Source organism: Aquarana catesbeiana, linkage group LG11 (assembly GCF_042186555.1).
Source record: "Aquarana catesbeiana isolate 2022-GZ linkage group LG11, ASM4218655v1, whole genome shotgun sequence".
Taxonomy (NCBI): Eukaryota; Metazoa; Chordata; class Amphibia; order Anura; family Ranidae; genus Aquarana; species Aquarana catesbeiana.
In genome coordinates, this window is record NC_133334.1 from 84,747,701 (window position 1) to 85,036,058 (window position 288,358).

Genomic DNA, 288,358 nt, shown 5'->3' on the forward strand with positions numbered 1-288,358 from the left:
TTCCTCATACACTCTCCTATACTCCATGTGTCCCCATACACTCTCCTATACTCCTTAGCATACACTCTCCTATATTCCATAGCACACTCCATGGATGCCTCATACACTCTCTTATACTCCAAAGCACACTCCATGTATTCCCATACACTCTTTATACTCCATAGCACACTCCATACATGACCCATGCATGCACCTATACCCCATAGCACACTCCATGAATCCCTCGTACACTCCCCTATTCCCCACATTGCACTCCATGCATCCCTCATACACTTTCCTATACTCCATAGCACACTCAATGCATGCCCCATACAGTCTCCTATACCCCACAGCACACTCCATGCATGCCCCATACACTTTTATACTCCATAGCACACACCATGTGTCCCTCATACACTCTCCTATATCCCAATCACCTCCTCTATACCCCATATTGCACTCCATGCATGCCCCATACACTCTCCTATACCCCATAGCACACTCCATACATGCCCAATGCACTCTCCTATTCCCCACAGCACACTCCAGGAATCCCTCATACACTCTCCTATACTCCACAGCACAATCCAGGAATCCCTCATACACTCTCCTATACTCCATAGCACACTCCATGCATGCCCCATACACTCTCCTATTCTCCATAGCGCACTCCATCCACTCTCCTATACCCCATAGCACACGCCATGCATCCCTCATGCACTCTCCTATACGCCATTCCACGCACCATGTATGCCCCACACACTCTCCTACAGTATACTTCAAAATGTACTCCATGCATGCCCCATACAGTAGTCTATGTGAGGTAAAAAAATATAATTTTTTTCTATTTTGGTCTGTGGTCATGTGTCACCTGTTGTGGTTATGGGACACGTCCTGTCCCATAGAGACAACAGGAAGTAAGAGGAAAATTCTCCGAAGGGAAATCTCTGGCTGTCACCAGAACTCACATCCTCATTGAAAGATTTCCACTCTTTTCCTGTTCTGATGACAACCCAAAATTTGTGATTTACTTTCACTTGATAATGGTAAAGAAGACAAATAAAGAGGGTAAATCTGCAAACCGGGGGCCACAGAGAGCAATAAAAGCCTGACAGATATTTAAATCCAAACTATAAAAAAGGAATTGAATTTAAGTTTAGTTTAGTAATTTAAAATATAATGAGCGTGTTAATGAAGAGGGAGTAAAATAAGCAGATTAAACTTCAGCTTTCATATTTGTAGGGATAACTGTATATAATAATTCACATCACTGCCCCATCCGGCAGCTTGGACATGTGCATACACAGCATTAAGACCCCTTTCACACTGGGGCACTTTTCAGGCATTTTAGCTCTAAAAATAGTGTCTGAAAAGCACCTCTCATGCCTTCCCAGTGTGAAAGCCCGAGTGCTTTCACACTCGGGCGGTGCGCTTGCAGGACGGGAAAATGGTCCTGCAAGCAGCATATTTGGGGCGGTGCGGGATCGCTGTATACAACGCTCCTAAACTGCCCCTGCCATTGAAATCAATGGGGAGCGCTGCCGAAGTGCCTGCAAAACACTTCGGCAGCGGCGCTTTTCGGGCGCTTTTAACCCTTTCCTCGGCTGCTAGCGGGGGTTAAAAACACCTAGCTAGCGGCCGAAAAGCTCCAATATCTCAGCGGTAAAGCGCCGCTAAAACTATCATCGCCTTCACACCTGTGTCCTGGTAACCTCCGCCGTGTTTCAAGAGGAATAGATGTTGGTGAATGTTTCTTGAAGGAGTGAACGTGCAGGTGAATGTACTTTTTATGAATATAGTGAATCACCAATGTGACTGCTACTTTCACCGGGGCATAATTAGTTAGTTACCACTAATGTTGTGAGAGTAAATACAGCAATACACTGCTACCAATATATTAATACATTTTGAATTTATTTTTATTTAAAAACACAGTTGCTGAGGTAAAGAGTACAGTAAGTAGTCACATTGACAGTATTACTTCTTTCAATTATTACCATTAGCTAAAGCACTTCTCACAGGTTCATAGTAGCTCCATTTATAATTTTTATTACACACATACTTATTGTTAGTTATTACTATTATACAGTAACATTTCTTCACCCGTCATTCCTGAATTACACCGTACTTAGGTTTTCACTACAAACCGTTCATGCTTGATGATCTTCTATGTTCTGAAACAAGAGGAATGTATCAGTATATTTGTCTATCTGGTTAGTTGATTTAAAGTGACTTTAAATTCTGGTTTAAAAAAAATTATATTTAGGTATGTATTCCTAACTCAAAGTACCTTCTATTGCTTTTAAGTCCAAATAAATATTCCCAACGCACACATTCCTGGAAATGGCCGTCAGGTAAGTGGATGCGTAGCGACCACTGGCTGGAAACCAGAAACACCCAGTACACCAAGGATCTCCAATGTCTGATGAAGGGGTCCTGTGTGGCCCTGAAAAGTCGCTGTTTTAGCTTTGATGTGATCATCAAATAAAGACCCTTTTTTGAAGATCATTAGTGTGATGATGACATATGTTGTGTTTTATTGCTCCCAGCCTCCTCCAAATTATTATTTGGCTGCTGTTAGAGGGTGGTTATGCTCATAAACCATGGTCCCACTGTATGTGGGAACATAGCCAGCCTACCTTGCTTACTCCCGAGATGGACTAAGGGATGCATAGAGCAGCGTATGTGATTATTTTTGGAAAATAAGGATATTGTTATGTGTCACTTTAATTTTTTTTTTTTTACATTACCTTGCCACTTTCCTCTAGCTTGCCAAGTTCACGCTCCCAGCCCAGCAGTTGTACAAAATGCTTCACTCCACTGGTGACTTCTCCAAGCTCCACTACATTGAGTCCATCTGAAGTGTCCAAAAATGGTCCCACATTATCTCGATTTATAAGAACTCGTGGTGTAGAACGACTGACTGCATACACCAAACTGGCAAATGGTTCCACCTGTAAACCAGACATATAGTTTTACATTGTATATTAACTATTGCTGTAGTTTCCTGTAAAGCTTTTCTTGTCGAGTATATAGGATGAGGAGTTATTAAAACAAGACTACTGGCAGTATAGCACAAACACCAAACAAAGGTCCTTTATTAAACAGCCAATGGTAGAGGTGGGAATAGATCTAAAAATGTCTGTCTTTGGATATAGGGGGCATGGATTACATTTCTGTAGAAACATTTGGGCAAGCTTGAAAACCATGGACTATCATAATTAGTAGAGAACATGTACTTGGGGAAAAAAAAGACATCTCTCCAGAAAATTCAGAGCACAGCTTTTGGATATTATTTTTGTATACGATGAGTCGTTGCATTTGTATGTGATGGACCGATGTATTTGCATGTGATGGGTCAGTGTATTTGCATGTGATGGTTCGGTGTATTTGTAAGTGATGGTTTGTATTTGTATGTACATTATCTCACAAAAGTGAGTACACCCCTCACATTTTTGTAAATATTTTATTATCTTTTCATGTGACAACACTGAGTGCCGGTTCACACTAGACGCGGCACGACTTGCAGGTCGCCTCACCAAGGCGACCTGCACACGACTGCCGGGGCGACTTGCAAGACGACTTCTGTATAGAAGTCTATGCAAGTCGCCCCCAAAGTAGTACAGGAACCTTTTTCTAAGTCGGAGCGACTTGCGGCGCTCCTATTAGAACGGTTCCGTAGCACAGAACGGGAGGCGACTTGTCAGGCGACTAGGTCGCCTGACAAGTCGCCCCTGTGTGAACCGGCCCTGAATGACACTGCTATAATGTAAAGTAGCGATTGTACAGCTTGTATAACAATGTCAATTTGCTGTCCCCTTGAAATAACTCAACACACAGCCATTAATCTCTAAACCTCTGGCACAAAAGTGAGTGCACCCCTAAGTGAAACTGTCCAAATTGGGCCCAATTAGCCATTTTCCCCCCTGGTGTCATGTTAATGTTACAAGGTCTCAGGTGTGAATGGGGAGCAGGTGTGTTAAATTTAGTGTTATCACTCTCACTCTCTCCTACTGGTCACTGGAAGTTTAACATGACACCTCATGGTAAAGAACTCTCTGAGGATCTGAAAAAAAGAATTGTCGCTCTACATAAACATGGCATAGGCTATAAGAAGATTGCCAAGACCCTGAAACAGCTACAGCACGGTTGCCAAGACCATACAGCGGTTTAACAGGACAGGTTCCACTCAGAACAGGCCTCGCCATGGTCGATCAAAGAAGTTAAGTGCACATGCTCAGCGTCATATCCAGAGGTTGTATTTTGGAAATAGACGGATGAGTGCTGCCAGCATTGCTGCAGAGGTTGAAGGTGTGGGGGGGTCAGCCTGTCAGTGCTCAGACCATACGCCACACACTGCATCAAATTGGTCTGCATGGCTGCAGGGCCGATCCTAGGGTCACAGACGCCTGGGTGCAAAAATATTTCTGGCGCCCCCACGTGGGCGTGGTCATCTTATCAACTCCTCCCCTTTACAAATGTTTCTATGGCAATGACTCAAACACAGAGGTGCTCCCCTAAGAAGTCTTCGTTACCCTAGGATCCTCCCATGATCTCTTAACAATAAAGCAAATGCAGGAAGAGCTTACACTAATGAGACCTGGAGGGGAGTCTCTCTGATGCACACAGAGAGGGCTTCTGTTAGAGAATCTGTTAGAAAGAGCCCCCAGGCATAGTACAGGAGATGGTCAGAGACTGCAGACATGTTACAAGAGATGGTCAGAGACTGCAGACATAATACAGAAGATGGTCAGAGACTGCAGACATAATACAAGAGGTGGTCAGAGACTGCAGACATAATACAAGAGATGATCAGAGACTGCAGACATAGTACAAGAGATGGTCAGAGACTGCAGACATAGTACAAGAGATGGTCAGAGACTGCAGACATAGTACAAGAGATGGTCAGAGACTGCAGACATAATACAAGAGATGGTCAGAGACTGCAGTTCTTATGAACATTAGTAGATCGGCCCTCTCACCTGACCCAGCGATACAGCAACAACGGTTCCTCTGATCAGGAGTCTGCTCACTCTGAATTGCCCGTGGCGACTCCATTGGGTAGAGCCCAGATCTGTATTCTTGCAATGACTCCATTCCTTTCTCTGTGTGGCTTTCCCTCTGGTAGCGCAGGGCAGCGGGGTTCTCTCTTTGATGGTGTTCCCTCAGCACTGTCCTCTCCCTCTGGAGTCCTGGGTGTACTTCCCTGAAAGCTTTCCCCAGCTCCTGGCTCTCTCTCTCTCCCATTCAGCTGAGCATGCTGTGTGGGCTGCAGTTTCCGTGTTACAGTGGGGCTGCCAGTCCTCGGGACTACATGTCCCACAATCCTCTTCTTTGCTCCTTTTTTTTTCTTCCCTGGCTAATATGAAGGTGGGGGAAGAAACATAGTGCGCCGCTCACTAGTACAGACCTCCCATCAGTATAGACCCCCCTCAGGACAAACCACCCCCCTCCATTAGTACAGCACCACCCCTCTTCCATTAGTACAGACCCCCAGAACAAGCCACCCCCCTCAATTAGTACAGACCCCCCAGAACAAACCACCCCCCCTCCATTAGTACAGACCCCCCAGAACAAACCACCCCCCCTCTATTAGTACAGACCCCTAGGACAAACCCTCCTCCATTAGTACAGACCCCCCGGACAAACCACCCCCTCTATTAGTACAGACCCCCCCCAGAACAAACCACCCTCTATTAGTACAGACCCCCCCGACAAACCACACCCCTCCATTAGTACAGACACCCCCGGCCAAACTACCTCCCCTACATTAGTACAGACCCCCCAGGACAAACCACCCCCCCCCTCCATTAGTACAGACCCCCAGGACAAACCACCCCCCTACATTAGTATAGACCCCCCCAGGATAAACCCCCCCCTACATTAGTACAGACCCCTCAGAACAAACCACCCCTCCTCCATTAGTACAGACCCCCCCAGAACAAACCACCCCCTTCTATTAGTACAGACCCCCCCAGAACAAACCACCCCCCTCCATTAATACAGACCCCCCAGAACAAACCACCCCCCCTCCATTAATACAGACCCCCCAGAACAAACCACCCCCCCTCTATTAGTACAGACCCCTAGGACAAACCCCCCTCCATTAGTACAGACCCCCCGGACAAACCACCCCCCTCTATTAGTACAGACCCCCCCCAGAACAAACCACCCCCCTCTATTAGTACAGACCCCTAGGACAAACCCCCCTCCATTAGTACAGACCCCCCGGACAAACCACCCCCCTCTATTAGTACAGACCCCCCCCAGAACAAACCACCCCCCTCTATTAGTACAGACCCCCCGACAAACCACTCCCCTCCATTAGTACAGACCCCTCCGGCCAAACTACCTCCCCTACATTAGTACAGACCCCCCCAGGACATACCACCCCCCCTTCATTAGTACAGACCCCTCCAGGACAAACCACCCCCCCTTCATTAGTACAGACCCCTCCAGGACAAACCACCCCCCTACATTAGTATAGACCCCCCAGGACGAAACCACCCCCGTACATTAGTATAGACCCCCCAGAACAAACCACCCCCCCTACATTAGTATAGACCCCCAGAACAAACCACCCCCCCTACATTAGTATAGACCCCCCCAGGACAAACCACCCCCCCTACATTACTATAGACCCCCCAGGAGAAACCCCTCCCCCTACATTAGTATAGACCCCCCCAGCACAAACATCCCCCCCATTAGGTTAATTTAAAACACCTGGGCGGCAGCTGGAGAGGAGAGAACAGTGTGCAGCCGCGCCGCCCGGGTGGAGCGTGTCAGGCTTGGGCAGCAGGCAGGATCGAGACACAGGAGGTCGAAGGAGGAGAACTGGAACACGTTGGGCTTGGGCACGGGATGCCCCCCCCCCCAGTGACGTCACGGCGTGGCAGAGACAGCCGCTGCGATCTCATTTTGCTCTCCTCCTCTGACAGGAGGAGGGAGGGGGGACGGGCTTCGGCACTCAGCAGCTCGAGGCGGCAACCAGCAGAGAGAGCCGCCTACGAACAAGGAAGAGAAGGAGGAGGAGGAGGGAGGGGAGCACTCTGGCGCTTCAGCGCCCCCACCTCTGTGGCGCCTGGGTGCACTGCACCCCGTGCACCCCGTACAGGATCGTCCCTGCATGGCTGTCCCCCCAGAAGGAAACCTCTTCTAAAGTTGATAAAGAAAGCCCGCAAACAGTTTGTTGAAGACAAGCAGACTAAGGACATGGATTACTGGAACCATGTCCTGTGGTCTGATGAGACCAAGATAAACGTATTTGGTTCAGATGGTGTCAAGCGTGTGTGGCGACAACCAGATGAGGAGTACAAAGTCAAGTTTGTCTTGCCTACAGTCAAGTATGGTGGTGGGAGTGTCATGGTCTGGGGCTGCATGAGTGCTGCCAGCACTGGGGAGCTACAATTCATTGAGGGAACCATGAATGCCAACATGTACTGTGACATACTGAAGCAGAGCATGATCCCCTCCCCTCGGAGACTGGGCTGCAGGGCAGTATTCCAACAAGGTAACGACCCCAAACACACCTCCAAATGACCACTGCCTTGCTAAAGAAGCTGAGGGTAAAAGTGATAAACTGGCCAAGCTTGTCTCCATACTTAAACCCTACTGAGCATCTGTGGGGCATCCTCAAACGGAAGGTGGAGGAGTGCAAGGTCTCTAACATCCACCAGCTCCGTGATGTCGTTATGGAGGCATGGAAAAGGACTCCAGTGGCAACCTGTGAAGCTCTGGTGAACTCCATGCCCAAAAGAGGTTAAGGCAGTGCTGGAAAATAATGGTGGCCACACAAAATATTGACACTTTGGGCCCAATTTGGACATTTTCACTTAGGGGTGTACTTTTGTTGCCAGCGGTTTAGACATTAATGGCTGTGTGTTTAGTTATTTTGAGGGGACAGCAAATTTATACTGTTATACAAGCTGTACACTCACTACTTTACATTGTAGCAAAGTGTCATTTCTTCAGTGTTGTCACATGAACAGATATAATAAAATATTTACAAAAATTAGATGGGTGTACTCACTTTTGTGAGATACTGTATATTTCTACATGAGGAAAATGCTAACCAAGCAAAGGGTCTTGTTTCATCAACACAGTGGGACTGTTTTACTAAAGGAGTAGAGCGTGTTCACTTTGCAAAATTAATTTTCACATAGCTTGGTGATTGAATTGAAGCTAAGTGAAAATTTACTTTGAATGAATACACAATCGTGTTAAAGAAAATTTTCAAAAAACAGGATTTTTGCTCACAAATGATTGGATGAATAAAGTTAGCATGGCTTCACCTCCTTCACTTTGCAAAGTAAACATGCTCAACTTCTTTAATAAATCAACGTCAATATAAAGAAATGGAAGCCCACTGCAGTTTGTTGTTGGCTTACTTAGGCTGGCATCCATCAATATTTCATATGGGGTCAATGTATATTCTTTTCTTAGCTGTGTGATGGTGGGCTTATAGTGCTATGCAAAATAACTATAATATAAGGTCCTGAGAACCTTTCCTGTTTCCTGTTATCAGCAGTCTGACCTCTAGAGAGGTGCCCATGACTATTAGAAGGTCTGCCGTGGGGAAATCGGTGAGATGCAAGAAGAAACGAGCGGGAAGCTGTTCTCCAAAAAATACAATGTCAGGCTTGATGAGACCACCACATGCTGAACAGCGAGGGACTTGAGACTCCAGCACAGAATCCTGTAATATAAGACAGGAAACAGAAACATGGTTTAATTATCTCTTCTGAGCTTCGGGGAACGTAAGGAAGGTAAGTACAAGCATTGGAGGGTCATACTATCCGCTGAACCTGTTACTGAATGGACAACACAGCTACTCTTAACTCTTTCACTGCTGGGCCCTGTTTTTCAATTTACAGGTGCCCAGACCACTTTTTATAATCTGCACATTCGTTCTACAGAATAGAAGATTTCCTGTTGATTTTGTACATCCCATGATGGCTGCAAAATGTTTATCAAACAATATTCTAAATAAATAAAAATGTATAACTATCTTTATCAGTATACATCAAATCCCTGCTAAATTTACTGAAGATAAAATGGCACCAAGATAATAAATAACAAATACATATAAATGTATGACTTCAAGTGTTATTAAAGTGGTTGTAAACTCTTACACACCACTTTTCCCTACAGGTAAGCCTATAATAAGGCTTACCTGTAGGTACTGGAAATATCTCCTAAACCTGCACGGTTTAGGAGATATTTACTATATACTCTTGCGCCTACGTCATCGGCGTATGTGCACTGAAGAAAGGGCACGATCGTGCTGTTTCTAAAGGGCCCGTGCCATGACCATCAGCTCCCGCGTGACTCCGGGCCAGTCACAGAGCCGGAGTCCACGGCCTCGGAAGGAAGAGGGGTGAAGATGGACGTGACCACCAGCGGGGACATAGTGGGCTTTGTTTGCAGGTAATTGCAACATAATGGGCTAGTATGCGATGCATACTAGCCTATTATGCTTTTACTTTGCAGGGGAAAAAGAGGAAGTAAAACCCATCAGGGTTTACTTCCTCTTTAAGGCAAATCTTTTTAGTTTTGGATAGAGTGGAGAGCAGTTAGAACACCTGTCAGGGTTTATTGCTGTCTGTGCCCCAGTTAGGGAGATTCACTCTCTCTATTTGTTATGTTTACCATGATCACTGAAAGTGGAAGTAAATTTATTTATTTCAGGTACTTATATAGCGCCGTCAATTTACGCAGCACTTTACATATACATTGTACATTCATATCAGTCCCTACCCTCAAGGAGCTTACAATCTAAGTTCCCTAACTCACATTCATACATACTAGGGACAATTTAGACAGGATCCAATTAACCTACCAGCATGTCTTTGGAGTGTGGGAGGAAACCGGAGTACCCGGAGGAAACCCACGCAGACACAGGGAGAACATGCAAACTCCAGGCAGGTAGTGTCGTGGTCGGGATTCGAACCAGCGACCCTTCTTACTGCTAGGTGAGAGTGCTACCCACTACACCACTGTGCCGCCCTAAGTAAATAGAAAATCCAGATTTTGCACTGTCCCTAGAACAGAAATGGGGAAAATCTTCCAATGGGGACAAAAGTTCTGAGGACCTTGGTGACAACCAGGGATTCCCTCATTTTGGAGGGCTTACTCTCACTTCCTGTTTGGTTATGGGACAGGAAGTGAAATCTCCCCAATGGGACAGATGGCAAAAAAAAAAAAAAAAAAAAAACTTGACAGGAGTGATAACCTCCCTTATTCTTTAAAAAAAAAAAGTTTTGCCTTTAGTTCTACTTTTATGCACTTCACAGTATACAAATATAATCCCCTTAACATTATTCTTAAACCTCCAAGGTGTGCAGGGATTTTTTTTCTAATAGTATAAAAGTGTTAATTTGTATACCTCCGAGTTATGAGTGTGAACGTGCATTGTGTGTTTGTATGTGATTTTTATATTTTTTTAATAACTTGTAACTTGATTCAACTTTGATTTGTTTTACTATTTAATTATATTATTGCTACCACGGGGCTGGGATAAGCCCGTATACACAAATGATAACAGGTTCTCTGTAGAGTATAGACATCAGAGATCTAAAGAGACCTTTGTGCTGGAGACGAAATTGGGTTCAGGGGGGATTTTGATTTCACTTTGTAGACTGGGTCCGGTGGTTGTATAGCTGCCCTGATTATTTGTACTGGTAGCACAAAGGCCACTGTGTAAACTTCAAAGTTCACAACTGCTGTTAAGCTTGAGCATATTTTAAACACATTGATTGCTATAACCTATTTCATAGATCAATGGGTACTTAGCAGGATGCAGCTGTGTTGCATGGTATACATCACAGGCAGTCTAAAGTGTAACAGAGGTTACAGTCATGACACATAGTCAGGGGCGTAACTACCACCATAGCGACCCATGCGGGCGCTATGGGGCCCGCAGCCAAGTGGGGCCCAGTGAGGATGAGAGCACCGCCGGCACAGTCTCCCAGCCAGGGGACGAGAGAGGAGAGGAAGAGGCAAGCTGTGACCTGTGCCCAATACAGCGTTGCCTGTGCCACATATAGCCTCACCTGTGCACAGGAAGAGGCAAGCCACCCGGATCAGCAGAGAGCTGAATTGCCCGATGTAATAGCTTTCATTAGAACTTCCAGTGTTCCCGGGGCTCACGTCACATAGCTCCACCTCTTGGCCCAGCACCTTTGATAGACAGAACGCCAATCCAATGCGGGACGTGTGACGTCATCAAAGGCGTCAGGCGAAGAGGTGGGGCTATGTGACGATGAGCCCCGGGAAGACGGGAAATTCAAATTAAAGCTATTACAGCGGGCAATCCCGCTCTCTGCTGATCCGGGTGGCTTGCCTCTTCCTCTGCACAGGTGAGGCTGTATGGGGCACAGGCAGACCAGGCTGTATTGGGCACAGGCAACTCTGTATTGGGCACAGGTCACACTGCATTGGGCACAGGTAACGTTGCATTGGGCACAGGTCACGCTGTATGGGGCACAGGTCACGCTGTATGGGGCACAGGTCACGCTGTATGGGGCACAGGTCACGCTGTATGGCGCACAGGTCACGCTGTATGGCGCACAGGTCACGCTGCATTGACACTAGGGCAGCTGTGGGGGGGGGGGGGGGCTGTTTGCAGGGGGGGCCCATACAACATTTTGCTATGAGGCCCTGCTATTTCTAGTTACGCCCCTGCACATAGTACACATGACGAGGTGTCAAATAGTTAAAGGGTAACTATATACTTTCCTGAAAAATATGATATTCTAAGCCAGATCTTCAAAATAATTAACTTTGCATTTCTATTCATTGCTTATTTTATTATAGCATGCTTCCATATGGTCTTAAATCTTACTCTTTGCCCATTTGAGAATGTTTACATTTTTCTTGTGCCTTGCGTTACCTGTAGAAGGAATGTATGCTGTAGACTGACCTCAACTGTATCAAGAAAAATGTAAACATGACCACTAGACAACATGCCTTAAAAAGCCATTCAGATTTTAAAAATTGACTAATTAACCACTTGACGTCCGCGCTATAGCCGAATGATGGCTACAGTGCAGACCTAAATTTCTGGGAGGCCGTCATAGGACGTCATCCCCTTTGCGCACTTCCCGCGCGCCTGTGACCACCAAGTCACCGAGACTCAGGTGATCCCCGATCCGAGTAAGGGGCCAGTCCCGGCCCCTTACCACGTGATCAGCTGTCAGCCAATGACAGCTGATCACGTGTGTAAACAAAAGCTCGGTAATCGTTTTTTTTTCTCCTCACACTAACAGCGTGAGGAGAAAAAGAAGCCGATCACCGGCTTATGTTCAAGGGACATCGGTCCCAAAGAGGAAGGAGGCACATCCTTCTCTGCGCCAATCAGTACCCCCTGCCAGTGCCACCTATCAATGCCCACCAGTGGTGCCAATCAGTGCCACCTAGCAGTGCTGCCTTTCAGTGTAAATTACCAGTGCCGATCAGTGCCCATCACTGCCACCCATCAGTGCCACTTCTCAGTGCCCACCAATGTCACCTATCAATGCCACCTCTCAGTGTCACCTGCAGCCCATCGGTGCCCATCAGTGCAGCCTCATCAGCGTACATAAATGAAGAAGAAAAATTACCTGTTTGCTAAATTTTATAACAAAATATAATTATATATATATATATATATATATATATATATATATATATATATATATATTTTTTATTTTTTTTAATTCAGTCTTTTTAAAATTTTTTTAACAAAAAATAAAAACCGCAGAGGTGACCACCAAAAGAAAGCCCTATTTGTGGGAAAAAAATGATAAAAATTTCATTTGGGTACAGTGTGTATGACCGCGCAATTGTCATTCAAAGTGCGACAGCGCTGAAAGCTGAAAATTGGTCTGGGCAGGAGGGGGGGTTTAGGTGCCCAGTAAGCAAGTGGTTAAAGTGGAGTGTCACTCTCTGAATCAACATTGCCTATTTTGAATCCTTATGCTGCAAGCATTAGTAAATTGAAGGGGAAATATATCATATTTACTTGTTTTAAACAGTTTTTTTTTTACATTTCCTCAGTTACTTCCTGCTTCCCATGCCTAGGCAAATGATGTCATACATCCCAGGAGTCTGAGCTAAGGGCAGATGGATTCTAGGATGTACTTGCTACATAAGTCATCTGCCCTTACTCAAGATGACCACAGTCGGAAATTATAAGGGGTGTTTTTCTGTGATTTTTCAGAAAAATAAAGGATGGAGACATTAATGAATGAGTGAATTTGCTTTAAATATTAAAAATAAATTAAATAGTGTTTGGTTTGTGGTGCTCAGATACAGTTTAGTTCTGCTTTTTATACGATTTTACAAAGTTTATTATTTCCTGTGCCTTCATTTGTCACAATGTTAGACGTTAAATGTTCCATGCATGCACACTCTATTAAGCTTACTTAGGACCTTATGGTCTTTTTTAGCAATTTTATTCTCCTAGGTTATGGGGTTCCATGCACAATTTATGAAACTATATTAAAAGGGTTAAGTACAGCGCTGCGCTAAAAGTAAACTAAAAAAGCAGCCAACACACCCGTAGACTCAGGATCAAAAGTAACAGCAAAAATTTAAAGTGTGGCGCTATTTGTTCTTTGTATAAGATATAAAGAACTAAACGTTTGAATAGCATCAAAACATTACAATAAAAACAAAAAAGAAGAATGCCACGTGAGCACATGTGACAGTGACTAGTGAGCAAAAATAGTAGTAGTACATATATGTGTTCAATTCAAAAAAACATCAAAGACGATATCATATATAAAGTCCATGACACACAAAAAAAATAAATAAAAGTCTGTGATAATAGTGAAATGATGAACAGGTGTTTTCTTGTACGTGCAGAAAATTTGATTAGACCCGGTAGTCTAGTAGAAAGATGGACCATGGAAGACCAGAGGTGCACGGAAGTTTGAAAACGGTGCCAGGACCATCACCAGAAACTGTGGAGGCTTACCAGAAGTAGTGGCCTGAAATAGCATATGCTATACAGGTCAAAAAGGCTTGATGACCAACAGGTCTAGATATGTTATCTGGTTAGATGTCATCACCCCACAGAACGAGGGGGGGGGGGGGGTAAATGGTCAACACAACTTCCTCATTCTTAGATGTACCACCATAGGCCCAGCGAGAGATTCGTGTTGCGTGTGAGGGATAAAAACACTCACATAGTGTGATAACGTATAAACTTGGATTTATTTAAAAATAGCAATAAAAAACAGACTCACATTTTTCGAAGATAAGAATAGCATATAAATCGTGTAGCGGTAGTCGTGAGGGGTCCACCCAACGACTACCCCTCACGACTACCACTACACGATTTATATGCTATTCTTATCTTCGAAAAATGTGAGTCTGTTTTTTATTGCTATTTTTAAATAAATCCAAGTTTATACGTTATCACACTATGTGAGTGTTTTTATCCCTCACACGCAACACGAATCTCTCGCTGGGCCTATGGTGGTACATCTACGAATGAGGAAGTTGTGTTGACCATTCCCCCCCCCCCTCGTTCTGTGGGGTGATGACATCTAACCAGATAACATATCTAGACCTGTTGGTCATCAAGCCTTTTTGACCTGTATAGCATATGCTATTTCAGGCCACTACTTCTGGTAAGCCTCCACAGTTTCTGGTGATGGTCCTGGCACCGTTTTCAAACTTCCGTGCACCTCTGGTCTTCCATGGTCCATCTTTCTACTAGACTACCGGGTCTAATCAAATTTTCTGCACGTACAAGAAAACACCTGTTCATCATTTCACTATTATCACAGACTTTTATTTATTTTTTTTGTGTGTCATGGACTTTATATATGATATCGTCTTTGATGTTTTTTTGAATTGAACACATATATGTACTACTACTATTTTTGCTCACTAGTCACTGTCACATGTGCTCACGTGGCATTCTTCTTTTTTGTTTTTATTGTAATGTTTTGATGCTATTCAAACGTTTAGTTCTTTATATCTTATACACAGAACAAATAGCGCCACACTTTAAATTTTTGCTGTTACAATTTATGAGACTGCAGTTTGATGGAACACATGACGTCACATTTCAGGTCTTGTGAACATAGACTACCTAGCTCAACAGAATGCCATTAAATCCACACTGGCTACCTTGGCCATAACATCCTGCAATCCACCCTAACAAGCATATATCCAGCATGTTGGATATTTTACACATGCAGCCTGCGAGAAGCCGATACATATCTTGTAGTGTACCTCCTAAGAATGTTTTAAACTGAGGGGTGCAGCAAATCAGGGAAGGGCTAGAAATTTATTACAGAGTAAGCAAGTATGTCTGGAGATAAAGCAAATGCTGTGCTCAAGCCTTCTTTGGGCTTTCTTACAACCTTTTTTTAATATATCTATAGGATAGAAGATCGTACTAAATGGTATGGTAGATTTTGCTACACAGACACTGTTGACGCTACAGTCAACCATCAATCACTTACACGAAAGGCCTTGCCCGGGTATTCTTTCAGGCACATGGTACACGTGGCTGAAGAAAAAGAGCCATGAGCTTCCACCAATTTTTCTGTTGGAATCCCAGCCACTGAAATTTAAAAAAATATAAGACTTAAATATTTTTGTTGTTAAACCTAAGTATTTTCTTTATACAATTTTTTTTCTTTTTTTTTTGTAAATCTAATGAATGCATTTATTAATATGCACTTGATAATACATATTGGACCTCATGTTCAAAAGCTAGAGAAATATAATGTGCAAGTGTTATCCACACCATCCAATCGGATTTCAGCTGCCAAAATTCTAGTTCAATGGTTTCCTGCTAAAAAGGACTCGAGTCATATTTGTATCCACAAGTTGAATGAAGGCCCACATCTAAATTAACCACTTTTTTTTCACAATTTCTAATTCCAAATTACAGCCAATGGTCACATGTATCATAGGAAAACCAGGAAAGGTCATGCAGATAACAGGGATAACCTCATTGTAGGAAGGCCTGTCCTCGAAGGCCCCTCCACTCACCTGCATACTTTCCCTATATCCCACACTTATACCAGTCTGTATGGAAGCAACACTTTGCCACAGAAAGCTGTGAAACAGTTTCTGGGAAGTGCAATTTATCTCAGAACAGAGATAGTAATAATAACCACAACCTGCTTTACTGGTGTCAGTGGCAGCAACAAACATACCCCCCAATCCCCATTGTTCTCAGAGGTAGTAATAACAAACCCTCTTTCTTCATCAGTGCTCAGTTTTTACTTACCTGAATACATGCTACTGCGCTGCTTTCTTTCTCACCGATATCATCAGGATTGATGGGCAGGACATAACTACTCCAGATAGTAAGGGCTGAAACACAGAGATTGTTTCAGCGCTCCACATTCCCCGGAATCCTGCTTAAGCTGTATTTGGGGGGGAGACGGAAGAAGAAGGCCCCATGGGCCACCAGTTGGATGGCTGTGGTCTAGTTCAACCCAAACATCTACCTTGACTAGTCTTTATACACCTAATCTATATACAAATGCAGTTTCCCATTAACACATATGTATTAATTTAATGAAATTGTATTGTAATAAGGTAACTATTATTCTGCTACCTTGCCCATCCTCGTAGCCTATACATTTCTTTATTGCTCTTAAACAGAAAACTATTGTAATTTCCTATTAAACAACCTTCTCATTGACCAGTGTGGAAAATAACCTCATATTATTGATGTCCTAGACTTTTCCTGCACAGTTACCTCTTTCCAGTCCATCTATGTTTTGTGTGTAGAGGCGTAACAATAACCCTTTGTCATTTAGAAGCCGCAGAAAATAATGTGCTGGATTGGGAAAGTGTCGTCCAGGTAGCAGTTCCTTAGAAAGGCGCAAGAAGGCATGAGGCTCATGCAAGAAGTAGCTTAAATCAAATATAGCTTCAGGGTATGGTAGATTATATTCCTGCAGTTTACTGTAGAGGCCGCTGGTTGGAGACCTGGAGAAAAAGGCAGCTGTTAAAAGATACAGTGGGGAAAATGGCTGTCAAGTAAATATTGGTCAACACAATATTTCTGGCTCTAGCTTCACCTGAACAGAATTCCACCTTACACTCCCCCGTGTTCTTAAAGTGGTTGTAAACCCTTACAGACAACTTTCCTTACTGGTAAGCCTATAATAAGGCTTACCTGTAGGTACTGGAAATATCTCCTAAACTTGCACGGTTTAGGAGATATTCACCATATACGCTTGCGCCAAATTCATGGGCGCATGCGCACTTTAGAAAGGCACAATCGTGTCGTTTCTATAGGGCCCATGCCGTGACGTAATGCGACTCTGGCCAGTCACAGAGCCAGAGTCTGCGGCCCCATGGAAGAGGGGTGAAGATGGGTGCTTCCACCAGCATGGACATTGCAGGCTTTGTTTGCAGGTAAGTGCAACATCGCATACTAGCCCATTATGCTTTTACTTTGCAGAGGAATAAAGAGGAAGTAAAACCCATCAGAGTTTACTTCCTCTTTAATGAATGACAACAACGAGAGTTGGGTAGGGCCACTTTTCAGCGACATGCCCTTTTGGCCATTCTCTCTGTGCTGCCAACTGACCTCAGCGCTTTGGCTGTTTTTTAAAAAATTCATCTTCCGTGTAATAAAATATTAAAGCGAAAGTATACTGTATTTTCAATGAGCACATTTTAAACATTATTATTGTAAAGTTTTCATTTACAGTATATGTAAATCCTAACAAGAACTGCTCCAACTTGCCTGTTAAAAATACATTTGAAAGGGTTTTGTTATATCTGTTCAAGAAGTACAAATAAAAATGGTTGACCCTTACAGAAATCCAGTGAGCTTATTAAATCCTGAGATGACAATCCAGAGCCTCTGCTGCACTACAAACGCAGTCTTATCAGCCCCAACCAGGCTACTTCTGAATACTGCAGAACACCTCCCCCCTGGAGATGGGAAGAGAGTGAGGTGTTCTGTTTTTCAAATTAGGAACAGGCATTCTAGGGTGTCAACACTAGACGATGTGTGGTGAGTGAGTGTTGTTACCATAGGATAGAAGTATGTGACTAATAAGATCGGCAGGTCAAAATAAAGGGGAAAAAAATAGAACTAATGCAGCCACTACATCTACAGCTGGCCATAGATGGTCTGAACAGATTAAACAAACCGTTTCCTCCATCCACACAAACAAGGTGGATAAAGCAATCCTCCCTGCTGGGACATTGTATTCTGACAGAGGGACTCTCCGCTATCAGAATACGCTGCTCAGTGGCTGCAGCTGGCTGATTGAGAAAAAAATTCCAACAAGTCCATTCGACAAAAGTTGAACAATCTACTTCTGGTGAACATGCATGGCCACACACCGATTGAAATTTGTCTAGTTTCTGCTAAACTGACTGAATTTCGATTCATCTATGGCCAACCTAAGGAATGGCAAACTGCCTGGTATTACATTTTTGTTCTCAGGTTTAGATGCGATTTAAGTAGTCCGTGTCATTTGTGTTATCCCACGTTTGACTTGTTCCTACTATACTGTTACAGTGAGGCAGATACTTTACCTATATAAGAATATACAAGACTATCTGCAGGCCCATGGAGTGATTAAATGGCCATTAGGTTTTCAGCTATCCAAAATACCCCTTTCCTCCTGACAGTGTGACTATCCTTCCCCCACCACACAGGTTAAGTCTGGTCCATAGAGAGACACATCCTGGGTCTAGTAATGTCTGAGTAAGCAGAGATTTCCCATAAACCTCTTCTCTTTACTTCCATTACCTGGGCAATGAACTCAGAACAACTTATAGGTGAGCATTCAGGTGTGCCAACTTTCCAGTGCTTTGGTGAACTCAATTACAAATTCTAAGACAGGTTAAAGCGATCATACTTCTGTGTCTCAAGTACAAAGCAAAGCATTCGATGAGGATGTCATAAAAGCAAAGAGATATACGACTGTGGGTTAGTGTCAGGCGTAATCACCTGAAATCTGGAATCCCACTGTCAGTACTGATACCAGCACCCACCATCACTACAATACGCTTGTATACACCCTGCTTTATCCTGTCTGCCACATCAGTGAGCAAAAGCTTCTCGTTTTTGCTGTATCCTCTTCTGTGGAGAAAGATGCTATTGTAAGCTTGTATCCACCTGTGCCAAGAGAGAAAATAGCATTAAGGTAGATGTGATCACTTTTGCATCCTATGGTACATGGTAGATTGACCTCATATTTTGTACTATTTTTTGGCTAAAACAGGGAATTTTTTGAGAGACATTAATACATCAACCTCTGCTTTTGATTCATTTAAAAAACAAAATGTTCATCTATGTTAAAAGGTATGGCCTCATTCACACAGTGCATACTATACCGTACACCTGTGCAGGGCCGTGTTTACCCGCATAGGGGTGTACAGGTGTCCTGTACACAATGGCTGCACAGACACAGCCGTGTCCCAATATGACATCCGTATGGGTGCAGGTGCACGAAGATGTGTGTCCCTGAATGTAGTCAGTGTGAGCTTGTGGACCCGCATGGATGTCATATTGGGACACAGTGGCTGTGTCCCAATTGGCATCAATGGGACTACCTACATGGAACACCTGTATATCCCCAGGTGGGTAAACAAGGCCCTGCAAGTGCGCATCGCAAACAGTGCCTCCTTGTAAAACTGATCATACCGCTTGACATTTTCCACATTTTGTCATGTTACAACCAAAAACATAAATGTATTTTATTGGGATTTTATGTGATAGACCAACACAAAGTGGCACATAATTGTGAAGTGGAAGGAAAATAAATGTTTTTCAAGATTTTTTACAAATAAATATGTGAAAAGTGTGGCGTGCATTTGTATTCAGCCTCCTTTACTCTGATACCCCTAACTAAAATCTAGTAGAACCAATTGCCTTCAGAAATCACCTAATTAGCAAATAGAGTCCAACTGTGTGTAATTTAATCTTAGTATAAATACAGCTGTTCTGTGAAGCCCTCAGAGGTTTATTAGAGAACCTTAGTGAACAAACAGCATCATAAAAACCAAAGGAACACACCAGACATGTCAGGGATAAAGTTGTGAAGAAGTTTAAAGGAGAGTTAGCTTATAAAAAAAATATCCCAAGCTTTGAACATCTCACAGAGCACTAAATCCATCATCCGAAAATAAAAAGCGTATGGCAAAACTGCAAACCTACCAAGACATGGCCGTCCACCTAAACTGACAGGCCGAACAACAAGAGCATTACTCAGAGAAGCAGCCATGAGGCCCATGGTAACTCTGGAGGAGCTGCAGAGATCCAAAGCTCAGATGGGAGAATCTGTCCACAGGACAACTATTGGTTCTGCACTCCACAAAGACCTTTTGTTGTGGCAAGAAGAAAGCCATTGTTGAAAGAAAGCCATAAGAAGTCCCATTTGCAGTTTGTGAGAAGCCATGTTCGGGGACACAGCAAACATGTGGAAGAAGATGCTCTGGTCAGATGATACAAAAATTGAACTTTTAGGCCTCATGCACACGGACAGTTTTACAGCCGCTTTTTTGAGCATTTTTTGCAGCTTAAAAAGGCCTGTCTATTTTAGTCTATGGCTTCATGCCCACCTAGGCATTTTTGAGCTGCAAATGGCATAGGCGTTTTTAAGCTGTAAAAAAAACCCAGGACCAGTGGGTTCTGAGAGACGTTTTTCAGCTGTAAAAACGCTCTAACGCTGATAAACGCTCAAAAATGCTCTAAAACATCACTCACCAATGTTTTTTAATGTTTTTGATCCATTGAAAAAAAAAAAAAAATTTTGAAAAAAACAACACAGCATCATGTTATGGGGATGCTTTTCTTCAGCTGTAACAGGGAAGCTGGTCAGAGTTGATGGGAAGATGGATGGAGCCAAATACAGGGCAATCTTAAAAGAAAACTTGTTAGAGTCTGCAAAAGACTTGAGGCTGGGGCAGACAACGACACACAGCCAGAGCTTTAAATGGAAAGGTTTAGATCAAAGCATATTCATGTGTTAGAATGGCTAAGTCAAAGTCCAGACCTAAATCCAATTGAGAATCTGTGGCAAGACTTGAAAATTGCTGTTCGCAGGCGCTCTCTATCCAATCTGACAGAACTTGAGCTATTTTGCAAAGGAGAATGGGCAAAAATGTCACTCTCTAGATGTGCAAAGCTGGTAGAGACATCCCCAAAAAGACTTGCAGCTGTAATTGCAGCAAAAGGTGGTTCAGCTATTTATTTGTAAAAAAAATTGAAAACCATTTACCATTTTCCTTCCACTTCACAATTATGTACCACTTTGTGTTGGTCTATCACATAAAATACATAGCAGGAGATTGTGACTGGCTCTCTATGGAGTCGGTTCATACACCCCTGGAGCGGCTACGGTGCGAATTGCACAGGAGTCCTGTGCATCTTTTGGTCCATTTCCGGTCCAAATTCAGCCAAATATTCAGGCTGGAATCGGACCTGAAGCGGTGGATGGAAACGCACCAGACTCCTGCTGTGAGCCGGAGCATGCTGCAGTGTGAACCTAGCCTAAAAGTAAGTGCCTACACTGTTTCATACCCAGTAATACACTGTCTTACCTTGCTCTGCACATGCTTAGTCGCTCTTTTTTTTTTTGGCACTGACGAAAATCTAAAGTCCGATCTGCTGGAAGACTAAAGCTTAGTACACACAGGCCAAATGTCGGGCAACATCGGCCGGTTCAATAGAAACCGGCCGACAGTCAGCTCGTGAGCAGGTCGGACAGGACGTGAGGCCTAGCTTTGAGACAATCATTATCTCAAAAGCCCAGTAAAAGAGTGAGCCCAGGCCCTCTGGGGCTAAATGTTCTCTTGGTCAAAAACACACCATACCATAGGTGCAAGTGCATTTTTCTGACTGGTATCATGATGGGGCTAATATGAGATTAATATTGACAAAATATTTTTATTTTGGGTTTTTTTAAAAAAAAAACAAATTACCAGACCTATGCCCCCAGTGTTAAAAACTAGGCAAACATACATGTGCTGTATTTAGCATGAAATGGTACCTGGGCACAGGTCATATGGTCGTCTGATGCAACCCCTTATGGGGTAATGTCATCAGAAGAGACTTCAGGTACAACCACTAAATTAGATTTCTGTATAAAAATAATTTTACCATTATTGAAAGCTAACTCCACCTTTCAGATCACGCTTCAAGTAATATCCATATTTAGGATATAACATGAAATATAGTATAGTCATAGCCTTGCACCCACAAACTGCCCAACACACTTACAAATTCTGGGGATTCTTCTCCCTGCCAGCTACTTTCAAATTTGAATTATGAGTATCTGTGTGTAGCTCTGCCTGCATTATTAATTCACAGAAAGTTGTGAATGAAAAAACTACTGCAGCAGAGGGACTGTAGTTTGCAATATAGCACAAGTGCAGTGCCATCACCACACTTGTAGTCTGCTGATACTTCCTCTAGCTCTGCAACTGAAGCTCTGTATGAACCTGCACTGGACAAAGGGTCTGCAGGAGCCAGTGCATTGAACCCACAATCTATTGATCATAAACTCTGGCGTGTTCAGACACAAAATTACACAAAAATCTTGTGAACCACAGATGGATTAATGCCTCTAGAATAAGTTCCAATTTACAGATAAGCTGCAAACACTAACCACGTTTCATATTGTGTGCATAACCAAGATAGATAAATAATTGTGTCTGCGCTAAGTAATAAAAAATATATAAAAATACATAAATAAAAAAATAAAAACAATACGTGATAAGCAAAAGACATCAATATCGCAAAACCTATAAGTGTCAACAATCAAAAAATAAATAAATAATAAGTGCCATTCGCCTGTGAGGAAAATAAATAAAAGAATAAATAAATGAATAAATAAATATACAAGTAAACAAACGTGTACCATGCACAAAGTAGAAAATCCAGGTGTTGGTTGTATAATAGAGTGTCCAAATCTCAAATCAAACCAGTTCATAAGAAGCAACTATAAAGTGCAAAAATATAGTGTCCATAAAGATTGGTATTCCTCATGCTCTTCCTATATGGTGTACATATTAAAGCATGCTTCAGTGCTTTCCTGTGATCCCCAATCGTGTATGCGCTCACCTCTAAGCGTGTGACACAGTAATTAAACAGTGTCTAAACACGCATTGGAACCACTCCTGGGCTCATATAAGGTATACTGGTACTGATCTCCACCTCGCTCAGATAACATCAATGGTGACATGTGTAAGAAAAAAGAAACAGAAGCTGTGAAGACCTGTCATTGTTGCCATTCTAGGTGTGCTTCTGTTTAATCCAGTAACCAGTGGCAAGAGAGCATATCCAATAAAACATAACGCTTAACCTCATGGTGCCACTCTTGTCCAGTTTACTGCAAAACCAGAGGCAACAGCCAGCAGCTCTGAGATCAGCAAAGGCTAATGATCTTTCCTCTCTTCACCTGTACTACCATGTGCAGGCAACCACACCTCTCCGGAGGTGTGGTTGCCTGCACATGGTAGTACAGGTGAAGAGAGGAAAGATCATTAGCCTTTGCTGATCTCAGAGCTGCTGAGGTGTGGTTGCCTGCACATGGTTGTACAGGTGAAGAGAGGAAAGATCATTAGCCTTTGCTGATCTCAGAGCTGCTGAGGTGTGGTTGCCTGCACATGGTTGTACAGGTGAAGAGAGGAAAGATCATTAGCCTTTGCTGATCTCAGAGCTGCTGGCTGTTGCCTCTGGTTTTGCAGTAAACTGGACAAGAGTGGCACCATGAGGTTAAGCGTTATGTTTTATTGGATCTGCTCTCTTGCCACTGGTTACTGGATTAAACAGAAGCACACCTAGAATGGCAACAATGACAGGTCTTCACAGCTTCTGATTCTTTTTTCTTACACATGTCACCATTGATGTTATCTGAGCGAGGTGGAGATCAGTACCAGTATACCTTATATGAGCCCAGGAGTGGTTCCAATGCGTGTTTAGACACTGTTTAATTACTATGTCACACGCTTAGAGGTGAGCGCATACACGATTGGGGATCACAGGAGAGCACTGAAGCATGCTTTAATATGTACACCATATAGGAAGAGCATGAGGAATACCAATCTTTATGGACACTATATTTTTGCACTTTATAGTTGCTTCTTATGAACTGGTTTGATTTGAGATTTGAACACTCTATTATACAACCAACACCTGGATTTTCTACTTTGTGCATGGTGCACGTTTGTTTACTTGTATATTTATTTATTCATTTATTTATTCTTTTATTTATTTTCCTCACAGGCGAATGGCACTTATTATTGCTTTTAGCATTTAAAGATTGAATATTTTTTGATTGTTGACACTTATAGGTTTTGCGATATTGATGTCTTTTGCTTATCACGTATTGTTTTTATTTTAATTTTTTTATTTATGTGTTCAGATACAAGGAAGCTGTCAAAACGGACAGCCAGTCATAGGTGTTGGAGGCATGCCCTGCTGCTGTGTGACTACAAGAGGCATGTATATGTGCAACTGCGGGCAGGGAATGCCTTTGATTGGACTAGGCAATCCGGCATCGACTTGACTGATAAAAATGTTCAAAGCTTTATTCAATATTCATCAAGACATAAAAATATCCATCATATAAAAGAACTGACACATTTCTGTCCCAAACTTAGCGCCTTAGTTATAATAAAGATTTTATTACGACTTATGCCGCGTACACACGAGCGGACTTTACGGCAGACTTTGCCCGGCGGACGGGATTTGGTCGGACAATTCGATCGTGTGTGGGCTCCAGCTGACTTTGTTTTCTCAAAAGTTGGACGGACTTAGATTTGAAACATGTTTTAAATGAATCCGTCGAAATCGAGTCTGGTCGAAAAGTCCGCTCGTCTGTATGCTAGTTCGACGGACAAAAAGCCATGCTAGGGCAGCTACTGGCTATGAACTTCCTTGTTTTAGTCCGGTCGTACGTCATCACGTACGAATTCGACGGACTTTGGTGGATTGTGTGTAGGCAAGTCCGTTCATTCAGAAAGTATGTCGTAAAGTCCGCCGAGCAAAGTCTGCCGTAAAGTCCGCTCGTGTGTACGTGGCATAAGGCTCTAAAGGTTGGGGCTGAAATACAGCAATTCTTTTATATGATGAATCCTTTTATATCTTGATGGATTAAAGCTTGAACTATTTTATCATCAGTCAAGTCGGTGCCGGATTTCCTAGTTTCTTTTTCGTTTGTCTACGGTATGCACAACGTATAGCCTGGCATAGGCTATGGCACCTGTTCCAGTGGACACTAAATTCAGGGGATGCAGCACCACAAGGTTTCTTTTTCTCTTGAATGCCTTTGATTGGCTGTCTGCTTTGACGTATTGCTGGTGGGATAGCCAAGGTGGGTTCAGACCGTCTGAACCCTAGAATGAAAAAAAAACAGAGGGCGCACAGCCTAGTGCATTACCTTTGCGACAATTTAATGTTTAAAATGTGTACATTATACTCACAATTCAAACATGTCAGCTCTGTTTGGACTTTTATTCCACGACCAATGCCATTAGCCGACCTTGCTGAATGGAGCACATGGTGGATTTTATGTTTTGCTTGATATAAGCCTTTTAATTGTGAGTATACTGTACACATTTTAAACATTAATTTGCCGCAAAGGTAATGCGCTAGACTGGTGCGCCCTCTGTTTTCTTTCATTCTAGAGTCCCTTTGGGTTTCACCGACCTGTTGTGAGTAAGGATGGGCTCGGGCGTGTTCTCAAAGCCCACGTGCAGAGCCCGCCAGGAAGTCGGCATGGCGCTGCGCTAATCACAGGCAGTAAGACATTGTCCCGATGCGCGGCTGCAGAGATCGGGAAATGTCTCACTGCCTGTGATTAGCGCAGTGCCGACTTCCTGGCGGGCTCTGCAAGTGGGCTGTGCGAACACGCCGGAGCTCATCCTTAGTTGTGAGTTGCAGTACAGCCTTTGTGGTGGCTGTATCAGTGGAGACACATGTTTTTAATCATCCGCACAGGAACCTCTCAAGCACAGGAACATTTGTTATTCTTTTCATGTCTGAACCCTCCTGAGTGGATCCCTGCTGATCAGTATTGCAATGCTTTGCAGGTTCAAATTAAAAAAATGCTAACTTTTTTTTTTTTAGAAAGGTGGAGTTCTAATTTTAGATAAACCTGCAACTATTAACAGCAGTTTAGTGAAAGTATATAGCAATCAAACTTAAGCCCTCACATTTTAGTTTCATTGTAGACTAGGCATGGAAAAAAAATTAACTGCTTAGACAAATATCTCCAATTTCCTTTTTCTCCAGATCTATATAATACATATGTAAGACTTACGGACAAGCCTATATGAATACCTCCCTACTCCATGAGCTGGGAATGGGGGACACCTATTAGCAAAAGTATGTAGTTATAGGACACACCCCCTGCCATGTCCCCTTAAAGGAGAATTGTACAAAAAATATTTTTTTTTGCTTTTTTCACCACTACTATTCCTTTATATTGGCTTTTAGAATTTATAAATACAGCCATTTTGAATTTGGATGAAAGGTTTAGCACTATGAAACACTTTTTGATAAATAAGTGCATTTTATATAATTTTATAAACTATATAGATCTTACCAAGATGAGGGACAAATGAGGAGGAAAGAGGGACAGAGGGACTTTTTTTCTGAACGAGGGACTGGCCCTGGAAATCAGGGACAGTTGGGAGCTATGTATAATGCTATCTCTCTTGCTTACCTATGGCAGAAATTAGATTCCTTTGTACCGCAGAAGGCTGACAGCGAGATTCTATTTCGATCGGTGTGTGGCAGCAGCTGGAACGGGCTTGCAGAAATCCTTCTCACTGAGTGAAAGAGTAAAAGAGAGCGAGTCAGGATTGGAAAGTGGGCACACAGTAAATAATGAAGGCAGAGTCTGCAAGGATCATACAGAGAGAGCACAAATACCACCAATTATCAGGCTGTAGAGGATATCAGTGTTACCTGTCATCAGACGAGGATTCGCTGACCCCAGAGCCACCCTCCTTAATAGAGACAGACAGGGAACATTCAGTATAACCTTCATTTCTTGCTGATCAGTCCTTCTGCAGGATGGAAGAAGAAAATCAAAGTTTATATGACTTTACCCAATGTGTGTGCTGTGTGGGTCTCCTTCCTAAACTGAGTATTATTATACAGGTCAATCCCCAACAGTCAGTGTTGGTGTAAAATCCGATGATGCTGTATGCAACTCCTGTTACTTATCAGTGTGCTGTGTCCTTCTGACACCATGTTAAGATCTGTATGTGTATATAAAGTTGTGTTTTCCTTTATGGGCTGTCATGTGTCAGTGCAGCGTGTTCCTCCCCTTAGCACATACCAATAGGCTCCCAGTCAGTCCAGTCTGTGTAATCTGCTCATAGCTGGACTCTGACTCCAGGGGGCAGCAAACTCTTGTTTACTTCTATGTCTGTTAACCTCAACGTTACTGGAAATTTAAAGGCTAACTCCACCTATTACAAAAAAATACAATAAAATAAAATAATACTAATTAATAAAATTATAACAATAATAATACCAGTATCGGTGCAGATACTGAGCTTTTTTCACAAGAACTAGTGCAAATGCTCCAGTATCTGAAACCAATACCTTTTGCATTGCAATTTGAGCCCATACAAGATTAATGGGCTGAAATCACACTGCAAGGAATCACATGCCATTTGAACAGGAATGCAGTACAATTCCTGTCTGAATCACATGCGGTTTTCCTGCACCGCTTGTCAGCCTGGATTAACCAGGAGCAGTGCGGGAAACTGCATGCAATTCAGGCACTAATCACAGTGAATTCCTGTTCAAAAGCATGCGATTCTTTGCAGTGTGATTTGAGCCTATTCATTTTGTATGGGCTCAAATCGCACTGCAAAGGTACACAGTATCGGGGAGTATGTAAAAAAACAGTATAACTAGGTTCACACTGGTGCGATGCGGGAACCACATCCACACCACTTCAGAATCTCAGGCAGTTCCCACAGCCCTCTGCGATTTGCTGTCGGTGTCAATATAAAGTTAATGACACCCCGAAATTGGTTTGCAGAACGCAGTGCGAAATGTGGAAATCGGATGGAATCTGATTGCATGAGTCTGAACACCCATGCGATTCAATTCCAGTGCGCACCAGAAAAAGGGTCTTGCACTATTTTGGTGCGAATGCGATGTGATTTCCACCATACAAACTGTCCGGCGGAACACGCATCGCACAGACATCTCATGTGATGTGCACAAGAATGCAATGCGAATCACATGCGATGTCTGCAATCTAGACATGTGCATGACGACAAACTTTGTTTTGTTTTGATTCGATAATCTAGTTATTTCATTTTAGTTAAATTCGATTGATTCGTTCAATTCGTATTCAGAGTTTTCAAATTTTCTTCGAATTTACCCATTTTTTTCGATTCGAAACGATCAAATCGATAAATTTTCGAATCGGTCGATGTTGTATGTTTTCCATTCGAGTGCAGCAAAGTTAACAAACAAAAGAAAAATCTTCATCAGATGATTACAATGACTCTTTAAAGTGGTTGTAAACCCTTTTAATTGACTTTTACCTATAGGAAAGCCTAGAATAAGGCTTGCCTATAGGTAGTGGAAATATCTCCTAAACATGCGCCGTTTAGGAGATATTTCACTTGTAGTGCGCCGATGTCGTCATCGGCTCATGCGCTGTGAAGAAACGGACCACCATGCCGTTTCTTCCCCCAGCCTGTGCCGTGACTGACGGCTCCCACGCGCGGGAGTGACGTCACGTGGCTCCGGCTAGTCACAGAGCCTGAGTCAGTGGCCAAGGAAGGAAGAGGGGCGAAGATGGACGCGGCCTGCACAGGGGACAGCGCGGGCTTCGTTTGCAGGTAAGTGTCATATAATGGTCTAGCATATGATGCATACTAGCCCATTATGCTTTTAATTTGCAGGCCTTGCGGGGAGCAAAAGAGGAAGTAAATCCCATTGGGGTTTACTTCCTCTTTAAATCACCTTTGGCTTAACAAAAACAGCATTATCTTTGATTTCAGCAATATGTGAAGTGAGAATTCGACTGGAATTTAATGTAAATTTCGATTTGAATTTCAATCTGAATTTCCTAAATTCGGATGAATTTCGTTATGTTGTTCGGAGCATTCAGTATAATAAGTTTATATTGTAATTCGGGTATTTGGATATATCCGAATCTCCGAATAACGAAAAATTTGTCAGAATATTAATTCGGAACGAAATGAACCGCACATGTCTACTGCAATCGCATTAGTGTGAACCCAGCCTCAGTGTAATCCTAATAATAATAATAATAAATAAATTCCTATTGAGTAAAAGGAAAACAAATTAGCATTTAATTTTTTTTTTTAGCATTAGAACTTCCAAAGATTTGCAAACAGGATCATGGTTTTTTTTTTTTTTTTTTTTTTTTTTTTTTTTTTTAGTTTTGGATAGAGTGGGGATGAATTGGAACACCTGTCAGGCTTTTATTGCTGTCTGTGCCCCTGTTAGGGAGATTTACCCTCTCTATTGGTCCTGGTGACCCTTAGCACCGAAAGTGAGACAAGACACATTTTGACATTACTCTTCTGTGGTTTGCATTGTGAGGCTCTGACATGAGAAAGGGAAATTCTGTAGGGGTTGTCGCCAGAACAGCAAGACAAGGGAAATCTTTCAATGGGGACATTATTTCAGATTTAGAATACTTTTATTGATTCCAAAGGGAAATTAGTGCCATAGTTCTGGTGACAACCAGGGATTTTCCCACTTTGGGGGTCATTACTCTCACTTCCTGTTTTGGCTATGAAACAGGAAGTGAACAGAAATCTCTCCAATGGAACACAGATGGCATAACAATTGACAGGGTTTTTAACCTTCACTTACTCTATCCATAATGAAAAAAATGTTACCTTTAGTTCTACTTTAGACCCCTTTCACACTGGGGCGTTTATCAGGCGCTTTTGGGCTAAAAATAGTGCCTGAAAAATGCCTTCCCTGCAGCCCCAGAGAACCCGAGTGCTTTTACACTGGGGTGGCGCTTTACTGTTAATGCCCCCCTCCGCTGTGTGAAAGTAGCCTTCAAGTGGTTGTAAACTGTTCCATATATCCAGTGAAGTGACCTGCTTCAGAAGATACACAGAGATGAAACAAATCCTCCTACATAAGTTGTACCTGTTTATCTGTAGTCTTCTCTACAGCCATTCAAAGTGTAGAATTTAAAGAGCTTGTCTGAGCTGTCAGAAAAAGGTTGACCAGAGAGCAGAAATTACACTCTGCAGAGCTCAATATGGAGAGCGCTGGGAGCTGATTAGAGGGAAGGGACACACCACCCACCCCTCCACACAGCACACAGGAGCAGAGCTGAGGCTGTCAATCAGCTGGAGGTCCCTCCCCTGTCACCATTTTTCTCTGGGTGTCAGGAAAACTTGTCAGAAGTGACTCATGCTGATAGCAGAGGAAGGAAGCAGCAGACAGAAATGACACTTAGTGCTCTTATCTGAGACAAGCACACACTATAGAGGGATATTCTTTGTTCATATTTCATGTCTGAGGTTTACAACCACTTTAAAAAAAAAAAAGGGGATTTAGAGCTGGTTCACACCAGCGAGATGCGGGAACCAGCGCGATTCCAGTGCCGGTTTCTGCATCGCATAGAACTTGCGGACAGTTCACACTGCCCTATGAAAACCGCTGTGCGTGTCAATAGAAAGTTAATGACACCCCCAGATCGGTTCGCATATCGCAGTGCGAACTGTGAATTCAGACAGGAATCAGATCGCATGTGAACACCCATGCAATCTGATTCTGGTGCGGACAAAAAAAAGGATCCTTCACGATTTTGGTCCGTAAGCAATGCAATCTCTGCCATGCAATCTGTATGGCTAAATTCGCATCGCACAGACATCGTAAGTGATCTGCAATGCAGTGCGAATCACATGCGATGTCTGACATCACACAAGTGCGAACCGGCGCTAAAAAGCCTCTCTTGAATTAGACGCCAAGCAGAGATTCAGCATCAGCAGCCCACCTTTTTACCTCAGTACAGATTTCTTAGAGTGTGTGTCTGGCCAAAAACGTATTTTCTGGATAGAGTGGGGAAGGAATAGAAGTCCTGTCAGCTTTTACTTGTACTTAGGGTCCCCTTACAAAGTTTTACCATCACTTCCTGTCCTGATGACAACGGTTTCGCCATAGAGGAAGTGAAGGGAAATCTTCAGCAGCCTCACAGACAAAAATAAAAAAAAAAAGCTGACAGAGGTTTTAACCCTTTTCTACACTCCTAAAGAAAATCAGTTTTATTGATGTGTTGGAATTGGAGAGTTCTAATCACTTCCTGTCTGATAGAATGTCAAATGGACAGGAAGTGAGGGTAAAGCCCCTTTCACACGGATGTTCTGATTGGTCCGCCTGTCAGTTCTTCAGGTGATCCCGATCGGAACCTACATTCTTCTCTATGGAGCGGTGGATGTAAGCGGTGCTTACGGTGCTAAAAACAGACAGATAGGGATCGAGCTGGAGAACAGCACGCTGTGTCCGTGTCTGCTCTACATCAGCGGAGCAGACACAGACCTATTATCTGTTTGCTCAGCGGGGATCAGTGGAGAGATCCCCTTCTAAACAAGCAGATCTGCTGCCAGAGTCCGCCCCGTGTGAAAGGGGCCTAAAACTTTCTAAAGTAGCCCCAGATAGCAGAAAAAAACTTACAGGAGCTCTAACCCTCCCCCACTCTATGCACAACTAAACAATACTTTGTGTGGACATAAAACAATACTTTGTGTGGACATAAAACAATACTTTGTGTGGACATACACTCCATATATTGCAGAATACACACAGACTTATTGCTACCCAACAGAAATGTGTGTCCTCAGTTTGTCAGATACACTCTATCATTTCTACACATCCTTCATACTACTGAACAGCACAGGCCTGGCACTGACAGTGTAACTTTCTGAGGAGAGAGCAGGCTGAGCCAGTCATGTGATGCACAGCTTTGCTTTACGGCCGGCAGCGCCGCACGTCACCGGAAGTGAGTGTGCAGGTTGCTGAGGACGTTTCCGGTGGTGGCAGGCCGGTGTTTCTTTCACATTTTGTGGGTAGCAGGTTTGGACTCTCTCGGCAAACATGAGGGACGTGACCGCATTTCTACAGCAGCAGCAAAGCCAGAGCTCGTCACCCGAGGTGGCCGGAGTGTGGCACCGACTGGAGGAACTCTACAATAAGAAGTGAGAGAGGAGACTGCCATACATAGACTGTATATCATAGACACTGCCATACATAGACTGTATACTACATAGACCCCACCATATACATAGACTATATACTACATAGACACTACCATATACATAGATTGTATACTACATAGATACCAATATATACATACTGGACACACTGCACATAAAATACACATTGATATACACTGCCATACAATACATACACTAAACATTCATATACTGCCCAAATATTTATATATATATATATATATATATATATATATATACACACACACTCTACTTATCTACGTATACTGCACATTCATATAAACTACCACACATTGCACATACTGTGTGTGTTTATATATATATATATATATATATATATGTACACTATATTGCCAAAAGTATTGGGACACATGAACTTTATTGGCATCCCAGTCTTAGTCTGTAGGGTTCAATATTGAGTTGCCCACCCTTTGCAGCTATAACAGCTTCAACTCTTCTGGGAACGCCGTTCACAAGGTTTAGGAGGGTGTCTATGGGAATGTTTCACCATTCTTCCAGAAGCCATTTGTGAGGTCAGGCACTGATGTTGGACGAGAAGGCCTGGCTCAAAGTCTCCACTCTAATTCATCCCAATGGTGTTCTATTGGGTTGAGGTCAGGACTCTGTGCAGGCCAGTCAAGTTCCTTCACCCCAAACTCGCTCATCCATGTCTTTATGGACCTTGCTTTTTCACTGGTGGCGTTAATGTTGAAACAGAAAGGGGCCATCCCCAAACTGTTCCCACAAATTTGGGAGCATTAAATTGTCTTGCTATACTGACGCCTTAAGAGTAAGGATGGGCTCGGGCGTGTTCGCACACTCCACGTGCAGAGCCTCTCTGCAGCCGCACATCGGGAAAATGTCTCACTGCCTGTGATTAGCGCAGCGCCGTGCTGACCTCCTTGCGGCTCTGCACGTGGAGTGTGCGAACACGCCCGAGCCCATCCTTACTTAAGAGTTCCCTTCACTGGAACTAAGGGGCCAAGCCCAACCCCTGAAAAACAACCCCCCACCATAATACCCCCTCCACCAAATGATTTAGACCAGTGCATAAACCAAGGTCCATAAAGACCTGGATGAGCGAGTTTGGGGTGGAGGAACTTGACTGGCCTGCACAGTGTCCTGACCTCAACCCAATAGAACACCTTTGGAACACATAGACTGTGAGCCAGGCCTTCTCGTCCACATTAGTGCCTGACCTCACAAATGTGCTAATGGGAGGAATAGTGCCCCATCAATGGTGTCAGTGGGAGGAATAGTGCCCCATCAATGGTGTCAGTGGGAGGAATAGTGCCCCTACACTGGTGTCAGCGGAAGGGATAGTGCCCCTACACTGGTGTCAGCGGAAGGGATAGTGCCCCTACACTGGTGTCAGCGGAAGGAATAGTGCCCCTACACTGGTGTCAGCGGAAGGGATAGTGCCCCTACACTGGTGTCAGCGGAAGGGATAGTGCCCCTACACTGGTGTCAGCGGAAGGAATAGTGCCCCTACACTGGTGTCAGCAGAAGGAATAGTGCCCCTACACTGGTGTCAGCGGAAGGAATAGTGCCCCTACACTGGTGTCAGCGGAAGGAATAGTGCCCCTACCCTGGCGTCAGCGGGAGGGATAGTGCCCCTGCCCTGGTGTCAGCGGGAGGGATAGTGCCCCTGCCCTGGCGTCAGCGGGAGAGATAGTGCCCCTGCCCTGGCGTCAGCGGGAGGGATAGTGCCCCTGCCCTGGCGTCAGCGGGAGGGATAGTGCCCCTCCCCTGGCGTCAGCGGGAGGGATAGTGCCCCTCCCCTGGCGTCAGCGGGAGGGATAGTGCCCCTACCCTGGCGTCAGCGGGAGGGATAGTGCCCCTACCCTGGCGTCAGCGGGAGGGATAGTGCCCCTACCCTGGCGTCAGCGGGAGGGATAGTGCCCCTACCCTGGCGTCAGCGGGAGGGATAGTGCCCCTACCCTGGCGTCAGCAGGAGGGATAGTGCCCCATGGGCCATATACAGACAAGCAAAGGGCTGTAGATTGGAGACCGCTGCTCTAAAGCATTAGTTTTAATTTCTCTTGCCTTTTTTGCCTTTATTTTTAACCTGGTAATCCTCCATTAATTTCTCTATTGTATCTATGGGGGCAAACATAGTTATTGCATACTCTGGACTTCAAACATGTCTGCCTTTTGTTCATCAAGACTGCAGCATTGTTGGGGTCATTGGGAGGAATGGTGTTCCGAGGGATGGATAAGATTAGGCAGTGGTTTGGAGTAGAGGAATAAGCGGTACTTGCCTTCTGGTCCCCTGAAGCAGCTCTCGTGCATTGATCACAGGCTTCCCAGTTATACTTGCAAAAGACGAGACCTTTTGCACTACTGGTGCTGCCAAAACATTTCTTTGCTTCAGTTTCTTTTCATGTTCTTTGAAATGTGCAGTTGGAATTAAATTGATAGAATATTGCATGTAGTTTCGGCTATCTGATTTGTGACAGCAGTAAACACATTTTATTTTCAGGTTATGGCATCAACTGACTCTGCAACTGCTGGACTTTGTGCAAGATCCTGAGTGCGTTAAAGGAGATGGACTTATCAAGGTATGGATGGTATCTCATACAAGACCAGTTAATCTTGGAGTAAAGCAAGCAATACACACAAAGATTTTCTCTTGCCGGTTCGCTGTCTGGTCATGAGAAAATCGCTTGATTTCCCCTTTCACCCAAAACAGCATGGATGGAGAAATCTCCACTGCTGGATATTGTATTCAAGCAGCCACAGCAGCGGGCGGTGTCTGAGTACCTGAACATTGACTATAACAGATAGGGGTCAATGTTTGGCTGAGAATTTTCCACCCTACTCCTTCAGTTTTTACATTGGCTTTTGTGGTGCCAACATGGCAACCTGCAGCTCAAATTGATCTGATTCAGCAAGAATCGACTGAAATTTGTGCTGTGTGTGTCTACTTTTAACATCAGTATTTTGCAAATTTACATCCCTGTAATGAGAAACCAAAATTGTGAATAGTGTTGTACTGTGGCAAATGAGTGACGCTCAACCTTGGGTGTAGAAACAAAGAGCATTTATTCCATTGGGGATTAAGGTAAAAATTGAGGCATACAGCAGTCATGAAATGGCCAACCAGTGCACATAGAGAACCACAGCATGAGATGTGAGTACCTGGAGGCTAAAGCCACATGGATGACGGGAGCTCCTGTGTGTGGAGGAGGCCAACTGTGTTTGGGGGCAAGGTGAAAAAGACCACAATCAGAAGGTCCCAGGCTGAGTTGGTAATGTAACCCAGACCGTCGGGGGAGCAGGAATATCTCAGCCTGTGTGGGTGACAGGTTGGAGACACCAGGATGGATGAACAGTGGCCGGGGGCACCATGAAGTGACGGTCTGCTGGAATCTGCGTTCGTCGTTTGAAAATGATGTCAAGGGCTGACGGGAATAGATATTCCCACGGAAGGAAGACTGGCCATGATTTATAAACTGGCATGTCAGGCAGCCCCATTTCCTACACTGAAAGATGCCAACCCAGTTGTCAAAATAACTTCTAATGTCCACCGTTCTATCGTGCTCGGTCTTTTTAGGTATGCTTGGGGCAATGCTATTTCTGAGGGTCCGTTCTCTCCTAAAAACAGCCCGAGGAACTGGCAGTAGGTGGAGACCCAAATTAGGGTCAGAACGAAGGATGGACCAATGTTTTTTGATAATGTTAGTGATGGCCTTAAAATTGCCATTAAAACCCGTGATAAATCTAGGTTGGGCCCAGAAGGAACAATTGTGGTTTTATTATTTGGATGCCCTGTTTGACAGGATTTGAAAGACTCCTGAAGTGTGTCGGGCTAGCCCATGCCAATGCATGTTCTTTGAGCACTTGTGATGAATGGGGTTTTAAATGGTTACGTTTGTGGAGGGTGGAGCATTATAAATGACATAGGCGCCTGGTGGCCCCCCTCTTTTCCTCCCCTTCCCATTCCTATATATTTTTTTGGTATCCACTGCTGACAAGCTTTATTACCTGAAGAAGGGGCTATGCCCTGAAGCATGTAGTCACTTTTGCTTGCACTCTGTTCCCCCTTGCCTTTCAGGCTTCAGCGCCTTCTGGGCCGGCTCCCATGCCTGGCTTTGTCTACGGTTGTTGGATCTTTTCGGCTGTCTCCAGCCAGCCTGTGACATAATTTCTAGACGACGAATGCAGATCCCAGCAGATCCCTGGTGACCCTGGCCACTGTTCATCCATCCTGGTACAGAGGCTGAGATATTGCTGCTTCCCACAACGGTCTGGGTTACATTACCACCTCAGCCTGGGACCTTCTGATTGTGGTCATCTTTTTCACCCCCCCCCCCCAGCGTGGTTTATCGCCTCCACACACTGGAGCTCCCCTGACATCCATGTGGCTTCAGCCTCCAGGTACTCGCATCTCATGCTGTGGTTCTCTATGTGCACTGGTTGGCCGTTCCATGACTGTTGTATGCCTCAATTTTTACCTTCATCCCCAATGGAATAAATGCTCTTTGTTTCTACACCCAAGGTTGAGTTTTACTTTATTTGCCACAGTACAGCGCTATTCCCAATTTTTGGTTCTCCCGTCTCATTGGTCTTTTAGTTTGGGACAGCTGCAGCCCCAGTTTGGCAGCCCTTATCCACTTGAGCAGTTCCCCATGCCCTGGGTCATTGTTTACATCCCTGTAATGCCTGTTCAGATCTAAAATTGTTTTATAAACAGCTGTAATGTATGTAATTCTATTCTGTTGTCTTTCCACAGCTTTACGAAAACTTTATCAGTGATTTTGAGCACAGGTAAGAGCATATCTTTTTACTAGGCAATGTCCTACAATCTTGTTGCTGCTTATCTCACATGCACAGTCTCTCTTGGATGTAAAAGCTTCTGCTAGAATAGCTGGCTAAGCTCTGGCTAAGTTACATAGGAGAATTTCAGTTTTTTTAGGAACTTGAGAAATTTTAAGAATGCTTCTTTTGCTATAAATATCATTTCTATTAAGTGAAGGAGTCATGTTGTAGTTTGGCCATTATTACAGTTTAAAGCACCCATTATGCACCTACCTACCTCCTTGGAGAATAGAGCAGTTAGTACACAACTTACAGCCAATGTATGAAGTACCATGTAAAGTTTTTTTCAGTGGCCACTTTGAGGTACACCTGTCTAGTATAATGTTGGACTTGCTTTAACCTTCAAAACAGCTTACATTTTGTAGCATAAACTTAAGAAGGTGCTACAAATTATTCTTATGGATTTTAGTCAATGCTCACATGATAGTGTAACACATGTTCTACCTTGTCGCACAGGATTCATGTTGTGTAAGCCAAAATGTGTATACTTATTTTCAGCCCTCTCCAGTTCAGTCATGTGATCCCGTGTTAGTCAGTGGGGGCTACAGGGGAGAGGAGAGAGAACTCAACTGCTGGGAATTCTGGGAGTGGTGAAGTCATCGATGGACTTCAATGTCCCAACTGTTGTCATCGCTCCCTCCTTTTCTGCAGCCCCCACTGACTGACACAGATCACATGACTGGAGTAGGCTGAAAACCGGTAAATATACTCTTTTTTTAACACAGGTTAGTCAGCATAGGTAGCAGGATGGAAAGGGGGCATTTTTAAGGCTAGTTAGTGTTGGGCAGGAATGCTGCTTTAACCCCTTGCCGACCATATAACATAGATATACGGTGGCAAGGTGGCTCTGCTTTGCAAGATCACATACCTAGTATGTGATGTGGCACTTCCAGGTAGGGGCGTGCCACCGAGCCGCCAACAAACCGGGCTCTGCTGTGACTTTCCACAGCAGATGCTGATCAGAGGGTGCCGGCCAATAGATTACCACCAGCACCCGTCGATCGTCCGGAGCACACAAGTAATGGATTTACTTTCCCCGCAAATCAGGGAATGAAATCAAAAACTTCCCCTAGTAAAAGCACCACACACTGTTAACATAAACACTGACTAGACACACATTTATCACTTTGATCACCCTAGATGTATAACCATTTCCCAGCCAGTGTCATTAGTAAAGTGACAGTGCATATTTTTAGCACTGATCACTGTATTAGTGTCACTGGTTCCCAAAAAGTGTCGGTGTCAGAATTTTCACAGCAATATCGCAGTCCTGCTATAGGTTGCTGATCACCGCCATTACTAGTAAAAAAAAAAATGAATAAAAATATCCCATAGTTTGTAAACACTATAACTTTTGCGTAAACCAATCAATCAAAATAAGCTTATTGGGGTTTTTTATTTTTTAACAAAAGTGTGAGCAGAATACATATTGACCTACATTTTATAAAGAAGTATGTTTTTTTTTTTTTTTTTCAACTTTTATATTGGATCTGTTTTATAGCAGAAAGTAAAAAATAGTTATTTTTTCAAAATTGTTTAGTCCTTATATTTTTTTTTTTTTTTCGCTATTAAAAAAAAAAAAAAAAAAAATGCAGAGGTGATCAAATACCACCAAAAGAAAGCTGTATATGTGGGGGAAAAAAAAAGACTTAAATTTACTTTGGGTACAGTGTCGTACAACTGCGAAATTGTCAGTTAAAGTAACGCACTGCTGTATCGCAAAAAATGGCCTGGTCATGAAGGAGGAGGGTAAATCTTCCAGAGAACAAGTGGTTAAAGAGATATTAAAGGCTATGTTATTTTTTTACTTCAGCAAAGGAAATGTTATTTATCTGCTCTCTGCAACGATATTGCACAGAGTAACCCCTACCTCCACTTCTCGGGTTTATAAATGTTTCTAATGCATCACGTTTCAATGACTGATGACCAATCCTATACTTCAATCTGTACATCAATACTCTTCGCACAATATTAAGCCTGTTAATGTTTATTTAAATTAGTTATATTTAAAACTATAATTTTGCATCGTTCACATTAAGCTCTAAATCCTTATAAATTTTCCAAGACCCACCACCTTCAGATTTTCACGTAATAATTTATGTTCTTCTCATTCATATGGGTTTTTTCTTTTTCTTTTCAGAATTAACCCATTGTCTCTGGTTGAAATAATCCTTCATGTAGTGAGACAAATGACAGGTGAGAAGTTTTACACTAATATTGTAACTAACCTGGGTAAGAGTGTTCTTTTAACCACTGGCTGGAAGACCAGGATTTCTTTATCGTACATCATGGGACACAGAGCACCATAATAATGACTATGTGGGTTATACGCTTACCTTTAGGTGATTGGACACTGGCAACCAATAGTAAGACGGTTCCTCCCATATAACCCCTCCTACACAGGAAGTGCCTCAGTTTTTTCGCTAGTGTCTTGAAAGTGATGGTCATGGCTGTTGAAGCTCTTCAGTTTCTTCAAAGAAATGTCCCACTGAGGATGTTATAATCGGATGGCTTACTAAGCTAAAGTGGATGGTACCCGAACTTCGGTTCAAGAACGAGGTGTTGGTTGTAATGTGTCCTTTTTAGGCGCTGGACCCTTGTTAAAGTTGGTATTCCTGGTCAATCTTGCCCAAGGAAACCATAAAGGGTGCTTTACAGGTCCAGGGGTGTGGACCCCAATATGGGGGACCCAGTCCCTGAAGGTCCTTAGAGGCGCTACCCGCCGTGATGGGGGAAGATTGGGCCTGGCAAGACAAGCCCTGCTGCTTGGGATGGTGAGTACTCCCTTTGGGGCCTTTTTATATATATATATATATATATATATATATATATATATATATATATATATATATATATATATATATATTATATAAAATTTCCCCTTGTAAAACTGCTAGTATAAGCCTTGAGCCTGTGCCAGGATTACAGAGGCCGGTTTGGTGCGTATTTTTAAAAATGTTTGCATGCGCGTCACCGGCGTGCGCCGCCGCTATTCGCGTCACAGGTGCGGCGCGAGCGTGAGGACTGCGCATGCGGTAGGCGGGTCGCCGATCGCTGATGCGCTCGCTCTCATGCTAGTGTTTTTAAGCATGGAGCTCCTGGCGTGCGCATGGAGGAGTGAATGGTGGGCACATGAGCCTGGTGATCTTGGACACAGCGGTGACAGATTAAAAACTAATTGTAGTTTGTGGGGAGTACTCCTTTTTAGTTTCCTCGTGTGTAAGCAATGTCTTCCAAAAAACGAGGAACAGGGAACAAGGCAAGCACAGGGGTAAGAGTCCCTCCACAAAAGACAGGAGACCAACCCCATGCTGATGCAGCCTCAGTTTCTCCTGAAGGACCTGCAGCTTCTGACCTGGCTGAGCCATTGCACTTGTCAGGCATAGTAGCCACTACCAATGTACCTGCCCCGGCTTATGTTACAAAGGATGATTTGGCATCTGCCTTAGCGGGTCTTGAAGGCAAAATAGCTGACATGATTGCCTCTGTAACACAGGGGGGAAGGAAGCGTAATAGATCTCCCTCGCCTGGGCCAAGTGGTGAGTCACTAGAGCCCCAGGACTCTTATAGCCAGATGGGTCCAGGTAACCTGGAACCAGAATGGGCAGAGGATCCAGAGGAGGTGATCATGAAGGACCAGGAGGTAGGAGAGGCTGAAGATTCCTCGGCTGAGGACTCTGGCTCTGAGGAGCCAATTTCAGCCTCCCATTGCCAGAAATTTTTTATCCAATCTCTAATGGAGATGGTACGAATTGGGTTTAAGTTACCCCTGGTTCAGGAGTCTGCACTCTCTTCTTCCACTCTGGGATCTTTGCGACATAAACAAATTTCCCAAGCCTTTCCCTTGCATCCGTTACTGGAGCAGGTGATTTATGCGGACTGGAAGCATCCTGACAGGATATACTTACCTCCCAAAAGGTTTTCTGTTTTATACCCTATGGAGGAGAGGTTTAGGAAGAATTGGAGCACACCTTTGGTAGACGCTGCCATATCTTCTGTGAATAAAAACCTAACCTGTCCAGTGGATAATGCCCAGGTTTTCAAGGATCCGGCTGATAAAAAGCTAGAGTCCTTATTGAAGTCCTCCTTCTCGGTTGCCAGTGCAGCAGTTCAGCCTGCTATTGCAGCCATTGGGATTTGTCAATCCTTAAAGGATCGCTTTAAGAGGATAGTAAAGAACATACCTGGCCTGGAGGAATCTGCTGAGGAACGATCAGAGATCCCTCAGGCCTTGTGTTTTTCGGTAGACGCTTTAAAGACTTTATCCAACAGATGTCTCGTTTTGCGTTACTATCAGTTCATATGCGCCCAGTATTGTGGCTAAAGAACTGGTCTGCTGAGACGCCATGTAAAAGGCTACTTGCTGCTTTTCCGTTTCAGGAAGAGCGCCTGTTTGGCGAAGATCTGGATAAATATATCCAAAAGATCTCTGAAGGGAAAGAGCGCTCTGCTTCCTATTAAAAGGAAGGGGAAACAGCCCTCTTATAAAATTCCTAATCCTCCAGGGCCTGGTGCCTCTTCCCCTAAGCGGTATCAACGACCTCAGCCGTCTGGGTTTAAAACCCCAGGGTCAGAAAAAACCCTGGACCCAAAAGCCACCCAAGCCCAACTCCAAGTCTACCTTGTGAAGGGGCGCCCCCGCTCTCATGGGTGGGGGGCAGGCTTCGGCTGTTTGGGGAGGCCTGGGAAGAACTGGTTCAAGACAGATGGGTCATTTCCACTGTAAAGAATGGTTACAGAATAGAGTTCCGGGAGGTTCCCCCGAACCGCTTTCTACACTCAAGGGTCCCGGCGCATCCAGAGAAAAGAAGTTGCCTACTCCTAGCTTTACACCATCTGCTGATGCAGGGAGTAATTGTAAAGGTCCCGCACGAGGAAAGATTCAAGGGGTTTTACTCAAACCTATTCACCGTGCCGAAACCAAATGGGGAAGTAAGGCCCATTTTGGACCTCAAGGCTCTTAACTTCTTTGTAGACGTCCGATCTTTCCGCATGGAGTCGGTTCGTTCAGTAATAAGGTCCCTGAGAAAGGGAGACTATTTGGCATCCATAGATATCAAGGATGCGTACCTTCATGTGCCGATCTTTGGTCCACACCAAACGTTCTTACGTTTCGCTGTAGAGGACAGTAATTTCCAGTTTGTGGCACTGCCTTTCGGTCTAGCCACGGCCCCCAGGGTCTTCACAAAGGTTCTGGCCCCAGTATTGGCTTCCCTAAGATCTCAAGGAGTCTCCATAATAGGATACCTGGATGATCTACTTCTAAGGGAAAGCTCTCGCCCTACACTAGTTCTAAACGTGTCAAGTACAGTGCGGGTCTTACAACGCCTAGGTTGGGTACTAAATTTTGACAAGTCAGCTCTTTGTCCGACCCAAACCTTGGTGTATCTGGGTCTGGTCTTGGACACCGCCCAAGAAAAACTGTTTCTTCCGCCCTTAAAGGTCGCCTCCATAGTGGAACTTGTAAAGAAGGTGAAAAAAGAACCAACACCTTCTGTTCGGCTGTGCATGAGGTTATTGGGCAAGATGGTGTCATCTTTCAGCGCAGTGCCATATGCACAGTTCCACTCAGAGTGTTCCAGAACAGTATCCTGAAAGCCTGGGACAAGTCTGCTCGAACCTTGGATCAACCAATGGTTCTATCTCCACAGGTTCTATGGAACCTCTCTTGGTGGTTAAGAACCAGCAACTTAAAAAGAGGGAAGTCTTTCCCACCAGTAGCCTGGAGAGTGGTGACCACGGACGCCAGTCTTCTCGGCTGGGGAGCAGTCCTAGAGGAAGCGTCTGTCCAGGGAGTATGGTCCCAGACAGAAAAGACTCTGCCCATCAATCTACTGGAGATTCGGGCAGCCCATCTGGCCGTGCGATTCTGGACGTCCAGATTGCGGGGTTTTCTGGTCAGAGTTCAGTCCGACAACTCCACAGTAGTGGCGTATATCAACCACGAGGGAGGTACCAGGAGTCGGGCAGCCCAAAGAGAAGTAAATCATATACTAACCTGGGCAGAAAAACATGTGCCGTTTCTGTCGGCAGTGTTTATCCTGGGGGTGGACAATTGGCAGGCGGATTTCCTGAGTCGCCAAAAATTGTTACCAGGGGAATGGTCCCTGCATCCCGAGGTTTTTCTACAGATCTGCCAATACTGGGGGACCCCAGATGTGGATCTGCTGGCATCCAGATTCAATGCCAAACTGGACAGGTTTGTGTCCAGGACCAAGGATCCGCTTGCTGTCGAGATAGATGCATTAGTGGTTCCTTGGGATCAGTTTTCTCTGATATATGCCTTCCCTCCGATCCAAATTCTGTCACACTTACTACGCAGAATACGGGAGGAACGGAAGCCGGTGATCTTAGTGGCCCCAGCGTGGCCCAGGAGATCATGGTACTCGGAGATTGTGAAGTTGGCAGTAGGAGATTCGTTGGTTCTTCCTTGCCGCCCAGACCTGTTGTCTCAAGGGCCCATATTCCATCCTTCTTTACGGTTGCTGAATTTGATGGCCTGGCTATTGAGACCAGACTATTGAAAGACCGTGGTATTATGGGTTTAGTCTTGTCCACTTTGATAAACGCTAGAAAGTCAGTTTCTAGGGCTATCTATTACAGAGTATGGAAGTCATACATTTCTTGGTGTGAGAAAAGGAAATGGAACCCTTGTAGGTATGTGATTGGAAGAGTTCTCGCTTTTCTCCAAACAGGAGTAGACTTGCAGCTCGCTTTAGGGACAATTAAGGGACAGATTTCGGTCTTATCGTTTTTTTTCCAGAGACCAATTGCATTTCATTCTTTGGTGCGAACCTTTGTCAAGGGAGTAACACACCTGGTTCTTCATCATGACCGAGTGGTCATGCGTCCTCGTCCGGATTTTCTACCAAAGGTAGTTTCCAAATTTCATTTGAATCAGGATATCATTTTACCTTCCTTTTTTCCAAACCCTAAAACTAGGGAGGAAAGGTCGCTTCACTCACTGGATGTGGTGAGAGCGATAAAAGTTTACTTAGAGATGTCGGCTCCCTTTCGGAAAACTGACTGTCTTTTTGTCTTGCCTGAGGGTCCTAAAAGAGGACAGCCGGCAACAAGTTCATCTATATCCAGGTGGATTCTCCAGACTATTGTCCAGGTGTATGGATTAAAGCGCAGGGTTCCACCCCGGGATTTAAAAGCACACTCCACTAGAAGAGTTAGTGCATCATGGGCAGTACGCCAGCAGGTGTCTATGGCTCAGGTTTGCAAAGCAGCCGTTTGGTCTTCAGTTCATACGTTCACCAGGTTTAACCAGGTGGATGTGAGATCTCAAAATGTGACTGTTTTTGGCCACAGCGTGTTGCAGGCTGCTTTATAATCTCAGATCCATTGGGTCTAGGGATGATGTGTTCCCCCCCCTCAGATGCATTGCTTTAGGACATCCCACATAGTCATTATTATGGTGCTCTGTGTCTCGTGATGTACGATAAAGAAAAATGTTTTTTTAAAACAGCTTACCTGTAAAATCCTTTTCTTGGAGTACATCACGGGACACAGAGGTCCCTCCCCTCTTTTTCTGGGATCGTCATTGCTTGCTACAAAACTGAGGCACTTCCTGTGTAGGAGGGGTTATATGGGAGGAACCGTCTTGCTATTGGTTGCCAGTGTCCAATCACCTAAAGGTAAGCGTATAACCCACATAGTCATTATTATGGTGCTCTGTGTCCCGTGATGTACTCCAAGAAAAGGATTTTACAGGTAAGCTGTTTTAAAAATCCATTTTTTAACACCTTCCCACCCACCCTGGCATCACTTTAAAAGACCACCGGGGGTGGGGGTGGGGGGGGGAGATCAGCCAATCACCTGACCACTGTGATAGGCTCGCAGTGGTCACGTGAGTCAGAGTCGGTCTCCGCCAGCTGCTGATCATTAGTGGTGACCAAGAGCTGTGCTCTCAGTACAGACACATTGGCCACCCAGCAACTGATATGTGCGGCATGTGAGTGGTAAAGCCCACCCTATTCCTGTCGCACATATGCGTTAGGCAGTCATAAAGGGATTAAGCACATTGCCAAATGCTATAGATGTAAAGCAGTCACCCAGTCACTTCCTCAGCATGCCAAAAAACATTTTGGGTGTCTATTTTACCAAAAATTAGGAATTTTGTGTTCACTGAAACAAACCTTTTTACTGAAAAAACGTGCGCTAATATCATGACATTAAAAATTTGGTACAACCATCATTTTATTCTCCTACTTTGCTTTCAAAAGATATAATTATTTATTTATTTTTTTTTTGTTGAAAACAAAAAAAATGTCTTTGGTAGAAAAACAATTAAGGACTTGTCAGGTGTATGACATTTTAGAGACAATGAATTATAACTGTATAAACATTTTTTACTTTTTTTTTTTTTTTTTCCCCTAGATCCCACAGTAGCACTTAGTTTTCTAGAAAAGACTCGGGAGAAGGTAAGCAGGTTTTTGCAGTTTGTTTATATTTACTAAATGATGCTTAAAGTGGAAGTGCAGGCGAATCCTGTCTAATCTGAAATCTGCTCCCACCCCAATTCTGAAGTGGGATACACACTATGCAAGTTTTGTTCGATTTCCTTTAGATTTTACCTTCAACTAAATGTAGTGCAAGGGCCTGCCTGATTACATACAAATTGAAAATGTTTAGGTTTGACCTCATATTAAATGGTTTTGGTAAATTTAAAGGAAAACATCTAGAGAGAACTGTATAGTGTGTATCCAGCTTAAGACCTGTACTGACTAGTCTGTAGAGGAAGGCCGTCTATACTTGCCAATTCTAAGGGCAGTCTGGTCCAGTCACATGATCAGCTCCCGGGAGAGGAGAGCAATGCAAATGGCTGCAATGCCTGGGCGGTGATATCACCCATAGGCTACCTGTTGTTTGTCCCTCCTCCCTTCTGAAGCCGCTACTGGGAGCTGATTACATGACCGGACCAGAGCGCGATTAGAATAGGTAAATATAGACATTTTTCTTCTACAGGCTAGTTAGTATAGGTCCTAGAATGGGGGTATGAGCAGGTTTAAGATTAGATTGAATTAGCCCAGACTGCCACATTATTAATGCAGTATTGTTCTGCATGATTCAGCTGAGTAAATACAGTCGAGCTGTAGGGGGCAGCGATAAGGCTATATGCGTCCTTTTTTTTTTTTTCAGATAAACTGATAAATTCAAAGTTTTAATGCGTGCATGTGGTCTTTTTTACTTGTCAGAATCTGTATTTCTTTTCAGCCAGTCTTGTAAATCACAAAACTATGCCACACTGGACAGCTAGGCAGCTGACAGGTTTGCAGCTCCCCCTCACAGCTCTCTGCTTTATAGCCTGCTGTCTAGAGCAGTGTTTCTCAATTTCAGACCTCAAGGCGCACCAACAGGTCATGTTTTCAGGCTCTCTATTATTTTGCACAGGTGATTTGATCAGTTTCACTGCCTTAGTAATTACCACAGCCATTTCATCTGAGGGCAAACATGACCTGTTGGTGTGCCTTGAGGACTGGATTGAGAAACGCTGGTCTAGACAATGGGTTGGATTTATTAAAACTGGAGAGTGAAAATCTGGTGGTGCTGTGTAGTGTAGCCAATTGGCTTCTAACCTCAGCTTGCTTAATTAAGCTTTGACCAAAAAAAAAAAAACCTGGAAGCTGATTGGTTTCTGTGCAGAGCTGCACCATATTTTTCACTCTTTGGTTTTAGTAAATCAACCCCAAATGAATCAGAGTCCTCACAGTGATGGCTCCTTTTACAAAGGAGCAGAAGGATGTCAAGGAAAGCTGTAATGCTGAACCCACAAATATTAAGTCCTCTTATTGACTGTATTTTGTGTCATAGATATGTGTGAGTACCAACGCTTTTGGCATGTAAAACAGTTTACATATGTGTGTAATAAAGTGTAACTCTGGGCAAAATCAAAAGTGGCATATGTGATGCAATCTGTCTGTAACATTAACACTGCAGTTGAGTTCCTTCTGTACTAGAGCTGCACGATTCTGGCCAAAATGAGAATCATGATTTTTTTTTACTTGGAATAAAAAGATCACGATTCTCACAACGTAATTTTTTTTTTTTTTAGGAGAGAGAGGCATTGATAGAGAGGGATTGATAGAGAGAGATTGATTTATTGAGAGCTTCTCCTCTCAGGTGTCTCCCTCTTCTTTCAAGTGACCCCCCCTTTCCCTCTCAAGTACCCCCCTATCCTCCTTTCACGTGCCCCTACTTATCTCAGGTGTCCCCCTTTTCCCGCTCTCCCTAGTGATCTCCCTCCCCCTCTCAGGTGCCCCCCCATCCCAGGATATGTTGGGTGTCCCCCCTCCGTGTCTCTTTTTCAGGTGTCCCCCCTCCCTATCTCTTGTTGTGTTCCCCCTCTGTCAGGTGTCACGTCACCTGCTGCTGGATCTTGCCATCCTCTGTCACCACCCAGTGTGTTGTGGCCCCAGTGGGACACACCTGGCACAGCAGGCAGAGCACCCCAAGCAGAGACCCCCATCCGGGGAATCTGGTCAGGGCTCCGGTCTCGGGTGGGGGGGGGGGCTGTACAGCCCGCTCCTGCTCTCCGCCATGTTTCCCGCTGACATCACACGCTCGGACGCACACAGAAAGAGGAAGTGCCCACCGCCATCTTGGTAGAGGCAACGTCCTCTACCTACTAACATGGGGGGGCGCCCCTGTCACTCTGTTATACTTACCGACCAATCACATTCTTCTTTGCTGATGTCAGACGTTTCACATTGGCTCCGATGGCTTTCCCTACGCTCCGAAACAGGCGCGCGCTTTAAATGGTCAGAATCGTAGAATTGTTCAAATCCAGGGTTTCGATCATGGTGGGTTAATTGTGCAGCTCTACTCTGTACATAGTTTTTTTACCTTTTCGATGCTGCCAGTAGATCCATTATTTTTCCTCTTCCTGTAATAGGACAGTGCTGTTACCACTGAAATTAAAGGCAAAAAATAAAACAATATGCAGTACAGGCAGGTTTCTCTACAATTTATCCCTTTGAACCTGTTGTCACCAACGTAAAGCAGCCGGAGCGTTTACACATACCTTGCATTCATGTACACTTGTAAAGCCGCCCAAACACTACTACCACAACCACCAGAAAGCCATAATTTTATGGTTGACATTAAACTGATGTGCTGTAAAAGCTTTTAAAGCATCACCTATGGACCGTTTTGGGTAAAAAAGTTTGTCGCAGTTTCTCAGGTTTGACATGTTTAGTATCTATTTACTTGATGCAACCTCATCTTTTATATTTTTCCCCCAAAAATCAGTAATCTATTGTATTCGTGTGCAGTAAAATTTAACTTGTAATATACTTTTTTTTTTTTTCCTGAAAATTTGTGTTTGATGAACCATTGTGCTAATATCGTGTGACATAAAAAATTGGAACTACCACCATTTTATTTTCCGGAGTCTCTGCTTTCAGAAAATAGATAATGGGGATTTAACTAATAGAACTAACAAACCTAGAATATGCATGTTAACATGTATTTAAAAAAAAAAAAAAGCATGTACAGAATATCATCTGAAATTCACTCAATTCTTAACACTTGTTGTAGGCTAAAAAATACACCTAGGGGAATTTACTAAGACTGGAGCAGCTGTGTATGGCAACAAATTTTTTTTTTTACTCGCCTCTAAATGCCTGTTGCTAGGGGGTCCCTTATAGTCTGCCTCCTTCAGTGCCTGGGCTGGTGACATCACTTCCCCTCGGCACAGGAAGGGCTCAGCTGTTTTTATCTGCTAATAATGGTTTTAGTGTATTTTTTGCCAATATATATATTGGTTCGATAAACATTTGCACAAATACTGCGGAGTCTAAAAAAATCAGTAGCACCTTCTTTTTATTCTACTTATCATGTGCTTTCAGAAAATATATGGTTTGGGGGGTCTTTCACAAATTCTGAAAGCTAAAAGTGAAAAATAAAAAACAAAGGGAAAAATTGCAAAATGGTCTGGCCACCTGAGTGAACAAATTGGAGCACAGGGCCTGGCAGCGAAAGGGTTAAGGTTAAAAATGTCTCTGTATCTGTATCTCCACCGATAAACTTACCTGAGTCCTTTCTCCATCCAGAGCTGTGCCTGTCTGCAGTGGCTCTCCCTTCTCTCTGCTAACAGAGGCAGCAGTGAAAGCCATTGGCTCCTGTTGCTGTCAATCAAATTTGAGAAGGAGGGGGGGTAGGGGTTAGATGCGCTCTCTGTGTCAATGGATGCAATCAGTGTAGCTCGAGAGTGAGCCCTCAAAGGAAGCTGCTGCTTATTGGGGCCCACCAGGAAGAGGAGCAGCAGAGAGAGCAAGCAGCGGGTAGCCCCATAAAAGAAGAATCGAGGCAGATGTTTGCAAAACCATTGCATCAGAGCAGGCAAGTATAACATGAAAAAAAAATCAAGCTTTACACGAAACTGGAGCAGTTATGGCAACAAATTTCTTTTTTCTTTTGGAAAAAAGGTTAAGGCCACATAAATAAATATAGCTGACATTGAAAGGACCCCCACCACTTGGAATATGTTTCATCTCAACCCTTGTTGCTTACACTTTTTCTGGACAGATTAGCATGTTACAGAAAGTGGAAAAATAACAGGTCTGAGGGATGCAAAGGAGTGAGAGGGCTGCATGTGTCATTAAATCATCTATTTGATGTGCCTAGCTGTGCAACCAGACTGGGGCTCTGTTCCCCTCCTTAGAGGGCCATCACTTGACCAGTTTTCTGTCTGAATATTGGTTACTGCAGCCACTGTAATCTCATTTAAACTGTGAACTGTTCACTGCAGATCTAACAGTTGTTGGACTCTATTTCTTAGATTCACTTCAAACATTTCTGCCGGGAAAAAAAATACCAAGCCTTTTGAAATGTAAGTTCAAATGCAAGACAGTAACTCTTTTTCTTTCTCGAATATCACGGGACACAGAGCCACAGTAATTACTGATGGGTTATATAGGTATCACTGGTGATTGGACACTGGCACACCCTATCAGGAAGTTCAACCCCCTATATAATCCCTCCCCCTTGCAGGGATACCTCAGTTTTTACGCCAGTGTCTTAGGTGATGGACGTGTAAAGATGTCCTGTGCTGAGCTCCAAAGGGAATATCCTGATATCCTATACTGGGGCAAGCCAGGCGAACCGGATCCATTCAAAGTGTCTTTTCATGGCCGAATTGAATGGTACCCGGGCCTCGTGTCCGAAGAAACGAGGTTTTACCCGTAATGCTTCTCTTTTTAGAGAGCTGGACCCCGCAGATCAGAAAATGGCTTTAAACTTCCTAATTTCTGGCGAGGTGCTTTACGGTCCCAGAACTGTTGGATCCCCCTACTGATGGGGGGCCCCAGTCTCTGACGGTTTTTTCAAACGGAGCCCACCGTGAAAGGTGAAGATTGGGTCTGTGTAAACAGCACCCTGCGGCTGGATAAGGTAAGAGGAGATTCCACAGAATTTTTGAGTTCTAGTGGCTTTTCTCCTTTAAGGTAAATGCATGCTATGCCTATTGTGACCACCAGGGGCTGCCAAGAGCACAAACCTACACATGCTGACTCTGTCTCAGGTGTTGTAATCGCTGTTTATGTCCCAGCGTATCAAGCAGGCTGCAAACAGGTAAGGTGGAAAGGGGGATTTCTCATGTTTGAATGTTCCCCCCCAGGCTAGAGAGGGGGCCACAGGGGTCTAGAAAGTGGTTATACCACCCGGGCTCTGTGGCCTAATGGCCACCATCTTTCAAGATAGCCGTTCAGGCAGATCTTGTTACCAGCTTCCCTCCCCCCCCCCCCATCCCCAGCCTTTCTCCAGAAGCATGACAGGAGAGTCGGCAGCGCGGGAAGCGCTCGTTTTTTTCAAAACTCGGGGGGGGGGGGGGGGGCGGTAGAGGAGGGGACGGGACGTCAGCACAGGCGCTTAGACTCCCACTCAGGCCAGCTGCAGGCTATTAGAGGCACTCTGTACAGGTGCACACAGCCTTCTGAGAGACACAGAGCTGATGGTCGCATGTAAGGTGGGACACAGGCATTCTCCTAGGCAGCATTTACTGAAGTAACACCAGACTGAGCATTGGGTAGCAAGGCTTTTAGCCAGACTACATCGCTCAGCGGGCAGTGTTCATTTGTATACCTCACACCTTGTTGCTTTGCACTATGGGTAGAAGAGGTTCAAGCACCCCAGGAACCAGAGACACTAGGGGATCTCGTTCAGGTTCTGAGGGCCCCCTGTCGGCAGCATCCTCCCCCCCTAAAGATGGGCCAGGGACGGCTAGCCAGGGACGGCCATCGGGGTCAGGGGCTACACCTGCTTCTGGCACTTCAGCCCCTGTATATATTACACAAGAGGTTTTTTCCTCAACCATTAATGGTCTAGAGGAAAGATTAATGGCCGTGATTACGTCTTCACTCAGTGGAAGAAAACGCACTAGGCTTTTCCTCTGTTCCCCAAGACCCTCAGACAGAGGAGCTCTGGGATAAAGGAGATGAATCCCTTTCAGAGGATCGGGATGGGATGGATGATTCCTCTTCGGAGGATTCAGGTGGAGAGGGACCCTCTGCGACTTCCCAAGAGGAGAAAGTCTTAGTGCAGATCCTCACTGGATTGGTCCGCTCCACATTTAAGTTGCCCATACCTGAAACTGCTAAAGAATCCTCTTCTGCTTTGGGGTCACTGAAACCTTTCCAAGCAGCACATGCTTTTCCTGTTCATACTTTACTTGAAAAGCTTATTTATTCTGAGTGGGACCACCCAGACAAACGTTTTTTTCCGCCGAGAAAGTTTTCAACACTTTATCCGATGGAAGAAAAGTTTATTAAAATGTGGGGAATACCGGCTATTGATGCCGCCATTTCCTCTGTAAATAATAGCCTGACTTGTCCTGTAGACAATGCTCAGATGCTCAGGGATCCTGTAGATAAAAGGATGGAATCCCAATTGAAGGATGTTTTCTCCTTAGCAGGATCAGTGGTCCAACCTGCAGTAGCAGCGATTGGAGTCTGTCAATACTTAAGAGACCATGTTAAGCAGGTCATCAAAGTATTACCTGAACAGCAGGCCCAGGGGTTTGCTAACCTTCCAGCGGCCTTATGCTTTGTGGTTGACGCCATTAGAGATTCTATCGTGCAAACCTCCCGTCTTTCACTGGGGTTGGTGCATATACGTAGAATCCTATGGTTGAAAAATTGGTCAGCCGAAGCACCATGTAAGAAGCTACTGGCTGGGTTTCCATTTCGTGGTGCAAGGTTGTTTGGAGAGGACTTGGATAACTATATCAAGAGAATCTCTTGTGGGAAAAGCACTCTCTTACCTGTCAAGAAGAAGAGTAAGCGTCCCTCTTTCAAACGGACTCTTTCCCCAGCGCCGGGGGCTTCAGCCTCCAGGCAGTCTCGACGGCCGCCTCCATCGGGGTCCAGAGACAAGAGTCAACCCCAGGGACAAAAGAAGTCCTGGGGAAAGAAGCCTACTAGGCAAAACACTAAGACCTCTGCATGAGGGGGCGCCCCCGCTCACTCGAGTGGGGGGAAGACTGCGACAGTTCTCAGAGCTCTGGCACGAGGACTTCCAGGACAGATGGGTAGTCTCCACGGTAACCTTAGGGTACAAGCTGGAGTTTCAGGAATTCCCTTCTCCTCGGTTCCTCAGATCAAATGTTCCCAGAGACCCAGAGAAGAAGCAGTCGCTCCTTCTAGCGTTAGAGCGACTTTTGTCGCAGGAGGTCATTATGATAGTTCCCACAAAGGACCAGGGATTGGGCTTCTATTCCAACCTTTTTACGGTCCAAAAGCCAAATGGGGATGTCAGGCCCATTTTGGACTTAAGGGATCTGAACCGATTCCTAAGGATTCAATCCTTCCGCATGGAATCAATTCGAACAGTAGTTCCCACCCTGCAGGGAGGAGAATTTCTGGCATCAATAGACATCAGAGATGCATATCTGCATGTGCCCATTTTTCCTGCTCATCAGAAGTTTCTGCGCTTCGAGGTAGGAGGGCGCCATTTCCAGTTTGTGGCTCTGCCTTTCGGGATAGCCACTGCACCTCGAGTGTTCACAAAGATCTTGGCTCCTCCTCTGGCCAGATTAAGGGCTCAGGGTATAGCTGTCATAGCATACCTAGACGACCTGCTCTTGATAGACCGGTCGGTAGCCTCTTTGAATGGAAACTTGAGGACCACGGTCAGGTATCTAGAACACCTGGGTTGGATCCTCAACTTAGAAAAGTCTTTCCTAAAACCAGTAAGAAGACTGGAGTATTTAGGTCTGATTATAGATACAAGCCAGGAGAAAATATTTCTACCCCAGGCAAAGATCACTGCTTTGAGAGAGCTGATTCTGACAGTAAGGACCAAGAAGGGTCCCTCAGTCCGCCTTTGTATGAGGCTACTAGGGAAGATGGTGTCTTCATTCGAAGCAGTTCCCTATGCTCAGTTTCACTCAAGAATGCTGCAACACAGTATTCTGTCGACCTGGAACAAGAAGGTTCAGGCATTAGACTTTCCGATGCACCTGTCGCATGCGGTGCGTCAGAGCCTCAATTGGTGGCTCATACCCGAAAACCTGCAGAAGGGGAAATCCTTTCTACCGGTTACCTGGACGGTGGTAACAACAGATGCCAGTCTGTCAGGTTGGGGAGCAGTTCTGGAACAGGCTGCGGTCCAAGGGGTATGGTCCAAGACAGAGAGGACCTTACCCATCAACATTCTGGAGATCCGGGCGATACATCTAGCTCTAAAAGCCTGGACTATCAGGCTACAGGGTTGTCCGGTCAGGATCCAGTCCGACAATGCCACAGCAGTGGCTTATGTCAATCATCAGGGAGGCACCCGGAGCCGAGCTGCTCAAAAAGAGGTGAACCAGATCTTAGTCTGGGCAAAGATGCATGTGCCATGCATATCGGCAGTTTTCATCCTGGGAATAGAGAATTGGCAGGCGGACTATCTAAGTCGCCAGCAGTTACTTCCAGGGGAATGGTCTCTGCATCCCGACGTCTTTTGGGCCATATGCCAAAGATGGGGGGTTCCAGATGTAGATCTCTTTGCATCCCGATTCAACAAAAAGATAGACAGATTTGTGGCAAGGACAAAAGATCCTCTTGCATGCGGGACGGATGCGTTGGTGATTCCGTGGCATCGGTTCTCACTGATTTACGCATTCCCGCCTATTCTGCTACTACCATGACTCCTTCGCAGGATCAGGCAGGAAAGGAAGTCGGTACTTCTGGTGGCCCCCGCTTGGCCCAGAAGGACTTGGTATGCAGAAATAGTAAGGATGACGGTGGGTTCCCCGTGGACCCTACCGGTACGCCCAGACCTGTTATCTCAAGGTCCAGTGTTCCATCCTGCCTTACTAACGCTAAATTTGACCGTTTGGCTATTGAGACCCACGTTCTGAAGAGTCGTGGGCTCTCAGGTCCTGTCATATCTACCTTGATTAATGCAAGGAAGCCAGCTTCCAGGATGATTTATCATAGTGTCTGGAAGGCTTATATAACCTGGTGTGAATCCAGAGGTTGGCATCCCAGGAAATATGTCATAGGTAGAATCTTTGATTTTCTACAGATGGGATTAGAGATGAAGCTAGCCTTGAGTACCATCAAGGGCCAGGTTTCTGCTTTATCAGTATTATTTCAGCGGCCACTTGCTTCGCATTCTTTGGTCCGAAACTTTATGCAGGGGGTGATGCGTCTTAATCCTGCGGTTAAAGCGCCCCTAAACCCCTGGGACTTGAATTTGGTCCTGGCTGTGTTACAGAAACAGCCTTTTGAACCAATAAGTCAGATTCCTTTGGTCTTGTTGACAAGGAAATTAATTTTTCTGGTGGCCATCTCTTCTGCTAGAAGAGTATCAGAATTAGCAGCTCTTTCCTGTAAGGAGCCTTATTTGATTATACACAAGGATAGAGTGGTACTACGCCCTCATCCTAGTTTTTTACCGAAGGTGGTTTCTGATTTTCATTTAAACCAAGACATTGTTCTACCTTCCTTTTTTCCAGATCCCTGTTCTCCGGAAGAGAGATCTCTACATTCGTTGGATGTAGTAAGAGCAGTTAAGGCCTATCTAGGGGCAACTACTCAGATCCGCAAGACGGATGTTTTGTTTGTGCTGCTAGAGGGTCCCAATAGAGGACAGGCAGCGTCAAAAGCTACCATTTCTAAATGGATTCGACAGTTGATCATTCAAGCTTACGGTTTGAAACAGAAGATTCCTCCGTTTCAGATCAGGGCACATTCCACAAGGGCTATTGGTGCTTCTTGGGCGGTGCATCTCCGGGCCTCTATGGCTCAAATCTGCAAGGCCGCAACCTGGTCTTCAGTTCATACATTCACCAGATTCTATCAGGTGGATGTGAGAAGGCATGAGGATATCGCCTTTGGGCGTAGTGTGCTGCAGGCAGCGGTACAGGGTCCTCAGGTCTGATTGCACCCTACTTGGTCGTGGTTCCCCCCCCTCAGGTAGCATTGCTCTGGGACATCCCATCAGTAATTACTGTGGCTCTGTGTCCCGTGATGTTCGAGAAAGAAAATAGGATTTTTTAAAACAGCTTACCTGTAAAATCCTTTTCTTTCGAAGGACATCACGGGACACAGAGGTCCCGCCCCTCTTCTAATACACTATATTGCTTGGCTACAAAACTGAGGTATCCCTGCAAGGGGGAGGGATTATATAGGGGGTTGAACTTCCTGATAGGGTGTGCCAGTGTCCAATCACCAGTGATACCTATATAACCCATCAGTAATTACTGTGGCTCTGTGTCCCGTGATATCCTTCGAAAGAAAAGGATTTTACAGGTAAGCTGTTTTAAAAAATCCTATTATGATGATGCTTCAATGCAAATCTATTAGGTGTTACTTTTGCCCATCCAAGGTTGTGTGACTATGCCTTCTGATAGACCCTGCTCCTCCCGTACAATATATGCTGACCCACCTGTGCTTCTTCACCACCCCTTTACTCTGTTGGAGGCCTCCCTTAGTTGCTGAAATGGAGCAGGGCTTCTGGATATGAAGGGGCATGTGGCATCCCCCATGTTCAAATGCTTAGGTCTGAGCTTCAAATCGCCAGGTCCTAACACTGTCAAGCGAAGATTGTCAAGTGAGTGTAACAGATAACATTGCATCTTTAATCTTTATCTCAAAGTGCAAGTCTTCTTATGTTTGTTCCTCCCTATTTTATTCAACTTTTCAAATACGTAGAAATAACTTTTATAAATGATGTAAGATGAAAAAGTCTTTGATTTCTATTTGATATTTTTATTTGACCCCTTTACCTCTAGGTGAAAAGTAGTGATGAGGCAGTGATACTGTGTAGAACCGCCATTGGAGCTTTGAAATTGAATATTGGAGATTTGCAAGCTACCAAGGTATGTGACAGTTATTCTCTTTTACTGGATGTTTAAAGTAATATAAAATGTTATTTACTTTACACCCTGCCATCTGTCCACTTCCTCAATGCAAGGGGGACATCATTGGGCCCATTTTCAGGATCCTGGGAACACTAATGCCGTGTACACACGAGCGGACTTTACGGCAGACTTTGTCCGGCGGACTTTTCGACGGACTTTACGACGGACTTTCCGAATGAACGGACTTGCCTACACACGATCAACCAAAGTCCGACGGATTCGTTTGTGATGACGTACGACTGGACTAAAACAAGAAAGTTCATAGCCAGTAGCCAATAGCTGCCCTAGCGTCGGTTTTTGTCCGTCGGACTAGCATACAGACGAGAGGACTTTTCAACCGGACTCGAGTCCATCGAAAAGATTTGAAACATGTTTCATTTCTAGGTCCGTCGAACTTTTGGGGAAAAAAAGTCCGCTGGAGCCCACACACGATCGAATTGTCCATTGGACTCCGGTCCACAGGACCAAGTATGCCGTAAAGTCCGGTCGTGTGTACGCGGCATAAGAAGCCTAAATCTCATAAGATTCACTCCAGCGGTGTGTGGGAGCGACTTTTTGAGAGATGTGGTCTCCTCTGCTTTACTAGGAAAAAGGATCAGTGAAGTCACCCTGACCTAAATTAATGCGCTAGACGCCAGGTGCATTTTTTAATGGCATGGGTTACAACAGAAGCAGACTCGAGATTTTCATGCAAGGTTTGCTTTTTTTTTTTTTTTTTTCCACTTTAGCAAAAATTTCCTGAGAGACTTATTTCAGCTTTGCAGTTCATTTTCGTCCCTGCTCCTTTTCATATCATTGTGGGATGAAGTCTTTTTCTTTGTTGATTTTATCTAATTCAAACATCGTGGTACATTTGAACACCAACAATTAAAACGCATACAAAAATATTTCCCCTATACCCCTACCACTCCTTTCACCCTCCCCCCCCCCCCCCCCCCCCCACACCCCTCCAACCCCTCTCTTCCTCACCCTTACTCCTATCGGTTCTGATCTCCATTTAGCCTCTCTTCTTAAACGCCGTCAGACTGTCTAACTACTTTAGGGCCTCTAATAGTTATTTATTTTATGTTCCCATCACCTCGGCGCACCTTATTGAGTGCTTATACTCTACCCAATCCCTCCATTTCTCTTCAAACTCTTTCCATTTCTGTACCCTCGCTGAACCTTAAGTATTCTAGGCTTTGAATTTCATTTATTTTATTGAACCAATTCTGCAATGTGGGTCTACCTTTTTCTTGCCAATATCTAGGTATAAGGCTTTTAGCCACATTCAAGATCTGTGGTAGTAACGTTCTCAGGTATTTCCCCATAGGTATTCCAATCCCATGGAATAAGCACCCCCACAGGTCGTCTGGGACCTCTATGTTCGTTATCTCACTGGTAGTTTGCCTGACCTCCCCCCAGTATTTTTTAATTTCCGTGCATTGCCACCAGATGTGCGCCATGCATGCAAGGTTTGCTTTAAGCTCGTTAAAAAAAACAAAAACCCACATAATCCACTATGACTTATATTTTTCAATGTATCTTTCAATGATGTTCTGGTCAAGCATTGTTCATGTATCATAATGTCATCATGAAAAAAACCTTAACTGTACTAATAAACATAACTTACAGTGATTCAGTTGCTTGTGGTGCTCATAAGCCCATTGATCATTTGGTTTACCTAAAAGGTTCTGTTTGAAATAACCCTGCTTTTGATTAGAAGATGTAGGATTGGCCAAATTCTGTGTAGTCTTGATATGTCAACTTATTTTATTTTAGGAAACCATTGAAGGTGTAGAGGAGATGCTTGGAGGACTTGCTGGTGTAACGTCTGTGCACAGCCGCTTTTATGACCTGTCTAGCAAATATTACCAGACCATTGGAAATCATGCTTCCTATTACAAAGATGCTCTGAGATTTCTAGGCTGCACAGACCTCAAAGACCTACCAAGTAAGTTCCCACATTTGTGTTTCATGTATAATATTGTACCCTTACAATAAATGTACCTGTGTGCTGCTGGTTTTCTACACAGAAAAAAATTGTTTGCTGGCAATGTATTTTCTCTAAGGGCCCAATAACTCCTTTCCAGTATGTTAATCATAGTTATGTGTGTGTTAACACAGTGCAAGTAGTGTTAGTGTTCAGCAATGCAATTTATTTTGAGTGGCACCCCTTCACACTAAGGCAATGCAGCTCCAATGCATAAATGTTGCAGTAGACTACAATGCATAGTAAAGCTTCACTGCATGTTGTGGTGCACTGCATTGAGGAAAATGATGCATGCTCCGTTTTTGGTGTATTACCAGCTTTCAAAAAGAGAAACCCCACATTAACACAGCACACCAAGATGGCAGGTTCTAAATGTGCCCTAAGTTCAAGGGAAGCGTAGAAATTGAATTTTACCTTATTTCTCTCAGCTAGTTTGGGACACTCTATATTAGTATAATAGGCTAATCACTGACTAGCTCTGTGACCAGCACAACATGAATACTTGGCTACCTGGACGTTATTTGGAGGGATTGTGTTTCCATTGGTCTAAGAAGAGATATTTTTGTTGTATTAAAGTCTCCCTGTTTGTCCTCCCAGAACAAAATATCAATAGTGCACAGACAGCATACAATTTATTCAGGGCCGCTGTATTTATAAGAATCGGAGGGAGAACGTCAAGGAAGTTTAGGTCTGCTCAGCCTTGCAGACTTTGTGGTATCAACCAGAACTTTTTCATTTCTGCATTGTAGAAAGTGAGGTCTCCTTCCCCGCCAAAGTGGGCTATGCTGTTGCTGTGTGTTTAGCAGTTTGCTAATATACTGTATATGTATTGAACTGCAGCTCAATTCATGTGCATTTTTGTATGCTTCAGTTAGGTAACACTTACAGGTCTTGTCCCTTCCCCTGCATAGACTTTGAAAGGAGAAGCAGCACAATAATAAGCTCTCTGTCACTACTCCCTCTCCTGTCGGCATGCTTCTTGACCTGCCTCTGAGTCAGAGATTTGCTTTATAGGGTATAGCAAGTGGCTGATACGAGGTCAGATTCATGTACCTATACTGCTTGCATTAAAGAATACATTGATCAATGTATTAGTGAATACGGAGCTAAGTTAAATTGTGTCTTTTCTGCTTAGAGGTCAGCTTTAAGGTTTGTTTGAAACTGAGTGCTACTAGTGTAAAGGTGAGAATTTTCTCAGACTACAGGTTGATGTTGCAGCAGGATCACATACAACCCCTGGCAAAAAAAATAATCACAGACAGGCCTCAAAACTATTTTCATTTAAGGCCGCTTTCACACATGCGGACTGCTTTGTTCGTTTTTCATCCATCCGTTGATGGATTAAAAAAGGACATCAATGCATCTCTATGGAAAAATGGATGCTCATCCATTTACATCCGCTTCCGTCAACATCTGTTTTTGGAACTAATCAAAGCACTATTTCTCGAATCGTCTTCCAGGGCAGCATCCGAGCATCCGAGAGATAGGCTCCTCCTCCCTAAAACAGGAAACACATTAGTCCACCATTATAAATTTCACACTCTTACCTGTGTGCCTCAGTTGTTTGTGTTTCCTCCGGACCCACAGGAGCTGCAAGAACGTTTGTTATTTTATTTTCACCTGTCTCTGTGCTTGTTGCAGGAGACCCCCTGCCAGCATCCCATACAGCCCAAGGGGCTTTGGGAGGGCGAGCAGGCGCAGCACTGGGCAACATTGCTCAAAGCCTGAGATTTCGCCCCTACTGAGGGGTCTGCAATCATCCCCCCAGGCTGCAGGAGGACTCTGTCATCCCCACCCCATGCCGCTGTTAGGCCTGTGTATGCTTCCGCAAGCACCCCCCTCTGGCTTTCCGCAGAATCTGGAGCCCGCCAGGGGGGATGGATACATGCATAGATGGGCGCCCCCCCCGCCGCCGCCGACCGCTGCCGAAAACCTCAGCAGCAGAGGGTCTAGCAGGGAGGGTTTTGCACCTTCTAAATTAGGTCCCTGGTGGCTGCGGCTGTCCCCCCAAACGAATCCACCGCTCTCCGGGCGGCGCAGCAGCGTCCTCACCGCCACAGGCCGCTACAGGGAGTCGGGGGTGTACCAAGATGGCGCCGAGGAAGTTCCGCTTCCGGGTTGGCGGCCATTTTCCCGTAGTCTATCTACTGCGGAGATAGAGCAGGGACACCTAGGGGCGGGAAGGTTAAAAAAAAAAAAAAAAAGAGAAAACAGAATACAAATAGCAAATTTGTTCAATGCTACCCTTCACTACCAGCACAGTTACTCTACAATACAGCGGCATGTGCAGGTGTGTCCACCAACCTGCACGGGGTCAGCCGGGGGCGGGGCCGGAGCTTATGCAGGAAGCAGATAAAAAGGCCTCTAAGCAGAGGATCCTGGTGGCTGATCATGTCTGACGCTTCCCCACCCTGCCCTGCAGATCCTGCAAATCAGGACAGCTCCAAGGTAAGCCAGAATATTCTTGAATTATCTCTGTCTTAACCTCTTTACTGCCTATCTACAGGCAGTTCCTTTGACCACCTAAACTCACGGGGTTTTTTTGTTCTCTATGCTCGCTTGCAGGCAAAGACCCCTGAGGAAAGGAAGGCTAAAGGCAAAACATGTGCCTCATGCAGCCACAGGCTTTCCCCAGATTGGAAAAAGCCCCTGTGTCAGAAATGCTTAGACAAAATGGTGGCAAAAGAATCACAGGGGGAGAACAAGGTACAGGCAGAACAAGAGGTGGATTCAGATGAATCTGAACAATCTGAATCAGAAGACGGTATCTGTTCAGACTCAGAGGAGGAAGGGCATGGGAAGCAGGGGCGGCAAACCTAAATCCGGCTATTGCTTCCACCTGCACAGCCCGAACCTTGCTAATCTGGCTAACCCAGCTGCAAGATCTATTGGAGAACGACACACCCAGGGAGGAACTAATTAAAACCATCCCCACACTAACTAGAGCGGCAGCTTTCTTGGCAGATGCTTCAGCAGAAACTGTCAGAATATCCTCTAGGACCACGGCACTACTAAACTCGGCCCGCAGAGCCCTGTGGTTAAAATCCTGGGGGGGGGGATGCACCTTCCAAGAACCGTTTATGTGGCATACCATTCACTGGAGACCTACTGTTTGGTCCCGAACTAGAAACAGTCCTGGATAGGACTGCAGCAAAAAATAAGGGGTTCCCTCAAACCAAGAAGAGACAAGGGAAGGCGCCCTTTCGGCATTTCAAGAAATTCAATAAGCCAGGGGCAAAAAAGCACTGGGGTCAACAAAACAAGAAAGGCAAAGGTGAATTCATCCTCAAGCCTAATACCCAAAAGAACAAAAAACAATGACTGCCTTCAGGTGGGGGGCAGATTGGCGGCTTTCTCCCACCAATGGGAGGAGATAACAGAAAACAAATTCATACTGCGCACCATAGCGGACGGTTACGCAATAGAATTCTCCAACCGCCCCCCAACCAAATACTTAGCGACCATGCTACCCAAGGACAGCAATCAAGCAAAGGTGTTTCTAGAATCCCTACAGAAACTATTAGATCAGAAGGTGATTTGTCACGTTCCCCAAGAGGAGGAACAAAAGGGCTTCTACTCACACATCTTCGCAAAAAGAAAACCATCAGGCAAACTAAGGCTGATACTAAACCTCAAACCACTCAACCGAGGAATAAGATACAAGAGATTCAGAATGGAATCTATCTATTCAATTAGGAACATCCTACCGCAGGAGACATTCATGGCAACACTAGACTTACAGGATGCCTACCTACATGTCCCCATAAGGAAGGATCACCAAAAGTTTCCAAGGTTCGCAATCCAGGGGCCAGCAGCTACGCTGCACCTACAGTACACAGCTCTCCCCTTCGGAATCTCCTCAGCTCCAAGAATATTCTCAAAAATAATGGCGGAAGCGCTAAAAGGTCTAAGACAGGAGGGTATTGGAATAATACCATACTTAGACGACCTCCTGTTCTTTGCGGACTCAGCAGCAATCCTAGAAAACAACCTGCGCAAGAGTATGATCTATCTGCAAAACCTGGGATGGTTAATAAACGCAGAGAAATCGCAAATGATCCCAAGCCAGAGAGTAGTGTACCTGGGATACGTGCTGGACTCCAGACTGTCAAAAATTTTCCTAACAAAGGAAAAAGACGTAAAAATGACACAAGCAATTACGTCCCTGCTAAGGAACCATTCCACAACGATCAGGCACGGAATGTCCGTACTAGGACTGATGACGTCTTCCATTCCAGCCATCACCTGGGCACAAATTCACATGCGACCCTTACAGAACTACATTCTGTCCCAATGGGATGGCAGGCAAGCATCCCTAGAAAAATCCATTCCCGTCCCCGCCACAGTCAAACAAACACTCTACTGGTGGCTCAACCCACTTCGGGTCATCGAGGGGCGCAGATGGGCTCAAGTCAATCCAGTCAGCATCACCACCGATGCAAGCGCCCTAGGATGGGGAGCCCACATGGAAGGGCGGTTCTCGCAAGGGAAATGGACACCCAAATGGGCACAAGCCTCCTCAAACTTGAGAGAGCTGAAAGCTGTGGGGGAAGCGCTAAAAACCTTCAAGCCAGCATTACAGGGGAAGGATGTAAAGATACAATCAGACAACGCAGCGACAGTCGCATACCTAAACAGACAAGGGGGCACAAAACCCCAAAAACTGATGAGACTGACACAATCTATCCTACTGTGGACAGAAGTGAACATAAGATCGATATCCGGTATTCATCTAAAAGGAACAGACAATACAGTGGCAGATTTGCTGAGCCGGAAAACGATAAAACACACGGAATGGTCGCTAAACCAAACAACCTTCACTCAAATCACCCAGAAGTGGGGAATACCCGAAGTAGACCTATTTGCTTCCAGGGCGAACGCAAAATCTCCGATATTTTTCTCCCTGGACCCTACAGATGGCAACAGCGGGGTGGATGCCTTCAACCAAAACTGGAAATGGCATCTGTGCTATGCATTCCCTCCAACTGCCATAATCCCAAAAGTAATCCAAAAAATCAAGGCAGAGAAAACAGTGATACTAATAGCACCACACTGGCCCCAGAGAGCATGGTTCAGTCATTTAAAAAATCTCAGCATACAACCTCAGCTGACACTGACGGACCGCCCGGATCTACTGTCACAAGGCCCAGTCAACCATCCGAACCACAAAATCTTGAAGCTCTCGGCTTGGTTACTGAGAGGGTAAAACTCCAGAACAAAGGCCTGTCAGACAGAGTAATCAACACCATCTTAAACAGCAGAAAGCCGGTAACGAGAGCCATCTATGAGAAAATAAGGAAAAAATTTGCTTCTTGGTACGAAGACAGACCAATCTCCAACGGTGGGATAATTCCAATAGTTTTGGACCTCCTACAAGATGGTGCAGACAAAAACATATCACCAAGTACCCTGAAAGTACAGGTTGCAGCACTTTCCTCGGTCATGGATACTAGACTAGCGGAAGACCCGCTGATAAGACGATTCCTCATAGCTCTTAAAAGATCCAAACCAGCCAAATTGTACAAAACTCCCACCTGGGACATGGGCACAGTACTTAAGGGCTTTCTTTCCCCTCCGTTTGAACCTATCGAGGACAGCTCAGACAAAAACCTCACGTTAAAAACTGCGCTCCTTCTGGCCTTAGTATCCGCCAGAAGAGTGAGTGAGATCCAAGCTCTATCTTCAATAGAACCATACTGTCTAATACATCTGGACAAGATAATTCTCTCTCCAGATCCGGCCTTTCTACCCAAGGTCTCTTCTACATTTCACAGAACCCAAAACATCGTCATACCCTCACTTCCAACAACCATGGATAGTAGGAAAAGAGACATTTACAGCAAACTTGATGTAAGGAACACGCTCATAGCGTATCTCGAAAGAACAAAAGAATGGCGTAGAACGACCTCCCTCTTCATCCTCTATGCAGGAATCAACAGAGGGAAACAAGCTTCAAAAAGCACCATCAGCAGATGGATAAGGATGGCCATACAGATTACCTATAAGGCACAGAATCTCACTCCACCTAGTGAAATCAGAGCGCACTCAACTAGAGCCTGGGCAACCTCGGCCGCAGAGAAAGCAGGGGCAACTCCGGAGCAGATCTGCAGGGCAGCGACATGGTCGAGCTTCAGTACTTTCGCTAAGCACTACCGCATAGACCAGCTGTCTGACCAAGACCAAGCATTTGGTCGTAAAGTGCTCCAGTCTCTAACCCCACCCTAGTAAGTATTGCTTGATATATCCTCTCGGATGCTGCCCTGGAAGACGATTCGAGAAAACAGAGTTAGGTACCTGGTAACTCTTTTTCTAAGAAGTCTTCCAGGGCAGCACTAGTTCCCACCCTTGAAACAACAAAAACCAGGTACAGAGGGGGAGCTTGCAGCTTACAGGGAATTCCTTCGGTGCTTTAACATAACTGAGGCACACAGGTAAGAGTGTGAAATTTATAATGGTGGACTAATGTGTTTCCTGTTTTAGGGAGGAGGAGCCTATCTCTCGGATGCTCGGATGCTGCCCTGGAAGACTTCTTAGAAAAAGAGTTACCAGGTACCTAACTCTGTTTTTTCTTCCATTAAAAATCAGATTGGACAAAAATCGGATGTCAGGCCAGGTTCACACTGGTACGACAGTCGTACCACTTTGGATCCGACTTTGCCCTTCAACTTAATCCGACATGCGTCCGACTTTGATCCCCGACAATACCAGGCATTGTGCCTGGTATGCATCTTTAGGGGAACTCCGTGCAAAATGTTAAAAAAGAAAACGGCCTGGGTTTCCCCTCAAAGAGCATACCAGGCCCTTCAGTCCAGTGTGTATTTTAAGGGGAATCCCCCAGGCCGAAAAAACATGTAGGGGGTCCCCCCCAAGATCAATACAGACCCTTATCCGAGCACACAGCCCGGCAGGTCAGGAAAGGGGGTGGGGACAAGCGAGCGCCCCACTCCTGAACTGTACCAGTCCACATGCCCTCAACATGGGGGGTGGGTGCTTTGGGGCAGGGGGTGCCCTGCGCCCCCTCCCCAAAGCACCTTGTCCCATGTTGATAATGGGGACAAGGGCCTCTTCCTGACAACCCTGTCCTTTGGTTGTCAGGGTCTTCGGGCGGGGGGCTTATTGGAATCTGGAAGCCCACTTTAATAAGGAGTCCCCCAGATCCCGGCCCCCCCACCCTATGTGAATGAGTATGGGGCACATTGTACCCCTACCCATTCACCTAAAAAAAGTGTCAAAAATAAAACCAGGTACACAGGTTCTTAAAATAATTTATTAAGGCAGCTCCGGGATCTCTTCCGAATTCTTCTCCCCTCTCTGGCTCTTCTGCCTCCTCCGCTGATGTCTTCTGCCGATTTTCTCCCTTCTCTCTCCAGTTCTTCTCCCTCTGTCCAATGTCTTCTGCCGGGTCTTCTTGCTCTTTTGCGGGGTCTCCACTGTCATCTCCCTCTGTTCTTCCGATGTTGACTCGACGCTCTCTCCCGCTCTAATGCCGGGTGTGCAGTGTGCCACTACTTATATTGGCATGGACGGGGTCACTGTGTGACGTCATCCGGAGGCCCCACCCCTTATGACATCACTGCCTGGGGCATGATGGGCAGTGACATCATAATGGGCAGGCCCCCGGTGACCCCACCCCATGTCAATATAAGTAGTTGCGCACCACGGCATTATAGCGGGAGAGAGCGTTGAGTCAACATCAGAGGAAGAACAGAGGGAGACGACAGCGGAGAAGACCCAGCAGAAGACAGCAGAGAGAGCAGAGAAGACCCAGCAGAGTCAGAAGACATCAGCGGAGGAGGCAGAAGAGCCGGAGAGGGGAGAAGAAGTCGGAAGAGATGCCGGAGCTGCCTTAATAAATTCTGATAAGCCCCCCGCCCGCACACCCCGACAACCAGCGGCCAGGGTTGTCGGGAAGGGGCCCTTGTCCCCATCAACATGGCTGATGTTGATGGGAACCAGGGCCAGCAGGAAATGCGGGGGGGGGGGTGCTCGCCCATCCCCACCCCCTTTCCTGACCTGAATTGCTGGGCTGTGTGCTCAGATAAGAGTCTGGTATGGATTTTGGGGGGACCGTCCCAACCCCCCCACATTTCCTTTAAAATCCATACCAGACCGAAGAGCCTGGTATGCTCTTGGAAGGGGTACCCATGCCGTTTTGTTTTTTTAAATTTATTTGGCATGGAGTTCCCCTTCAAGATCAAACTGTTTTTTTTTGCGTTGAAAAAATGTGACTGAACTGATGGAATAAACAGTCCACATGTGTGAAAAGGGTCTTGCATTCCAACCTTCTGGCTTTAGGAAACACTTAAAAAAAAAAAAAAAAAAAAGAAGAAATCTGTAGTCAGTTGCAACTGTTTTTGCAGATCAAGCAGAGGAAAAAAATATGGAATCACTCAATTCTGAGTAAAATATTAGGGAATCACCATGTACTTTGCAGTTCTATAACAATCATCTGCTTCAGATTACATCCTGGAAAATGATGTCATCGTCACCAAACATCCTTTCAATTGATGGAATAAAAAAAGTGTCCAAAATCTCAATATAAACCTGTGCATTTACTGAAGATTTTAATGACTGTCATCTCCCCCATACTGACATACAACCCCATATCATCAATGATTGTGGAAATTTGCATGTTTTCTTCAGGCAGTCGTCTTCATACACTTCATTGGAACAGCACCAAACAAAGGTTCCAGCATCATCACCCTGCCCATTGCAGATCCATAATTCATCGTTGAATATCACTATCATCCACAGTCCATGATTGCTTTTCTTTAGCCCACTGTGACCTTGTTTTTTCTGTTTAGGTGTTAATGATGGTTTTCGTTTTACTTTTCTGTATGTAAATCCCATTTTCTTTAGCCAATGTCTTACAGTTCGGTCTCATATATTGACTCCAGTTTCTGTCCATTTGTTCCTCATTTGTTGTGAGTTTTTAGGGCATAATGCTTTAGGTTTTCTAACTTGACGCTTTGATGTCTTCCTTGGCTTACCAGTACGCTTCCCTTTAATCACCTTCCCATTTGATTTTTACTAATGAAAACCATCATTAATAGACAAACAGAAAGAACAAGGTTACAGTGGGCTAAAGAAAAGCAATCATGAATTGTGGATGAAAGTGATATTCAGCGATAAATTACGGATCTGCATTGGGCAAGGTGATGATGTTGGAACTTTTGGTGCCGTTCCAATGAAATGTATGAAGACGACTGCCTAAAGAAAACATGCAAATCCACATTGATGATATGGGGTTGCATGTCAAGTAATGGTACGGGGGAGAGGACAGTCATTAAATCTCCAATAAATGCACAAGTTTATATTGAGATTTTGGACACTTTTCTTATTCCATCAATTGAAATGATGTTTTGTGATAACGGGTGTAATCTGACGCAGATGTTTGTCTTAGAACTGCCAAGTACATGGTGATTCCATCATAATTTTCCTCAGAATTGAGTGATTTCATTTTTTTCCCTCTGCTTGATCTGCAAAAACAGTTGCAACTGACTACAGCTTTCTTTTTTTTTTTTTTTTTAATTCATTTTTTTTAAGTGTTTCTTAAAGCCAGAAATTTGGACTGTTAAATGAAAATTACTTTTGAGGCATGTCTGTCATATTTTTTTTTGCTACACAATTAAACAGTTGAACACTTTCCAACAGTGGTGATTCCATACTTTTTGCCTGGAGTTACAGTTGCTACTATATTAACCCCTTCAGATCCTGGCTATAGCCGAATGACAGCTACAGCGCGGATCTGCTTTGCCGGGAGGGCGTCGGTAGACCTCCTCCCCTTTGTAAGCTGGCCACGCCCCCCTGAAGGGCGCATGCTGTGATCACCCGAGTCAATGAGACTTGAGTGATCACAGATCGGAGTAAGGAGTCAATCCCGACCCATTACCACGTGTCCAGCTGTCAGCCAATGACAGCTGATCATGTGATGTAAACAGAAGATCCGCAATGGGTTTTTTTTTTTTCTTCTCCCGCTAACAGCGGGAGGAGAAAAAAAGCCTGTCACCGGCTGCTGTTGAAGGGACATCGGTCCGGAAGATGGGAAGCCGCCTCATATGTGCCCACCAGTACCGCCTGCCAGTGCCACCAATCAGTGCCCACCAGTACATAAGTGAAAGCAATCAGTGCCACCTAGCAGTGCCACCCATCAGTGTCACCTATCAGTGCCCATCACTGCCACCCATCAGTGCCACCTATTAGTGCCCTTCAGTGCCACCCACCAGTGCCGCCTTATTAGTCCCACCAGTGCCACCTTATCAGTGCCCACCAGTGGCGCCTTATCAGTGCCCACCAGTGGCGCCTTATCAGTGCCCACCAGTGGCGCCTTATCAGTGCCCATCAGCGTCGCCTTATCAGTGCCCATCAATGCAGTCTATCGGTGCTCATCAGTGTAGCCTCATCAGCGTACATTAATGAAGGAGAAAAATTACCTGTTTGCAAAATTTATTAACAAAATATAAAACGGTTTTTTTTTTTTTTTTTTTTTTTTTGGTCTTTTTTTAATTTGTTTAACAAAAAATAAAAAACCCAGAGGTGATCAAATACCACTAAAAGAAAGCTCTATTTGTGGGGAAAAAATGATAAAAATTTCATTTGGGTACAGTGTTGTTTGACCGCGCAATTGTTATTCAAAGAGTGACAGCTCTTAAAGTTGAAAATTGGTCTGGGCAGGAGGGGGGTTTAGGTGCCCAGTAAGCAAGTGGTTGAGTCTGATGTAACTTGTTGTTGTATTTTGGTTGCAGTACCAGAACAGCAAGATAGAGCCTTTACGCTTGGCCTAGCTGGATTACTTGGTGATGGGGTCTATAACTTTGGAGAACTGGTAAGTACCTTCTTATGGTATGTTAATTAGTACGTGTTAATGTATTGATGTGTGTAGTGCTTCCTAAACAGTTTACTAGTAGCAGGGCAGGTGACTTTATTAACTGTTTCAATAAATTCACACATTAAGACACTTTGGCCTCTTGCTGCAGTTGATGCATCCAGTATTGGAGTCGCTGCGTACTTCTGATCGAAAGTGGCTGATAGACACACTCTATGCCTTTAACAGCGGTAATGTGGAGACATTCCGAGCCTTGAAAACAGCATGGGGACAGCAGGTGAGAATCAACATTGTAAAAAAAATATTGCTTATTTTTTGCTTCACTATGTATGTCTTACCATATTTTTTTCCTGTTAGCCCGACCTTGCTGCCAATGAAACACTTTTGCTTAAGAAGATTCAGCTCCTATGTTTAATGGAGGTGAGGTGTTTGTTAAATGTTACTTTTGATGTGTTGTAGGAACCGTGTGTGTGGTTTTTGTTTTTGTATTAAAAAAAAAGGAAAATGGGACTCCCACCTAGTAAAAGGAGGTAGTACTCACCCTATGTATAAGGGGGTGTAATCAAAATAACTGTAGCCAAAAAGCAAGACGACAAACAAAGACTATACACTCCCAAATTGGTGAACTACATGTTTATTTTATGACCCAATACAAAATACACTAGCAAAAAGGGGAATCCCTAACAATTCCCATAACCTTCCAAAAGAGCCCCCACCTAAACTCACCCAAAAATATCACCCTGCATACTAGGACAAGATAATACCGCCCCTCGTATACCAAACGAGGGGTAGGAGATGCAATCTCGGCAGGGAGTTGAGCCCACCCTCTCCTAAACGACCATCCCCTCACTCAAAATATGGCTCTAAGCCAACCAGGTGGAGACCAGTATGGACCCGTTTCCAAGAGGGGCAGTGTTCCACCTTAAATCCACAATGGGCTTATGGAGCTAGGGTGCAACAGCCCCGATGGAATACACAACCTACTGAACCTGTTAATATACCCATACAGTCATAAGTCAGTCTGTCAAATGCAAAGCAGTGGTGGTCAGTGGTTGGAATAGGTGCCCTGTTATACAAATAGGCTCAAAGATCCTCTGATATCCAGCTATTTAGCACTGGTAACACAGGTAAGTAGATCAGCCATATGAATGAGCAGTCTCGACTGCTGATGCCTGATACAAGCTGTCCAGTCTAGTGTAGCTTTTCACATCAAAGCTCCAATGTGGTGATGTCAGGTGTACTCTCAGACCTCCGTTCACGATCCTCTGCACATAGATCAATATTGCGAGCCACTCAGCCGTGTCCAGGCAAATACTGTACAGCTCTCCTGCAGATAATGTCCTCAGCTAGAGTGCACGTGATATCTGCTAATTATCTGGTGCAGTCCAGTACAATCAGACGCGGCTAGTCTCTCCAATCCAGATGGATAAACAAATGAAGCTGCAGGCCAAAAGTCCAAACATGGGGTTAGAGTTCCTGAAGATCATAGTGGCTGAGCCTTTGAGGGGGGCTTGTCCCAGTGTCAGCAACTACATGTTTCGTTCCTGTGTACCGGAACCTTCGTCAGGTTTGTGTTTTTATGTTGATGTTGCACTCTCTGGCATCTTTTGTTTCATCTCTAGATGACGTTTACACGACCTGCAAATCACCGCCAGCTAACCTTTGAAGAGATAGCAAAGAGTGCCCAAGTCAACATTAATGACGTGAGTTCAATCTGTTTTAAACTATGGTAGTCTCTATCTGCTTCTTTTATAGTAAAGTGATTTACACGACAGAACATGTATAAATATAAAACTTTGTAAGAGATTTGGAGATATACATGTAAAAGTGATTGGCTTCAAATGATGTCTGTGTGTAGTTTGTAAAATAATATATGTATAAGAAGGTGGCTATATTTGCTCTTCACACATTTCACTAGCTTCCTGCTTTATTGTGCTGCACAGTGACTGTGCTTTACTGCTATTCCCACAGTAAAAATTTGGGGTTCATGTCTGACCTGACTGGAAACTCTCAATCAGTTTAAGGCCCTGTTCACACTTGCGAATGGGACTGTTAGCATTTTGGTAGCGGGAGACCCAACGGGGGCTTCAAGAAATTCTCTGCAGGCAGAAGCCCCATTGAAAGCAACACAGTCTGCATCCAGGGCCAATCATTCAAAGGTAATCGATCTATGAGCAATTACATGCAAGCGATTGCAAATAGCTGGGGGAGCTGTAATCCTCTTATTGTTTTCAATGGGACTTCCTCCTGCAACTAGTTGCCAAGAACCCCCCTGGGTCTCCTGCATCTAATCGCTAATGGCCCCATTCACAGGTGTAAACGGGTCCTTGCAGAGCTTGTATCAACAGGAAAAGATCATTATATTACCAGATATACAAATGACCTCTAGAGGGAGTATTTTCAAATCTGGCATACCGTTATCAAAATGGGGAACAGCAGTCAAGTGAAAATGACATAAAAAGTGTCTTTACAAAATCATTCTGTGTGGGTTTCATCCCTGTCCTACCTTACTACCTGTTTAAAAACTATAAATGTATCCAAAACCAGAATACATATTGAAAGATTGAAGCGAAACAAGAGTCCTAATTTTGAAAATAAATATTTAATGGGACCTTTCAAATGGTACTTTACTGAACACCATCCCTTTTTTGCTTCTTTTAAAGGTGGAGCTGCTGGTTATGAAAGCACTGTCTGTTGGTTTGCTTCGGGGCAGCATTGATGAAGTAGACAAGCGAGTACACATCACATGGGTCCAACCTCGGGTTCTTGATATCCAACAGGTAATGCGATAGTTTGTAAAAGTTCTACTTTCACAGTTTGCCTATGATCTGCATTCACAACTACATTTTTGGACTTCTGGTAAATTACTTGAGGAAAATGAGAAACTTGTATTTAAACTGTACTTGTGAGCAAAACCTGACTATTTTCACTGGCTGCTGTACGTACTAAATCTACATATTTACCGTGAACATTTTCCTAATAAATCTAACGCTGTTAAAATGCAGGTCAAAGGCTCTCGGGTTTTAAACAGCACCATCAGAGGTTGATTGCACACAATCGGCTTCACCTAAAATATGGGAGATAGCTTAATGAATATGGCTATAGTTGGTAACGCTTGCAGTATTGGTAATTTGGAGGACTTGCTTTGCACAGTTATTGTTCCCTTGTCAGCAGTAGCAGTTCACTGATGACTGGTGTTTTTGTTAGGGGATGTGAATTCATCCCCTAAATCTTACTTATTTAGTTCTAATGACTTGTGCTTCCCTAAGCTTTTTTCCTGATATGCCCCTTTTTTTATCTCCTAGATCAAGGGTATGAAAGACCGTCTAGAGTTTTGGTGCACAGATGTGAAGAGCATGGAGATGTTGGTAGAACACCAAGCCCACGACATCCTGACGTAGAATCCTTCCAATTCAGGACCAGAGATTGCAACAGTCCTTTCTCTGCCACAGGAATCTGCTGTGTTGTCAGCACAATTTGAGAATTAAATCAGGACTCATTTGGGAGCAGTACAGTCCAGTACCTCTGATATCTGAGGCATCTGACAAGCTTCCTGACTTTATGTAGAGGATTCAGCCTCTGTTACGTTTTAGGGTTTGTGTCTGCACTGAGATGGCAAATAAATAAATTTCTGTAAAATTCTTTACTGTTCTCATCACATAATATATCAATCGCAGCATGCACTACAGCAGTGGTCCTCAACCTGGGGGTCGAATGACTATTTGCCAGGTGTCATCGAAACCTGGGCTGTTCCTGAAGCACCGATCTCCCAGCCTTTTTGCGACCACCCAGCAAGGCTGTCCCTGTAGCCTGTGGCCTCCCAGCTGGGCCGTTCCTGGAGCCTGCGGCCACCCACTCAGCCTCTTTGCAGCCACCCATTCAGTTCACGGCATGGGTGGGGGGCAGAGACTAGAGGTCAGCTGACTGGTGAGGAATGTGAAGTGGGAGGGGCTGGAGGAGACACTATATCTTGATTTCGGCATAGGTGTAATTGCTGTTAGACACCACAAAGTCGGAGACACAGTGAAGCTGGAGACACAAAGGTTTATTTACTAAAGCTGGAGAGTGCAAAATCAGGCTCACTTCTGCATAGAAACCAATCGGCTTCCAGGTTTTATTGCCAAAACTTAATTGAACGAGATGAGGTTAGAAGCTGATTGGCTACCATGCACAGTTGACCCAATTCTGAGTGCACCAGTTTTAGTAAATCTACCCCACAGTGAGTAACACTACCTGTGATTATAGTTGCTATAAAAAGTTCCCACTATAGTTCTCAGATCAGCAGATGACCTTGATCAAGAGCACCTAAGTTGGCTGATCAGAACTCCCCACCAGCACTGCCACTCATCCCAACTCCCCGCCAGCACTGAGACTGATCCCATTACCACTATTAAGGAGTAAGAGAAGGAATAAAAATAGAAAATACATGAAAGGGAGAGGAAAAGAGTGGAAGGAACAAAGAAAAAGATGCGAAAGACTGCTAGAGAAAGGCATGGAGGGAACAAGAAATTAGGATAGAGCTAAAAGGGAAAGAAAGGAGAATAAAGAGTGGTACATCCTAAAGTTTACCATAAGGTGTATTAATACTGTACGAGTGGAAGGGACTCAGGGAGTGCTAAATATCCATGTGTTAGGGGCGCAAATTACTTGTCTTGCCTTGAGTGCTGACAACCCACGCTATGAAAATAATTTTACTGTTAGGGGGTCCCCACAACTTGGGAAATTTTATCAAGGAGTCACAGCACTAGAAGGTTGAGAACCACTGCACTAAAGTAACTTGCAAGATGAATATAAATGTATTCAGTTGTCATTTTATGCCACTAACATGTTCATTCCTTTTTAAAAGTTGTATGTTTTTTTATTAGCTTTAGTTAAATTACTTTCTGTGCCTTTTTATAGAGTGAAAAAAAAAGGGAAAAGCTGTATATGAAAAAGAATCTTATAATTTGTGAAAACAGTTAAAGGATAAGTTCACCTTTTTGTAAAATGTTACAGATGCACCGGCCTCTACCCGATGCCCGTTTTGACAGTGAGCAGGGGATCTTCTCCCATGCTCGCTGTCACAATCGGGAAAAAAAAATATGGCTCCTCCTGCCCGGCCACTTCATTCATTTGCTGTGTTCTGTGAATGTGAAAACTACAAGTACCGACAGTCTTTGGCTGTCAACTTGTTCTCAATGAACTATCAGAGTGCTGTTGATTGCTCTTGGTAGTTCATTGAGTCTTCCTAACAGAGTGCAAGCTACACAAACAGTCTGCAGGACTGTGGCATTACACCCACAATCTGCTGATCGTGGGCGCAATGCTTTATAGGTCCCTAGCAAAAATAAATGCTTATTTTACCTGCAAATATAATGTGTGGGTTTTTTTTGTTTGTTTTTTTGGGAAAGCTGAACTTCTCCTTTAGGCCCCTTTCACACGGGACGGATCCATGATGATCCGCCCCGTGAACATCCGCTTGCTCAGTGGGGATTGCTCCGCCGATCCCCGCTGAGCAGGCAGATGACAGGTCTGTCTCTGCACACTGTGCAGCGACGGACCTGTCAGGGCGCCGCTCTCACCCTATGGGGGATCGGATGACGACGGACCGTAGAGTCCGTCGTCACCTGATCCAATCACGGATGCAAAAGTAGGTTTTTCCTCCGTTACGCTTTTTCGGATCGGAGCGGGTTGGCTGTCAGCGGACTTGTCACCGCTGACATCCGACGCTCCATAGAGGTCTATGGAGGGTCCGTTCAGGTCTGCCTAAAAAACTGACAGGTGGACCTGAACAGATCGGCCATGTGAAAGAGGCCTTACCCTGGCCCTAACCATCATTTTATAAGACTGTTGCCTTTACTCAAAAGATCAATTTGGGTTTGAGTAGATGATCATCTCCCCAGTGTGAGCTGTAATACAAACCTATGAAGTCCCAGTGTGAACACCTGTCCATGTTCTATTACTCCACTCATAGACTCCCTTTGCAGCACAGCCTGGGTTAAGCTTCATCTCATATCAGTAGGGAATATGCTGACTGGCACAGTAGCTGAAGCAGCAATACAGAATCAAGGCGCTTTCTGCAAGAGCTCTATTGAGATAAAATAAATGTGGTATGGCTTAAATCCTAGGTGTTTGGCTGTATGCCAGAAGACAGGAGTCCAGTAAATCTCTTAATTTTTTTCTTTATATAACCATGTAAACTATTGAACAGCAGCAAAGGGGGATAACTGTATGAAGTTTCCCACAGCAGCTAATTAGGTTGCACCCAATATTCTTTGGGATAATAAAACAGGGAATCATATTGCTCACTGCAGGAAACAACTCGGTTTGCTTTATAAACAGGCATTTGAGCATAAAAGTTTTTGTTTTGGAATTGTCAGAGGAGCTAGAACATTCAGAGAAAATACACAATGTGGCAGGAAGAACATAAAAATTGGGCAGATGGTGTCCCTGCTGGAAACGAAACACAAGAAACCTGTACTGAGAGAACATTACTGTCCTCTCCTCCTAAGAATACTAGTTACGTGGCTGTCATTCTGATCCAGTAGCTTCAGTATGCTTGTTCCAGGTCAGTGCATCAAAGTGCTGAAGCCAGACAGGTAAGTAGCATTTTTAATAGGTGGTCCGCAATGGCAGCCTGCATGTTTCTCTCAGGTTACTTTAATAGGATAAGGCCTGTTTGCATCCCTAGACTGCAAAGCATTGATCGTGTGTCCCAGGATCAGGAGACTGCCATCAGTACATGGATTGTCACAAGCCAAAGACTGTTACAAGTGTGATTTTTCTCTCTACCTTTGTGAGTAGTTTTAAATTATGTTTTCTTCTTAATAAATATATCAAAGGATAATGCACAAGGCTGGTGCTCCCTCTTTTTTCAGTTTTTTGTTTGTACTTTAATTGGATACTCCAGTTAGCAAGATGTGTAAAAACATAACTGTGTACCCCTGTACAAAAACCCCAATCACTGAGCTACAAATTGCAATTCCATAGAAAAGAACAAATTTGCTTAAATAAAATAAAATGTTTCCAAGTAATTTACCCATAGCTTTTACTTTAGATACAGAGTAGTTTAAGGCACCTTTCACATGGGGCACCCTCTGCTCGGTAAGAGAGAGGGATCTTAGAATGATCCCCTGCTGGGTCAGGTCAGAACAATTTTCCTGTGATGGAGGGAGAAGGGACCCATGTAATTCCTATGAGTGGCCAGATGTAAGTGTACATGTGTTCACCTATATCTGCCCATATAAGTGTCAGTAAAAGCAGACTGGATACACAAACCTATTGCGCTCGTTCAGATAAACCCGAATGTGAAAGGATATAGACAGACGAACATCTACTTACAGCAGGCCACCTGTAGGGATATAGTGCTGTCAGTTTCTGATTTTTTAATGACAATTCAAAAACATGGAACACCCATTTGAAAGGGTCCAGCATTCCTGTGTGGCTCCCTTTCCTCGTCAGCATCCTATAGCCAGCTACGCAGAATCATACAAAAATGAAACCTGTCTACCCTGCATTGCATCCATTACTGATGGGCCACTAGGTGGTGCTGTGCTATATCAATATATATTTTTGCTGGTTATGTATAAATAGCTAGTGGAGCATAACCAATCACATGAAGATCCTTGCATATAAATCCCTACTGCCCACACAATACACACACACATTTTTATACAAAAGAAACCGGTTTAAAATAGTTTTATTAAGTATAAAAATAAGCAGTAAGGACAGCACACTCCATGGAGTACAGTAGTTCCACCACCTCAGCAGGATACACGACTTTGTGCTGATGATCTCTGTTCCACATTCAGTCCATAGACTAGTCCAAAGAGTTCAGGCAAACTGTTTACTCTGGCCTGCCCTTGTAGTGGTCCATGTGCGCCAGGACCCATCCAGATGGAATCAAGAAAACTGAGAACAATACGACCAGTCCAATGGCTTGGTCCTAAAAAAGATACAAGGTAGATGGTTTACCTAAGTGGAAAAGTTCTACAGTTATCACTCTCAATCAGAGATTTGCATGTGTATGTAATCAAGAACCACAGTGTATTGGGAATGCAAGTATAAATAGATAGTGGTGATTAACTGTACCTGAGCACCACAAAACAAAATGCTATTTAATTCATTTTTAATATTCAAAGCAAAACTCCTCCATCCATGCTTTATTTTGTTGAGAAATCACTTTGAAAAACACCCTCCTAGTGTTTCTAGCCACTACTATCTTGAGTAATGGCAGATGATTCATGTAGTATTTATTCCTGGAATTCATCTACCCTTAGCTCAGGCACGCAGGCAAGAAGACGTGCTTAGTGAGAGGGAAAAAAGTATTTGATCCCCTGCTGGTTTTGTATGTTTTGCCCATCATAATTTTAATGGTAGATTTATTTTAACAGCGAGAGACAGAATAACAACAAAAATATCCAGTAAAAACGCATTTCAAAAAAGTTCTATATTGATTTGCATTTTAATGAGTGAAATAATTATTTGACCCCTTCGCAAAACATGACTTAGTACTTGGTGGCAAAACCCTTGTTGGCAATCACAAAGGTAAGGCATTTCTTGTAGTTGGCCACCAGGTTTACACACCTCAGGAGGGATTTTGTCTCACTCCTCTTTGCAAATGCTCTCCAAGTCATTAAGGGTTTGAGGCTGATGTTTGGTAACTCGAACCTTCATCTCCCTCCACATATTTTCTTTAAGGTCTGGAGACTGGCTAGGCCACTCCAGGACCTTAATGTGCTTCTTCTTGAGCCACTCTTTTGTTGCCTTGGCTGTGTGTTTTGGGTCATTGTCATGCTGGAATATCCATCCACGACCCATTTTCAATGCCTTGGCTGAGGGAAGGAGGTTCTCGCCCAAGATTTGACAGTACATGGGCCCGTCCATCATTCCTTTGATGCGGTGAAGTTGTCCTGTCCCATTAGCATAATGTTTCCAACTCCCATGTTTGACGATGAAAAAGCATGGGATGTACGACACCATTCTGGTTTAGGCCAGAAACCAGGAAGCAACTGTAGAAGGTTAGTTCACCTTTAAAGCATATCTAAACCAAAAAACGAAATGTTTTGCAGCTTGCAAGCCCTTAGATGTAGTGGCTGCATTAGTTTTCTTTTTTTTTTTTTCCCTTTATTTTTTACCTGATAGTCCTTTGGCCACCATACTTCCTGTCCCTTCATATCTAAACTTATTCTCCATTTTGTCTAAGGAGGCAGCCATAGTGGTCACAAAGGTTGGACCTTAGGTTGGGTATTAAGTACACCCCCCTTAAGCAAGCCATTGATTATTCAGTTTTCTCCCTTCAACCACGAGTCAAAATAAAAGAAGCAATCCATTAGTTACTATGGGCAACATACACCAAGTGTATAAGGGGTGTAGAAATGTCTACCTCTACCAAAGACAATAAGAAAGGGGGGGGGGGATGTAATGCCATCCATAGACAGATCAAAAATTGCACGTTCCTGATGAATCGGTCAAAATGAATTTCGATCTGTCTGTGGCCAACCTTACACCCCCCCCCCCCTTTTGTACTGTTTTTGGTAAAGGCAGACAATTCTACACCCCTTATATACTTTTGGTGTGTATGTTACCTATAGTAACTAATGGATTGCTTCTTTCATTTTCCAACACACATTAGATTAACTGTTACCTACATTACTCACGAGGTTCACGTAAAAACATCTTAGATTTTACAAGTGGTTTGAGCAGGAAACACATCATTTCTTTCCTGTTCAGTGAATATGGTCATATCTGTGAGGAAATCCGTTCTCCGTGCTTGATTTATGGTTACAAGTATATGTTTCTGTAATCTAAACACAAACTGCTGGTCTAAAGAGAAAATCTGACAAATATGTGCAAAAAAATCCTGAAATATAATATAGAAAGGTGTGTGGTGTACTTATGATTTTGGTATACCCTAAAGCCTAGTACACACGATGAAAAAAATCGGATGAAAAATATCGTTTCGAAGCGACCGTACAATCTGATTGTTAGTACACAGCTTTTCGAGGGTTGATCACGACACTTCATGCAAAATTATTGATCTGAAGGGACAAGCAGGACATTTTTCCTCATAGACCAGAATGATCGATTTTCGTTTATTCAATACAGTATTCGTCTAGATAAAAAATCAACTGACCAAGACCGTGCGTGCTTGGAAACAGAAGAATCAATTACTATACCATACAATACATGACTTCCAAAGTTTTATTCTGTTGTAAGAGAATTTTTGTAACTTTAGTAACCTCTTCATTTTCTATATGAGACTAGCAAAAAAAAAAAAAAAACGGAAAATCATTTGTCCGATATTCTCATTGTGTGTACGATGCATTGTGCTGCAAGGAGCTTTGTTCAGGCTTTACCTGCACTACATGGAGCCCTCTGAAACTGTTGCCTAAAGCTGGCTATAGATGAAGCCATTTTCTTTTCTGTAACCACGGGTTGCAGGAAAGAAATTTGCTAGATTTCCCCATCAACACAGCCTTGATGGGAATCCCTCCCGTAGAGCCATTGTGTTCTCCCGGCAGGGGGGAGCTGCCCCTGCCCATAGAACACACAGTGATTATTGCTAGCGGCTATAGCTACTGTCAATAATCGCCTGAGAAATCAGACAGGCTGGTTGTACCCAAGTTGATCGATGGATTAACTTGGATACAATCAGCCTGCCCGTACGAGATTCGAACTGTCCATGGCCAGTTTTAAGAGTAACTCCACTTTTGTTGAGAAAAAAAAAAAATTCCCCCTCTGGGTGTGTACATTGCAAACTTTGTTGCAGATTCCTACCTTTTGTTATTCTGAAGTAATAGCTGTTGGCTTGTCTGTGTCTATGTGCACAGTGAACATGCATGGGAGTGGTTTTATAATTATCAATCAGCTGCTGCATCTGCAGGGCTCTAATGAAGAAACTTGCAGGGTCTGCATCCCTTTATATGTGATTCCCTTTAAGAATATCTCACCAAAAAAAATACATTTTTTGCTGCGGGGGATACCTAAAATCTAACTTGTATCTTAGTGCAAACTTCTGGGAAAATCGGTAAGCCAATCACACAAGCAGGAAATGACATATCTAGGGGGCGCTCTGTACACCATCTGTGTACAGAATGACTCTAGGTACGCATATTGCATTGCATTTTACAGAAACTTACAGCAACTGCAGATTGAAAAGGAAAAGCAATTTTTAATAACCCAATTACAATATGACTTGTGTAGCAAATGTATATGCTATATTATTTTTTATTTTAGTTGGTAATTTTGTTTCCCACAAAAGTGGAGTTACCCTTTAAAGGGTAAGTTCACCTTTTGTACACTTTTTTTTCTTCTAAATTCCAGCTCCCCTATGCACCAATATAGCATTCATGTACTTTTTTTTTTTTGCAAAAATATCAAAGCTTTCCATTAAATCTACAGTCACTTACTTTTCTTGTCCTAATCCACGTTTCCAGACGTTTCCATTAGTAATGTCTTCTTCCTGATCAGACTTTAGGTCATGACACAGGAAGGAGTTGACCAGCTGATCTCATTAGCACACACCCTGCATCATCCACCCTCCCATTCCCAGGTTCACGTTTTTAAAATTAATAGCAATCAATCAGTGATGATCACCCTTCTCACTAAATACATGGAAGGGAGGGGACAGAAACACTCAGCTGTCAAGCCCCTTTCACAACTCTGCATAGCGGTAACTCACATTCCCATATGCGTTTTTTTGTTTTTTTTTAGCGAGGGGGGAGGCGTTTTGGAGCATTTTCACTGATAACACATAGGGCAGCCTATCCACTTGAATGAGCTGCCCTACACACAGCACTCGCCCCAAAGAAGCTTCAGAAATTTTTTTTAGAGTGGAGCTTTTTTTTACTGCGATTTTTGGTGCAGCGCTTTTCTGAAATGCAAGGAAAAGCACAGATGTGAATGGAGCCTCGTGGTTCTTGTGTTATCGCACCAATTTCACTTTCAGGCCCCATTCACATCTAGCATAGTGGGAGCGAACGTTTTGTGTCTCGTTTTTTCCTGTGACACACATAGAGCAGCCTGTTGATTCCAACTGGCTGCACTACATGTTGTTATTGGGACATTTTGACGTTTTGTGTGTTGTGTGTTTTTTACTTTGCATTTTGAAGCATTTGCCCCTCGTTTTTTCACATGGCAAAATGTGTGTTTGGTTTCCCGAGATCAGCTGGTCAAATCCTTCCTGTGTCATGACCTATAGTCTGATCAGGAAGAAGACATTACTAATGGAAACGTCTAGGACAAGAAAAGTAAGTGACTGTAGCTTTAATCGAAAGCTTTGATATTTTTGCAAAAAAAGTACATGAATGCTATATTGGTGCATAGGGGAGCTGGAATTTGGAAAAAAGTGTACAAAGGCGAACTTACCCTTTAAAGGGTAACTCCACTTTCGTGGGAAACAAAATTAGCAAAAATGTACGATATTGCAGCTTAGCAATTCTTAGATGTGGTGGCTGTATTAGTTTTCCTTTTTTTAATTTATTTTCACTTGGTGATCTGTCCAGTAAGTCAGTTATTTTTCAACTTCCTTTAACCGCTTGCCGACCGTATCACTTACAGCGGGCAAGTCAGCTTTACTGCACTGGATCACGTGGCGTGATCCAGCACTTCTGGGTTGGGGGCATGCAGGCACACCGCTGGCGGCCCACACCCACTGTGATTATACACAGCGGGAGCTGATTGGTGGGTACCGCAGACTCAATGTCCGCCACCACCTGCTGATCATTCGTTACACAGGCAGAACGGCAGTCTACCTATGTAAACAAGGTAGATTGCTGTTCTGTCAGTAGGGAAGGCATAGATCCTGTGTTTCAACAAAACAGGGACACAAATCAATGCTTTCCCTTAGTGAAAGTGACTCACCCACTGTACAGTGGCTTGCGAAAGTATTCGGCCCCCTTGAACTTTTCAACCTTTTGCCACAATTCAGGCTTCAAACATAAAGATATAACATTTTTATTTTTTGTGAAGAATCACCAACAAGTGGGACACAATTGTGAAGTGGAACGAAATCTTTTGGATTTTTGAAACTTTTTTAACTAATAAAAAAAATGAAAAGTGGGGCGTGCAAAATTATTCGGCCCCCTTGCGTTAATACTTTGTAGAGCCACCTTTTGCTGCGATTACAGCTGAAGTCGCTTGGGGTATGTCTCTATCAGTTTTGCACATCGAGAGACTGAAATTCTTGCCCATTCTTCCTTACAAAACAGCTCGAGCTCAGTGAGGTTGGATGGAGAGCGTTTGTGAACAGCAGTTTTCAGCTCTTTCCACAGATTCTCGATTGGATTCAGGTCTGGACTTTGACTTGGCCATTCTAACACCTGGATACGTTTATTTGTGAACCATTCCTTTGTAGATTTTGCTGTATGTTTGGGATCATTGTCTTGTTGGAAGATAAATCTCTGTCCCAGTTTCAGGTCTTTTGCAGACTCCAACAGGTTTTCATCCAGAATGGTCCTGTATTTGGCTGCATCCATCTTCCCCTCAATTTTAACCATCTTCCCTGTCCCTGCTGAAGAAAAGCAGGCCCAAACCATGATGCTGCCACCACCATGTTTGACAGTGGGGATGGTGTGTTGAGTGTAATGAGCTGTGTTGCTTTTACGCCAAACATATCGTTTTGCATTGTGGCCAAAAAGTTCGATTTTGGTTTCATCGGACCAGAGCACCTTCTTCCACATGTTTGGTGTGTCTCCCAGGTGGCTTGTGGCAAACTTTAGACAAGACTTTTTATGGATATCTTTGAGAAATGGCTTTCTTCTTGCCACTTGGCTGCATCTCTGATCAGTCTTCTCCTTGTCTGAGCTGAAAGTTTAGAGGGACAGCCAGGTCTTGGTAGATTTGCAGTGGTCTGATACTCCTTCCATTTCAAAATGATGGCTTGCACAGTGCTCCTTGGGATGGTTAAAGCTTGGGAAATCTTTTTGTATCCAAATCCGGCTTTAAACTTCTCCACAACAGTATTACGGACCTGCCTGGTGTGTTCCTTGGTCTTCATGATGCTCTCTGCGCTTTCAACAGAACCCTGAGACTATCACAGAGCAGGTGCATTTATACAGAGACTTGATTACACACAGGTGGATTCTATTTATCACCATCAGTCATTTAGGACAACATTGGATCATTCAGAGATCCTCGCTGAACTTCTGGAGTGAGTTTGCTGCACTGAAAGTAAAGGGGCCGGATAATTTTGCACACACCACTTTTCAGTTTTTTAATTGCTAAAAAAGTTTAAAATATCCAATAGATTTCATTCCACTGCACAATTGTGTCCCACTTGTTGGTGATTCTTCACAAAAAATTAAAATTTTATATCTTTATGTTTGAAGCCTGAAATGTGGCAAAAGGTTGAAAAGTTCAAGGGGGCCGAATACTTTCGCAAGCCACTGTACACAAGCACTGGCTAGGAACACATTTAACCCTTTGATTGTCCCTGATGTTATCCTCTTCCTAGCCAGTGTCAGTACAGTGAGAGTGCTTTTTTTTTTTAATCAATTAAAAAAAAATCAGTATATGCTTATTGGTATTTCTTCCCAAAAATATGTAGCAGAATACATATTGAGCTAAATTGATTACATTTTTTTTTAATTGGATGTGTTTTATAGCAGAAAGTAAAAAATGTTTTTTTTTTCAAAATTGCCGTTTTTTTTTTTTTTCTTTATAGCGCAAAAAATAAAAACCGCAGAGGCAGGGTGGATTTGATTTAAATCACTAGTAAAAAGGCTTGATTTAAATCAACTCGACACACCCCCTCCACACAGGAACAGAGCTGAAGCTGTTAACCGCTTACCGACCGGCTCACGCCTGATATACGACGGCAGAAGGACACGTACAGGCAGATTAACGTACCTGTACGTTGCCCTTTAAGAAGCGGTTTGTGCGCGCGCACGCCGCGATCTCCGTGAGTGTGATTGCGGGTCCCGCGGACTCGATGTCCACAGGGATACTCGCAAGCGTCTCACGCAGAGGAAGAATGGGGAAATGCTAATGTAAACAAGCATTTCCCCGTTCTGCCTAGTGACACTGACACTGATCACAGCTCCCCTCCCTGATCAGTGTCATGTCACACATGGCCCCTCCCCCCCACAGTTAGAATCACTCCCTAGGACACACTTAACCCCTACAGCGCCACCTAGTGGTTAACCCCTTCACTGCCAGTCACATTTACACAGTAATCAATGCATTTTTAATTGCACTGATCGCTGTATAAATGTGAATGGTCCCAAAAGTGTCCGTTCTGTCCGCCATAATGTCGCAGTCACGATAAAAATCACTGATTGCCGCCATTACTAGTAAAAAAAAATTATTAATAAAAATGCCATAAAACTATCCCCTATTTTGTAGATGCTATAACTTTTGCGCAAACCAATCAATAAACGCTTATTGCGACTTTTTTTTTTTACCAAAAATATGTAGAAGAATACGTATCAGCCTACACTGAGGAAAAAAAAATGTTTTTTTATATATTTTTGGGGGGATATTTATTATAGCAAAAAGTAAAATAATAATGAGCTTTTTTCAAAATTGTCGCTATTTTTTTGTTTATAGCGCAAAAAATAATAACCGCAGAGGTGATAAAATACCACCAAAAGAAAGCTCTATTTGTGGGGAAAAAAGGACGTCAATTTTGTTTGGGAGCCACGTCGCACCACCGCGCAATTGTCAGTTAAAGCGACACACACAAAAAGTGCTCTGGTCTTTGGGCAGCCAAATGGTCCGGGGCTTAAGTGGTTAATCATAGATTGATCCCTCCCCTGTCACCTTTTTTCGATTGGTGTCAGAAAAACCTGTCATAATGGACTTATGCTGATAGCAGAGGAACAAGACAGCATAGAGAAATGACACTTGGAGAGAGGTAATTAAAAACTTTAGGAATATGTGCTTTGTTCAGATTTTATATCTGAGGTTTACAACCACTTTTAAGGAATAAAGTGGTGTCTTCTCTCCACTTCTCTCCAGCCAGTAAAAGAGCAGCAGCAGAATGATGAGATAATCCTTCTGCTTACTCTGATCTCTCCTACTTTCAGCATGTCCCTTATCAACACAATCCACAGGCAAGTCCTGCCAATCCCTTTTCCAGTGTAACTTGAAACATAACCTCCTGCACTTTGGTGTGGTGCTCAGGGGTAAGATGGACTCTCCTCTCAGCTTTGATCTTGCAAGTATAGAGCACACACTTCTTGCTGCCCTCTTAGGACTGTCAGTATCCTTGCACAAACTACAAAACAGGGGGCACACTGACCTAGTGCATGTTCATAACAAAATCTTTATTAAAAAAAGTAAAATAAATGGTTACTCGCAAACAAGTGTTTGACACAAGCAGGTCTAAAGACACAGACAAGACCGCCTCCAATACACCATAATCAGCTGATGGCATGGGAAGACCTCTAAACCTCCATAGGTGGCTAACGTGTTTCGAGGGTTAGGCCTAGAGGTTAGACATGCTTGTGTCAAACGCATGTTTGTGAGTACTCACTTGTTTTTCTTTAAAGAGGGAGTCCACCTGAAAAAAAATTATTAAAAGCCAGCAGCTACAAATACTGCAGCTGCTGACTTTTAATAAACGAACACTTACCTGTCCTGGAGTCCAGCGATGTCGGCAGCCAAAGCCGATCAATAGCTCAGCTCTCGGCTGCTGCCGCCGCCATTCTCGGTGAGGGAATAAGGAAGTGAAGTGTTGCGGCTTCACTTCCCGGCTCCCTACTGCGCATGCGCGAGTCGCGCTATGCGTCCTAAGTGGTCCCCGCTATCTCCTGGGACCTGTGTGTTTCCCAGGAGACAGCGGGGGGGGGGGTTCGGGAGGGGGCGTGACTCCCACGGGAGTCTATTCCCGGAAGTGGGTGCAGATACCTGTCTAATACAGGTATCTGCACCCCCCTCCCCCCTGAAAGGTGCCAATTGTGGCACCGGAGGGGGGGAGGAATCAGATGAGCGGAAGTTCCACTTTTGTTTTTTTTTTTTTATTATAATAATGCACTAGTTCGTGCGTCCTCTGTTTTGTTGTTTTGTAGTTTGTGCAAGGATACTGACAATCCCTTTTTGAGTCCGAGCTCTGCTGTACAGGGGCAGGCAAGAAGCCAATTCCAAATCAAATTCAGGTGTTTTCATTGGTTGCATTTAAAAAATATATATACATTTTTCCTTAATGAATACAGAGCTATGCAAATCTATGTATTTATATCTGCTTGGAGTTACTGTAAGAAATCTGCAGGCTTTTGAATCAATTTGTAAGCATTTTGTTTCACACAGAGCTCTGACTACACAAATTTGCTATTATACACAGTAAGGGCTCATTGAGGCTGGGTTCACACTGGTGTGATGCGGGAAACCCTGCGATTCCTGTGTGGGTTCCCGTATCACACCTGAATTGCAGACGGTTCACACTGACATCTGCGAACCGCTGCGGGTGTAAATGTAAAGTTAATGACACCCCCAGATCGGTTCGCAGATCGCAGTGCAAACTGTGAAACGGTACAGGAATCGGATTACATGGGTGTGGACACCCATGCGATCCGATCCAATTTCAAGCGCGTACCAAAAAAAGGTCCTGCACCATTTTGGTGGGAATGTGATGCGATTTCAGCATTACAGTTTGTATGGCTGAATTTGCAGCTCACAGACATCGCATGTGATGTGCACAGCAATGTGATCGCACCGTGTGAACCCAGCCTTAAGACCCCATACACACTATTCAATTTTCTGCAGATTTTTGTCTTCAGATTTACCAAAACCGTGTAATGCAAGGGCCTGCCTGATTGCATACAAATTGAAACTCTTAAGGTTTGACCTCATATTACATGGTTTTGGTAAATCTGATGAAAAAATCTGCAGAAAATCTAATAGTGTGTATGGGGCCTAAGGCTCGGTTCACACAGGAACAGGCTGCAGATCACACAGGAGCGCTGTGCATCCCTGTTCCGTCATTTCAGGGACGAATTACTTATCTCCGTTGTGCCTGCGGAGCACACTGCACAAAAACGCTGTGCGTCTTTGGCTCCGTTTCAGGGCCAAATTCAGGCATGCGTTTCTGTGCAGTGTGCTCCGCAGTTGCAACGGAGATATGTGAACCGGCTTTATAGAGAGCCAGTCACATTCTCCTGCTATGCGAATTGGATGCGGTGAAACTTGCATCCAATTCGCGTAGGTGTGAACCCGGCCTTACACTGCATCCTGAATGCCTTGTGTTTTTATTTTTGACAGCTAAACAGCCTTTTGCAATGGGAATATTGCATCACAATTGCGAACCTAGCATTTGCGGCCCCATCCTTTTGAAAAGCCCATGTTTAGCAGCGGAGGTCTCTGCTGAACACGACATGGGGGGGGGTCATTTTTTGCTGCTTCATGTGTACACCCTCGTCTGCCTTTACAAGTGAAGCAAGGAGAGGGTGTTAAAAATGTGGCTCAACTGCCTATTTGCACCACCCCCTCAACCGCAATCCTTATATGAGACTGCAGCATACCAAACACCGCATGGTTTAAATAAAGACCATTACAATTGGAACTTTCCTTATAACTCGGGGTATGTGTTGTAGATTGTATTGTTCTTTCCATCATAAATACAGATTACATCATTTTGCTATTAAAGTGAATTGATTTTATTTTTTATTTCTCTAAGAGCGCACGCCAAGATGGATCTATGTGACCGCTGTGTCCTCTGGGAGTTGCAGGCCTCTGTCTAGTGACGGGGACATTTCCCAAGGTCAGTAGCCTCGTGCCGCTTCCGCCCCCTTTCCGTGGAATATTAACAGAAACCTTCACAAGGGAGGGGTAGGGGGCTGCATGCTGCGACTATTAGAATGAGGGTGTATGAATGAATGCCTGCCAAGCTCTCGCACAGCAGAGACAACCAGTAAATTATAGCATATGTATGGGAGCTCTGTGGGGGGGGGGATTGAGGGGGTGAGTATGAACAGATGTATGGAGGATATGATTCTCTTTCACACTCTATAAGATGCAGTTCTGCACTGACCACAGACGTATTCGTAGAGAGCTGCAGCTTAGTCCTATGGGATAATCATGACTCAGCCTTTCCAGGAAACAGGTGTGCGACTTATAGCGCCTTCGTAGAGCAGAGCTTACGCTTACGGGGAAGTCGTATTTTTGCCTTAGTCTTGTGACCTTCGTCTTGCTTGCAACCGCCCTTCTTATCATAATTGTGCAATGAGGAAATTGAAACGTATTTCAAAGCCCATGGGGCTTGAGGTTTTTTTTTTTTTTTTTGATTGGTTGATAGACTGACTTGCGTTTATTTTCAACCAGACAGACTTGGGGGGTTATTTACTAAAGGCAAATCCACTTTGCACTGCAAGTGCACTTGGAAGTGCAGTCGCTGTAGATCCGAGAGGGACATGCAAGGAAAATAAAATACAGCATTTTTGCTTGTACATGATTGGATGATAAAATCAGCAGAGCTTCCCCTCATTTCAGATCTTCCACTCAGATCTACAGCGACTGCATCTCCAGGTGCACTTGTAATACAAAGTGGAGTTGCCTTTAGTAAATCAACCCCAATGTAACTTTGCTTAGTATTGACGTGGGACGTAATATCCAAAGGCTTATACAACAAAAAAGACGGTTTCACCATATCAGATTGAAACAGTGCAGTAGCCACATCCCTGAGATATAGTTAAAAGAAAGAAACATCCCCCTTCAATGGGACTTTAAAGGCCACATACACTGATACAATATGAAAAATAGTTTATTGAGTACACATAAAAGTCTACGATCAGAACAGAATGATCGATATTAAAAAACATAAAAATTGATACAAACTGTACATACATGTGAGAAAAAATCAACAACAACAAAAAACAGCAATTTACATGAAAAAATAGATGATAATACTTCCCCCGGGTACCGGGGATTAACTTACTGGAGAGTATTATCTCTTTGTCATATATTTTCATGTAAATTGCTGTTTTTTGTTTTTGTTGCTTTTTTCTCACATGTATGTACATTTTGATAAAATTTTGATGTTTTTTTAATATCGATCATTCTGTTTTGATCGTAGACTTTTATGTGTACTCGATACACTGATATAATATAAAAAAAATGTTTATGTGGCCTTTAAAATCCCATTGAAGGGGGATCTTTCTTTCTTTTAACAAAGGCTTATACAAAGCTTTAGAAACCTGATACCCTGCGAAGAGCTTGTTTGCTTTATATTGTATCCTATTTGCATTGTGCTGCGTTTTTCTGTGAAATTCATACGGGTATGTAAAGATAAATCAACTACAAATACGTGATTATGTTACCGAGACATGAAAAAAAAAAAATGTAAAATGTAAAACATGTGTTTTATTTCCTGTATTTGAATCCCTTTTTCGTAGACAGAAAAAATACATTTGATTGGAAAGTGAGTTCTGTATCACTTTTAAAGCATGCTTCCCCCTAAGTTAAACTTTAACGTCCCACTTCTTGACTTACCTTTACCGAAACTGAATTATTGCTCGCCTTCTGGGAAGCCCATGCCTTGTTGGTGATGCGAGGGTTCACTGTTTGGCGCAGGAGGCCGATCGTCCTTGTAAATAGTGCCATGGCTGTAGTCTCAGCAAGTGTCAGGTGCTGCTCTCTATGCCAGTGTCAGGTGTAAAGTCCACTATCCTTCGACAAGGGAGGGGTTTCTTCTCCCAGCTTCCTATTGGTGATCTGTACACCGGTACTGTAATGGTTAAAATGAAACGTTCAGATAAGCACGTACATTGATCTATATATATAGACTAGGGCGGGGATAAAGAAAAGGGTGGGGATCTCGATCAGCCCTTTAAATATGTGTCACCTCCTATAATGTCATTAGTACATACAGTAGAGGGAAACTTTCTGTCCTCACCCCAATCATCTGCTGATATTTCGTAGGATTTCTTCCTTCTGGCACAAGAAGTGTTGTTCTTCTTCTGCAGGTTCCCTTGCTGCGAAGTGCTGGTGTAGTGTGACAGCTGTGACAGTCCATCAACCTGTCACTCTGGCTGCTGATCAGGATGCCACAGCATTTCTTTGACAGTTTTCTTCTTTCTGTATTATCTTGTTGCATTTTGTCACGTACTTGTTTTTTCTATTCCTGTTCTTGTCTCCTGTCTCATTGTCATTGTGGTTTCTTCCTTATTCTGAACTTCATGTGCCTGGGCTTGCTCGATCCCTCCTCCTCATACCAGCACTTAGAGGGGTCTGGTTCTTGCCACGCTTTGTTGATAGGAGCTTCCTCTTTAGCAGCAATCTGCTACATTGCGCTAGATGCTGCTTCAGCCTGCAAATGCTTCAGAAGCGGCCTGTAGGAAGTATGATCACAGTAATTATTACCACGCATGCTGCAATCTGGTCATTTGTTTCAATCGGTAAATCAGTCAATCTTTCATTTGTTTTTATTTAGTCAGAAAAATATTAAGTATTGCATATGAATATTTCTTATTTACCACAACATGCTCAAATGTGCTCTTCATCACTCCTGCTAAGTTACTTTAGTGCTATGCAGTGAATAGCCCAGGCAGTTTGATCTCTTTACTCATTGTCTTTATGCAATGCACACTATAATACAGGGATATGCAATTAGCGGACGTCCAGCTGTTGCAGAACTACAAGTCCCATGAGGCATAGCAAGACTCAGCCACAAGCATGACACCCAGAGGCAGAGGCATGATGGGACTTGTAGTTTTGCAACAGCTGGAGGTCCGCTAATTGAATATCCCTGCTATAATAGCTCATTGAATCAGAGGACATGTCCATGTTTTCTCTTGCTAGCTTATGCTTTTATCTGATTTTCAGAAGCTGGCCATATACTGGTCATACGCTATACAGTGTGAATGGACAAATCTCCCACTGCGGCCTTTTGTATTTTGTCAACCGGCCCTGCTGGCTGTCAAAATACCTTAAGCCCCCGTGTTCACATTGGGCCGATTTGGCATGCGATTTGACACGTCAAATCGCACGCCAAATCGGCGGCTATTGCCAGCAATGGCACTGTCTGAATCGGTGCGGTGCCAGCTTTGCTTCGCCAGCTTTGCTGCGCCGCAACAGTTCCCACAAGTAGTTCCCGTACTACTTTTGCCAAATTCGGGGGCGATTTGAATAGGCATCTGTGCATGAACCCGCACAGATGTCTGTCAAATCGACCCCGAAGTCGGACTGCATCGCCAGTTTGAAATCGTGCGAGTTAAGCTGAACTCACACAATTTCTAACCCACCATCAGTGTGAACCCGGGCTAAAGTGTTACTAAACCCAGAAACCTGCATTCACTATATCTGGTCTCCCACAGTACACAGAACATGGAAACTATATTTTTAGTAAATATAAACTGCTAAATACTTTTTCTCATCAGCAGTTAGAGCAACCCTGTGATTTGTATCAGTGTCTGGTTAAAGCTTGTAGGAGGTGTTTTCATTCTCCCCTGATTGTCCTGTAAGACTGCAGGACCCCTGACCCTCTGTCTGGACAGTGCTGATTGGCCCTGTGCTGATCACATGCACTGTCCCAAGAAAAAAAAAACTCTCTAGCAATACACACCAAACTGGGCATGTGCAGCTTGTTCCCTAATGCTCTGTTCTATCAGGAGATGGATTGGAGTCAATGGAAGAAGAGGAGGATCAGAGAGACAGGATCACATAGCCTTTATACACAATGCAAAAGATTAACCCCTTAGGTTCCACAGTATAACAAGCATGCTTTACTGTATATCTCCTAATCCTTAGCTCTTTCACCTTAAATAAATAAATATAAAAATATACACACACACTGTTTTATTTTTGAGGTGGGGGGGGGGGGGATTTTGGGTGAGTTGCCACACTTTTTTTTCCAGGACTGCTGCCACTCTTCCTACCATCACTTATCCCGTTCCCCCACCACTGCTGCCACTCATCCCATCCCATCCCACCACCACTGATCCCATTACAGGTTTCGGAGCAATATGATAAAATAACATAAAATACTAATGATTAGAGGTCTCCAACTAACCTTATAACAGTTGTGGTGCACCCCTCACCATTGCAGCTCCCCCTTTATTTTATGATGGATTTAGATAAATCATGGGTTCTGTGAAGACAAACACAATCAGCGTGTGAGAGATTACAGATAAATAGATATATAGTTCTTTTGCAGCACTTCCTTCTCCTATAGATCACTATGAATATTCTGCAAGCAATGTGTTATCTAGACACAATTCCAAAAACTACACAGTTCCAAAAAATTAGACTGCATCCTGAGTGCTACATAGTACATTAAAGTTGAACTAAACCCTTTTGATCCTTTCCAGCCGACGATGGTGTCACCTTGGCCTTTGTTTGATCTGCAGTTGCCATGATGCTGTACAAGTGATCAGTGATCAGACACCGGTCATTGGTTTTAGTTTCATTTTACCATGCAATGCAGCAGCCCATTCATTATAAATGAGCGGCCGCCAACACACCGCAATGGAATAAATAATTTACATTTTGTGTTGCTCTCTATAGTGCGTTGGGGTGCCATTCATTATGAATCATAGAGCACCACACATAGAATAGGCTCAGTGCTTTGCCACAAAACAAAAGGTGGCCACACATGTAAAATCTGATTGTACAATTTCTGTACAATACCCATAATACTTACGTACAGGGCTGTAGATAATTTTTTGCTCGGGGGGGGGGGGGGTTCAGCAGCAGGTACTAAGTAAAACATTTTTAAACAAAACAAATTGTGCCAAATTCATAAAGACTGGAAAAAGGAAAAGCTATGTGTTGCTCATAGTAAGCAATCGCATTCTTAATTCTATTTTCTCAGATCCTCTTGAAAATCGAACCGGATTTCAGTTTCGCTTTCTTCCAGTTTCTATGAACGTTGCCCAGTGTGGTTGGCTATTGTTAGGGTGACCACATTTCCAAACTGCCATTCAGGGACCCCCCCCGGGGGTTAGGTTGGGGGATGGGAGAATGTAGGTTGACTGGAAATGATTTGTAGGGCGAATGGCTGGTGTGAGCACTTAAATCATCCCAACACCATGCTTGATATGCATAGCTTCCAACTGTCCCTGATTTCGAGGGACTGTCCCTGATTTGGAGCAATGTCCCTCTGTCCCTTTTCCCCCTCATTTGTCCCTCATTTTGGTCTGATCTATATAGTTGTATATAAAATGCACTTTTTATCTTTCAAAAAGTGTTTCCCAGTGCTAAACCTTTCATCTGATTTCTAAATTTCTGCATTTGTACATTTTAAAAGCTAATATAAAGGAATAGTAGTGGTAAAAAAAAGTCCTTGTGGATTTAATTAACCTTTTTTTTTGGTTAATTCTCCTTTAAGGGTTTGTGGTAGGGGCGTGTCCTATGCCTACATACATTTTGATAGTAGATGTCCCTCATTCCCATCTCAAAATGTTGGGAGGTATGGATATGGTGTCAGGATGATTGAAGCACATTTTCTTTCTCGGACATCACGGGGCACAGAGCCACAGTAATTACTGATGGGTTATAGGGTACCACTAGGTATTGGACACTGGTCAAACCCTAATCAGGAAGTTCAACCCCCTATATAATATACAAAGAAAGGCTGCGCTGCTGTGAATAAGTGAGTGTGGTCAAAAACCATTTAAATGACCATAACATATACATACACAAATTACCATAAATACGTGACATATAGGATTACTTTTTTTGTATATGTGCAATCAGACATCAAATATGTTGAACAAGGTCCATACAAAAATGTTCCTTTTTTTTAAAAAATGTCTTTCACCAGTAAAAGAATGAAAAGGCATCAATAATATTGATATAAAACAACACTCTTCTGCTGATGTGAAGCATGCACTGTTGTCACCCTGGAGAATGTGATAATAGGGAAATTCCTCCACCAAACAAAACGATCTGCCCCTTACCAGATATTTAGATCTCTTGTTTAAGGAGATCGTATATGCAGGTGGCTGTGTCCCCCAGCCACTGGGTCTTTATCAAAATTAAGGCTCCTAGGGTCTCTACTCAGGGGGTCCGCTGGATGTTAAGCTGGCACTAAAATGTGGCCCCTCCCATCCTCCCGTGGTATGGTTTTGGGGTCTTTAACAAACTCTGAAAGTATGAGCTCCTTATGTGTTTCCAAGAAAGAAAATGGAGGGAAATCGCCCCAGAGGTGTCAAGCAGCAATGGCAAATCCAGTTTCAGTGTGTTTTCCTCATTCTATGTCAGACAGAATAATGTTTGTAAAGTGAAACATCCGTTTGCAGGATACATGATGCCAAGTGGAACTGATTCCAGATGTTAAGTTTCTTTTTAAGTAGTCTCTGGATGCTAAAGAATCTGAATCGGAGCTCCCTGCCCCTGCAGGGGTATGAGCGTGTGATGTCTGCCTTTAATCGCTCCGATCCCACCGGTACCAGTATCCTTCCACTTAACCCAGTGCAGATGAACCACTCGTTGAGGAGGGGAGGGGGACTCACTGCCCCTTACTGCAGCACATAGCCAAACCCCTATATAATCCCTCCCCCTCCAGGGATGCCTCAGTTTTTACACCAGTGTCTTAGGTGTTGGACGTGTAAAGATGTGCTGTGCTGAATCTCCAAAGGGAATATCCTGATATCCTATAATGGGCAAGCCAGGCGAACCGGATCCATTCAAAGTGTCCTTTCATGGCCAAATTGGATGGTACCTGGGCCTCGTGTCCGAAGAAACGAGGTTTTACCTGTAACGCTTCTCTTTTTAGAGAGCTGGACCCCGCAGATCAGAAAATGGCTTTAAACCTCCTAATTTCTGGCTGGGTGCTTTACAGGGCCAGAACTGTGGATCCCCCTATTCGTAGGGGGCCCCAGTCTCTGACTTTTTTTCAAACGGAGCCCACCGTGAGAGGTAAAGATTGGGTCTGTGTAGACAGAATCCTGCGGCTGGATAAGGTAAGAGGAGATTCCACAGAATTTTTTAATTCTAGTGGGTTTTCTCCTTTAAGGTAAATGCATGCTATGCCTATTGTGACCACCGGGGGCTGCCAAGAGCACATACCTTCTCATGCTGTTTTCTGTCTCAGCGTTCGGCGCTGCACAGGCTCTTCCGACCGGCTCCAGGTAGGATGGATGGGGGGTTTTCTCATCTGAGATTTTTCCCCCAAGGCTAGGGGGAGGCTACAGGTGTGCTGTAAGGCGGTTTTACACCGCACTGTCACCGCCGCCAGGCCGCCATTGCAATGCAGGCCCCATCACTGCCGGCCTCCTCCTTCTTCCTCCACCCCCAGCCTTCCTCCATGCTTGTCCAGGAAGGGTCGGCTCGCGCAGGAAGCGCTCGTTTTTCGAAAACGAGGTGGGGGGGCGTCAGCTCAGCGTGCTCAGACGCCCACAGTGCCAGAAAGCATGGCTATTTAAAGCACACTTTACAGGTGCTCTGAGCCTTGGAGGGACACAGAGCAGACACAGGCATTCTCCTAGGCTGCATTTACTAAGGTAACACCAGACTGGGCATTTGGTAGCAAGGCTTTGCTGGACTACATCGCTCAGCAGTCAGTGTTCATTTTTTTTTGGATACCTCACACCTTGTTGCTTTGCACTATGGGTAGAAGAGGTTCAAGTACCCCCAGAACCAGAGACACTAGGGGATCTCGGTCAGGTTCTGAGGACCCCCTGTCTGCTACACCCTCCCCCCCGAGGGGCCAGGGACGGCTAGTCAGGGAGAGCCATTGGGGTCAGGGGCTACACCTGCTTCCGGCACTTCAGCCCCTGTATACATTACACAAGAGGTTTTTTCCTCAACCATTATGGCCGAGATTACTTCTTCACTCAGTGGAAGAAAACGTACTAGGCCTTCCTCTGTTTCCCAAGACCCTCAGACAGAGGAGCTCTGGGATAAAGGAGATGAATCCCCTTCAGAGGATCAGGATGGGACGGATGATTCCTCTTCGGAGGAATCGGGTGGAGAGGGACCCTCTTCGACTTCCCAAGAGGAGAAAGTCTTAGTACAGATCCTTACTGGATTGGTCCGTTCCACATTTAAGTTGCCCGTACCTGAATGGGTAGAAGAGGTTCAAGTACCCCCAGAACCAGAGACACTAGGGGATCTCGGTCAGGTTCTGAGGACCCCCTGTCTGCTACACCCTCCCCCCCGAGGGGCCAGGGACGGCTAGTCAGGGAGAGCCATTGGGGTCAGGGGCTACACCTGCTTCCGGCACTTCAGCCCCTGTATACATTACACAAGAGGTTTTTTCCTCAACCATTATGGCCGAGATTACTTCTTCACTCAGTGGAAGAAAACGTACTAGGCCTTCCTCTGTTTCCCAAGACCCTCAGACAGAGGAGCTCTGGGATAAAGGAGATGAATCCCCTTCAGAGGATCAGGATGGGACGGATGATTCCTCTTCGGAGGAATCGGGTGGAGAGGGACCCTCTTCGACTTCCCAAGAGGAGAAAGTCTTAGTACAGATCCTTACTGGATTGGTCCGTTCCACATTTAAGTTGCCCGTACCTGAATCTGTTAAGGAATCTTCATCTTCTTTGGGGTCGCTGAAACCTTCTCAAACAGCACATGCTTTTCCTGTTCATAATTTACTTGAAAAGCTCCTTTATTCTGAGTGGGATCACCCAGTTAAGCGATTTCTTCCGCCGAAAAAGTTTTCAACACTTTATCCTATGGAAGAAACATTTATTAAGATGTGGGGAATGCCGGCCATTGATGCGGCCATTTCCTCTATAAATAGTAGTCTGACTTGTCCTGTAGACAACGCTCAGATGCTCAGGGATCCTGTGGATAAAAAGATGGAATCCTTATTAAAAGATGTTTTTTCCTTAGCAGGATCAGTGGCCCAACCTGCAGTAGCAGCGATTGCAGTCTGTCAATACTTAACCTCCCTGGTGGTATGATTATTTCGGATTTTAGGTGCTGAAAGCGGTACAACTATTTTGCATGGAAATTTGGCGTTTTATATTGTAGGTCTGTAATTATTAACAATAACACACTTAAATCTGTCCATACAAGAGTCTAGTAGATATCCCGGGTATGATAAAGTTTGAAACACAAAAACATAAATTATAATATAATAAATAAAAATAAATAATTTAAAAAAATTAAAAATAATAATAATAAAATAAATTTCCCCACGATTCACTATCACTCAATTCTGCAAGTGTTCTAATTTACTATCGCTGTTTTCTAGCTGGTCTAAAGCCACTTTTGATGTAAAGGGACACTTTTTGGTTGCTATGGACAATCTTCAGTTTCCAGGCAGAAAGAACAGTATATATAACATAAAACTGCATGCAGGGCATAGGACAAAGCACTGGGGACAAAAGGGATGTGAAATAATTTCATACAGTACTGTAATCTGTAAGATTACAGTACTGTATGTGTTATGTTTTTACAATTTTTTGAATTTGCCGCCAGGCTCCGCCCCCGTGCGTCGCGCCGCAGGGAACGGAGCCTGGCACGGAGAGGCTTCGGAGGAGGACGGAGCCCGCAGACACAGCGGGGGACATCGCAGGATCCCGGGGACAAGGTAAGTAAAGCCACACCAGGATCCTGCGATGTAATCCCGAGTGTGGCTCGGGGTTACCGCTAATGGTCCTGAATTTTAACCCCGAGCCACACTCGGGAAAACCGCCAGGGAGGCTACGAGACCATGTTAAGCAGGTCATCAAAGTATTACCTGAACAACAGGCCCAGGGGTTTGCTAACCTTCCAGCGGCCTTATGTTATGTTGTTGACGCCATCAGAGATTCTATCATGCAAACCTCTCGCCTTTCACTTGGGTTGGTGCATATGCATAGAATCTTATGGTTGAAAAATTGGTCAGCCGAAGCACCATGTAAGAAGCTCTTGGCTGGGTTTCATTTTCATGGTGCAAGGTTGTTTGGAGAAGACTTGGATAACTATATCAAGAGAATCTCTTGTGGGAAAAGCACTCTCTTACCTGTTAAGAAGAAGAGTAAGCGTCCCTCTTTCAAACGGACTCTTTCCCCAGCGCCAAGAGCATCAGCCTCCAGGCAGTCACGACGGCCTCCTCCGTCTGGGGCAAGAAACAAGAGTCAACCCCAGGGACAAAAGAAGTCCTGGGGGAAGAAGTCTTCTAGACAAGACACTAAGACCTCTTCATGAAGGGGTGCCCCCGCTCGCTCGAGTGGGGGGAAGACTGCTGCAGTTCTCAAGGCTCTGGCAGGAGGACTTCCAGGACAGATGGGTAATCTCCACGGTAACCTTAGGGTACAGGCTGGAGTTCCAAGAATTTTCCTCTCCTCGTTTCCTCAGATCAAGTGTTCCCAGGGACCCAGAGAAAAAGCAGTCGCTCCTTCTAGCGTTAGAGCGACTTTTGTCGCAAGAGGTCATTATGGTGGTTCCCACAAAGGATCAAGGATTGGGCTTCTATTCCAACCTTTTTAAGGTCCAAAAACCAAATGGGGATGTCAGACCCATTCTGGATTTAAGGGATCTGAATCGATTCCTAAGGATTCAGTCCTTCCGCATGGAATCAATTCGGACAGTAGTCTCCATCCTGCAGGGAGGAGAATTTTTGGCATCGATAGACATCAGAGATGCATATCTACAAGTGCCCATTTTTCCTGCTCATCAGAAGTTTCTACGCTTCGAGTTAGGAGGGCGCCATTTCCAGTTTGTGGCTCTGCCCTTCGGGATAGCCACTGCACCTCGAGTGTTCACAAAGATCTTGGCTCCTCCTCTGGCCAGATTAAGGGCTCAGGGTATAACTGTTATAGCATACCTAGACGACCTGCTCTTGATAGACCGGTCGGTAGCCTCCTTGAACGGGAACTTGAGGACCACGGTCAAGTATCTGGAACACCTAGGTTGGATCCTCAACCTAGAAAAGTCTTTCCTAAAACCAGTAAGAAGACTGGAGTATTTGGGTCTGATCATAGATACAAGCCAGGAGAAAGTTTTTCTTCCTCAGGCAAAGATTACTGCTTTAAGGGAACTGATTCTGACAGTCAGGACCAAGAAGGGTCCTTCTGTCCGCCTTTGTATGAGGCTGCTGGGGAAGATGGTGTCTTCATTCGAAGCAGTTCCCTATGCTCGGTTCCATTCAAGACTACTGCAACACAGTATTTTGTCGGCCTGGAACAAGAAGGTTCAGGCATTAGACTTTCCGATACACCTATTTCATGCGGTGCGTCAGACCCTCAATTGGTGGCTCATACCCGAAAACCTGCAGAAGGGAAAATCCTTTCTACCGGTTACCTGGACGGTGGTAACAACAGATGCCAGTCTGTCAGGTTGGGGAGCAGTTCTGGAACATTCTGCGATCCAGGGGCTATGGTCCAAGACCGAGAGGACCTTACCCATCAATAATCTGGAGATCCGGGCGGTAGCCCTAAAAGCCTGGAATATCAGGCTACAGGGTTGCCCGGTCAGGATCCAGTCCGACAATGCCACAGCAGTGGCTTATGTCAATCATCAGGGAGGCACCCGGAGCCGAGCTGCTCAAAAGGAGGTGAACCAGATCTTAGTCTGGGCAGAAATGCATGTGCCATGCATATCGGCAGTTTTCATTCCAGGGACAGAGAACTGGCAGGCGGACTATCTAAGTCGCCAGCAGTTACTCCCAGGGGAATGGTCTCTGCACCCCGTCTTTTGGACCATATGCCAAAGATGGGGGGTCCCAGATGTAGATCTCTTTGCATCCCGATTCAACAAAAATATAGACTGATTTGTGGCAAGGACGAGGGATCCTCTTGCATGCGGGACGGATGCATTGGTGATTCCGTGGCATCGGTTCTCACTGATTTATGCATTCCCGCCTATTCTGCTACTGCCACGACTCCTTCGCAGGATCAGGCAGGAAAGGAAGTCAGTACTTCTGGTGGCCCCCACTTGGCCCAGAAGGACTTGGTATGCAGAAATAGTAAGGATGACGGTGGGTTCCCCGTGGACCCTACCGGTACGCCCAGACCTGTTATCTCAAGGTCCAGTGTTCCATCCTGCCTTACAAATGCTAAATTTGACGGTTTGGCTATTGAGACCCACGTTCTGAAGAGTCGTGGGCTTTCAGGTCCTGTGATATCTACCTTGATCAATGCAAGGAAGCCAGCTTCCAGAATGATTTATCAGAGTCTGGAAAGCTTATGTATCCAGGTGTGAATCCAGAGGTTGGCATCCCAGAAAATATGTGATAGGTAGAATTCTTGATTTTCTACAGGATAGGATTAGAGATGAAGCTTGAGTACCATCAAGGGCCAGGTCTCGGCTTTATCAGTATTGTTTCAACGGCCACTTGCTTCGCATTCTTTGGTCCGAAACTTTATGCAGGGGGTGATGCGTCTTAATCCTCCGGTTAAAGCGCCCCTAAACCCCTGGGACTTGAACTTGGTTCTGTCGGTGTTACAGAAACAGCCTTTTGAACCAATACGTCAGATTCCTTTGGTCTTGCTAACAAGGAAACTAATTTTTCTGGTAGCCATCTCTTCTGCTAGAAGAGTATCAGAATTAGCAGCTCTTTCCTGTAAAGAGCCTTATTTGTTTGTACACAAGGATAGAGTGGTATTGCGCCCTCATCCTAGTTTTTTACTGAAGGTTTCAGATTTTCATCTAAACCAAGATATTGTTCTGCCTTCCTTTTTTCCAGATCCCTGTTCTTCGGAAGAGAGATCTCTACATTCTTTGGATGTAGTAAGAGCAGTCAAAACCTATCTGGAAGCAATTGCTCAAATTCGCAAAACGGATGTTTTGTTCGTGCTGCCAGAGGGTCCCAATAGAGGACAGGCAGCGTCAAAAGCTACCATTTCTAAATGGATTTTACAATTGATTATTCAAGCTTACGGTTTGAAACAGAAGATTCCTCCGTTTCAGATCAAGACACATTCCACAAGGGCTATTGCTGCTTCTTGGGCAGTGCATCAACAGGCCTCTATGGCTCAGATCTGCAAGGCCGCAACCTGGTCTTCAGTCCATACATTCACCAGATTCTATCAGGTAGATGTGAGAAGGCATGAGGATATCGCCTTTGGGCGTAGTGTGCTGCAGACAGCGGTACAGGGTCCTCAGGTCTGATTGCACCCTACTTGGTTGTGATTCCCCCCCCCTCAGTTGGCATTGCTTTGGGACATCCCATCAGTTATTACCGTGGCTCTGTGTCCCGTGATGTCCGAGAAAGAAAATAGGATTTTTTATAACAGCTTACCTGTAAAATCCTTTTCTTTCGATGGACATCACGGGACACAGAGGTCCCGCCCCTCTTCTAATACACTTATATTGCTTTGCTACAAAACTGAGGTATCCCTGGAAGGGGAGGGATTATATAGGGGGTTGAACTTCCTGATTAGGGTGTGACCAGTGTCCAATACCTAGTGGTACCTACATAACACATCGGTTATTACTGTGGCTCTGTGTCCCGTGATGTCCATCGAAAGAAAAGGATTTTACAGGTAAGCTGTTATAAAAAATCCTATTTTTTCTATTACTACATTATAACATATAATGAAATCGTTCAACTCACCATAATGCAGAATCAGTGGGAACCCTGAGCAGGTCACTTGCCACCAGATGCAGCTTGCCACTTGCCCACGTCGCTTGCCACCAGATGCAGCTTGGCACTTGCCATCGTCACTTGCCACTTGCAACTGTTGCCTGCTGCCAGATGCAGTGTGTCACTTGTCACATGCCACCTGCAGCCTGCTCACTGTGCAGTGTCGCTTGCCACCACAGCCTTCCCACCTTAGAGCGTCGCTTGCCACTGCAGCCTGCTCACCTTAGAGCGTCGCTTGCCACTGCAGCCTGCTCACCTTAGAGTGTTGCTTGCCACCGCTGCTTGCCCACCTTAGAGTGTCGCTTGCCACCGCAGCCTGTCCACCTTAGAGTGTCACTTGCCACCGCAGCCTGCCACCAGTCTAACACACTAGTGCCCTGGCCTCCCAGGGAAGGTGTAACACCCCCCCACCACTGTGGCTCCTCCCAGTGGCAGTGTGGCACAGGGGTTGGGGAGTTCCCTGCTTTAAAGCATGCTGGTGCCTGGAGATGATAGAGGAGGTTTGTGCCGGTGGACGTCCATGGTGAAGGGGGAGCCGGCCCGGAGATGATAGAGGAGGTGGGTGCAGCGGGCATCCGTGGTGGAGGTGGAGCCAGCCGTGCGGACAGCACTAGGCGCGGAGGGGGAGGAAGTTAACTCCTCCTCCGCTTTGAATGTAGGGCAGGGAGTCCCGGCCATGACGTCACTGGTTGTTAGATGCCAGGCGGCTGTAGCAATCACTGGCCTGGCCAGTAGAAGAGTCTCTCAGGTGATGGTGGAGGCGGAGCAAGCACCAGCGCTATGGCGGGGTTTGCTCCTCTGTCAGCTTCATTCCGGGAAACTGTATTGTCCCGGAATGAAGGTGCCCGGGACCTGGGACAGACCTGTCGATTTCGGTACTGTCCTGGGCAATCCGGGACATGTGGTCACCCTAGCTATTGTCCAGTCTAAAACCTGGTACTGGCTGAACGAAAAAAAAAACTGACAGATCAATGTACTAAACACACTCGGTGTTAGTACAGCGATCTCCTCGCTGTGCTATTATGTTCTGACAGGGGACTGCCGACTGTCCCCCCCCAGACCACAGCGGTCAGTGCTCTCTGCCATTGGACTGCCTATAACAGGGTGGTGCACTGTAATAGGGTAGGGTGTAATAGGGTGGGTAGGTGCAAAGGGCACCATCTTGTGGAAGGCAGCACACTCACTAATTTTGTGTTAACCCGGGATACTAGACAAAAGAAGTGGTACTGTGCAGAGTCCATACATACAGAATGTACCTATAAACTTTTGAGCTTGAGAATGAGGGGCATGACAGGGAAGCAGTGTCCTGTGGCACGTGCAGCCCGCCTCTGCAAAAAAGTGGGTGTGGCCAAACATGATAGTGGGAGGGTCTTAAGGAACATGGCTAAACAAAACCTGGGCTTCCTTGTACCTATAAATATGCCGAGGCTGAGTCTTCCATAATTGCTGTTGTGTTAGCCTATTAGGCCCTGACTGTTCACATGTAGCAATTTGGGATCGTGGGCAGAATCCCTGTAAAACTGTCCGCAATTCCAAATCACACTGTAATGCTGGCAAAACACAGCACATGTGTTTGTGTTCCATTCATTTTTAGTGGAACAATCACAGCAAAAAAGACACCACATTGTGGTGCCAGTAAAAAATGAGTGGAACACAAACACATGGGCTTCGTTGGGCCAGCATTGCAGTGCGATTTGGAATCACAGCAATATTCTGCCCACGATCCAAAATCGCTACATGTGCCTAACAAGCTAACACAACAGCAATTATAGAAGACTCAGTCCAGCGCCTCAATCACCAACTTTGCCAGCAGTTGCCACAATCTCAGATACCAGTAGAATGACAGGAATAAATTCTGCAGAACTGCAGTTCTAATCTAGCCTGACTGAGGAGGAAACAAGGGAAAGAGGGACACACCTGGTGACCCGGGGTGGACTGGGTCAATGGACAGCAGCAGCAGCCAGCACCACTTCAGAACATCATCCACATCCATGTCCACGTGGCAGGCTGGCAGCTAACAGTACCCTTGAGGGTCCAGCTCCTCACCCAAGTGGCACTCAAAGGTATGAAGCGGCACTGCAAGAAGGCAGAGCCAATGAAATCAGAGAGGAACGGTGGGCTAGTAGGCGCCGGCCGCTCCCACTCTGCTCAGTGATTCCTCCTGTCCTGGTGGCTGCAGCTAGACAAGTCAAGAAGACATGATCTCATATAAAGGAGCACTGAGGTGCGGAGGTGGAGCAGCGAGAGCCAGGACCCTCTTTAAAATTTAATGGACCCTGGGCAAACATTTTCACAATCAGTTTACTGCGGCAGATCAGGCGGCGATTGTGATTGGTTGCCAGAAGTTACAGCACACGTTACAGCTCACTGATTAGTTGCTAGAGGTTACTGCACATCATTACTGCTCACTGATTGGCTGCTAGAGGTTACTGCACATTACTGCTCACTGATTGGTAGTGATAGATTACTGCTTATCATAACCGCTCACTGATTGGTTGCTAGAGATTACGGCAGTGTGATAAAATACCAGTCCTCCTGGGATACAATTGAAAAACAAATTCTGTTGATCATGCCCCAGAGAGTAGTGAGTATGACCAGATTGGGTATAAGAATGGCCTAAGCCCCCGTTCACATTGGGGCAACTTGTGCGATTTGAAAAAGTAGTTCCTGCACTGCTTATGGTGATTTCAGATGCGACTTGCATAGACATCTGTGCATGAAGCCGCACAGATGTCTTCCAAGTCACACCTGAAGATGCGCTCACATGCGGCTTTGAAATAATGCGATTTCAGATGAAGTTGCACGATTTCAAAGCCGCAGTCAATGTGAACTGGGACTCAAAGAGGATGAATAAACAGAACCACCCCTTGACCACCTACCTCTGAATGAACATAGCAGCTGCATCATTGACTACACATTGCCGTGACATCAATGCTTAAATTCACAGTGCCGCCATTAAACTTGCCCATTGATGTCACAGTAGCCGCAGCCACAAGCCAAATGCACAGATAATCAGAGACTGCAGATGGATTACAGGAGATAATCAGAGACTGCAGATGGATTACAGGAGATAATCAGAGACTGCGGATGCGACTACAGTAAATGACCAGAGACTGCGACTACAGGGAATGACCAGAGACTGCGGATGCGACTACAGGAAATGACCAGAGACTGCGGCTGCAACTACAGGAAATGACCAGAGACTGCGGCTGTGACTACAGGAAATGACCAGAGACTGCGGCTGCGACTATAGGAAAGGACCAGAGACTGCGACTGCGACTATAGGAAAGGACCAGAGACTGCGACTACAGGAAATGACCAGAGACTGCGGCTGTGACTAAAGGAAATGACCAGAGACTGTGGCTGTGACTACAGGAAAGGACCAGAGACTGCCAATGCGACTACAGGAAATGACCAGAGACTGCGGATGCGACTACAGGAAATGACCAGAGACTGCGATGCGACTACAGGAAATGACCAGAGACTGCGATGCGACTACAGGAAATGACTAGAGACTGCGGATGCGACTTCAGGAAATGACTAGACTCTGTGGATGTGACTACAGGAAATGACCAGAGACTGCGGATGCGACTACAGGGAATGACCAGAGACTACTGTCTACAGGCAGTGTGTATTTGCAGAAAGACCTACCTGGCCAGCAGGCTCACCTCCCACACTCAGAGGTCCAGGGGTGGGGCTTTCCTGATAGGGGAGGGGCTCTAAGTGGTCCATGGCGGGGCTCTCAGATGTACAGGGGAGGCACTCTCAGTGCTCCCTCTCTCCGAGCCTCCGAGCACATACAGGCTATATGGGGCAGGGCAGGGTCAGAGCGTCAATGGAGCTCCCGGCCCCGTCCCTCCCTGCTGACAGAGCCTCCCTCAGCCCAAGCCGAGCCCATCAGCCAGGCCGGCGCACCCCGGTGGTCGGCTGTTGTAACAGCAGGCGCAGGCAGCACACAACAACAGCATGTGTGAGTCAGTGCCTGCCGAGTGCGGCGATATAGTTGAAGCACACATAATATTACTACTTCTGTCCTGATGCTCTGGGGGGGTTTCAACCCCCAAAACCCCCCCCCCCTTATCTACGTCCCTGCTTACGTACAAGTATATCATGTTAGAGGCTACATAAACTACCCAAGCAATTTACATCCAATCAGGTAGTCTTTAAAGCTGGTCATAAATGGATCGAAATTCAGCCAGTTCAGCAGGGACCGGCCTAGATTCAATCCATGTATGGGCATCCTCGTTGTACACAAGTCGATACAATAATCGACCTTGTGTACAACCAGCCTGTTGGGTTTTTCCCAAACAATTAGTGCCAGCAACACTAATCGTGTTCTGCTGGCAGGGAAGGCTCCCCGCCAGCAGAACACAATAGCGCAGAAGAAGGGATTCCCCCATCAAAATCGACTGTGCTGATGGAGGAATCAAGCAATAATATGTCCTTCCACCCGTGGAAGGAAAGAAAATTGCAAAATGTATGGCCTACTTAACCACTTGCCGACTGTGTCACACAGATATACTGTGGCACAATGGCTCTCATGGGCGAAAACCTGTACAGGTACGTCCTACCTGTTTTCGGCACCAGAGGGTGCGTACGCGTGCCTGTTGCAGGGTGGGGGATCTGATGCGCGTGGCTGGAGCCATATTGTTTGTTCCTACTAATTAGGAAAAACAATATGGCTCCTCTCCTAGTCACTCCCATCCCCAAACAGTTAGAACATCCTGAGGGAACACACATTTAACCCCTTGATTGCCCACTAGTGTTAACCCCTTCCCTGCCAGTGACATTTACACAGTAATCAGTGCATTTTTATAGCACTGATCGCTGTATGACAATGACAAAATGACAATGGTCCCAAAAAGTTTTAAAAGTCTCTGATCTGTCTGTCGCAATGTCGCAGTACTGCTAAAAATCGCAGATCACCACCATTACTAGTAAAAAAAAATAATAATAATAAAAATGCCAGAAATCTCTCCCATAGTTTGCAGACGCTATAATTTTTGCTCAAACCAATCAATATACGCTTATTGCATTTTTTTTTTACCCAAAATATGTAGAAGAATATTTATTGACCAAAACTGATGAAGAAATTTGTTTTTTAAAAAAAACTTGGGGGATATTTATTATAGCAAAAAGTAAAAAATATATATATTTTTTCAAAATTGTTGCTCTTTTATTGCTTATAGCGCAAAAAATAAAAACCGCAGAGGTGATCAAATACCACCAAAAGAAAGCTCTATTTGTGAGAAAAAAAAGGAGATTGTACAATCAGACATGAAACGTGTGGTGAGCTTTGGATGTATTGCTAGAATAAAGCTGGTCTTTAGCTATGCACACACGATAGGATTTTCCGACAACAAAACCGTGGGTTTTTTTCAGACGGATGTTGGCTCAAACTTGTCTTGCATACACACGGTCACACAAATCTTGTCAGAAATTTCGAACGTCAAGAACGCGGTGACGTACAACACGTATGACGAGCCAAGAAAAATGAAGTTCAATAGCCAGTGCGGCTCTTCTGCTTGATTCCGAGCATGCGTGGACTTTTGCGCGTCGGAATTGTGTACACACGCTCAGAATTTTCTGACAACAAGTCTTGTTGTCGGAAAATTTGAGAACCTGCTCTCAAATATTTGTTGGCAGAAATTCCGCCAACAAATTTTCAAAGGAGCATACACACGGTTGGACTTTCTGACAACAAGCTCACATCCAACATTTGGTGTCGGAAAAAAATCCTATCGTGTGTACGGCCCATTACATGGTTTGAAATTCAGCCGGTTCAGCAGGGATGGTCATGGCCACGGTCGTTGAACAGAATTCGATCTATCGATTGGCTTCTGTTCAACCGCCCTGTTGACAAAAATAAAAAGGTTCAATCGCTGCTGTAGGCTATAGCTGGCAGCGCTGATCAGTTTATTCTGACAGTAGAGAGGTATCCCCACTGTCATAATACAATGACACAGCAGGGAGGATTCCTCCTCAAATGTGTGGATGAGGGAATCGGGTCCGTTCTTTCGTTTCAACCTGCTGGTTAAAACGGACTCATCTATGACCAGCCTGACACTTGTCTCTGATGCACATGGTGAGGAATGAAAATCGAAAAAAATCACTTGTATACTTTGTGGTAGGTAGGTGACCTGAAAGATGACAGCCTGCAGATGCCTCATTTATCAGGCAGAGAACATAACAAGCCCATATCCTTATAAATCCTATAAACTGCTGAACAGAGAGGCTCTTCTTCAGTGGAGGCTTCCAACAGCCGTTCATGGAGCAGAACTAAACAGGCAGCTCATTGATGGGAAAAAAGCATTGAGTACTATGCCTGGAAGGTGGTCTGGCACTGTACACTTTGTTCACAATTAAAGCCGTATTAAACCCCAAATCAAAAATGTAATATTTTGCAGCTTACCAATCATTAGATGTAGTGGTTGCATTTGTTTTCTTCTTTTAGTTATTTTTCTCTCTGATTTCACCTGGTGATCTGGCCAGTAATACACCTCCTGTAATAGAGTGCTCCCATTCTGGATGAAGGAGCACAGGAGGCACCTTTGGACAGCAGCATTGTCAGTCTGGGGGGAAAGAAGCGTTAGATGTACTAGCAGATTTAAATACACAAACTGAAGCCAAACTCCAGCTCACACTTTATAAGCAGTTACAGCAAAACAATTGTCCCCTGTCAGCAGTGTTTGTGTTGATGGGGGAATCATGCGAATTTTCACTGTGTATGGCCTGGCTAAGGAAAGGTAATCTGCAATGTATAAAAAGAATAGGCTGCACGATTGTGATCCAAAATCCTTTATTGGGACATCCCAGAGTGACACCACAAGACCAGAGTCCCCGGTAGACGCGTTTCACACGATTATAAGTGCGTAGTCATTACAATGATACTGGTGTAATGACTAAGCAGTGGATTGCTGTCTCCCAGGGGCATGCTGTGTTATTTGTATCCTTAATATACAGCGATGGGCTTTTGGGCTGTATTTAGCCATCCGCAATGCTGAGATTAAACCCAGGATTCAGTGTGGGATACCCTTTGATGGCCCTCTTCCCTTCGATGGCCGTTCCCATAATCAGGAATACTATTTACATGCCCCTGTTTATATTCAGCTATACCAAATATACTTTCTAACTTCTGAGTGAACTCACTCACCCTATAGTGACTTACATGATGTTGCATTTCAAAACAAGATAAAGAGACATACTCTCTTATCTGTCTCGTCTGTGAACCTTGGCCGTGTCCTGAGGAAGCCTAACGGCGAAACGCGTAGACATACAAGGGCTCACTGCACAATAATCATAGATGCATATATGTTACAACTTTCATTCCTGTTTTTTATATATTTGTAATTCTCAATAAATTTTTATTTATACTGTTATATCTTCTCCACTGTTTTTTAGCCTAAAAAGTCTGCTTCCCTGGTAATACTCAGTACTACCTTATTTCGTATCTTTTTAGGGAATTTCACCCTCTCTATTTGTCCTGACAACTGTTGTTACTGCGACTAAAAATGAGAGAGAAACCAAAACTTGTTGTCCCCAGAACAATAGGAGGAAAATCCTTCAAAACTTTAGAGACTTCCCGTACATCTACAGTACAGGAAGTGAAGGGAAATGTCTCCAATGGGATGCAGACGGCAAGACCTCACAGGGGGTTTAATAATTTCCCACGAGAAAAAACGTTTTGGGCAGAGGGCAGCACAGTGGCTTTGTGGTTAGAACTTATACCTTGCAGCACTGAGGTCCTTGGTTCACATCCTGGCCAGAACGCTGTCTGCATGGAGTCTGCACATTCTTTTCCCACACTCCCAAGATGTGCTGGTAGGTTCCTGCCTAAATTGGTGCTAGTTTGTTCATACACATAGGACAATAGATAGGGATCTTAGATTGTAAGCTTCTTGAGCACAGGGACTGATATAATTGCGCGGTATTTAAAGCTTTCTAGAAATTGTGGGTGCTGTATAGATACCTGTAAAAAAAAAAGAACAGTGAATCTTGATCAGTTACATTGTTGTCCTTAGAATACATTGCACCATTGGGGGTTATTTACTAAAGTAAAATCCACTTTGCACTACGAGTGCACTTGGAAGTGCAGTCGCTGTAGATCTGAGGGGGACATGCAAGGAAAATAAAAAACAGCATTTTAGCTTGCACATGAGTGGATAATAAAATCAGCAGAGCTTCCCCTCATTTCAGATCTACCCCTCAGATTTACAGCGACTGCACTTCCAAGTGCACTAGTAGTGCACAGTGGATTTGACTTTAGTAAATCAACCCCATTGCTTCTGTTCGCTCTGTGTAGCGATGTAACATGACTCTGTGACAGCTGGGAGCCTGTAACCCATCCCAAGGTCTGTCTAGTAAATTAGCCATTTCCAAACAAATGTGGTGACACTATGCTTGTTTAGTCAAGCTGTTTAAAAGCTGTCAATATAAAAGACACACATGAAGGTATGTGTCAGCATCGAACAGTGTATTACCAGTACCCGGGGGTATAAGGTTTACATGAACGGCTCAATGGTTACATACAGATAAAAGGAAAATAATCTTAGAAGTATTGTATATTCGGTGCACAACCTCTAATGTACATGGCATATTTCAAGGGGCACAACTACATATCAGGGTTCCTGTAGTAAAATTCTAAAGGGGGCCTCCAGATACCTTTTTTGTGGCACCTAGCACCATCAACTGAAGATACTGCCATTAAACTTAAAGTGTTACTGAACCCAGGACCCTGCATTCACTATATCTGGTCTCCCACAGTACACAGAACATGGAAATGCGGTTATTTTAGTAAATATAAACTGCTAAATATTGTTTCTTATCAGCAGTCTTGTGACTTCTATCAGTGTCCAGCCGAGCACTGGTTAAATCTTGTAGGAGGAGTTTTCATTCTACTCTGACTGTCCTATGAGGCTGCATACCCCTGACCCTCTGTCTGGACAGTGCTGATTGTCCCTGTGCTGATCACATGCACCCCCCCCCCCCAAAAAAAAAAACTCTCTAGCAATGCACACTAATCTGAGTATGTGCAGAGTGCCCCCAAGCAGATGGATTGGGGATTGGGGACAGTGTAAGAAGAGGAGGATCAGAGAAGACAGGATCAAAGAGCCTTTTTACACAATGCAGATGATTAACCCCTTAGGTTCCACAGTGAGAATAACAAGCATGCTTTACTGCATATACAGACTGATATTACTGTTGTGGGTTTAGTAACACTTTAACATAAATATGCCTAAAGCCTCTATCAGACATCCATTCTTTTATTCTGATTAGCACAGGATTGGTGAACAGATCGTCTGCTGTATCTTAACAAAAGGGAACAGATATCTCTTTTGTAGAAATCCATGTCTGCTCATTTCTTTCCAGTGGCTTGTGAATGGAGATAAACAGACCCATGTTATGGGCAGGTGAATGTAAACGAACATCATGTTTAGGTCCAAAAAAAATGGAAAAGGATGCAAACCTTTTCCATTTTTTTTTTTTTGGATCTAGGTGGTCTTGGAGGTAATTGGGTGTACAGTAACATTGAGTTTCCAATCAGATTCACTTGAAAACTAACAGAGGGATCTGATCAGACCACTATTGTGAAAGGACCCCAAGGCTTTATATACATTGCTGAACAGGGGCCCTACAGCATGAAGAACCTGCGCATTCACTTTCCTGGGACCCACAGCTGCCGTGTGTAGCTGCCCATTGAGATGAATCAGAAGTTGTAGCTGCACACCATTAGGCCATGTTGACACTGATCCGACACGGAAGCCGCAAGACCTTCGATCCGACTTTGCCCTGCGACTTCAGGTCCAACTTCCATGCGACTTCAATGAACGGGATCCGATTTTGATCTGACTTTGAGATGATTGCGAATTGTACTTTGACCAATCAAAACTATTCCTTTGACCCATCATGCCTGGGTCCGTGTTGTCACAAGGGGCCCCATAGCTATATAAGAACTGTCAGACACCGGAGCTCACAGAACGGCGGGAGCCATCGTTGGAGGAGGAACTTTTTTTTTATTCTCAGTGGGTCGGCAGCGGAGGAGGAGGTAGACATGGGTGGAAGAAGTGGAGAGATAAGACATGGGTGGAGGAAGCGGAGAGAGAAAACATGGGTGGGGGAAGCGGAGGGCGAAGACATGGGTGGGGAAAGCGGAGAGAGAAAACATGGGTGGGGGAAGCGGAGGGAGAAGACATGGGTAGGGGAAGCGGAGGGAGAAGACATGGGTGGAGGAAGCGGAGGGAGAAGGCATGGGTGGAGGAAGCGGAGGGAGAAGACATGGGTGGAGGAAGCGGAGGGAGAAGACATGGGTGGGGGAAGCGGAGGGAGAAGACATGGGTGGGGGAAGCGGAGGGAGAAGACATGGGTGGGGGAAGCGTAGAGAGAAGACATGGGTGGGGGAAGCGTAGAGAGAAGACATGGGTGGGGGAAGCAGAGAGAGAAGACATGGGTGGGGAAGCAGGGGGGGAAGACATGGGTGGGGGAAGCGGAGGGAGAAGACATGGGTGGGGGAAGCGGAGGGAGAAGACATGGGTGGGGGAAGCGGAGGAAGAAGACATGGGTGGAGGAAGCGGAGAGAGAAAACATGGGTGGGGGAAGCGGAGGGCGAAGACATGGGTGGGGAAAGCGGAGAGAGAAAACATGGGTGGGGGAAGCGGAGGGAGAAGACATGGGTGGAGGAAGCGGAGGGAGAAGGCATGGGTGGAGGAAGCGGAGGGAGAAGGCATGGGTGGAGGAAGCGGAGGGAGAAGACATGGGTGGAGGAAGTGGAGGGAGAAGACATGGGTGGGGGAAGCGGAGGGAGAAGACATGGGTGGGGGAAGCGGAGGGAGAAGACATGGGTGGGGGAAGCGTAGAGAGAAGACATGGGTGGGGGAAGCAGAGAGAGAAGACATAGGTGGGGAAGCAGGGGGGGAAGACATGGGTGGGGGAAGCGGAGGGAGAAGACATGGGTGGGGGAAGCGGAGGGAGAAGACATGGGTGGGGGAAGCGGAGGGAGAAGACATGGGTGGGGGAAGCGGAGGGAGAAGACATGGGTGGGGGAAGCGGAGGGAGAAGACATGGGTGGGGGAAGCGTAGAGAGAAGACATGGGTGGGGAAAGCGGAGAGAGAAAACATGGGTGGGGGAAGCGGAGGGAGAAGACATGGGTAGGGGAAGCGGAGGGAGAAGACATGGGTGGGGGAAACGGAGGGAGAAGACATGGGTGGGGGAAGCGGAGGGAGAAGACATGGGTGGGGGAAGCGGAGGGAGAAGACATGGTGGGGGAAGCGGAGGGAGAAGACATGGGTGGGGAAGCAGGGGGGGAAGATCGTTGGAGGAGGAACTTTTTTTTTTATTCTCAGTGGGTCGGCAGCGGAGGAGGAGGTAGACATGGGTGGAAGAAGCGGAGAGATAAGACATGGGTGGAGGAAGCGGAGAGAGAAAACATGGGTGGGGGAAGCGGAGGGCGAAGACATGGGTGGGGAAAGCGGAGAGAGAAAACATGGGTGGGGGAAGCGGAGGGAGAAGACATGGGTAGGGGAAGCGGAGGGAGAAGACATGGGTGGAGGAAGCGGAGGGAGAAGGCATGGGTGGAGGAAGCGGAGGGAGAAGACATGGGTGGAGGAAGCGGAGGGAGAAGACATGGGTGGGGGAAGCGGAGGGAGAAGACATGGGTGGGGGAAGCGGAGGGAGAAGACATGGGTGGGGGAAGCGTAGAGAGAAGACATGGGTGGGGGAAGCAGAGAGAGAAGACATGGGTGGGGAAGCAGGGGGGGAAGACATGGGTGGGGGAAGCGGAGGGAGAAGACATGGGTGGGGGAAGCGGAGGAAGAAGACATGGGTGGAGGAAGCGGAGAGAGAAAACATGGGTGGGGGAAGCGGAGGGCGAAGACATGGGTGGGGAAAGCGGAGAGAGAAAACATGGGTGGGGGAAGCGGAGGGAGAAGACATGGGTAGGGGAAGCGGAGGGAGAAGACATGGGTGGAGGAAGCGGAGGGAGAAGGCATGGGTGGAGGAAGCGGAGGGAGAAGACATGGGTGGAGGAAGCGGAGGGAGAAGACATGGGTGGGGGAAGCAGAGGGAGAAGACATGGGTGGGGGAAGCGGAGGGAGAAGACATGGGTGGGGGAAGCGTAGAGAGAAGACATGGGTGGGGGAAGCAGAGAGAGAAGACATGGGTGGGGAAGCAGGGGGGGAAGACATGGGTGGGGGAAGCGGAGGGAGAAGACATGGGTGGGGGAAGCGGAGGAAGAAGACATGGGTGGGGGAAGCGGAGGGAGAAGACATGGGTCGGGGAAGTGGAGGGAGAAGACATGGATGGGGAAGAGGGGGGGAAGACAGGGGTGGGGGAAGCGGAGGGAGAAGACATGGGTGGGGAAGCAGGGGGGGAAGACATGGGTGGGGAAGCAGGGGGGGAAGACATGGGTGGGGGAAGCAGGGGGAGAAGACGGGTGGGGGGAGCGGAGGGAGAAGACATGGGTGGGGAAGCAGAGGGGGAAGATATGGGTGGGGGAAGCGGAGGGAGAAGACATGGGTGGGGGAAGCAGAGGGAGAAGACATGGGTGGGGGAAGCAGAGGGAGAAGACATGGGTGGGGGAAGCGTAGAGAGAAGACATGGGTGGGGGAAGCAGAGAGAGAAGACATGGGTGGGGAAGCAGGGGGGGAAGACATGGGTGGGGGAAGCGGAGGGAGAAGACATGGGTGGGGGAAGCGGAGGGAGAAGACATGGGTGGGGGAAGCGTAGAGAGAAGACATGGGTGGGGGAAGCAGAGCGAGAAGACATGGGTGGGGGAAGCGGAGGGAGAAGACATGGGTGGGGGAAGCGGAGGGAGAAGACATGGGTGGGGGAAGCGGAGGGAGAAGACATGGGTGGGGGAAGCGGAGGGAGAAGACATGGGTGGGGGAAGCGGAGGGAGAAGACATGGGTGGGGGAAGCGTAGAGAGAAGACATGGGTGGGGGAAGCAGAGAGAGAAGACATGGGTGGGGAAGCAGGGGGGGAAGACATGGGTGGGGGAAGCGGAGGGAGAAGACATGGGTGGGGGAAGCGGAGGGAGAAGACATGGGTGGGGGAAGCGGAGGGAGAAGACATGGGTGGGGAAGCAGGGGGGGAAGACAGGGGTGGGGGAAGCGGAGGGAGAAGACATGGGTGGGGAAGCAGGGGGGGAAGACATGGGTGGGGAAGCAGGGGGGGAAGACATGGGTGGGGGAAGCGGAGGGAGAAGACATGGGTGGGAAAGCAGGGGGGGAAGACATGGGTGGGGGAAGCGGAGGGAGAAGACATGGGTGGGGGAAGCGGAGGGAGAAGACATGGGTGGGGGAAGCGGAGGGAGAAGACATGGGTGGGGAAGCAGGGGGGGAAGACATGGGTGGGGGAAGCGGAGGGAGAAGACATGGGTGGGGGAAGCGGAGGGAGAAGACATGGGTGGGGGAAGCGGAGGGAGAAGACATGGGTGGGGAAGCAGGGGGGGAAGACATGGGTGGGGGAAGCGGAGGGAGAAGACATGGGTGGGGGAAGCGGAGGGAGAAGACATGGGTGGGGGAAGCGGAGGGAGAAGACATGGGTGGGGGAAGCGTAGAGAGAAGACATGGGTGGGGGAAGCAGAGAGAGAAGACATGGGTGGGGAAGCAGGGGGGAAGACATGGGTGGGGGAAGCGGAGGGAGAAGACATGGGTGGGGGAAGCGGAGGGAGAAGACATGGGTGGGGGAAGCGTAGAGAGAAGACATGGGTGGGGGAAGCAGAGAGAGAAGACATGGGTGGGGAAGCAGGGGGGAAGACATGGGTGGGGGAAGCGGAGGGAGAAGACATGGGTGGGGGAAGCGGAGGGAGAAGACATGGGTGGGGGAAGCGGCGGGAGAAGACATGGGTGGGGGAAGCGGAGGGAGAAGACATGGGTGGGGAAGCAGGGGGGGAAGACAGGGGTGGGGGAAGCGGAGGGAGAAGACATGGGTGGGGAAGCAGGGGGGAAGACATGGGTGGGGAAGCAGGGGGGAAGACATGGGTGGGGAAGCAGGGGGGGAAAACATGGGTGGGGGAAGCGGAGGGAGAAGACGGGTGGGGGGAGCGGAGGGAGAAGACATGGGTGGGGAAGCAGGGGGGGAAGACATGGGTGGAGGAAGCGGAGGGAGAAGACATGGGTGGGGGAAGCGGAGGGAGAAGACATGGGTGGGGGAAGCAGGGGGGGAAGACAGGGGTGGGGGAAGCGGAGGGAGAAGACATGGGTGGGGAAGCAGGGGGGGAAGACATGGGTGGGGAAGCAGGGGGGGAAGACATGGGTGGGGGAAGCGGAGGGAGAAGACATGGGTGGGAAAGCAGGGGGGGAAGACATGGGTGGGGGAAGCGGAGGGAGAAGACATGGGTGGGGGAAGCGGAGGGAGAAGACATGGGTGGGGGAAGCGGAGGGAGAAGACATGGGTGGGGAAGCAGGGGGGGAAGACATGGGTGGGGGAAGCGGAGGGAGAAGACATGGGTGGGGGAAGCGGAGGGAGAAGACATGGGTGGGGGAAGCGGAGGGAGAAGACATGGGTGGGGAAGCAGGGGGGGAAGACATGGGTGGGGGAAGCGGAGGGAGAAGACATGGGTGGGGGAAGCGGAGGGAGAAGACATGGGTGGGGGAAGCGGAGGGAGAAGACATGGGTGGGGGAAGCGTAGAGAGAAGACATGGGTGGGGGAAGCAGAGAGAGAAGACATGGGTGGGGAAGCAGGGGGGAAGACATGGGTGGGGGAAGCGGAGGGAGAAGACATGGGTGGGGGAAGCGGAGGGAGAAGACATGGGTGGGGGAAGCGTAGAGAGAAGACATGGGTGGGGGAAGCAGAGAGAGAAGACATGGGTGGGGAAGCAGGGGGGAAGACATGGGTGGGGGAAGCGGAGGGAGAAGACATGGGTGGGGGAAGCGGAGGGAGAAGACATGGGTGGGGGAAGCGGCGGGAGAAGACATGGGTGGGGGAAGCGGAGGGAGAAGACATGGGTGGGGAAGCAGGGGGGGAAGACAGGGGTGGGGGAAGCGGAGGGAGAAGACATGGGTGGGGAAGCAGGGGGGAAGACATGGGTGGGGAAGCAGGGGGGAAGACATGGGTGGGGAAGCAGGGGGGGAAAACATGGGTGGGGGAAGCGGAGGGAGAAGACGGGTGGGGGGAGCGGAGGGAGAAGACATGGGTGGGGAAGCAGGGGGGGAAGACATGGGTGGAGGAAGCGGAGGGAGAAGACATGGGTGGGGGAAGCGGAGGGAGAAGACATGGGTGGGGGAAGCGGAGGGAGAAGACATGGGTTGGGGAAGCAGGGGGGGAAGACAGGGGTGGGGGAAGCGGAGGGAGAAGACATGGGTGGGGGAAGCGGAGGGAGAAGACATGGGTGGGGAAGCAGGGGGGGAAGACACGGGTGGGGAAGCAGGGGGGGAAGACATGGGTGGGGAAGCAGGGGGGGAAGACATGGGTGGGGGAAGCGGAGGGAGAAGACGGGTGGGGGGAGCGGAGGTCAAAAACCGTCTCATGTTTTTTGTACCACTACACTGCTTTTTGCAATGCATGTGGTTGCTGTGCAGGCTTTTTAAGGTTCATACAGGCAGCAAGGAGGAGGCATAATGCCTCTTCACCGCCTGTAAAAAAAAGCATTTCACCATGGATTGCTCTTCAGAGGGCTAATGCTAGTTTACAATCCACACCACAATTACTATATAAACTAACAAATTTGAAAACACAAATTAGTTAACAATGTTTAGCACATAATATCTTAGACACAGTCCATAGACAGGAAGTTTTGCAACATACAAAAGCATATGCACATAATTGTGCAGCCAACTTTTGTTATGAAATAGAACATAAAGGGTCTATTTATATAATTTTATAAAACATTTGTTGGATGAATGTGACTAGCATTTTTCTAGGCTGCATGAATTTTCCCCATATTTTCTCCAATACTATGATTTGCTACGATTGTCATCGCCATCTAGTGGTAAACTGTATTTCAGAAAAATATACCACATGTTGGCCTTTAGATGGAGCTCATAATCATTGGATGACATAGTATAAGAAAAAATACGGGGGAAATTTATGCCGCCTGGTCGAATGTTTGTGACCTCCGTCCAATTAATGTTTTATAAATAGACCCCAAAGTGTTTTGCAGTATTTACCACATCAAAGAAGGGAGAAGGAAAAAAGCCCAGAACCCCAAAATCTCTATAGCTCTCGGGCTTTACTTACCATATTTCAGTCATGCAGACCCCTCACCGCCCCAATTCACCACCCCAATATACTACTATGCCAAAAATCTGACAAGACTAGAATCACTGCAGTGCATTAAGTAGTTATTGAGGAATCCAACCATGTCGTCTAAATTTTTTAGAACTTTCCTGGGCAGCCTCTCTGACTTTATTTAAATGGGAACTGATTCATCTAGGGAATCTGAGAGTGGTGGAAGCACATTTGGACTTTTGTGGTTTCATATAATTTAATACGATTTAACAATTATTAATACCCCTGGATAAAATTACGCTATAACCCAAATACAATTTTTTTTTTCTGATATAGAAACCTCAGCTGTCTTTACTATCTATAAAGGCTGTAATAGGCATAGAGGGTTAATTTCAGAGTGGCTGGACTGTATTGGCAGTTCTGAAGGTAATAAATCTACATCGCTAAGACAGCATGCTGAGATCTGTGACTAGGGAGGCTGATCAGTTCTTCTAGACTACAAACTTAACAATTGAATTTGCCTCCAGGAACCTTCCTAACGGGGCCTCTGACTCTAACCCCCAGGCCCATAGCAGCTGCTTGGTTGGTGTGGGCTGCTATGGTTATTGTTACCCAACACTTCACATTTCTAGAAAATATCTTCAATAGCCTCCAGGTAAGAATGTGCAGGCCTGGACTTCCATTGCACAAGACACTTGCAATCCACCACAGAGATGGCATAACAGATATGTGGTGTAGTGACATTTTAAGGCTTTGTTTCCAGTGTACTAAGATAGATCACTGCAACATTCTTGTAGAGGAAGGCTCCAACCGACATTCTTAAAGGGTTAGTTCATCCTTACCAAAAAAACTGCCTATGCAAATAAGGGGCGCCTGTAAATGAAAACAAACTGCAGCTTTGACTAAAGTTGAGTAATCTCCTTGTTATAGGTGTTGGCCATTTACCTATGTGATGCTACCCCCATAGGAGACACTGCATAGAAATGGTTCTATGGTCTTTGCCTTGACCTTCTCAAGAACTTCATCTCCTCTGACACACCAGGTTGAGTGTACAAACATACAATATGGCAGCAAATCACTGAAAGTAATACTTAGTACCCAATAGTAGTGTCATATCAAAGAAAATAGGCACCAAACCAGGTAGTAAGAGCAAACTTAAAGTGATTGTAAAGCTTTTTTTTAAAATAACAAACATGTCATACTTTACTCCACTGTGCAGCTTGTTTTGCACAGAATGGCCTTGAACCTTGTCTTCTGGGGTCCCTCGGCAGCTCTCACGGCTCCTCCCCACATCAGATAACCCCCTAGGAGAAGTGCTCTCCGGGGGGTTACCTTGAGGGCACGCTCCCGAGTCCAGCATTTGCGTCCATAGACACGAATGCCGGACTCGGCCCCGCCCCCCGGCACCCACATCATTGGATTTGATTGACAACAGCGGGAGCCAATGGCTGCGCTGCTATCAATCTACCCAATCAAGAGCAGGGCCCCCGTGGAGAGAGGGACAGCGCGTCACCGCCGAGTGAATTCCAGGGCTCAGGTAAGTAAAACGGGGGGGCTGGGGGGCCGGTGACTGGCAGAAGTTTTTTCACCTTAATGCATAGGATACATTAAGGTGAAAAAACACAAGGGTTTACAACCCCTTTAATAGATTGTCGCCACATATGGTTGGTAATTGGGCAAGCGTAAATGAGTTAACAATAGTAGGGAATAATTATTATGGGAGGGGCTGTCCTTTGAGATGTTCTTCTGCCGGCTGTTATCGGGCCCTTTAAGAGCTTCTTTGTACTTAAAGTGATTCTAAAGGCAGAAGGTTTTTTTATCTTAATGCATTCTATGCATTAAGATAAAAAACCTTCTGTGTGCAGCAGCCCCCCTCAGCCCCCCTAATACTTACCTGAGCCCCACCTCGATCCAGCGATGTGCATGAGTGCCTCGGTCATCCAGGACTCTCCCTCCTGATTGCTTGAGACACAGCAGTGGCGCTGTTGGTTGCCGCTGCTATCACTCAAAGTCAGTTAGCCAATGGGGAGAGAGGGGGTACACCTGGTGTTCTGCTCTCAGTGGCTCAGTCCCTGCTAGCAGTATCAGCAATGGGTGAATAGCCTTCTTACCAGTCCCCAGGATGCTGCGGCGACCCCTCTCTGTAAAAGTGGGGGGCCCCTTAGTCTCTCCCTGAAAGCCTCCAGTGATCAGCGGTGGGAATCAGAGGGTGGATGGATGCTCCAGTCTCCCTGCGTCAGCAATGCAGGTGCTGTGATCTAGTGCCCCCTGGTGTCCTCACTCTCGGTCTCAGGCTCGGATCTCTGCTGGTATGGTCTCCCGCTGGCAGGCGAATATCCAGATAGTGGTGCTCTCTAACTCTGCTGGTGTGAAGAGCAAGAACTTTAGCGGGCTGTTTAATACAAATCATTTTTCCACTCCTCCTATTGCACAGTGCCTATTGGGATCTGTAGTGTAAGAGTCTATTTGGCCGGAGGAGAATGGTGCAAACTAACATCAGTATCCAAGTAGAGGGAGAGAAAAGGCAAAGCTTCTTTTCCCATTTTGCTGTAGTCCAGCAGCTGGCTACACAACATACCTCCTGAGGCCTTACTGGAATACTCCTAGGACTTTGCTAGAATGTTGCTAAGTTAGATCTAGTCATTACTACTCACCTCCTCCACCACAGGAGTGAGCTCTCAAATGCTCACATACACTGCATCAGGGGAGAGAAAGAGCATGTGAGGGGGTTTGAATCAGAGAAAGAGCTCACTATAGCACTATAATGCTCTATAGAAAGGGAATTATTCAATTTTGGTCAAAGCTGCACAGCTTGTTTTTATCTACTGATGCCCTTTATCTGCATAGACAGTTTTTTCGTAAAGGTGAACTGACCCTGTAAGCATAGATGTAAACCCAATTACTAAAATCTTATATAAGTGTTATGCCCCATACAAACGATCCGAAAATCGTACGAAAAATGCCGCATTCGAATCGATCGTACGATAATCGGATCGTTAGTACAGAGCTTTTGAGAGCCGATCAGGACAGTTCATCCGATATTATTCTATCGGACATGCACGGATATTTTTTTCGTACGATGCCAGATCGTACGACTTTCGTTTAATTGGTACTGCTATCGTTCGAAAATGCAATACAAATGCATTACAACACATGACATCACTTCCAAATTTTTATTCTGTCGTATGGGAATTTTCGGGACTTTAGTAAACTCATCAGATTCGACGTGAGATTATCATGCAAAAAAAAACGGACGATCATTCGTCCGATAATCGGATCATGTGTATGGGGCTTTAGTATGTCCAGGTAAGTTCTAAATCCTTAAAACCACTTCAATACCAGGCCTATTCTGGCACTTCTCTCCTACATGGAAAAATCATCATTTTTTTGCCAGAAAATCACGCACGTGGCGATACCTCACATGTGTGGTTTGAACGGCGTTTACATATGTGGGTGGGACTTGCGTGTGCATTCGCTTCTGAGCACAAGCTACCGGGGACAGAGGCGGTTTACATTTTTTTTTTTTTTTTTTTACTTAATTTTTTTTTTTTTTACCCTTTTTTTTTCATTTTTTTTTTATCACTTTTATTCCTATTACAAGAAATGTAAACATCCCCAGTAATAGGAATCTATTGTGACAGGTCCTCTTTATGGAGAGATGCGGGGTCAATAAGACCCCTCATCTCTCCTCCAGGCTGGAAAGCATGAGATTGAGAAACAAAATTCACAGATTTCATGCTGACAGCCGCAATCGCGGCTTTGTTTACATTCGGGAACCCGGGCGTGACGTCATAACGTTGCGCACGAGCTTCCGATGGTAATAGAGATGACTGGTGACCATCTGGTCACCGGAAATCTCTATCGTCATCATCCAGCGCTGGCCGATTCTTTCTCCGGGCCCCGATGGCGAGCCCGGAGAAGCACCGGATGAAGGCAGGAGGGGGGAACGTCCCCTTCCATCGCCTATATGAACGATCAAGCAGCGGAACTGCCAGTATGATCGTTCTTATCGTGCACAGAATCACCGGCTGGAAATAATGATATCTGAATGCTGCCTGTAGCTGCAGGCATCATTCAGATATCCCCGCACTCCCCGGGTCTTAGGACGTCATATGACTATGTGCAGTATTGACGTGGTTCTTTGTACATCTTCAGCATTCATTTCATTTTTATATTTATAGCATCTTTTTCTCTAAGACGAGAATGATGACCTCCTCAGATTCCGCACATGCGGAGATGTGTCGCAGGGCTTTCCAGTCATAGAAGAGCCCTGCAGCACATCTGTGTGTGCAAAGACAGCAGGTATGGAAGTCCCACCACTCGCTGTGCCTATGCATGTGCACAGTTGTGCCACGGGGTTCTGTTGGAACCTGAAGGCTGGGAAGAGCCCTTCGACATACATGCACAGGTACCAGACTAAAAATTATGGTGGCACTGTAGGGAGCCAAAGCTAACAGAGACTGAAGTCCCTCTTTAAAATAACACCCATTTATCCTGCCATTAGGGTCTTTGTGCTGGCACATCCTGTTATAAGGTGACAACATCATGCCCCTGTCTCCCAGTTGTGGGCCTGTGTTGTCACCCCATTGTACGCTTTCTAAGTGGAGTCTACAAGTGGCCATGCTGATGCTTCTTGCACAGAGACGGCCCACTGTTATTGCCATCATTTCCTGCAGTTAGTGTGCAGTAGGTCAGTCGCTTTCATAGAACCTCAGCAGGACCCGGAAGATTGCATAAATCACTGTAGTAGCACCAACTACTACAATGATTTCCAGCCCATCAGGTAAAGCCAGGTACACACGGGCCGAAAGTTGGGAGACAATGGGTGGTTCAAAATAAACTGGCCGACATTTGGCCCGTGTGTATGTTGTTCTGCCCGACATAAGCAGGCTGTTTGGCTGGCTTCTGTCATATGAGCATGCTGGAAAACCAGCATCCGACTGACTCCCTATCAGTGCTCTCAACCAATGGCAGAGAGAGCTGATCGGAGTGTCCTGGTGGGGGGCGGCAGCAGGGGAGATCGCTATACTAACGTTGCATAGTTAGTACAGCGGTTCCGACCGGAGCTGAAAGTGTTCATTCAACCTGCTTGTGTACCCGGCTTAAGAGATATGCATACTAATATCGTGCCAAGCTGGACCAATGTAAATATACAACACAAATAATTCCTTAATAAGTAAATGTGACTTATGTGTTCCACACTAAAAATGTGCGCCAGTGCACATGTGCAGCGATGCCACAGTATGGCTTCTGATGGGAGGCTCAGCATGCGTTTCTGCCAAAAGTTGCCATACATGGCCGTTTTGCATGTAATTAAACATGCATCGATTATCTGTGGATGACCAGCCCTAGGCATGTTTCCATGTAACTAAATTAAAAGTATTTTATCTTTCTCCAGATCACACTATAGTAGCATTTGTTTATTTTGTACTCCCTTTAGTTAAATGAGATCTATGGTCACAGCATAGACTTTCATTTTATAACATCAGCATTGTATTAACATTACGAAACAATAGTTATATTTGATAACCAATATAAGCTTACTTAAAAATCTCCTTTCATTTTTTGAGTACTGCCTGTCTGCTGACCATCTCTTCCCATCACTTCCTGGATTCCCTGAATGCTTTGCAGCTTCTCTTTTGTTTACTTTCAATTTCTAAGAACTACATATCCCATGGTACATTGCTGCCTGCCACCTGTGATTCCTGTACTGACTCCTCCTCCTGAAACTCCTCTCAGCACCTCTGTAGTTCAAAAGGTAGGCTCTGTAAAGTGTGTGACAGCAGTGCATTCTCGCAGGGCATAATGAATACAGTAAGCTTACTTTTCAACTTTTTGAGATGGGAACTAAGAACACCTCTTAGCTAAGACCTCTTTCACACTGGGGCCACCCGTGCGTTAGTGTTAAAGCACCGCTCATTTTAACGGCGCTTTAGCTCTGTTTAAGTGTCGCTTTTCGGACACTAGCGGGGCGCTTTTAACCTCAAAGAGTGGTAAAGCACCGCTAGTTTTAACAGCTTTGCCGCTGTTTTAGCGGTGCTTTTCACCCACTAGCGGGGCACTTTTAACCACCGCTAGCGTTAAGAAAGGGCTAAAACTGCTCGTGTTGCGGCGCTGACGAATCGCTTTGCAGGCACTTCGGCAGCGCTTCCCATTAATTTTAAATGGGCAGGGCGTCTTGGAAGCAATGTATACACCACTCCCGACCCACCCCAAAGATGCTGCTTGCAGGACTTTTTCTTACGTCCTGCAAGCGCACCACCCAGTGTGAAGGCACTCAGGCTTTCACGCTCCGGCGGCATGGGAAGCAGTTTCCAGACGCTATTTCTAGCACTAAATTGCCTGAAAACTGCTTACGAATGTTCAACTTGCAAACTTTCAAAGATGCGAACATGTGTTTGCATGTCCAGTGGTGTAAAGCTGGGTACACACACTCAGTTTTTTTCGTTCAAGCCAGCGGACAGGTCACCATACTAACACAAGCAATGTTGGTGCAGCAATCAACTCCGCTGTGCTATTTTGTTCGGATAAGGGGCACCCCCCATCAAAACAAACTGATCAGCACTTGCAGCCATTGTCTGCAAGTGCAGATCTTTGTTGGACTCACGAACAAGCTCCCGGAACAGAACTCGTTTGTCAGTAGGGGACTAAAGCCTATTACACACGGGGCGAATGTCGGGCAGCATCAGCCAGTTCAATTAAAATCGTCCAACATTTGGTCCGTGTGTACGGCAGCCGGTCGGACAGAAGCTGGCTATTTGACCAGTTTCTGTCAAAGGGTCATGAACTAAAAAGGTCTGCCAACTGCCTCCGGAACAGCGCTCTCAGACATTGGCTGAGAGCGCTGATCGAAGTGTTCGTTCTGATGGGGGCGCCCCCCTGTCAGAACACAATAGCACAGCAGGGGAGATCGCTGTACTAACAACAGATTTTTTAGCACAGCGGCTCCAACCTGAGCTGTCAGTTTAGTAGTGTGTACCAGGCTTTACTGTACATCACAGAATTCAAGAAAGTAAATGTGTGGAGTCTTCACAAAGTAAGTTTACAAACTTCTAGACTGTTTCGATTACTAGGAGTAGTTTAGAAATAATTGGAATACAATGAGAGCCTCTTGAGCCCATCGGGAAAGAGAGCCCTGACTGATGGGGGCATGGCCAGGGAGGAGTTGCAGTAAAATTGTTATAACTCAGGATTGGTACAAGGGGGAAAAGGGTTGGGCCTGAGCTCAGGAGTTTGGTACCCCAGGGGATTATGGTCCTTTTCGGACGGAAGCATGGAAGAGCTGCCCACCCTTCCGCCCTAATTTTTGATGGTATATCACAGCGTGTTGCGGTTTTGGTGACCTTGCCAGCAAATATGGAACCCCTTTGATGCCCGGATGGTAATTGGGAGATTGACGGCCGGTCCAGCACTGATGGTAAGGACAGGCCCCTCCTTCATCTCCCTTTTACATTTGTAGTTGAGTGCTCACAGTACAACTGTGACTGGCACGGTCCTAAAGGTTAATGTTAATGTTGATTTAAATAAAGCTGTGACCTTGCCCTTTCCAACGTTAATGGTTGTATGTGGTTTTTTATTGGATGAGAGGAAGGGGTAAGGTATGACAAGTGGTATGGTTGGGACCTGGGCTTATTGCACCTCAGCAGTCATGTGTAAATGAATACTAGGTTATACATTTTACATGTTGATACGCTTTAAAGTTATGGTAAAGGTTTTTGTCTTTTAAAATAAAAAACATGTTATACTTACCTGCACTATGCAAGGGTTTTGCCAGTGGCTCCTGCTGCTATAAATCTATCCAATGAGGACGGAGACAGTGGCTGGAGTCGTTGTGCACATCGCAGGAATGGACAGGTTCAGGTAAGAAAAGGCGGGGGGGGGGGGGGGATCACTGGGGGCAGCTGCAGAACAAAAGGTTTTTCATCTCAATGCATAGGATGCATTAAGGTAAAAAACCTGGAGCTTTTACAACCCCTTTAATATTGTTATGAAAAATTAGTGATTGAAAAGTGATTGAAAAGAGAGGCTTTCCTTTTAGGTGTATACCCCTTTACCAATCCCTAGACAAATTATAAGGCTACATGCCTATAGCCATGTTAAAAAACGAGCTGCAAAGCCAGTACCGATGCCAGGAAAAAATCGGCGTTAAAAATGCGGGGTTTTTTTTTGCGATTTGCATTGGCGTCAAGGCGCGTTTAGCCACGCTAGCTTTCAGCCCCGTTTCTCTGTCTCTATTCAAAATCAAAGGTTCCCTATGGGAGCCCACTGATTTGAATAGAAGTCGCACCAGAAGTCGGATCCAGATGATCCGACTTGCGGTGCGACTTGTGTGCTGAGAATCTTGAAGGGGAACCCCGACAAAATCTTGCATGAGGTTCCCCCAAAGATCCATACCAGACCCTTATCCAAGCACGCAGACCGGCAGGTCAGGAAAGGGGGGGGAGCCCCCTCCTGGACCATACCAGGCCACATGCCCTCAACATGGGGGGTTGGTGCTTTGGGGCACGGGGGGCCCTGCGTCCCCACCCTAAAGCACCTTGTCCCCATGTTGATGAGGACAAGGGCCTCTTCCTGACAACCCTTGCCCGGTGGTTGTCGGGGTCTGCAGGCGGGGAGTTATCATGATCTGGAAGCCCCCTTTAACAAGGGCCCCCCCCCCAGATCATGGCCCCCCACCCTAGGTGAATGCGTATAGAGTACATTATACCCTTACCCATTCACCTAAATAAAAAAGTGTCAAAAATAAACACACTACACAGGTTTTTAAAGTACCGTCAGGTCCATAAATATTGGGACATCGACACAATTATAATCTTTTTGGCTCTATACACCACCACAATGGATTTGAAATGAAAGGAACAAGATGTGCTTTAACTGCAGACTTTTAGCTTTAATTTGAGGGTATTTACATCCAAATCAGGTGAACGGTGTAGGAATTACAACAGTTTGTATATGTGCCTCCCACTTTTTAAGGGACCAAAAGTAATGGGACAATTGGCTGCTCAGCTGTTCCATGGCCAGGTGTGTGTTATTCCCTCATTATCCCATTTACAAGGAACAGATAAAAGGTCCAGAGTTCATTTCAAGTGTGCTATTTGCATTTGGAATCTGTTGCTGTCAACTCTCAATATGAGATCCAAAGAGCTGTCACTATCAGTGAAGCAAGCCATCATTAGGCTGAAAAAACAAAACAAACCCATCAGAGAGATAGCAAAAACATTAGGTGTGGCCAAATCAACTGTTTGGAACATCCTTAAAAAGAAAGTACGCACCGGTGAGCTCAGCAACACCAAAAGACCTGGAAGACCACGGAAAACAACTGTGGTGGATGACCGAAGAATTCTTTCCCTGGTGAAGAAAACACCCTTCACAACAGTTGGCCAGATCAAGAACACTCTCCAGGAGGTAGGTGTATGTGTGTCAAAGTCAACAATCAAAAAAAGACTTCACTAGAGTGAATACAGAGGGTTCACCACAAGATGTAAACCATTGGTGAGCCTCAAAAACAGGAAGGCCAGATTACAGTTTGCCAAACAACATCTAAAACAGCCTTCACAGTTCTGGAACAACATCCTATGGACAGATGAGACCAAGATCAACATGTACCAGAGTGATGGGAAGAGAAGAGTATGGAGAAGGAAAGGAACTGCTCATGATCCAAAGCATACCACCTCATCAGTGAAGCATGGTGGTGGTAGTGTCATGGCGTGGGCATGTATGGCTGCCAATGGAACTGGTTCTCTTGTATTTATTGATGATGTGACTGCTGACAAAAGCAGCAGAATGAATTCCTGAGTGTTTCGGGCAATATTATCTGCTCATATTCAGCAAAATGCTTCAGAACTCATTGGATGGCGCTTCACAGTGCAGATGGACAATGACCCGAAGCATACTGTGAATGCAACCAAAGAGTTTTTTAAGGGAAAGAAGTGGAATGTTATGCAATGGCCAATCACCTGACCTGAATCCAATTGAGCATGCATTTCACTTGCTAAAGACAAAACTAAAGGTAAAAATGCCCCAAGAACAAGCAGGAACTGAAGACAGTTGCAGTAGAGGCCTGGCAGAGCATCACCAGGGATGAAACCCAGCGTCTGGTGATGTCTATGCGTTCCAGACTTCAGGCTGTAATTGACTGCAAAGGATTTGCAACCAAGTATTAAAAAGTGAAAGTTTGATGGATGATTGTTAAGCTGTCCCATTACTTTTGGTCGTTCACCTGATTTGGATGTAAATACCCTCAAATTAAAGCTGAAAGTCTGCAGTTAAAGCACATCTTGTTCGTTTCACTTCAAATCCATTGTGGTGGTGTATAGAGCCAAAAAGATTAGAATTGTGTAGATGTCCCAATATTTATGGACCTGACTGTATTTTATTAAAGCAGCTCTGGCTCTTCTCCCTCTTCTGGCCACGTGTTCTCTCCTCTCCGATCCTTCTCCCCTCTCCGGTTCTTCTCCTCTCTGCGCTGTCCTCTCTCTCCGCTGTCTTCTGCTCTTTTGCCGGGTCTTCTCCGCTGTCTTCTGCTCGGTCTTCTCCGCTGTCTTCTGCTTATTTGCCGGGTCTTCTCTGCTGTGTTATCCTCGTTTGCTGAGTCTTCTCCGCTGTCTTCTGCTGTTTTGCCAGGTCTTCTTCGCTGTCTTCTGCTCTTATGCAGGGTCTTCTCCGCTGTCTTCTGCTCCGCTGTCTTCTGCTCTTATGCCGGGTCTTCTCCACTGTCTTCTGCTCTTTTGCCGGGTCTTCTCCGCTGTCTTCTGCTCTTTTGCCAGGTCTTCTTCACTGTCTTCTGCTCTTATGCCGGGTCTTCTCCGCTGTCTTCTGCTCTTTTGCCGGGTCTTCTCGGCTGTCTTCTGCTCCGCTGTCTTCTTCTCCGTTGTCTTCTGCTCTTATGCCGGGTCTTTTCCGCTGTCTTCTGCTCCGCTGTCTTCTGCTCTTATGCCGGGTCTTCTCCGCTGTCTACTGCTTTTTTGCCAGGTCTTCTCCGCTGTCTTATGCTTCGCTGTCTTCTGCTCCGCTGTCTTCTGCTCTTATGCCTGGTCTTCTCCGCTGTCTTCTGCTCTTATGCCGGGTCTTCTCCGCTGTCTTCTGCTCGGTCTTCTCCGCTGTCTTCTGCTTATTTGCCGGGTCTTCTCTGCTGTGTTATGCTCGTTTGCCGAGTTCTCCCTCTGTTCTTCTTACGATGTTAACTTGACAGATCTCCCGGTGTAATGCTGGGTCCGCCGTGTGCAATGACTTATATTGGCATGGGGCGGGGCCACCCGATGACGTAAGTTAGAGGCCACGCCCCTTGTGATGTCATTACCCCATCATGCCCCTGGTGATGACCTTGGTTACAGTTCAGCCAGGTGGTCTCAACACCAATCTATCCTACCTGTGTTTCCTTGACGACAGATGATTTAGATTGGGAAGTTGTTCATGATTGATATGTACATAGTAATTTTAACTTCTATTCTTTATTCTGTCTTCATGATATCTTGTTTCTTCCTAATCAAGCATCAAGCCATGGGCAGTTTATTCTTGCACTTTGGCAATCATTCTTTCCTTGATTATCTTTGGTTTGTTATTTCATTTAATTTACATTTGTTTTTTTATATAGATTTTTATAATGATTCTTATTTGTATTTTCATTTTATTATTATTATAATTATTATTATATTTATTTTTATTTATATTACTATTTTTGTTCTCTTTCCATTTATTTTAATTTTATTATTATTTATTTTTTTTTTTAATTTTTATTTTATTTATTTTTGTTTTATTTTACTTCCCTATTCATTTTTTATTTAATTTTATTTTTCTATTTATTTTTATTTTTTATTGGATTTTCTCTATTTCTTTAGTTTCTTCATCCTTTTGTCATCCTTTTTATTTTCATTTCTTTTTTTCTTTGTCACTTTTTGTCTTACTTTCTTTTGTCCTTTTTCTTCTTTTTTTCTTCCTTTCTTTTTTTTCTCTGCTGCTTCGTTTACTATCCTTTTTCTGTATTTTTTTTGTTTTTACTCCTTTCCCCTTTCATGTATCTTGCACCTTTTATAATTTTCCAGGTGCAGCTGCCCTGACTCACCCTTTCACTTGGCTACACTCCGTTCTCATGTGCCGCCGCCGCCGGCGTCGTGCAGTGGCATGGCAACGGCGGAAGGTTGTATTGACATGTTGATCCCTCAGGGCGCATGCACGCAGCGGGATTTCAGATTGGAGGAAGGAGACAAGCCTCCTATATTTCCTAGCAATGCCAGTAAACTGCCAGGTTAGAACGGCTTCAAGCACAGATGATGTGGTAATCCAGGCTGCTGCAATTTTACGCTGTCCTTTTTTAAATGGTGGAATTCATTTTTAGATGAACCAATAACCAGTATATGGATCCACTTTGTGGAAGTAGTTATGACAGTCTGATGGCTGTTTTAGTGAAATGGTACACAACTGGGAATGTTTTTATGGTAATTTGTTAAATGTCTATGGCGGTGTTCTATCGGATAGTGCCCGCTATTGGGAAGGGCCAGGGACGAACGGCGCCTGTGCACAATAGCCGACTGAAGAAATTTTTGTGTCAGATTGTGCCCCGCGCTGGCGAGGCGTGTTCATGACGGCGAGGGTCGGATTAGTACATGATTGGGGCAGATTTTTAAATGATGGGCAGTGCTACATATCTTTTTTTGCTATGCTTCCTGAACGTTTGCGGGGCATGTTTAGCCAACTGGACAGGACAGGTTTTTCTATCAGAAAAAGATATGTTTAGCAGCACTGCCCATCATTTAGTAATCCGCTCCTATCATGTACAAATCCGCCCCTCACCGACATGAACACGCCTCGCCAGCACGGGGCACAATCTAAAACAAAAATTTCTTCCGTCGGCTATTGTGCGCAGGCGCCATCTCAACAACTGATCATAAAATCAGCTGTTGTGCTGCTCCCTACGGCACATGTGCCGTTCGTCCCGGCCACTTCTCGATAGCGGGCACTATCCGATAGAACAGCTGGAATATAACGTCATTGGATGTCAAGGGGCGTGTCTGGGGTAATTTCTTCTGTGCACTGATTGGTGGATGGTTCTTTAAATAGTGCTTGGTTTGTATCACAATTTGTCACATGCCTGATGAAGGGGTCCTGCGTGGCTCCAAAACGTCGCCTTTTGTTGTAACTATGTGATTGCTGATTAAAGTTTTGGACCCATTTTTGGAGATCCTGGTGTGCTGGTGACATTACTCTCTATGACTATTTATGGTTCCAGCCGGTGGTCACTTCAGCACCCAATTGAAAATACAGCCATTTCTGCAGGAACGTGTGCGTTGGGAATATTGCATTGGAAACACAGAAGAAATTATACTTTGCTAAAATGTAAAGTAGTGAGTGTACAGCTTGTATAATAGTGTAAATTTGTCCCCTCAAAATAACTCAACACACAGCCATTAAAGTCTAAACCGCTGGCAACCAAAGTGAGCACACCCCTAAGTAAAAATGTCCATATTGAGCCATAATGTCAATATTTTGTGTGGTCACCTTTATTTTCCAGCACTGCCTTAACCCTCTTGGGCATGGAGTTCACCAGAGCTTCACAGGTTGCCACTGGAGTCCTCTTCCACTCCTCCATGAGGACATCACGGAGCTGGTGGATGTTAGAGACCTTGCACTCCTCCACCTTCCGTTTGAAGATGCTCAATAGGGTATAGGCCTGGAGCCATGCTTGGCCAGTCCATCACCTTTGTCCTCAGATTCTTTAGCAAGGCAGTGGTCGTCTTGGAGGTGTGTTTGGGGTCGTTATCATGTTGGAATACTGCCCTGCGCCCCAGTCGCCGAAGGGAGGGGATCATGCTCTGCTTCAGTATGTCACAGTACATGTTGGCATTCATGGTTCCCTGAATGAACTGTAGCTCCCCAGTGCCGGCAGCACTCATGCAGCCCCAGACCATGACATTTCCACCATCATGCTTGACTGTAGGTAAGACACACTTGTCTTTGTACTGCTCACCTGGTTGCCGCCACACACGCTTGACACCATCTAAACCAAATAAGTTTATCTTGGTCTGATCAGACCACAGGATATGGTTCCAGTAATCCATGTCCTTAGTCTGCTTGTCTTCACTAAACTGTTTGCGGACTTTCTTGTGCATCATCTTTTTTTTTTGTTTTTTTTTTTGTTTTTTTTTTGTTTCCCACATCAGTGAGCACTGCCAGCTGGCCTTAATCAGCGTAACATTCATGTAATGTCGCCAACTTAGATTCACATCATTGTGGATTTCTTTCTTTGTTTATTTATTTGTTCATTTATTTTTTCCTTCTTTCACTTCATACTTTTGACAGGGATATAACGAACACTTATATACCGCTTTATTAAATACCCTATTGAAGGATTTCTTAGTCCGCTTATTCTCAGCTACTTAAAAAAACCAAGTTGTGTAAATCTTATTTCTCCCCTCCCGGGGGTACCCTGAATGGGATCTATACTCGCTGCACAACACGGATCAGGCCAGGTTGCAACGAGTATAAAAAGTACCGCCCGTCGATGGAATCTAGGAGGACCTCGTGTATGGTGCTAGGCTTTTGGGGTCCCCACACCCATAGCCCCCTATTAAGACCACTTGTGAACTGTTGCGTGTTTGTGAGAACCCCCCACCCCTTCCCGCTCCCCTTCTCCCGCCCCCCACCACCCCTGTACCCCTTCTATACAAAATCACCCCAAACACAGAGTTTTAATGTTTACTATTGTTGCCTACTTGAATCGAAGCACTAATAACACTAAATTACTTTATGTGATTCACTGGTTCTATATTTCACTAGTGCATGAATAACTTAGCTTTTAGCCTAATCCCTTACACTCCAAACTTTCCCCTTAAGCAGGCCGCCTTATCCATCCATGGCTTCCATATTTTGTCAAATTCCTGAAGATTCCCCCTTTTTATATATTCCAATCTCTCCCTACCAATAGAGGCACCAAGTGTATCTATCCAATCGTTCACTGTCGGGGGCTCTTTTGATTGCCACCTTAGCGTTATCATTTTTCGAGCCTGGAATAAGCCTCTCAGGATTGCCAAAGTGATATGCCTCCTCTCCCCCTCCATCCTTCTATATCCCAGAATACATTCCACCGCCTCCCTCTTTACTGGCGTTTGATAGGCTTCACCCAGACTACTAGCCACTCCCTCCCAGTATCGATACAGCTTGGGACATCTCCAGAGTAAGTGGATGAGGTTCCCAGACTCCTGACACCTAGGGCAGTTATCATTGGGCCTTCCACCGAACCTAAAGAGCCATCTTGGAGTATAATAGGCCCTATTGAGCAGCATCAAGTGCGAGATCTTCTGCGAAGGGGTTACTGACACCAGAGGTGCCATCTCTAAAATTCTCCTCCATTGTTCCTCAGGGATTGCCCCTAGTTCTTCCTCCCATTTAACTCTTACCTTCTGAAGTGTTTCCCGTCTATTCTCTAAATTACTTAGTTGGTCGTAAATTTTAGCTATCAGCCCCCTGGTGGGTCCCACTTGTAATAATTGACGAGCAACGGGCATTTCAGCCCATCTAGGGGGCTGATCACCAAATTGGGCCCTAAGAGCATGTTCTATCTGCCGGTAAAGGAACAAGGAGCTCCGAGGGATCTTGAATTCCCTAATCAGCTCGGGGAATTTTTTAAGGGTATTTCCTGAGTAGAGCTGTCTTAGCTTGTTAATACCACCAGCCTCCCACACCCTACTCTTTCCTATTTTTAGAATTTCCTGTAGATTCCGGTTGTTCCAAATAGGGGTATAATCCGTAAAACCCTCATACCCCGTTATTTTCTTAACAGTTTTCCATAACTTAATTAGCAACCTGGTTATCGGGGATTCATGGTGAAACATATCTGCCTCTAACGCCTCAATAAGCGTGTTATGCCGAGCGTTTAACAAAATTAGCCTGCCATTCGGAGTGCCCCCTTCTGGGATTCCACAGCCCATTAAATGCTGTAGTTGTGATGCAAGGTAGTAACGCTCCGGATGGGGGAGGGCAATCCCCCCCTCCTTGGTAGGAAGCTGGAGAACTTGCAGCCTTAACCTGGCTTGCCCACCTTTCCATATCAAGTCTCTGAATAGAGCCTCTATTTTCCTAAACCAGCTTTTATTGATCCAAACCGGAGAGTTGTGCAAGATGTAAAGCAGTTGCGGCATCCAGATCATTTTTATCAGGCTGCATCTGCCTGCTACTGATAAGGGGAGGCGTCTCCAGATGCTTGTTTTTTGTTTAAATTTGGCCAGGAGAGGTACTAAATTCTTGCTAATATATTGGTTGGGGTCTTTGGTTAGGACAATTCCCAAGTACTTTAGTGCTTCCACGATTACTACCTGGGAAAATCTAGGTACAGTTGGTACTCCTAGAGGGTCAAACGGTAAGAGCTCGGATTTCTCCCAGTTTATTTCCAGGCCGGAGAATTTACCGAATTCCTCCACCAATCTCATTGCGCCTGCCATTGATCTCTTACAATCGCCTAAAAATAACAGAATGTCGTCTGCATATAGGGCAATTCTTTCCTCGATTGACCCCCTCTGGAACCCTTTTATCTCGTGGCTTGCTCTGATTGCCATAGCAAGGGGCTCCATTACCAGTGCAAAAAGCAAAGGAGATAATGGACACCCCTGTCTAGTCCCCCTCTCAAGCACGAACCAGTCTGAAAATTCGTTATTTATTTTGACTCTTGCCTTAGGACTATTATAGAGCATCTTAATCCATCCAATAAAGGACGGCCCAAAGCCAAACTTTCCCAACATATACCACATGTATTCCCATTCCACGCTATCAAAAGCCTTGGAAATATCTAAGGTCAACAGGGCTCTTGAGCGCTCATTTTCAGTAGGAGACTGTAGGTTCAAGAAGGCCCTCCTAATATTTAGGCTCGTAGATCTATTGGCCATAAAGCCTGCCTGGTCCTCATGGATTAGTTTATGTATAACTCTACTCAATCTGGCAGCCAAAACCTTGGCCAGTATTTTAGCATCAGCACAGATTAGAGAAATTGGCCTATAGGCAGCCATATCAAGGGGGTCCTTCCCCTCTTTCTGCAGGACTGTGATTGTTGCTTCTAGCATTGATGCAGGGAGACGCCCCCCCTCTTTCGCTTCCCCCAGAGTCTTCATTAGTTCTGGGATTAGCACCTCCCCAAGGTGCCTGTAGGCCTCGATTGGTATTCCATCGGGGCCAGGCGACTTAAGACCCGCCATGCTTTTAATCGCTTGATGTAATTCTGTAATTGTTATTGGGGATTCCAAAAGGTCCCGCTCCTCTTGCGATAAGAGCGGGACTGACAGCTTCCCCAAGAAGTCCCCCATCACCCTTTCTTTATTTTTTTTCTGAGAAGTATACAGCTTTTTATAATAGTCTCCAAAAGTTTGCACTATTTTTGGGGAACTTGAGAGGATTTCTCCATTCTGCGCTCTAATAGCGAGGATCGTTGATGGGGCCTTGTTAGATTTTACCAACTGTGCTAACACTCTTCCCACTCTCTCACCCTCGACCGAGGATACCTGGCACTGGAGAAGCCTTCTGGTCTCAGCCTTCTGTAGGGTAGTCTGTTTATACACCCGTTGTTTCTTTTGCCAGCTCTTTTCCTTTTCAGGGGTTGGGTCTCTAATGAAGTTACTTTCAGCCTCTATTACATCTTGCCGTAGCTTCTCTACCTCCCGTCTATCTTCTTTATTATATTTAGCTATTTGCTGTATTAACACCCCTCTAAGGAACGCTTTACAAGCATCCCAACATACGACTGATGTCGCCGTTCCCTGGTTGAAACCTACAAATTCCCTCAGAGCAGATAGAATACCCTTCTCCTTCCTGAGTACCTCGAACCAATGCGGGCTTATTCTCCATTCCTTCCGGGGGCTATTTTCCCCTACCCTCAGCGATACTACCATGGGAGAATGGTCTGAAATCCCCCTTGGCCCATACACTATTTTTCCCACTAGCTGGAGTGTTCTGTCATTCCCCAGGGCCATGTCTATCCTCGAAAGGGTCGAGTGTGGCGCTGATCTGCATGTGTATTGAAGCACTCCCGGGTTCCGCACCCGCCATAAGTCTACCAGCCCCACCTCATCCATAAACTGGCTTAGACGGCTCTTGGTGGTATACTCCAAGAGGGTTCTCCCCGAAAAGCGGTCCAACCTTCTGTCTAATACCTCATTAAAGTCTCCCATTACTATGATAGGAACTTCTTTTTTATCTGTCAGGAATTCATTCAGTTTGAGCATAACATCTAAATTAAAAGGGGGAGGGATGTATACGTTTGCCAGGATATACATAGCATCATTAATAGAGCAAAATAAAAAGATGTAACGACCCATTTCATCGATCTTGGCTTGTCTGCAGGAAAATTTGATTCCCGTTCCCACCAGGATACTCACCCCTCTACTATAAGAAGAGTGGACCGCGTGGTATTGGTGTTGAAATTTATGCATCTGTAGAGATTGTATTGTATCCCTGGTGAGATGGGTTTCCTGCAGACAGACCAAGTCAACCCCGTAGTTCTCCAGCTCGGAGAGCACTGCCAGCCTTTTGAGAGGGGTCCCCAGTCCCCTGACATTCCAGGATCCAACTTTCACCATTTCAGCCTGCATCCCACGTTATTTAAAAAGATACAGTGAAGGAACAGCAAATAACCCTTGCGAAACCTCCTATCAAAACTTAATTTAGTTACTATTAAATGTGTTTGCACTATGCTTATCACTCGTAGAAACCGAGAAACCATAATAATACTTAACTTAATATAAACGTGAGCTTTAAATAATTTTAAGAGCCAGTTTCCTGTCATTGTGTCTGTGTGTATATCTAATTGTGCATCCCTGGTTCCAGCCCAGGTGTTTTCCACCAGTGTGTTGGTTTTCTGTGTTAAATTTTTCAATCAAACTGCCCCTCCCATCCCCCCTACCTCCCCAACTCACTCCCCTCCCCCCTCCAGCCCCCCCCCCCACTTCCCCCCCACCTACCCCCACCCCAGCCCATCCCGCTTCCCCTCCCCCTCCTATCCCCCCCCCACCTATCAAGGTGAACCCCCTGGGGGTTAACCGTGACCGTTTCCCATCTAACTCCATCTAGCACCATATACTGCCACCTATACTCCTCTCCCATTCAACACCCCCCCAACAGGCGCCCGCATAGCCCTCCCCCCCCCCATAAAGCCAGAATAACCTATATATTATCATGCCCCTCATAGCACACTATGCTGAGCTTGAAAGTTTTTCTCTGTTCTCCTCGAGCCATTTCTCCACGCCAGCAGGGGAATCAAAGAACAGGGTACCTCCCAGAGCAGATACCCGTAACTTCGCCGGATAGAGGAGAGCATAAGAGAGATTAAATTTTTGTAAGGTGCGTTTTGATTGAATAAACTCTGCCCTTCTCTTCTGTAGGTCTGGAGAGAAGTCCGCATAAAAAGATACTCTAGTCCCTTTAAAGAGAACATTTCCTGCCTCCCTTATTTTACGGAGCAACACCACTTTATCTCTATAATTAAGGAACCTTATAAGGAGAGGTCTAGGAAAGCCCCCTGCTGGGGGAGCTCTAAAGGGGACCCTATGGGCCCTTACTATTGAGAAGGATGCTGAAAATGATTCTCTTCCAAATAGTTCCACCAGCCACTTTTCTATGAATTCTGGCGGGTCAATGCCCTCGCTTTTTTCAGGTAGTCCCACCAGCCTCACATTATCCCTTCGGCTTCTATTCTCCATTTCGTCTAGTTTGGAAGCTTGTTTGGATATCTGCTCCTTTAACCATTTCATTTCCTTAATCATTGGAGACATGTCATCTTCCAGTAGCCCTACTCTTTCCTCCAGAGCTGTTGTTCTCTCAGCCGTTTTCTGTAAGTCTTGCCTGACCAGCAACAGGTCCGCTTTTACTCCCCTCATCTGCTCACAAAGTTCTTTAAGCGAGGAATTACACACCCCAACTGCCATGAATACATCAGTAAGAGTTGGTTCTTTGGGCAAGTTTGAATCAGTACCCCCTTCCATATTAGTGTTTGTATTTTGATCGCTCAGCCCCAGCCCTTTCGTATTGTGCGTTTTAGATAAATGGACTGCTTGAGTAGCCCCTGATGTCGATACCTGCTGTTGACCCAGACTTTTCCTATCAGGTGCCCCCCCCTGGTTTGTTTTTGATTGTGATCCCTTCTTTGGGGGGGTCACAACTGGGGCGTGAGCATATTGCTCTAGCTTCGCTGCTGCTGACGCCGCTACTGAGAGCTGCGGGTTTTTATCTTTAGCTGAACGTAAGTTCTGCATTGTATACTCCCTTCCTCACCACTGCTAGCCAGCACGGTGCTTATATGGGTGGATTTTAAGGAACAAAGAATCCAAAAAAAAGGAAAAAAAAAAAAAAAAAGAGGGAGAGCGCCAATTGCACCAAGTTATGAGTCCAGCTGAATAGCCTCCGCTATAAAGCGTGTTAAAAAGGGTGCTGAGTTACCAGCTGGATTACCCTTTAGTTATCATGTGCACTGGGTAGTATGTGGGGTAATATGGGGCAATACGTGGGGGGTAACTCCACCTTGAGATTCAAAACCACCTGGCGTTACTGGCCGTCCCTCGCAGTCCTCCCACGACCCCACAACCCCACAGTTCCTACTCCATTTCCATGTCAGTCCCACGTTATATAGAGTAGCTGGAATGTGTAGCAAGTGGTAATGTAACAACTTCAAGCAGTCCGCACGGCTGAGGTAGAAAGCAGCATAAGCAATAAGTAGCAGTAAAACAACTTCAAGCAGTCCGCACAACTGAGATAGAAAGCAGCATAAGCAGTAAATAGCAGTAAAAAAAAAAACAATCTGGGCTTCCCAGGAGGAGTTATGCTGGATATTACCTGCTTTTGAGGAGTGAATTTATAAGCACACTACCATTTACTGTACCCCACCACCTTCGGAGCTTTAGATGAAACGCTCCTCCCTGATGAAAGTGAAACTGAATGCGGCCGGTCGCCTCTCACATGCTCGGTCCGCTGCCTCGGAGCTCCGTCGGTGGGCGGGGATTTGACCACACGCCTGTAGTTTCCTTGGCTCCTTCAGCCCGCCTGGGGTAGGGGATAGGAGATAGGGGAGTCAAAGAGGGGAGGCGACTTTCGACCTGGCTCAGGTTTGCTCAGGGATGAGCCCGATGAGGGCGCTCAGCCAGCCAGAGATGTATAGCTGGGGGTGGGGAGAGCCATGCAGCATCCCGCGCTCTCACACTCACTCCATCACACAGCACCGCACACACCCGTCCATCCGGTCACGCCCCCCTTTTGTGCATCATCTTTAGAAGAGGCTTCCTTCTAGGACGACAGCCATGCAGTGTGCAGTGTATGGTCTGAGCACTGACAGGCTGACCCCCCACCACTTTAACCCCTGCAGCAATGCTGGCAGCACTCATATGTCTATTTCCCAAAGACAACCTCTAGATATGACGCTGAGCACGTGCACTCAACTTCTTTAGTTGACCATGGCGAGGCCTGTTCTGAGTGGAACCTGCCCTGTTAAACCACTGTATGGTCTTGGCCACCGTGCTGCAGCTCAGTTTCAGGGTCTTGGCAATCTTCTTATAGCCTAGGCCATCTTTATGTAGAGCAACAATTCTTTTTTTTAAGATCCTCAGGAAGTTCTTTGCCATGAGGTGCCATGTTGAACTTCCAGTGACCAGTATGAGAGAGTGAGAGTGATTACACCAAATTTAACACACCTGAAACCTTGTAAAACTAAAGAGTCAAGTGACACCAGGGAGGGAAAATGGCTAATTGAGCCCAATTTGGATATTTTCACTTAGGGGTGTACTCACTTTTGTTGCTAGTGGTTTAGACATTAATGGCTGTGTGTTGAGTTATTTTGAGGGGACAGCAAATTTACACTGTTATACAAGCTGTACACTCACTACTTTACATTGTGGCAAAGTGTCATTTCTTCAGTGTTGTCACATGAAAAGATACAATAAAATACTTACAAAAATGTGAGGGGTGTACTCACGTTTGTGAGATACTGTAAGTACATATACTACAGCCATTTAGACAGGAGCCAATCAACCTACCAGCATGTCTTTAGAGTGTGGGAGGAAACCAGTGTACCTGGAGGAAACCCAGGTAAGCACAGGGAGAACATGCAAACTCCAGGCAGGTAGTGTCCTGGGTGAGATTTGAACCAGGGACCACAGGGCAGCAAAAACATGCGTTTTAGCTGCTTTTTTTACCTCCCCCCAGCTGCTTCCTCTTAAACTGCAAAGGCAGCTGATGGAGTGTACACATGCTGTGGCTGCAAAGTTTTGCTTCGTGGCCAGGGCAAAAAAATGATCCCCCATTAAGCGAATGAGGCTGTGCTGCAACCACATGCAATGCACACAGTTGCGGCACAGTGGTGCGGTGGTTGCGGCAAGGTGGTTTGAAAACAGGCAGTAAGGAGGCAACATATCACATCCTCACCGCCTGTCAAACACCTCTAAAAAGCAATCCGATCGCAGATCACTTTTTAGAGACGCGCCAATCTTGTTGCCTAAACCTAAACAGTGTTTCACAAAAAAGATAGTATAATCACTGTGTGTTCATGCTCCCAGGCATTTTACAGGCATCCTCTATGCCAGGCATAATTTATAAGGCAATTTCCGTGCCAAGGAAGCCACACCTGCTGTGTACAGCCTGCCATACAAGTGAATGGCTGTACACGGCCATGCTCTTGTAAACACTGATGCTTCTTTGCTTTGGTGTTTAGCCGTGCATCTGATGTACACTATATTACTAAAAGTATTGGGACGCCTGCCTTTACACGCACATGAACTTTAATGACATCCCAGTCTTAGTCCGTAGGGTTCAATATTGAGTTGGCCACCCTTTACAGCTATAACAGCCTCAGCTCTTCTAGGAAGGCTGTCCACAAAGTTTAGGAGTGTGTCTATGGGAATGTTTGACCATTCTTTCAGAAGCCCATTTGTGAGGTCAGTCACTGATGTTGGACAAGAAGGCCTGGCTCTCAGTCTCCGCTCGAATTTACCCCAAAGGTTTTCTATCGGGTTGAGGTCAGAACTCTGTGCAGGTCAGTCAAGTTCCTCCACCCCAAACTGCTCATCCATGTCTTTATGGACCTTGATTTGTGCACTAGTCCAAATCATTTGGTGGAGGGTGGATTATGGTGTGGGGATGTTTTTCAGGGGTTGGGCTTGGCCCCTTAGTTCCAGTGAAGGGAAATCTTAAGGTGTCAACATACCAAGACATTTTGGACAATTTCATGCTGCCAACTTTGTGGGAACAGTTTGGGGACGGCCCCTTCCTGTTCCAACATGACTGCGCACCAGTGCACAAAGCAAGGTCCTCACCTCAACCCGATAGAACACCTTTGGGATGAATTCGAGCGGAGACTGTGAGACAGGCTTTCTCGTCCAACATCAGTACCTGACCTCACAAATTCGTTACTGGAAGAATAGTCAAAAATTCCCATAGACACACTCCTAAACCTTGTGGATAGCCTTCCAAGAAGAGTTGAAGCTGGTATAGCTGCAAATGGTGGGCCAACTCAATATAGAACCCTACAGACTAAGACTGGTGTAGCGCTGGTAGATTTACAATCTACCGCAGATTAGGTAAATTTAGTAAATTGTGTGTTAGGAAGGTTAAAAGGTCACCTCTGTTCCAGCTTGGCTGACGTTGTGTGTGCTTCCGTGCTGTGGGTGTCGCTGTTACCATTAGTCAGTGTTGGAGGGGCAACGTGTCGAAGTGTATAGATGCTCCTCTGTCTCGGAGACAAGCTCGGTGGAGGTAGTCCTCCGAGTTGCATTCTGGGAAGGGGGTATTTATGGGACAGACGCCATGTTCTAAGGTCGTTTTGCAGCCACCTGCTGGCCCTCCTGGAGCTACCTTGTGGTCCTCCATCAGGAGGCCCACGATGCTACGGCGCAGGGGTGGGTCCAGAGGCTTGTCTGGGGCCTACCACCGCGGCCGAGGAATGGTCCTGAGCTGTCGGTCCTGTGTGACGAAGCTGGACAACCGAGGAGATCCCAGGGGAGAACCCATCTTGGAGAGATTACACAGCGTGCTGGTCTATAGAGGGGCCTGGTGACTCGGCTGGAGGACGTATCCAAAAGAAGTAATTATACAGCATAGTGTCGCCGGTTCGGCTTAAAGGTTCAGGCACTGTGACTGACTGTTCACTGCAGAAGATCTGATACATCCTGTGGCAGAGGATCGTGCAGATTTACCCCCCCCCCCCAAGTAAGTCTGTGGCAGAGACTTTAGATTCGTGCTACGTACTGGCTGCTAGACCAGTGAGAGAGGCCTATCCAGATGAGCAAAGAGTGTATCCCATGAGGGGAATGCATTCCACATAATTATTAAGAAGATATTTGAGTTTCTCCTGAAGGTTTCCTTTTCCGTCTCTTTCCTGCTACTTCCTAAAGTTTGACTGTTCAATAAAGCATTGAAAACGTACTCCAGTGTTGGTGCGTGTGTCGTCCAGAAGTAAACTCAACGGAACCCCTAGACCCGGTGCCAGTGAAACAGAGGGAAGCAAAGTGAAGGTAACAGACCCGCTTAAACCACCAGCTCCACCGTGAGTTAGTGCTACACTGGGATACCATTAAAGTGCATGTCCATGTAGAGGCAGGTGTCCCAATACTTTTGGTAATAGAGTGTATTTTGTAAGGGCCAGTAACAGCAAGCATGGTTCCTGTGCGATTTGAGTGCAGTATGTTTTCAGCCTATTAATCTCAATGGGCTGGAATCACACTGCATTGCAGCAAAAGTAATACACGTACTACATTAAGCCTGGGTTCACTGCATGCAATTCACATGACAGTAGAGTGTGCCCAGCTCTCAATGGGTCCTGTGCGTCTTTGGCTCTGTTTCAGGTCCGAATTCAGCCAAAAATTCGGGCCTGATTTGTCCCTTAAACGGAGAACAGGGACGCACCGGACCCCTGCTGTGAGCCGCATGCGAATTAAGTGTGAACCCAGCCTTAAAAACACACTGCCACTGGATTGCAAGCTACTTTGGTACCATGTGATCCAGTGCAGGCAAACGCACTGCGCTTGCTATTTGCGTTTATGTTGACCTTACACTGCTGCAGACACAGCGTGATTTGAATGTGGTGTGGGAATTGCACACAGAACACAGGTTTTCCACACCATGTTCCAGTGTGAACTGGCACTAAAGGCGGAAGTTTCATATTCAGAATATATGCTGGAAAATACAGTGCACAAGCATGCGCAGGTAGACACCAGTGCAAAGAAGCAGGCCACAAGACCACGGCCACGTACAGCCATTACCTTGGCAGGCTGTGTGCGGCCGGTGCTGCTCTCTAAGCTTGGGGGAAGCGCCAGGAAGTTAAGCTGAGCATAAAAAAATGCCTATAAATGCCCAGTGTGCATCAACCCTTACTGTACTGGTGTTACTTTTTATTATGTAACCCTAAATTCATTGTAAATATCACCAATTTAAATCCAGATCTCCAGGATCCATGCAAACTATCAAGCAATTTAGGTTACAAAACATCATATTTTACTGTTTACAGCAATATAGTGAATGTTAAATGCAAAAGTAAGTCAGCTTTTTTTCTACAACACTGCAATCTTCCTTTAAAATACAATTGCCTTAGCATAGTTCATTCAGCCTCTGATAGTCATCATGGGTTAAAATACACATGGAAGTATTTATGATGGATGACGTTACAAAGGGAGGAACAATTCTATGAAGAGTGGGGGTAGGAAGACAATGTCATATGAAGGACCATATATAGAAACTGTATGTAGATGCTCCCAAGCTAAGGGCATTGTTAGATCATCCATCTAGAGCTGAACACCGGTGACGTAGTAACCCATAGGACTGCACTGCGGTTGGCCCACAGGATATCTGCAGACATGCAATGAATGAATGCCCTTTTTAACATGAAGTCAGCTGGTTTACATACGATTGTGTGTCATGTATATTATAATTGTCTGGAAATTGCAGTTGCTAAAAGCAGGCCCATGCTTTTCTCAAGTAGAATAGATGTGAAGACGTGTATAAGAAGGACAAAAAGCTTGCTTAACCACTTCAGCCCTGTAAGATTTTACCCCCTTCCTGACCAGAGCACTTTTTACAATTTGGCACTGCGTCGCATTAACTGCCAATTGCGCCGTCATGCAATGCTGTACCCAAACAAAATTTGCATCCTTTTTTCCCCACATATAGAGCTTTCTTTAGTGGTGGTATTTGATCACCTCTGCGGTTTTTATTTTTTGCGCTATAAACAAAAAAAGAGCGACAATTTTGAAAAAAAAACTATATTTTTTACTATTTGCTATAATAAATATCCCCAAAAATGTTTTTAAAAAAACACATTTCTTCTTCAGTTTAGGCCTATATATATTCTTCTACATATTTTTGGTTAAAAAAAATCGCAATAAGCGTATATTGATTGGTTTGTGCAAAAGTTATAGCGTCTACAAACTATGGGAAAGATTTATGGCATTTTTATTATTATTTTTTTTTTTTACTAGTAATGGTGGTGATCTGCGATTTTTTGCAGTATTGCGGCGGACAGATCAGACACTTTTGACACATTTTTTTGGGCCATTAACATTTATACAGCGATCAGTGCTATAAAATGCACTGATTACTGTGTAAATGTCACTGGTAGGGAAGGGGTTAACACTAGAAGGCGATAAAGGGGTTAAATGTGTGTTTCCTGGATGTGTTCTAACTGTACAGGGATAGGAATGACTGGGGGAGGAGACAGATCATTGTTCCTACTTAGTAGAACCAAACCATCTGGCTCCCCTCCCCTGACAGAACAGGGATTTGTGTGTTTACACACATCCCTGTGCTGTCTCTCGTGCCCACGATCGCGGATGGCTGGCAGGGATTGCACCCGCCAGACCCTGCGCATCGGGTCACCCCCCAGCAGCTCTTAAAGCCGTGCCATTCTGCCGACGTATATCGGTGTGACCGGTTGGCAAGCGGGTAAAGCCCAACTCCAGGATAAAAGTAGCTCCCCTTCCACCCCCCTCTCTTTGGGAAAAAAAACATTAATCTAAATCCCCACTTTCTCTTACCTTAAAGGGTAACCACTTCCGTGGGGAAAAAAACAGCAAATAAAGAAAAGATAATATAGAGTATACAATTGCAACACAAGTCATCTTGTATTTGAAGGTTATTAAAAATTACCTTTCCTTTTCAATCTGCAGCTTCTGTAATTTTCTGTAAATGCAGTGCAATATGGCTACCTGGAGTTGTTCTGTACACAGAGTTTATACTGACCACTCCCCAGAAACATCATTTCCTGCTTGTGTGATTGGCTCACCAATTTTCCCAGAAGTGCCTAAGATACAAGTCAGATTTCAGGCATCCCCTGTGAAATAGAATAATAACGTATGGAACTAGGCAGGACCTCAGTGATGCAGGTTTATTAACAGCTGGGAACATACAGATTTATGTTCATATTACAAGATGCAGATCTAATTTATACAGTTTCTTACAGTCTGCCAACTGCGTCCGGAACAGCGCTCTCAGCCATTGGCTGAGAGCGATGATCGAAGTGTTCGTTCTGGTGGGGGGCGCGCCCCCGTCAGAACACAGCAGGGGAGATCGCTGTACTAACAACAGATTTTTTTAGCACAGCGGCCCCAACCTGAGCTGTCAGTTTAGTAGTGTGTACGAGGCTTTACTGTACATCACAGAATTCAAGAAAGTAAATGTGTGGAGTCTTCACAAAGTAAGTTTACAAACTTCTAGACTGTTTCGATTACTAAGAGTAGTTTAGAAATAATTGGAATACAATGTGTAAATGAATACTAGGTTATACATTTTACACGTTGATACACTTTAAAGTTGTTGTAAAGGTTTTTGTTTTTTAAAATACTTACCTGATCTGTGCAAGAGTTTTGCACAGGGCAGCCCTGATCCTCTTCTTCTGGGGTGCCCCAGCGGTGCTCCTGGTTCCTCCTCTTCTTGAGTGCCCCCACGGAGAGCCGCTTCTCCTGGGGGCACTCGTGCGGGCGCGCTCAGGAGTGGAAAATACAGCCATTTCTGCAGGAACGTGTGCGTTGGGAATATTGCATTAGAAACACAGAAGAAATTACACTTTGCTACAATGTAAAGTAGTGAGTGTTCAGCTTGTATAACAGTGTAAATTTGCTGTCCCCTCAAAATAACTCAACACACAGCCAATAATGTCTAAACCGCTGGCAACAAAAGTGAGTACACCCCTAAGTGAAAGGGGACCCAAATGTCAATATTTTGTGTGGCCACCATTATTTTCCAGCACTGCCTTAACCCTCTTGGGCATGGAGTTCACCAGAGCTTCACAGGTTGCCACTGGAGTCCTCTTCCACTCCTCCATGATGACGCAGTTGAAGATGCCTCACAGATGCTCAGTAGGGTTTAGGTCTGGAGACATGCTTGGCCAGTCCATCACCTTTACCCTCAGCTTCTTTAGCAAGGTAGTGGTCGTCTTGGAGGTGTGTTTGGGGTCGTTATCATGTTGGAATACTGCCCTAGGTCCCAGTTTCTGAAGAGAGGGGATCATGTTCTGCTTCAGTATGTCACAGTACATGTTGGCATTCATGACTTCCTCAATGAACTGTAGCTCCCCAGTGCTGGCAGCACTCATGCAGCCCCAGACCATGACACTCCCGCCACCATACTTGACTGTATTGTCTTTGTACTCCTCACTTGGTTGCCGCCACACACGCTTGACACCATCTGAACCAAATAAGTTTATCTTGGTCTCATCAGACCACAGGATATGGTTCCAGTAATCCATGTCCTTAGTTTGCTTGTCTTCAGCAAACTGTTTGCGGACTTTCTTGTGCTTCATCTTTAGAAGAGGCTTCCTTCTGGGACGACAGCCATGCAGTGTGCGGTGTATGGTCTGAGCACTGACAGGCTGACCCAACCCTCACCCCTTCAACCTCTGCAGCAATGCTGGCAGCACTCATACGTCTATTTCCCAAAGACAACCTCTGGATATGACGCCGAGCACGTGCCCTCAACTTCTTTGGTCGACTGTGGTGAGGCCTGTTCTGAGTAGAACCTTTTCTGTTAAACCGCTGTATGGTCTTGGCCACCGCGCTGCAGCTCAGTTTCAGGGTCTTGATAATCTTCTTATAGCCTAGGCCATCTTTATGTAGAGTAACAATTCTTTTTTTAAGATCCTCAGGAAGTTCTTTGCCATGAGGTGCCATGTTGAACTTCCAGTGACTAGTATGAGAGAGTAATGCCCTGTACACACGGTCGGATTTTCCGATAGAAAATGTCCGATCGGAGCTTGTTGTTGGAAATTCCGACCGTGTGTTGGCTCCATCGGACATTTTCCATCGGATTTTCCGACACACAAAGTTTGAGAGCAGGCTATAAAATTTTCCGACAACAAAATCCGTTGTCGGAAATTCTGATCGTGTGTACACAAATCCGACGGACAAATAAAGAGATGAAAGCTATTGGCCACGGCCCCGTTTATAGTTCCGACGTACGTGTTTTACGTCACCGCGTTTAGAACGATCGGATTTTCCGACAACTTTGTGTGACCGTGTGTATGCAAGACAAGTTTGAGCCAACATCCGTCAGAAAAAATCCTAGGATTTTGTTGTCGGAATGTCCGAACAAAGTCCGACCGTGTGTACGGGGCATTAGAGTGATAACACCAAATTTAACACACCTGAGACCTTGTAAAACGAAAGAGTCACGTGACACCCGGGAGGGAAAATGGCTAATTGAGCTCAATTTGGACATTTTCACTTAGGGGTGTACTCACTTTTGTTGCCAGTGGTTTAAACATTAATTGTTGTGTGTTGAGTTATATTGAGGGGACAGTAAAATTACACTGTTATACAAGCCGTATACTCACTACTTTACATTGTAGCAAAGTGTCATTTCTTCAGTGTGGTCACATGAAAAGATATAACAAAATATTTACAAAAATGTGAGGGGTGTACTCACTTTTGTGAGATACTGTAAGTACTTATACTACAGCCACTTATACAGGAGCCAATCAACCTACCAGTATGTCTTTAGAGTGTGGGAGGAAACCAGTGTACTTGGAGGAAACCCAGATAAGCACAGGGAGAACATGCAAACTCCAGGCAGGTAGTGTCCTGGGTGAGATTTGAACCAGGGACCACAGGGCAGTAAAAACATGCATTTTAGCTGCATTTTTTACCTCCCCCCAGCTGCTTCCTCTTAAGCTGCAAAGTTAGCTGATGGAGTGTACACATGCTGTGGCTGCAAAGTTTTGCTTCGTGGCCAGGGCAAAAAAATGATCCCCCATCAAGCGAATGAGGCTGTGCTGCAACCACATGCAATGCACACAGTTGCGGCACAGTGGTGCGGTGGTTGCGGCATGGTGGTTTGAAAACAGGCAGTAAGGAGGCAACATATCACATCCTCACCGCCTGTCAAACACCTCTGAAAAGCAATCCGATCGCAGATCACTTTTTAGAGACGCGCCAATCTTGTTGCCTAAACCTAAACAGTGTTTCACAAAAAAGATAGTATAATCACTGTGTGTTCATGCTCCCAGGCATTTTACAGGCATCCTCTATGGTAGGCATAATTTATAAGGCAATTTCCGTGCCAAGGAAGCCACACCTACAGCCTGCCATACAAGTGAATAGCTGTACACGGACATGCTCTTGTAAATGCTGATGCTTCTTTGCTTCAGTGTTTAACCGTGCATCTGATGTACACTATATTACTAAAAGTATTGGGACACCTGCCTTTACAGGCACATGAACTTTAATGACATCCCAGTCTTCAATACCTTTTTCAGCTACAACAGCTTCAACTCCTCTGGGAAGGCCGTCCACAAGGTTTAGGAGTGTGTCTATGGGAATGTTTGACCATTCTTCCAGAAGCCCATTTGTGAGGTCAGTCACTGATGTTGGACGAGAAGGCCTGGCTCTCAGTCTCCGCTCAAATTTACTCCAAAGGTGTTCTAGCGGGTTGAGGTCTGTGCAGGTCAGTCAAGTTCCTCCACCCCAAACTTGCTCATCCATGTCTTTATGGACCTTGCTATGTGCACTAGTCCAAATCATTTGGTGGAGGGGGGATTATGGTGTGGGGTTGTTCTTCAGGTGTTGGGCTTGGCCCTTTAGTTCCAGTGAAGGGAACTCTTAAGGTGTCAGCATACCAAGACGTTTTGGACAATTTGATGCTGCCAACTTTTTGGGAACAGTTTGGGGATGGCCCCTTCCTGTTCCAACATTAATTGGCACCAGTGCACAAAGCAAGGGTGGAGGAACTTGACTGGTCTGCACAGAGCCCTGACCTCAACCCAATAGAACACCTATGGGATGAATTAGAGCGGAGATTGCAAGACAGGCTTTCTCGTCTAACATCAGTACCTGACCTCACAAATGCGCTTCTGGAAGAATAGTCAAACATTCCCATAGACACAACCTAAACCTTGTGGACAGCCTTCCCAGAAGAGTTGAAGCTGTTATAGCTGCAAAGGGTGGGCCAACTCAATATTGAACCCTACAGACTAAGACTGGGATGCCATTAAAATTCATGTCCGTGTAGAGGCAGGCGTCCCAACACTTTTGGTAATAGAGAGTATTTTGTAGGGGCCAGTAATAGCAAGCACGGTTCCTGTGCGATTTGAGTGCAGTATGTTTTCAGCCTATTAATCTCAATGGACTGAAATCACACTGCAGTAAAAGTAATACTACGTACTACTTTAAGCCTGGGTTCACACTAGTGCGAATTGGATGTGGATTTTTCTCAGCATGCAATTCGCATGACAGTAGAGTGTGCCCAGCTCTCAATGGTGCCGGTTCACACATCTGTGCAGCTGCGGAGCGAATTGCACAGGGATCCTGTGCGTCTTTGACTCTGTTTTAGGTCCGAATTCAGCCAAAAATTCGGGCCTGATTTGTCCCTGAAACAGGGAACAGGGACGCACCGGACCCCTGCTGTGAGCCACATGCGAATTAAGTGTGAACCCAGCCTTAAAAACACACTGCCACTGGATTGCAAGCTACTTTGGTACCATGTGATCCAGTGCAGGCAAACACACTGCACTTGCTATCTGTGTTTGTGTTGACCTTACACTGCTGCAGACACAGCGTGATTTGAATGTGGTGTGGGAAACGCACACAGAACACAGGTTTTCCACACCATGTTCCAGTGTGAACCGGCACTAAAGGCGGAAGTTTCATGTTCAGAATATATGCTGGAAAATACAGTGCACAAGCATGCGCAGGTAGACACCAGTGCAAAGAAGCAGGCCACAAGACCACGGCCACGTACGGCCATTACCTTGGCAGGCTGTATGCGGCCGGTGTTGCTCCCTGAGCTTGGGGGAAGCGCCGGGAAGTTACGCTGAGCTTAAAAAAATGCCTATAAAAGCCCAGTGTGCATAAACCCTTACTGTACTGGTGATAGTTTTTATTATGTAACCCTAAATTCATTGTAAATATCACCAATTTAAATCCAGATCTCCAGGATCCATGCAAACTATCAAGCAATTTAGGTTACAAAACATCATATTTGACTGTTTACAGCAATATAGTAAATGTTAAATGCAAAAGTAAGTCAGCTTTTTTTTCTACAACACTGCAATCTTCCTTTAAAATACAATTGCCTTAGCATAGTTCATTCAGCCTCTGATAGTCATCATGGGTTAAAATACACATGGAAGTATTTATGATGGATGACGTTACAAAGGGAGGAACAATTCTATGAAGAGTGGGGGTAGGAAGACAATGTCATATGAAGGACCATATATAGAAACTGTATGTAGATGCTCCCAAGCTAAGGGCATTGTTAGATCATCCATCTAGAGCTGAACACCAGTGACGTAGTAAGCCCATAGGACTGCACTGCGGTTGGCCCACAGGATATCTGCAGACATGCAATGAATGAATGTCCTTGCAACATGAAGTCAGCTGGTTCACATACGATTGTATGTCATGTATATTATAATTGTCTCATTTGGAAATTGCAGTTGCTAAAAGCAGGCCCATGCTTTGCTCAAGTAGAATAGATGTGAAGATAAAAAGGACAAAAAGCTTGCTTAACCACTTCAGCCCCGGAAGATTTTACCCCCTTCCTGACCAAAGCACTTTTTACAATTTGGCACTGCGTCGCTTTATCTGATGTAGCGCTGGTAGATTTATGACTTACCATCTGATAGGTAAATTTAGTGAATTGCTCGTTAGAGGAAGTTAGATTTGCCTCTGTTCCAGCTTGGCTGACGTTGTGTGTGATTCCATACTGGGTGTCGTTGTTACCCTTAGCTGGTGTTGGAAAAGCAACGCGTCGAAGCGTATGGGTGCTCCTCTGTCCCGGAGACAACTCGGTGGAGGTGGTCCTCCAAGTTGCATTCTGGGAGAGGGTATTTATGGGACAGACCCCATGTTTAGGGGTTCATTTTACAGCCACCTGCTGGCCCTCCTGGCCGACAGGTATGTGTTAGAATACCACCTCGTGGTCCTCCGTTCCGGAGGCCCGCGGCGCGTGGGTGGGCCCAGAGGTCTGTCTTGGGCCTACCACAGCAGCCGAGGAATGGTCCTGAGCTGTCTATCCAGAGTGAGGAAGCTCAGGAGATCCCAGGGGAGGACCCGTCATGGAAGGATCACGCAGAGTGCTGGTCTGGAGAGGGGCCTGGTGACTCGGTTTGAGGACATATCCTGAAGTAGTATTATTACATAGTACTGCCGGGTTGGCTTAGAGGTCCAAGTACTGTGTCTGTCATTCACCGCGAACCAATACATCCTGTGGCAGAGGATCGTACGGGTTTATTCCAAGCAAGTCTGTGGCAGAGACTTTTGTTCGTGCTACGTACTGGCTGCTAGGCAAGTGAGAGAGGCCTATCCAGGCGAGCAAAGATCGTGTCCCACAAGGGGATCGCATTCATTTATAGTATTCAACTTTAAAGGACTTTCTAAAGAATCCTAAAGAAAGGTATTTGAGCTTCCCTGCAGTTTCCCTCCTGCCTCATTCCTGCTACTTCCTTCGTTACTTGGTTCAATAAAGCATTGAAAACGTACTCAAGTGTTGGTGCTTGTATTGTCCAGAGGTAAACTCAACGGAACCCTAGACCCAGTGCCGGTGAAACAGAGGTATCAAGAGTGAAGGTAACAAGCCCACTTTAAATCAGCAGCTCCACCGAGAGTTATTGCTACATGTGGGGGCGTCGTCCGGGATTTGTTGACCATCAATTCTCGCAACCCAGAGAGGTGTTTCACCGGGAGTTTGCGGTGAGAGCTGGACTGTCAATTTTTCAGGAAGAGAAGAGGTTAAAAGTTGCAGGACTCTATTTCTAAATGCGCGGTGGGCGCCAGTAAAAGCCCGGGAGCTACGTGATCAGAAGAACAAGTGGGAGGAGCCTACCCTACTTGATACCGCGTGGGACGCGTGTATGTGTTTGGCGCCAGAGAAGAAGAGAGGCCTCGTGATCGTGCTGAGAAGATCAGAGTGTGGCCAAGTCTTTTTCGGCGATGCAGCCAATTATGGGACCAAGAATGTTCCCTGCAAGCACCGCGTCGAGTACTGTGCTGACCGGAACCCTGCTTACATATACGGGTATTCGTCTGAAGCCGCAGGGGAGGTTTGTTCTGTGTACCTCAGGACATATTGAGGGACTGGGCATGATCTGCCACAGATATGAAGGCCTGGCCGTACATCTCCGTCCATTTGGCCGATGTCCGCAATGCGGAGAGTATTTGTTTGTGGAGGAGCAGCCTACCATGTCGCCCCGTGCTTATCGGATGGATTGGGCAACAGGTATCGCCACAGTAGAAGCTGCTACTGCTACGGAGAGAGGGCGGCAGGCCACCACTTTGCCTGTTGTTGCCGAGAATGTTCCCGGAGAGAGACACTGCTGTTGCCGTCTCATCAGCGGACATTGCTTTGAATTCTACGTCCACCACGCCTATCTCTGTTGTACCTGTCCAGAGGAAGGTGGGATATGTGAAGGCTTCCCGCGGCTGTGGCCGAGGCCTACCCCAGAGACTACCCGAACCGGATCCAACAAAGTCCACGACAGAAACTGGGAAAGACCCTGACCTTGCCAGATCCCCGGTTTTATTGGTGATTATGGACAAAAGAACTTTGGAGTTAGTTAGTTAGTGTCAGTGTAAAGAGATCTTCGTGGTCAAGATCTGGATATTCATCTCAGTGTTTCAAATCCAAGGACTTCTTTTTTTGCTAGCCGGATTTCTTTCAATTAAGGAAAAAAAAAAAAATTTTATACAGGGATGGACTCCTAAAGATTATTTTGATATAGATTATGGGAAGAGAGTCTCATTTTTAAATGAGGCTTTGCTCCTGAAGTTGTACAGGATATATGTGTGTTTAATATGTTTTCCTTTTCAGGAACCATTTGATCTCCTATCAAGCTGTTAGGCCTTTCAGCTAGATAGATAGTGAGGTTATGTACAGTCATAGGATGGTTTTGTTTACGGACGTGAACATATTATTTTATAGATGTTAATCTTATGTCTTTCCACTGTCTTTCCTTCTTCTTTATCTAGTCCAAGTTTTTAAGCTCAAATACCTACTCCCAGGCTTGGGAGTTATTATCATTATTTTTGGACAGACGTTGGGGACAACGTCTATTGTAGTGGGGGGAGTATGTAGCGCTGGTAGATTTATGATCTACCATCTGATAGGTAAATTTAGTGAATTGCTTGTTAGAGGAAGTTAGATTTGCCTCTGTTCCAGCTTGGCTGACGTTGCGTGTGATTCCACACTGAGCCGGTGGGTGTCGTTGTTACCCTTAGCTGGTGTTGGAAAAGCAACGTGTCGAAACGTATGGGTGCTCCTCTGTCCCGGAGACAACTCGGTGGAGGTGGTCCTTCGAGTTGCATTCTGGGAAAGGGTATTTATGGGACAGACGCCATGTTTAGGGGTTCGTTTTACAGCCACCTGCTGGCCCTCCTGGCCAACAGGTATGTGTTAGAATACCACCTCGTGGTCCTCCGTTCCGTCGCTGCGGCACTATCCAGAGTGAAGAAGCTGGACAACCGAGGAGATCCCAGGGGAGGACCCATCATGGAAGGATCACGCAGAGTGCTGGTCTGGAGAGGGGCCTGGTGACTCGGTTGGAGGACGTATCCTGAAGTAGTCTTATTATATAGTACTGCTGGGTTGGCTTAGAGGTCCAAGTACTGTGTCTGACATTCACCGCGAACCAATACATCCTGTGGCAGAGGATCGTACGGGTTTATTCCAAGCAAGTCTGTGGCAGAGACTTTTGTTCGTGCTACGTACTGGCTGCTAAGCAAGTGAGAGAGGCCTATCCAGGCAAGCAAAGATCGTGTCCCACAAGGCGATCGCATTCATTATAGTATTCAACTTTAAAGGACGTTCTAAAGAATCCTAAAGAAAGATATTTGAGCTTCCCTGCAGTTTCCCTCCTGCCTCTTTCCTGCTACTTCTTTCGTTACTTGGTTCAATAAAGCATTGAAAACTTACTCAAGTGTTGGTGCTTATATCGTCCAGAGGTAAACTCAACGGAACCCTAGACCCGGTGCCGGTGAAACAGAGGTATTGAGAGTGAAGGTAACAAGCCCGCTTTAAACCAGCAGCTCCACCGCGAGTTATTGCTACACTGACAATTGCACCGTCATGCAATGCTGTACCAAACAAAATTTGCATCTTTTTTTCCCCACATATAGAGCTTTCTTTTGGTGGTATTTGATCACCTCTGCAGTTTTTATTATTTGTGCTATAAACAAAAAAAGAGCGACAATTTTGAAAAAAAAATATATATATTTTTTACTATTTGCTATAATAAATATCCCCAAAAATATTTAAAAAAAAGCAAATTTCTTCATCAGTTTGGGCTAATATATATTCTTCTACATAAAAAAATCGCAATAAGCGTATATTGATTGGTTTGCGCAAAAGTTATAGCGTCTACAAACTATGGGAAAAATTAATGTCATTTTTATTATTTATATATTTTTTTTACTAGTAATGCCAGTGATCTGTGATTTTTAGCAGTACTGCGACATTGCGGTGGACAGATCGGACACTTTTGAGACATTTTTTGGGCCATTGACATTCATACAGCGATCAGTGCTATAAAAATGCACCGATTACTGTGTAAATGTCACTGGTAGGATAGGGGTTAACACTAGGGGGCGATCAAGGTGTTAAATGTGTGTTCCCTAGATGTGTTCTAACTGTATGGAGAGGGGGAGGACTACTTACTTAGTAGGAACAAACGATCTGTCTACACTCCCCTGACAGAACAGGGATTTGTGTGTTTACACACGCAAATCCCTGTGCTGTCTCTCGTGCCCGCGATCGCGGGTGGCCTGCGGGGATCGCACCTGCTAGACAACGGGTCCCCCCCAGCAGCTCTTAAAGGGAACAACGTACCCATACGTTGTTTTGCCCAGCTGTGCCATTCTGCCGACGTATATCGACGTGAGCCGGTCGGCAAGAGGTTAAAGGGGTTGTAAAGGTAAAAGTTTTTTAACCTTAACGCATTCTATGCATTAAGTTGAAAAAACATCTGACAATACCGCCCCCCCCAGCCCCCCCGTTTTACTTACCTGATCCCTCAAAAGTCCCGCGCTCGCTCCCTACATCCTCTTCTCCGCTCAGCCTGGCCGTTGATTGGCTAGAGTGGATGGATTGAAAGCAGCGCAGCCATTGGCTCATGCTGCTGTCAATCACAACCAATGATGCGGCGCGCCGGGGGCGGGGCCGAGTGATACAGTGAGCAGCTATGGCCGCCGGCTGCATCACGGGAGTGCGCCCGCAAGCACTCAACACCATGCGAGGGAGCTCGCATGAAGGTTTTGAGTCCTTGCAGGGGGGTGCCGAGACAGCCGCCGAGGGACCCCAGAAGACCAGGTTCGGGGCCACTCTGTGCAAAACGAGCAGTGGAGGTAAGTATAACATGTTTGTTATTTAAAAAAAAAATAGCTTTGGTGATCCTTTAAAGCCCAACTCCAGGATAAAGGTAGCTCCCCTTCCACCACCCTCTCTCTGGGAATTTTTTTTTTTAATCTAAATCCCCATTTTCTCTTACCTTAAAGGGTAACTCCACTTCCGTGGGAAAAAAATATTGTAATTGAATGCTATTAAAAATGACCTTTCCTTAATCTGCAGCTTCTGTAATTTTCTGTAAATGCAATGTAATATGGCTACCTGGAGTTGTTCTGTACACAGAGTTTATACTGACCACTCCCCAGAAACATCATTTCCTGCTTGTGTGATTGGCTCACCAATTTTCCCAGAAGTCTGCCTAAGATACAAGTCAGGTTTCAGGCATCCCCTGCAACAAAAATGTCATATTTAGTAAGATACCCCCTGTAGGAACACGTCTAAAGGGATGCAGGCCCAGCAGATTTCCTCATTAGTGCTGTGCAGGTGCACACCTGATAGATAATTATGAAACCACTCCCATTAGACCCACTCATCATAGAGACAGAGGAACATACAGGAATTTCTTCAGAATAACAAAAGGTAGGAATCTGCAAAAAAGCTTGTTATAATCCTTGCAATGTACATAGATCACCCAGAGGGGAATGTTTTTTTCTCAACAAAAGTAAAGTTACACTTTAAAGTTAGCCCAATTTTTTTGTATAATGTTTAAGATGATGTTACACCGAGTAAATAAATACCTAACATATCACTCTTTAACCATATGCCGACCAGCGCACGACGATGCACTTTGGAACAATGGCCCCGGCTTGTCAAATGGGCGTACAGGTACGTCCCCTTCAAATCGCGGCATTGTGGGTGCATGCCACCGGTGGGCCGTGCGCGCGCCCGCCACGTACTCCGTGACAGTACCCGAGGGTCCCGCGGACTCGATGTCCGCCGGGGGCCCGCGATCGCTTCACGGAGCAGCAGAACGGGGGAGATGCCTATGTAAACAAGGCATTTCCCTGTTCTGCCTAGTGACAGGGATCTACTGCTCCCTGTCATCGGGAGCAGTGATCGATGTCATGTCAGTGGTAGCCCCCCAAGTTAGAATCACTCTCTAGAACACACTTAACCTCTTGCGTACGTTCGTGGAATGGCAACAAACTATGGTACATAAAAATCTCCATAGGCGATGCTTTAAAAATCATTTTACAGGTTTTGGCAGGAGGTCTAGTGCTACAATTGTTGTTTTTGCCCTAATGATCACGGCGATACCTCACATGTGTAGTTTGAACACCATTTACATATGCGGGCATGACTTACATATGCGTTCGCTTCTGTGCACAAGCTCTTATTTATTTTACTTTTTATTTATTATTTTTATGCTGTCCCTTTAATTTTTTTTTTTTTTTTGATCACTTTTTTTCCTACAGTATTACAAGGAATGTAAATCCCTTGTAATAGAAATAAGCATGACAGGTCCTCTTTATTGAGAGATCTGGGGTCAAAAAGACCCAAGTTCTCTCATTTACCTTTAAAAAAAACAAACAGAAAAAAAAAACATTTGCCTTTAAGGGAAAAATAAAAATCCCTTGTTTATGCCCGAGAACTGGAAGTTAAGTCAGGCGCCGCTCCGGTCCTCCAAGGGCATAGAGCCGAGTAGGGGCTATCTTGCCCTCACCGATGGCTCCGGTAAGCATGGAAACCACCGGAGAGCGCCGGGGGCACCTCTCCCATGGCCTACAAAAGTGATCCCATGGCCAATCTGCCGCCGGACCACTTTTATCGGAAAGCCGGCTGCCTGCTGTAAATAGCAGCTAGCTGCTGCTATAACCCCGGTAATTAAAGTAAAAAACATGATGTATATTTACAGTTAGGGGTCGGCAAGTGACGCGAGAAATAAGCGAAAAAAAAATGTATATAGCATATACAATTGTGACACAAGTCATATTGTAATTGAATGTTATTAGAAATGACCTTTCCTTTTCAATCTGAAGTGGTGTAATTTGCTGTAAAATGCAATGCAATATGGCTACCTGGAGGTGTTCTGTCATTTCCTGCTTTTGAGATTGACTTAACGATTTTCCCAGAAGTCTGCAATATGATACAAATCAGATTTTAAGCATCCCCTGCAACAAAAATGTGTTTTTTTTTGGTGAAATACACTCAAAGGGAAACCATGTCTAAAGGGATGCAGACCCTGCAAGTTTCCTCATTATAGCCCTGCAGGTGCAGCAGCTGACTGATAATTATAAAACTACTTCCATTCAGATTGACATTGCACATGGACACAGACAAACAGCTATTCCTTCAGAATAACAAAAGGTAGGAATCTGTAGCAAAGTTTGTTACAATCCCTGCAATATACACGGATCACCCAAAGGGGAATGTTTTTTTCGCAACAAAAGTGGAGTTACTCTTTAAGCCACCGTCAAGTGATTATCCAGCATTGGGTCCTTTTCCACTCTATTTCCTGGAGGAGTCCTTCTCCTCATTGGTAAAAATCAAAAACAAATGTGTTTTTTAGCTTTTTAGCACTAACATGGGCAAAAATAAATAAAAATGAAATAATGTACAACATAGTAAAAGCAGTGCAGGGGTCAGCACTATGTAAGATGCAGCACTATATACAGAATGTCAATACTATTGTTTGTGGGTAAAAATATGCCCTATAGTTGGTGTAAGAAAGTGAAGTAGTTAGTAGACCCCTCCATGACTAGCCCCCCCCATAGAAGACCTTCAGTGCGCAGGTGTCCTGCACCCCAACGCCCTTTTTCCCTCCACTACACACAACCTTAGGCTGCACTGAATTGCCTTGGAGTTGGGGATCATTAATTTACATGCATTATTTACAGTTCAGCCATGGGGCATTGCTCCAGCAGCCGTTAGGAGTTCATTGTGAATACCTCTATTAGTACTTGAAATATGAGTTGTACCTGCCTGTATCTGCCTACGGTGCGGTCCAGTGCGTTGTCCTAAGTTCTGGCACTATGGACTATTTGGTCGTGTGTTGACAGGATCTCTTCCTGCACTGGCAGCAACACTATATAGCCAAATTATGATGAATTGGATGCATATTGAGTTTCCCTGAAGAAGCAGAGGTACAGCTCTGCGAAACGTGTCAGATTACTCTATGCATATGAACTCATCTACGTATCTGCTGTAAATAACAAGTATTGGCTTATATTAGCCATGCATATTATGCACATCTATATGTTTGTATTATGTTTTGTATCATAAATTAATTTTTAAATATATTTGTTATCTGTGTTCACCTCAGTGATGATCTCACATCCTTTAAAGTCCTACTTATCCTTGGGTAGGGAGTTTCTCCCATCTAATCCCAATTCTTTCTCTATTTGTATCTAACACAGGATGTGGGTGTGAGATACGTCCTTGGAACTGGTAAAATTTTATTCTAGTTATGCTGGTTGTGCCCAAGTCAATTGATGGATCAACTTGGAACCATCTATGGCCGGCTTAAGGCAGCCCATACATGAGTCATTTTCGATGTGGATGGGAGGATCCTCCCCGCTAAGCCTTTGTTTTCTGACAGGGGGGGAGACTTCCCCGTCCTCAGAACACATTGATTAGCACCACCGGCTATATCCGGCGGTACTGATCGAGCAAGGAAAGTCCAACAGAGCGGTTGTACAATAGATCGACTTCTGTACAACCTCCCTGCCCATACATGGATTAAAAATTCAACCAGTTCCTGATGAACCAGATGCATTTCCATTCATGTGTGACCAGCTTAACTCATTCAATGTGGGCACAGTACCACCAAGAAAAGGAAAATATTGAAAACTTGTTGCATTACAGACTCTGCTGGAAGACTGAACTCAGCCTTTGCTAGGAATGGGAGGAATTCTCACACTGGGGTTCTGGAGAGGTATAAGGACCCAGCAGGGGACTGAGCCTGGCTTCATTCCACCTAGAACAGAAAATTCTGCTTTGTATGCAGTTTGTATTCCAAGACCTGCAACAGCCAATAAACACAAGTTTGATTTAATCCCATTTTATTACATGCAGTGCTGTTTGTTTTCTGGTATTAGAAGACTAGCAGAGGGAAAGCGAAAGTTCCAGGCTGAGATTGCTCAACTCTTAATGACAATACCAGGTTATAGTCCAGTGATAAGTAAGTTCAAAGGCCAGCGCTTAGGTCAATCCCCCAAAAAGTAAATTAAAATAGACTCCAGCAGCTGGAGTCACCCTATCACCCCAAATAGGTTCTATAGATATAAGCAATATATTCCATGCGCTTGTCACAACTCTCAAATCAGTGTCATGTATTCATACATACACTCACCTGCCACTTTATTAGGTACACCTTACTAGTACCGGGTTGGACCCCTTTTTGCTTTCAGAACTGCCTTAATTATTTGTGGCATAGATTCAACAAGGTGTTGGAAATATTCCTTAGAGATTTTGGTCCATATTGACACGATAGCTTCACGCAGTTGATGCAAATTTGTCGGCTGCACATTCATGATGTGACTTTCCTGTTCCACCGCATCCCAAAGGTGCTCTATTGGATTGAGATCTGGTGAGTGTGGAGGCCATTGGAATACAGTGATCTCATTGTCATGTTCAAGAAACCAGTGGTGAGATGATTTGAGCTTTGTGACATGGTGCATTATCCTGCTGGAAGGAGCCATCAGAAGATGGGTACACTGTAGTCATAAAGGGATGGACATGGTCAGCAACAATACTCAGGTAGGATGTGGCATTTAAACAATGCTCAATTGGTACTAAGGGGCCCAAAGTGCACCAAGAAAATATCCCCCACACCATTACACCATCACCGCCAGCCTGAACCATTGATAGAAGGCAGGATGGATCCATGCTTTCATGTTGTTTACGCCAAATTCTGACCCTACTATCTGAATGTTGCAGCTGAAATCGAGACTCATCAGACCAGGCAATCTTTGTCCAATCTTCTATTGTCCAATTTTGGTAAACCTATGCGAATTATAGTCTCAGTTTCCTGTTCATAGCTGACAGGAGTGGCACCTGGTCTGATCTTCTGCTGCTGTAGCCAATCTTCTTCAAGGTTTCATGTGTTGTGCGTTCAGAGATGGTATTCTGCATTCTTGGTTGTAACGAGTGGTTGACTTTCTATCACTGGACATTTTCTTTTTTTCAGACCATTCTCTGTAAACCCTAGAGATGGTTGTGGGTGAAAATCCCAGTAGATCAGCAGATTTTGTGAAACACTCAGACCAGCCTGTCTGGCACCAACAGCCATGCCACGTTCAAAGTCACTTAAATGCCCTTTCTTCCCCATTCTAAAGCTTGGTTTGAACTTCAGCAAGTCATCTTCACCACGTCTTGATGCCTAAATACAGTTGCTGCCATGTGACTGACTGATTAGCAATTTGTATTACCAAGCAATTGAACAGGTTTACCTAATAAAGTGGCCGGTGTGTGTATGTATTAAATACAGTACATATAAAGAATCTTCAATATATATTCCGTACTGTACAGTATTCAAAAATGATAAACGCTCACCAGATAATTTGACCATTACAGATAAATGGGTCATTACAAGCACGTGCAACTATATAAATAGTCACCAGGTGTCACTCTCCACCAGTACATCCAGACTCCATTTATTTCTTATTTCTGTAAATGTATAGAAACCAAGAAAAAACGATCATGGTCGTATATTACGAAAAAAAAAAAAAAAAAAAGACAAATCAATAACAAAAGCAATTGTGCTCACATAAATGTGAAAAGTGCAATCCTTATATTAACCAATTGTGCACCCAATTTTCCACTCCAACCACGTACTACACCCACATGCAGTGGAATCTCAGCAGACAAAACAACCTCTAGATCTTATTGGGTCATATATAGCATGTCATGACGATCTCCTTTGGTCCCTGAACTGACTCCAGTTGGACACCTTATATACCTTTTTCTCCTCTGAAGGAATAGCTGTTTGTCCTTCTGGGACTCCTTTATAACAATGGCCAGGGAAACAACAAGAAAAATCTGATATAAAAAAACAGACACCACAACATGCTATCACTGGGTGTCATTTTATTAGTCTCTTGCGCCCCTCTCTGATTTAGTTTAACTGTGTTCCTGAGGCCTGTCATTCCCTATCTTCATGATTAAAATATACTGTAACTGAAGGCAAAACCTTTTTTTTTTTAGTTTTGGACAGAGTGGAGATTAATTAGTACGCCTACTGGTTTTTATTGCAGTCTCTGCCCTCGTTAGGGACATTCACCTCTCTATTTGTCCTGTTTACCATTATCATCGAAAGCAAAAGTAAAGAAAACCCCAAATTTTGGGGTATCCCCAGAAAGATAATAGAAGGGAAATTTTCCAATGGAGACACCAGTTCTGTGACCTGGGGGTCCCCAAGGAATTCTTTTAATTTATGGAGATTATCTCTCACTTCCTGTTTTGGCTATGAGACTGGAAGTGAAGAGAAATCTCCCCAATGGGACACAGATGGCAAAAAAGAAACTGACAGGGGTTAGAACCCTCAATTGCTCTATTCAAAATTAAAAAAAAGTTTTGCCTATAGTTCTACTTTAAGGCTTGCCAAATGCTATTCTGTTATCCAATGAGAGTCCATTGGTGTCCATTAAGGCCATGAATTGCTTCCCGCCAGCGTTACGCATATATGCAATGGCAGGGTAGGTGGGCCTTAATATGTCCATGGGTAACCGTTTTGAAGTGTAGCCAGTGGGGCAGGGTTTCAATCTTGTGACCACTGTGACAGCCAATCACAGAGGTGATGTCACGTCATTGGGAAACACCTCCACCTCTGCCATGGGGGCAGTAGCAAGGGGTTAACCTTGGAGAGGGGATGACGACTGGTGGATCTTAGACATAAGTGTCAGGGAAAGTCAAACCCTAATAACAAAGGGAAACTAAAACTCAGAGGGGCTCTGTGGAGGCTTTGCTGAATATAAAGGGTAATATCCTCCATCTTGTTGTGTCTGCTTTTAGGCAAGGCCCTTGCTAATAAAAGTTGGAGCACAGGTTCACATTTAGTTTCAGATAGCATAATAAAACCCTAGAAGTAGATTGATTCAACTGTGTAAACTTGCTATTGTCAGCTCATGAATTCTGTAAACAGCATCAATTTTCAAGCTTTCAGAACACTTCTTAAGTGGAATTCAGCCAGTCATCTCTGCCAGACTCCAGAAAGGAGACTAAATCCCAAGGCAACATTAATGGTAACCATGTCCTTATTACTGTGTATAGTAAACATCTCAGCAACTCACAGCAACAGCTGGTTTTAAATTCAGCAAACTCCTAGTTTCACCCAAGTGAGGTAGTCATTACAAAAATAAATGTTAGTAATACACTCCCCCCAGTACATACATCGAGGTGTACCCAGTGGTGGCTGGTGCTTAAAATTTTTTTTTTTTGGGGGGGGGGGGGGGGGGCGCAGAAAAATGTTGAAAAAAAATCATCAATTGCAGCCACTGTGCCCTCAAATGCTGCCACTGTGCACATCAAATGCTGCCACTGTGCACATCAAACACTGCTACTGTGCCCTCAAACGCTGCCACTGTGACCTCAAACGCTGCCACTGTGCCCATCAAACGCTGCCACTGTGCCCATCAAACGCTGCCACTGTGCCATCAAATGCTGCCACTGTGCCCTCAATTGCAGCCACTGTGCCCATCAAACGCTGCCACTATTCCATCAAACGCTGCCACTGTGCCCAAATGCTGCCACTGTGCCATCAAATGCTGCCACTGTGCCCATTAAACGCTGCCAGTGTGCCATCAAACGCTGCCAGTGTGCCCATTAAATGCTGCCACTGTGCCATCAAATGCTGCCACTGTGCCCATCAATTGCAGCCACTGTGCCCATCAAATGCTGCCACTGTGCCCTCAATTGCTGCCACTGTGCCATCAGTTGCAGCCACTGTGCCCATCAAACGCTGCCACTGTGCCATCAAATGCTGCCACTGTGCTCATCAAACGCTGCCACTGTGCCCATCAAACGCTGCCACTGTGCCATCAAACGCTGCCACTGTGCCCATCAAACGCTGCCACTGTGCCCATCAAACGCTGCCACTGTGCCCATCAAACGCTGCCACTGTGCCATCAAACGCTGCCACTGTGCCCATCAAATGCTGCCAGTGTGCCTATCATATGCTGTCAGTGTGCCCATCAAATGTTGCCAGTGTCCCTCCCGGGACCCCCCACACTCACATCCCCATGCGCAGATAGATCGCGGGACACCCCGCTCACACCACCCCCCCAACGCCAGATGGATCGCTGGACACCCCGCTCACCCCCCCCCCCCACGGATGGATCGTGGGCTGAGGATCGGCACTTACCGGGTGTCCTCTTCTCCGGCGTCTCCTCTCCAGTCAGCTTCCTCTGCTCTGTCCCACTTCCGCCAAAGTGCTGAGCATCAAATAGGGACGCCTGGCGCTTTGGCCAATCAGAAAACAGGTCTCACTGACCTGCCTCCAGATTGGCGGGGAGGCAATGCAGTGTGAAAATAGCCAATGTTCATTCGCTATGGTCACACAATTGGGTGGGATCAGGACGCACTCTCTGCTCCCCAATCCCACCCTTTTTTGAAGCCTATTAGATCCTCTGGCTCTAATCAGGTGCTTTAAAAAAATGACACCCCCTCCTGCCCCCACCATAGGAGTCCATGCATCCGGCGTCCTGAAATGGGCCGGGCGCATGGATAGGGAGGCGGCAGCAGGGATTGGGGGTGTGGCGCCCGTGTGCCCACAATGCACGGGCTGCCACTGGGTGTACCCATAGTCTAGGCACATCTCTGTTGTCTCCTGGAGAGCCCCAAACATAGCATGGTCCAATATACAAATACAAGTTCAGCCAAGAAGTGACTGCTTGGACTGATCTCCTACTGCTGCATGTCTCACGATCAGTCATTACATTGATAGGTCAATGTTAAGTTACTTTTTTTTTTTTGTTCAACCCAGTGGGCTGAAAAACCCCCAAAAAACTGAGGAGGTCACTGTGCTAACTATGCAATGTTAGCACAATGATCTCCCCCGCTGTGCTATTGTGTTTTGACAGGGGGACTGTCCCCCCCGCCAGAACACACCAGTCAGTGCTCACAGCCATTGGCTGAAAGAGCTAATCGTATGCCAATCGGCTGCTGGTTTTCCAGCATGCTCATTCGACAGAAGCCGGTCACGAGGTTGGCTTTTAGCGAGCGAGCAGCGGTACACACTGGGTGAAAGTCAGTCGGTTTCCACTGTAACGGCTGATTTGCCCAATATTTAGCCCATGTGTATAGGGCTTAAGGATGGGATTTGAAGCCACTCTGCCACCTCATCAAACATGCATACACCATTTCTGCTTCATTCTGAGTCTAAAGCCCCGTACACACAGGCCGAATATCTCCCCCAAAATCAGCCGGCACAGTATAAACTGGCCGACACTTGGCCTGTATGTACAGGTTCTTGTCTGACAGAAGCCAATCTCATGACTGGCCTCTGTCGAACAAGCATGCTGGAAATCCAGCAGCTGATCGGCATCCAATGGCTGTGAGCTCTAATCGCTGTGTGCACAGTTAGTACAGCAAGCTTCTTGTGAGCTCCTCAGTTTTTTTTCGTTCAGCCCACTGGGTTGACCAAAAAAAAAAAATTAAACGTGTGTACAAGCCGTACACTGCATTCACCTTGACTTGTTTAGTAATATTGAACACATTTCACCACCCACCAAAGTGGCTTCCTCAGTACACCTGAGTGTGAGAACATAGTCCAACAGCATTTTTAATCACATAGATAATTAAAGCCTAGTATACACTATAAGAAAATCGAACAAATGATTGTCTTATTTTCCACGAAGGTGCACATCATGATGTAACCAAAAGTGATATTAACTTGTAGAAAAATTCTCGAACGACAGGCAATGTAGCTTTATACCAACATAGTAGCAGAGGACCCTTCCAGCCATGTCCACCAATATGTTAGATTATTTCCATACGATTACTGTACGCATTGAACGAAAATCGGATGTTGTGTCAACCTACATTCTGGCTTACACCTTCAATTTTTTTTTATCCAAACCATCGGAATCAGCTGTCGAAAGTAGGGTTGCACCAATAGCACTTTTTTAAGACCGAGTACAAGTACTGATACTTTTCTTTAGCCAAAACCGATTACCAATACTTTTTTTTATGTTGTGTGACAGTGGCACTAATATTCAGCACTGATGGGCACTGATGAGGCGTGAACTGTGTCAGTCGTTTTTTATTTTTACAATTTTATTTTTTACAATTTTTTTTATTATTTTTTACAATTTATATATTTTTTGTTATTTTTTTTACAATGCTTTTTTTTTCTTTTTTTTTGGGGGGGGGGGGGGGGGCGGCATCAGTGTTGTTTTTTTTATTATTTTTAGAATTTCATCTTTAAATATTTATTTAATACAATACTTTTTTTTTTTATCAGCCCTGTTGGGGGGGGGGCTTTGGTGAGAATAGACCCCTGACATCTCCCCTTTTAAGACAGGGAAAGGGACTAAGGACACAGGAGACAGAGGCTCCTCTCCATTCATAAACTGAAGCATCATAAACACAGGTTACAATGTTTCAATTATGAATGGAGTCAGTGAACACTCAGTGTTCATTCAGAAAAGGAAGGAGCCGTTAAATTACAGATTTACCGGCTCCTTACTCCACTCTCCATCCTGACAGATCTGGGACAGGGGGGTCTGGAGGAGGACACGGGGAGCCGGGGACCCGGAGAGAGGGAGGAGGACACCACTGAGAATAATGCCCCATACACACGGTCGGACATTGATCGGACATTCCGACAACAAAATCCTAGCATTTTTTCCGACGGATGTTGATGTTGGCTCAAACTTGTCTTGCATACACACGGTCACACAAAGTTCTCGGAAAATCCGATCGTTCTAAACGCGGTGACGTAAAACACGTACGTCGGAACTATAAACGGGGCCGTGGCCAATAGCTTTCATCTCTTTATTTATTCTGAGCATGCGTGGCACTTTGTCCGTCGGATTTGTGTACACACGATCAGATTTTGTTGTCGGAAAATTTTATAGCAAGCTCTCAAACTTTGTGTGTCGGAAAATCCGATGGAAAAAGTCCGATGGAGCCCACACACAGTCAGAATTTCCAACAACACGCTCCGATTGCACATTTTCCGTCGGAAAATCCGACCGTGTGTACGGGGAATTAGGAGAACACCTGAGAGAGGGAGGAGAACCCTGGGACTCGGAGAAAGGGAGGACACCGGAGAGAGGGAGGAGGACACTGGAGAGAGGGAGAAGGACCCGGGGACCTGGAGAGAGGGAGGAGGACCCGGGGACCTGGAGAGAGGGAGGAGGACACCGGAGAGAGGGAGGAGGACCAGGGGAGCCGGGGACCTGGAGAGAGAGAGGAGGACAATGGAGAGAGGGAGGAGGACACAGGGGACAGTCGGGGGTGATCGGTGCGGTGGTGGGGGCACCAATCTCCCTGTATAACTATCAATAAAGCACCTGACAGCCGTGGGAGGGAGATAAGGAGAAGCGGCTGTCAGAAAAGCTATACAGGGAGACTGGTGCTTTTAACTGCCCCTACTGCCCCCATTGGTGCTTTTAACTGCCCCCCTGCTGAGCTTGAGGACAAGTGGTCCGATACTAAAGGTATCAGATTAGGCATCAGAGCATTTGCATGAGTACCGATACTCGTGCAAATGCTTGGTATCGGCACCGATACTAGTATCGGTATCGGTGCATCCCTAGTCGAAAGCACTATATTAACTAATAGATAATCGACCGATCATTCCTCTTACGGAAGTTTTTGTCCGATTTTCTTATCGTGTGTACTAGCCATTGGTCACATTTTTTTTTTTCAAACACCATAGTATCAGAAAATGTGTCAAGCAGCTGCTGACAGGGACATGAATGGAGGTGCGAAAGTTTGTAATCAAAGTAAAATAGACTCAAAAGGTGTACTACCTCCCCAATGGTTTGCCTATAAGGTAAATTCCTTATTATAGAGTGCAGCTGCAGGTGAATGATGCCCTTGTTATAGCTTTGTGTGTCTGGCCAATACACTATCACAGGCAATTTTTACCACAAAGTCTATTGAATAAATAAGAAGCTGGCAGATGATTGAAGTCACTGCCAAAATAGAAAATTAATTGGATGCTAAATTTTTTTTAATTAAAATCTTCGAAGGAGGAGGAGGGGGGAACAGATAAATGATTTCTAGTGTTGTGATCTGGGTGCTACTAGTCCAATGTACAGCCCATGATAATGTATTCAGCACTGTCATGTGTGATGAGAGGGAGTCATATATACCCCATACCTGGAAATGCTAAGCATTTCTCATTGCTCTAGGTGGACAAAACGAGTGAAGAGTAGGTGTGTATATGCAGGAGAAGGAGCGAGGGGATACATTTCATAGAAACTGTTGTATTGTTCTGCATGGGCAAGGTTAGGGGATTAGGCCTGGTCCACACCTATGCAGGTTGCAGTTAATGCATATATTCCAGGTGCATTTTGCATTTTTCAATACACATTTTTGATTCATTGAAGTCTACAGAACCAAAAACACAACCTGCTGTTCCCTGGCCCTTTCCATAAGATGCACATATGTGAATGTGACCCATAGGAAACCATGTTAAATGGACAGTCCCCGGACTGAGGATACTGTCCCCAGACAAAGTCTGTCCCTGGTTTTGTCACCGGCAAGGGCCGCGCCAGGTGGGTGCTTTAACCAGTTGCCGACCAGCCGCCGCTGTTATACTGTGGTAAGGTGGCTCAGCTGCGTGAATCGCCGTACTGTTACGTCAGTTTGTGCACTAGCTTTTGCAGGCACGCGCCCGCCGCGTCGCTGGTTCGGCGGACTCGGTGTCTGCCGGCCACCCGAGATCACGGGAAAGAGAGACAGAACGGGGATTTGCCTTTGTAAACATGGCGGATCCCCATTCTGACAGGGCAGGAGAGAGAAATCAGTTGTTCCTAGTGATCAGCAACAGCGATCTCTCTCTACTCCTAGTCAGTCGGTCCCCCTGACAGTTAGAAAGCATCTCCCTAGGGAACACTTAACCCTTTGAACTACGTCACATCAGAGGTTGAATTTCGAAAAGTCTACTGAAGACCTTAGTTCTGTGAACTAAATTTGTCAATAAACTTTTTGAAATCTAACCTCTCTTGTTAAATACCTCTACACTTGGTGCACTTTTAAGTTATGAAATACAGTGATGCCCTCTCTCCACCCCCAGTCTTCTAACGGGACAGTGAAAGAGCAGCACAGACTGATGAGGACATCCCTCTGCTCACTGTTTGTGGGCAGCAGACTTGATTGGCTCCCAACCCTGCTACTCCTTCTCCCAGCTCCCTCTACTGATCTCTGCTGTATGGTGGATGCAAGAAGCTGGTACCAGGTCAAATAAGGGTTCTTACACTAATTGTATTAAAAAAACTACTTAGAGCAGACCTTGAACCTAAAAAGCATGGTCCACTGTTTACTTAGAGAATAATTCCAGGCATCGCATTTTATGCATAGGTACATCAGTCCTGCCAATATAACTATGTATATGACATATCTGGTCAATGTCGTTGGAAATCACTGAAGTAGACTCTGCTACTCCTGTGATCCCCACTGATCCCCACTGACCAATGTAACTATGTATAAGACCACGATAAGAATGCAGAGTACTCCAGATCTCACTGAAAAGATGCTCCCAGCACCATGCTGTAGTGTTTTCTCCTGAGACTAATATAAGTACTCAGTATTCATAGGTTTCTTGTTGGAGGATGATGATGTCACTGTCTGCACCGTGGAAGCCAGAAGAACGGTAAGTATAATATCTCTTTTTCCTTGCAGGTTTTTTCTTTTTTACTTATTTTCCAGATTTTAGTAGTGAAAACTTAGGAAAAACTATATTAAAAGGGATTTGTTTCAAAAGCAAGGACAGTTGGGAGATATGAGAGAGGCTGTGCTGTTCTTCATACAGAGGGCGAAAAGGACTAAAAATGCCCAGATTTATTTTTAGTATAAACAATAGATATGGGCTGTGCCCATAAACAAAGCATATGAGCAGCATAGATTATGACTCTGGATGAATGTAATTAAATGCCGGATTAGTGATCTGGAAAGCATTCAGTTTAATAGAAATAATTTTAAAAATGACCTCTAAGTAAATGGATGGATTTTTATATATAAATTATATTGTGCTTAAGAACCAGCTGTGTTTATGTATCACTCTGGCATCCATCCATTTCTGTCTATGTACAGTATATCTCCCTCTTTCTCTCTACTATATTGAATCCAAGGCCATGTAAGCCCACCTCTGTCTCTATATGTCTATGCATGATGTTATCCCCTACCAAAATAGAATAGCATAAATAAATTAAAGGACATCTGTAGTCACAACACACGTTCATTTTATAACATCAGCATTGTAATACCAATACAAACAATACTTATATTGGATAATTCAATGTAAGCTTACTTGAAAAATCTGCTTTCATGTTGTGAGTGCTTCCTGTCTGCTGGCCATCTACTTCCACAACTTCCTGGATTCCCTGCATGCTTTGCAGCTTCTCCTCAATTCAGTGTCTAAGAACTACATATCCCATGGTACCTTGCTCTCTGCTAAATGTGATTCCTGTACTGACTTCCCCTTCTGAAACTCCTTCTCTCAGCACCTCTGTAGTTCAGAAAGCAGGATCTGTGAAATGTGTGACACAGCGGTGCCTACCCACAGGGCATAGTGAATATATGTTACAGAATTCAAGGAAGTAAATGAGTAAATGTGTAAGGATCTTCACAAAGTAAGTTTACGAAGTTCAAGATCATTCAGATTAACAGGAGTGGGATATAAATAATTGAAATACAATGTGGAAATTAATATAATTATTTTATACTTTGACCATAGATACACTTTAACCTTTTCCAAGCGCAATCTGTAAATTAAAGTGGCTGTAAAGGCTCAAGGTTTTTTTTACCTTTATGCATTCCATTCATGAAGGTAAAAAACCTTCTCTGTGCAGCAGCCCCCCCCCCCAATACTTACCTGAATCTCCAATACTTACCTGGTCTCTTTCTCCTCAAAGGCAGAGACAGCAGCGGCAGCCATTGGCTCCCGCTACTGTCAATCATAGCCAGTGAGCCAATGAGGAGAAGCGGAGACGGAACCAAGCTTTGTTCCATGTGTAAATGGGCACATAGCAATTGGTTAGGGAGTGAGCCTACTCAGATGCCCCCATAGTAAGCTGCAGGAGGGAGGAGCCAGGAGCGCCAGCAGGGGACCTGAGAAGAGGAGGATCAAGGCTGTTCTGTGAAAAACCACGGCTCACAGCAGGTAAGTATGACGTGTTTGTTATTTTAAAAAAAAATATTTCAGAAAGTTTCCCATGCAGAGAGAATCATATATAACATTTCTGTCAGGAGCTAATTGTTCCTGTAGTGGTACCTGACTACGCAATTCCCACTCATGGTTGCAGCTTGTATACTTTCATAATTCCTCATCATGTGATCATCTTACTTAGCCAATCATAACAATCACTAGTTTGTTACTGTGTTGCAGTAAAAGAACTTTCTCTCAGCTTGTAAGGCCCCACTTACACCTGAGCGATTTTCTGCTTGAGGCTCCATTCGCACCATGGCGTTCTGGATCACAGGTGGAATTTCAGTAATTCTGCCTGCGATTCTGAATCACCGCAAAACGCAGGATGCACCTGCGATCCTTGTTACTGTCAATGGCACCCAAATCGCGGCACGATTTGGCAGCTATTGTCGCCCGACAAATCGCACAAACAAGTGCCTTTTACCCAAAAGAAGTTCCACGTCTTGCGGCGATTCGGAATTGCTGGCAGGATCTCGGCGATTCTGCCCATGATCCGGATTGCCATGGTGTGAACGGAGCCTGAATCTTGTAGCACTAAAACCACTCAACAAGCCAAATCCTCTTCATTTCAATGGCCCCTGTTCACATCTGGGCGTTCTGTTGCCTGAAGCAAACTGCCTGAAGCTCAAAAAAGAGCATGAGCTTCTTTTTGGCAAATTATAAGCATTTTTGGCCTCATAGACTTCAATAGAAACGTCTGACTTGAGTGCTTTACGAGTGTTTTCTACTCAAATAGCAGCTCTCCACCCCAATTTCCTCTCCCTCTCCTCTCTCTAGTGCTTTCTATTTTCTAAACAAAAAGGCCTGAAGCTGTAAAACACTTGTAATACGCTTCTAAAATGCTTTAAAAAAGCCCACCCAAAAACTGCCAGTAAATACCTCTGCCGGGTTAGCTCCCCCATATCAAAATTTTTGAAAAAATCTTATGCAGTTTGTTAGATCTTTGTTAGATCAGGTTAGATCAACCGTTGTTTGCGTTAGATCTCACACAGAAGAAGCGATATTAACAGTTATTTGCTGGGGGGGCTAACCCATCATCAGCCCCCCCTTATCAAAAAATTGACCAAACAGTTAGCTATTTTGGAAGCAATTTGTTAGATCCGGTAAGATCAAGTGTTTTTAACGTTAGATCTCACATAGTTAGAGACTTATTAGGTGATTAATGAGGGGGGGCTGGCCCCCCCTTATCAAATTTTCGGGCCAAAAATCATTCAGGCTAATAGATATTCGTTAGATCCGGTAAGATCAAGTGTTTTTAACGTTAGATCTCACATAATTTCAGAGATATTCCACATCAAAATAGAGATATTAGGTGGTACATATGGATGGGCTGGCCCCCCCTTATCAAATTTTCTGGCAAAAAATCATTCAGGATAATAGATATTCCTTAGATCCGGTAAGATCAAGTGTTTTTAACGTTAGATCTCACATAATTAGAGACTTATTAAGTGATTAATGGGGGGGGGGCTGGCCCCCCCTTATCAAATTTTCGGGCCAAAAATCATTCAGGCTAATATATATTTGTTAGATCCGGTAAGATCAAGTGGTTTTAACGTTAGATCTCACATCATTTCAGAGATATTCCACATCAAAATAGAGATATTAGGTGGTACATACAGTATGGACGGGTTAGCCCCCCCTTATGAAATTTTCGGGCCAAAAATCATTCAGGCTAATAGATATTCGTTAGATCCGGTAAGATCAAGTGTTTCTAACGTTAGAGCTCACATCATTTCAGAGATATTTCACATCAAAATAGAGATAATAGGTGGTACATATGGACGGGTTAGCCCCCCCTTATCAAATTTTCTGGCCAAAAATCATTCAGGATAATAGATATTCATTAGATTCGGTAAGATCAAGTGTTTTTAACGTTAGAGCTCACATAATTAGAGACTTATTAAGTGATTAATGAGGGGGGCTGGCCCCCCCTTATCAAATTTTCGGGCCAAAAATCATTCAGGCTAATATATATTCATTAGATCCGGTAAGATCAAGTGGTTTTAACGTTAGATCTCACATCATTTCAGAGATATTCCACATCAAAATAGAGATATTAGGTGGTACATATGGACGGGTTAGCCCCCCCTTATCAAATTTTCTGGCCAAAAATCATTCAGGCTAATAGATATTCGTTAGATCTGGTAAGATCAAGTGGTTTTAACATTAGATCACACATCATTTCAGAGATATTCCACATCAAAATAGAGATATTAGGTGGTACATATGGACGGGCTGGCCCCCCCTTATCAAATTTTTGGGCCAAAAATCATTCAGGCTAATAGATATTCGTTAGATCTGGTAAGATCAAGTGGTTTTAACGTTAGATCTCACATAATTTCAGAGATATTCCACATCAAAATAGAGATATTAGGTGGTACATATGGACGGGCTGGCCCCCCCTTATCGAATTTTCAGGCCAAAAATCATTCAGGCTAATAGATATTCGTTAGATCCAGTAAGATCAAGTGTTTTTATTGTTAGATCTCACATCATTTCATAGATATTCCACACCAAAATAGAGATATTAGGTGGTACATATGGACGGGCTGGCCCCCCCTTATCGAATTTTCTGGCCAAAAATCATTCAGGCTAATAGATATTCGCTAGATCCGGTAAAATCAAGTGTTTTTAATGTTAGATCTCACATCATTTCAGAGATATTCCACATCAAAATAGAGATATTAGGTGGTACATATGGATGGGTTAGCCCCCCCTTATCAAATTTTCGGGCCAAAAATCATTCAGGCTAATAGATATTCGTTAGATCCGGTAAGATCAAGTGTTTTTATTGTTAGATCTCACATAATTTCAGAGATATTCCTCATCAAAATAGAGATATTAGGTGGTACATATGGACGGTTAGCTCCCCCTTATCAAATTTTCTGTCCATAAGTCATTCAGGCTTATAGATATTCGTTAGATCCGGTAAGATCAAGTGGTTTTAACGTTAGATCTCACATCATTTCAGAGATATTCCACATCAAAATAGAGATATTAGGTGGTACATATGGACGGGCTAGCCCCCCCTTATCAAATTTTCTGGTCAAAAATCATTCAGGCTAATAGATATTCATTAGATCCGGTAAGATCAAGTGTTTTTAATGTTAGATCTCACATCATTTCAGAGATATTCCACATCAAAATAGAGATATTAGGTGGTACATATGGACGGGCTGGCCCCCCCTTATCAAATTTTCGGGCCAAAAATCATTCAGGCTAATAGATTTATTTATTTCAGGTACTTATATAGCACCGTCAATTTACACAGCGCTTTACATATACATTGTACATTCACATCAGTCCCTACCCTCAAGGAGCTTACAATCTAAGGTCCCTAACTTACATTCATACATACTAGGGACAATTTAGACAGGATCCAATTAACCTACCAGCATGTCTTTGGAGTGTGGGAGGAAACCGGAGTACCCAGAGGAAACCCACGCAGGCACAGGGAGAACATGCAAACTCCAGGCAGGTAGTGTAGTGGTTGGGATTCGAACCAGTGACCCTTCTTACTGCTAGGCAAGAGTGCTACCACGACACCACTGTGCCGCTTCGTTAGATCTGGTAAGATCAAGTGTTTTTAACGTTAGATCTCACATCATTTCAGAGATCTTCCTCATCAAAATAGAGATATTAGGTGGTACATATGGACGGGCTGGCCCCCCCTTATCAAATTTTCTGGCCAAAAATCATTCAGGCTAATAGATATTCGTTAGATCCAGTAAGATCAAGTGTTTTTATTGTTAGATCTCACATAATTTCAGAGATATTCCTCATCAAAATAGAGATATTAGGTGGTACATATGGACGGTTAGCTCCCCCTTATCAAATTTTCTGTCCATAAGTCATTCAGGCTTATAGATATTCGTTAGATCCGGTAAGATCAAGTGGTTTTAACGTTAGATCTCACATCATTTCAGAGATATTCCACATCAAAATAGAGATATTAGGTGGTACATATGGACGGGCTAGCCCCCCCTTATCAAATTTTCTGGCCAAAAATCATTCAGGCTAATAGATATTCATTAGATCCGGTAAGATCAAGTGGTTTTAACGTTAGATCTCACATCATTTCAGAGATATTCCCCATCAAAATAGAGATATTAGGTGGTACATGTGGACGGGTTAGCCCCCCTACATGCAATTTTCTGGCCAAAAATCATCTAGGCTAACAGATATTCGTTAGATCCGGAAAGATTAAGTGGTTTTAACTTTAGAGATATTAGGTGGTAGTACGTAAGGATGAGATTAGATCTCACATAATTAGAGACTTATTAAGTGATTAATGAGGGGGGCTGACCCCCTCTTATCAAATTTTCTGGCCAAAAAATCACCCGGCTAATTGATATTCATTAGATCCGATAAGATCAAGTGATTTTAATGTTTGATTATCCATAATTACAGGGATATTATGGATATTTGGTAACGATGCACGTATATCCATACTAGTGTCTATACCGGAGGCGGTGATGAGCATTTTCACATGTACCAGTGAGGAGTGCCATTGAGCATACCGAGGTATGCTGAAATTATGTGGGACATTAATCGACAGGTATGTCCAAGCCCAGTGAAGCCTGAAGCACAGTCACAGAAGCCAGAGGGAAACTTCGGAGTGCTCTGGTGAAGGAGTCAACCATGTGCCCATCTACGGTAGCTGGCTCAAAACCAATGACACGAAGAGACAGCAGCGAAAGTCCAAACCCTTGCAGAGGGCCCCCCATTGTTGCCTCCAAACAACCCAGTGTCCTGTTTCTTTTGACAAATGCTGCCTGGTGTCGGAGAGTCAATGCACACCAGACTCCCAGAACTTAGCACAGATTTAAGCCCAATCAGAACCTCGCAGAGAGGAGCGCGGATACAAACCACCGAACAGGCCAGGGCCACCACTTCCTCCATGCTCCCTGACAAGCTGGTGGGACCTTCTCCTGTTGTTCCCATCCAAGTAAATGGAGTCTACACCAAGGCCCTTCTGGATACTGGAGCTTAAGTGACTCTTCTCTACAGAGACTTCTATGACAGGCACCTCAAGCACCTGCCTTTGCAGAAGTTGGAAGAGCTGCAGATATGGGGCATTGTGACTCAGAACTTCCCCTATGATGGCTATCTACCGGTCAAGCTGACCTTCGATCCCTCCATGGCTGGGAAAGCCACGACTTTTGAAACTCAGGCAGTGGTCTGTTCTCGCCCACCAGGGGCCAGTAAGAGTTCTCTCATCATAGAGACCAATACTGATCTTGTCAGTAGGCTGTTGACACCTCTTGTTCTGGAGCCGGGCACTTCAACTACAAGTTTGCACCCCATGCTGAGACAAGCCTACCAGCACCTGGTACAAAAACAGAAGGGAAAGATCTGGCGCTTGGACCAGTGTGAGAAGGTGTTACAGCCTGGTAAAGTGGCCTATTTACGAGCATCTGTCAAGCTAAATTGGAAGCAAGCAGGCCCTTTCATTGTCCTTGAATCAGACGGACAGAGAGAAGACATAGGAGTGGAGATAATTCCCGAGGTGGTTTCAACCAAAGGGTTGCAAAGAAGTCACGGAAAGATCTTGGTTAGAGTCCACAACATAACAGCCTCGCCAGTGAAGATGCCGGCTCAGATGTTGCTGGGACAAATTAATCTGGCCACCCCAGTCCCGCCATCTGATTTGGTGGGGGGGAGCAAAGGATGGGATCTCTGTGGAGGAGCTCTATCTGAAAAATACTCCCCTTTTGCCTGAATGGAAATAAAGGGCCAAGACTCAGCTCCTGATATGGCAGGCTGCATTCTCCAAGAGTGAATTTGATGTGGGGTGTACAAAAAGTGCCCAATACCAGATCCATCTCTTTGAGTGCATAAGCCGTTCAGGGAAAGAGTTTGATAGATTCCTTTAGGGGACTTGGAGGATCTGCATGAACAACTGCCAGAGCTGAAGAGGGCAGGTATCATCCGAGTCCCAGAGTCTATACGCTTCCCCAATAGTGGTGGTACAGAAGAAGAATGGGTCACTGAGGCTGGGTATTGACTACCGGACGCTGAACTTAAGGACCATTCCCGACCAATATACCACCCCAAGAATAGAAGATGTCTTGCTGAGCCTGTCAGGAGCGAAGTGGTTCAGCATGCTGGATTTGAAGACTGGGTATTACCAAATCCCCATGCACCCTGAGGATCGGGAGAAGACCATTTTCATTACCCCGCAGGGGATCTTTGGATTTGACCGTATGCATCAAGGCCTGTCTGGTGCCCCAGCAACCTTCCAAAGGCTAATGGAGAAGACCGTGGGTGACATGAAACTGATCGAGGTGTTGGTGTACTTAGACGACATCATCGTTTTCAGCAAGACCCTGGAAGACATGAAGAGTTTCTGCAGAAGGTCCTTAAGAGACTCCATGGTGAGGGGGTTGAAGCTGTCTCTGGAAAAGTGCCAGTTTTATCAACCCTCGGTCAACTACCTTGGTCACATTGTGTCTGCTGATGAAGTGGCCACTGACCTCCTGGCCGAGGCCTACCAACGTGACTGAGCTTAGGTCATTTCTGGGATTCTGCTCTTATTACAGAAGATTTGTCAAGGGATTCGCTAAGACGCTGACCCTAATCTGGCAAAGCCTGTCAGACCAGCTGGAGGGCCAGAAAACCCAGAGAGTCCATTAAGGAACACTTGACTCTGAAGTGTGAAGAGGTTTTAGGCAGCTGAAGTGAAGCCTAACAACCGCTCTAGTCGTGGCCTATGAAGATCCAACCAGGCCATACGAGCTACACTTTGACGCCAGTCGAGATGGGTTAGGTGGGGTGCTATATTAAGAACATGACTGCCATCTACGGCCTGTTGCCTACGTGAGTCGGAACTTGGCCCTCGCCGAGAAGAACTATCCCATGCACAAACTTGAGTTTCTGGCCTTGAAGTGGGTGGATAAGCTGAGGGATTACCTGTATGGAGTGGAGTTCGTGATCAAGACCGACAACAATGCTCTCACCTACATCCTCACTACCACCAAGTTGGACGCCACGGGTCACAAATGGTTGGCTGCTCTATCAGGGTTTATTTTCAGCCTGAAGTATCGACCGGGGTCAGGAAACAAGACACTGATGCTTTGTCAAGAAAGCCCCATTGTTCCAGAGACCCTCCAGAAGAATAGGCCCAACTGACACCTGAAGGGTACGAGCCTTATGTCAAGGAGCAGAACATCAACCTGGAGTAGGATCCAGGACCGAAGAGGTTGGAGTGTCAGCCGTTGGTGTCCCCAGATGTTATTGCAATGTCGCCCAAGTCGGGGATGAAGGTCTGCCCAAGCTGTCAAAGACCTGTGGAGGGACCAGTTAGAGGACCCTCCCTGTAGCTTGGCATTCAAGGCCTTGGAGAGCCAATGCCCTGACTTGCTCCTCACTGACTCCCCGAAGGAAACCCATCTGTTGCACCGAGAGTGGGATCGGTTTCAGGTGCACAGAGGGTTGGTCTACCGAAGGGGCCCCTCTGATGATTCTGAAGAAAAATGGCAGCTATTCCTACCTGAAAAACATACGGAGACAGTATTAACTGCCCTACTATCAGAAACCATGAATCAGACCGAGACAGAAGTATAGTTAAATCACACTTCTTTAATAATAAGCTAAACAGAGTAAGCGTAGTCAAAACAAGCCAGAGTTCAGTAACCGGATCGGGTAGTCAGCCAAGCAAATGTCAGAGAGCCAGAGATAAACGTAGTAGTACAGCAAGCAAGATCAGGAGCCAGAAGGAACGTCAGCCTAGCAAGTCTTCAACAGGAATGCAGGAGAAAGACTGTGATGTTGACAAAGGTGAAGGCAGAGATCAAGTGAGCTGGACAACTTGCTGGGTAACTGTGGAGAGAAATGGGAGCTGGCAATTAGCCGACAACTGAGCGGCCAGCTCAGAGAAGGAAGGGCTGAGCCCAGCCCTGACACCTACATGACAACCTTGGCCACCTAGGGCCCAAGAGGACTTTTCTCCTGGTGAGGGACCGGTTTTACTGGCTCTGCATGCAGGCTGAAGTTGAGGACTATTGCCACTCCTGCATCAGATGTATCCAAAGGAAGACTTTGCCTCACCGAGCTGCCCCAATGGACCATCTTCAGAGCCAAGGACCCATGGAGCTGGTGTGCATTGACATTCTGTGCTTGGAGCCTGATTTGAGCGGGCAGGGAAATATCCTGGTAGTGACTGACCATTTCACTCGGTATGCCCAGGCGTTTTCCACGAGGGACCAACAAGCATCCATGGTGGCCAAGATCTTCGCCGAGAAATTCTTTGTGCACTATGGTCTGTCCCAACGCATCCACTCTGATCAAGCGAGAGATGTCAAGAGTAGTCTCATCAAGAGACTTTCAGACCTGTTGGGCATCAGGAAGTCTAAAACCACCCCGTATCATCCTCAAGGAGATCCTCAACTAGAGAGATTCAACTGAACCCTCCTGAATATACTTGGAACTCTATGTTCAGAACAAAAACAGCACTGGAGCAAGCATATAGTGGCTATTGCGCATGCTTATAAAAGCACCGCCAATGATGCCACAGGTTACTCTCCCTATAGTTTGATGTTCAGACCGTAGGCCTGGCTGCCAGTAGACTTGGCCTTCGGCACATCCCTCATCAAAATAGAGATAATAGGTGGTACATATGGACGAGTTAGCCCCCCCCTTATCAAATTTTCTGGCCAAAAATCATTCAGGATAATAGATATTCGTTAGATCTGGTAAGATCAAGTGGTTTTAACATTAGATCCCACATCATTTCAGAGATATTCCACATCAAAATAGAGATATTAGGTGGTACATATGGACGGGCTGGCCCCCCCTTATCAAATTTTTGGGCCAAAAATCATTCAGGCTAATAGATATTCGTTAGATCTGGTAAGATCAAGTGGTTTTAACGTTAGATCTCACATCATTTCATAGATATTCCACACCAAAATAGAGATATTAGGTGGTACATATGGACGGGCTGGCCTCCCCTTATCGAATTTTCTGGCCAAAAATCATTCAGGCTAATAGATATTCGCTAGATCCGGTAAAATCAAGTGTTTTTAATGTTAGATCTCACATCATTTCAGAGATATTCCACATCAAAATAGAGATATTAGGTGGTACATATGGATGGGTTAGCTCCCCCTTATCAAATTTTCTGTCCATAAGTCATTCAGGCTTATAGATATTCGTTAGATCCGGTAAGATCAAGTGGTTTTAACGTTAGATCTCACATCATTTCAGAGATATTCCACATCAAAATAGAGATATTAGGTGGTACATATGGACGGGCTAGCCCCCCCTTATCAAATTTTCTGGCCAAAAATCATTCAGGCTAATAGATATTCATTAGATCCGGTAAGATCAAGTGTTTTTAATGTTAGATCTCACATCATTTCAGAGATATTCCACATCAAAATAGAGATATTAGGTGGTACATATGGACGGGCTGGCTCCCCCTTATCAAATTTTCGGGCCAAAAATCATTCAGGCTAATAGATTTATTTATTTCAGGTACTTATATAGCGCCGTCAATTTACACAGCGCTTTACATATACATTGTACATTCACATCAGTCCCTACCCTCAAGGAGCTTACAATCTAAGGTCCCTAACTTACATTCATACATACTAGGGACAATTTAGACAGGATCCAATTAACCTACCAGCATGTCTTTGGAGTGTGGGAGGAAACCCACGCAGGTACAAGGAGAACATGCAAACTCCAGGCAGGTAGTGTCGTGGTTGGGATTGCGAACCAGTGACCCTTCTTACTGCTAGGCGAGAGTGCTACCACGACACCACTGTGCCACTTCGTTAGATCTGGTAAGATCAAGTGTTTTTAACGTTAGATCTCACATCATTTCAGAGATTTTCCTCATCAAAATAGAGATATTAGGTGGTACATATGGACGGGCTGGCCCCCCCTTATCAAATTTTCTGGCCAAAAATCATTCAGGCTAATAGATATTCGTTAGATCCAGTAACATCAAGTGTTTTTATTGTTAGATCTCACATAATTTCAGAGATATTCCTCATCAAAATAGAGATATTAGGTGGTACATATGGACGGTTAGCTCCCCCTTATCAAATTTTCTGTCCATAAGTCATTCAGGCTTATAGATATTCGTTAGATCCGGTAAGATCAAGTGGTTTTAACGTTAGATCTCACATCATTTCAGAGATATTCCACATCAAAATAGAGATATTAGGTGGTACATATGGACGGGCTAGCCCCCCCTTATCAAATTTTCTGGCCAAAAATCATTCAGGCTAATAGATATTCATTAGATCCAGTAAGATCAAGTGGTTTTAACGTTAGATCTCACATCATTTCAGAGATATTCCCCATCAAAATAGAGATATTAGGTGGTACATGTGGACGGGTTAGCCCCCCTACATGCAATTTTCTGGCCAAAAATCATCTAGGCTAACAGATATTCGTTAGATCCGGAAAGATTAAGTGGTTTAACTTTAGAGATATTAGGTGGTAGTACGTAAGGATGAGATTAGATCTCACATAATTAGAGACTTATTAAGTGATTAATGAGGGGGGCTGACCCCCTCTTATTAAATTTTCTGGCCAAAAAATCACCCGGCTAATTGATATTCATTAGATCCGTTAAGATCAAGTGATTTTAATGTTTGATTATCCATAATTACAGAGATATTATGGATATTTGGTAACGATGCATGTATATCCATACTAGTGTCTATACCGGAGGCGGTGATGAGCATTTTCACATGTACCAGTGAGGAGTGCCATTGAGCATACCGAGGTATGCTGAAATTATGTGGGACATTAATCGACAGGTATGTCCAAGCCCAGTGAAGCCTGAAGCACAGTCACAGAAGCCAGAGGGAAACTTCGGAGTGCTCTGGTGAAGGAGTCAACCATGTGCCCATCTACGGTAGCTGGCTCAAAACCAATGACACGAAGAGACAGCAGCGAAAGTCCAAACCCTTGCAGAGGGCCCCCCATTGTTGCCTCCAAGCAACCCAGTGTCCTGTTTCTTTTGACAAATGCTGCCTGGTGTCGGAGAGTCAATGCACACCAGACTCCCAGAACTTAGCACAGATTTAAGCCCAATCAGAACCTCGCAGAGAGGAGCGCGGATACAAACCACCGAACAGGCCAGGGCCACCACTTCCTCCATGCTCCCTGACAAGCTGGTGGGACCTTTTCCTGTTGTTCCCATCCAAGTAAATGGAGTCTACACCAAGGCCCTTCTGGATACTGGAGCTTAAGTGACTCTTCTCTACAAAGACTTCTATGACAGGCACCTCAAGCACCTGCCTTTGCAGAAGTTGGAAGAGCTGCAGATATGGGGCATTGTGACTCAGAACTTCCCCTATGATGGCTATCTACCGGTCAAGCTGACCTTCGATCCCTCCATGGCTGGGAAAGCCAAGACTTTTGAAACTCAGGCAGTGGTCTGTTCTCGCCCACCAGGGGCCAGTAAGAGTTCTCTCATCATAGAGACCAATACTGATCTTGTCAGTAGGCTGTTGACACCTCTTGTTCTGGAGCCGGGCACTTCAACTACAAGTTTGCACCCCATGCTGAGACAAGCCTACCAGCACCTGGTACAAAAACAGAAGGGAAAGATCTGGCGCTTGGACCAGTGTGAGAAGGTGTTACAGCCTGGTAAAGTGGCCTATTTACAAGCATCTGTCAAGCTAAATTGGAAGCAAGCAGGCCCTTTCATTGTCCTTGAATCAGACGGACAGAGAGAAGACATAGGAGTGGAGATAATTCCCGAGGTGGTTTCAACCAAAGGGTTGCAAAGAAGTCACGGAAAGATCTTGGTTAGTGTCCACAACATAACAGCCTCGCCAGTGAAGATGCCGGCTCAGATGTTGCTGGGACAAATTAATCTGGCCACCCCAGTCCCGCCATCTGATTTGGTGGGGGGAGCAAAGGATGGGATCTCTGTGGAGGAGCTCTATCTGAAAAATACTCCCCTTTTGCCTGAATGGAAATAAAGGGCCAAGACTCAGCTCCTGATATGGCAGGCTGCATTCTCCAAGAGTGAATTTGATGTGGGGTGTACAAAAAGTGCCCAATACCAGATCCATCTCTTTGAGTGCATAAGCCGTTCAGGGAAAGAGTTTGATAGATTCCTTTAGGGGACTTGGAGGATCTGCATGAACAACTGGCAGAGCTGAAGAGGGCAGGTATCATCCGAGTCCCAGAGTCTATACGCTTCCCCAATAGTGGTGGTACAGAAGAAGAATGGGTCACTGAGGCTGGGTATTGACTACCGGACGCTGAACTTAAGGACCATTCCCGACCAATATACCACCCCAAGAATAGAAGATGTCTTGCAGAGCCTGTCAGGAGCGAAGTGGTTCAGCATGCTGGATTTGAAGACTGGGTATTACCAAATCCCCATGCACCCTGAGGATCGGGAGAAGACCATTTTCATTACCCCGCAGGGGATCTTTGGATTTGACCGTATGCATCAAGGCCTGTCTGGTGCCCCAGCAACCTTCCAAAGGCTAATGGAGAAGACCGTGGGTGACATGAAACTGATCGAGGTGTTGGTGTACTTAGACGACATCATCGTTTTCAGCAAGACCCTGGAAGACATGAAGAGTTTCTGCAGAAGGTCCTTAAGAGACTCCATGTTGAGGGGGTTGAAGCTGTCTCTGGAAAAGTGCCAGTTTTATCAACCCTCGGTCAACTACCTTGGTCACATTGTGTCTGCTGATGAAGTGGCCACTGACCTCCTGGCCGAGGCCTACCAACGTGACTGAGCTTAGGTCATTTCTGGGATTCTACTCTTATTACAGAAGATTTGTCAAGGGATTCGCTAAGACGCTGACCCTAATCTGGCGAAGCCTGTCAGACCAGCTGGAGGGCCAGAAAACCCAGAGAGTCCATTAAGGAACACTTGACTCTGAAGTGTGAAGAGGTTTTAGGCAGCTGAAGTGAAGCCTAACAACCGCTCCAGTCGTGGCCTATGAAGATCCAACCAGGCCATACGAGCTACACTTTGACGCCAGTCGAGATGGGTTAGGTGGGGTGCTATATTAAGAACATGACTGCCATCTACGGCCTGTTGCCTACGTGAGTCGGAACTTGGCCCTCGCCGAGAAGAACTATCCCATGCACAAACTTGAGTTTCTGGCCTTGAAGTGGGTGGATAAGCTGAGGGATTACCTGTATGGAGTGGAGTTCGTGATCAAGACCGACAACAATGCTCTCACCTACATCCTCACTACCACCAAGTTGGACGCCACGGGTCACAAATGGTTGGCTGCTCTATCAGGGTTTATTTTCAGCCTGAAGTATCGACCGGGGTCAGGAAACAAGACATTGATGCTTTGTCAAGAAAGCCCCATTGTTCCAGAGACCCTCCAGAAGAATAGGCCCAACTGACACCTGAAGGGTACGAGCCTTATGTCAAGGAGCAGAACATCAACCTGGAGTAGGATCCAGGACCGAAGAGGTTGGAGTGTCAGCCGTTGGTGTCCCCAGATGTTATTGCAATGTCGCCCAAGTCGGGGATGAAGGTCTGCCCAAGCTGTCAAAGACCTGTGGAGGGACCAGTTAGAGGACCCTCCCTGTAGCTTGGCATTCAAGGCCTTGGAGAGCCAATGCCCTGACTTGCTCCTCACTGACTCCCCGAAGGAAACTCATCTGCTGCACCGAGAGTGGGATCGGTTTCAGGTGCACAGAGGGTTGGTCTACCGAAGGGGCCCCTCTGATGATTCTGAAGAAAAATGGCAGCTATTCCTACCTGAAAAACATACAGAGACAGTATTAACTGCCCTACTATCAGAAACCATGAATCAGACCGAGACAGAAGTATAGTTAAATCACACTTCTTTAATAATAATAATAAGGTAAACAGAGTAAGCGTAGTCAAAACAAGCCAGAGTTCAGTAACCGGATCGGGTAGTCAGCCAAGCAAATGTCAGAGAGCCAGAGATAAACGTAGTAGTACAGCAAGCAAGATCAGGAGCCAGAAGGAACGTCAGCCTAGCAAGTCTTCAACAGGAATGCAGGAGAAAGACTGTGATGTTGACAAAGGTGAAGGCAGAGATCAAGTGAGCTGGACAACTTGCTGGGTAACTGTGGAGAGAAATGGGAGCTGGCAATTAGCCGACAACTGAGCGGCCAGCTCAGAGAAGGAAGGGCTGAGCCCAGCCCTGACACCTACATGACAACCTTGGCCACCTAGGGCCCAAGAGGACTTTTCTCCTGGTGAGGGACCGGTTCTACTGGCTCTGCATGCAGGCTGAAGTTGAGGACTATTGCCACTCCTGCATCAGATGTATCCAAAGGAAGACTTTGCCTCACCGAGCTGCCCCAATGGACCATCTTCAGAGCCAAGGACCCATGGAGCTGGTGTGCATTGACATTCTGTGCTTGGAGCCTGATTTGAGCGGGCAGGGAAATATCCTGGTAGTGACTGACCATTTCACTCGGTATGCCCAGGCGTTTTCCACGAGGGACCAACAAGCATCCATGGTGGCCAAGATCTTCGCCGAGAAATTCTTTGTGCACTATGGTCTGTCCCAACGCATCCACTCTGATCAAGCGAAAGATGTCAAGAGTAGTCTCATCAAGAGACTTTCAGACCTGTTGGGCATCAGGAAGTCTAAAACCACCCCGTATCATCCTCAAGGAGATCCTCAACTAGAGAGATTCAACTGAACCCTCCTGAATATACTTGGAACTCTAAGTTCAGAACAAAAACAGCACTGGAGCAAGCATATAGTGGCTATTGTGCATGCTTATAAAAGCACCGCCAATGATGCCACAGGTTACTCTCCCTATAGTTTGATGTTCAGACCGTAGGCCCGGCTGCCAGTAGACTTGGCCTTCGGCACATCCCTTGACCATACCTTAGCAACTTTCCACAGAGGGTATGTGGATCGCCTGCAGAGACGTCTGAAAATCACCTATGATAAGGCTCAAGCTGCCTCATATGCCCGAGGACAGAGAAACAAAATAAATTTTGACCTTAGGGTACGAGTGCAGGACCTACAGCCGGATGACAAGGTACTGCTGAGAAACCTGGGTGTCCCTGGAAAGCACAAGTTGGCTAACTGCTGAAAGTCGCAGCCCTATGTCGTTTGCAAGCATCTGCCCAGACACCCAGTATATCAAATCCGGCCAGAGGGAAGCACAGGCCTGCTGAAGACTTAGCATCACAATCATCTGTTGCCTCTGTCAGAAGCAGTTCATGTGCCACCACAGCCAGATTTACAGTCCACACCCACGGCCTCTCAAAGATCCCAGCCAGTGACTAGATCTCACTCTGTACCCCTTGCTGAAGATGAAAACAGTGAGGATGAAGAGAAAGATTGTCTGTGGCCATCTCGAATGCCAGGGCCTGCCACCCCCCCTTTCTTCTCCTCCCAACGTGACTGAGGTGACTTTCAGGCCAGATGCTCTTGAGTTTGTACCTCAAAGTCCACCTTTTGAAGAGTTGGAAGACCTCAATCTTCCCTGCTGACAACAGACCCCTAAGACTTTCCATCCTTCATTGAGGAAGCTGAAGCTGATATGCAGGAAAAAGAAGAGACCAGTGTGCCTGTAACCCCAAAACCTAAAGAACAGCGAGAGCGAAGGGTTATTCACCCACCCAAAAGACTAATATATGATACTTTGAGTGAAAGCTCTGAGGAGGTCGTTCTCATTGCAAAAAGGACTCTTGAAGAAACTGACCCTTCCACTGCAGATTTGGTGGTGGACAATCCCAACTCACTGTCAGGGCTGGGCTCAGCCCTTCCTTCTCTGAGCTGGCCACTCAGCTGTCGGATAATTGCCAGCTCCTATCTCTCCACAGTTACTCAGCTGTTGATGATATCCTGCTCGTCATTTCTGCCTACATAAGCCGTCCAGTCCAGAGGATCTCTGCCTTCGCCTTGGTCAACATCACAGAAACAATCTCCTGCGATCCTGTTCAAGACTTGCTGTTCCACTACATTGATCCCTGACTTCTGGCTTGGCTGACTATCCGTTCCGGTTACTGAACTTTGGCTATGTTTTGACTACGTTTGTTCTTTTTACTTTTATTATTAAACAAGTGTGATTTAACTGTACTTCTGTCTTGGCCTGATTTCTTGGTTTCTGACACTCAGCCCCTGGCACATCTAGCTGGGCCATTCCAGGTAACCCCCCCCCCCCCCATGCTAATTGTTGGGATGTTCCTCTGCCAGGGTTTTATGCAGATGTAAATTGTATGGTTTCCTGTGCACACTAACCTGTTTTTTTTTTCCGTGTGTATATCAAAAGCATGTAACAGGTCATACACTCTTTACCTCCTTTGGTGGACCAAAGTTTCTTTGGTGGGGGGAGTGTGTAGCGGGGGCTACTCTATTACCCATGGTCCCGCACCTGCCAGCGACTGCCGGACTGAATAGACACTAACACAGGCACTCACTGAGGGAGAGCACACCTGTGAGTCCCTGTGGGGCATTTCTCCCCATCCCTCTCCTCTTCCTGTGTCCCTATTGGCAGGGAGAGGAAGCCAATCAAGCAGCAGCAGAGGACCACGACCCACAATACAGCCCCATTGATTTCGACAGGGGGTGGAACTACCAAGCCCAGCCTGCTTTGCAAGAAGGGGGGGCAAGCTAAAGACTTAAGCTTGTTGGTCTGAGGAGAGATCACCATGAGGCAGGGAGGTGAACAGAGGTGTGAGGAGAGACTACACGCACCCGCTGAAGAACCATGCAAAGAAGGTTCCAGAGACCATCCAGAGACGGTTGAAGATGGATGTACCTTCTGTACCACCTAAAATCTCTATTTTTTATGGAATATCTCTGAAATGATGTGAGATCTAACGTTAAAACCACTTGATCTTACCGGATCTAACGAATATCTATTAGCCTGAATGATTTTTGGCCAGAAAATTTGATAGGGGGGGGGCTAACCCGTCCATATGTACCACCACCTAATATCTCTATTTTGATGTGGAATATCTCTGAAATGATGTGAGATCTAACGTTATAACCACTTGATCTTACCGGATCTAACGAATATCTATTAGCCTGAATGATTTTTGGCCAGAAAATTTGATAAGGGGGGGCTAACCCGTCCATATGTACCACCTAATATCTCTATTTTGATGTGGAATATCTCTGAAATGATGTGAGATCTAACGTTAAAACCACTTGATCTTACCGGATCTAACGAATATCTATTAACCTGAATGATTTTTGGCCCGAATATTTGATAAGGGGGGGCCAGCCCCCCTCATTAATCACTTAATAAGTCTCTAATTATGTGAGATCTAACGTTAAAAACACTTGATCACTTGAAACAAATTGCTTCCAAAATAGCTAACTGGTCAATTTTTTGATAAGGGGGGGCTGATGACGGGTTAGCCCCCCCAGCAAATAACTGTTAATATCGCTTCTTCTGTGTGAGATCTAACGCAAACAACGGTTGATCTAACCTGATCTAACAAAGATCTAACAAACTGCATAAGATTTTTTCAAAAATTTTGATATGGGGGGGCTAACCCGGCAGAGGTCCAGTAAATTGATACGCTCAGGTGTGAATGGAGCCTTATGCCCCGTACACACGATAGGATTTCCGACGGAAAATGTTCTATAGGAGCTTGTTGTCGAATTCCGACCGTGTGTAGGCTCATCGGACATTTTCCATCTGAATTTTTGTCACACAAAATTTGAGAGCTGGTTCTCAAATTTTCCGACAACAAAATCCGTTCTCGTAAATTCTGATCGTGTGTACACAATTCCGACGCATAAGGTTCCACGCATGCTCGGAATCAAGCAGAAGAGCCACACTGGCTATTGAACTTCATTTTTCATGGCTCGTCGTATGTGTTGTACATCACCGCTTTCTTGACGTTCGGAATTTCCGACAAGATTTGTGTGACTGTGTGTATGCAAGACAAGTTTGAGCTAACATTCGTCGGAAAAAAAACATAGATTTTGTTGTCGGAATGTGAGATTGTGTGTACGCGGCATTACAATTTCCCTCTACCTTGCAGAAAAGATCAGCGTGACAAGTAAAATAGTGTAAAATATAAAATTCTTATTAGAGTGATCATGGATGGGTAGGTATCCTATGCAGGACAGAAAGATAATGGGCACAATTCACTAAGTGATATTTTACAGCATCCGAGTATGTGGTAAAATAACGCACAACGATCAGAAAAGAAAACTGTGTAGTTCACAAAAAAACTGTCCTTTAAAATCTTGCATGCTTTTCCAAAAAAGTGTAAGGCAGCCAGCAATTTAGTCTTGGCTGGTATGGCATGGCTTCTCTGTGTTGAGGGCTCAAGGCAGGGGCGTATCATGAAATGAGTGTACCCGTGTGCAAAATAAAAAGTGGGCTCCAGGCATCGATTTATTTATTTATTTAATTTATTTCAGGTACTTATATAACGCCGTCAATTTACGCACCGCTTTACATACACATTGTACATTCACATCAGTCCCTACCCTCAATGAGCTTACAACCTAAGGGCCCTAACACACATTCATACATATACTAGGGCCAATTTAGACAGGATTCAATAAAATAAAATGCGGCACGCGCCATGGCAAAAGTGGGCGTGGCTTAACCACTTGACCACTGGGCACTTAAACCCCCTTCCTAACCAGACCAACTTTCAGCTTTCGGTGCTCTCACACTTTGAATGACAATTACTCAGTCATACAACACTTTACCCATATGAAATTTTTGTCCTTTTTTTCACACAAATAGAGCCTTCTTTTGGTGGTATTTAATCACCGTTGGGTTTTTTATTTTTTGCGCTATAAAAGAAAAAAGACTGAAAATTTGGTAAAAAAATGAATTTTTCTTTGTTTCTGTTATAAAATTTAGCAAATTAGTAATTTTTCTTCGTAAATTTTGGCCAAAATTTATACTGCTACATATCTTTGGTAAAAATAAGTACAACTTGGTTTATATTATTTGGTCTTTGTGAATGTTAGAGAGTCCAAAAGCTATGGTGCCAATATCTGAAAATTGATCACACCTGAAGTACTGACGGCCTACCTAATTTCTTGAGACCCTAACATGGCAGAAAAGCACAAATACCTCCCAAATGACCCCTACTTGGAAAGAAGACATTCCAAGGTATTTAGAAAGATGCATGATGAGTTTTTTTGAAATTGTCATCTTTTCCCACAATTCTTTGCAAAATCAAGATTTTTTTTTTTCTTTTTTTTTTTTCACAAAATTGTCATATTAGAAGGTTATTTCTCACACACCGCATATGCATACCACAAATTACACCCCAAAACACATTCTGCTATTACTCCCGAGTACGGCGATACCACATGTGTGAGACTTTTACACAGCGTGGCCACATACAGAGGCCCAACATGCACGAAGCACCTCCAGGCGTTCTGGAGCACCCAGGCCAATTCTTATATTTCTCTCCTACATGTAAAAATAATAATTTATTTGCTAGAAAATTACATAGAACCCCAAAACATTATATATATATTTTTTTAAGCAAAGACCCTAGAGAATACAATGGCGGTTGTTGCAACTTTTTATCTCGCACGGTATTTGCGCAGCAATTTTTAGAACGCGTTTTTTTGGGAAAAAAAAACAGTTTTGTGTTTTAAAAAAAAACAAAACAGTAAAGTTAGCCCAATGTTTTTGCATAATGTGAAAGATGAAGTTACGCCGAGTAAATAGATACCTAACATGTCACCCTTCAAAATTGCACACTCTCGTGGAATGGTGCCAAACGTCACTACTTAAAAGTCTCCATAGGTGACGCTTTAAAATTTTTTACTGGTTACATGTTTTGAGTTACAGAGGAGGTCTAGGGCCAAAATTATTGCTCTCGCTCCAACGTTCGCAGTGATACCTCACATGTGTGGTTTGAACACCGTTTTCATATGTGGGCGGGACTTACGTATGTGTTCGCTTCTGCATGCGAGCACACGGACATGGGCGCTTTAAAATTTTTTTATTTTTTTTTTTATTGTTTATTTTACTTTATTTATTTTAGTTTGACACTTTTTCCCCCCAAAAAAAATTTTTGATCACTTTTATTTCTATTACAAGGAATGTAAACATCCCATGTAATAGGAATATGGCATGACAGGTCCTCTTTACAGTGAGATATGGGGTCAATAAGACCTCACATCTCACCTCTAGGCTGTGCCTGAAATAAAAAAAAAAAAAAAAAACGATCTTGGCTTCGATCGTAGCGGTGAGTCGGTAGAAGCACCGGAGGGTGGCGGGAAGGGGGGGGGCGTCCCCTCTCGCCTCCCATAAGAACGATCAAGCAGTGGAACAGCCGCTATGATCATTCTTATGGTGTAGGAAATCGCCGGCTAAAAAAGCTGATATCTGAATGATGCCTGTAGCTGCAGGCATCATTCAGATATCCCCGCACAAAGTCAAGGACGTCATATGACTGTGGGCGGGAACTGGTTAAAAATTGCGGAGTATTGCGGGGTATTGCAGAGTATTGCGGAGTAGTGCAGGGTATATTGCAGGGTATATTGCAGAGTATTGTGGGGTATATTGCAGAGTATTGCTGGGTATATTGCAGAGTAGTGCCGGATATATTGCAGAGTATTGCGGAGTAGTGCAGGGTATATTGCAGGGTATATTGCTGGGTATATTGCAGAGTATTGCAGGGTATATTGCAGAGTAGTGCCGGGTATATTGCAGAGTAGTGCCGGGTATATTGCAGAGTATTGCTGTGTATATTGCAGAGTAGTGCAGGGTATATTGCAGGGTATATTGCTGGGTATATTGCAGAGTAGTGCCGGGTATATTGCAGAGTAGTGCCGGGTATATTGCAGAGTAGTGCCGGGTATATTGCAGAGTAGTGCCGGGTATATTGCAGAGTATTGTCGGGTATATTGCAGAGTAGTGCCGGGTATATTGCAGAGTATTGTCGGGTATATTGCAGAGTAGTGCCGGGTATATTGCAGAGTATTGTCGGGTATATTGCAGAGTAGTGCCGGGTATATTGCAGAGTATTGTCGGGTATATTGCAGAGTAGTGCCGGGTATATTGCAGAGTATTGCGGGGTATTATGCAGAGTATTGCAGGGTATTATGCAGGGATGGCTGAGCATGGAGGGATGGATGGATGTGACTGCAATTGTCACTGAGCACCGCTGTGGGCACTACACATGCAGCCCACAGCGGTGCTGCCATCCTCCCCCTCCCCCTCTCCCCTCACACTGTACCGATCGGTACAGAGAGGGGAGGGAGGAACCGGCGTCATGACATGACGCCGGTCTGTTGACATGTGATCGCTCCGTCATTTGACGGAGCGATCACATGGTAAACGGCCGCGATTAGCGGCCGTTTACCGTGATCCGTGATGCGCCGGGTCCTCTGGACCCGGCGGTCACGGAAGTTCTCGGGTGCGCGCCCCAGGGAGCGCGCGAGAGCAGTATTCTGGGAGGACGTCCATGGACGTCCACCCAGAACTAGCCGACCGCGCTGTAGCCGTCTTTCGGCTATGGCCCGGTCAGCAAGTGGTTAAATTGTGTGAAATATTGGTTGTGGCTTAAAGGGGTGTGGTTTCATAGAGTCTGAGATTACTTACATAATGCAGAATGTGGTCATGTAAAATAGGGAATGTACAGTGCAGAGTGTAAGGCGGTGGGGTAGTATGTGCGGGAGAGGGGTGTGGAGTGTATGGAGGTGGGTAGCATGTGTAGGGAAAGGGGGCTGGAGAACACGAGGGCTGGAGGAGAAGGACACGGCGGAGACTGGGGGGATGATCGTTGTGGCAGAGGGACAGTTGTGAGCACCGATCTCCCTGTATGGCATCTCAGCTGACAGCCACGAGAGGGAGTGGAGAAGCGGCTGTCTGAAAAGCCATACAGGGAGATTGGTGCTCGCAACTGTCCTTCTGCCACACCGATCATCATTGTCCCGATCAAGGAACAATCATCCATGTGGTGCAGTGTGGGTCACAGTGGGCCCCCCCCTCTCGGGGGCCTATGTGGAGTGAAAACCCTGCACTGGCTTAAGGTACCCTATGAGTTTGTTGCTTGGATAACCTGAACTTCTGCAGGGTATCAGTATCCATGAGTTGATCCAGCAGTGTGCGCTCCTTAAAGCTTCTTTCCTTTAAAAGGACCACTTGATATCTTTTCCTCCTCCTCTTCTGTATTGCTTTAAACTCCAGAAGACTGGATTCAAAGGCTCCATCATTTTTGCTATGCCGTCTGCCAGGCTTCAGAAACAACTCTTGACTAAAATCTAGCTGACAGCTGCTTCACCTTGCACTTTCCCGCATTCTTTTTTAAACCAATCACTGGGGGATTTGACCATTGCCATAGTTATTGCATAGTTATCGCAAGCTTGGACCAGTACTTAATTACCACATGCATTTATTTATGTATTTTTCTTTTTTGAATTGACTTTAATCCTCATATGGTATTTACCAATCATTTTTAGTGTTTCTGCTAAATACCACATATGAGCAATAGCGAACTGACATTTTTATTATCACATGCGTTAAGTGGTCACGTGACCGTCATAACGCATGTGGTAACCTTTAGTGAATTGTGCCCACTATCTTCTAATGACCATCATGCTGCTGGGACTCACCCAGAACTTCCCAGAACTTCAAATCTTCTTCCTAAGAATGTCGGATCTGAGAAAATGCTGAAGCCACTGGAAGAGCATGACATTTTCAAGGAGAGGTCAGCAATGGCAGCCTCTGTTTTCTGTCTTTGTGGGTTTTCTTTAAAGTGCAAGTTCACCTTTTCAGAGAAAATGAAAGGGTGAACCAACACCATACACCTTCCCCACCTCCTGGTTCCAACTGTACTTACCTTGGTGGGTGATGACCTGTTATGCAGCTGGTGTAGTGGTCTCGGTCTTCTATCTTTTCTTTTTGCAGCGCTTCTGAGATGAATCAGAGTGATTATCTGTGACAATGCTGACCAACCAGAATCGCTCTGTTCTGTCCTGGACACTCAGAAAGAAGAACCCAGATTTCAAATCCTTGGATCACTTCACCAAAAGAATGGGCACTTACAGCTCATCACCCACGTAGTAATCAGCTCATCACCCACGTAGGAACAGTAAGTACAATGGGAACAGGGGGGTGTGGAGGGTGTACGGTATTAGTTCACCCGTTCATTTTCTCTGAAAAGGTGAACTTACACTTTAAAGAAATCCTGCAAAGAGAGAAAAGGTGGGCTGCCATTACCGACCTCTCCTTTTGAAAATGCCATGCTCTTCCAGTACCTTCACCACTCTCTAAGATCTGGAGTTCTGACAGCCCCATGTCTTTCTTATTTGCATGCTTGTTTTAGGTCAGTCACCCAGCAAGCATTGAATCCCAAGACAGCCAAGGAGCAAACATTCATAAAAGTCCACTAGTGGTATAAATCAGTGACGGTGCAACCATTAAAGGCGCACGGGCGCCACCCCCTCTCTTCAGCTAGACACCCCCTCTATGTAGTATGGATAGATTCATGCATTGCATCTATCCATGGGTGCTGTAGCCACCCCCTATTAAGGTGTCTGGCCCCTTTTCAGACGCGGGGCGCCTGAATTACAGCGAGGGGGTGTGTATGTTTTTGAAGCACCTGATTAGAGCCATATGCTCTAACAGGCTTCAAAAAAAGGTGAACTGCGAGCGCAAAAAAAAAGGTGAACTGTGAGCGCAAACCATTGCACTCGCAGTCCACCAAGGTGTGTTGTGATTGGTGTCAGTGACCACAACAAAAAAGCCTCAGAATTGGTGTCAGTGACCCCAATAATTTGCCCATATCATTGGAGTCAGTGGCTGCAATAACCCCACCGCCCCAGCATTGGTGACAGTGACTGTAATGATAACCCCCAGTATCGGTGTATTGGTAACAGTGATAGCAATATTAATTATAAAATGTGGCAGCAAATTTTATACAGCAGGTTGCATTTCACAGACGGTGCAGCTTGCCAAGCTTGTGCATTGAAGTCAATGTGACCGCACCACAACCACATGCCAACTTGCAGTACAGCACAGTGGCTAAGTGGTTAATGCTTCCACCTAGCAGCACTAGGGTCATTGGTTCAAATCCCAACCACGCAACTACCTGCCTGGAGTTTGCATGTTCTGCCTGTGTAGGTTTCCTCTGGGTGTTCCGATTTTCTCCCACACTCCTATATGCTGGTAAGTTAATTGACTCCTGTCCAAATTGGTCCTAGTATGTGTATGTATCAGGCTGGGTTTTCCCCGCATCCAATTTGCATGTCAGTAGATTGTGACTCCGGTGCGAATTGCACAGAGGTTCTGTGCGTCTTCTGATCCCTTTCAGTTCCGAATTCAGCCAAAAATTTGGGCTTAAATCAGACCTGAAATGGTGATTAGGGACGCACCGGACTCCCTGATATGAACCCAGCCTTAATGCATACCTCCCATCTATTTGAGATGGGAACGAGGGACACCTATCAGGCATAGGGCACACCCCTTGCCACGCCCCCTTAAAGGAGAATTGTACAAAAAAACAAGATTGGTTAAAACCACAAGTGCCTTTTTTACCACTAATATTCCTTTATATTGGCTTTTGGAATTTACAAATGCAGCAAATTTAGAAATCAAGTAAAAAGGTTTAGTGCTGGAAAACACTTTTTGATAGATAAAAAGTGCATTTTATATACATCAGACCAAAATGAGGGACAAATGAGGAGAGACAGAGGGAAATTGCTCCAATTCAGGGACAGTCCCTCGAAATCAGGGACAGTTGGGAGGTATGCTTAATGTGTTAGGGACTTTAGATTGTAAGCTCCTTGAGAGCAAGGACTGATGTAAATGTACAATATATATGTATATGTATGTAATGTGCTGTGTAAATTGACAGTACCTTAAATAAATAATACATTTCAATATAAAATCCACTTGAGATTAAAAACAAGCATTCAGGAGGCGACAGTATCACCTCCTGAATGCCTGTAAACTGGCCCTAAACCACCTCTGAATCCACCTTAGATAGCTTTTCAGAGGTGTTATTAAAACCACCACATATGTGAATGAGGCCAAAATAACGACATGTCAGCTTCTCTTTAGAATCTTTTTATACCATCTATTCTCTTTTAACACCTCAACAGGGATTCATTATCACACATTCCCCCAGCATGCTCTTTCTTTATCTGTCACACACTGCTCTCTAGTGGCTATATTTGGTATTACAAGTTTTTTTTTTTGCATCAAGCTATACATTTTACTGTATAAACCATATTATTATTATACATGATTTATATAGCGCCAACAGTTTACGCAGCCCTTTACAATGTATAGGGGGGAACAACACAATTACAGTACAGTTCAATACAAAAGGTACAGGAGGGCCCTGCTCGTAGAGCTTACATTCTAAAGGGAAGGGGTGGTGGTACAAAAGGTAATAGCTGCAGAGAATGATTTGATGGGGGTGGCTCGGGGACAGTTGTTATTCGGGTGAGGGATAGGTTTCCCTGAATAAATGATTTTACAAGGATCTCCTAAACCATAGGTCCCAACAGTCCCTGATTTGGAGGGACTGTCCCTGATTTGGAGCAATGTCCCTCTGTCCCTCATTCCTCCTCATTTGTCCCTCATTTTGGTCTGATCTATTTAGATACAGGGATTTTTTTCAGCGGGAACGCGGGGGAACGCAATTCCGGCACCTCCAGCACTGAATGTATGTAATAGCATGGGGTGTGGGGTATGCTGGAGGGTCTATTGATGTTGTCTGCTGGGAGATCTATTGTCACTGGTGGGGATCTGGTTTTGTGTGAGGGTCTATTGTTGCGGATGGGAAATCTATTGTTGCTGGCTGCTGGGAGATCTGTTGTTGCTGCTGGGGGGTCTAATGTTACTTGGGTGGCTATTTTGTTACTGGGTGTGATATTTTGTTGTGGGTGGTTCACTGTTGCTGCAGGAAATCTATAGTTGTTGGGGTGGAGTCCATTGTTGCTGGGGGAGTCTATTGTTGTGTGGGGATCTATTGCTGGGATTCTATTCCTGGCTGCAAGGGATCTATTTTACTGCTTTTCTTTTTATCATTAACATGTCCCATACAAATGATTTAGCACCACAAAATGATACTTGGTTCTGTATTCTCTAAAAGGGGCAGTACTGCTAGGTGGGTGGAATCAAGGGACGGTGGTCAGAGGTGGGTAGGGGGCAGAGACAAGGGGTGAAGTTCCTGCACCTATTGTCCGAGAAAAAAAGCCCTGTTTAGATGTATATAAAATGCACATTGTATCTATCAAAAAATGTTTTCGATTGCTAAACATTTCATCTGATTTCTAAATGGCTGCATTTGTAAATTCCAAAAGCCAATATAAAGGAATAGTAGTGAAAAAAAAAGCACTTGTGGGTTTAACCAATCTTGTCTTTTGTACAATTCTCCTTTAAGGCAATGGCGACCCTAGGGGGGGGCCAGAGGGGGCCCTGACCCCCCCAACATTATGCTGTGCCCCACCATGTGCCCCCCCAAAAAAAAAATTTTTTTTTTTTTTTTACAAAAAATCAATGTCTAAGAGGGAGAGAGTCCCCAGTCAGCTCCTGCGGGTGATTCCTCCCCCCTCCCCTGCTCGCTGACACTGCATAATGCGAGCGTTCACACAACCGCGGCCGCCTGATCTGCTCCTTCACCTGCATCCTCATTGGCAGGGAGAAGAGCGAGTTGCAGGAAGGACTCCACCAGGACTTTCAGTTACTGAAAAAACAGACTGATTTCTCCCGTCCTTAGGACAGGAGGACCAGCCTGTCAATTCCAAGAGATGCCAGACCAGCGCTGTCAATAGCAGGGGCAGGACAGCAAGAGGAGGCTGGGGAACCCCACAGTGGCAGAACACCAGGGCCCGAAGGCAAGACAACCTTTGCAACCCTGATAGTTCTCCCACTGCTTTGGATCCTTATATTTTCTTGATATGCTGGTGACATATATCTCTTGTTTTCTGCCACCCTGGGGGACCCCAATACAGTAGGAAGGGAGCTCACTGCAGAACATGTGAAAGGGCCCGTTGTGGGGTCGTAGTAAAGGGCCCCAGGATATATATATATATATATATATATATATATATATATATATATATATATGCATTTTATAGTTGCCCCCCTACTTTTGTCCCTGTCCCCCCCATGTGCCCCCCCTAAATTTGAAAGCTGGAGATGCCACTGCTTTAAGGGAGCGTGGCAAGGGGTGTGTCCTATGCCTGCATACTTTTGCTGATAGGTGTCCCTCATTCCCATCTCAAAAAGTTGGGAGATATGTGTAAACTGCCTTACATACATAAAGGTGTCTTCATTTAAAACCATACGTTTCATGAGCATGCATGACTATTAGGTCAAAGAAGGTCAAATAGTGTGCAGTCCAATTCTGATATCAAGTTATATGAACCATTTACAGGAAGATTGCTTCTAATCATTTCTGGGGGTTGTGCATTACTGGGCATCCACTGATACTGAGCCATGGCTGAAGATTAGAGATGACAGATGAAATTCTCATCTCATGCTCTCTGATCAGAACTGTCTGTGCTTCTGCACAAATGACGTTTCTCCCTGGGTGTAGACATTAGCAGTGTACAGAGAGCAATCCATTTCCTGATCTCTGCTGATTTGGAAGTGACTTCTGGAAATACAAAATGCAATAATTTGATCAGGCAGGCTCCACATTCAATTATTGCTCAGCCGAGGCTGGTTTGTATGCACAGATCAATACAATGCCTCTCTGTAACAGATACAAGATTCATACCCCTTGAAATTCTCCACATTTTGTCATGTTACAACCAAAAACATAAATGTATTTTATTGGGATTTTATGTGATAGACCAAGTGGCACATAATTGTGAAGTGGAGGGAAAATGATAAATGGTTTTCAATATTTTTTTATAAATAAATATCTGAAAAGAGTGGCGTGCATTTGTATTCAGCCCCCTTTACTCTGATACCCCTAACTAAAATCTAGTAGAACCAATCGCCTTCAGAAGTCCCCTAATTAGTAAAAAGGGTCCACCAGTGTGTAATTTATTCTCAGTATAAACACAACTGTTCTGTGAAGCCCTCAGTAGTTTGTTAGAGAACCTTATGCTGTTTACACACGGGTGGACTTTTCGGCCGGACTGGTCCAACGGGACGAATCCTTCGGACAATCTGACCGTGTGTGGGCTTCATCGGACCTGCAACTGACTTTTTCGGTTGAAAATCAGACGGACTTTAGATTTGGAACATGTTTCAAATCTTTCCGACGGACTCGAGTCCGGTCAAAAAATCTGCTCGTCTGTATGCTAGTCCGATTGGCTACTGGTTATCAACTTCCTTATTTTAGTATGGTCATACGTCATCACGTACGAATCCGTCAGACTTTGGTGTGATCATGTGTGCGCAAGTCCGTTCGTTCAAAACTCCATCGTAAGTCCGTCAAAAGTCCGTCTAAAGTCCGTCGGAAAGACTGTCGGACCTTTGATGCCGAAAAGTCCGCCCGTGTGTACACGGCATTAGTGAACAAACAGCATCATAAAGGCCAAGAAACACACCAGACAGGTCAGAGAGAAAGTTTTGGAGAAGTTTAAAGCAGAGTTAGGTTATAATAAATATCCCAAGCTTTGAACATCTCACAGAGCACTGTTCAATCCCTCATCCAAAAATGGAAAGAGTATGGCACAACTGCAAACCTAACAAGACATGGCTGTCCACCTAAACTGACAGGCCGGGCAAGGAGAGTATTAATCTGAGAAGCAACCAAGAGGCCCATGGTAACTCTGGAGGAGCTGCAGAGATCCACAGCTCAGGTGGGAGAATCTGTCCACAGAACAATTTTTAGTTGTGCACTCCACAAATCTGGCCTTTATGGAAGAGTGGCAAGAAGAAAGCCATTGTTAAAAGAAAGCCATAAGAAGTCACGTTTGCAGTTTGCGAGAAGTCATGTGGGGTTCAAATTGAACTTTTTGGCCTAAAAGCAAAACCAAATGTGTGGTGGAAAACTAACACTGCACATCACCCTGAACACACCATCCCCACTGTAAAACATGGTGGTGGTGGCAGCATCATTTTGTGGGGATGGTTTTCTTCCGCAGGGACAGGGAAGCTGGTCAGAGTTGGTGGGAAGAGGGTTGGAGCAAAATACAAGGCAATGTTAGAAGAAAACCTGTTTAGAGTCTGCAAAAGACTTGAGACTGGGGCAGAGGTTCACCTTCCAGAAGGACAACAACCCTAAACATACAGCCAGAGCTACAATGGAATGATTTAGATCAAAGCATATTCATGTGTTAGAATGGGCCAGTCAAAGTCCAGACCTAAATCCAATTGAGAATCTGTGACAAGATTTGAAAATTGCTGTTCACAGATGCTCTCCATCCAATCTGACAGAGCTTGAGCTATTTTGCAAAGAAGAATTGGCAAAATATTAACTTTCTAGATGTGCAAAGCTGTTAGAGACATACCAAAAAAGACTTGCAGCTGTAATGGCAGCGAAAGGTGGTTCTACAAAGTATTGACTTAGGGGGGCTGAATACTAATGCACACCACACTTTTCACATATTTATTAGTAAAAAAATTTGAAAACCATTTATCATTTTCCTTTCACTTCACAATTATGTTCCACTTTGTGTTGGTCTATCACATAAAATCCCAATAAAATACATCTTCTAGATTGTAAGCTCTAACGAGCAGGGCCCTCTGATTCCTCTTGTATTGAATTGAATTGTAACTGTACTGTCTGCCCTCATTTTGTAAAGCACTGAACAAACTGTTGGCGCTATATAAATCCTGTACAATAATAATAATAATATTATAATAATTTACATTTTTGTTTGTAACATGACAAAATGTCGAAAATTTCAAGGGGTATAAATACTTTTTCAAGGCACTGTATGGTATGGTTCCATATATTACCCAGATATGATCAGCATATGCTATGGCTTGGATTATAAGACCAGGCTTGGTTATGCATCTTATGCCCCGTACACACGGTCGGACTTTGTTCGGACATTCCGACAACAAAATCCATGGATTTTTTCCGACGGATGTTGGCTCAAACTTGTCTTGCATACACACGGTCACACAAAGTTGTCGGAAAATCCGATCGTTCTAAACGCGGTGACGTAAAACAAGTACGTCGGGACTATAAACGGGGCAGTGGCCAATAGCTTTCATCTCTTTATTTATTCTGAGCATGCGTGGCACTTTGTCCGTCGGATTTGTGTACACACGATCGGAATTTCCGACAACGGATTTTGTTGTCGGAAAATTTTATAGCCTGCTCTCAAACTTTGTGTGTCGGAAAATCCGATGGAAAATGTGTGATGGAGGCTACACACGGTCAGAATTTCCGACAACAAGGTCCTATCACACATTTTCCGTCGGAAAATCCGACCGTGTGTACGGGGCATTACAGTGGTCACATTAAATATGACTTTCCTATATGTGTTCCTAATATGCTCTCTTTTGACCTAATAAGTGCTACGACCTTGGAAATAGTGATATTTAAAAAAGTCACAGTCACCTACCCATTCAAAGCAAAGTGACAGTGACTTCTGATAGCCCACCCTTCCAGAAAGGTATACTCACCCATCCATGCTCCCTCGCTCTCACCGCACTGCAGGAGTCCACCATAGGTGAGCACTGGTGTCGAAGGGTGTCACCTTTCAACTTTTTCAAAAAGGGACACCTTTAGCACAAAGTGTGTAGGCAACCCTCGGCTATAACCTCAGAAACACACAGCATGAAGAATAGGTGCACAAAAATAAATAGTTAAACCCATGCATGACTATCTACAATAACAATATTCTTTAATAGGAGGTTCTAAAAGAGTTTTAGGCCATAAAAATATTGGTAGATACAAAGATGTGTATTTATAAAACAGCTCTGGAACTATTTGCTCAGGTGAAACTACATGTACATTCGTTCTGTGTGAATCAAATGTTGTTGGGCTATTTTCTCTCCAGGTCGAATTTTATTGATTTAAAAAAAAAAAAAATAGAGAGAATCAGGAAAATATTGCATTATGGTCATGGGATGAGCTGATGATCATAGGAAATAGAACTAAAAAAATCATGTAATCCAGGTATAACTTGCAGTGCCGCTGAGACAAACATCTCCCGCTTGCAGTGCAGGGAGCAGGCGCCTGTGCACCATTCAGAGGATGTAGAGACATCATCAGAGAAAAGAAAAGAACACCGCTCACCGACCCAGTGCATGAATATGTGAATTAGTGTGGCCTCAGCCATGCTCTCTGACATGGTTAACCCCACTCACGCTATAAACCCCCGAAAAAAATAAAATATAGTGGATTGCTGAGTAATCAGCAGACAGAAATCAAAGCACAATTGCTGAACTAATCACCATAAATCGTAACAGTAACATATTCAATGTGAAAAGACTTGCAATAGTAATAATTTAAACCAATATGCATTCACCATAAATGTTTAAATGTGAAAAAAAACATTATATTGGTGATCAAGTGCAACCTTAAACATTGAAAATTCAGTGCCAAATGATACAAAAATTATTAACAATGAAGAAGTTCATAAAAGGAATCCATCTTCATTAAACAATCCTCCAAAAGCATAAAAGTGTGAGCCAGTGCTCTGTTTTACCACCAAGATGACTGTGAAGACGGACTCTCACCTCCTATGACTGACCTTAATATATTTAAAAGGTCAAAGCAGACAGGATCCCCATTAAATAGTTCCAATTTCCTCTAACAAGAATAGGTCAATTCAGGCAGAAAAATCTAACAAATCAACATAGTGCTCATTGTACTTGTAGCTACAAATTACAGGCATACCCCACTTTTAAGTACACAATGGGGTTTATTTACTAAAGCTGGAAAGTGCAAAATCAGGCTCACTTCTGAGAAGCTCATTGGTTTCTATGCAGAAGTGAGCCTGATTTTGCACTTTCCAGCTTTAGTAAATAAACCCCATTGTGTACTTAAAAGTGGGGTATGCCTGTAATTAAAACCACACTCACTAAAGCATAATGACAGGCATTCACAGTCTGAGAGCGGGGTAGCTACTGCAGCTTACCATACAGGCTAAACTGGCTGGTCTGACAAAGCGCTCCGCCCTGCACGTTACGTCTAAATTACTTTGTCAGGTTATCACACTTTGAGTACTGAAGCTAGATTTTTTATTTCTCTATACACCTTCTGAAAGGGGTGAGAATGAAGAAATATTCTTTAATCATAGGAAATAAAAAGTAATTTACAGTAACAGTCAGTATGATCTAGAGGCCATAATGTGGTATTTTCCTGATTCACTATATTTTTTGTGAATGAATAATATTTAACATGGATAGAAAACAGCATTAGTAACATTAAATTTTGTTCCCATTCTCACAGAATGAATGTACAGTCAGGTCCATAAATATTGGGACACCGAAACAATTCTAATCTTTTTGGCTCTATACACCACCACAATGTATTTGAAATGAAACGAACAAGATGTGCTTTAACTGCAGACTTTCAGCTTTAATTTGAGGATATTTACATCCAAATCAGGTGAACTGTGTAGGAATTACAACAGTTTGTATATGTGCCTCTCACTTTTTAAGGGACCAAAAGTAATGGGACAGATTAACAATCATCCATCAAACTTTCACTTTTTAATACTTGGTTGCAAATCCTTTGAAGTCAATTACAGCCTGAAGTCTGGAATGCATAGACATCACCAGACGCTGGGTTTCATCCCTGGTGATGCTCTGCCAGGCCTCTACTGCAACTGTCTTCAGTTCTTGCTTGTTCTTGGGGCATTTTCCCTTCAGTTTTGTCTTCAGCAAGTGAAATTCATGCTCAATCGGATTCAGGTCAGGTGATTGACTTGGCCATTGCATAACATTCCACTTCTTTCCCTTAAAAAACTCTTTGGTTGCTTTCGCAGTATGCTTCGGGTCATTGTCCATCTGCACTGTGAAGCGCTGTCCAATGAGTTCTGAAGCATTTTGCTGAATATGAGCAGATAATATTGCCCGAAACACTTCAGAATTCATCCTGCTGCTTTTGTCAGCAGTCACATCGTCAATAAATACAAGAGAACCAGTTCCATTGGCAGCCATACATGCCCACGCCATGACAGTGATCATGAGCAGTTCCTTTCCTTCTCCATACTCTTCTCTTCCCATCACTCTGGTACAAGTTGATCTTGGTCTCATCTGTCCATAGGATGTTGTTCCAGAACTGTGAAGGCTTTTTTAGATGTTGTTTGGCAAACTCTAATCTGGCCTTCCTGTTTTTGAGGCTCACCAATGGTTTACATCTTGTGGTGAACCCTCTGTATTCACTCTGGTGAAGTCTTCTCTTGATTGTTGACTTTGACACACATATACCTACCTCTGGAGAGTGGGAAAAGAAAAATCACCACTCTGAGAAGGTGAGAAGGTCAATCAGAAACTTCTCCTCCAAACTGGAAGCTTCATGGGCCGGCAATGCTTATAACGATGAATGTGAGAAAATCCTGTACAGCTGCACTCAAAATAATAATTATCTTTATTGGTAAAAACAACAAAATGACATGCCACATCAAGAAGTAAGGGAAGCTGACGCGTTTCACACTATAACAAGTGCTTAATCATAGCTAAACTACACAGAAATGAATCTAACATATATACTAGTGTCTATTAATAATGTGTTCAAGAGATTGTTTAATTGCATCCAATTAACAAACCCAAAAAGAAGGTGTGACCAAAGACAAAGCAAAGACCCAGGTCTGTGTAGTGCAAATGGTGCCTGAGAGGAGTTGAAAAAAAAGGGCATATGAGAAATGTGAAAAATATATAAAAGATATATATAAAAAAGATATATATGAAAAAGTGTGTGCAAGTGAAGTGAAAAAAATATGAATACGATATATACAAGAATATACCGTATATATTTTAAAGTGTGTTAAAAAGTAAATATGTATAGAGCTTTGAACTTGTATGAGAGTATATACATTCAAGGTTTGAAAAAATATATATAAAATGTATATATGTATTAATCTATTCAATAAATATATTTATACGATAAAAACATTTTAAAGGGCTATCAATCCAAATGAAAAAGAAAATATATTATTATTATTATACAGGATTTATATAGCGCCAACAGTTTGCGCAGCGCTATATAGGAACTGTGCTGAAAAAAACAGGCAAAACTGGCAAAACAAAACAAGGAGACAGGACATATGTTTAGATATAAACACGTGTCAATCAAAATCTTGAATAGAAATAAGATATATGTAGAAATTGAAAATATTCATGCTGTCTCTTGTTCTGTCCAGCCCCGCTCCGCCTATCTGTATAGAAGTCATGTCAGTAGAAAAGAAAAACATAAGATGTGTAAGAATATATATATATAGATGTGTAAAAAATAAATAAATACACAATGGTGTATAGATGCACTAATTGGGACAAAACCCCAAGTATGGGCACGTCTTATAAATAGATGTATAAAACACCAGTGTGTCTGCGTGTGTACAATACAAGATAAATTAAACTTATCTCATAAACACATCTGCAACGTGTTGACTATATAATAATGTAACAATATGGATTGTACAAATCATATGATAACAATGTGGTGCAAAGGATGTCAAAGATGCAATTTCCAGATAAGTCTTAAATACACAGCATAATGAAGGGATGTGGTAATAGTTGAGTATGCAAAGTGTAAGATGTACATATGTGGCCGGACAAGACAAAAGACAGGGTGGCAAAAAAACACCTAAATTGAAAACATCCTGTTCATATACATAAGTAGAAATTGAAAATACTCATGCTGTCTCCTGTTCTTTCCAGCCCCGCTCCGCATATCTATGGAAGACCAATCCCGCTTTGTTTTATTACAGTATAAATAATCAAAGACTCCTTAAACCAACCCAATATCCTAAGCTCATGTCTATACCCATAAGAAACCTAATGCATGAAATAATATACAGACAAAACATCTAAATCTATTTACAAGCACAGAATTCTATATGCACCCATGAACACTATCCCTCCATGCCTTTAATCCAAGATCTAAATAATAAAGAGCAAAACATATATGTCAAAATGTAAAGAGGCTAAGGAAGGAAAAAAGGGGGAAGGGGGGGGTGTATGTAAAATTAAGGCGGAACCCTCACTGTAATAAAACCTCCAATATATACTCGACAGCAATGAAGGTAGATGTGAAAAATGACAAATGAGAGATGAAAAATGAAATGGTAGCAGAAATGATGCTAATGATATTAACCCCATTACCCCAGAACTCAGAAATAGAATAAACCAATTGCTTGAAAAATTCCTAATCGGGGGCGTGGCGAACGGGCTTCAAGATGGACGCGTAACCCAGGAGCTCCGCTCGCCTCAGGAGATAATCCACAGCCATCAGAGCCCACCAGCACTTCTCAAGACCCACAAAACTACCATCCGAAAGGTGAGATCCCGCTGCACTCGTCGGTGATGCCTAGACGCCGCAAAAACCCACAACAACCGCAGAAAATGATGAGCTACTATTCCGCTCGCGGACTCCAACAAAATGGCGGCGGAGCGGCAGACAACAGGCCGGAGCACAGGCCCGAAGCGAACGGCGGCAGAAACGGACCGACATCCGCCTCCATTCGTTCCTCAAATCCACCCAGCGTGTCCTCCTCAGGCCCATCCAGCCCTTCCACGAGAAGCCCGGCCAAATCGAAGCCGCGGAGAGACTCTCCAATCAGACAGGGAAGCGATCCGGGCATGGAGGTAAGCGGACCTCACAGCGATACCACACACCAGAGAAGCACTGACAGGGATCCTATCAAGGAATTCCCCACCGCAGACCAGCCTGTCTCAGACACCTTATTAAAAGACATGCTTCTGTCATTACGCTCCTCATTGCAAGCAGACATGGTCAGGGGGATAACAGAGTGCCAGAGGGAGGTACAAGCCATAGGCCACAGAGTACATCAGGTGGAAAATAAAATGGAGGAATACACCTCAGCATACAATGTGATGGTGGAGGCCCATACAGCTCAGGGGGAGGACATTACATGGATAAAGGATAAAATGGCCGACCTCGAGGACAGGTCCAGGAAGAACAACCTCAAACTGAGAGGAATCCCAGAAGATATTCCCCCTAACCAGCTCCTACAATTTGCCCAGATCCTATTCTCCACACTGGTGCCAGATGCTTCAGCACATGACCTTCTAGTGGACAGAATACACAGAGTCCCAGAGTCCCTAAACCGTCCTTTCTCCATGCTGACATCCCCAGAGATGTCCTATTGAGGATGCACTTTTACCATATAAAAGACCGGGTACTCCAGGCCTCACGCAAACAAGATAACTTCCCTTAGCAGTATGTGAACGTCAGACTACTCCCGGATCTTTCCAGGCACACTCTACAACGTCGCCATAACCTGTTAACGGTCACGAAAGCCTTGAGGAACCACAAAATCCTCCATAAATGGAAGTACCCTGCCACGCTCTCTATCACCCATAATGGGGTCACTGTCTCAGTATCCACTCTGGAAGAAGGGCTTACCACTTTAAAGAGATGGAATATCATTGCGAATCAGCCTACACATCAAGCTCACCCGGCAGGTCCCCTCATTCATTCAAAATGAATGGCAGGTAGTGTCCTACAAACGTTCCAGCAAGAAACAGGCAGGTGGAAGCTCATAATTGAAACCCAAGCTCTCACTGGTTTATCTCCAGGGCTGAGTTTCAAACTTAGAATCTCTCCCTTACCCCTATAACACCAATAGCAGCTACATCTGCACAAGGATCAATTGTAAGATCCATTTCTTATGTTACTTATGTTGACTTTTCGTTTGATTTTCGCTACAGATTGTCATCCCCAACAACAACCATGCACCACTGGATGATACCTATGGTCGCAGTGAGTACCCCTACCACACAGCCTCACGATCTACCACACGTCTATTAAAATGATGATCACCTGCCTTTCAATCAATGCCAGAGGTTTAAACCACCCGGCTAAACGCTTTTCTTTATGGAAGGAAGCTCACAAACAAAAGGCGGACATCTTGTGCATCCAAGAAACGCACTTTCAACTAGACAACACTCCCCACTGCGCACATAAGGACTACCCACACATCTACATGGTCTGTACGCTGCATCGCAAAACAGGGGGTGTCCTAATAGCCTTCAAAAACTCCCTATCCTTTGTACCCAAAGAAATTGTTATTGATGAAGAGGGCAGGTACATCATTGCCACAGGGGATATTATCTCTAACCCATACACCATCGTAACGCTATACGCACCAAACTCATACCAAATCAGATTCATTAAAAAAGTGCTATACAAAGCAAAGGCCTTGAAATATGGCAATTTTCTGATTTGTGGAGACTTTAATGCAACTCCGGACCCACTTTTGGATACATCTTCAGGTAAAGGAACTTTATCCCTTCAATCATTACTACACAAAGAGGAGATATTCGACACATGGGGATGTCTACATGACTATGAAAGGGACTACACCTTTTTCTCAAGCAGACATTGCTCATACTCCCGCTTAGACTTATTCCTAGCGGAGAAATAGCTCCTACAAAATATTGAAACAACGACAATCCATGATATTACGTGGTCAGATAACTCTGCTATGTCTATATCTATTGCGGAGAGGGGAATCTCCTCCTCACCCCCCATCTGGCGCTGCAACACACGTATTCTCCAAGATCCACAATACCAAACACTACTATCTCAGCACTTTAAACATTTTTTCTTAGACAACAACGGATCAGTCACCGACCCATACATCTTGTGGAACTCACACAAGGCCTTCATGAGAGGCATTTTAATTCAAACAGGAGCCAGAGAAAAGAAGAGATGGGCTCAGCAGCTTAACACTGTTCTCTTAGAAATACACAATGTTACCACTCAAAACAAAAAATCCCCTACATTACCATTAACTGAAAAATTAAACTCCCTTAGAGAAAAACTTAGAAATATTCTTTCCCAACAATATGACATGCATCTCCGACGCCTTCAACTAAATTACTATGCAAATGCTAATAGAGCAGGCAAATATCTAGCAAACAGATTAAAGCCGGCCCACACCAAAACAAGAATAGCTTTCCTACACTACCACACAAAATCATAAACCCACAAGCTATAGCTGACCAATTTGCAGAATACTATGGTTCACTATACAACCTGCATACAGACCCCAACACATGCCAACCAACAGTGGAAAAGATTGAAGCGTTCCTAAAGAATGTCAATCTCCCAACTCTTTCCGCACACCAGCTAGAAACCCTGAACGCACCAATTACAATACAGGAAATAGAACAAACTATACATACTCTTCCCACTGGAAAATCTCCAGGGCCTGATGGCTTTTCCAATGAATATTTCAAAACATTTGCCAATATACTATCACCACATATGTCAACAATATACAACAAAGCTGCTGAGACCGCAACTCTTCCTCAGGATATGCTGAATTCATACATAGTGACATTACCAAAACCAGGTAAAGAACCCACCACACCAGCAAATTTCTGCCCTATTTCTCTCCTTAACTCCGATATAAAAATATATGCCAAGCTATTAGCCAAAAGATTAACAGACATAATTCCAAACATTATAAAAGCGCGACCAGATGGGTTTCGTGAGGGGGAGACAAACCTCTGACGCAAACCAGAAGAATTGTGAATGTGATAAACTTTGCTGAAAGAACTCGAACGCCTTCTCTGTTATTGTCGATTGATGCAGAGAAGGCGTTCGACGGGGTCCATTGGACTTTTATGAAAATGACTCTTAACAAGTTCGGATTCAAGGGTCCCATACTGCAAGCCATTATGGCTCTATACTCATGCCCATCGGCACAGGTCTTTTCCTCTGGGTTCTTATCTAAATCCTTTGACATCACCAATGGAACAAGGCAGGGGTGCCCTCTGTCCCCAACAGTTTTTAACTTGATGATCGAACCCCTAGCTGAGACCATAAGATCTCACCCCTTGAGTACGGGCTTCCAGTTTGGCTCCAGCTCGCACACTATAAACCTCTTTGCTGACGATGTAATCCTCATCCTGACCAATCCGACCACGTCATTACCGCAAGCCCACGAAATTCTTAGCACATTTGGGGAAGTCTCATACTACAAAGTCAACTTCACCAAATCATTAATATTGGATCTAGGAGTTCCACCTCACAAACGCAAAATGCTACAGTCACAAATGTCTTATACATGGAGCTTAGGAGGCATAACATAATTAATAATTACAAAATAATCTAGAGTGGGTGACTGGGGACAAGGAGAAGGCTAATTTATTAAATACTTTCTTCAGCTCTGTGTATACAAAAGAGCATGGGGAAGTTCATGTGCATAATGGGGGTGGTATTGACACAGCCCCCAATGATCCACAATGGCTCAAAAGGGATATGGTCCAGAAATATTTAGACAGAATAAAGGTGGATAAAACACCTGGACCTGATGGCATCCACCCACGGATCCTAAAAGAATTGAGCTCTGTAATTTCAAAGCCATTGTATCTAATTTTTAGGGACTCATTAATGACGGGAATAGTACCGCTGGATTGGCGCAGGGCGAACGTGGTGCCTATATTTAAAAAGGGATCAAAGTCTTTACCAAGTAACTATAGACCTGTTAGTTTAACTTCTATAGTCGGGAAGATACTGGAGCGTTTAATAAAAGACCACATAGACGAGTTCTTGCTGGAAAAAAACATTTTAAGCAACAGACAGCATGGGTTCATGAAAGACAGAAGTTGTCAGACAAACCTGATTTCTTTTTATGAAGAGGTAAGTAAAACCTTGGACAGAGGGGTGGCTGTGGACGTGGTTTATTTGGATTTTGCAAAAGCGTTTGATACAGTTCCGCACACACGGCTCATGTGTAAGTTAAAGTCTACAGGCTTGGAAATATCAGTTTGTAAATGGATAGAAAACTGGCTAAAAGACAGAATTCAGAGAGTAGTGGTTAATGATTCTTACTCTGACTGGTCTAAGGTTATCAGTGGTGTACCCCAAGGTTCAGTGCTGGGACCCTTACTCTTTAATATCTTTATAAATGATATTGGGTCTGGGATCAAAAGTAACATTTCTGTCTTTGCAGATGACACCAAGCTATGCAGTGGAATAACGTCCTTACAGGATGTCTCCAATTTACAAGCCGACCTCAATGCACTGTCTAATTGGGCGACTATGTGGCAGATGAGGTTTAATGTTGAGAAATGTAAAGTTATGCACTTGGGGGCTAAGAATATGCATGCATCATACATGCTAGGGGGAGTACAACTGGGGGAATCTGTAGTGGAGAAGGATCTGGGGGTTTTGGTAGATCATAAGCTCAATAATAGCATGCAATGCCAAGCTGCGGTTTCCAAAGCGAGCAAAGTTCTTTCTTGTATTAAGAGAGGTATGGACTCCAGAGAGAGAGATATCATTTTGCCCCTGTTCAAATCATTAGTAAGACCTCATCTGGAATATGCAGTTCAGTTTTGGACACCAGTTCTCAAAAAGGATATCGGGGAACTGGAGAAAGTGCAGAGAAGGGCAACCAAACTGATAAGAGGCATGGGGGAGCTCAGCTATGAGGAAAGATTAGAGGAACTGAATTTGTTCACTCTTGAGAAGAGGAGAATAAGGGGGGATATGATCAACATGTTTAAATATATAAGGGGTCCATATAGTGAACTTGGTGTTGAGTTATTCACTTTACGGTCAACACAGAGGACAAGGGGGCACTCTTTACGACTAGAGGAAAAGAGATTTCATCTTCAAATACGGAAAGGTTTCTTCACAGTAAGAGCTGTGAAAATGTGGAATAGACTCCCTCCAGAAGTGGTTCTGGCCAGCTCAGTAGATTGCTTTAAGAAAGGCCTGGATACTTTCCTAAATGTACATAATATAACTGGGTACTGACATTTATAGGTAAAGTTGATCCAGGGAAAATCCGATTGCCTCTCTGGGATCAGGAAGGAATTTTTTCCCCTGCTGTAGCAAATTGGAGCATGCTCTGCTGGGGTTTTTTGCCTTCCTCTGGATCAACTGTGGGTATAGTATTGGGTATATTGGATTGTACGTTTTTTTTTTTTTTTTTTTTTTTTTTTTTGTTTTTTGTTTTTTTTTTTATGGTTGGACTGGATGGACTTGTGTCTTTTTTCAACCTGACTAACTATGTAACTATGTAACATACCTTGGTATCACACTTACTAATAAAACCTCCACGCTTGTCAAATCCAGTATGATCCCACTGATAGCCAAACTGGAGGCTGAAATCAGGAATATATCCAACAAGGAAATCTCATGGCTTGGCAGAATCACAGCCTATAAGATGATGATATTACCACTGTATGTGTTTCGCACCTTACCAATCCACATTGCTAAGCGATGGGTGGTCACCATGGAATTTGTCAACCTTTACTCCCCCTATGCAGATTTCACTAAGAGCACGGAGATTCATACTTGAACAGAAACACAATGACGTACAAGACATACAATATACCCTACCCCTGACACTACTAGAGACAAAGATTCCCTTACTGAAGGTAAAGCACTTGACAAGCAAAGGTATCACAAACATCTTAGATCTATATAACGGAACACAACTAAAATCAATTGATCAGATCATGACCCAATATAATCTCCCGAATGACAGGAAACTCATATGCCTGGGGATCACACACTTCCTTAAATCCTGCACTAGACCGACCATCTCCCTCCCAAACACAATATGGCAATTTTACTCAACTGCTGACAGTAACACAAAAGGTATATCCTTTTTCTACAATAAAATAAGGGATAAAAACACATTCCTCAAAACTACAGCAATGAGAAAATGGGAGGATGAATTGGGCACTATTTTCTCAACAGAACAATGGCGACAATCATTTAAAGAAATACATAAAGCTTCTCACTGTGTTAAGCACTGGGGACTAGCAATTAAACTGGCTAACAGATGGCATTATACTCCATATAGATTGGCAAACTATTTCCCTGGAACTTCACCACTTTGTTGGAGAGCATGTGGACAAACTGGTTCTCTCCTACACATGCAATGGCATTGCCCCACAGTTAATAGCACATGGAACCAAGTATTTCGCCTACTCTCCTCTATAACCGGAATGCTCACACCCCCAGACCCGACTATAGCAATCTTACACTTAAACATGGAGAAATTTCACACTGACTTCAGACATGTAGTGACTCACATACTGCTAGAGAAAAGATCAATGATCCTACGCAACTGGAAATCCACAACAGCCTTGAATATGGCAGACATAGTTAAAGCTGTTAACAGGAATTACACTTTTGAACGTCTCATAGCAATAAACTCATCAAAATGTGCGACTTTCGACAAATGTTGGTCTATATGGCCCTAAAGACTTTGACCTAGCTGTTACAAGAGGTGATTCTATTGTATTAACAGTACCTGTAGGTCTAGAATGATGAATAATGAGGTTAATCATAATAGTGGGACACGTCCCACTCAAAGTTTAACCCCAATGGGATTCTGGTATTTAAAGAGAATATCCAGAACACTCTGCGCTTACAAAGTGTTCTGAATGAATCCCCTCCTCTCTTTGGGGTCACTATCTTCTCCACCCCTTGAATTACCAAGCTGGTTACATCTTTATGATGAATGGTGTTCCAATGTTTATCAAATAAGTTCAGTTAATACCCTGTTTCTCCGAAAATAACACCTAGCGTGATTGCCGGTGATGGCTGCAATATAAGCCCTACCCCCCAAATAAGCCCTAGTTAAAGTCCTTGTAGGTCTTATTTTCAGGGTAGGGCTTATTTGGGGGGTAGGGCTTATATTGCAGCCATCACAGACAATCACGCTAGGTCTTATTTTCGGGGAAACAGGGTATCAGTTAATATCAGTTAATCAGTTAATGTCATTAGCATCATTTCCGCTACCATTTCATTTTTCATCTCTCATTTGTCATTTTTCACATCTACCTTCATTACCGTCGAGTATATATTTCAGGTTTTATTACAGTGAGGGTTCCGCCTTAATTTTACATACACCCCCCCCCCCCCCTCCTCCTTTTTTCCTTCCTTAGCCTCTTTATATTTTGACATATATGTTTTACTCTTTATTATTCAGATCTTGGATTAAAGGCATGGGGGGATAGTGTTCATGGGTGCATATAGAATTCTGTGCTTGTAAATAGATTCAGATGTTTTGTCTGTATACAAAAGTCATTTCATGCATTATGTTGTTTATGGGTATAGACATGAGCTTAGGATATTGGGTTGGTTTAGTGATTATTTATACTGTACTAAACTCAGCAGGATTGGTCTTCCATAGATATGCGGAGCGGGGCTGGACGGAACAGGAGACAGCAAGAATATTTTCAATTTCTATTTATGTATATGAACAGGAGCGTTTCCAGTTTAGGTGTTTTTTTTCCACCCTGTCTTTTGTCTTGTCCGGCCACATATGTACATCTTACACTTTGCATACTCAATTATTACCACATCCCTTCATTATGCTGTGTTATTAAGACTTAGCTGTAAATTGCATCTTTGACATCCTTTGCACCACATCGTTATCATATGATTTGTACTTATCCATATCATTACATTATTATATAGTCAACACGCTGCAGATGTGTTTATGACATAAGTTTAATTTATCTTGTATTGTACAGACACACTGGTGTTTTATACATCTATTTATAAGACCTGCCCATACTTGGGTTTTTGTCCCAATTAGCGCATCTATACACCATTGTGATTGTTTGTTTATTTATTTTTTATACATCTTATATATATATATATATTTATTCTTACACATCTTATGTTTTTCTTTTCTACTGACATGACTTCTATACAGATAGGTGGAGCGGGGCTGCATGGAACAAGAGACAGCATGAATATTTTCAATGTCTACATATATCTTATTTCTATTCAAGATTTTGATTGACACGTGTTTATATCTAAACATGTGTCCTGTCTCCTTGTTTTGTTTTGCCAGTTTTGCCTGTTTTTCTTCTTTTTTTCCTTTTTTTTCAGCACAGTTCCTAAATTTTCTTTTTTATTTGGGTTGATAGCCCTTTCAAATGTTTTTATTGTATAAATATATTTATTAAATCGATTAATACATATATCCATTTTATGTATATTTTTTCAAACCTTGATGTCGCGTACACATGATCGGACTTTACGGCATACTTGGTCCGGCGGACCGGATTCCGACAGACAATTCAATCGTGTGTGGGCTCCAGATGACTTTTTTTCCCAAAAGTTGGATGGACCTAGAAATGAAACATGTTTCAAATCTTTCCAACGGACTCGAGTCCGATCGAAAAGTTTGCTCGTCTGTATGCTAGTCCGACGGACAAAAACCGATTGGATCTAGGAGTTCCACCCCACAAACGCAAAATGCTACAGTCACAAATGCCTTATACGTGGAGCTTGGGAGGCATAACATACCTTGGTATCACACTTACTAATAAAACCTCCACAGAGGCGGCTCTTCAATTAGGTAAATTAGGCGGTTGCCTAAGGCCTCGGACTCACAGGGGCCTCGCACCTACCTAATTTGCCTAATTAAAGAGCTTGAGATGGGTAGAAATAGCAGCGCCCAGGTGGCTGGAGGACAGGGTGAGTAGTAGAGCTCCCACCTCTACTGCACTAGCTGCTCTGTATCACAATCCCTGCCTGTGTGCTCGGCCAGTGATCACAGGCTCCTCTGAGTCACTCTCTCCTTCCCCATGCAGCACCGCGTGGCCCAGAGTCATCCCCAGCCAGAGCTCCGCCCCCCGAGTCGGCTGCATCCATTCAGGAGCACTGTACACTTCTCCCGTGCAAAGTTTAAGCACACAGGTGCAGCCGTATAAGAGCCGGAGGACACCGCAAGCTTGTCTGCCAGCCCCCCTTCTCCCACCATACACAGATCTTCCTCGCCTCAGAGATATGCTGATTGCCCTGTCTGTGCTGCTGGAGGAAGTCCAGGCAGCCATGAAGTGTGCCCTTGCAGACTTGCTCAAGGTGAGTGAGACTCCATATCCCCCACAGACAATTCCATACCCCACTCCATCCCCCCATCTCCCATGGGGACAGGGACCCCCATCTTAGCTAGGGACAGGGACCCCATCTCACCTAGGGACAGAGACCCCATCTCACCTAGGAACAGGGACCTCCATATCACCTGGAGACAGGGACTCTCATCTCACCTAGGGACAGGGACCCCTTCTCGCCTGGGGACAGGGACCCCATCATACCTGTGGACAGGGACCCCATCTCACCTAGGGACAGAAACCCCATCTCACCTAGGAACAGGGACCTCCATATCACCTGGAGACAGGGACTCTCATCTCACCTAGGGACAGGGACCCCATCTCACCTGGGGACAGGGACCCCCATCTCAGCTAGGGACAGGGACCCCCATCTTACCTGGGGACAGAGATACCCTTCTTCCCTGGGGACAGGGACCCTTCTCATCTAGGGACAGGGACCCCTTCTCCCCTGGGGACAGGGACCCCTTCTCCCCTAGGGACAGGGACTCCTACTCAACTTTTCACCTAGGTACAGCATTGATAGAGACAGAGCACTGACCCCCACTGAGAAAGAGGACACTGACTCCAGCACCAAGACAGAGTGCACTGAGAGAAAGTGCCCTGACACCAGCACTAAGAGCACACTGACGCCAGTGCTCAGAGAGTGCACTGACACCTGCATTGAAATAGAGGACACTGAAACCAGAACTTTAAGGCTGTTAATATATGCAATTTATGCAGTTCATTTTTATCGCTTGAATTATTTTTTCCATTAGGGGCGTGAGTGGGGCCTCATGTCTAAGCTATGCCTAAGGCCTCACAAAGTCTAGAGCCACTTCTGAACCTGCACGCTTGTCAAATCCAATATGATCCCACTGATAGCCAAACTGGAGGCCCAAATCAGGAATATATCCAACAAGGAAATCTCATGGCTTGGCAGAATCACAGCCTATAAGATGATGATATTACCACAAATAGTGTATGTGTTTCGCACCTTACCAATCCACATACCTCTTCACTATATCCACAACATAACAAAATTAGGTTGGAAATATATCTGGAATGGTAAAAAAGCTAGATGCTCCAGAAACAACCTCACGTCCCACAAAAAAATAGGAGGGGCAGGCCTAGCGGACTTATATGACCACTACTGGGCAGTTAGACTAGACCAGACCAAACTATGGCTCAAAACCGAGGACACACCACTATGGGCGGACATTGAAACGACATTAGCACCAACAAAAGACTTAACTCTATTATTGCTAAGCGATGGGTGGTCACCATGGAATTTGTCAACCTTTACTCCCCCTATGCAGATTTCACTAAGAGCATGGAGATTCATACTTGAACAGAAACACAATGACGTACAAGACATACAATATACCCTACCCCTGACACTACTAGAGACAAAGATTCCCTTACTGAAGGTAAAGCACTTGACAAGCAAAGGTATCACAAACATCTTAGATCTATATAACGGAACACAACTAAAATCAATTGATCAGATCATGACCCAATATAATCTCCCGAATGACAGGAAACTCATATGCCTGGGGATCACACACTTCCTTAAATCCTGCACTAGACCGACCATCTCCCTCCCAAACACAATATGGCAATTTTACTCAACTGCTGACAGTAACACAAAAGGTATATCCTTTTTCTACAATAAAATAAGGGATAAAAACACATTCCTCAAAACTACAGCAATGAGAAAATGGGAGGATGAATTGGACACTATTTTCTCAACAGAACAATGGCGACAATCATTTAAAGAAATACATAAAGCTTCTCACTGTGTTAAGCACTGGGAACTAGCAATTAAACTGGCTAACAGATGGCATTATACTCCATATAGATTGGCAAACTATTTCCCTGGAACTTCACCACTTTGTTGGAGAGCATGTGGACAAACTGGTTCTCTCCTACACATGCAATGGCATTGCCCCACAGTTAATAGCACATGGAACCAAGTATTTCGCCTACTCTCCTCTATAACCGGAATGCTCACACCCCCAGACCCGACTATAGCAATCTTACACTTAAACACGGAGAAATTTCACACTGACTTCAGACATGTAGTGACTCACATACTGCTAGAGACAAGATCAATGATCCTACGCAACTGGAAATCCACAACAGCCTTGAATATGGCAGACATAGTTAAAGTTGTTAACAGGAATTACACTTTTGAACGTCTCATATCAATAAACTCATCAAAATGTGCGACTTTCGACAAATGTTGGTCTATATGGCCCTAAAGACTTTGACCTAGCTGGTACAAGAGGTGATTCTATTGTATTAACAGTACCTGTAGGTCTAGAACTATAGCTATATACTTATCTCAGGAACGTTACTTCTGAATGTTAATCACACTAAGATGTATATCACTTATTACCCTACTTTATGTTTTGCAAACCACTTATTTTCAGTCTCTGTATTTACTTTTTGAAATACTCAATAAAAACTTATAGGGCGTACACACGGTCGGACTTTGTTCGGACATTCCGACAACAAAATCCTAGGATTTTTTCCGACGGATGTTGGCTCAAACTTGTTTTGCCTACACACGGTCGCACAAAGTTGTCGGAATTTCCGATCGACAACCACGCGGTCACATACACCACGTACGACAAGACTAGAAAAGGCCGGTTCAGAACCAAGCGCGGTACCCTTTGGGCTCCTTTTGCTAATCTCGTGTTAGTAAAAGTTTGGTGAGAGACGATTCGCGCTTTTTCAGACTCGTGGCTTTCAGATCGTTTTCTGCCGTTCAGTTTGTGCTTGTGGGTTTGTATCTGCTCTTCAGTGCGTGCAGCAAGTTCCGCGTGACTTTAGGTAGTCATTGTATTCTTGTTCGTTCGTTACTGGTTTTCAGGTCGCTCTTCACAGGCCTTGCTGTTCTTCAGTGCGTTCTGTTACTTCGTTCTTAGCAGCCGACCGTTTTCTAGCCATGTTTCGTATGCGTACTCCTCGTACAGTTCGTGCTGTGCGGGGGCTTGGTGTTGGGGTCCTGACCTTGACACAAGTCCAGTCCATGAACAAGGTGGGGAGGAGTTCATGGACCAAGAATTGGTTGCTTCAGCGTGACCAGTTCTCTCATATGCCTTTGCTCCGTGAGATCCGTGAGAATAATCCTGATGATTTCAGGAACTTTCTCCGGATGAGGGACCCCGTGTTTCACAGTTTGTTGGCTTCGCTGACCCCCTATATCAGCAGGCAGGATACCTGCATGAGGCAAGTCATCACTGCGGAGCAGAGGCTGGTCGCTACCTTGCGGTATTTGGCCACAGGGAGAAGTCTGCAGGACTTGAAGTTCTCGACAGGCATCTCCCCCCAGGCTCTTCTTTGTGGACATTTACTGCTTGTGTTTGTTTGAGCTGACCCTGACAGAAATGTGTTGAGTGCAGAAAATGGCGTGATTGTGTAACCTTATACCATGCACTGTTGGCTGTTATTTACTAAATGCAAAGACACTTTTCACTACAAGTGCACTTGCAACTGCACTGAAACAGCACTTGTAGTGCAAAGAGGATTTGCCCTTAGGAAATTACCCCCATTTTCTCATAAAACAACAATTACATCACCCCAAAAGTGTTGTAGCGTTGAGACAATAATCCACACATTCTTGATGAACAATCTTTTTAATACCTGCACAATCACATGTGCATTTACCAAAGGTTTTTCTGACAAACCGACATGTTTGTTGTATAACAATTTTTGTGGTGTCATTATCCAAAATCAAAATGTGCATTTTATAGAAAACAGGCCTGTGTAAAACCCACAAGAAAGACACAAATCTTGATCTTACAAAGTTCACATTTGGTAGAACTGGAAGGCAATATCAGACATGAGTATTTAGGAACTGTGTTTGATATTGCGTTCAGATGGGGGGAAATCACCCCAGGAAAAGCCAAATTTGGAAGATGCACACAAATTTCCCAATGTCAACATGTGCTATCTGCCATCACGGGGGATGAAGGGATGTGTTTTGGGGGAGAAAGCCCTTCCTCACCGCTACTTTATTATTGAGGAAGGGGTTGCACCCCCAAAACGCGTCCATTGATCTCCCGTGATGGCAGATAGCACATGTTGGCACACTGTGTGCATCCTCCAAATTTGGCTTTGGGAAAAATCACAAAAACATTTAGCACATTGTAGCACACAAAAGAAGAAAGTGATTTGGGGGGGCTTTAAACTCGCCCCAAAACATCAATGATGTTTTTATATTTTGGAATAACATCATTGATGTTTTGCTTGATGTTTTCCAATTGTAAATTACACCCCATGATCTCCCCGATCAGGATCTGGGCACTTTCGGATGTGAAAGGATCTTCATCCACAACCTCACGATCACCTATAAAGAGAGGAACCCCAAAAGAAATTAGGTTTGCAAAAAAATGCCGCCATCCATCTCTTATCTGAGCCCGTGGTCGCAAACACTCACCTGTTGTGGTGACTAGTTCCACCACGTCTTCATCCTCCTGCTCATCTTGTGTTGTTGGGATTTCCCCTTCTTCCGGGGGGGGGGGGGGCTCTGGTCTCCTGGGATGAGGGGTGTCCTCCGAGTCTTTTCTCCCCTATGTAAAACAAAAATGGTATAATTAGCACACAGATATTTGATGGCAGAACTATAAAGATGAAACATTGCTTGGAAGTGGGGTACAATGATCTATTTTAGCCGAGTTCCAAGATGTAGCTTTTTTAGTGTCCTTTGTCAAGCTGCAATACTTTACCTGTTTGGTACAAGCTTCACAGATGTAGCCCCCCCTATAGTATACACTGGAGCACCTGTGTGCCCCCCCTAATAAAAATGGTGTTCTGGGGTCCCACACTAGTGCTCCAGTGTCCAGATGTGAAAACAGCTGCTGAGTGTCCTCTCCTTACACACAATCTAGTTGGCATTTCATTCTAGTAACAAACCCATCTACACAACCCAATTCTTTGAAGCCAAGTATAGGGCGTCAAAATGGTGGCCAAATGCATATGGCCTAAACAATGGTATTTTATCGTCCGAAATAAAAATGTGTGATCCGAACGAATAATGTGCCCATGAACATGAAAGTTGCCATTTTAAACTGTACAACAGTTCCTAAAAGCACATGGAGCAGCACGAACGTAATAAACACAAAAAGAATAGGAACACAGCACAAATACTTACTTTTTTGCAGCACTCTCCGGATCTTTCTGTACTGCTCATGTTCTCGTAATTTCAGGTCCGACCACCGCTTCCTGAGCTGATCTTTCGATCGTCGTACCCCGAATTTCCGGTGCAGACTCCTGACCACTTTCGCCATGATCTTGGCCTTTCGGACATTGGGGTTGGGGTAAGGCCCATACTTTCCATCATAGTCGGCCTTCTTCAGGATGTCCACCATTTCCAACATCTCCCCAAAGGACATATTTGAGTCCTTTAATCTCCTTCTGGACCGGGACGTTTCAGGCTCCGGCCTTTCCTCCCCCTCCTCCTCGTTGCTACAATTAGCACGATCCTGCTGTCTATCCGCCATGTGCTCTTCCCCCACTGCGCCGAACGAAAAGGGGCGGGGAATAGACTAGAAAGAACGTCAGGGGCGGGCGGAGTTATACGCATGCGCAGTGTGTATAAATCGTAACGCGCGCGTCTTATGTACGATCTGTGAGCGGAGGAAGGAGCATCGGAGACGCCGATCGTGCTAACGAAGGTAGGATCTAAACTTGGGCCTATACTGCTTCGAAATGGAAGCCTATATTGTAACAAGATTAGGGGAGTTTGGCCTGACATTAGGGTTTGTCTTGTGTTGTGTCTTGCAGAGAAAATGGATGGGTTCAACGACCACAATTTCCTGCCCCTGTTTATTGACAAGTACAGGGAGCTGCCCTGTCTGTGGCAAGTGAGACACCCCCACTATAACCATAAACAAAAGAGGCAGGCAGCGCTGGAGAAACTGCTGGAGTTAGTGAAGCCGGTGGTCCCCACAGCAACCATCCCTTATTTAAAAGCAAAAATTGGTGGCCTGAGGAGCACATATCTTAGGGAGCGCAAGAAGGTCACAGATTCCCAGAGATCTGGAGCTGCAGCAGATGACATTTATGTCCCCAGGCTGTGGTACTATGAGAGACTGCGATTTCTGTCAGACCACACTGAAGTCAGGGAATCCCTCTCCACTCTTCCTTCCACTCTTCCTTCCACCCCAGCTGAGGCTTCCGATGTCCAACCTGGGACTTCCAGCCACGAAGAAGTGGAGGAGCCCAGCTGGAGTCAGGTATAGCATTCCTCTACAGATTTCTGGGCAATAAATAAATGATGTTTACTAGATGTTATTATTGATCACTAATTGCTGATTAAAAAAAGTGTTTTACATATCAATAGACAGTAGTGGGCACCCAAAATTGGGACAAGAATGCAAAATGCTGGGCTCAGAAGGATAGTCTGTTATATTTGTTAACATTCAATTTGCAGCAGTCAGGAGGTGAAAATTGTGTGTGATGAATAAAAAACTCAAACTATGTCCTTTTTTCATACACAGGAAGACCTCAGCCAGGAGGAGGCTGTGGAATGTGGCAGTCAGGAGGAGGCGGGGATTAGTGGCAGTCAGGAGGAGGCGGGGATTAGTGTCAGCCAGGAGGAGGCGGGGCTAAGTGTCAGCCAAGAGAAGCCTGGGACAAGTCACAGCCTGACTGAGTCTCAGGTTCCTCTCCTCCACCTGCCATACAAAAGGGCCAGGAAGGCCACTCCCAGTCCTGTGCAGGATTCAGCATACAGGCTGATCCAGGAGGCTTCGGCGTCCCTCAGAGCCTTCCCCAGTCCTGCAGAGGCCTTTGCCTGCATGGCTGCCACCAAATTGCAGGGTATGCAGGAGGGCCAACGCAGGATCTCTGAGGACCTGATTTATAAAGTCCTACGTAAGGGGTTGAGTGGGGAACTGACACCCAAGACGGATGTCATTGAGATCGACGATCCTCCTCCTCCTCCTGCTGCCACAACTCCACCACCACAGCCAAAGGCTGGAAGGAAGCGTGGAAGGAAGACCAAAGAGTGATTGCCCTGGGTTCAGTCTGGTCTGACAGAAGATGCAGTCTCTCGTATGACCACAGCCTGGGGACATAGATGTCATCTGCTGCTTTCCAGATCTCTGGGACTTCTGGACCAGACTGCCCTCCCTTAGATAAGGACTCCTCAGGCCACCAATTTTGCTTTTAAATAATTGATGTCTGCCCTGGGGGTCCAAGGCTTCACCCACTTCTGCAGTTTCTCCAGCGTTGCCTCCCTCTTTGTTTTTTTATAGTTGTGACCCCTTAATAATATTTTTTTAGGTAAATTCTACTCTCCTGTGTGTGTTTTCATCCAAAAAGGACAGTTTGTTGGTGACGATTCAGGTACATTTCTAACATAAAATGTGAAATTAACAAGGGACAACAACACCAAACAATCTCCTACAGATTAAATAGAACAACATATTAGTGGTGTTGTGGGAACTTGTCACCAAAACACACAAACATTTTCGGGAGTACAAATCAAAATCACCAAAAAAAAAAAAAAAAAAGAGAAACACAAAAAAAGATTCTACATTAAAGGCAAAAAAAAAAAAAAAAAAGATACAAAAATATGTTGTCAGATGTGAGAAATCAAAATATATTGAGGGAATCCCGATAAATAGTAACGAAAGAAGTTTGTGAGAAGTGTGTGTGAATATGAGCAGCAAAACTACTTCATTCTTGTCACATTATAAAGAAGAAGAGAGTGCGCTGTATTAAACCATTTTGAACATTGCAGCGTGACGAAAGTGCTGTATCCATTGCAAACGCTAAGTTTACCAGAACGAGCTGTCCCGTGTCGGAATTTCTTCTGAGCATGCGTGGCACTTTGTGCATCGGAACAGGCCACATCTCCTGCTGTCCAACTTTGTGTGTCGGAAAATCCGATGGAAAATGTCCGATGGCGCCCACACACGGTCGGAATTTTCCGACAACACGCTCTGATCGGACATTGTCCATCGGAAAATCCGACCGTGTGTACGGGGCATTACTGAATAAAAAATTTCTAATCAATTGGTAATGTTTCATATAAACGGTTGTTCACCTGAACATGATGAAGAAACACACGTCCATCTGTACAGATCTAAGCGTGTATGGATGTATGCATGCTATAGACTAAATGGTCATAATAGTCGCCACTAAACAATATTAGACTATATATGTGGTGTATAGCATGAATAATGAGGTTAATCATAATAGTGGGACACGTCCCACTCAAAGTTTAACCCCAATGGGATTCTGGTATTTAAAGAGAATATCCAGAACACTTTGCGCTTACAAAGTGTTCTGAATGAATCCCCTCCTCTCTTTGGGGTCACTATCTTCTCCACCCCTTGAATTTCCAATGGTGACATCTTTATGATGAATGGTGTTCCAATGTTTATCATATAAGTTCAGTTAATACCCTGTTTCTCTGAAAATAAGACCTAGCGTGATTGCCGGTGATGGCTGCAATATAAGCCCTACCCCCAAAATAAGCCCTAGTTAAAATCCTTGTAGGTCTTATTTTCAGGGTAGGGCTTATTTGGGGGGTAGAGCTTATATTGCAGCCATCACCGACAATCACGCTAGCTCTTATTTTCGGGGAAACAGGGTATCAGTTAATATCAGTTAATCAGTTAATATCATTAGCATCATTTCCGCTACCATTTGAGTGAGGGTTCTGCCTTAATGTTACATACACACCACCCCTTCCTCCTTTTTTCCTTCCTTAGCCTCTTTATATTTTGACATATATGTTTTACTCTTTATTATTCAGATCTTGGATTAAAGGCATGGGGGGATAGTGTTCATGGGTGCATATAGAATTCTGTGCTTGTAAATAGATTCAGATGTTTTGTCTGTATACAAAAGTCATTTCATGCATTATGTTTCTTATGGGTATAGACATGAGCTTAGGATATTGGGTTGGTTTAGTGATTATTTATACTGTACTAAACACAGCGGGATTGGTCTTTCATAAATATGCGGAGCGGGGCTGAAGGAACAGGAGACAGCTTGAATATTTTCAGTTTCTACTTATGTATATGAACAGGAGTGTTTCCAGTTTAAGTGTTTTTTTTCCACCCTGTCTTTTGTCTTGTCCGGCCACATATGTACATCTTACACTTTGCATACTCAATTATTACCACATCACTTCATTATGCTGTGTTATTAAGACTTAGCTGTAAATTGCATCTTTGACATCCTTTGCACCACATCGTTATCATATGATTTGTACTTATCCATATCATTACATTATTTTATAGTCAACACGCTGCAGATGTGTTTATGACATAAGTTTAATTTATCTTGTATTGTACAGACACACTGGTGTTTTATACATCTATTTATAAGACCTGCCCATACTTGGGTTTTTGTCCCAATTAGTGCATCTATACACCATTGTGATTGTTTGTTCATTTATTTTTTATACATCTTATATATATATATATATTCGTACACATCTTATGTTTTTCTTTTCTACTGACATGACTTCTATGCAGATAGGCGGAGCGGGGCTGGATGGAACAAGAGACAGCATGAATATTTTCAATGTCTACATATATCTTATTTCTATTCAATATTTTGATTGACACATGTGTTTATATCTAAACATGTGTCCTGTCTCCTTGTTTTGTTTTGCCAGTTTTGCCTGTTTTTTCTTCTTTTTTTCCCTTTTTTTTTCAGCACAGTTCCTTTATTGTATAAATATATTTATTAAATCGATTAATACATATATCCATTTTATGTATATTTTTTCAAACCTTGATGTCGCGTACACATGGCTGGACTTTACGGCATACTTAGTCCGGCGGACCGGAGTCTGGCGGACAATTCAATTGTGTGTGGGCTCCAGCGGACTTTTTTTTCCCCAAAAGTTGGATGGACCTAGAAATGAAACATGTTTCAAATCTTTCCAATGGACTCGAGTCCGGTCGAAAAGTTCGCTCGTCTGTATGCTAGTCCGACGGACAAAAACCGACGCTAGGGCAGCTATTGGCTACTGGCTATGAACTTCCTTGTTTTAGTCCGGTCGTACGTCATCACATACGAATCCGTCAGACTTTGGTTGATCGTGTGTAGCCAAGTCCGTTCATTCGGAAAGTCAGTCGTAAAGTCCGTCAAAGTCCGCTGGACCAAGAATGCCGTAAAGTCCGGTCTTGTGTACGCGGCATAAGTGTATATACTCTCATACAAGTTCACAGCTCTATACATACCGGTATTTACTTTTTAACACACTTTAAAATATATATATTCTAGTATATATCTTATTCATATTTTTTTCACTTCACTTGCACACACTTTTTCATATATATCTTTTTTATATATATCTTTTATATATTTTTCACATTTCTCATATGCACTTATTTTTCAACTCCTCTCAGGCACCATTTGCACTACACAGACCTGGGTCTTTGCTTTGTCTTTGGTCACACCTTCTTTTTGGGTTTGTTAATTGGATGCAATTAAACAATCTCTTGAACACATTATTAATAGACACTAGTATATATATTAGATTCATTTCTGTGTAGTTTAGCTATGATTAAGCACTTGTTATAGTGTGAAACACATCAACTTCCCTTACTTCTTGCTGTGGCATGTATTTTTGTTGTTTTTACCAATAAAGGCAATTATTATTTTGAGTGCGACTGTCCAGGATTTTCTCACATACCTCTGGAGAGTGTTCTTGATCTGGCCAGCTGAAGGGTGTTTTCTTCACCAGGGAAAGAATTCTTTGGTCATCCACCACAGTTGTTTTCCGTGGTCTTCCGGGTCTTTTGGTGTTGCTGAGCTCACCGGTGCGTTCTTTCTTTTTACAGGTGTTCCAAACAGTTGATTTGGCCACACCTAATGTTTTTGCTATCTCTCTGATGGGTTTGTTTTTCAGCCTAATGATGGCTTGCTTCACTGATAGTGACAGCTCTTTGGATCTCATATTGAGAGTTGACAGCAACAGGTTCCAAATGCAAATAGCACACTTGAAATTAACTCTGGATCTTTTATCTGCTCCTTGTAAATGGGATAATGAGGGAATAACACACACCTGGCCATGGAACAGCTGAGCAGCCAATTGTCCCATTACTTTTGGTCCCTTAAAAAGAGGGAGACACATATACAAACTGTTGTAATTCCTACACCGTTCACCTGATTTGAATGAAAATGCCCTCAAATTAAAGCTGAAAGTTTGCAGTTAAAGCACATCTTGTTCGTTTCATTTCAAATCCATTGTGGTGGTGTATAGTGCATAAAGATTAGAATTGTGTGGATGTCCCAATATTTATGGACCTGACTGTACATGCAGTTTCACAGGATGAATATCATTTTATAAATATACCCTTATAGTGTATTTTTTTTGTTCCAATATATATAAAAAGAAAGGTTTAGGACTTTAAATGAGGCATACAGCTAGCAAAGAAAAAACGCAATAATGTATTTTATTAACATATAAATACATGAGGAAATACAATGGACTGAAAGTCTTAACAGTATAAAAATAACAGTAAATTCATATCTGTACATAAATTCCAACATGATCTATCCATATATGGTATGTAGATGTGTAACTAATATCTCCCTAGTTAAACATGGACAATAAAAATGATGAATCATGATTCTTAAAACACAAAGTGAGTAAACTGGTATTAGATGTAGATTGTTGCATTATAGAAAGGCTCTACGCGTTTCGTGGACAACTTCTACTCGTCAGGAGCAAATGCGAAGTACATCTAGGTGTATCTGAAAAAATACATAGCCAGTGTGATCTAATGCTCTGCCATGGATATAAGGGAGGAAAAGATGGGGAGAGGAAGAGAAAACAACACCCACTATACCTTACAGATCGCCCTACACAATCCTATAGGGTACTAGGAGCCATGGGCATGGCGGGAATATCATCTCCCAATTGCCATAGGGATGGAGGCACATGATTTTACCAAGTCATCGCCTCATTTTAAGTCCAACCCTTTCTTCTTCTAGGTTCCAATATAGGGAAGTATTTTGGTGGGTAACATTACTGCCCCCTCTTCTCCACTGTATTTGGACATGGTCGGTTACTCCAAGCCTTCACACTGTCACATGGGGCCAGTGCAAATTGTAGCGGCAGGAATCTTGTGATTCCTGCTGCGTTTCTGTGAGGCTAGGTGCTGCCACTGACCCTGTTTACTATATTGACAGGTTGCTGGCGGCCGAAGGTATTCGCAGCTGTCTGCACAGCCATTGATTACCTGCGGTGAATGCTGCTGGACGCACACAAAATGCAGTCGCTCAGGGCTGTATAAATGCAAATTTTTGCGCCAAGATTATACCCTATGTCACGGTTGGCAAGTAGCACTGCTACTAAATGTGATTCATTTAAGTATCTGCCCTGCAGCCATGTATAATGCACGTAGTGACACCAAGGTGGTGTGGGCTTTTCAGGGTTAAAACAGGCAGCGTGGAAGCAACATATTGACTACCAGCCACCTGTCAACCACCCTCTGAAAAGCAGTGCACCATGGATTGCTTTTCAGAAGGAGGGCAAAAGCTGCTACAAGTGCAGGGTTGCCAACCGTTCGTAAATTTATGGACAGTTTGTAAATTTCAGCCGATTTACAAGCTATCTGTAAATGGCCGTTATGGTTGGCAGCTGCCCCTAAAAAAAAATGCATGTGAACTTCCAAAGCCGGCCGAGTTTGGGCAAGCTTAGCTGGGCTTGGGCGGGGGGGCATCTGCGCAGTGACATCATGGAACCTTATATGAATCATCACATTGTAGCCAGGAATGGCTGGGGAGGCAGAAGAGCCACTTGCCGACGCCAGGAGTCTCAGGGGACTATCTGTAAGTGCTAGTTGAGGTCTGGAGGAGGACTCTTAACAGGGAAGTTTAGAAGCAAATGCTTTTTTTTTTAATAATAAGATCTTAACCGAGAGTGAAATTGATCAGTGAATGGCTAATCTTATTTTTGAAATGCAGCAGCTGTGCTAACATAAGAGTTTTATATAATTCATTACAGCCACATTTAGCAGGCTTTTAGTGGTTCTAGTTGGTCTTGTTGCCCTGTTGCAGTAATTCAGTGCTGAATCAATGACAATATCAGGAATTTATCATTATAAAACAACCCAATTTTTAACAGCAGTGATTTAATAAATGAATTAATAAATTATTATTAATACATGTAATACATGTAATAAATATGGCAAATGGGACTAATCAATGGCAAAAATTGGCAAAATGGCTAATTGATTATTCTGCAATAAGAAAATATGCAGTTTTTTTTTCAATTAGGGCTCATTTGCATGGGCAATCAGAGTAAGGGGCGTAAAACGAGATACCTGAGCCACGTTTTTTTCTCTGCCCAACCAAAAGAGAGATGACCCCCAAGTGTGCTGGAAGGGAAAATAGGGTAGATAGGTGAAGACCAGGCTGTTAGCCAAGCAGTCAGGTGTACTACTCTTCTTCTAAGCCTTGTTACAGTGGTGACAAAGCTAGTAACATGCTAGATAACTCCAGTGACAGGACTACACAGCCCTTCATTCTATTACGGTAATTATGTTGCTCATGTTTCTATCTCATTTGTGTGGTTTTACAAGCAGTATGGTGAAAGAGAACAGAGCGGCTCTTGTTATGAATAAAAAAAATTTTTTGGCTTGCACATGATTGGCAGTTAGCAGGGCAAATTCCTTTGTAAATTGAACAGCCTATTTGCCTTTAGTAAATCAACCGCATACTGACAAGTCTCATACCTATGAACAGTGTTCATAAAAAAATTTCTTCAGTATTGTAGCAACAGAATTTGCTCAACCTAATTTTCTAAGGCATATGCAGTATGTATGTAGCGCACCCCCTAAGGAGCCACAAGTAGATTGGGATCACCCACCCTGCACAGCCAGGCACACCAAATCTTCACAGGCACTTAAGAGTCAGAAAACAGTCCAGTACTTTTTTTTTTTGAGGGTGATACATTTGGATGGGGATAGGGGTATTATGGAATACCCACTTAACTTCAAACAACTTCAGGGGCAACTTCTCCTATATACAGTCTGTATACACTCCTCACTTCCTCCCGAACACTTGCTTGCACAACTCCAGCTGGCACACTGATAGTTAATCTGACACAGATCTCAGTCAAATTTTAGAGTATCAGCTCATTACAGTCAGGAACCCGAGGCCCCTTTATGTGTAGCAAAAATGTCAGTGTCCAGCATGCATCCCTGTGGCTACTGATTCCAGCACCACCTCTTCAGGCATAGCTCCCAACTGTCGCTGATTTCGAGGGACTGTCCCTGATTTGGAACAATGTCCCTCTGTCCCTCTTTTCTCCTCATTTGTCCTTCATTTTGTTCTGATCTATATAGTTGAATATAAAATGCACTATTTATCTTTCAGAAAGTGTTTCCCAGTGCTAAACCTTTCATCCAATTTCTAAATTGCTGCACTTGTAAATTTCAAAAGCCAATATAAAGGAATAGTAGCGGTAAAAAAAACTTGTGGTCTTAACTGATCGTTTTTAAAATCCAATTCTCCTTTAAGTGGGTGTGGCAGGGGGTGGTCCTATGCCTACAATCTTTTGCTAATAGGTGTCCCTCGTTCCCATCTCAGAAAGTTGGGAGGTATGTCTTCAGGCATTGCCAATACACCTAGCTGCAGCTGCCTCTTTCACTAGCCCTCTTGGCTAAATTCTCCAGCAAAGTCCTCCCAGACTGACACTCTTCCCACAGTCCTCCCAGACTGCACACTCACCAGCCTACCCAGCTGACTTCTCTGGAAATCTTCTGTACTTGCTGACCTGCTACTGTTGTCCTCTCCTTGCTCCTGTGCCTCCAGGAAGGAATTCTCCATGTGTTGTGGAGGGTCCCTCCAGCACCTGAGCCCCAGGCCCAAAGTCACCCCCCCTGACTAGGGGGCACCCTCAAGGGCCATTGACAGCTTCCTCAGCACTCCAACTTCCACCCGACTGCCTCTGCTGGCAGGACCCATGAGTACTTATGAGGTGGCCTACCCCCTACCAGTTCATTTTGCTGGGAATTGGCTGGGTCCCTCATCATACTCATACTCCAAGCAGCTCCTCCTAGACTCAACCCCACTGCCTCTGGAAGTTTCTCCAAGGTTCCAGAAAGCAGGAGGAGTCACCAGAGATGCTGCTTGCTGAGTCATTCAGCCTCCCTGAGTCATTCAGCCCTGACCCAGATTCAACCTAGGCCTGGCTTTCAGTCAAGACAAAATATTTCCTACTCTAATAACTATGTACATCACACCAGAAGGTGCTACATGTGTACGCTGGCAATGATCATACAAGGACAATCTATTCATAATCTTACAGCATTTGGTATAAGTCCTTGATGCATGTATGCATGTATGCAGCAAATTCATTATCAAATGCAGTTTGCTAAGAGGTGTATGCTCCAGTGTCCACATGTTCACCAAATGACACCCCATTTCTAATACAACATACGTCATTTCCTTTAATTTCTTGCTGAGCACATAATGCATGTGTGCAGTGGCAAAGAGGGCAGGCTTTAAAGCCCACACACTACACATATGTATCCATGGGCACCTGGGAACTCTGTGCTGAGCGCACACTCACTGCACACTCCCAGCACAGTCACAGAGCTGCCAAAGACAGCTCTCGGTCTTCGGACATAGCTGATCACAGATTGAGGTAAAGGGCCAATCACAGCAGCCCTTTACCATGTGATCAATGTGTCCAATGTGTCCAATCACAGCACATCACATGTAAACAAATGCTGGCTATCTGCATTTTTTTCCCTCAGCGCTGTCACTGTGTGAGGAAAGGAAAGCTGAGAGCCAGCTATCCTGTGACAATACACATTTACACTGATAATCAGGACACTGATCATCAGTGCCCTGATTATTAGTGCAGCTCCATCAGTGTCCATCAGTGTCCATCAGTGCAGCAAATCAGTGCCCATCAGTGCCACATATGTGTGCCCATCACTCTTCCATGCCCAACATGCGGTCCACAAAGCCTCTGCAAGCAGCCTGCTCGCTGTTGGGCGCCATGTAGAAAGTAGAGTGGCAGCAGGGTGCCAGGTGCTAGAACGCTCTCTGTGTTCCAGTGCCAGCACTTAAAGAGAGAAAGTCCAAGCATAGGGAACAGTGTGGTAGTGTGTGATAGGTCAGTGATTAGTGATCACCAATGGGGGGAATCGGAGGTTAACTTTCATTGCCATGACTACCAGTTCCTGGGGGGAGGATGTCACTACTATGACCATCGGGGGGGGGGGGGGGGGGAATTCACTGTCATGACCACAAATGCATGTGGGGGGAGGGGGGGGTGTTTAACCATCAGTGGCCACTTTTCCCCAATACGGGGGGGATTACATTTCACTACCTGTTACCACCAATGCAAGAGCAGATGGGAGGATTAGCTCTCACTGCTACTGCTACTGCATGTAGTGATTAAAAGTGGGAAACACATCCCTCACACTCTGCTACAACCAAAAAAAAATGAACCTGCTGCCCGCAGCAATCATTCTGACTTCCCGTTCCACATTTCCAATGCATAGAAGCGGCTTCCTATAGGAGCACTTGCTGAGGAGGTGGAGCCAGGTGCACCGGTGGAGGACCCTAGAAGAGGGGGATTAGGGTTGCTCTGTGTAAAACCATTGTACAGAGCAACTAAGTATAACATGTTTATTATTTTAAAAGAAAAAAAGTTTACAATCACTTTAAAAGAGGGTATTTATTGCCATCGCTGTCATGAAGAGGAGGGGAACTACTTTCACATCTTATAGAGGTGCCCACGTGTAGCACAATTTTGGAAGGCAATCCTGGTATTCCTAGAGGATGGATTGGCCATCCCAAATATTTACTCCCCAGCGAGGTGCCTCCTCTGAGACTTTGATGAGGAAGAAATGTCTAGTAATAAGAAAACCCTTTTGCGTATCTTGTTTTTTTACGCCAAGAAGGCTCTAGCGCTCACATGGAAAAATCCTATTGTCCCTTCCGTTCAATTCTGGGTGTACTTAATTAATTGAGCATTACCACTGTTCAAGCCCACATATACTTCCAGAGGATGCCCAAAAAAATTTGAGAAGCTATGGTCCGGCTGGATCACCTTGGTTTCTTGTGACATTGAGACGGAGCATAAATCTGCTGGTACTGAAAGTTTTACGAAGCATTTGTGTGTAAGCATGGAGAACTTTGATATGAAAATGGGAAAAATTGAGTACTGTCCGTGATACTTTTCTTATTTGCACTAACATACAATTTTTCAGGACAAGCTTTCAGGGTATGTCCCCTTCTTCAAGGTCCAAGCAGTACTGATTCACAATTTTTTAAGCAGAATGTTAAAAAAAAACAAAAAAAACCCCACATCTCTGAGGGAAAGGAGAGAGAGAAAAAAAAGAGAAAAACAAACACATACAAATCAATGGTAATAAAGATATCAGCAGAGTTAGTGAGATAAGACAGAGGGAGAGCTATATAATGGGGGGGGGGGGGGGATGCTAGTCACAGAGGGAGTCGTAAAACTTTAGTATAATGGGTAAGGAAACCAATATCTAAATTTAGGCCATTATTTTTTGTGTCAAAAAGAATTATCATTCTTAGTTCAAACGTTTTCCTTTCCTGGATAGTTCTGAGGTCTTCTATAGTGTGGTCTGGTTGTGAGAAGTGATGTCCCACAATCACATCAAATATGAAAATGGGAACAGTAGATACTTAGTACCAAAGTGCTGACTGATATGCCTACATTAGGATAATTGCACCTCTATAACTAATGTATCTGTGTTAGGTCTGTACTTTTATTTTTTTTGTAGCAGTAGAAAATATTTGAATTGCTGTATGTTGAAAAGTAATACATATGACTGCACAAATGCTTACAGTGGGGACAGAAAGTATTCAGACCCCCTTAAATTTTTCACTCTTTGTTATATTGCAGCCATTTGCTAAAATCATTTAAGTTCATTTTTTTCCTCATTAATGTACACACAGCACCCCATTTTGACAGAAAAACACAGAATTGTTGACATTTTAGCAGATTTATTAAAAAAGAAAAACTGAAATATCACATGGTCCTAAGTATTCAGACCCTTTGCTGTGACACTGATCCCAGCACCATCTCTTCAGGCATAGCTCCCAACTCAGGTGCTGTCCATTTCTTCTGATCATCCTTGAGATGGTTCTACACCTTCATTTGAGTCCAGCTGTGTTTGATTATACTGATTGGACTTTATTAGGAAAGCCACACACCTGTCTATATAAGACCTTACAGCTCACAGTGCATGTCAGAGCAAATGAGAATCATGAGGTCAAAGGAACTGCCTGAAGAGCTCAGAGACAGAATTGTGGCAAGGCACAGATCTGGCTTAGGTTACAAAAAGATTTCTGCTGCACTTAAAGCGGAGGTCCGCTGAAAAAAAGTATTAAAAGCCAGCAGCTACAAATGCTGCAGCTGCTGACTTTTAATATTTGGACACTTACCTGTCCAGGGAGCCCGCGATGTCGGCAGCAGAAGCCGATCCGTCCTTCGGCTTTCGGCTGCTGCCGTCGCCATCCTCGGTAAGGGAATAAGGAAGTGAAGCCCTGCGACTTCACTTCCTGGTTCCCTACTGCGCATGCGTGAGTCGCGCTGCGCGTCCTCTCTGGTCCCTGCTGTGTTCTGTGTCTCACAGAATACATCGGTGGAGGAGAGTGTAGGCGCCGGAAGTGGCGAGCAAATACCTGTATTAGACAGGTATCTGTTCCCTCCTCCCCCCTGAAAGGTGCCAAATGTGACACCGGAGGGGGGGGGGGGGGAATCCAAAAAGTGGAAGTTCCATTTTTGGGTGGAACTCCACTTTAAGGTTCCTAAGAGCACAGTGGCCTCCATAATCCTTAAATGGAAGATGTTTGGGACGACCAGAACCCTTCCTAGAGCTGGCCGTCTGGCCAAACTGAGCTATCGGGGAGAAGAGCCTTGGTGAGAGAGGTAAAGAAGAACCCAAAGGTCACTGTGGCTGAGCTCCAGAGATGCAGTCGGGAGATGGGAGAAAGTTGTAGAAAGTCAACCATCACTGCAGCCCTCCACCAGTCGGGGCCTTATGGCAGAGTGTCCCGACGGAAGCCTCTCCTCAGTGCAAGACACATGAAAGCCCGCATGGAGTTTGCCAAAAAACACCTGAAGGACTTCAAGATGGTGAGAAATAAGATTCTCTGGTCTGATGAGACCAAGATAGAACTTTTTGGCCTTAATTCTAAGCGGTATGTGTGGAGAAAACCAGGCACTGCCCATCACCTGTCCAATACAGTCCCAACAGTGAAGCATGGTGGTGGCAGCATCATGCTGTGGGGGTGTTTTTCAGCTGCAGGGACAGGATGACTGGTTGCAATCGAGGGAAAGATGAATGCGGCCAAGTACAGGGATATCCTGGATGAAAACCTTCTCCAGAGTGCTCAGGACCTCAGACTGGGCCAAAGGTTTACCTTCCAACAAGACAATGACCCTAAGCACACAGCTAAAATAACAAAGGATTGGCTTCACAACAACTCCGTGACTGTTCTTGAATGGCCCAGCCAGAGCCCTGACTTAAACCCAAATGAGCATCTCTGGAGAGACCTAAAGATGGCTGCCCACCAACGTTTACCATCCAACCTGACAGAACTAGAGAGGATCTGCAAGGAGGAATGGCAGAGGATTCCCAAATCCAGGTGTGAAAAACTTGTTGCATCTTTTCCAAAAAGACTCATGGCTGTATTAGATCAAAAGGGTGCTTCTACTAAATACTGAGCAAAGGGTTTGAATACTTAGGACCATGTGATATTTCAGTTTTTCTTTTTTAATAAATCTGCAAAAATGTCAACAATTCTGTGTTTTTCTGTCAATATGGGGTGTTGTGTGTACATTAATGAGGAAAAAAATGAACTTAAATGATTTTAGCAAATGGCTGCAATATAACAAAGAGTGAAAAATGTAAGGTGCCATCCAATTCGCACTGGTGTAAACCCAGCCTCAAACTTGGTAGATTTTTTTTTCTTCATTAAAGGGCCTGCCCCTGCCGCCACCAAGAGGTTAAACAGGATTTTAGAGTTTTTGTTGTGATCTTTGAAAATAAACTACTTCACATTACAAGCAGCTAGTGAGGTCAGTTATGTATGTATTTTTTTTTTTTTTTAAAGCTCTTTTTCTGTTTGTTAAGACTGAAAATAATTTAATATCCATGCCTGGGCACAGGTGTACTGTAAGCATTCCTTGATGTGTGTACTTTTATAACTGTACCAGCTAATTAAGTATAATTGTTTTTCAAACAAAAATCTAAACTCTTATGAATTGATTCTGACAAGCAGAAGTACTCTGGAACCCAGCAGAAAGCACCATCAGGGATATGTACTACTGCCTGAGAACCTGCTGTATTCTGGATAATTTCATTCTAAATGAAAATCCAAGAACCATAAAATCAAGCTGCTGTGTCTAAAAAAAACACCACGACAAGCCGACCACATGTGGGATCACTTATAGAGGGAATATATAGCCTTGACAGCTTTGTAATTACAGAACAGCGATCTTGAGCTGCATGGTGGCCATTCTTTGGTAACCACCGGCACGAGACACCTCCTAAAATCTAGGCTGGAGGACTGATGTTACATATAACACCAAAAAGAACGCAATGTTGACAAGTCATGTCATATGTAATCATGTGCCCAATCATCTCTAGTATGGTTAGTTTAATTTGATCACCTCAAACTTCTATTTGCAGACATTTTACACGTGCTGCTGTGCATAAATATACAGACCGATTTGAGTCATGGCAGCTGGTATGATGAATAAGAAATTCATTTCAGTATCTCTTTCATAGCTTCCAACATTAAAAAATGGTTTCCAGACACTTTACTGTAGTACTGTTGTCTAATCTACAGGATGTAGTAGTGTTTCTTAGGACCATAGCATAAGGTGACCAGATTTTTAAAATGAAATCCGGGGACATATTTTTTTTCTTTATTGGCAAAGGGTAAACTATTTTATAGGTATATTTTCCTCTAATTATATATGCAATGTATGTGGTATGTGTTTATGGAATACTTGTATCATATATAGGTTGTTTCTTTCATTTCGTCCATAAATAAAGATAAAAAAAAGATACTTCATTGAATTTTTTGAGCTATGACTACCAAATGTTATGAAGAAAAGATAGAGAAGAGTGCAGAGTTCAGGAGTTCATTACATAAAGAATGCCGGGCTAAGGAGCATACTACATAAAGAATGCAGGGCTAAGGAGCATGCTACATAAAGAATGCAGGGCTATGGAGCACACTACATAAAGAATGCCGGGCTAAGGAGCACGCTACATAAAGAATGCAGGGCTAAGTAGCGCGCTACATAAAGAATGCAGGGCTAAGGAGCGCGCTACATAAAGAATGCAGGGCTAAGGAGCACGCTACATAAAGAATGCAGGGCTAAGGAGCGCGCTACATAAAGAATGCAGGGCTAAGGAGCACGCTACATAAAGAATGCAGGGTTAAGGAGCGCGCTACATAAAGAATGCAGGGCTAAGGAGAGCGCTACATAAAGAATGCAGGGCTAAGGAGCATGCTACATAAAGAATGTAGGGCTAAGTAGCGTTCAGGAGCATGCTTCATAAAGAATGCAGGGCTCAGGAGTACACTACATAAAGAATGCAGGGCTCAGGAGTACGCTACATAAAGAATGCAGGGCTCAGGAGTGCGCTTCATAAAGAATGCAGGGGTCACCAGTGTGCTACATAAAGAATGCAGGGCTCAGCTGTGCCCAGCTATGCAGCCTCACCAGTGCCTATCAATGCAGCCTGACCAGTGCCCAGCAATGCATCCTCACCAGTGCTCATCTATGCAGCCTGACCAGTGCCAAACAATCCAGCCTCGCCAGTGTCCAGCAATGCAGCCTCCCCAGTGCCATCTATACAGCCTCACCAGTGCCCATATATGCAGCCTCACCAGTGCCCAGGAATTCAGCCTCACCAGTGGCCAGCAATGCAGCCTCACCTGTGCCCAGGAATGCAGCCTCACTAGTGCCCAACAATGCAGCCTCACCAGTGCCCAGCAATGCAGCCTCACCTGTGCCCAGGAAAACAGCCTCACTAGTGCCCAGGAATGCAGCCTGGCCAGTGTCCAGTAATGCAGCCTCACCTGTGCCCAGCAATGCAGCCTCACCTGTGTCCAGCAATGCAGCCTCACCTGTGCCTAAGTATGCAGCCTCACCAGTGCTCAGGCATGCAGCCTCACCAGTGTTCAGGAATGGAGCCTCACCTGTGCCCATGAATGCAGCCTCACCTCTGCCTAGCGATGCAGCCTCACCAGTGCCCAGGAATGCAGTCTCACCTGTGCCCAGCATAGCAGCCTCACCAGTGCCCAGCAATGCAGCCTCACCTATGCCTAGCAATACAGCCTCACCTGTGCAGGGGATGAGAGAGGAGAGGAAGAGTAGAGCCGGCCAGATCATCACGCAGGCCGGCGTCTCTCACTGTGTCAGCTTTAATTTGCATCACACAAGTCCCGCCTCCTGGATCAGCTCCCACCTATGATAGACAGCACATGTCCCGGGAATTGAACAAGTGTGCTGTCTGTCAAAGGAGCAATACCAGGAGGCGGGACTTGTGTGATGGCGGCACCCGGCAATACAAATTAAAGCTGACACAGTGGGAGACGCCGGCCTGACACCCCCCTAGTGTTGCACCCGGGGCGGACCGCTCCCCCCCGCTCTGCCTCAGCACCCGCCCTGCAATCTGGGGACAAATCATCAGTCTGTCGACTGCCCCAGGAAAAAATAGATAATGGAAGGAGAGATGTAACCGTTCTAGGAGTGTTTAACAGACAAGTAGTAAATATCCTCTCGGTTCGGAAGCCGTAGTTGCTGGCGATTTCTAATGGCAGAAAACAGGAACAAGTTCTGGACAGCCGCACTCTTGAAAAATTAGCCTTGTTTATTAGGAAAAATTCACATCAAAAACAAAAATAACAGCGGACAAAGGGAGCTGACGTTTCGCACTAACGTTAGTGCTTATTCATAGCAGCTATGAATAAGCACTAACGTTAGTGCGAAATGTCAGCTCACTTTGTCCGCTGTTATTTTTGTTTTTGATGTGAATTTTTCCTAATAAACAAGGCTAATTTTTCAAGAGTGCAGCTGTCCAGAACTTGTTCCTGTTTTTCGACTGTCCCAGGAAACCGGGGATGGCTAGTCACCCTATTTGCCATAGCACACTAGGGGGAAAGCAGCAAGTGATTGATTCGCCATTTATTTTTGGCCAAATGCCTATTGGAAAAGTTGTCAGATTTTTGCTGTATGCATTTGACTGCACAATCTGATCACATTTGCTGAAGTAGGGTAGAGGCACAGGGGTGCCTGGTGTAGTTTCCTAAATTGGCTTCTAGATGTCACCATTGTTACGGTTGAGAACACTGTAATGAAGAATAAGCAGTGCAGGCACCTAGGTAGGTAGCCACTAGAGGTCCCCAGAGTGGTGATTAGATCAGTGATGGTGAACCTTGGCACCCCAGATGTTTTGGAACTACATTTCCCATGATGCTCATACACTCTGCAATGTAGGTGAGCATCTTAGGAAATGTAGTTCCAAAACATCTGGGGTGCCAAGGTTCGCCATCACTGCCCTAGATAGTAAGGAACTGCCAGCCCCGCCCCTGCCAGTGTGGGGTGTCTTGGGAGGGGGGTTCGTATAAATAGTCTAAAAAGAGTCCACCTAGGGCAGGGATCTCCAAACTACGGCCCTCCAGCTGTTGCGGAACTACACATCCCATGAGGCATTGTAAAACTCTGACATTCACAAACATGACTAGGCATGATGGGAAATGTAGTTCCGGAACAACTGGAGGGCCTTAGTTTGGAGTCCCCTGACCTAGGAAGTTGGTTATGTGAAGCAGTGCAAGGACCAAAGATGTATTCTGTGAGGCTCTAGCTTCTGGAAGATTTCCCTCGGTGAGAAAACAAGGAAGGAGAGATGCAGGACTAATAGGGCTATTCAATCCCTTTTGCTTGGGATTTAGGATTTTGGCAAAACCCCTAAAGGTATGGGCTTTTCTTTGACTTGGCTCTCATTTCTGCTGTTCTAGGAAGGAAACTAAGGAATGTGCCATCACTATTGGGATGCCTGGAAGGATATATTTATATATGTATATATCTAGATATATATATCTAGATATATATATATCTAGATATATATATCTATATCTAGATATATATATCTATATCTATATCTATATAGATAGATATAGATATAGATATATATATCTAGATATAGATATATATATCTAGATCTATATATATATATAGATATATATCTAGATATATATCTAGATATATATCTATATATATATACATATATATCTATCTATCTATATATATCTGTAGATATATATCTATATATCCATATATATATCTAGATAGATATATATATATAGATAGATAGATATATATATATATCTATAGATATAGATATATGTATAGATATATATATCTATATCTATAGATATATATATAGATATATATACACAGTATCTCACAAAAGTGAGTACACCCCTCACATTTTTGTAAGTATTTTATTATATCTTTTCATGTGACAACACTGAAGAAATTACACTTTGCTACAATGTAAAGAAGTGAGTACAGCTTGTATAACAGTGATAACAGTGTAAATTTGCTGTCCCATCAAAATAACTCAACACACAGCTATTAATATCTAAACCGCTGGCAACAAAAGTGAGTACACCCCTAAGTGAAAATGTCCAAATTGGGCCCAAAGTGTCAATATTTTGTGTGGTTACCATTATTTTCCAGCACTGCCTTAACCCTCTTGAGCATGGAGTTCACCAGAGCTTTACAGGTTGCCACTGGAGTCCTCTTCCACTCCTCCATGACAACATCATGGAGCTGGTGGATGTTAGAGACCTTGTTCTCCTCCACCTTCCGTTTGAGGATACCTGCCTAAGCTCCAGGGTACTACATCCTCCTCCTGCCCAAAAAACTACATCTCAGAGTCTGCAGAAAAATAAATTTTAAGCTCTTAAGCCTGAGTGTCCTGGCAAAAACTGGGATGGGTGGGGAAACAGGAAAAGGTTAACAATATAACAATATATATAGATATATCTATCTATCTATCTATCTATCTATCTATCTATCTATCTATCTATCTATCTATCTATCTATCTGTCTAGATAGATAGATATATATATCTATATCTATATCTATATCTATATATATATATATATATATATATATATATATATATATATATATATATATAGATGTATGTGTAAGAAGGCCAGTATGATGGCCTGAATTTATGGGAGGAGCCGGGGGGGGTATTTAACCAGCACGCTCGTCTGTGGTCTTTGTCGATTTCCTGTGCGCGATACTACATCACTAGGCCGATTATTTGAGATTCGTTAGCGTCCGTGAGTTCCATCTTCGAAGTTCTCGAGGCCTTCGTTACTGTTGTGGTTTTGTACAATGTGTCTGGCTCGGCTGTCGCAGGTAGGGTTTTTTCGTTTGACCTTTAATTTCATGCATTTCTGTTAGATATCTTGTCACCAGACCTCGATATCGAAACTTACGAGTCATTCGTTAAAACCCTACACATAGCACCGCTATCATAACAAACATTTCTACATTTTACGTATCTCACTCCGAGTCAAACCCTGTAACAACAGTATTGCACCGCTTCGTTTAAACATATCACAGATGTTTTTTCATCACTGTACCATGCTCCACAGACAGGTCGTTGCCAGTCGCAAATCGCGGCACACCAACTCGTGTCTCAGTCGTAGCTAAATCATTTCAACCATTTCAATCATTTAATTAATTTCTCTGTCACGTACCGCGCTCCGATTCGAATCTAATGGCATCCATGATGCACCGATTTGTCCCCGTGTGCCCCAGTTGTTTTTTCGGCCTCATTTCAGTACATGCTCCAGAGTCTGGTTCGTTGTTAGTCGCAGTTGTACGGCTCACCGATTCATGTCTCTGTCATGGCAATCATTTCACTGTCACGCATCACGTCCCGGGTCGAATCAAGTCGCATGCTCAAGCACTGAATCCAGTCGCATGCTCAATCGTCCTGGCGTGCCCCAGTTGATTTTTGGCCTCATTTCAGTACATGCTCCAGAGCCCGTTTTCGTTGTTAGTCTCTGTCATGGCAATCATTTCACAGTCATGTATCACGTTCTGATTGGAATACAGTCACATCCGTGATGCACCGATTCGTCCCGGCATGCCCCAGATGTTTTTGGCCTCATTTCAGTACATGCTCCGGAGTCCGGTTTGTTGTCAGTCGCACCTGCGCCGACCGAGTCGTGACTCTGTCATGGCAAATCAATTCATTTCACTGTCACGTATCGCGCTCCGATTCGAATCCAGTTGCATCCGAGTTGCGGCACCGTTTCGTGCCTACATATAGGCATAAACATTTCACTCATTTCATTTCATTTCATATTCATGCTCCATAGTTTAATTACTTGCTTGTCGCAGTCGCTGCACCGACTCGTGCCTACAACCAGGCATAAACATTTCACTCCATTCAATTCATGCAACAGTTGCATCAAGTCAAAAGACTCAAAACTACTCCAAATGAACAAAGTCGCATAAACGCACTGCAAAGTTACACAAGTCAGTCATATAAGTCACCTTCTCAATTCAGATAGTCAAACCCCTCACCAGTTGTCAAATGTCATTTCTCTCTCCAGGTCAGTCAAGTTCAGTAGGTCCACCCTGCACCAGGTTGGACGGTATTCCCTCAGGTAAAAAAACAAAACAAAAACACCCCTCTAAAAAAGACAGGAGTTAGGTACGTATGCTGATACAGAAAAAAGAAACAATCTAGACTTTATGTCACCCTCAATAGGTTCCGGTCGTCCATCTTGCGACCTCAAAGACAGGACATCACTTCCAGGGCACAAGCCACCTAGACCCATGTCTCGAGCTGGCAGCAAAGAATTCACCGCCCCTCTGTCACCTTCCCCAATGTCAGAGAGTGGCAGTGTGCAGTCCCTCAGGGGATGGACCATCCCCAAATTAACGGCGGAACTGAAGCACAGGGGTTTGCCTTTCCCTGCTAGAGCCAGGAAGGCAGAGCTTTTCAAGCTCCTCTTCCCCCCGCCATCCACAGCTGGGCCCAGTACCCAACAGGCTTCCCTCCAAACAATTTCCACTGCCATATCCCAACTTCACACCATGGTGTCATCTTTGTCAACTACAGTCATGGATGTCCAAGCCAGAGTAGCACTCTTGGAGGCTCGCCCGGCCACGACCATCCCTGACCTAGCCACAGTGCAGGTTCTGACACCCCTTCCTGCAGGTACTACAGGGACAAGTCCTACTATCTGCCCAGCACATTTGGTTCCAGCCAGCATTAGGAAGGACATCCTCACCTCCCTCCTCATTTCAGTGCACGACCTGGCAGAGCCTATACCTGGGGAGACATGTCAGTGGTCCTCAAGGCCAAAGATCCTAGACTCAACCGAAAGTTGCCCGTCCCAGAGTTTGCGCTGGCTTTTGGCATGGTAAGGGATGTCTTTTGCTCACCCCCCCTAGCAGAAGGGAAGAGCTGGATTTATATCTCCACACCATGGTGGACTTGGGCTACAAATATGGAGGTTTTTCGTTCTATGATTACCATTGTTCCTTCTCCGCCAAAGCAGCAGCCAGGCTGGCACAATTTCAGACAGGCACGTATTGGAGCCTTATGGACACTGAATTGTTCTGCCGTCACTTTGCTGGCTTGTGCTCGCCATTGTGCGCTATTTGCCAATCCTCCACCCACACCTCTGCCTGGTGCGCTAACGCGGCAGTTACTCGCCCATTCAAGTTCCCCTCCACCTCCGGTACAGCTCAAGGCCCGTCGGCCCCAGTACAGATGTCCCAAGTGGATAACTTCGGATGCTCTGTTCAGACCGTAGGGGGAGCAGCTATCTGTAACAACTACGACTATGGCTGATGTAATTTTAGCCAATGCCGCCTGCTCCTTATCAGTATCATATGCCTGAGAGCACATCTTAGAAATTTATGTGAGGTCAAGCAGCAGAAGAAGGCATGACTAGGCCGAGTTAATGTCCTATGGCTGGGGCTCTATCTCACCTCACACCCCACTCCTTTCCTGGCCACCTTCCTTATCCAAGGATTTACAGCAGGGTTCCATACCGGCCTCATCTCTCTGCCCCACACAACCTATGAATGCAGGAACCTCCACTCAGCGGCCACCGACGAGCAGGCCATGGACCAGCTATTACAGGTCGAACTGGAGCGTGACTTCATCATAGGTCCCTTCACGCAGCCCCCTGTCATCACTTGGAGAGTTAGCTCTATTGGGCTTGTCAAAGGCAAGTTCTCGAATAAAGCTTGCTTGGTGTACGACCTGTCTGCGCCTCATTCTTCTCACGTTCCCAGCCTCAATTCCCTAATTCCCTCTGAGGAGTTCTCCCTGAAGTATGCCTCCATAGATATGGCAATTCAGGCCATTATCAAAGCAGGCAGAGGCGCCTGGCTCTCCAAGGCCGACATCTCATACGCCTTTAAACTCCTGCCTATCCACCCATCCCTCTGGTGTTGGCACGGCATTAAGTGGAGAGAGGTGTACTACTTTGCTACCAAGCTGACCTTCGGCTCTAAATGTAGCCCCTGGCTCTTCAACACTTTTGCACAGACCCTCACCTGGATACTTATACATAAGGCTCAGTGCCAAGAGGTCGTCCATTACCTGGATGACTTCTTGTTAATCGAACAGCCCAGTATCCCCCCAGGAGACCTCAACAAATTGAGAGTTGTCTTTGGGAATCTCAATGTCTCCATCGCTGAACACAAGGTTGACGGACCAGCACACTCCATCACCTTCCTCGATAAACAGGAGGTGGTGCTGAGTTGGTCAAGAGATTAGGGTAGACCCACATCCCAAATATGTCTGGGTAAATGGAAAATTGATCCTCTTACGGGACTTTAAAGGGAAAACCTATTTAGGAGTAATAAGGAGTATAAGAAGTATAAGTTTTGTTGAAATGAAATTAGGTATTTATTGGGGTATAGATCTGGATAGGTCTACAGTACATGGGGTGAATATACACAGGATACAGGATGCTTGATACAGACAAAAAATTGCAATACAGTATGCAGAGATCCACAATCATAGAACTCCGGTACATATGGAACACACATACGGGGAGTACCCGACGCATTTTGAGATATACTCTTCCTCAGGGGTGTCTGATCAGCAAACAAAATGGTATGTCATATAGTATTGCTTGGGGGGCATGTGTCTAATACTGCATCCATTAAAACCTTTCAAAGGGAGGGGTTGGAGGGGACATAACACCACTGAACGCCAAGGTATAGCTCGCTCCTAGTCCATGTCGGGCAGGCCGTGTGTACTCAGTCCCAGCGGAGTCACCAGGGAGGTATTCCCCAACAGAGGGCGTCAAAAGGCCACCAATGAGTAGAATGGTCCTTGGATGGGCTCCAATCTGGGTTAGGCCGTCAGAGCTGTGCTGGCAATTTCCTGTTGGGTACGTGGGAAGGGCCGGCACAGATGAACATGCAATGGTCCTATGTGGCAGGGTCCGGCACCCCGGCCAGGTGATGCCCAGTGTCGGGAATATCCTGGTGCAAGAGGGGTAAGTGGTTTAAAAAGGTGCCGGTGAGAGGGCTATCCAGGGGCACTAGGGGATAAGTGCCCAGCCAGGGGTCCAGTCCTGGGGAGGCTTGGAGGGTCCAGCCTGGGTTGGGTCCTGGTTCCGAGGCGGTGTGTTGGAGACTGGCGTGCAGAGACAAGAGAAGCCTGGACCCCAGGCATCTCTTGTTAATCTAGATACTTGCTCCATGCAGGCCAGCCTCCCCCTTGACAAATGAAACTGCATTAGGTCAGTCCTACAAGAATTCACCCACACAAGAGGGTGTACTAAAAAGCAGCTCCAGTCCCTATTGGGCATGCTCAATTTCGCCATGCAAATCATTCCCCAGGGTCGGTCCTTTGTGTCACGCCTCCTAGTCTACCTCTCACAGACACAGGACCCTGATCAGATCCTCAATTTGGACACTGCAGCAGTAGCAGACTTATCAATGTGGGAGGAGTTCATTTCCACCTGGAATGGTATATCCATGTTTATACCTTCAATATCACTCCAATCACTGCAGGTAGTAACAGATGCTGCAGCCTCCACAGGCTTCGCTGCAGTTTTTGGCCACCATTGGTTTGCAGGATCCTGGCCTCCAGAGATACTTTCAATCCCCGGGTTTACCCTGACTTCCTCTCTCTTCGAGCTTTACCCGATTGTGGCAGCCGCCCAGCTCTGGGGTCATATCTGGACAGGACAAACTGTGGCCTTCACCACCGACAACCAGGCCACGGCAGATATCATTACTAAAGGCAGTTCCAAGTCGCTCTTGGTTATGTCCTTCCTACGAAGGCTGGTACAGCTTTCCCTTCAGCACCAATTCAACATCCACTGTACATTCATTCCGGGCAAATGCAACCTTGCCGCAGACGCACTGTCACACTTTAATTTCACCTCCTTCTTTCGGCAGGTTCCCGGAGCCGACCCTGTATCAGCCTGTATCCCGGCCTGGTCTCAGCTGACTCAGGACTAGAAAAGCATCTCCGCGGAGCGACCCAGCTCATCAACCGGTCTCTGTCCCGTAACACACTCAAAGCATACCAAATAGCTTGGAGCGCTTTCCACAAATTCCTAGCAACCTGCTCAGTGGGAACTACTACAGACGCCAAGCACATACTGGCCTTTATCTCATATTGCCATAGCGACTTGGCCCTGTCCCACAATACTATCCGGCTATACTTAGCTGGCATCCAACACTTTCTGGATCTACAAAATCCCGCAAGATCGTCCTTGTTCGCAAGCCATGTGATCCAAGCCAGTCTACGTGGCATACAGAAACAACAGCCGATAATCAAGGCCAAACACCTGCCTATAACAAGTACCATCTTCAAAGACATGTCCAATATCCTTGCCAGTTCTCCGTTTGGTCTTCTCCCCAGCTTAGTCATACAAGCAGCTATCTATCTGGCCTACTACGGGTTCCTGCGGCCTGATGAGTTCACCTGCAATAACCCCGCAGGCCAAGTCCTGCATAGACGTCACTTGGTTCGCTACCAAGACCATTTCGTCCTCCATCTTGCGGTATCCAAAACCCAGCAGTCAGGCCCCGGAGTAGATATCCACCTTTACAAAACTAACAATAGCTGGTGTCCAGTTACCATACTTAACCGCCTACTGTCACTCCTGCCCGAACAGTCAGGTTCTAGTCCCCTTCTACCCTTTCCGGTCAAACCTTTGAGTGCCAGCCAGTTCATGGAACACGTGAGGATTCTTCTCCACAACCTACATCTCAACCCCAGTCAGTACTCCGGTCACTCTTTCGACAGCATCTCGGCATTGGGGGTCTCAGATCACGTTATTAAGAGACTAGGCAGGTGGAAGTCCGCCTGCTTTGCCCGGTACATCCCTAATCCTCAGGTGGAAATGTCACAAGCATTTACCACACTTGCTCAATGAATAAGACTAAAACCAATAAAACTTAACCCCTACCTGAATGTTTTAGCCCTCCTATTTTGGTATGCCGGCCATCAGACCAAGGCACACTTCAGGTCCATTTCATGTTGTAAGTTTTATGATAAATCTATGTTGTTCATATCCGTATCGGCCATAGGGCTTCAAATATATATATATATATATATATATATATATATATATATATATATATATATAAATATATATATATATATATATATATATATATATATATATATATATATATATATAAATATATATATATATATATATATATATATATATATATATATATATATATATATATATATATATATATATATATATATATATATATATATATATATATATGTGGCATACCACAGGCAATAAACATAGGTATCAAACAGACATAAAAGAAGTTATGATGGGTCATGTAAGATAATAAAGTATCAAAAATATCTATGTACTATTTTGGCTACTGCCCCGTTTATAGTCCCGATGTACATGTTTTACGTCACCGCGTTCAGAACGATTGGATTTTCTGACAACTTTGTGCGACCGTGTGTATGCAGCCAACATCTGTCGGAAAAAATCAATGGATTTTGTTGTCGGAATGTCCGATCAATGTCCGATCGTGTGTACAGGGCATTAGAGTCCAAGACATGTTACAGTCCATTGATTTCCCTCTGGGTGACTATATTTCACAGCAGTTTCCCTTCTTCTCCAGGGACAACTCCGGGAACAAAAAGGCACAGTTGCATTTCAGGCAACAAGCAGCCAGGCCTTAGTGCAAGGGATCGCACTTCAGAACATCGGTCCCCTTGCAAAGACATCCTCAGCCTGTCCATTTGACAGCTGGGGACATGGAAGATATTTTTTTTTCACTTGGGAGCAACAACCTGCTGAAGATCACAGGTCGCCCTTCAGGGTGAATCACCCCCAACAACTTCAAACTTCAGCCAACATGGCTCAGGTGGGCACTCCATGTATCTGCATTTTGTCCAGCATATTCCGGGCAGTACAGCTCTCTGGAATGTTTTCCACTAACAACAATTTAAATGTGTGTGTGAAGTGGCTGTCAGCATAGCGTCCTTGACATCACACAGCACATATTTGTAATCCAAGGTGGTAGTAATACCATTTTGATTGACATTTTACCAGTAGTACCCAGGGTCAGGTAGAATTATGGTCTCTCCCTTTGCATTCACCGTGGTGACAAATCGCTTGAGATCCCTTTTGTCTGATTGGCGGATGACTACACCATCTGGGTTAATCTTCCTGCCATAACCCCAGGTATTTAACACTGATAGGTACTTCCCTAACATCTTAGGTGACAACTTCAGAAAGTCTGTCTTGAGAGGGATCTGAAGGAACCCACACATGGCTTCATCCACCCATTGGATTTCTTTCTCCGAGATCTCCTCTTCCAGATGAGGGGGGATGTAGGGGTATAAGCACTCGTAGTCTTCTGCCACTTTCTTTATAATTATCTGCTGTATTTTTGATAGTTGAGGCAGGGTCTTAGGGTCTCCGTACCCGGGTAGAACCCGTGCGTCTGGGGAACGCTGAACTGAGCACCCAGCAACCATATCCGGCTTAAGATCTGTTTTAAGGTTAAGCATGAGCATAATAGGGCGGACACTGGGAACCCATTGAGCCCCATGGTCCTCCTCAAAGGACCTGGCAATGCTGATCAGCGGCGCTGCACTAGCTGACAGCGTAATTTGCACACTAGCGGTAGTAGTATCAGGTGCTTCATCTTCCTGCACATTACTTATTAAAGTGGTTGTAAACCCACTTTTTGTACTTGTACCTATAGGTAAGCCTAGAATAAGGCTTACCTATAGGTAGTGGAAATATCTCCTAAACATGCGCCATTTAGCAGATATTTCACTTCCAACGGCGCATGCGCGGGGAAGAAACGTAACTAAGTGCTGTTTCTTCCCTAGCCTGTGCCGTTAATCGAGGCTCCCTTGCGCATGCGCGGGAATGACGTCATGCGTCTCCAGCGATTCACAGAGCTGGAGTCCGCGGCCTGAAAGGAAGAGGGGCCAGAAGATGGACGCTGCCTACACAGGGGACATCGCTGGATTCTTTTGCAGGTAAGTGGCACATAATGGGCTAATATGCGATGCTTTTCATTTGCAGGCTTTGCAGCGAGCAAAAGAGGAAGTAAAACCCATCAGGGTTTACTTCCTCTTTAACGCTTCATCACTCTCACACCACTTTCCAGTGTAAGACAAAGTGTCTGAAAAGAATTCCGAAGGAAAGTCTGAATCTGAAATAGTAAATCACTCTTGACTGGCACCACTATGACATTCCCCTTGATGGCTACAGGCATCACCTCCCCCACAGGCACACCACTCTCACTTCTCGCTGGCTTACCCGGCTCCGGTACTTTCCTCGCGGGTGGTTCGGACATCAAAGCGAGCAGTTGGGCCCGACCTCTGCCTCGAGGAGCGATTGGTGCGCTGGGTCCTGGAGCAGTCACCGAGGCAAGGTCAGCAGCCTCCGGCATGACTCCACGTGAAGAGAACACCTCTCCAAAGTGCCAGACACCATCAAATGTGAGCATTTGCCCACTCAAGACGGTTACGACGACGAACTGCAGTCAGGTTGAGACCCCGATTAGGATGATGAACAGGCAGATGAGCTTCCCTGAGACGGTTTCTGACAGTTTTTGCAGAAATTCTTTGGTTATGCAAACCGATTGATGCAGCAGATGTCCGGGTGGCTGGTCTCAGACGATCTTGGAGGTGAAGAGACTGGATGTGGAGGTCCTGGGCTGGTGTGGTTACACTTAGTCTGCTGTTGTTAGGCTGGTTGGATGTACTGCCAAATTCTCTGAAACGCCTTTGGAGATGGCTTATGGTAGAGAAATGAACATTCAATTCAAGGGCAACAGCTCTGGTGGACATTCTTGCAGTCAGCATGCCAATTGCACGCTCCCTCAAAACTTGTGACATCTGTGCCATTGTGCTGTGTGATAAAACTGCACATTTTACTGTACAGTGGCCTTTTATTGTGGCCAGCCTTTGGCACACCTGTGCAATAATCATGCTGTTTAATCAGCATCTTGATATGCCACACCTGTGAGGTGGATGGATTATCTCGGTAGAGGTGAAGTGCTCACTAACACAGATTTAGACAGATTTATGAACAATATTTGAGAGAAATAGGCCTTTTGTGTACATAGAAAAAGTCGTAGATCTTTGAGTTCAGCTCATGATAAATAGGGGCAAATGCAAAAGTGTTGCATTTATAATTTTGCTCAGTGTAATAATGGGATCAAGCATTTGCTAGCAAGAAAAAGATTACACAGTGGGGTTGATTTACTATGTGAGAGTGCAAAACCTGGTGCAACTGTGCATGGCAGCAAATCAGCTTCTAACTTCAGCTTATTCAATTAAGCTTTGACAAAAAATGAAATCTGATTGGTGTCTATGCAGAACTGCACCAGATTTTGCACTCTCCAGTTTTAGGCTGGGTTCACATTATGTGCGGCTATGGGGCACAGTCCCCGTTCAACATTTCAGGTCCGAATTAGGTTCAAATTTTTGGCTGAATTTGGACCTGAAACAAATCCAAAGACGCACAGGACTCTTCTGCTGTGCGCTCCCCAGAGATGTGTGAACTGGCTCCATTGAGAGCCAGTCACACTCTCCTGTCATGCGAATTGGATGCGGAGAAAGCCACTTCCAATTCGCAATAGTGTGAACCCAGCTTTAGTGAATCAACCCTAGTGTGTATTGGCTACTGTAATCGTTTGATAACATTTTCTTTCATAGTTACATAGTTACATAGTAGGTGAGGTTGAAAAAAGACACAAGTCCATCAAGTCCAACCTATGTGTGATTATGTGTCAGTATTACATTGTATATCCCTGTATGTTGTGGTCATTCAGGTGCTTATCTAATAGTTTCTTGAAGCTATCGATGCTCCCCGCTGAGACCACTGCCTGTGGAAGGGAATTCCACATCATTGCCGCTCTTACAGTAAAGAACTTTCCTGGATTGCTTTTATTTTTATGACCAATGCTAGTAGTTGATAAATGTATTTTTTTTATCGATCCTTTAAAATATCTAGATCACAGCTCTCACTGGAAATCAGAAAACTAACAATGTTGCACATGTACATATTTGGATGGCTACCCCTCCAAGGCTCGTGGGAAATGGTATGGAGACCTTGGTCAGCTTTCAGGGGACCAATGGGAAGATGCATTGCAGGCAGTGGTTACCAGCTCCCTAACTTCCTCACAAAAATTATCCCATCCCCTAAATGTGGTATGTTGGGCATCTTAAGTGACATCAACCCAGAGGACCCCATGCGGGTGGCATTTAACCGTGCCCTCTTCCAGGTTCGGAGTATTAATCTTCTGCTCTGGAAGTCATGTGATCCCCCTTCACACCAGTTATGGGTAACACATATGGGAAATACCCTAATATTTGAAAGGTATGTTTACCAACATAGGGGCTGTCCTGGAAGGTTTGAAAGATTATGGGCGCCTTGGTTGGATACCCCAGGCCTTATGCCGCGTACACACGGTCGGACTTTTCGACCAGACTCGTCCGACGGACGCCGACGGACCAAATCCGGCGGACAATTCGATCATGTGTGGGCTTCACCGGACCTTCAGCGGACTTTTCCAGTCGCAAATCTGACGGACTTTAGATTTGGAACATGCTTCAAATCTTTATGTCGTAACTCCGCCGGACCCAGAAATCCGCTCGTCTGTATGCTAGTCCGACAGACAAAAACCCACGCTAGGGCAGCTACTGGCTACTGGCTATCAACTTCCTTATTTTAGTCCGGTGTACGTCATCACGTACGAATCCATCGGACTTTGGTGTGATCGTGTGTAGGCAAGTAAGGTCGTTAGAAAGTCTGTTGAAAGTCCGCCAAAAGTCCGTTGAAAGTCTGTCGAAAGTCTGTCGGACGGGCTGTCTGACTTTTGTAGCTGAAAAGTCCGACCGTGTGTACACGGCATTAGTCCACGTGAACTTGTACAAATGCGGCTTCTGCAGTGTCCTGGTCGCCCAACATGATCCATATATGGTCTTGAACATACCAAGTGGTTGGTTATTTCGGTCTGACTAAAAGGCACAACTAAGGAAAAAGTAATACTGGGAGTATGCTATAGGCCCCCTAACATGAGGGAAGAAGGGGAGACGGACCTCCTATCACAGTTTGGAATGGCGGCAAGTATGGCAAGTCTCATTATAATGGGGGATTTTAATTATCCAGACATAGACTGGGTGGAAGGAACCGCCGCACAGTCATCTAAGGTTTGCCATTTCCTAAATGTCTTACAGAACAATTTCATGGGTCAGGTAAATGCACCAAGAAGAAACAATGCATTACTAGACCTATTGATTACCAACAATACATACCTGATCACAGATAGGAAGCATAAGGGGAATACAAAGACACTGAATTTCAAACTTCCCTAAACTACAATCCTTGCTAGAAGATATTAAATAAGGGTATTAGCAAGTACATCCCGAAAAGAGCTAATAAAAGCCCTGGGTGGCTTAACGCCAACGTAAAAATTCATATAAAACCAAAGGGGAAGGCCTTCAAAAAATACAAGGCTGGGGGATCATCATCAGCATTCCAACTGTACAAAGAATGCAATAAGAAATGTTAGGGTGTAATCAGGGCAGCTAAGATGGAACACAAAAGGCATATAGTGGAGGAGAGTAAGAAAAATCCCAAGAAATTCTTTAAGTACATAAATAGAGGGAGGACGGATCATATTGGCTCCATAAAGAATGATGAAGGGATTCTGGTTACAAAGGATGGTGAGATGGCAAAGGTTTTGAATGTATACTTCTCCTCAGTCTACACGAGGGAAACGAAGGGCTTCAGTAACCAAAACTGCAATGTTTATCCTTATGACACATCACAGGAAGCACCCCCATGGTTAACAGAGGATTAAATCAGAAATAGACTTGAAAAACTTTTAGTAAATAAGTCACCAGGACCAGATGGCTTGCACCTGAGGGTCCTTAAGCAACTCAGTCAAGTAAATGCCAGACCATTGTTCCTAATTTGTATGAACAGTCTACTGACTGATATGGTACCAGCTGATTGGAGAAAAGCCAATGTAGCACCAATCTTTAAAAAAGGACCAAGATATATCCCTGGGAACTACAGACCAGTTAGCCTAACATCAATAGTATGCAAGCTCTTGGAAGGGATGATAAGGGACTATATATACAAGATTTTAGTAATAAAAATGGTTTCATTAGTAGGGATGAGCTTGATGTTCGGGTCGAACATAAGTTCGACTCGAACATCGAGTGTTCACCCGTTCTCCGAAGAGCGAACATTATGGGGCGTTCGCTGCAAATCTGAGCGGCGCGGAATGCCCCATAATGCACTTCAAGATTGCAGTGCATTGCTGTATGATGATTGGCCAAAGCATGCACCTGACCTGCATGCTTTGGCCAATCACAGCGACCTCTGCTAAGAGAGCCATAATTGGCCAAAGGCAGGGTGCTCAGGGGGACTAAGTCCACGCCCCACACTATATAATGCTGCTTACACGGCAGCCATGTGTAGTGTTGTTGGTGTGGACAGAGAGATAGCTTGATTTAGATGTTAGAAGTTATTAAAGCGGGGGTCCACCTATCTATCGTTTTTTTTTTTTTTGAGTTCATTCACAAACTTTTCTTCTCAGCATTACATACTCACATATTGTGTGTAATATGTCCGCCTGTGTCAGATTTCATCGGAAAGAATAACTTATATTATTCACTGCAGGCAGTTTCCATCTTCATTGTGGGCATTTGAAGCCCACAAGCATTTATTTCCTGGATGCGGTGAATGCTGTGCTCCCAGCATGCACCGCTTGTTCCCGCACATGCTCAGTGGCATCCTGGGAAGCCTGAGACTAGCTCCCAGGAGACTGTGCGGAGTCTGAGAGAGGCTAGAAACACGCCTACTCCCACGGGAGGAGAACCAGGAAGTGCAAAGAAGAATAGAAAAATAAAAGGTAATTACGGCGATTCAAATTTTTTTAAACGGCATGTCAGCATCTAGGCAAGGAAGAGAATACATACAGATATTGTTCAAAATTTGGGTGGAACCCCGCTTTAAGTAGGCAAGTTATTCAGTTAGTGGCAGTGTATTTGATATATATATATATATATATATATATATATATATATATACAGTCAATCTAATATATATATCGTATTTATCGGTGTACAACACGCACAGGCGTATAACATGCACATTCATTTTAAGAGGGAAGTTTCAGGAAAAAAACCTTACATTTTAAATAAGGAACTTTGAAGCAAAATAAGGGTTATTGCCCATCTGCAGCCTCACAAGTGCCATTAATGCAGCCTCATCAGTCCACATCAATGCAGCCTTACTATTGCCATCAATGCATTGCCATCAATGCAGCAGCCTCAGCATTGCCATCAGCGCAACCTGATCGATGCCCATCTGCAGCCTAGAGGGGACAGGGAATCTCCTATGATAGAACAGTGGTCCAATGGCGGCCCAGGAGACGGGACTTCCTATTACAGAGGCCGCTGAGTAAACAGGAGATTCTCACTGTATGTAATCTGACGGCGCTCGTCCCGCCCCCCTCCGAGGCAGCTAAAATTGAAGTATTGGAGTATAACACGCACACGCTATTTGCACCCGATTTGCATGGTGAAAAAGTGAGTGTTATACGCCAATAAATACAGTATATATATATATATATATATATATATATATATATATATATATATATATATATATATATTTATTTATTTTCTCTGCATTTAGCATATATTCAGTGTTTACTCTATATTCACTGAGTGCAGGCAGTGTATTAATATATATATTTACATATATATATATATATATATATATATATATATAGTATCTTGCAAAGGTGAGTACACCCCTCACATTTTTGTAAATATTTTATTATATCTTTTCTCTTTTTTATATCTTTTCATGTGACAACACTGACGAAATGACACTTTGCTACAATGTAAAGTAGCGTGTGTACAGCTTGTATAACAGTGTAAATTTGCTGTCCCCTCAAAATAACTCAACACACAGCTATTAATGTCTAAACCGCTGACAACAAAAGTGAGTACACCCCTAAGTAAAAATGTCCAAATTGTGCCCAATTAGCCATTTTAAGGGGAAAAAAGTGTGTGTTATACGCCGATAAATACAGTATATATATATATATATATATATATATATATATATATATATATATTCTGCATCCAGTGAAACCTATATCTACAGTGCATTCTGTGGTGCACTGTTTCTAAAACACTTCAGGCGGTGTATTAATTTATATATACAGTCTCGTACATATATATGTAGCAATAACTCACGGTGGAGCTGCTGGTTTAAAGCGGGCTGTTACCGTCACCTTTGTTACCTCAATTTCACCAGAACCGGGTCTAGGGTCCCGTTGAGCTTAATATCAGACAGTGTAGGCACCAGACACTTGAGTATCTTTTCCAATGCTTTAATAAAGAGTAACTGAAGGAAGTAGCAGGAAAGAGGTAGAAGGAGAGTTGCAGAGAAGTTCAAATACCGTTTCTTGATGTAGTATTAGGAATTGGAATCTTGTAGATGAATGTACTTTCCTTTTAGAGTTGAATCTTTGCCCGCCCAGATAGGTTTCTCTCACTAACCTAGCAGCCGGTACACAGCACGAACAAAAGGCTCTCCCACAGACTTAAATGGAATAGAAACCCGTACAATCCTCTGCCACAGGATGTAATGGTTTACGATGGATAGCAAACACAGCACTAGAACCTTTAAGCCGACCCGGCAGTACTATGTGGTAGGTTAACTTTAGGATGCGTCCTCCAACTGAGTCACCAGGCCCCTCTCCAGACCAGCACTCTGCATGATCCTTCCATGATGGGTCCTTCCCTGGGATCTTCTCAGTTGTCCAGCTTCTTCCCGTAGGACAGACAGCACAGGACCATTCCCTCGCTGCTGTGGAAGGCCCCAGACAGGCTTTTGGGCCCACCCACACGCTGCAGCAATGTGGTCCTCCCGGTCGGAGGACCACGCGGTAGTACTCCTAACACATACCTGTCGGCCAGGAGGACCAGCAGGTGGAACGAAAAACCCTAAAACATGGTGTCTGTCCCATAAATACCCTCTCCCAGAATGCAACTCGGAGGACCACCTCCACCGAGTTATCTACGGGACAGAAGAGCACTCATACGTTTTAACATGTTGCCTTTCCAATACCAACCAATGGCGACAACAACACCCACAGGCACAGTGTGAAACTACATGCAACACAGCCAAACTGGAACAGAGGCTAAATCTGACTATGTATGAAACAGATAACCCACTAAATTTACCTATAAGCGGTAGATTGAAAATCTACCAGCACTACATACTCCCCCCACTACAATAGACATTGTCCTCAACGTCTGTCAAAATAACTCCCAAGCCTGAGAGTAGGTATTTGAACTTAGAACTTGGATGAGGAAGAAGAAAAGACAGTATAGAAATATTACAGTTTCAACATTTATACAACATGTTCACATCCGCAAAAGAAATCACATTAGAACTGTCACAAGCCCACTATCTATCTAGCTGAAAAGCCTAACAGCTTGATAGGAGGTCCAATTGTTCCTGAAAAAAAAAACAAAGTTAAACACACACTAGATATGTACAGCATCATCACTAAACAGTTTAGGAGCAAAGCCTCATTCCAGAAGAAGAATGACACTCTCTTCCCACATATTTTCCTTTTAATGGAAATAAACTAAAGTAACTTGAAAAGTCCATCCCTATCTTTGAGTGAATTACATCCTTTCAATAAAGAAAATCCAGCTAGCAAAGAGTCTTTAGATTTGAAAACGCTGGGATGAATATTATCTCTTGACCACGGAGATCTCTAGACACTGACACTTTCTAACTACACACCCCAAAGTTCCTTTTCATAACCACCAATAAAACCGAGGATCTGGCAATGTCAGTTTCTTTCCTAGTTTATCCACGGTAGTGATAAAGTACACAACATCATCTTTTCCAGGTCTGCAAATGACCACTTTGTCAGCATAGATGTGTTGACCATAGTTCAAATGTAGGAAACATCCATTGAAGCGTTCATCCATGGCAACAGAATACCCAGCTCTCCGGAAAGGTTTTGGCACAGACAAATAGTCCCAAACAGCTTCACGGTACCACTGTTCCTGGTTGGCCTCAATTTCCTGCATAATTTCCTGAGTAACATAGGGAAACTCCAGACCATATTCTGTGGCAACTCGTTTGGTGAGCACTCTCTGTAAATGGGCAAGTTTAGGCAAAGGTCTATTTTTCCCCAAACCAGGAGGCACACAAGAATTCGGTGATTTACTCACCATAGATCCGATGGGTGTCAAAAACAAACTAGCAACTTTAGACAATGTCTCTTTGGTAGTACTGTGCGGCTCCACACAAGGTGATGTCCTCCCAGAATTCAGGGCTGTCCACTCTGAGAAGGTCAAAACAGAAGCAACATCTTCACCCTGGGCCCACAATAGTTCCTGTGACATTGTTTCAAACAAATCATCATCACTGGAGAGATCTGACATAGAATCTATCTCCGAGTCTCTCAACTCTTCTGCTGGCAAATATTTACAAAGAGTCCCAGATATGTTCCCCTTTGATCTCTCACCCGTTCCTGACGTGGACTTCTCCGGATCCATGTATTTCTCCAGCTCCGGTTTGGGTAGTCTCTGGGGTAGGCCTCGACCACGGCCGCAGGAAGCCTTCACATATCCCACCTTCCTTGGAACAGGTGCAACGGGGATAGGTGTAGTAGATGTAGAAATAAAAGTGATGTCCGCTGAGGAAGCGGTAACAGCAACATCTTCCTCGAAAGCACTCACGGTAGCAGACGAGATCACGGCCTGTTGCTCTCCAGCAGCAATGGCAGTAGTTTCCACTGTGGCAATTCCTGTAGCCCAATCCACACGATAAGCACGGGGCGACATGGTAGGTTGCTCCACTGTGAACAAATATTCTCCGCACTGCAAACATCGGACAAATGGACAGAGATGTATGGCCAGTCCTTCACACTTGTGGCAAAGCATGCCCAGCCCTTCGATATCTCCAACAGTGTATAGCACAAACCGCCCCTGCGGCTTCAAACGAATGCCGGTATCTGTCAGCAGGGTTCCGGTCAGCATAGCACCCGCAGCGGTACTTGTAGGGAACATCTTAGATCCCGTAGTTGACGGTACCAATGGAAAAGAAGACATGGCTGCACTCTGATCCTCTCAGCATGATCACGATTCCTCTCTTCTCCTTTGGCACACACACGCGCGTCCCACACGGTAACAAGTAGGTTAGGCTCCTCCCACTTGTTCTTCTGATCACATAGCTCCCAGGCTTTTACTTCTCACCCGCAGCCTACGCAGTCAGAAATAAAGTCCTGCAATTTAACCCCTTCTTTTCCTGGAAAAAGTGACAAAGTCCAGAAACTTCTTTTAACATAAACTCCTGGTGAAATACTTCTCAGGGTTGCGGAAGGTTGACGGCTAACAATCCCGGATGACGCCCCCACATGTAGCAATAACTCACGGTGGAGCTGCTGGATTAAAGCGGGCTGTTACCGTCACTTTTGTTACCTTAATTTCAGCAGAACCGGGTCTAGGGTCCCGTTGAGCTTAATATCAGACAGTGTAGGCACCATACACTTGAGTATCTTTTCCAATGCTTTAATAAAGAGTAACTGAAGGAAGTAGTGAAAACAAAGTGTAGCGCTAAAAAGTGGAAAGTGATAAAAAATATACATAGGTGAAATGAACACACTAATTAACGTGTCTTATATTAACGTGAAAAGTTCATCTTTGTAGTCCATAGGTAGATAGGACCATTATAATCATGAACTGTGAGGCCAGTGAAAAACCGTCACCAGAATAGGCGAAAATAGTCTGGGCTATCCAGCGCCCCAAAATAACATAAATAAAATAATGTGATGATGGTTATTGATCGTTCATCCAAATAAAAGAAGATTCCCAGAAATCCAACAAAACTGAACGAAATCCACCTCAGTGTCTTATATAAGGATGTGTAGATTTCCCACAACCAGTGAAGTTGGAGGCTTACCGGAGGGTTTGAACCCGAAACAGTATATACTTTAGGGGTCAAACCGGCTTGTATTGCCCACCGGCAATGAGGGGGATCTTGGCAACCAGGAGAGATAGAGGTCCCAAACGTTTTCACAGAAATATCCTCTCCACACAGTTGATCACATATCCCAGAGTGTGGCCCATATAGAATAAAAAAAGGGCCACATAGTGTAATTCCATAAACAAAATTAATTTATTAAAAAAGAAATGCACTTACATTTAAGAAGTTTAAAAAGCGCTTGTATATAAAAGAAGGCGGCAGTGGAGTCCTCCACTGCCGCCTTCTTTTAAATGTATGGGCCACACTCTGGGATATGTGATCAACTGTGTGGAGAGGATATTTCCGTGAAAACGTTTGGGACCTCTATCTCTCCTGGTTGCCAAGATCCCCCTCATTGCCGGTGGGCAATACAAGCCGGTTTGACCCCTACAGTATATACTGTTTCGGGTTCAAACCCTCCGGTAAGCCTCCAACTTCACTGGTTGTGGGAAATCTACACATCCTTATATAAGACACTGAGGTGGATTTCGTTCAGTTTTGTTGGATTTCTGGGAATCTTCTTTTATTTGGATGAACGATCAATAACCATCATCACATTATTTTATTTATGTTATTTTGGGGAGCTGGATAGCCCAGACTATTTTCGCCTATTCTGGTGACGGTTTTTCACTGGCCTCACAGTTCATGATTATAATGGTCCTATCAACCTATGGACTACAAAGATGAACTTTTTCACGTTAATATAAGACACGTTAATTAGTGTGTTCATTTCACCTATGTATATATATTTTTTATCACTTTCCACTTTTTAGCGCTACATTTTGTTTTCACTGGTTAATTTAACAAATATTCTTTTTGTTGTGTTAGCTGCTCATTTAGAGTAAGCGCAAGATATACCATTTTTGTGTTTAACTGAAGGAAGTAGCAGGAAAGAGGTATAAGGAGAGTTGCAGGGAAGTTCAAATACCTTTTCTTGATGTAGTATTAGGAATTGGAATCTTGTAGATGAATGTACTTTCCTTTTAGAGTTGAATCTTTGCCCGCCCGGATAGGTTTCTCTCACTAACCTAGCAGCCAGTACACAGCACGAACAAAAGTCTCTGCCGCAGACTTGAATGAAATAGAAACCCGTACGATCCTCTGCCACAGGATGTAATGGTTTACGATGGATAGCAAACACAGCACTAGAACCTTTAAGCCGACCCGGCAGTACTATGTGGTAGGTTAACTTTAGGATGCATCCTCCAACTGAGTCACCAGGCCCCTCTCCTGACCAGCACTCTGCATGATCCTTCCATGACGGGTCCTCCCCTGGGATCTTCTCAGTTGTCCAGCTTCTTCCCGTAGGACAGACAGCACAGGACCATTCCCTCGCCGCTGTGGTAGGCCCCAGACAGGCTTCTGGGCCCACCCACACGCTGCAGCAACGTGGTCCTCCCGGTCGGAGGACCATGCGGTAGTACTCCTAACACATACCTGTCGGCCAGGAGGGCCAGCAGGTGGCGAAAAACCCTAAAACATGGTGTCTGTCCCATAAATACCCTCTCCCAGAATGCAACTCGGAGGACCACCTCCACCGAGTTATCTCCGGGACAGAAGAGCACTCATACGCTTTAACATGTTGCCTTTCCAACACCGACCAATGGCGACAACGACACACATAGGCACAGTGTGAAACTTCATGCAACACAGCCAAACTGGAACAGAGGCTAAATCTGACTATGTATGAAACAGATAACCCACTAAATTTACCTATAAACGAGAGACTGAAAATCTACCAGCGCTACATATATATATATATATATATATATATATATATATATATATATATATATATATATATATATATATATATATACTCTGCATCCAGTGTAGCCTATATCTACAGTGCACTCCATGGTGTACTGTTTCTAATACACTTCAGGCGGTGTACACAGTATTTAATACAGTGTGTACAGTGTCTACTACACTTCTGGTGGTGTACACAGTATAAAATACAGTGCATCCATTGTACAGTTTCTAATACAGTGCAAGCCATGTACACAGTATCTAATACAGTGTGTACAGTTTCTACTACACTTCTGGTGGTGTACACAGTACACAATACAGTGCAGCCGTAGTACAGTTGCTAATACAGTGCAAGCGGTGTACACAGTATCTAATACAGTGTGTACAGTTTCTACTACACTTCTGGTGGTGTACACAGTATCTAATACAGTGTGTACAGTGTCTACTACACTTCTGGGGGTGTACACAGTATAAAATACAGTGCATCCATTGTACAGTTTCTAATACAGTGCAGGCGGTGTACACAGTATCTAATATAGTGTGTACAGTTTCTACTACACTTCTGGTGGTGTACACAGTACACAATACAGTGCAGCCGTAGTACAGTTGCTAATACAGTGCAGGCGGTGTACACAGTATCGAATACAGTGTGTACAGTTTCTACTACACTTCTGGTGGTGTACACAGTACACAATACATTGCAACTGTAGTGCAGTTGCTAATACAGTGCAGGCCATGTACATAGTATCTAAAACTGTGTAGTGTGGTGTTGCAAAACAAAATATACGTCATGTCCGGAAGGCCACCAAGGAGAGGCAGATGCTCACAGGCCACTAAAAGAGGGCAAGCAGCCTTTGTGTCTTCTGTCAACAGTGCTGGTCATGGACATGGTGCATCCTCTGCAGGTGGCCTTGGGGCACGCTTGTCCTTTTTTTTCTGCGGCTGGCAGTGTTACTGAATCAGAACATGCAGAAGAGTTGGTGGAGTGGATAACAACGCCATCCTCATCTTCTGTCACCCAGGCTCAGAGTAGTTTGCCTTCCAACGCAACTGCCAAAGCAGCCTAGTCCACCGTCTCCTTGTCCACAGTCACTCCTTCCATAGCCCTACCATCATGCACAGAGGAGTCCCCAGAATTACTGGACCACAGTGTTGGGTACATGCTGCTGGAGGATGCGCAGCGATTTGAAGGCTCCGATGTTTGTTCCCAGGTTGAGGAAGGGAGTAACGTGAGCCTAAAGAGAGGGGGTGCCCAAGAAGTACAAGAAACTGTCAGTCATGTTCCTCCAGCTGCAGCATACTGCCAAGTTTGCTCCAGTGATGAGGAGGGAGGGGATGATAAGGTCACTGACTGTATTTGTGTGCCTGAGAGAAGAGCGGAGGAGGAGGAGGCACAACTCCAATGAGGCGGGATTTCCTCTAGGGGGCAGCTTAATGGCAGCCACCCTATTGCATCTCACCGCAGAGCTCCGCAGGTGCAGGGCGCTTCTAACTCCCCGCTGACTTTTAAAAGTTCCTTGGTGTGGGCTTTTTTCGACACGTGTACAGCAGATCTCACTGTTGCTGGCCAGAATAGCAGCCCCTTGGGCACCACATGCTTGACCAGACATATGATGACCTGCCATGCAGTCCGTTGGCAACAGCACAAGACCCACATCAAAGAAAAAGGTGGACTTCTCCTTGCTCCTCATCTGGGATCTGATTTTAGCAGGCAAATTTCCCTACCTCAGTTGCTGAACCGTAAAAAGAAAGTCGATCCCAGCCATTCACATGCTCAGCGTCTAAATGCTGTTTTGGCCAAATTGCTAGCACTGCGACTGCTGCCTTTCCAGCTGGTAGACTCTTCCCCCTTTCATGAATTTGTGGAATGTGTTGTACCTCAGTGGCAGGTTCCTAAACGCCATTTCTTTTCACAGAAGGCCATTCCGGCTCTCGTTGGACAGGGCGGTCAGCAGTAAGGTGCATATTACTGCTTACTCATGGTCCAGCAGGCATGGGCAGTAACGTTACCTTTCCTTCACGGTGCACTGGGTAACTATGCTGGCAGCTGGGAAGGATATAGGACAGGGTTCAGTGTTGTTGGAGCTTGTTCCATCACCACACCTCCAAAATGCTTGTGGTGATTCTGCCACAGCTCTCTCCTCCACCCCCTCCTCTTCTTCTTCCTCCATGGCCTCTTCTGCAGATTTGTCCTCTGAACCAGCGGTGCTTCATAAGCGTTCAAGGGGCTACGCAAGCAGTCAGGCTAAAAGATGCTATGCGGTGCTTGAGTTGGTCTGCCTAGGGGACAGGAGCCACACTGGGGCAGAGATTCAGCTCTGCAGGGGCAGGCTCAGAGGTGGTTGATGCCACGCCAGCTTCAGACAGGAATGGTTGTATGTGACAATGGCACTAACCTTCTCTCCGCCCTCAGACAGAGACACTTGACCCATGTCCCATGTTTGGCACACCTCTTGAATTTGGTGGTGCAGTGGTTCTTGAGCAGGTACCCAGGCTTACAGGATCTCCTGAGGCAGGCCAGAAAAGTCTGTGGTCATTACAATGCCAATGCTCGGCTGGCTGACATTCAAAGGGAATGCAACCTGCCCACCAACCGCCTCTTTTGTGACATGCCCACCAGGTGGAACTCAACATCGGCAATGCTGCAGCGGCTGCACACACACAGCAGAGGGCCATCAATAAATACCTGTGCGAGTATGGCACCAGGACAGGGTCAAGGGAGCTTGGTTTCTTTTCACCACGCCAGTGGCTACTGATCAAGGATGCATGCACTGTCCTGTCACCATTTGAGGAGGCCACAAGGATGGTTAGCACCGACAATGCATGCATCAGTGACAATGTCCCTCTAGTTTTTCTGTTGGAGCACACGCTTCATGGAATCATGGACAGGGCACTTGAGGCAGAACAGCGGGAGGAAGAGGAGGAATTCCTTACCTCTCAAGGCCCTCTTTATCCAGATAGCATTCCTGCTGGCCCGCCAAACACACAGAAAGAAGAGGCGGAGGAGGAGGATTGTGTCAGCATGGATGTAGAGGATAACACTCAGCAGCAGTCTTCAAGGGATGAGTTTCAGTCCCCAGAAACCCAAGGAGTTGTTTGTGGCTGGGAGGAGGTAGTTACATATCATGTGATCCTTAGTGACCCAGGGGACTCAGAATCGAAAGCCTCTGCAAACTTACACTGCATGGACTTCCTGATTCTGCAAAGCCTGCGAAAGGACCCTAGTATTCGTGGTATCAAGGAGAGCGATCATTACTGGCTGGAAACCCTTCTTGATCCACGTTACAAGGGTAAGGTTGCAGAACTCATCCTGCCTTGCAGAGGGAGCAGAGGATGAAACATCTTCAGGAGGCCTTGAAGAAAGGTTTGTGCAAAGCATTTTCAGACCCTGGGAGGTTACAATTTCTTGGTGTTGGACAACGCGTTGCTGAGGCTTCAGTCAGTCAGAAGGTGGCCGGCTGACTGATGCCTTTAAACAATTTTTCAGACCTCAGCACCAAGGTCTGATCGGTTCAAGCGACCATCGCCAGCGTCTGCATTACATGTTGCAGGAATATCTAAGGGCAAGAGCAGGCTTGGAGACCTTTCCAACAGAGCATCCACTGGGTCTTGAGAATGGACCACTGGCCAGAACTAGCTCAATATGCAATTGAGCTACTGACCTGTCCTGCATCCAGCGTGCTTTCAATACGCACATTCAGTGCTGCTGGAGGGTTTGTAACAGATTAAAGAGTGCGCCTGTCCACAGACTCCGTTGATAGGCTCACAGTCATAAAAATGAATCAGTCTTGGATCAGCAGCTATCAAGCACCTGATGCTGATGTAACTGATTGAATTTGCTATGGATGTGGGATCCCTTGAAGACTGCCTATGCTGACTATCCTATTCCTCCTCAATCTTGATGATGCTTGCTTCCAACAATATGTTTGGTTTAGGGCACCACCACCACCACCCCGGGCCCCATTTTTCTGCCCCTGTTTAACAGAATTCAGAGTATATAGGGCCTGGGGGACCCCCACGCCATTTTTTTTTAAATTTGGGTGCGGGGTTCCCCTTAATATTCATACCAGACCCAAAAGGACTGGTAATGGACTGGGGGGGACCCATGCCATTTTTTTCAATGATTTTCATCTATATTGCTGGGACCTGACAATACATTACAGCCGCGAGTTGTTTTAAATGACATTTTTTTCCTTTAGAAATGTCATTTTGCTGTGGTATTCTTTTAAACACTGGAAAAATGTGCTACTCTACAGGCATACTAAGGACACCGCCCCGACACGATATTTAAAGGAATATTTCATCTTTATTGTTTCACTTTAAGCGTTATTAAAATCACTGCTCCTGAAAAAACAGACATTTTTAAAACTTTTTTTTGCATTGATACATGTCACCTGGGGCAGGACCCGGGTGCCCAAACACTTTTTATGGCAATAACTTGCATATAAGCCTTTAAAATTAGCACTTTTGATTTTTCATGTTTGTGTCCCAATAGGCTTTAACGGTGTTCACCGGGGGTGGGGGGGTGTTCAGCTCATCCCTAATCATTAGCAGTAATCAGCATTGAATCATGAAAAATCGTTCTTGCCAAACAAATCTATTAACCTTCTATGAGGAGGTGAGCTGCCATCTAGATGAGGGAAGGCCTATAGATGTGGTGTATCTGGATTTTGCAAAGGCATTTGATACAGTTCCCCACAAATGTTTACTATACAAGCTACGGTCTGTTGGCATGGACCAAAGGGTGAGTACATGGATTGAAAACTGGCTACAAGGGCGAGTTCAGAGGGTGGTGAAAAATGGAGAGTACTCGGAATGGTCCAATGTGGAAAGTGGGGTCCCTCAGGGTTCTGTCCTGGGACCAATCCTATTTAATTTATTCATAAATGACCTGGAGGATGGAATAAACAGCTCAGTCTCAGTATTTGCAGATGATACTAAACTAAGCCGGGCAATAGCTTCTCCGCAGGATGTGGAAACCTTGCAAGAAGATCTGAACAAATTAATGGGGTGGGCAACTACATGGCAAATGAGATTTAATGTAGCAAAATTTTAAATAATGCATTTAGGTGGCAAAAACATGAATGCAATCTACTCACTAGGGGCGGAGAACCTCTGGGGGAATCTAGGATGGAAAAGGACCCGGGGGTACTAATAGATGACAGGCTCAGCAATGGCATGCAATGCCAAGCTGCTGCAAGCAAAGCCAATAAAATATTGGCATGTTTTAAAAAGGGAATTAACTGCAGAGATAAAACGATAATTCTGCCACTCTACAAGACTTTGGTCCGGCCACACCTGGAGTATGCCGTCCAGTTCTGGGCACCAGTTCTCAGGAAGGATGTGCTGGAAATGGAGAGAGTACAGAGAAGGGTAACAAAGCTAATAAAAGGTCTGGAGGATATTAGTTATGAAGAAAGGTTGCGAGCACTGAACTTATTCTCTCTGGAGAAGAGACATTTGAGAGGGTATGTGATTTCAATGTACAAATATCGTACTGGTGACCCCACAATAGGGGTAAAACTTTTCCGTGAAAGGGCATTTAAAAAAAATTGCAGCCATTCACTAAAATTGGAGGAAAAGCGATCTAACCGAAAACTGCGAAGAGGGTTCTTTACGGTAAGAGCAGTAAGAATGTGTAATTCTCTTGCACAAGCAGTGGTTTCAGCAGGGAGCATAGATAATTTCAAAAAACTATTAGATAGGTACCTAAACGACCACAACATACAAGGATATACAATGTAATATTGACAAAAAACCGCATACACAGGTTGGACTCGATGGACTTGTGTCTTTTTTTCAACCTTACCAACCATGTAACTATGTAACTATATGTTATACCCAGTCTACATTCAACTGCAGACAATAATGTGCTAATAATGTACTCCTTGATGATATATTGTCTTTTCTTTATGCCAATGTTTAGTGTAATGCTGGAGTGGAAAGTGTTTTGTTTTTCCTTTACAATTTTTTGTTTTTTTCTGAATGCTACCAGACTGTGTCTGTATTTAACTTTGTCCTCTTTATTTGCAATAAAGAACCGGTTTGATTTTAAACAATGTTGCACATGATGGCCAATCATGTTTCCATATATTTTTTAGCATTGTCCTGAAAATGTTATAGCTGAAATTTCATTGGTTGCACCTTTCCTTCAGTCATTAATATACCATATTTACACAGGGAGGACTAGTCTGGGAGGCAGCAGCATGTTCCACTTGGGCCAGTACTAATACGATATGCTAGGCTGTTGGCCCCAACCATGCACATCAGTCAAAAGAACCCATGGCATATTTTGTGTTGTACACTTCCTTTAGCCCACAGACTGCCCCTACCATGAAAGAGCTGGTTGATAGTGTTTGCCACATAGACCAAAGGTTCCGAGTCCTCCTGTATTCACATTCTATTAAATCTATCATTCCACAATCTATTAAATCTATCATTCCACAAAAAGCCTTTGATATATTTTTATTTTATTTTATTTATTTAAAATCTAAATATAATATGACAAACTGATAACATTGATAAGTCTACTATTCTTTTTATATGCATCTGAAGTGCTACCTACTACAATTCTGAATATACAATGGATAGATGTTTTAGTAGTACTTGTGATATTACAATCTAAAAAAAAACATCTGTAATACATATCCTTTAATTTATTCTTAAATATCAGGATTTTTTTGTATAGCACCTAATACTTTTCTCTCATTCTGATGGATCAGTTTTCTGTTGTACTGATCAAAACATCTATTTTATATCAATGAGCAAAAAACAAGCAAAACAATCAATCTCCTGATTATAATTTCCTTCAACATGTGTCAATGTATTTTCCCTAAAATCCATTGTAAAAAGAATTTTCCGAAGATGAATAATGCATATTTTGTTTACAAAAGTAAGAAATTATCTTTCCATATTTTAGTTGGTGATGTTCAAGTCTTCTCTTCTCCTTGTTTGTTACATGGACTTTTCTGCGTGCTAGGATTTCTGTCAGACTGTTCATGGTGGCTGTGTGACTGGTCAGTAATGTCAATTGTTTGGTATTATTAATATATATATATATATATATATATATATATATATATATATATATAGTTTTCTCAAAGTACACGCAGTTGTTTCCCATCTAATTTAATGATGGATTTTGGATTACTTGTTATCATCTTCCGTACTGCCCATGTAGTCTCGAAGGTGGAAGAGGTCAATGGAAGCATTTACAACCTGTGATAGGTGCACAATGCCTGTGATGAGTAGAGCCAGCAGCAAAGCAGGCAGGGTGATATTCCATATAGTGGCCAGAATATTGTAGCAGCGTGCTTTCCTGCCAAAGATAAGGGCAGCGCGTTCATCTCCTTGTACCTTTTGATCTCGTGCCTATAAAGAGATAAGAATGGGATTACTCCTTACAAAATTACAAATCTCATAAAACAGCATTTCTCTTACTCAACTTTTTTGTTAAGCTCCAGTTCACACCGGTGCGACTTGTCATATGATTTGACAGTTCAAAATAGCATGACAAGTCGCACCCTATTTGTGCCTGTGGAACCGTTCAAATCAGTGTGACTCTGACTTGCACTGATTTGAAAAAGGTTCCTGTACTATTTTTGGCGATTTCATGTGCGACTTGCATTGACAACTGTGCATGAAATTACACAGATGTCAGCAAGTTGGACATGATATCACACTGAACGGCGGCTTTGAAATCACGCTGAGGTAGCACGATTGAGCCGCATTCAGTGTGAACGGTGGCTATAATACAACCAAAGAATTCTGTACCACAGACTAAACAAGTACTGAATGCAGTAATATGGAATGAGCAAACCTCATAATATAAACCAAAAACGTATTTACGTTCTGCTGAGCCAAACCCTCCTTCATTTGTGTCTCATACGCTCCCCTTCCCAGACACTGCAGCTCACAGTACCAGGGCTTTGGCAATAGAGGCAGTGCTGTCAAACTTGTGAATCAGCACAACCTTGTGAATCAGCAGTGACTGATAATAGCCACACCCTTGCAACATTTTTTCATCCCACTGCAGTGCTAATTGGCACAGCTTACATGAGAGTGGCAACTCTGCTTTGAATTCCGGAGTAGGACTGCATCGTTGCCCCACCATCTCAGGAAGCTGTATTAGGTGGACAGTACTGGAGGGTTTATCTTGTATTTGTAGGCCTTTGCAGGGCAATTAAAAAAACTGTAGTTTTAAATGCACTTATAGTTAAATTGTTTCAATTGGAAGCTATAGTTCTACTATAGTTCTACTTTAAAACCCAATTCCAACCCAAACAGTTTATGAGTTTCGGATAGAGAGGAAATAAGTTAGAACATCTGTTTGTGCCCTTACTAATGAGATCTTTTTGTCAGATTGTAAATTCTCCAAGGTGTGTGTACATAGGGGAGATTTCCTTTTTCTTCTTGTTCTCATTCTGGTGGGGCTGATTTCCTAGAGCATGTTTAATGGGTTTCGATTATAAAGCATGTTCACTTTGCAAGTAAATTTTCCCTAAGCTTAGTGAATGAGGTAAAGCTAAGTGAAATTTTACTTTGCAAAGAATCCCTAGTCATGTGCTGGGTATGAAACAGGATTTTTGCTGGCACATAATTGGATGATAGAAGATAGCACAGATTCAACCTCCTCCCATGCTCGCCTCCAGGACTTTTTCAGAGCCTCTCCTATCCTATGGAACTCCTTACCCCAATCTATCCGATTATCTCCTACTCTGTTAGCTTTTAGCTAATCCCTGAAAACAATCCTCTTCAGAAAAGCCTATCCTACCCACACCTAACAACTGTATTTTCATTTTCTTCATCATTTGATCCCCCACAGTTATTACCATTTGTTTCACTTGACCCTTCCTTCTAGATTGTAAGCTCTAATGAGCAGGGCCCTCTGATTCCTCCTGTATTGAATTGTATTGTAACTGTACTGTCTGTCCTCATGTTGTAAAGCGCTGTGCAAACAGTAGGCGCTATATAAATCCTGTATAATAATAATATAATAATTTAACTTATCTACTAAACTAAGTAAGTTTTGCAAAGCGCATTTTCAAATAGCCTAGCAAATAATTAGTTCAGTCTTTTTTTATTATTCTTGCACCAACTTGCACTTCCTTTTTTTTTTTTATTTAAATGTTCAAAGTTTCTTGTACTGTTTCTATGACCATTCTTCATAACAACCGATTTGTCACTTTGTATATGCCTTATGTGGGAGACTATAGTGTGCTGCTTGTATGTGTATCTGACTTCTTTGCTGTGGGTGATCTTTTTTGCAATATAACAATACAAATAAAGAATAAAAAAATATTTTTGCACCATTGGGTATTCTTTGCAAGGTGAATTTTCACTTAGCTTCCCATATTCACTAAGCTAAGAGAAAAATGCACTTTGGAAAGTGAAAATTCCATAAGGATCAGTATTCTTGTTTCTATGCAAATGAGATGAATACCTAGGTCAGTCTATATAAAAAAAAGAGTTGTATATATAGATGAATTACCAGTATGATGCCTTTCATTTATAGCCACATACCAAATATAAAGGGGATTTCTAACTGGTTAATATGCTTTACTGTACATTGTTCCTAAATGTATTATTATTATTATTATACAGGTTTCATATAGCGCCAGTAGTTTGTGCACTGCTTTACAAAATGAAGGCAGACATTACAGTTGCAAGACAGTTCAAAAGAGGAGGAATCAGAGGACCTTGCTCGTTAGAGCTTACAATCTAAGGCTGGGTTCACATACAGTGGGGATGGAAAGTATTCAGACCCCCTTACATTTTTCGCTCTTTGTTATATTGCAGCCATTTGCTAAAATCATTTAAGTTCATTTTTTCCCTCATTAATTTACTCACAGCACCCCATATTGACATAAATACACAGAATTGTTGACATTTTTGCAGATTTATTAAAAAAGAAAAACTGAAATATCACATGGTCCTAAGTATTCAGACCCTTTGCTCAGTATGTAGTAGAAGCACCCTTTTGATCTAATACAGCCATGGGTCTTTTTGGGAAAGATGCAACCAGTTTTTCACACCTGGATTTGGGCATCCTCTGTCATTCCTCCTTGCAGATCCTCTCCAGTTCTGTCAGGTTGGATGGTAAACGTTGGTGGACAGAATTTTTAGGTCTCTCCAGAGATGCTCAATTGGGTTTAAGTCCGGGCTCTGGCTGGGCCACTCAAGAACAGTCACAGAGTTGTTTTGAAGCCACTCCTTCGTTATTTTAGCTGTGTGCTTAGGGTCATTGTCTTGTTGGAAGGTAAACCTTCGGCCCAGTCTGAGGTCCTGAGTGCTCTGGAGAAGGTTTTCGTCCAGGATATCCCTGTACTTAGCTGCATTCATCTTTCCCTCTATTGCAACCAGTCGTCCTCTCCCTGCAGCTGAAAAAAAAACCCACAGCATGATGCTGCCACAACCATGCTTTACTGTTGGGACTGTATTGGACAGGTGATGAGCAGTGCCTGATTTTCTCCACACATACCGCTTAGAATTAAGGACAAAAAGTTCTATCTTGGTCTCATCAGACCAAAGAATCTTATTTCTCACCATCTTGGAGTCCTTCAGGTGGTTTTTAGCAAACTCCATGCGGGCTTTCATGTGTCTTGCACTGGGGAAAGGCTTCCGTCGGGCCACTCTGCCATAAAGCCCCGACTGGTGGAGGGCTGCAGTGATGGTTGACTAACTACAACTTTCTCCTATCTTCCGACTGCATCTCTGGAGCTCAGCCACAGTGATCTTTGGGTTCTTCTTTACCTCTCTCACAAAGGCTCTTCTCCCCCGATAGCTCAGTTTAGCCAGATGGCCAGCTCTAGGAAGGGTTCTAGTTGTCCCCAACGTCTTCCATTTAAGGATTATGAAGGCCACTGTGCTTTTAGGAACCTCAAGTGCAGCAGAAATGTTTGTGTAACCTTGGCCATATCTGTGCCTTGCCACAATTCTGTCTGTGAGCTATTCAGATACCTCCTTTGACCTTATGAGTCTCATTTGCTCTGACATGCACTGTGAGCTGTAAGGTCTTATATAGACAGGTGTGTGGCTTTCCTAATCAAGGCCAATCAGTATAATCAAACACAGCTGGACTCAAATGAAGGCGTAGAACCATCTCAAGGATGATCAGAAGAAATGGACAGCACCTGAGTTAAATATATGAGTGTCACAGCAAAGGGTCTGAATACTTAGGAGCATGTGATATTTCAGTTTTTCTTTTTTAATAAATCTGCAAAAATGTCAACAATTCTGTGTTTTTCTGTCAATATAGGGTGCTGTGTGTACATTAATGAGGAAAAAAAAATTAACTTAAATGATTTTAGCAAATGGCTGCAATATAACAAAGAGTGAAAAATTTAAGGGGGTCTGAATACTTTCGTCCCCACTGTATATGTGAATTAGATGCGGTTTTAACCTCTCCATGGAGCAAGTTCACACATATCCGGGGCGGCCGTGGTGCAGTTTCCAAAAGGGTCCTGTGCGCTTTTGGGTCTGGTTCAAGTGCGAACTCAGGTAAAAAATTCGGACCTGATTTGCATCTGAACCAGTGAACAGAAACGCACCGGACCCCGGGCTGCAAACTGCGGCCGCACATATGTGAACCCCGGCCTAAGAGGGAAGTTTAAGTGATACAAAAGTTAATAACTGTGGGGGATGAGCTGATGGAGAAAATAATGATGTTTGTATTGTCTTCTGCTTTTTTAATGTGACCAGGGGCGGACTGACCATTGAGCCACTCGGGCACTGCCCAAGGGCCCTGGGCCACTAGGGGGCCCCATCAGGGTTGCCAGCCTCAGTAAAACCAGGGACAGTATGTATAAATCTGTGTTTTTTTACATCTGTCTTTGTATACTGTGTGTACATGTATGTGTGTACTGTGTGATTGTATACTGTGTGTGTGTATACTGTGTGGCCCCATAATCTCTGATTGCCTGGGGGACCCATAATCTCCTATCTCAGTCCGCCCCTGAATGTGACCATTGATGAACTATGGTCATGACTTAATGTATTCTACTTATTTAATTTATTTGATTGTGGTGCTCAGTATTCTTTCTAATTTCTTGCAATCACTGAAAAAGTAGTGCCTGTTATATTACATGACAGTGATGTGAATCTTCCTCCATTGGACCCTGGAGACCCAGTGAAGTCTTAAGCTCTATTTCTGTTAAGTGGCAGTTGTGACTGGTCAGGTGTCCGGAAAACTGAGGAATCCTCTATAGCAAAAGACAGCAAATTGTTGGTTTACATAAACACATTGCCACAAAGTAGCAGAGACACAAAGCAGAGCATAAACCAGCCCTGTAATTAAGGGCTGCTCTATTTCAGTGGAGCACATTGTCAGTCTGTTATTACTAAAATGTCCATGCAAGGCTCGTGTTTATTTATTTTTTTGTGTCTTTTAAGCCTAGAATACATTTGTAGTTTATACAGTTATGGAACGCAGGTTGAATTATTCAAGCAAAAAAACACAATATGTATATTTCTTAACCACTTAAGCCCCGGACCATTTGGCTGACCAAAGACCAGAGCACTTTTTGCGATTCGGCACTGGGTCGCTTTAACTGACAATTGTGCGGTCATGCGACATGGCTCCCAAACAAAATTGATGTCCTTTTTTCCCCACAAATAGAGCTTTCTTTTGGTGGTATTTGATCACCTCTGCAGTTTTTATTTTTTGCGCTATAAACAAAAAAAGAGCGACAATTTTGAAAAAAACGCAATATTTTTAACTTTTTGCTATAATAAATATCCCCAAAAAATATATAAAAAACCATTTTTTTCCTCAGTTTAGGCCGATACGTATTCTTCTACATATTTTTGGTAAAAAAAAATCGCAATAAGCGTTTATTGATTGGTTTGTGCAAAAGTTATACGTCTACACAATAGGGGATAGTTTTATGGCATTTTTATTAATATTTTTTTTTTTTACTAGTAATGGCGGCGATCAGCGATTTTTATTGTGACTGCGACATTATGGCGGACAGATCGGACACTTTTGGCGCTATTTTGGGACCATTCACATTTATACAGCGATCAGTGCGATTAAAAATGCATTGATTACTGTGTAAATGTGACTGGCAGTGAAGGGGTTAACCACTAAGGGGCGCTGAGTTAAGTGTGCCCTAGGGATGTGTTCTAACTGTAGGGGGATGGGCTATGTGTGTCACGACACTGATCACAGCTTCCGATCACAGGGAGCTGTGATCAGTGTCCTGTCACTAGGAAGAACGGGGAAATGCTTGTTTACATCAGCATTTCCCTGTTCTTCCTCTCCGTGAGACGATCGCGGGTATCCCCACGGACATCGAGTCCGCGGGACCCGCGATCACACTCACGGAGCTTGCGGCGGGCGCGCGCCCACAATACAACGTCTTAAAGGGCAAGATACAGGTACGTTAATATGCCTGCACGTGCCATTCTGCCAACGTATATTGGTGTTTTTAACCCCCCTGGCGGTATTCCCGAGTCTGGCTCGGGGTGGATTTTACATACCAAAAGCGGTATCCCCGAGCCAGACTCGGGCTTGCATCGCAGGATCCAGGAAGAGATTACTTACCTTGTCCCCTGGATCCTGCGATGTCTCCCCGCTGTGATCGGCGAGCCGCTGTGTCTCGCTCGATTCACAGTGCCGAGCTCCGTTCCCTGCGAGCGTTGCGACGCACGGGGATGGAGTTCGGCGGTAAATTCAAAAGTGAAACACATAGTATAGATACAGCATACTGTAATCTTACAGATTACAGTACTGTATCAAATAACTACACATCCCCTTTGTCCCTAGTGGTCTGCCCAGTGTCCTGCATGCAGTTTTATATATATAAAACTGTTCTTTCTGCCAGGAAACTGGAGATTGTCCATAGCAACCAAAACTGTCCCTTTACATCAAAAGTGGTTTTAGACCAGCTAGAAAAAAGCGATAATAAATTATAATCACTTGCAGAATTGAGCGATAGTGATTTGTGGGGAGATCCGTCATCAAACACTAAAAGTAATAAAAGCTAAAATTCTGCAACTGTGCAAATTTCAGTGTTTTTGATTTGATTACATTATTATATAATTTTTATTATTATTATATTATTATGTGTTTTAATTATTTATAGTTATTTATTATATTATAATTTTTTATTTCGTTTTTCAAACTTTATCATACCCGGGATGTCTACTAGACTCTTGTTTGGACAGATTTAAGTGAACTATTCCTAAGAATTACAGGCCTACAATATGAAACGCCATATTTCTGTGCAAAATAATTGTACCGCTTTCAGCACCTAAAATCTGAAATAATCATACCGCCAGGGAGGTTAAGCTGTCGGCAAGTGGTTAAAGCTGTATCTTCCGTCTTGCTTGAGATTATTAATGATGTATTAAACCTAAAAGTAAACATTTCTTATATTGCAGCCTACCAGTTCTCACATGTGATGGCTCCATTTGTTTTCTTTTTTAGGCTTTTTTTCCTATTTTTTCACCTGGTGATCCTGCCAGCAAGTCTGTTGGTTGTCAACAGAGCAAGAAGTCCTGCAGATGTAACAGTTACAGGGCTAAGACTAACCATTTGCCACCGAAATGTAGCAGCTACAGGGCTAAGACTAACCATTTGCCACTAAAAATGGAGAGTTACAACAATCAGCTTTTATTTATTTGTGTAAGACCTTTATCCCAAAAGGAACACGACTGTTTGCTATAGCTGCTTAAAAAGTGTGGGCTGAAGTTTGACTTCAATTTTTTTAGTGTATCTTTATCTGCTAGTACCTCTAACATCCCCCTCCCACCAAACTGACAATGTTGCTGCCCAAAGGTGTCCTCTGTGCTCCTTCATCCAGAGTGGAGGCACCCTAATACAGGAGGTGTGTTACTGGCCAGATCACCAGGCAAAAAGAGAAGGAAAAAAGCCTAAAAATGGATTGTTCCATGTACATATATTTGAAATTGCACAAAGTTTACAAATTACTCACAATAAAAAATGTATTGATCTCATAGCTGGAATCAATTTAAAATAAACTTTAAAAGACGTTCCTTTTGATGATATTCTCACCAAAACTTTAAAAATAATCTGCTCACTAAACAGCTTGCTTTTTTGTCTGAACAAAACAAATATTCTTACTATAGCTCTAAATACATCATTTCCTTCAATAAGTAATTTCTGGAGAGCTGTCATAACTGGCACCATTGTAAATTATTATGAATAATATAAAATTTGTGTTATACAGTAGCATATATCATTCATTTTCCAATTTACCAGTAAGTTATATTCAAAAACAAATATTTTTTGGTACTTTTGAAACTCTATAGCCTCATACATTTTTGTAACGAGGTTGGGTCGTGTGCATTAATAAGGAAAATAATTATAAAACTATTATTTGGGGCTCTAAAAACGACTGTTAGCAAATCATATAACATATGAGAAAAAGCTAAAGAAACCAAACAAGTAAATAAGACCCAAGTTCTAATGTATGTCAACAAGCAAGAATGAATTAATTGCAATAAGTGCAATATTGCGGCAGAACAGGGGTTGTTCTTTCCACTGTTGGAAAAATGATTTGTAAAGGTTCTGTATTGGGGTCGATTTAATTAAGGTGTAGATGATGATCACCTAGCACATGGGTTCCCAACCTGTGGCCCTCCAGCTGTTGCGAAACTCCCATGAGGCATTGCAAGGCAGACAGTTAAAAGCATGAATCCCAAAGGCAGAGACATGATGGGACTTGTAGTTCTGCAACAGCTGGAGGGCCCCAGGTTGAGCACGCATGACCTAGCAAATTGAATATTAACATCGCCAGGCAATTGTTGGGGAGTAAGGTACAATTGTGTTTAAACACCTAGTCAGATGCAAGAAAAAAAAAAAGAAAAAAGATTTTTGCTAACATGTGATAGGGTGTTCAAAGTGAGCAGCTTCACTTTGTTCGCTAAATTTGCCAAAGTCAACCTACATTCTACCAACCAAACACAAATTATTTAAAATAAACAGCCTTTACTCCTTTAGTAAATCACCCTCATTGTGTTAAAGTGGTTGTAAACCCTTACATCAGGTGATGCACAGAGATTAAACAAATCCTCCTGCATAAGTTGTACCTGTTTATCTGCAGTATGCTCTTCTCTACATCTATTCAAAGTGCTGCATTTATACAGCTTGTATGAGCTTTCAGAAAGCAGTGGATGGGGAGTTAAAGTTACACTCTGCACTGCTCAGTGAGAGAGATTGGAGGGAAGGGACCCCCTCCCACCTTCACACAGCACACAGGAACAGAGTTTAAGCTGTCAATCACAGGCTGTCACCTTTTTAATTCTTGGTGTCAGGAAAACTTGTTAGAAGAGACCCATAGCAGCGGAACAAAGCAGCAGATAGAAATGACAGTGCTTTGGATTGAGAAAAGTATATATACTATATACTATATTATAGTAGGATATACTATAGGAGGTTATGCTTTGATTTATATTTCATGTAAGAGGTTTACAATCACTTTAGCTCCATTAGATGGTTCATCTTTCTAGGGATGGCATAATACATAAACTCTATGGAAGTCAATTTCCTAAGAGAAATGAAGCCATTTCCTTAGCAAAGGAAATGTTGGGCTGAATAACCCAATAATGTGAAAGAAATTTATTAAACAGAATTTTTGCTAGCACATGATTGGATAATCAAAGTCAACACAGCTTTGCATTTACTAACATTCACTTTGATCAGTGAGCAGCCTCTACTACTCCTTAAGTAAATCAACCCTACTGTCTTTTGTTTTTTGTAATTCAACTCCCTTCTGTTATTAGTAACTTTCTACCAAAAGTATGAATATTAAAAAATGTAAAACATAAGAAAAAAAGCAGCAAAAACATTTACAAAAAGATATGACCAGTCTGTAGAATTTGCATTAAACATTAAAATATTCTTTTTTCTTCCCTTTCCTTACCTTGACTGAGTAGACCAACGCCATGAATCCAAGACAGAAGAGGTTCAGGTACACAGTGTTACATACAGACCATAATAGGTGGTCCCTGGGAGCTGTGGGGGCCCCTATATTGACAACAGTGTGAGAATTAGCTGGCTTATTGGGGTGTGACGCAAATATATCTTCACGGGGGTAAGAAGTGTCCATAATGGTGAAGAATATTTGGAAAGAATAGGAAACAAAAGTATATAAGATCAATAACAAGATATGTAATATAAGTGGATATCTGAGAAGACAGTCAGATACACCAGATTATAGAAAGCCAGAAAATAGTTGTGAAAGGAGATAAGAAACTCCTGAAAGATGTCTGGGAAGAGACAGATTGTCACATGTGCCCTCTTTATAAAGCTCTCTGCAGACCAGGCCTGTCCCCTCCTTTCTTGTATTACAGGGTCCCTTTCTGTACATAGTCATTGTGGTTGCCTCTTGGATGTACATTTTGTATGTTTGCTGAGCCTGCCTAAGCTAGATTTTACCACCGTTATAACTTTTTCATGAAACAGTTATGTGACATAAATGGAAATAAATTATGCTTTATGCAAAAAGCTTGATGGTATTGTTAAGAAACCGGGTGCTTATTTTAAATACACTGGGCCAGGGGCGTAACTAGAAATCACAGGGCCCCATAGCAAAATGTTGTATGGGGCCCCCCTGCAAACAGCCCCCCCCCCACAAAAAAAATGAACTTTACATATGGTATTATATTAACTGTTATACAGTGTTACATGTAACATATACCTAGTGGAATAATTGTAAATGTAGTGCACAAATAGGCCAGCAGCAGGGATTCCACTGAGCTCAGCATGCATGTTCTTCTCATAGAATAGTGAGCATACACCTACTAATACATTACAAACCTGGAAGTTGGATGGGGGGGCCCTCCTCCCTCAGGCACTCAGTCGGGCGGCTCAGGTCGCGGCCCATGCGGGCGGGAGGAGGAGAGAAGTCTGGATGCGGGCAATGCACTGCAGGCAGCGGGAGTCGGCCCCGGGACTGGCTGGCACTGGGCACAGGCTGCCATGGATCTGCTCCGCAGAATGCCGCTGGAGGAGGAGATACAGACGCTCACTCTGGACTGGGCTCTGGCTGCTGCTCTCTCTTTGCTCTCTCTGCTGGTAGGTTGGAGCGCTGTGCAGGGCAGCTCTGGGTAGGCCTCTGACTGACTCTGCCAATGACATCACTGGTTGCTAGATGCGAGGCGGGGCGGCCCTAGCAACCAGTTTGGCAGTGTTTATCAGGGTGACTATGTGTCCTTATTTCATTCCGGGACACTGTATTGTCCCGGAATGAAGGTGCCCGGGACACAAATCTGAATTAAGGGACAATCCTGGGAATTCCGAGACACGTGGGCATCCTACAGCGGGCCCCACTCGGCAGCGGGCCCCACTCGGCTGCGGGCCCCATAGCACCCGCGTGGGTTGCTATGGCGGTAGTTCCGCCACTGCACTGGGCAACGATTTCTTCTTTTTTAGTAAGCCTAGCAAATCAATGAGAGACTCAAACAGAAGAAGTGAGAGATTCTCTTGAAAGACCCCCTCCCCAATCCACTGATACTTACCATCCCCATGCTCCTCCATCACTCTGCTCATCCTTCGGCCCCTGAAGAAAGCCTGGTGCTTCCAGGTATGGCATACAGTGGGATAGGGGAGCAGGTCATTAAAGATGATCCCCCTAGTGCTGCAAGAAAATGGTTATAAGTATTAGAGCATACATAAACAAGTACACCTACCTGTGTCCACACTGCCCTTTTTTTTTTTTTTTGTGGTTCATTTTCCAGGCTGCCTCTGTGCAGTCGGTGTTCCTACACCCAGTCTTCCATTTTCAAGATGCATGATCTGCCGCAAGCATGATGTCATGCAGTCCATCTCATGCATGAGCTGTACGACGTTACATTCATCTTTTTAAAAAAAACTGTCTTTAAAAAAATATAGAAAGTTTTTTTTTCAGCAAATTAATTTAATGCCATACAGTGCATGTGCTTCATCCCACGCATACACAGTATGAGAACACTGCAAGATCTTACAAGACCTTGCAGCTTAGGTAGGGGATCTCCCTGAAGGCACATGTGCCTTCCCAAGGGGTATCTGTGTGGCCAGAACTATGGGGACGAGTCATTAAGAGTTAACTAACTTTAAATAAAACGCATGTGGTAAATCAGTTGTGAAAGTTCAATTCACTAAGAATTTTGTGTTAAATAACGAATGCAGTATTTTTTCGATTGCTCTGTAATTACCGCATTTTCTCATGCAGTAATTTATCGCATGTGTCGGCAGTTAAGGGTTGTTAAAGGTCATTTCCAAAAGGTTGTGTGGGTGTTTAAGGCTTGAATTAGGCTCTCCGTGGGTGTTCTGTGGGTTGCAATTGGCCCCTCTTTCTGGGTCTTCTGTGGGTTGAATTAGGCTCCCTGTGGCTGGAATAAGGCCCGTCTCTGAGGGTATTATTGCACCCCTTTCTGTGTTTGGAATCTGTGGGTAGTATTGTGCCCTTTTCTGTGGGTAGATTTGTGTCCCATTTTAATGGTTCTGTTTGCGAGGAACATGTATGCAGATCAATAATAAGTGCCCATTTGTATGGGTGTCCTTAGTAGGAGGATGTGCCCATTTGTGTGGGTGTGCGGGGGCAGGGATGGAGAGGTGTTTTAATGCCCAATTGTGTGGGTTTCCCGGGGAAGGATATAGCCCATTTTTGTGGGTGTCGTGAGGTAACAAAGTGTCCATTTTTGAACGTGTTATATGTAAATTGTTCATTTCAAGGATCATACACATAACTGTGTAAACACCACTGTGTCCATATTTGTTTTGGTTGTATGTTTCTTACATGTCATGCTGCTGCAATTGTTAAAATGGCTGAAAACAAATAAAAAAAAAAAAATGTGACCTTTTTATTGTCTTCAATTAATTTTTTATGAAGTGTTCTTTGCTATTTGTTTAAATGTGTTGTGCTTACTAATTGTTGTTAAACCGCAGCCTACCGTACAGCATCAGGATCAGCTCGTTGGTCAGTCGGAACTTCCGTAGAGCCTCACCCTCTGTGAAGTCATCCAGCAGGGTTGAGCAAAATGTTGCGGAGCCATCGCCACAACCCTCATCCCCTCATGCCTTCTGAGCAAGTTAAATAGCAAAATATTGCATTCAAAAAGCTCCATAGCTTATGCTGCTAAGCACTCTCTCTCTCAACTCCCAATCACTCCAACAGAAAATATCGCACTGGTTATCGCCACCAAAAGGGTGGTGTTAAATACCACGCTTTTTTTTTTTGTTCCTGTTCCATTTGTGAATTGGACTTAACAGCTTAGCGCATGTTTTTTTTTTGTGATGCTGCATACCGACAATTTTTTTTTTCCTTAATTACTGCAAAATAATTTTTTTTTTATGAATTGGGCTTTATTTACCACATGCGATCATTTATGCAAATGAGTAACATGATACCCTTATCGCATGTAGTAAAGCTTAGTGAATTGATCCCTATGTCACTAGTACCTTCAGGGGTAAAGGAATTGGTTGCAAAAAAGTAAAAAAAGTGTTCTCATTAGCAGATGCATCCTGATGTGAATTTTAAATCTGTTTTAACCCCATGTGAGCTGTGACAGTAACTGAACTTAAAGATGGATAAGCCCCACGACTATAATACATGACAGGGGAGTGTAATGAAGCTAAGTATCAGTGGATGGGGGGATAGGCTTTCAAGAAAACCTGTCACTTTTTCCCAAATAAGCAGTGGTAGGTTGCCTTTATTTTGTATGTAGCGGATTGTACTAACACAGCCGGAAATAAAAAGTAGCAACATTTGTGCTTAAGCCCCCTGACCCACTAAAAATTTATATTTTTAGCACATTGTCCAAGAATAATGAGGACAGACATCCTTAAAACTCTTTTTCATGTGAAATAGCAAGATCGTGACTGGAAATTTTTAGGCAGTGCTGTTCTTCTCCACTGTTGGAATTAGGTCAGTGCCTACATACAGTGTAAAGGCTCATGCACATAGGACTTTTTTAAAATGCCAGCGCTACATCAGCATTTTTGCACGTTTTCCCGCGTTTTTTGGTGTTATCGTTTTTTTTCATTAAAAACACCATTTGTAATGCAAAAACGCCTAAAAGCCTCAAATGCAGCTAAATGCAGCTTGACTTGTTTTTACTGCTCCTGGAAGCACATGCTGTCATTTTTTTCTACTGCCCTTAAACGCTTATGTCTCCAAACGCCTCTGACAGTTTATGTGTGCATGGACACCTAGACTAACATGGAGGGGCTTTTAGAGGCAGTTAAAAAAAAAGTAAAACTCCCCTAATGCCGTGTACACACGAGCAGACTTTTCGACCAGACTGGTCCGACGGTCTATCCGACGGACTTTCTGAACAAACAGACTTGCCTACACACGATCACACCAAAGTCCGGCGGATTCGTACGTGATGACGTATGACTGGACTAAAATAAGGATATTCATAGCCAGTAGCCAATAGCTGCCCTAGCGTCACTTTTCGTCTGTCGGACTAGCATACAGACGAGTGGACATTTCGACCGGACTAGAGTCCGTCGGAAAGATTTGAAACATGTTCCAAATCTAAAGTCCATCAGATTTTCAACCGAAAAAGTCCGCTGCAGGTCCGATGAAGCCCACACAGGGTCGAATTGTCCACCGGACTCGGTCCGTTGGACCAGTCTGGTCGAAAAGTCAACTCGTGTGTACGCGGCATAACAGCAGCTGTAAAAATGTCCTGTGTGTTGTAATGCTAATTGTATTGTAGTAACTAAATTGTAGCTATTAGGTGATTTCCTGTATTTGTAGCACAAAGTAATGAATAATTTAATAGCTGTTAAAGCAATTACCTTAATGGAGATGATCATTTCCAGTCTTCAGTAGGGCCATCTCACCGTGTGCAAAATGGAATGAGACAGAAATTACGGCAAGCCACTAAAGGCCTGGGATTAATTCTGCTATTCTAGCAGTCATCACGGTGTGAGACTCGGAGGCCTGTAATGCTGGCTTCACACAGTTGCTTGCTTGCTGGGAGTGGACGCAGGCGGAGCTCAATGGAAACCGGAAGTTAGTTCACGAGGGTAAACGTCCCTGCCTCATATTTTCGTTTAGGTTACGTTTGTTAAGGAAAACGGATTTGTTTTTTTGTGATAGTTTTCGTCAGTGGACAAAAATATGCTGTACTTTTCGTTTAGTTTTAGTCAGTGTAAAAATGCCACTGACGAAAATGTTGATGAAAACATTTTCATTGACGCTATTAACACTGGTGATAAGTTTATACATTTCAAATGTATTCATCAGCTGCATTACACTCCAGCTAAACCGAACCGCATCGGATTGGCGGAACATACCTGCTGTCCTAGATGTGAGAAAGTTTCTGCCAATGTTTTACACATGTTTTGGTCATGTTCTCGATGATTCTCTTTTTGGGCTGCACTGTTTGATATGTTGGTAACTTACTTTGGTCTACAAGCTTCAAAAACTCTGGAGGTTGGCCTACTGGGCGTATTGATAATTATGTCCTTCTTACCTGTAGCCATATTACGGTCCTTTGATATATTTTGTTGCATTGGAAGGATCCATCTTCACCCACATTGTCGTATTTTTGCCGCCTGATCAATCAGGCATTGCCTTTATATAAACTTATTTACAAGGGCCATTCCTGCCCAAATTTACTGAAGTATGGCAACCCTGGTTGGATATTTTGGCCTCTCAGATAGCGGATGGTTGTAAGCATGTTTTCTGTAACTTTTGCTTATTTCTACTTTTACTGTTGGCTGCCTTGATCCATCCTTGTTTATGGTGCCACTGCCTCTTTTCCTGCTAAAGGTTAAAGTGTTATTCTATGGTTGGCTTGTAGTATCTTGTCATGTCAAGCCATTTTTGTGTTGATGGGCTCTGCGCAGCTGACCTTTCTGCCATCACCCTAATATAGATGGCTCCTGTTTTGTATTCTCAAAAAAACAACATCATAAAAAACAAAAAACAAAAACAAAACATTGTTAGGCCCACATTTAACCACTTGATTGCCCTAAATGTTAACCACTTTCCAGACAGTGTCATTAGTATAGTGAAAGTGTATATTATTAGCACTGATCACTGTATTAGTGTCAATGGTGATGTTAGTGGCAGGTAGTCAGTTCCCCCCCAGATTGCCCACCACACTATCACAGTCCCACTATAAGATCACCACCATTACTAGTATAAAATAATAAGTAAATACAAATTCCAGTATCTATTCTATACCATAGATTGTAGATACTATAACTTTCATGCAAACTGATCAATTTACGCTTATTGGGATTTTTTTTGTAACCAATGACATGTAGCAGAATACATTTTGACCAACATTTATGAAGCAATTAGATTTTTTATTTTTTTTTATTGAATATGTCTTATAGCAGAAAGTAGAAAATATTGTTTTGTTTTGTTTTTTTTTTAATAAAACGTTGAGTCTTTTTTCATTTATGTCGCAAAAAAGAAAGAACCCAGTGGTGATCAAATACCACCAAAAGAAAGCTCTATTTGTGGGGAAAAAACATTTTTGGGTACAGCGTTGCATGACCACGCAATTACCACTTAAAGTTGCGCAGTGGTAAATAGCAAGAAATGTCCTGGTCATGAAGGGGGTAAAATCTTCCGAAGCAAAAGTGGTTAAGCCTTACCTCTAATTTATCTTTTATCTTGTCGTGAGTTAGGAAGTGATATTGTGAACATCAAGCTTGACTACTTCTATTTGAATACTGTACTACAAACACTCAAGACATTTTATACTATACTGAAAGTTGTGTTTTACAAGTCATTTTAAGTGAATTGTGATGGCTAAGTGGTTAATAGCTCCCACTTCAGTATTATTTGTATAACATTTATGAAGTGGTAGAACTGCATTACTTGGCTTACTTAGTAAGCTGTCCACGGAGAAGCAGAGGTTTTTCTGGGAATAACAGGCGATGACATATCATATATGCAAAAAAACCCAACAATATGGCACTTTACGTGCACTGTCAAAACCAACCAACAAAGTTTTCAAAAAATCTATATAGTTTATTACCAATGCATTAAAATTTGATATGTAAAATACAGGGTTGGTATATCATATTCATATCAAATTTCTATATTGTATTACATGCGGATCCAGTTTCCTTAGTGTTACATAATGATGGCATCAGAATAAAACCTTGACTTGTTTCTTGGGCATAAAAGTGCACTTCTTCACGACGACTGGAAGATAGTAATATTTGAATTATACAAGTACTGTATATGATTATAACCATATCCATTTAATGTGCATAATGATGGTTGAATGTCAAGCAAAAATATTGCACTTACAATTATTATAACAATATGAAAGCAGACTAGCCAAATTTAAATAGTTATGGAAAAAATTTACTGCGCTAGAAATAACTATTTAACACAAGCAGCAGCTCTGCTGTGAGATACACACAGTGACATACCAATAAAACAAACAATCTGCGCTGACCATAAACCAGGACGACGTCAGGTTGTGACCACACGTGTCGGAAGGAGGGGCGTGCTGACCTCACAGCGTTGTAACAATCCCGGAAGAATGGGTGGTTCATGCAGGACAGCCGGCTTTTTTACAAATGATCTTATATTAGCTCCTATCTGTAAGTGCAATACCATTTATATTAATAAAGGTGTAGTTGGTTTTATACTATGGCGAGCTCTTTCTTTTTTGGTCATCCTGGTGATTTTGTTCACTGAATACGGAGCAGACTCCATTTGGATCTTATTAAAGGCTGAGATCACCCGCTCCGCTTTACTTCATGTGGAATGAGTCCCATTTTGAGAGTTGACATCTGATTTCCCTTATAGGATAAAGGCCTTGGCTGGGTAATACCTGCTAGCTTCAAATGCTTGCATTCTGGTAAGCGTGTTTTTTATATGATGGAGGCGCACTTCTTGTTGTGATGTGAGTCACGATTAACATCAATGTCAAAAGGAGAATTTAAAGTGATACACACTTTTCACCTTTTTACTTCACTAAGGATTAGGTGATAAATATGGACTAATAACTTCACATTGTGTGTTCATCATTTTTAATATATTTTGTTTTTTTGAGTTTATGGTCAGCGCAGCTGTTTTTGTTTGTAAATTTAAATAATTGACTGTGCCTTCCATACATGTGTGGACCAAACTATCTAGGGTTGAGCACACAAGCCACAAAGGAAAAGGAAGATACCACTACTTCCCTAATAGTATTTGTGAAATTATACATATTATTCACATATAGAACCGTCTCAATACGTTGGGAGGCCAACCCAAAACCATGTCACCCCCTCAAACAGAGTAATATGTTAACACCTACCAAAGATGTATCAGGAACAGTGACAGCATGTTACCACATGGATTTCTATGTCACACCATAGGAACTATTATAATACTGGTTCCCAACCCTTCTGTGTTGGGCACTACCCCTCTAGAACAATTATAAAATGCCCCATATTAGGCATTAATACTTAAAATCCTACCAAAGTCCTTTTGTAATATAATAAGAAGTGGGCTCCTACTTGTAATGGTACTATTTTAATGTTAAACAGTAAATCTGACTCCTAAGTGGGCAGTACCTATAGCCAGAATTGTAATTGCAATTAATTTATAGGTTCCACTTAAAAAAAATTCTACTAACATCCACTTCATCTTCAGGCCCTGTTTGCAGTAACGGTATTACCACCCCTCAACTGCTCCCTCTTTAACTGCGAACAGTGGTCGGGGATGTACACATGCATTGCTTTGGAGTCACAGCAAGAATTATACCCCCTGCTGTGGTTGCTGGAAATACCAGCAGTTGCAATGCAATGATCCAGTGAGTAAAATTCAAGGAAGGAAGGGTTTTTTTTTCTGCAGCTGTGTTTTTTTTAATTTTTTATGGGGCTTTGGGTGGTTATACTGGGAAGAGTGAGAAATATTGCTTTGGTAGGCATTCTGTGCTGTACTTATTTTCAGCTTCTGCACTGTGTGTGTCTTCTCCTGACTTCTGCCCTCTGCATTACATACTCCAGACTTTGTTACCCATTACTGACCTTTGCACTGTGCATTATGCACCTTTGACCTAGAGCAGAGTAGGTTCAGGTTTTGTTACCCATATACATACATACCCATATACATATACATATTTTGCTTCACTACTCATTTGTTTGAATTCAATGTGAAAATCATTAACTGTATATTTTTCTGTATACTGTGTGCTAGCCTGACATGTTCTGTTTTTTTCAGTGAAAGGATGGCATGCCCATTTAGACATTTAGCACCTGATTATTTCTGGATTTTGGGTACAAATATTATTATTATACAGGATTTTTTTACAAACTATGTGAGACAGTGCATTTACAATATGTAGGGAATCAGGTGTGCCACAAGTAACATTAAAAATCATTGGTCTTTGGGAAGCCAGTAGATGGCAGCAGTGTGAAGTTTGAAACTTTTATTGGAAGTTTACAAATGTGACTAAAGACAATTTTTTTTTTAAAGTTTTGGACAGAGTGTGGAGATTGATTTTTTTTGTTTTTTTTTTTCAGTATGTGCCCATTACAGAGGTTCACCCTCTCTATTTTTCCTGTTAACCATTATCAGTAAAAGAAAAATTTTGGGTTGTCACCAGAACAGCAATAGATAGGAAATCTAGTTCTGGTGACAACAAAATATTCCCTCACTTTGAAGTGATTTTCTCTCACTTCCTCCTTTTAGCTATAGGACAGAAATTGAGGGGGAAATCTCCCCAATGGGACCAGACGGCAAAAAAAAACAATAACAAAAATAAATAAATAAAAACCTGACATTGGTTAAAAACCTTCTTACTCATGCATATGCATATGCAAAATGAAAACAAATATTGCCTTTTTTTCTACTTTATAGTCAACCTGTATTTTGCACATGGAGGAAAATCAGGAAGCCCATATACTTACCTTACTTTTACTGCATTGCAGCTAACCTGGATACAAAGAGTGACAACAGACCAACTGAAAATAATTTATATTTATAAAACTGCAATATTGTAACATATGCATATAAATGTAAAGAGATAGGCTGATGTAAAACAAGTGACTCTGCCACTAGCTATTCTGCTGCTGTCCATTTGTTGAAATCTCTAGAGGCAGGATTGCTAAGAGGTTGCCAGTTTGTCTCTGTTGAATCCCTCCCTCTGTACCTGAGACAGTAAGATGTCCCTTCCATTGCTAGCGATAGAGATTCAGCAGGGTTCCGGACAGTGACAGAGCAACATCCCGCTGGGCCCAGCTACAGAGGGAGTAATTCCATAGGGACGGACAGGCGACCTCTTTTGTCTCTAGCAAAAGAACTACACATCCCCCATCCATTTTCATTGCTAATTTGAAAGCGCATCATTCTGTGTCTCTTCACTGCACCCTGAGCAGGTTCTGTAAAGCACTCCATAGTGCTGTTGATCTTTGAAACCAGCTCAGGATCTGTTTTGTCCTCAATCATGTTGCACATTTGTAGCCAAGTCCTGGGTCTCTCCAGGCCTAATGGTGACCTCCAGAGTTCCAG

General features: G+C 44.4%; 3 protein-coding genes and 1 long non-coding RNA gene across 8 annotated transcripts; 1 reads left to right on the top strand and 3 right to left on the bottom strand.

Annotated features, from left to right (window-relative positions):
* Nucleotides 1-1,874: 1,874 nt before the first annotated feature.
* On the bottom strand, nucleotides 1,875-27,273 carry SIRT3 (sirtuin 3). Of its 3 annotated transcripts, none has more exons than XM_073604673.1 (9): nucleotides 27,255-27,273; nucleotides 26,879-26,979; nucleotides 26,634-26,739; nucleotides 18,911-19,078; nucleotides 16,691-16,923; nucleotides 15,438-15,538; nucleotides 8,513-8,674; nucleotides 2,730-2,933; nucleotides 1,875-2,153 (listed from the first exon to the last, which is right to left on the bottom strand). In XM_073604673.1, the coding sequence occupies exons 2-9, from the start codon at nucleotides 26,958-26,960 to the stop codon at nucleotides 2,130-2,132; spliced, it is 1,080 nt and encodes a 359-aa protein (XP_073460774.1). In that variant the 5' UTR covers nucleotides 26,961-26,979; nucleotides 27,255-27,273; the 3' UTR covers nucleotides 1,875-2,129. The 3 variants fall into 3 exon arrangements, with proteins under 3 accessions (XP_073460774.1, XP_073460776.1, XP_073460777.1); XM_073604675.1 differs by lacking the exon at nucleotides 27,255-27,273 and adding an exon at nucleotides 27,022-27,230 and having other exon boundaries at nucleotides 26,879-26,919; XM_073604676.1 differs by lacking the exons at nucleotides 1,875-2,153; nucleotides 27,255-27,273 and having other exon boundaries at nucleotides 8,482-8,674; nucleotides 26,879-27,239.
* A 4,635-nt stretch (nucleotides 27,274-31,908) lies between these two features.
* On the top strand, nucleotides 31,909-72,780 carry PSMD13 (proteasome 26S subunit, non-ATPase 13). Its single transcript, XM_073604677.1, has 13 exons — nucleotides 31,909-32,130; nucleotides 34,649-34,727; nucleotides 36,902-36,936; nucleotides 39,128-39,183; nucleotides 45,373-45,416; nucleotides 56,213-56,299; nucleotides 58,103-58,274; nucleotides 69,059-69,138; nucleotides 69,290-69,415; nucleotides 69,496-69,558; nucleotides 70,761-70,841; nucleotides 71,802-71,918; nucleotides 72,444-72,780. The coding sequence occupies exons 1-13, from the start codon at nucleotides 32,030-32,032 to the stop codon at nucleotides 72,537-72,539; spliced, it is 1,137 nt and encodes a 378-aa protein (XP_073460778.1). The 5' UTR covers nucleotides 31,909-32,029; the 3' UTR covers nucleotides 72,540-72,780.
* A 4,020-nt stretch (nucleotides 72,781-76,800) lies between these two features.
* On the bottom strand, nucleotides 76,801-108,074 carry LOC141112157 (uncharacterized). Of its 3 annotated transcripts, none has more exons than XR_012236533.1 (5): nucleotides 107,928-108,074; nucleotides 92,063-92,140; nucleotides 89,948-90,383; nucleotides 89,545-89,779; nucleotides 76,801-77,062 (listed from the first exon to the last, which is right to left on the bottom strand). It is a non-coding gene; the product is annotated as an uncharacterized lncRNA (long non-coding RNA). The 3 variants fall into 3 exon arrangements; XR_012236534.1 differs by lacking the exon at nucleotides 107,928-108,074 and adding an exon at nucleotides 95,062-95,076; XR_012236535.1 differs by lacking the exon at nucleotides 92,063-92,140 and having other exon boundaries at nucleotides 107,928-107,942.
* A 159,962-nt stretch (nucleotides 108,075-268,036) lies between these two features.
* Nucleotides 268,037-278,002, bottom strand: LOC141112977 (interferon-induced transmembrane protein 5-like). Its single transcript, XM_073606059.1, has 2 exons — nucleotides 277,817-278,002; nucleotides 268,037-268,301 (listed from the first exon to the last, which is right to left on the bottom strand). The coding sequence occupies exons 1-2, from the start codon at nucleotides 278,000-278,002 to the stop codon at nucleotides 268,077-268,079; spliced, it is 411 nt and encodes a 136-aa protein (XP_073462160.1). The 3' UTR covers nucleotides 268,037-268,076.
* Between the last annotated feature and the right edge of the window lie 10,356 nt (nucleotides 278,003-288,358).

Coding starts and splice junctions, on each gene's coding strand:
- LOC141112977 (XM_073606059.1), bottom strand. CDS start 278,002: ATGGACACTTCTTACCCCCGTGAAGATATATTTGCGTCACACCCCAAT. Junction 268,302..277,816: donor CGTTGGTCTACTCAGTCAAG/GTAAGGAAAGGG, acceptor ATCTCTTTATAG/GCACGAGATCAAAAGGTACA.
- PSMD13 (XM_073604677.1), top strand. CDS start 32,030: ATGAGGGACGTGACCGCATTTCTACAGCAGCAGCAAAGCCAGAGCTCG. Junction 34,728..36,901: donor AAGGAGATGGACTTATCAAG/GTATGGATGGTA, acceptor GTCTTTCCACAG/CTTTACGAAAACTTTATCAG. Junction 69,416..69,495: donor AAACAGCATGGGGACAGCAG/GTGAGAATCAAC, acceptor TTTTCCTGTTAG/CCCGACCTTGCTGCCAATGA.
- SIRT3 (XM_073604673.1), bottom strand. CDS start 26,960: ATGAAGGTTATACTGAATGTTCCCTGTCTGTCTCTATTAAGGAGGGTG. Junction 16,924..18,910: donor AGTGGGATTCCAGATTTCAG/GTGATTACGCCT, acceptor CTTTTTCTCCAG/GTCTCCAACCAGCGGCCTCT. Junction 2,934..8,512: donor TCATGGGCACCTCTCTAGAG/GTCAGACTGCTG, acceptor TCTGGTTTACAG/GTGGAACCATTTGCCAGTTT.